At 40.1% G+C, this 228,855-nt stretch overlaps 7 protein-coding genes across 12 annotated transcripts in view; 4 read left to right on the plus strand and 3 right to left on the minus strand.

Moving 5' to 3' along the window:
• The first annotated feature begins 5,135 nt into the window (after positions 1–5,135).
• On the plus strand, positions 5,136–97,046 carry MCUB (mitochondrial calcium uniporter dominant negative subunit beta). The gene is made up of 8 exons (XM_060088464.1): positions 5,136–5,301; positions 75,638–75,713; positions 76,237–76,407; positions 80,372–80,476; positions 92,314–92,474; positions 94,356–94,559; positions 95,388–95,504; positions 96,862–97,046. The coding sequence occupies exons 1-8, from the start codon at positions 5,206–5,208 to the stop codon at positions 96,922–96,924; spliced, it is 993 nt and encodes a 330-aa protein (XP_059944447.1). The 5' UTR covers positions 5,136–5,205; the 3' UTR covers positions 96,925–97,046.
• Positions 97,047–100,602: 3,556 nt separating this feature from the next.
• Positions 100,603–116,095, minus strand: CASP6 (caspase 6). Of its 6 annotated transcripts, none has more exons than XM_060104869.1 (8): positions 115,946–116,095; positions 115,205–115,383; positions 109,625–109,664; positions 107,672–107,818; positions 107,153–107,229; positions 105,117–105,292; positions 101,806–101,965; positions 100,603–101,148 (listed from the first exon to the last, which is right to left on the minus strand). In XM_060104869.1, exons 2-8 carry the CDS (start codon positions 115,248–115,250, stop codon positions 100,910–100,912), a joined length of 885 nt encoding a protein of 294 aa, XP_059960852.1. In that variant the 5' UTR covers positions 115,251–115,383; positions 115,946–116,095; the 3' UTR covers positions 100,603–100,909. The 6 variants fall into 6 exon arrangements, with proteins under 6 accessions (XP_059960852.1, XP_059960861.1, XP_059960886.1 ...); XM_060104878.1 differs by lacking the exon at positions 115,946–116,095 and adding an exon at positions 115,726–115,812; XM_060104903.1 differs by having other exon boundaries at positions 100,604–101,148; positions 115,219–115,383.
• A 5,624-nt stretch (positions 116,096–121,719) lies between these two features.
• Positions 121,720–145,326, minus strand: PLA2G12A (phospholipase A2 group XIIA). The gene is made up of 4 exons (XM_060104922.1): positions 144,874–145,326; positions 125,531–125,607; positions 124,323–124,488; positions 121,720–122,258 (listed from the first exon to the last, which is right to left on the minus strand). The coding sequence occupies exons 1-4, from the start codon at positions 145,079–145,081 to the stop codon at positions 122,140–122,142; spliced, it is 570 nt and encodes a 189-aa protein (XP_059960905.1). The 5' UTR covers positions 145,082–145,326; the 3' UTR covers positions 121,720–122,139.
• Positions 138,259–139,249, plus strand: LOC132483213 (syntaxin-7-like). The gene is given in 3 exon segments (XM_060088477.1): positions 138,259–138,599; positions 138,602–138,694; positions 138,697–139,249. Coding segments are annotated over 3 exon segments (777 nt in total). The 5' UTR covers positions 138,259–138,361; the 3' UTR covers positions 139,143–139,249.
• A 9,664-nt stretch (positions 145,327–154,990) lies between the features above and the next one.
• CFI (complement factor I) lies at positions 154,991–202,890 on the minus strand. The gene is made up of 14 exons (XM_060096203.1): positions 202,672–202,890; positions 180,161–180,440; positions 178,175–178,328; positions 175,172–175,338; positions 174,188–174,301; positions 173,933–174,043; positions 170,400–170,423; positions 170,214–170,234; positions 167,248–167,283; positions 165,309–165,412; positions 165,034–165,137; positions 161,942–162,219; positions 156,600–156,704; positions 154,991–155,208 (listed from the first exon to the last, which is right to left on the minus strand). The coding sequence occupies exons 1-14, from the start codon at positions 202,888–202,890 to the stop codon at positions 154,991–154,993; spliced, it is 1,935 nt and encodes a 644-aa protein (XP_059952186.1).
• A 9,611-nt stretch (positions 202,891–212,501) lies between these two features.
• On the plus strand, positions 212,502–219,055 carry GAR1 (GAR1 ribonucleoprotein). Its single transcript, XM_060088489.1, has 7 exons — positions 212,502–212,764; positions 213,105–213,318; positions 214,819–214,973; positions 215,442–215,501; positions 216,800–216,938; positions 218,306–218,377; positions 218,737–219,055. The coding sequence occupies exons 2-7, from the start codon at positions 213,117–213,119 to the stop codon at positions 218,748–218,750; spliced, it is 642 nt and encodes a 213-aa protein (XP_059944472.1). The 5' UTR covers positions 212,502–212,764; positions 213,105–213,116; the 3' UTR covers positions 218,751–219,055.
• A 9,774-nt stretch (positions 219,056–228,829) lies between these two features.
• Positions 228,830–228,855, plus strand: part of RRH (retinal pigment epithelium-derived rhodopsin homolog) — a 14,342-nt gene continuing 14,316 nt past the window's right edge. Inside the window, exon 1 of the mRNA XM_060088501.1 lies at positions 228,830–228,855. This exon is cut by the window's right edge and continues 80 nt beyond it. Within this exon, the coding sequence (XP_059944484.1) occupies positions 228,830–228,855 (26 nt within the window).

Raw genomic sequence — 228,855 nt, forward strand, 5'->3', positions numbered from 1 at the left:
TTGACCCTGTAATTGATTCACCTCCCTTCACCACACTCTAATCCCAGCTGTGGCTATGAGAAGGTCAGGTGGTTAAGCGATGTCAGAAGAGACAGGCAATGTAAGGTCAAGGTTATCTTGGGCTCTTGGAGTTGAAAAATCTTGGCATCATAGTTATACAATTCCAGGCTTGAGTTCTGACTATATGACCTTAGATAAGTTACTTACTTAACCTACTAGTTTCTTCATCTGTGATAGGGAGCTAATAACACTAATTTGTAAGGTTTTTATAATAAATAAATAAAGTGCTTATGCCTGACCCACAGAGGCAGATCCAAGTTTCATGGAGCCTGAGGTTATATAATTTGGGAGACTGTCTTTAAGAAAAATAATAAGAAATTAGGAATGCAAAATTGGCATGGTAATGAATATTTAGAGTGAGAAAATAAGTCATAAATAACAAAATTTTTTAAAGCACAAAACCCCCCAAAATAAAACATTAAAAAAAAATTAGTTGGGCCTCCCTGGTGGCGCAAGTGGTTAAGAGTCCGCCTGCCGATGCAGGGGATACGGGTTCGTGCCCCGGTCTGGGAGGATCCCATATGCCGCGGAGCGGCTGGGCCCGTGAGCCATGGCCGCTGGGCCTGCGCATCCGGAGCCTGTGCTCCGCAACGGGAGAGGCCACAACAGTGAGAGGCCCACATACCGCAAAAAGAAAAAAAAAAAAAAAAAAAATTAGTTGCCCCTCACCTCACTGTCATACGTTTTTTTCCCCTGACAGTTTTTTGGCTACATTCCTTTTGACTGCCTTTTCATAGGGCAGCACTTTTGCAATACTTTCTATAGAGAGAATAGAAAAGAGAATAGAAAAGATAATTTTCTCTCTCATGTTGTTTTGTTTCATATCATTATAGTTTAGAAAAGTGTCTCTAAGCTTTACAACTCACTATTGGCAATGTCTTGTCAATTCTTAAAGTGTTTTTCATATATGAGCTGTAATATTTGGAAGAATATGCCACAGACCAGCTGCTTGGCATTCATTTCACATGTCGCTTCTTTTTACTAGACCCACACTCTAGTAATTTGGGGGGTCAGCAAAGTGAGAGAGCTCTGGACACTGCAGATGGAAAGACTACTGGGGCTGCCCTGTCCACGTGGTGACTCAGCACACGTGGATCACTTTGGTGCACAACACACTTCACCACAATGTGTGGGAATCTTGGTGAGACAGAACAGTTACTCCGAGCTAGTTCATTAATATACTTACATATTAGAACCTCTTCACATTTGAATCTCTGCTTTCCCTTTTTCAGAAAAAACAAACAAACAAACCATAAACAGCTTTATTGGTGTCACTTATATACCACAAATTTCACTCAAAGTGTACAAATGATTTTTAGCAAATTTACAGACTTATGCAATAATCATCACAAATTTCACTCAAAATGTACAAATGATTTTCAGCAAATTTACAGACTTATGCAATAATCTCCACGATCCAGTCAATTTAGGATATTTCCATCACCCCAAAAAGGATTCCTCATGCTTGTTTGCCTCACTCCCAATTCCACCTCCAGCCCCAGGCAACTACTAATCTACTTTCCATCTCTATAGATTTGCCCTTTCTGGACATCTTATATAAATGGAATCACATTGGTTGTTTTAAAGGCCCTTCCTGTACCTGTTTTCCATCTCTTTAGTCCTGAGGTCTCTGATCCTTGTCCTCCAGCCCTGGTAGGGCTCTTCCTTCTCTACATATTGTTATCCTTCCCATCTTGAGCCACAGCTCCCAGACTTTTCTTCGGTCGCATTGGTTTTAAGTTGTTCTTGCAATATCTCTTCCTGTCTATTGGCATAGTTTCATCTATTCATTGTTGATGGAGTCTCTAATTTAAAGCAGGTCTTGTGCTAGGCACTCTGACACAGCACCTGCCCCTGAATTTATAATTGAGCTGGAGAGCCAGATATGAATGTAAATAAAAAGTGTGATAAGATCTACAAAATAGGCAGGCACTAAGTGTTATGGAATGGTTTGGAGTAATAGTAATAGCATGTATTGATGACTTAGGTGTCAGCAAATTTGATTTAGCTTAAGCTTTCAGGGGTCTTCACTTGCACAAGCCTTTCCCAAGGCACCTGGTGAGGCATTGGTCCCTAGCAATGCATTCACTTGGTGAGATGTTTTTGTAATATTTCTAAAAGTAAAATATTTTAACTGGAATCGATTAAGACCACTCACTGTCTCCTTCCTCTCCAACCACCCCTCTGTCACATGTCCCCTTGTGTCAGGTGGCTGAGTGGCCATGGCCTTTTCAAGATCCAACAAAAAGTAAGTTGAGTTGGAGATACATTTATTTCGGGTTTAGTGGGATAACTGTATGTGGCTCACAGTGATTTCCATGTATTATTAAGTATTGTTAACCATGTCCATGTAGGAGTGACTTCCAAGAATACTCCTCTCACTTACTGCTGTGACAGAAGTGCAGGGCCAGAGATTGCACTGCAGTATGAATGTGCCCTGCACTGCCAAGTGACCAGAGTGTGTGGCTAGTAAACAGAAATGATGCCAAAAAAGCAAACAAAAATAACACACAAAAACAAAAAATCAAAAACAAAAAACCCCTAAAACAACAAAAAAGAAATGATGCTTGGAATGAATGACTCAGAAGCTACTTGTGGACTATTCTTCCAAATGTTACAGCTCAGGTATGAAAAACACTTGATAGAACTTTTGCCAAATTTAAGAGCAATCATAAGAATTGACATGACATTACCAATAGTGAGTTTTAATGCTTAAAAACACTTTTCTAAACTCTAAATGATATGTAAAAACAAATCAGCATGCTAGAGAGAAGACATTAATTTTTTCTATTCTCTCCATAGAAAGTATTACAAAATTGTTGTCCTATGAAAAGGCAATTGAAGGGAATGTATCCCCCCAGAAAACCTGTTGGAAAAAGAGTATTAGAGCGATATAGCAGCAGATTCTGTGCTCAAAATGGACATTTTCTCCTCCTGTTCTCCATTTCTCTCCAAATAAAACTCTTCTTTCTCCAAGCCCCCTCCCAGCTCTATTGAGGTATAATTAACTGACATAAAAGTGTATATATTTAAATGTACAATGCGATGGTTTGATATACGTATACATTGTGAATGAACACAATCAAGTTGATAAACACATCTATCACCTCATAGAGTTACCTTTTTTTGGTGTGGTTAGTCCAGTTAAGATCTACTCTCCTGGCAAATTTCAAGTGTATAATACAGTGCTATTAACTATAGTCACCATGCTGTACATTAGGTTGTTAGAACTGATTCATCTTGTAACTGAAAGTTTGTACTTTTTGACCAACATCTCCCCATTTTCCCCACCTTCCTGCCCCTGGAAATCACTGTTCTACTCTCTGGTTCTATGGATTTGACTTTTTTAGCTTCCACATATAAGGGAGATCATATAGTATTTGTCTTTCTGACTTATTTCACTTAGCATAATGTCCTTCAGGTTTATCTATATTGTCAAAATGGCAGGGTTTCCTTCTATTTTATTGGTGAATAATATCCCATTATATATATAAGCAACATCTATATATCATTTTCTTTGTCCATTCATCCTTTGATGACACTTGGGTTGTTTCCATATTATGGCTACCGGAGAAAAGGGGACTCTTTTACACTGTTGGTGGGAATGTAAATTGGTGCAGCCATTATGGAAAGCAGTATAATGGTTCCTCAAAAAATTAAAATAGAACTACCATATAGATCCAGCAATCCCACTACTAGATATATATCCAAAAGAAATGAAATAAGTATCTCAAAAAGATACGTGCATTCCCATGTTTATTGCAGCTTTATTCACGGTAGACAAATCTCTTTCATGTGGAGCACTAGCAGATAGAAGGAAAGGACTCAGGTAAGGTAAATTACTTCCCATGTGGACTTAATGTTTAATGCGTCACTATCTGTGCAGGGCAACGGTATTTTGAAACACAGATGCTCATTAACACATATGAATCAGCCTTAAGTGGTGACAAAGTTTTTGCTATCATAGAAACTTACATCTTTTTTCCAATAAAGAAAGGAGATCGTCATCAGGTGAGATTTGCCACTTGTTGCATTGTTTGCCAGCTTTGATTCATTAACTCAAGCCTCTTGCAGATTTAGCAAATAACAATATGGGATGCCCAGGTAAATGTGAATAACAGATAATCAATAAATAATTTAGTATAAGTATATCCCAAGTATTTCATAGAAAAGTATAAGTGTGACCCATGCAATATTTGGGACATACTTATGCTAAAAAATATCATTTGTTGTTTATCTGAAAATCAAATTTAACTGGGCATTCTGTATTTTATCTAGCAACTCTGTTGTAAGTAAGCTATTTGAAAGTTGGACTAGGTTGCTCTTAAATGGTTTGTGTTTGTTTTCACAAACAATAAGTCTCCAAGACAAAACATTAGATTTCCCAGCTGTCGAGAAGACAGTTCCTGTTCCTTAGCTCCTTCAGTTAAAAACGTGCTTCAAAGGAGAAGCCAATTCGACTGTGGGAGAGATCGTCCCAAAGAGCTCTGGGTGGGTCACCGCAAATGTCTGGCAGAGGTAGGTCTGGGGTGACTGTCACAGCGCTCAACAATGAGCAGCGCAGCCCGCAGCCGGCACTGAGCCAACTGAGAGGTGGCGCCTTGGTGGACCTGCTTCTCTCCCTCCTTTCCTCTCAGTCCAGGAGGGAAACTTCCAGAGAGACCCTGCCTCTCTCCAGATGGCCACTCAGGCCCGCGCCTCCCTGCTGGCGGGGTGGAAGGCAGCAGACGGCCCCAAGGGCACTGAGTACCCAGAATTACTCGCGAGTTTTGAAATCAACAGCCCGCAAGGTGCGAGGGGCCCGCTCTCGTTCATTTCAGAAGGGGCTTCCACTGGAAGAAGGGAGGCCGTCCCAGCGTCCGCGCTGCCCCTGGAAACCCGAGATGCGGAGGGCGGTTCCCCCGCGCTCTCTTTGGGTCCCCCTTCCCTTTTAAAATTTTGGTCGGAGGAAAGAAAACAGTCTGGCGCCCAGTTGCGTGCGAAGACGAGAAGAGAGTGACACACCCTCCCTTTAGCCCGCCCCGCGCTGCGCTGCGCTGGGAGGCGGGGTCCCGGCGAGGCTGCGCCCACCGGGAACGCCCTCTCCCAGTCGTCCGGCTCGGAGGATGGCCCGCTGACTGGGGCGGGAGCGCTGCGCCGGGCGGAATGATGCTCCGGAGGGGCCCCTGGCCCTGGCGCGCGCGGCTGCTGCAGACCCCAGGAACCCAAGGCCGAACGCATCCGCGACCGCCGATGCCCCAGGTTATGCCCGAACCCGGCGCCGTGGTCGTGGGGGGAGCTGGGGGGAGGCGGCTGGAAAGTTTGCGTGGGGCAACTTCCGCGGGAGCGAGAGCCCAGCGGCCGGGACGTTCACTGCGTTTTGCTGGCTCCCCGGCTTCGCGCGCGGGAGGCCCCCGACAGGTGGTCGCCCGGGCCGCGGAAGTGGGCCCCGGGGTCACCCCCAGGGGCCGAGGGAAGGAAAGGCCAGGAAGGAAAGGACGTTGCGCCGGCGCATCACCTCGGTTAAGTTGGGGTGCGGGAACCATGGGGCTGCGGCCCGGGGAGCAGCACAGTTACCCCGGCAGGCAGTTTCTCCGCGTCCAAACTACGGTCTTGAATAAGTTTTCAGAGCCGTTTTGCTGTCGGCTCGATCGTCGGTGCCGAAATGGCCGAAAAGGGCTAAGAAAACGGTAGCGCGAGCAGAGTGAGTGCCCCGAGTGTGCACTGTCGTAGGAGAGTGGAATTTCCATCCTGAAAACCGCGAGCACCTCCCTTTCAAAGAGGGAAGAAGAATTCGCGTTTTGTTCCGAGACTTGAGAGACGGGGGAATCATGAGTGTGTGCTGGTGAGTAACGGTTGGCCTGACACAGTTGTACTGTGGTCTGTGAAGAGCCGTCGCTTGGGAGGAGGGAGGAGAGTGGATGTGCACTAAAAAAGACACAGGAAGACGGGGGAAAGTACTGATTGTGACTGGGATTGTGATGGAGCCTGACAGGCGCCCAGGAGCCCTGACTCTGAGCCTGATGAGGAAAGGCAGCCTTTAAACTAGAGCCTTCCAGGTGTGCGCGGTTGCGGAGGGCGAGTTTTGCGTTTTAGTTCCCAGCACCGGCTCCCCACCCTCATAAATCAGTTTCAGATTGTTAACCGGGAAAAGATTTATTTTTTCTTCTAGTTGTGCAGTTTGAAAGAAAAGCAGAAAGTAAGCGATGTCATTACCAGTATCTTGTCACTTTCACGTCCTGTTAATTTTTTCTCTTTTTTTTCCCCCTCCAGCTCTCTCAGGGCTTCAGAGTTTGGAATGGTGGAAGAAGTGTTTAAGTGCATTTTTAAAATGCCTTCCCTGAATATTAGAAAGGGGATGAGGAAGGGCATTTTGTTCCTTATAACTAGGACAGGGGCAAACTTCTTAAAATGTAAAAGGGTAGACTTAATAGACTAATGGGAGAGTGAGGCTTTTTTCATTTTGTGAAATTTGTGTTTTTATTATAAATGTTGCACTTTACAGTCAAAGATATACCAAACAGTAAAACAACCCAATACAAGGAACCCTCTTCACTGTACACCATTTAAACTTAAATGATTGATTCACTTTTCTGTTAAATCTATTTAACATTTTGAGTAGAATGCTTATGGATCCTAAGACTGGCTGCTCTTTCTCGATTATCAACTCTAAACTCTTCTCCATGTTTCCCACCTGATGCTATCCGGGGTAGTGCCATTACATGCCCCAGCAGGAATTGGATACTCTTTTAAAAGAGGTCGAAAATGATACAGTGGGGCTTATTAGGCTTAATCATAGGGGAATCTTCTTAAGAAGCCTTATGTTTGACTGTTTCTAATTTGCAGATTTTTGTTTTAGGTCTTGACTGTCCATGCTATTAAGTCAATTTGCTGAACCTTAGAAATAGAAATGTTTCCATCATTTCACTTGTCTGATTAAAGACCCCCAAAGAATAAAGAGAAGCTTTGAGTGTGCTTCTTTATATGCTCTTTGAAATTGTACCATAAAGAAACTGACAGAAATATCCTGGCTGCCTAGGAGTTTTAGCTAGGGCTACTAAACCATTTTCTGCAAATCAAATTAACTGGTTGTAGGGACATCTTTCATTCTAAGGTCTCACTGTTTTGTGATTGCCCCATTTGATATGAAAAGTCCTGTGGCTAAAGACAGGTGTTATTTCCATACATTTTTGCTGTAAACATTCAGATCCCTAGAGCCTCTGAAAGCAGCAGGAAAACAAGAAGTGATACATGTGACCTGACAGCTCATAAAATCCTAGCTTGAAAGGACTTGTCATTAACAGTATCTCAAGTAAGCATTCCCAATTATATTTGGCCTCTTCTGAAAGTAGGAGTGTGCCTTACAGGAGCAATTAGTGATTTTGAAAAATAGACAGTTTTTTCTGCTTCACATGGTAGGTGAGTAATTGCCAGTGTTTTGGGGTAGAAAAGAAGTTTGTCAACATGGGTATGTTTACTATAGCAGAATTGCTTTTTTTTTTTCTTTTAATTTTTATTTATTTATTTATTATTTTTGGCTGTGTTGGGTCTTCGTTTCTGTGCGAGCGCTTTCTCTAGTTGCGGCGAGCGGGAGCCACTCTTCATCGTGGTGCGCGGGCCTCTCATTGTCGCAGCCTCTCTTGTTGCGGAGCACGGGCTCCAGACGCGCAGGCTCAGTAGTTGTGGCTCACGGGTCCAGTTGCTCCGCGGCATGTGGGATCTTCCCAGACCAGGGCTCAAATCCGTGTCCCCTGCATTGGCAGGCAGATTCTCAACCACTGCGCCACAAGGGAAGCCCAGAATTGCTTTTTAAAGGACATATGTCTGAAGGATAAGTCTTAGTCTGAGGCATAAGAAAGCCAGAGCACGCCATATTACCTTTGGCCAAGGCATGGCCTGTTGTCCATGGTTACGTTCCAGTCGCAGCATCTCTGCTTGTCCGCAGGGCTGTGGCTGAGTGGTTGTCCCAGCAATCCACAGCTCCTGCTGCCTGTCTTGTTCTCCAGGACGCAGCTTTGAGTGATCATGGTGCCTGATAAATTATCACTAAACAGAAAGCTCTTGCCTGGTTGTGCCTTTCTTAATTGGGTTCTTCTGCTACTTAGTTGGAGAGACTCCCTGATGTGATTTCAAGCTTCCAGTACAGTATTTGGGTCCCTACATTGGCTATGTTTAAAATTTTTTAAAAATCAGGTGTACTTTGCGGAGAAGTTTAAGTATTGAGTGTGCTTTTTTTTAAACTCATAGAAACAAAGCATATACATGTTATAATGCCACCACCAAATGTTAATTTAGAAGTTGTTTTCAACTTTTGAATTTAATAAACATGTCATCCTCGTTTGACACGTTCCTATGATTCTACCTCATGTGTTTGTAACTGGTACGTTGTATACTATTATCCTCGTTTCAGAGCTCTCTCCTGAGGACAGTGATTGTATTGGTGATTGTACTTACATTGTAGAAAAGACATGGATGCTTTGGTCTCAAAGTAATTTGAGACCGGTTTGTCTATTAAATGTTAAACATTACTACCTTCCCAGCATGTAGGTATTAGGGCTGGGTTTTTTGTTTGCTTATTTTTGTTTTTGTTTTACTTTACTGTTTATTGCAATTTAACAGTATCCTGTTTTACAGCAAGCTCTAAGCTGGGAAATCATTTTGTGGCTTGGCAGATAAATATTTATTGAATGGGGTCCCTATGAAGCTACGGTAGAAAACCAGAGGCTAAATATTGGTTAATCTAATAGCTATATAAACCAGATGTATTTACTTCATAGAATAGAAATGAGCAGCTAATTCAGTTGGTATTAGGCAACTGGGACATCTGAGGGCTAACCCGGCCCTGCCACCACTTAGCTCCTGAACTTAGCCAAGTCGTTCAGTCTACTTTGAGCCTGTTTTACTCCCTTTTAAAAACAAGATTTGTCTAAGTGGTCTCAAAAGCCCTTTCCATCTCTAAAATTGCCATTTTGTTATTTTACCGCGGGTTGTAAATATTATAAAATAATAAAATATTGTCAGTGTCAGAATGTTTGTCTTAATGGCTGAAAATCCTCTTTTATGATCTTAGGCAGCCAGTAAAGTGGCAGTTGTAACTAATGATTGTAATAACTTTTCCCCTTTAAAAAGAAATTGGGGGCCTCCCTGGTGGCGCAAGTGGTTGAGAGTCCGCCTGCCGATGCAGGGGATACGGGTTCGTGCCCCGGTCTGGGAGGATCCCATATGCCGCGGAGCGGCTGGGCCCGTGAGCCATGGCCGCTGAGCCTGCGCGTCCGGAGCCTGCGCGTCCGGAGCCTGTGCTCCGCAACGGGGGAGGCCACAACAGTGAGAGGCCCGCATACCGCAAAAAAAAAAAAAAAAAAAAAAAAGAAATTGGAATTTATTTGACATGGAGCGAGCATGGCATAATAGTATTCTCTTAGGAATTATGCATTGTCTTGTTCTAATACTTAATTCTGTCATTGCCAGTGATTTCAACTGTGAATTGTCGCTTATTCCAGAGAATCTAGCATTAGAACTCTAAAGCCATTATATAGTAGATGTCTTGGCCTAACGTATAGGCTATAAACCAATAGATAATAAAATAGCATTATCTTAGCTATATTCTAGAAGTATCTAATTTTTGATCCCATTTAACTTACCACAGTATTAATTTTCCTGGTTTTTAAAACAAATACCAGCTCTGTTCTCTGAGCTAGGTATTTAGACTGTGTGGTATGGGATCCCTCACCCAAATGTTTTACTAAACTTTCCTCATTGGCATACCTTTTAAGAAACAGGCCTATGAAACTTGGTAGGCAGTTAAGAGGTACTCTTTACGAGGACCCATGAAAGAAACTGCTGTCTAGTCTTAGTCTTAGAATTGGGTTTCTCCTGAACTGATTTGGGGTTTATTATGCAGTGAGGTATACAGCCACGGGTGTTCTCTCTACGCACTGGCTGCCAGAAAGCTTACGGTCAGATTTTCAACCCACCTTCTAACAAATGTTTAAGACCTTGTGACATGCCTTTTATGTGTTTACCATACTTACGGTTTCATCCTCTCTGCCTTCATTTTTCCCTCCACTCATATCCTCACTCATTTTTCTGTGATCTCTTTTAATGGGAAAAAGTGGTGCATAAATAAGATTTTATTAAATTTCAAAAATCAGCTCTTTGGTGTTCGAACAAATATGTTCTAAGTAGTTAATGGTGGAAGCGCGGCAAACCAGGCTTCTTGTTCATGGTATCCTTGGTGCTTCACTCACAGAAAGTGCTCCACACATACTGACTGCACTGAATTGAGTTGCTCTAAGATTCTACTTTTGATGCTATGGTTCTCTTTTTGTTTTAATTGAGATTTAATTGACAATATTAATTTATTTAATATTAATTTATTAAATATTTATTTATATTAAATAATTTATTTAATATTTAATTTATTAAATATTAATTTAATTGACAAATATTGTTGTCTCTTAAAGGTGGTGGTTACTCTCCTCTCACCTTTTTTCTTCTTACCACCCTCACCTGTTCTAAATCTTCCTATTTCCTTGCTACCTCCACTTTCCTCACCTGGGTAAAAATCGAGTTTGGGTCAACCACTAAGTCCTGTTAAATCTCTTAATTCTGAGTTTCCTATGTAAATTAACTCATAAATGATGTTATTTGATTTTACATCATTTTAACCTTAGTTTGCAGGAATGGAGAGCATGCAGTGCAGGCTTTTGTTTGGCAGCTCTTTTGAGGATAATTAGAGCTCAATATAGGATTCACAATACTGATGAGAAATGATATGTGAAATCTGCACTATCAACAAAGTCCATTGACGAGAATATCTCTCATTTGAGAGCCAGAAATAGGGAGCAGTGAAAAGAGAGGCGAGAGATGGAGCTCGAGTTGAAATTGTTATAGCCTGTGAGCAGAAACAAGAAGTAACATAAAACATTGCACCTCATATTAAGAAACTGACAGGTGCACAAGGTTTTATTGTGGCAGACTTAAGGGAGGAAAAAGTCTTCAAGATTGACAAGGGTCACACCATGAATCTGGGTTCTGTCTGAGGGTCTTACGGTATTTACCAGGTTGAGAAGGCGGTTTGGGTTATAAAAGTGCTGTGGACACAGGTGGTAATCCTAAAATATTTAACTCCGCTGGGAACTCTCAATTATTTTGCTGTAGTAGGAGTGTTTTTATAATGAATGCATCGCTCAAATCTCATTTCTGGGACCAAAAGATGGATTTGCTTGTTTTCAACCTCTTAGGCATAACAGTAAATAATAAATGCCCTGAACCTGTTTGGAGGAAAGAAGTTATCATTCTTCTTAATGAATTCTTGTTGTTTTTCTGACTGTGTGTGTGTTGGTGTGTGTGTGTGTGTTCATGTGTGGCTGTCCCTTTTGTTAAATATTTTGTTTTGGTATATGAGCTTCCCTAGTAGGGGAGTGGGCTATTTGAAGAGGGGATTTTAAAAGCTGTTGATGAATAACTGCTTTTTCCGCCAGTAATGCAACTGGAATACAAGTGTGCATTTTTATTAGAGAGACTGACAGTAATGTGGCCATAAACCTGAAAAAAAATTTTTTTTAGAAAATGTGTGCAAACAGATCAGCATAGCATTCATTGGCTGTCTAAGCCCTTGCTAGAGGATATTTGTTGTGACATTTTATAGCCTGATAACTCATTTCTGCAACTCTGCTTTGGGAATGTTTCAGATAACGCATCATGAAGCAATTTTCATTTTTCAAGAGAAAGTATGGTTTCTTTTGACCTTGTAAATACGCTTTTGTGGGTTTGTTATTACCGAAACCAAGGTAAGCCAGCTGTAAAACATAAGCAACAGTTGATCCAGAAATCGTGTGGCTTCATCCCTCCAGTCCCACCTGCTACTCCATGCCCTGCTAGGCCCACATCTGGCCACGATGGACTAATACCTCTCCTTGTGGCTTGTCCCTGGTGGCGGTTATGATGTTCCCTGGGCAGCGTTGCCCCCGCCCCCATCACCCTCCCTCTTCACCTTCCTGAATTCTCATCCCCAAGGCTGAGTTCCAATACCTACCCACCCCCACCTCACCCCAGTTTTTATGTGGTTTCTGCAGGTCTCTGCCTACAGAATTAATTACACCTTCCTTTTCACTCCAACGGTAACTGCAGTACTTCATCTTACCCTGTATTATAGTTAGTTGGGTTCATATGATTTTCCCACCTGGATTCTCTCAGCCCTTTGGTTTTTTGTTTGTTTTTTAATTTTTATTTTATATTGGCATATAGTTGATTAACAGTGTTGTGTTAGTTTCAGGTGTACAGCAAAGTGATTCAGTTATACATATACATGTATCTATTCTTTTTCAAATTCCTTTCCCATTTAGGTTATTACAGAATATTGAGCAGAGTTCCCTGTGCTATACAGTAAGTCCTTGTTGGTTATCTATTTTAACTATAGCAGTGTACACATGTCAATCCCAAATTTCTCCTTATCTCTGATGGCTTCTGCCCCGTCACAGTAGGTGCGTAATAAATGCTTGTTGGGTAGAGGAATGCAGGAATAGATGATAAAGAGCTAAATATCATATAGACTCCTTAATGGTGTATTCTCTTCAGGTCTGAACTTCTCAATTTCCTCTTCCCCACTGACTCTAGCCAGGGAGGGCACCTAAATCGTTATTATTCACCTTTTGTGATATGAGGCTTGAATATTGAAGATTTTTTAAAGTTAATCAAAGTAATCTTTGTATGTATTGTATTTTCTAGTGAAAGAAAGCAGCAATCTTCAGTTATATTTTGGTTAATTGTTTTGTTGTTGATATGCTTTCACATCAGGATTTTTAAAGGACATAATCAACATAGTTTAGTGAAACATAAATTCTGTAAGGACAACCTTGTGTATAAGTGTTTTCTTGGCTGTTCTGAAAGTGTGGTGGTGATTTAGGATGATTGTTTATATGTGGGGAAGGCAGCGCTTTTCTCCACTGACGAGGACTTTCCTAAATGGGATTCTCAGAGTGTTAGATCATATTGGTTTTTGTTTTGTGACATGCTGTTTTGTGATTGCCAAAAATTATGTGTTGGTACTAAAAGCTCAGTCATGAAAACTTAAATAATTTAGAATGGTAATTTTATTTTATTTATTTATTTATGGCTGCGTTGGGTCTTTGTCGCTGCGAGCAGGCTTTCTCCAGTTGCAGCGAATGGTGGCTACTCTTAGTTGCTGTGCACGGGCTTCTCATTGTGGTGGCTTCTCTTGTTGTGGAGCACAGGCTCTAGGCACGTGGGCTTCAGTAGTTGTGGCCCGTGAGCTCAGTAGTTGTGGCTCACGGGCGCCAGAGCACAGGCTCAGTAGTTGTAGTGCACGAGCTAGAATGGTAATTTTAAAATCAATTATAAAACTTTTTATTTGTAAGATACAATTTTATATTTTCCTGGGAAAAATGTAAAATTAACCTTTTGGAAACCGCCCCCCCCCAAAAAAAGAATATAATTTTTGACATTAAGAAACATGCAGACCTTTACCTATTACAAGGCCCCCATTACCACTGCAGAAGCGGGGCATAGTCCTCTAGAGCATGGAATTGCCATGAGTAAGATTATCATCCATTGGCCTTCCAGAACTTGGGGGCTGGTTAAGGAAGTGCCTTCAGGGTACATAGCAAAATGTATTGAATACTGTTGAATGTTCAAATAGTGGATCAGTAAACCTGTATAGTGGTTGCCATTCATGTCTCTTACTGTACAGCCTAGAATCTGAGGTCTTTAACTAGGAACTTTTGATAAATCCAGAAGATTCATGCCACTGTCCCAGCATTTCTGGACTTTGGGGACAGAGGGGGTAAACAGGATGGCAGTGGAGGTTCCAGCTGCTACCTGAACTTGTGCTGCCGTCACCCTCACGAGCTCCAAGAGCTGGTTCTGGCTTGATTCCTCAAAATGTTTGAGCTGAAAGTTTGACTTCTTTTTCCCCCATCCTGGTGTTAGGTTCGTCTACTCTGAGATGTAGGTGCCACTTCTCATGCTTTTGGTCTTTCAGAGCCAAGCCCTGGTCTGTCGCATTTTAATGGCTCATATTTCCCTTGTGTCTAAAGTGGGTTTCGACTCTTATCTAAGCCCTGAGATCTCAGTGGAGGAGTTGCGGTGCTTCACGCTAGGTCTGAAAGCTTGCAGAGAAGATCCTTAAAAGTTATGTGGAAGACAAGACACGTAAAAGAGATACATACATGTTCATTCACCAGTTGGCTCATGAGAGTCAAATATCAGAGACAATAAATACTAAAAGAATTCAGAGAAGAAACATCATTAGAAATTGGAGAGATGAAAAGAGGTGAGATTTCGACTAAGCTCTGAGAGCAGGGTAAGGAAGGGCTTAGCAGACATATTTGGAGTAGGAAGAACGGGCATAAGCACAGAGGGTGGAATCTGAAAGGAGTTGGGGGTCTAGTAAGCACTCTGATGAGGCAGCAGGAAGTGTTCTCTGGGAAGTGTGGTCCTTGATTTGACTTGTATTAGAGTTTTAGACACCATATTAAAACCTATAGGAATTATGTTTATTAAATTAAACTCTGTATCACAAACTGATATCCTGTAGGACATTGACTCCTAGGATGTTAATAGATGTTTCAGAAAAACAAATTCCCTGTTCTTATAAGTTTGAAGAATTCTGGGTTAAGCCATACCAAGTTAGATGTGTTCCTTCACTACATACTTTTGCTAATGGGCATTGGGATGATCTGAGAGCAGGAAGGAGGTTGATCACAGATCTCTATTACTCCACAGCATTCCTAGTAACTTCTCCCAAGAGAGTGGTCTACAGGATACAGTTTGGGGAGCACTGCATTAAAAAATTAGATTGGGGATGGATTATGTTGAAAAATACAAGAAATCCTCTTACTTCCGAGCCTATTTCCTCAGGTATAACTAATCTTGCCACTCCAGCTCTAGTGTATTGGACCATTCCTAGATACTACGTTCTTCAGCCTTCTTTGCAGCTAGCATGTGACCAAGTTCTGGATATCTCATGTGACATAGAAGTGTAATTTCTGTTCACATCCTGAATTAGGAAACTGATTTCTCTCTTCTACCTTTTACTCTCTCCCATGGGCTGCATTGTAGATGTGGAAGGGGTGAGCCAGCCTGGACCCTGTGGAGGCATATAACCCTCTAGATGATGGTGGGACAACTAGATAGAAGGGACCTGCATCCCTGGATGGCATTAATGTCCTCTTACCCTCAACTGCCTACCTACCAGAAAAACAAACGTCTCTCTTGAGTCCCGTGTGCTTTTATGTCTCTTTGTTACACAAGCTTAGCTTGTGCCTTATCTTGTCCAGTGGAAGAGCAGCCCAACCAGAAGTCTCTGAATGGAAGGATTAAAGCAGAAGAGCAGGAAAAGAAAAAAAAAAAGGAGAAAAGCCAGAGGCATTATGAGACCGATGCTATTGGAGGCTCACAGAAAGCAGCACTACAAAAGCCCGAAGTATGGTTACTGATGGTTGAAACCTGAAGTTGAAAAACAACCAATTCGTGGATGGAATATGTTTTATAGAGCATAAATAACAGTTTACCTTATGCTGTCTCCACCTGCCATGCCCATGTTCTATTCCTGGTTAGAAGTCTGACCTTGGCTTCACCATTTTCATAAATAAAACATGTCTTGATTACTAGATGGAAATCATCTTTCCTTGTTTTTTTTTTTGAAATTGAGATAGAATTGACATATAACATTACATTAGTTTTAGGTGTATAGTATAATAATTTGATATTTGTATGTGTTATGAAAAGATCATCACAAAAAGTCCAGTTAACATCCATAACCATACATAGTTACAATTTTTTTTCATGTGATAAGAATTTTTAGGATTTACTCTTAGCAACTTTCAAATATACAGTGCAGTATTATTAAGTATAGTCACCATGCTGTGTATTACATCCCCAGGACTTATTTATTTTATAACTACAAGTTTGTACCTTTTGACCTCCTTCATCCATTTCACCCACCCCTCAAATGGCAGGATTTCCTTCTTTTTATGGCTGAATAATATTCCACTGTGTATATGTACACCATATTTTCTCTATCCATTCATCCATTGATGGACACTAAGGTTGTTTTCATGTTTTGGCTATTATAAATGATGCTGCAGTGAACATGGGGGTGCAGACACCTTTTCCAGTTAGTGTTTTCATTTCCACTTCCCAGAAATAGAATTACTGGATCATATGATAGTTCCATTTTTAATTTTTTGAGGAACCTCCATACTGTTCTCCATAGTGGCTGTACCAATTTACATTCCCACCAACAGTGCACAAGGGTTCCCTTTTCCCTACCTCCTCACCATCACTTGTTATTTCTTGTCTTTTTGAATGGAGCCATTCTAACAGGTATGAGGAGATACTTCATTGTGGTTTTGATTTTCATTTCTCTGATGATTAGTGATGCTGAGCACCTTTTCCTGTACATATTGCCATTTGTATATCTTCTTTGGAAAAATGTATACTCAGACCCTCTGCCCGTTTTCTTTTCTCATCTTTCCTTCCTGTGTCTGCCTAGTTGACTCATTTTACTACTCGTTTGGTACTTGTACACTCCCTTACATCAGGGCTTTTTGTGTCTGTATCTTACCAGCACGCCTGCTCCCCCTCATGAATATTCTTTTTCTCTGGACACTAGTAATTGCTGCAGAGTAAGTACCATATCTTTTAAAATTTTGGCACCATATATATATATTTATATATCTTGGTTTTTCTTATTCTGCTAGTACAGGTGCTTGTAGTGGTGCTAAATGAGTGAGGTATAAGAAGATAGCTGCCATTGTCTTTCTGAGAAATGATGTTGGTCTATACCAGGTGTTGGTAAACGTTTCCTATAAAGGTCCAGATGGTAAACATTTTAGGCTTTGCAGCCTATGAGCTGTCACAGCTCCTCAGTGTTGCCGTTGCAGTGCAAAAGCTGCCATGCAGGGCATGGCTGTGTTCCAATAAACTTTATTTACAAAAATGGCAACGGACCAGATTCAGCCCGTTTGCCAGCTGTAGTTTGCCAGCCCCTGATCTGTAGACTCTATACCAAGATTTTGGCAGTAGTAATAGAAATGTTATTTTAGAAGATGAATTTGGATTTAGTACTTCGGTGTATGTATAGTGGGATGAGGCAAGTGAGTACATTAATGAGGACCAGTCACGAAGTCATAGTCACTGTACATGGAGCTGAAATAACAGGAACTGGTACACTGGACAAACAAGAGGAAGAATGTGAAGACGTGTAGGAATTCCAGCAGTTTTTCACTATTAGGCTTACATCTAACCGTGAGGCCACAGTGCCTGGCACGTGAGAGAAGGAAGAGAATGGACAGCTGGGACTAAGATAATGAGCTGCTGTCTGAAATCAGGGGGAGAGTCAGAGTCCTGTGGTGAGTTCTTATTCCTCTGGGAGAGGTGACGTGATGGGTGAAGAGGTGAAGACTTGGCTGAGCAATCTTCAAGAGGCCGTGCATTGGCCCAGGCATTTATTCCAGTAGGTTATTTCTCTTTGGAATTATTTAACCACGGGCACCATTTGTCTTTCATGTGAACCCAGCATTAGAGGTTACAGTCATTATGTATGGTTTTCCTCCATTTTCTTTCCCCAAACCTTTTTTTTTTTTTTTTTTAATGAGTTTTCTATTATCTCTGTTGATTAGCATAAGCTGTGCTGCTGAAACAAAAGACTCAATAGTACTTGAACTTCTGTATTCTTTAAGTCAGTTTTCTCTCTCAGGAAATGGTTCTGAGGTAGCTTTTCAGGTCAGCAGTAGGTCTGCTCCACAGTCATTCAGGGACCCTAAGGTGACCAGTTCCTCTGTCGTCTTCAACACATGGCTTCCAAACTCAAAAGAGCATGGAAGGGTTTTTTTAGCCTTGCAAGGGGTTTCAGGCTAGGCCTGGAGATGTCACATAACGCTTATGTTCATGTTCCATTGAATATTTCATTGAACGGGTCAGATGGCCATATTGAGCTGCAAGGGGGCTGAGAGATGTAGAATGTGGCTGGGAGCCACATTCCAGTGAACACTTGGTAACCATGGAAGAAGGGAGATAGGATTTTGGTGGACATTTAGATGTTCTGCTGCATTCCCCTTGACTAGAAACAGGACAGTTTTGCTTTTTGTGAGCACTGAATTTTCAAGGCTCTGCTGTGCTTCGTCTGTAAGAGTTCTTCAGCAGTAGATATTTACGGGGAAACTATTTCTCCCTGGAAAAGTTAAAAAGGAAATGGTGGAAATTCAGCATTTTTAATTTAGGTTAGAACAGGAACATTTGACACTTCGTTGGCTTCATTATAAGCTGCCCTTGGGGCTGTAACTTAGTAGGAAAGGGTGTAGTCTCACTTGTACACTCTAAGCTAAGGAAGAGAGAGAAATAAATTCTAATGGTTCAATTAGGATTTGAAGCCAGAATTCAAGTTTGTGCACTGACACCTGATAAGGAGGAAAAGAAGTATAGTTGAGAGAAGATGCTGACAATATAGTCTTAGGGAAGGACTTCCTTTAGAGGAATTGTGATTAATAGATAAAGGAGCAATAGTGAAAGTTATAAAAGATCATGCATATCTAGTATATGAATTTAGTGGCATTTTGTACGCTAGCCTGTTATAAATATGGTCTAAAAAAAGGGAAGTCTTAAGTAGATGCTTAGGATGGTTGAAAGATGCTGAGTCTTTGAATTAAATGTATCTTAGTATATAACATAATAGTGAGACTAATCTACTATAGTTCAGGGCATATTCAGAAAGAGATTTATTAGTAGGACCTTGTATATTGTCTCCTCACCACATTATTTACTTAATCACATCTTTTTAATCACAGGCTTTTTAATTTTAATTTGTCAGGCTTGGATATCACTATTGATCAGTCTTAAATGTGTAACTTTGACTTTGGAATATTAGAAACGTTTTCCTTTCTCATTGCTTTTCATGCACTTCAACATAGTTATTGTTTTATATAATGAAATGGCTAGATTGTCATAGATTCCTCTACATTTCTTGAACTTGGACACTATATTGTCTATGAAACATTAAATGAGCCTTCAATGAAAGAGTTGTCCAAAGGGCTGTGTGTGTGCGTGTGTGTATGTATATATATAATATTATGTAATATATATAAGATATATATAAATATATATAATTGGAAATATTATCACCAAAATGAACATATTACAATATTTTGAACTGTGCCTGGGCCTGGCCTGGCAGTATCCAAACATAAAAGATCATCCTAGGTCGTATGGAATTGTCTTTTACTGGAGGCTTCTTATTCTCATTCCATACTGCAGCAGATTAATCTGGGCTATTGCTTTAAGAATAGTAGGGAAAAAAACAATTTAGCACTGCTAGAAGAAGGCAGTCTCTCTTGATGGAGGAAAAAAGTATGGGATGAGTAAATCCTGCTTGGTAGTTAGTTGTGTGCAGGGGATCTGGGAGTTTCAGTTCACCCACAAGCCACCTCTGAATGTTGAATTTCCAGAACTCTAGTTTGGCTCCTAACTGATTGAAGGGAGGTGCAGAGTCTTAATCACCGCAAGTGATAGTCCCATTACATTGCACCAGGCTTGTTAGACTGCATCGGGGCTTTATGTTTTGTTACAGGGGCAGTGCTTTAGAAGGGACGCTGACAAGCTGGTGGCAGGGAAGTGCATCCAGAAGGCAGTTAAGGTGTTAAGGATTTATATCAGAGATGATTTCAGGGAATGGATATTTTTAATCTGGTGAAAAAGGCAAAGAAGAAGCAAAATCTGTTTTCAAACATCTGAGAAGGTATTATGTGAAATATTTGTCATTCTCTGTTGCTTCAGAGCAAGGAAATTACCCCTAAGATTGGGCAGAATAGGAGGGCAGAGTTCAGCTTAGTTTAAGAAACTAGATATATTCTGCCTGTCCACCAATGCATAGAATGCTTTTTTCTTTTTTTTTTTTTTTTTTCGGTATGCGGGCCTCTCACTGTTGTGGCCTCCCCCGTTGCGGAGCACAGGCTCCGGACGCGCAGGCTCAGCGGCCATGGCTCACGGGCCCAGCCGCTCCGCGGCATATGGGATCCTCCCAGACCGGGGCACGAACCCGTATCCCCTGCATCGGCAGGCGGACTCTCAACCACTTGCGCCACCAGGGAGGCCCGCTTTTTTCTTTAATTGAGGTATAGTTGATTTACAGTCTTATATTAGTTTCAGGTTTACAACATAGTGATTTGATATTTTTATAGATTATACTCCATTTAAAGTTATACTAAAATATTGGGAATAATAAAATGTATTCCCTGTTCTGTAGTTTACATCTTTGTATCTTATTTTTTTTTAAATAATTTATTTATATTTTACTTTTGGCTGCGTTGGGTCTTTGTTGCTGCACGTGGGCTTTCTCTAGTTATGGAGAGCGGGGGCTACTCTTCGTTGCAGTGCGCGGGCTTCTCATTGTGGTGGCTTCTCTTGTTGCGGAGCACGGGCTCTAGGTGAGTGGGCTTCAGTAGTTGCGGCGCATGGGCTCAGTAGTTGCAGCGTGCAGGCTCTAGGGTGTGCGGGCTTCGGTAGTTGTGGCACACGGGCTCAGGAGCTGTGGGTCACGGGCTCTAGAGCGCAGGCTCAGTAGTTGTGGCGCACGGGCTTAGTTGCTCCACGGCATGTGGGATCTTCCTGGACCAGGGCTTGAACCTGTGTCCCCTGCATTGACAGGTGGATTCTTAGCCACTGCACTGCCAGGAGAGTCTGTGTATCTTATTTTACACCTACTAGTTTATACCTCTTAATCCCCTTTCCTTATCTTGCTCCTCTCCCAACCCCTCTCCCCACTGATAACCACTAGTTTGTTCTCTTTATCTGCAAGTCTGTTTCAGTTTTTTTATATTCATTTGTTTGTTTTATTTTTTAGATTTCACATATAAGTGAAAAAGTACAGTATTTGTTTTTCTCTGTTTGACATAACTTCACTAAGCATAATACCCTCCAGGATCCATCCATCTTGTTGCAAGTGAAATTTTTCATTCTTTTTTATGGCTGAGTAATATTCCATTGTGTATATATATGCCAAATCTTCTTTATCCGTTCATCTGTTGATGGACTCTTAGTTTGCTTCCATATCTTGGCAATTGTAAATAATGTTGCATGAACATTGGAGTGCATATGTTTTCGAATTAGTGTTTTCATTTTCTTCTGATTTATACCCAGGATTGGAATTGCTGGATCATGTGATAGTTCTATTTTTAATTTTTTGAAGACCCTCCATACTGTTTTCCATAGTGGCCATACCAATTTACATTCCCACCAACAGTATAGTAGGGTTTCCTTTTTTCCATATTCTTGCCAACTTTTATTATTTGTTGTCTTTTTGATGATAGCCATTCTGACAGGCATGAGATGATAGCTCATTGTGGTTTTGATTTTCATTTCTCTGATGACTAGTGGTGATGAACATCTTTTCATGTGCCTGTTGGCCATTTGTTTGTCTTCTTTGGAAAAATGTCCATTCAGGTCTTCTGCCCACTTTTTTAATCAGATTGTTTTTTTGATATTGAGTTGTATGAGCTCTTTGTATAGTTTGGATGTTAACCCCTTATCAGAAATATCATTTTCACATATCTTCTCCCATTCAGTAGGTTATCTTTTCATTTTGCTGATGGTTTCCTTTGCTGTGCAAAAGCTTTTATGTTTGATTAGGTCCCATTTGTTTATTTTTGCTTTTGTTTCCCTTGCTTGAAGAGACAGATCCAAAAAATACTGGTAAGACTTATGTCAAAGAATGTGCTGGGTACGTTTTCTTCTGAGAGTTTTATGGTTTCCCGTCTTACACTTAGGTCTTTAATCTATTTTGAGTTTATTTTTGTATATGGAATGAGAAAATTTTGTCCTTTTACATGTTCCAGTTTTCCCAGCATCTCTTATTGAAGAGACTGGATAGACTGTCCTTAAATACAGGACTCTTAAGTTACTAGAGGAACTCAAGCAGAAGCCAAAGAAGCACTGGAGAATCCTCTGGTGCTGCAGGAGCCTTCCCTGCTGCAGGAGCCTGCTCAGTGAGGACACCAGAAACAGGAAGCAAACCCCCTTTTCCTCCTTCAGTGTCTCTTCAGCACCCCTACGGACAAGACTTTAGTGCCAACCAGCAAAGGAAAAATATCTGAAGAACCCAGATTCATTTTCACAGAGCAGTGAAAAAGGGTGAATTTGGAGCTTACAGGCAGTAAGTTGATAAGCCTCACAGGAGGGGTGAGGTAACACCTGTGCAGTACTTGGAAGTGGCAGCTGCACTCACAGGTCAGGCCAAGGTGGGATGGGAGACAGAGGCCAGGCTGTGGTTGAGGCACTGGTAAAGGAGTGGTCATTTTGAATACAACGCTCTAGTCTAGACCAGGGATCAGGGAACTTGACTGTTCTAGGAACACAGAATGCAACCCGAATGAGAACAGATAAAGCAGAGAGAGAGATTTAAAAAATGAAGTGTGAGACCTGTAAGTGCATGAGGAAGTTAGACTGAGTAGATAGGATGCTGAGGCATGGATTATTGAGAAGCCAAGAAGTAGGCTTAAGTAGGGTTGGTTGGAACCTGGGTGGGGTCCAGGTCAAAATGGGAGGGCAGCAGAGGTGAACTCTGAGGTTCCTTTCATCTCTATGAGGTCCCTCAGGTATACAGCCTTTGATATCCATCACAGAGTCAGAAACTGCTGCAGTCTGAGGATTGATAAACCCAAACAGCTAGCTCAGAATTGATCCACTGCTGTACTTCCCTTGCTGACCACCTGTTACCGTCTGCCTTCTCCACCAAGAAAAGGCTTTGGATTGTTCATAGTGTATTAACTATTTAGTTGGGGTGGTTTGTGTTTTGGCCTTTTATTTGTATGATATTATCAATCTTTCTGTGAAGGTTTACAGGTTTAGAATGTTTGCTGTGAGGTTTTGCCTGGAAGTGACCCAGGCATGCTGCTCATAACTGGTGTCCATTTGAGCTTTAAGCACCAGTGCTCTTTTAACAGGTTGTAGCCCTTCTTCCCATATGAAAGTCACTTTGTAATGAACCCAGGCAGTTTCACTTAATTAGTTTATTTAGTGGGATTGTGCCTCCATTTAATTAGTGAAGTCTGAATTCGTGCCAGTGACTAAGTTTTGTAATCGACAGTTGTGATGCCTGCAATTATGTGGGAACATCCAAGTCTAACCTCTCTTACAGAGTAATTATATTACCTGAATGTACCTTTGGAACTGAATTAGAGTGAAATACCTTAATATTAATAATTATCCTGCTTACTTAAAGCTATAGGATCTTAGAAAAGGTCTTTGTAGGCACAGCAATGACCATTAAAACTATTACTATTATAGTTTAGCATGGTAATGCTCTTGGTTTTGAAACTTTAGAAAACATCTTTGTGGTCTCTGCTAGTCCTCTTGCTTTCTCTCGAAACTCCTTTGCTCTTAAATACACAGTTATAACAGAATTGGCCATCTTAGTAGGACATGACTTTCATTCAACTGGTCACCTGACCGAGGAACTTGGAATTGGGTATAGGATTGCCATCTCTGCTGGCTGCCCTTTTGAATAGTGGAGTTATACATTTGGAGCTGTTGGGTAATGATCATTTTCTACCCCATGGACCAGGAAGCAGTGCAAATCATTTTGTAGTGATAAAGCAGAATGACGCTGACATGCAGAGAAAAGGAGAAATGAACTATGGATCAAGAGGACTCCCCAATCTGACTGTGACCCTCCAGTCCCTAGTTCTAGTCCATTCCCAACACTCAGCTGAATCCTTCATTTAGGCTCCATGAGAGATACCCCTCTGTCCTTAAACTCCCATTCTTGCTTAAGCTAAGTCAAGTACATGTTTATTCCTTTCATCCAAATGACAGATATATTTGAAGATCATTCAAACTTATTAAAAAAAGCTAAGATCTTATAGAGAAATGGGCAAAGGGCATAAGTGATTTTCAGAAAAAGGAAATTTAAAATGCCTAATAAGCATATGAAAAATAGTAAACATCACTGATAGTCAAAAAATACAAAAACAACAAATAGCAAAGAAAACCAAAGATAATACTCAAAGCATAAAGCATGTCATGATGTGGGAACTCCTCTGGACTGTTAAGAGTGTGAAGCCATTGTATGATGCAGAGTCCCAACAGGAAACAGATGACCCAGTCAGATAAGGGTAATTACGACTATTCACAGAGTTGTGGGTACAGGGGAACTTCCAGGGATGGTGCAATAACCCTGGGCTGGTGGTGGCGAGTTGGGGTGAGACGGACCCAAGGCCACCTCGAGGGGAGTACTGGCCCTGAGTTGAAGGACCCGGCCAGAGAGTCACTCAGAAATTATTTTCTTATTGTTCCTTTAAATATTAACATTCATTAAAACTGAAATTACAAAATTCGCAGTCTTACTGGTCCATTTTAAGATTTCAGTTGCTTTATTAACTCATTTTTAATGAAGAGGCCTCTAGGTATTGTTTTCCCTCTGACACCAGCGGGAATTGAAGTCAGCACTGCTTTTGTTTGATTCATACTATACGTGCTCAGACAGAGCAGGGCCTGGACACTGACGTCAGCTCTCTCCCTGTGTTATCGCACAGCCCCCTCACCGAAGTCCTGGGAGACAGGTTCCCAGATTGCCCCCCATCTACTGATCATCTAAGGAAGCAACTAAGGCACCAACTCGGCTGGCCCCTCTCAGGCCTCCACTCCCAACAGCTAGTCTGCTTTTTGGTTGCCAGTCTGCTTTACAGTGGCCTTCTCTCCTCTCCTACTTTGAAAAAAAATTATAAAATGATATCTTTTCAGGCTTTGAGTATGCAGATTCATTTGAAGAAGAGCTTTCAACCCCACTAAAACTTGATTGTTTCATAGTCTGAAATGGATACTTGAGTTCTGTAAGAGCCATGGGATTAAATTTTAAAGTGTACCACAAAGATGACCTCGCTGTACCAGTTTCATGTGGAAACTTGTTTATGATGTAAAAGTATAGGTATAAAGTTTCCTAAAACCATTTAAAAATGTTTCTAAATAAGTAAATAAATTGTTGAATAAAGTTCCAAATAAACTTTTTCTCCCAAAGAAGGAGTTGGCTTTCAAAAGAGAAAATTAAGTTAATTAACATGAATTAATTAAAATAGAATTCTTTGCAGAGTCAGTCAGTGTCATGTGTGAATTCAGACAGTCCAAGAATATTGGGCAAGGAACTGCAAAAGACAGTTTGGGTCAGCATCATATTTTGTAGCAAGATTATAGCAAAATTATAGATAAACTAGCACATAGCCATCTCCTGTCACCTAAAATCAGTCATTCAATTAATCTCTTTCTCCCCCACCTTCTCCACGCTCTCTCTCTCTCTCCCCCCCTCCCTCCCCCCCCACCCCCGCTCTCGCTCTCTCTCTCCCTCTCCGCCTTCCCTCTCCCCCGCCACAAAGAAAGTAGTCCAGTGTCTTATATTTTTGACTTATTCTCTTAAGTGCTCATGAAATAATACATAGTAATATAGTTCTTGAAATCTGAATTTCAAGACTGTTGATGGATGAAAATTTGATTACTCACTAAGAATAACTTACTACCTAAAAGTTTAAAAGATATTTTCTGTACACGTGATCTCAGATGTCGTGTAACTTCTATACAGCCTTGTCATACAGGTATTACTCTTTTATAAATGGGAACACTGAGGCCCAGAAAGGTTAATTAAATTATTCACACAGTCATTGGTGGAGCCGAACTTAAATCCAGGTCCTCTGATGATGAATCCCACATAGACTTTCAGTAAACTACACTGCCCCAGTTTTCTCCTCTCCCTTTTGGGGCACAAAAATAATACCTAGACTTGGGCAAACCCCAGATTACCCATAAAGAGGAAATTCTCTTAATTCCTGGATGATCAAAATGAGTAAGACAAGTAGCAAGAAAAAGCAGCTTGATGTTTGAAGGTGCCCTGACTTTCATATCCACTTCCATCTTTTTGAATATCCAGGTCCCGCCCATTGGAGTCCCGCCTCCGACCTTCTGTCCTCTTCACACGCCTTAGCTCTGGGTGGTGGATTGCCGCTGACGCTTGATTCCACTGTTTGTGTCGTCATTGAGTCTATTATACAGTGGGTTGATTTTCCCCATGTTTTGTACTTGTTAATTCAGTTAGCCTAGACGTTCTCTGAGATCAGGGACCGTATGTGAGACTTCTGTTTTGTACTTTGAAGTGTATAATTCAGCGTATTTTATTGTTGGGACTCTGATTAAACCTCACATTTAAAGAAAAGCAGGACCACCGTGTAGAGTTGTACAGGCTTTGTATTACTCAAGGGCACACATCGAAGTGGGGACATTTTATCATAGACATTGTGGATAGGTCAGTTTATGATGCTTTTCTGATAAATGGCCGTAAATGTATGTGAGGAAGGAGAGCTGACTTTTAAATTCATTCATAGGCAACTATGAGTCAGTGCAAAAGCCCTGACCACTGCCACGTAGAAGAGATTTATGTATTATAGGCAACTTGAAGTTTACCAAACTTATGTTTTCACAACTTTATAAATTTACTGCAAATCATTGATTGTTTCATACTTGAAATTAATGAACTTTATGGCATGTAAATTAAGCCTCAATAAAGCTGTTGAAAATTAAAAAAATAAAATAAACCCCAAACAAACAAAAAAACTTTATCTAGAGATTGAGTCAAAACAAAAATATTTGAAGTCTGGCTGAAAATGACAATTAGATGGGCAGAGAAATAACCAAATCCCTGTAACAGAACAAAAAACTTTTGAAAATTACTTTCACAACAACCTTGAAACAAAAGTTTATGGAACTCAGCTTCTTCCTTTAAAAGATAGAGTTCTAGATTTTAGTAAGAAACAGTGACTAAATGACTAAATTTTAAAGCTGTGTTTTAAGTATTGCATCATTATTGAGATCATAATGTTTTTCTAAGACTTAGGCACATATAAAAGCACATATAAGCCTATGCTGGAAGCTTTATAAATGAATTAAATTCAGAAGTATTTATTTCTTTTCTCAGACATTATAAGTAGTAATTTTGCTGCCTTTGTTGTACTGGAAAATGAACACAGTAGAAATGAAAACTTGTTAGCTGTTTCAGTTGATATGTTTGAAATAGTTAGAAGCAAAATCCCAAGTGGTTAATGGCTATAATATGATCTAAAATACAGAAACTTTAAAGAGCTACATCCAGTATCTAAGGGACAGATCTGAAAAGGTTAATTTGTTTGTAATGTAAGAAGTTAGTTTTTCAAAACTAAGTTGAGCCGTAACCTTCACCTTATGGTCATAGAAGCCAAATCACAGCTTTCACCTTAATGCCCCAACTGAAGGGCCAGGTAGAATTGTGATGGAACTGGTAAGACTACATCTTGAAAAATGTATCACCTATTTCTCATCTTTAAAAATATTCATGCTAACAGGTGACATATCAAAGGGAGGGTGAAATTTTGCAGCTGATAGATGTGTGTTTGTTGTCTTGCTGTTGTGACGCAAACCGTCAGGTAACTTGTTCTGTTTCCTTGGGCAGCATCCTAGAAATTGCGTGTGACTGCAGTGAGAATGAACTCAACATTTGAGTCAGTAAACTCAGTTGTGTTTTACTCCGTGACAGCTGAACTGACATTTCTGTTTTCTGCTGAGTTTTTGGTGGTTGTCTCTGATGCTGAAATCATAGCTTTTAGCAGCATTTGATGCTGGAAATGGCCAAGTGAAAGAAAATCTTGTTTTACCCTCACCCCCAAATTGAGGATTCCATCTGCTATTTTTATCCCTTAGGAAGGGTTACATTTCCTAGTTCAGGACTAGCAAAAATTCCTTTCCTGACAAACTGCTTCCTTTTCTGTTGGGTCATAAGAGTGAAGTAAGTCAGTCTGACCTTTCTTCCTGCCATGCCTATCATAGACAAGGGCCAAGTTTTATGCCTCACTGTGATAGCTTTCATTGGCCAAACATCACCAATTCTTGGCTTTTATTTTTTAACACCTGTTTTAAATTATGTGTCATTTTTGGTAATTCCATATTTTGTGGGAACTGAATGGGGTCATAAATAATGATTGATAAATCAACCTGTAATGTCAGTGCAGTAAGATATTCATGGAACCTGATAAACTAATTTTGAAATTCGTTTGGAAAAAAATAGAATAATCAAAATTTTGCAAAAGAAAAATGAGAGGGACTTGTCCTAACAGATGTCATCTAAGACTATCATAATTAAGTGTAGTATTGGTTCAGGAATATCTAAACGGATGAGGGAACAGAAGAATGAGTAAAGAAACAGACTATATACTAATGGGAATTTAGTATATTATAAAAGTGGCATTTCAGACCAGTAAGAGAAGGGTAGATTATTCAGTCAGTGATTTGGGGATAATTGATTATCCATTTGGAGAAATAAAGAAGTGTAAGTTTGTACTTAATACATTCACAAGGTAGACTTCATATGATTTGAAAAACTCAATATGAGAAACTTTGGAAGTATTAGAAGAAAATCTAGGAGAATATTTAAAATCTTAAAAATGAGATATAAGTGAAAATATTGATAAATTTCATTTTAAACTAATTACACCAAAGTAATAAAATTTGTAACAAGATTTGTGCAGTTATTAGTATATTAGTAAAACACTTAAACATACTTTTTAAAGGCTGCATAATATTCCATAATGCAGCTGTCCCATAACAGTTCTCAGTTGCATTTCAAGTTCTCATATAAAATTCCTGACGTCCTTGAGTGAATTTATGTTTTCTAAAAGATGATACTCTGAACTGGTTAAGATAATCCAGGAAAAATATTAAACTAGGGCTTCCCTGGTGGCGCAGTGGTTGCGAGTCCACCTGACGATGTGGGGGACACGGGTTCGTGCCCCAGTCCGGGAAGATCCCACATGCCGCGGAGCAGCTGGGCCCGTGAGCCATGGCCGCTGAGCCTGCGCGTCCGGAGCCTGTGCTCCGCAACGGGAGAGGCCACAACAGTGAGAGGCCCACGTAATGCAAAAACAAACAAACAAACAAAAAAACATTAAACTAGAAGCATCTCTTGGTCCAGATACTTTCTTTCTTAACATTTCACATTTGACTTTCTGATTAACTTTAAAAGTGCCCTTTTACATTTCTTCTTTTATTTTTTTAATTTATTTTTTATTTTTTAAAATTATTATTATTTTTTTTGGCCACACCGTTTGGCTTGCAGAATCTTAGTTCCCCAACCAGAGTTCCCCAACCAGAGATTGAACCCAGGCCCTGGCAGTAAAAGCACCAAATCCTAACCACTGGACCCCCAGGGAAGTCCCAGTTCTTTTTAAAAAGTGACTTTTTAAGTTGCATTTTATCATTTTTCTTTTAAAGTTAGTTAGTTTTTAGATGTATTTTATTCTTACCAATTTATTTGTTCCCCTATTTTATTTATGACTACCTGGTAAACCATTAGGAATCTAACAAGGTATAAACAACTAGAATTAAAAGATTTTCAAATTTAAGTACTGGAACCTTGTTTTGAAGGGCTGTGTTTGGATGAAACCCCAAATACATACTTTTTTCAATTTATTTTATTGATGGATAGTTGATTTACAATGTTGTGTTAATTTCTACTGTACAGCAAAGTGATTCAGTTATATATACGTTCTTTTTTTTTTTGGCCGTGTTGGGTCTTCGTTGCTGCGCGCAGGCTCTCTCTAGCCGCGGTGAGCAGGGGCTGCTCTTTGTTGCGGTGGGCGGGCTTCTCGCTGTGGTGGCTTCTCTTGTTGCAGAGCACAGGCTCTAGGTACGTGGGCTTCAGTAGCTGTGGCTTGCAGTCTCTAGAGCTCAGGCTCAATAGTTGTGGTGCACGGGCTTAGTTGCTCCATGGCATGTGGGATCTTCCCGGACCAGGACTCGAACCCATGTCCCCTGCATTAGCAGGCAGATTCTTAACCACTGCGCCACCAGGGAAGTCCCTATATATACATTCTTTTTCATATTCTTTTCCATTATGGTTTAACACATAATGAATATAGTTTTCTGTGCTATACAGTAGGACTTTGTTGTTTATCCATTCTCTGTATAATAGTTTGCATCTGCTAATCCCAAACTCCCAATCCATCCCTGCCCCACTTTCTCCCCCTTGGTAACCACAAGTCTGTTCTCTATGTCTGTGAGTCTGTTTCTGAAACCCCAAATATAAAACAGATGAAATGGACACCTGTGGTGAATGGCACTGGGGTTCCAGACTCTGATGTGTCTGGTCTTTCCATCTGGTCATCCCTCCAGGTTTGTGGGGCACCTCTGCAGATTTCTTGAAACATGCTTTGAAAACCATTGATTGACAGTAAGAGTGCCTGGGTAAAAAAAGCAGAAAGGTGTAGTGAACAGGCTAACGGACTAGTGAGGTTCCCAGGATTTAAGTGCCAGTCTTCTTAAAAGTGAATATATTGTGCTTTTGGAAGTTTTTTTTGTGTAGCCATGTTGGCGTTCTTCTAGTAGTCCTCCAAATGACAGCCACTGTTGCTCTCATAAATTTCTTTGGAAGGTGGAGCCTAAAGTATATGGTCTTTAGCCACTCCTTTTGCTTCAAGGTGAATTCCATGCCTGGTCCAACAAGTCCTGCCTTGTGTGGATGAGTAGGGCTGACGTACCAGAGCAGCGGTCCCCAACCTCTTTGGCACCAGGGACTGGTTTCATGGAAGACAGCTTTTCAACGGGCGGGGCGTGGGGGGGCGGTGTGCAGGCGGTAAGGCGAGCGACGGGCAGCGATGGGGAGCAGCAGATGAAGCTTCGCTCGCCCCGCCGCTCACCTGCTCTGCGGCCCAGTTCCTAACAGGCTGCGGACTGGTATCGGTCCATGGCCCGGGGGTTGGGGACCCCTGTTCCAGAGAACCCTGTTTGTCAGAAGGCAGGGTGGAGGGGTTTAACTCCTTGGTCTGACTCAGTATCTACACGCTGGCATTTATCTCCCCTGTAGGAGTAACTTTCAAGGCGGTCTGTCTGCAGTCTGTCTTCTTGGTTCTTAGTTATTCTGTAGGAATAACATTCAAGTACTTGGAGCTTCAGTGTTTTCCCTCTCTCTGCAGACACGGATGCTGTGCTCGATACCTTAGCTTTCACCCCGCTTGCTTTAGTTCAAAGCAATAGAGAGAGCCTTTCGGTTTAGGCATCTTGGCCAAAGTTCTACAGATTACCTTCATTTCAGTCACTACCTCCTGTTCTGGGATATGGAAACTAAGATGTAGACAGGTTTTCTTTTATGGAATTGTCTTTTCACTGGTGTTGCTTAAGATTAACTCCTGGGTAAACTTTAATCACATTTCTCATGGTGTCTTTCTTGCTTTCAACCCTGCTGATCAGTAGGTTTTATGAGGGCAGGGATCATGTCCCTTTCTTATCCCCAGGGCCTGGAATAGTACCTGGCACCTTGTAGGTGCTCAATACATGTTACTTCCCTGTCTGACTTTTGTCCATCTGCCTGAGCAGGTAGGAATCCTACTATTTCTTTCTTAGACGCGGCCTGTATTCAGGGCTGCTTTATTGTAAGAATGTTAGGAACATTTTGTGTTTCTTCTCTCTAGTTGATACAGATCCAAAAAAATTACCATTGACAATTCATCTGGTGGTAGGCTCCCTACGGTGTGTCATTTCTCCCATTGCGGAGCACAGGCTCCAGACACGCAGGCCCAGCGGCCATGGCTCACGGGCCCAGCCGCTCCGCAGCATGTGGGCTCTTCCTGGACCGGGGCACGAACCCGTGTCCCCTGCATCGGCAGGTGGACTCTCCACCACTGCGCCACCAGGGAAGCCCGGTGTTTCGTTTGTTAACTAGGGAGAAGTTCCCTTCAACAAATTCTTATCAGTTATCTGTTTTGTTTTTGTCATTTTATGAGGAGGGAATATTCTTTAAAATTTTTCTACTGGAAGGCTGTTAGAATTATGCTAAGAGTAATATCATAAGTCTGTTTTCTCTTAATTCTTACAGTAAGTTAGTAACCTTCTGATCCCTAGTTTCTCCACCTTTGGGAATTTTTATGAATTAGGGGTACGTTTGGAAGTATTTTGTGAACAGTAAGGTGCTTACGATGTTGTCATTGCTCTATACCTGGCTTCCTTTTGCTTTTGTTTGCTTATAGTTTACGTCCTTTCTAATCCAGTTTTAAAATATCATTTGATTAAAATGGTGAAAACTACATCTAATGCAGTTTCCACCTTATCTAGCTGTTTTATGGAATTTTAAAATTGAACTTCTTTTTTATTGGAAGGGCTGTGAAAGAGAGTAAAGGGCAAAAAACCAATTGAGTTTTTAAAATTTAGTTTTTATTTTTATTGGATTTATACATGCAATCATTAGAAGTCAAATAGTTATACAAGTTGCTGTGAAAACATCATTTCCTAAAAGCAGGCACTTCCTCTTTTTAGCTGATAGGCTTGATTTACCATCATGGCTCTAAATGATATGCTTATATTGCTGTCCTTTGACATTTCAGTTTTAGGCACTTTCTGTTGACTTCTGCGGAAGATGAGGATTCAGCTATCTTCACTCTGGCCCCATACTTCTGTCTCCAATTCTTTCTGTAAAGTTTTAATCTTAGCTCAGTGTTCAGGGCTTACTTTTCCTTTTCTGTCCAAGATTTGTCTTGCCCAAAGTTAAAAACTGTTGCTCTGTATCCAGGTGTGCACACACACTTGCACTGAATTTTCTTCCTACTACTCAGTAATTCAGTCTTAGACCTCCCTTCGGTTGGGTAAATCTCCTCTCAATGTGTTGAAAGTCATTAGAAATGCTTTCAATTGTGTCTTCCTGAGGAGCTCTTTCTGGAGGCTTCTCCCTGCAGCTGCCCCTTCTGATCTCTCCCTTTGCCATCGTCCTCTGACGTGTTGGATCCTGATCCCTGGAGAGCTTTCTTAGTTTATTCAGTCAGTTTGCTAGAGCAGCTCTTCCAGTGGATTTGGCGGGGGCAGGGGTGAGGGTCGTGGGGGTTTACATACACGAATGATAAATGTTCTAAAGACTTTACATTGAGTAGTTTGCTTGCATTAGCCGTGTATTGAACTCTGGATAGAAAAGCATTTTCCTCGGAATTTTGGAGGCATTTCTCCATTATATTTTAGCTTCCAGTGTTAAATCGAGTGCCATTCTGCTTCTTGGTTCTTCGTATGCAATTTTTTTTTTTTTTTTAATTTCTGGAAGCTTATGGGGCCTTTGCCCTACAGAGAAATTTGACATTCAGAAGTTTCATAAGGATGGGCCCGAGGCAAATATCTTTATTGTTGTGCTGGCTATTGGTAGGCTGTTTGAATCTGGAAACCACGTCCTTTAGCTCGGGGAATTTTTATGTTTAATTGGTGAGTTCTCACATTCTCTGAGTGCTCCCTTACTTTGTGGTGCAACAAGATGTTCTAGGCTCATTTTGTGTTTTTGCTGCCATAACCTTGGACTTAGCTTTTCCTCCAAAGAATCCAGGTTTCTTTTAGTGCCTAATGGTGATTTAAAAGCCAAGATCTGGTGGCTTTATGTGTTCCTGGCTACCAGTTGTAGCCGTTGCTACCAGGTGAAGACCAAATTAGTTAGAAAAATAAATAATAAATAAATATATGTATACTATTCCTGTATAACACAGTATGTATATTTTACGTAACACACACACACACACACACACACACACACATATACCATGAGTTCATATTTGATACCAACAATTCCAATCTAACACCAAAGGTGCATATCTAACAGTGAGGAACCTTTCTGTATTATTTCAATTTATTTAATTCAGTCAAGCCTTGAATATGCATAAAATAGAAGTTTTCAAATAAGCATTCTGTGCCACTGCTTAGAAAAGCTATTCCCTAGAGTTCAATATCTGTTTATAGTTCTTTTTTAGGTAAAATTTACATACAGTGAAACACACACATCCTGTGTGCACAACTTATGAGTTTTGACAGGACATAGACCTGTGTAACCTATCCCTCTGTAAAGCTGTAGAATATTTCCATCACACCAGAAAGTTCCCTTATGCTTTTTCTCCATCAGTCACGGGAAGAATTTAAAAGTAGTAACGTACATGTGGAGATATTGAAAGTAAGAGAGCCAGGAAAAAACATTAAGATATGTTCTGTGTTATAAATTCAGTCCTTTTTAGGCACTTACTTGGGAGGCTCCACTCATGGTTTAGTGTTTTCGTCATTTTTCTAGGCAGCAGACTAATGTTTCTTTCAATGCCGAAAGTGCCAGTACTCACTTCAAGGCTAGAGCACGTATGTGTGTGCAAGTATAAACACACACATCTTATTTCATGTCAATCAATATTTTTCTACATAATTGAGGAAAACCAGGAGCTTTCCCTCAAGACTGGGGACAATGTGCAGGGAATCACTAGAGTGTTAAGAACTGCTGTAGTCCTAGGAATTCCCTGGAGGTCCAGTGGTTGGGACTCCATGCTTTCATTGCCGAGGTCCTGGGTTCTGTCCCTGGTTGGGGAACTAAGATCCCACGAGCTCTACCAAAAAAAGAAAAAGAAAGGAAGAAAGGAAGGAGGAAAGCAAGAAGGAAAGGGAGGAAGGAAGGGGGAGGGAAGAGAGGGAGAGAGAGACAGAGAGAGAAAGAAAGAAAAGAAAGAAAGAAACACTGTAGTCCAGTCTTCTGTTGAAAAGCAAACTTGGGGAAAGATACCAAACACTCTTTATTTCCAGTTTTGTCACAAAGTTGGGTAAAGCAACTGTTGGAACTTGAAGACCCACCTGCTGCAGCCCTGTTGCCTTTCAAGTGTATGTAAGATGGAGACTGAATGATTATTTGAGGTCACTTCTGGGCCTTCTGAGAAGTACATGTGTCCCATTCCTTTCTGTGTTTGCATGTAATACTGATCAGATAAAGCATCCAAAGCATGAAATGATGACTGTTAGTAGAATTTATTTAGAACACCAAAGTGAATGTTCTTATTCAGAATGTTGGAAAAGATTTATTTGTAAACAGCCCCTGTAATTGAGAGAACTTGATTATTAGATTGTCAGTGCAATATACACTTATATCTCCTACCTTGGATCTAGACATGAAGTGAGCTAATGATGCCACATTAGAAGTTTTAGCCATTTTGAATTTTTCTGTAATCATCACCTTCAGTAATATATGACAGTAAGTATACTTTCTAGATCATTTAGCTCATTTACTCCCTAGCATTTTATCGGAGAGGTACAGTCAGGGAGGCAGAATTTAAGTTTGTGCAAATTTCCCTGGTGTTGCCTCTCTGCTTTTTGAACGTGTAGCCATTCCAGGGGTAGTGTCAGCCCTCCAGAAGTACTTGTCAACTTATTGGCAGACACAGTAATTGGCCAGGTGTTGCTCCTCTCACCGGAGCAGAAAAGCCTGGGGGAAGAGGTGTAGCCTTACTTCTTCCATTTACATTTAATGACACCTGCTGCCTTGCAGGCTGCCACTTCTAAATTTAGCAGATCTCTGAGAGAATTTCTACAACAGGGCATTTACCATGGCATACAATCTGTATGGATTTCGGGCACTTAGTAAATATCTGCCTTAGAAATCACTTCTTAGATTTCCTGCAGGTTGCTGAAAAGTGTGGTTCTGTTGTGAGGGTTACAGTGGGGTCCAGTTTGCATGTATCCTTCAGGAATGTCGCAGCAGTCTACCTGGTGACCTATTTGCATGAGATTCCTCAGCTTTCCAGGAGCACCGTGAGGGGCAGCATGGGGGCATATTGTCAGGGCTAGACACTGGCATTAAAAAGAGGGAGAGAGGGACTTCCCCGGCAGTGGTTAAGACTCTGTGCTTCCAATGCAGAAGGTGCGGGTTTGATCCCTGGTCAGGGAACTGAGATCCCACATGACGTGCAACGTGGCCAAAAAACTAAAAAAAAAAAAAAAAAAAAAAAAAAAAAAAGAGGGCAGGAAAGGCAGCCCCCTGACTAGCCCCTGGAGAGAACTCCTCACAAAGACATGGAAGCTCAGCCTGCAGTTCGGATGGAAGGGGGCGACCACCAGAAGTGTCCCAAATTGGGACAGAGAGACAGTGGGGAGGACCTGCTACTGCAGTAACTATGAACGAGGGTCTCCTGGAGTGAGTTTAGATCTCAGGAACATTGGATCACCTTCTCTTTTACTTTTGATCTGGGCCCTTGATTTTTCATATTGCCAGTGAGGCCTGATTAAAAAGGATTTGTTCAGGGACTTCCCTGGCGGTCCAGTGGTTAAGCCTTCGCGTTCCAATGCAGGGGGTGCGGGTTCGATCCCTGGTCGGGGAGCTAGGATCCCACATGCCCCGCGGCCAAAAAACCAAAACATAAAACAGAAGCAATATTGTAACAAATTCAATGAAGACTTTAAAAATGGTCCACACCAAAAATATCTCAAAAAAATAAATAAAAAGGATTTGTTTAAGAACGTAAAAACTAAGACTTCTCTCACTGTATTCCTTTTACTTTTAAAGTACATACATGCAGTTGTCTTTCTGCAGTCAAATGGTTTATGTTGTTTTGTTCCCTGAATTGGCATCAAAAGAAATAAATTGTGAACGTATTTCAGTAGACCAATCTGTATTCAGCTGTTCAAAATATAGTCAGTCAGCCATTCTACATCAGCCAAGTGTTATGTCAGAATAAATAGGGTGGACATTTATCATCTCTGAAGAATGCTTATATTTTAACTTTGGGATGAAAAGGCATTGACTGTCCTTGACATTTAATATGTTAAAAAACAACAACAACAAAAAAAAAAACCCCAGCCAGCTATCACTTCATTTGGAGAAAAAAGGTGAAAGTGGAGAAGGTAGAAGGCACTTTTAATGCTGGATATTCAATTAAGCCCTGTGGTCCAAGAACAGAATTGGATATCATGGCTTACTGTGGAATTTGAAGGCCTTAATTAAGTGCTGAGCTTTGCTGGGGATTGAATGTCAAATCAGGTGAAACTCAAATACCTCATTTCCATTAAAAACCCCTTTCCATCCCTCCCAGGGTTGTCTGATCCTCTTGGACCTTTCTTGGCTGTATGTCTTACATGACAGAATAAGTCTTGGGAGCTATGGAAAACATCAGAGCTACTGGAAACAACTTTGCAGTCTTTACTCTTTTTTTCTGGAGTTAAGTATTTTTAGCCCCAGAGCATGCGTTTAGAGTATCTAGGGTCTTTATACTGTATTAGTGTTGAGGAAAGGCTGTCTAGAAGGTCCTTGGAGGCAGCTCTACCTTAGAATGTTCTTCTCTGCTGGATCCTCTGAGTGGTCTCTTGGATTCAAAAATCTTGGTTTTATGGGTTCACTGGACTGGTCCAGCCCCAGTGAGAGCTGAGCTGTGCTGGCCAAATTTAGACCTCTTATTAAAACCATGTGAACATGAATTGGTAGTTAGAAATATTGTATGTCAGATGCGGGGCAGTATTTTCCTTGTATTGGGGTACCTTGGAGATGCCAGTCAATCAGAAGGTTGCTCACTGGACAAAGGCTTAAGGGATGTATTGTCCAGGCTGTGATGAACAACCCATTTCCGCTATAGGAAATGCAGATTTTTAGTGATTAAATAGCAAAAGTACTTTATCGTGATTCAAGAGTCCTGGGTTCTAGTTCTAGTTCTGCCACTACCTGTATGACCTTAGCAGTCCTTTTACCTCTTGGGGCCCTGGTGCCCTTGTCTAAAAAAGAAGGGATGGAATTAGGTGGCCTAGAGTCTGAGCCTTAGTAACTCAGATGTAGCATTTGTCTCGCCTTACTAGTGTTCAATGCCTGTAATAAATTCCACCTCTTATCCAGATACCAGGAGTAGCCTACATTTTCCTCCTCCTCCTTTTTTGGTGCTATTGTAGTAAAATGGTCGACGCATAGATTCAAAGCTATTTTAAAGATCAGTCCAACACAATCATCCATCTGATGCTTGGGGGAGCCCACACTGATTTAAAAGCTATCAGCTCTTTGGGACTAAAACATTGCATTAGGTATTTAGACATCCCTGGGGCCCTACTAGCTAGTGGTCGGAGTAGGTCTGAGAGGGGGCTGAGAAAACCCCTGATTCCTGAACTTAGCTTGGAGAACAGGGTGTACTTAGAATGGGCTAGAATTGAGAGCCCCACGGCCCCTCCATGGGGGATCTTGAGGGGTTTTGAGACATGTTTTTATTATATCTTTTAATTCCATGATCCTGTATGAATCTCTCACCTCTGCAAAGGGTTTTCCTGTTAGACTTAATCTAAAATATATTGAGGGAGTCTCGTTTGCTTCCTAGTGGATGTTCCTTTTCTAACTTGCTTGTTTGCTCTTAGGTCTGCTAATCTGGACTGTTTTGTTAGGAACTTTGAAGGGTTTGAGATGCTAGCCTACTGGTGTAGTTATGTGATTGATATGTTTGTGTGTGTGTGTGTGTGTGCTGTAGAAAGATGCGGCATCTGGGTCAGGGAAAAGAGTTCTTTATTCATACAACCAGATCCACAGCCAGAGTACCATCGCAGTGTTGGGCCCCTATACCGGGGCCCACAGGCATCACATGAAAGCTCATGGAATTTCTCTATGGAGGTGGCAGGTTTCACCCCACTGATGAGAGACAGAGAACAGTGTATTTTCTTCTTTTAGAGACAGTCCCTCCCCTCCCCTCACAAAAGGAGGGAGGAAAACCTTTGCTCCTTTGAGATAAGATGGAAAGTGACCTGGGTTCTGACCCTAACCTTTAAGAATGTAAATGCATCTTTCTGAGGGCAGGTTAAGCATTCCTGAAGGTTCTTATGCCAGGAGATGTCTCCAAGGCCTGGGTTTCTGTAAATACCTAGAGAGGTAGACGTATCTATCTGGAGATAGTTCTCCAGTCTTCCTGGCACTTTGGGAACTCAGCCAATGGGCCTAGTCTGGACTGTCACTATTTGGCTTCTTATGGAGATAAGAAAGTTTTATCATCCCTTTTAGATCAGAGCAATTAACTAGACAGATGGCTATAGATCTAATCCTTAGGGTATGTGAAAAGTAAAATGCATATAAGCGATGTGAAAGCAAACATTCATTATCTTTATATTATATATATTTCCGTGTCTCAAAGGGCTAGGGCTTTTTACAGGAGCACTGAGAAATCCAGGGAAGTTTTATTTCCCCATCTACCAAGGATGCTTACACAATTCTGACATTCCCTTTTTTTTTTTTTTTAAATAGAAACTTAATAGAGAAGTAAAAGGAGTAATTCAGTTGCTTCTATATCATATGAGTGCAGATTTCTGGAAATTAGGGCCAAATCTCACTGTGATTCAAATAGAACCCATAGTCTAGGCATGTATTTCTTTTCCTCTGTTAAAAAAAAAAAAGGCTGACGTTTGAAGGCTATTTCTTTTTATTGGTATTGCTCATGCTGGTGAAAATGAAGCAGATGGCAAACTGGGGCATTTTAAATTCCATTGCTAGCTAAGGCTATAAGAAAATAAAGCCCTCTGATTACGCTACATTGATCAAGTGATTAAAATGAAAAGTGTCATTTTGTAGCAGAATTCTCCTCATCTTCTGGACTAGACCCATGATGTGAAAATTTTAGAATAAAATGACTGTCATTTAAAAGAGACTGCTTGTTAATTTCTTTTTCTCATTAATTTTGTTGGCCTTATGGTATATTAGTCATTTCAGGTTGTTATAACACAGTACCATTGACTGGGTGATCTAAGCAACAGACATTTATTTCTCACAGTCCTGAAGGCTGGGAAGTCCAAGATCAAGGTGCTGACAGATTTGGTTCTGGTAAGAACCCTTTTCCTGGGTAGCTGACAGCTGTCTTCTCACCATATCCTCACGTGGCAGAGAGGGAGAGAGAGCTCTGGTGTCTCTTCCTCTTCTTCTAAGGGCACTGGTGCCATCATGGAGACTCCACCCTTAAGATCTCATCTAAACCTAATTACCTCCCAAAGGCCCCACCTCCTACTATATTACATTTGGGGTTAGGACTTCAACATATGAATTTGGGGTGGGAGGGGGGGACACAAAAAATTTGTCCCTAACAGAAGATTTGAGAGTGACTTCCAGTAAAAAATGGCAGGTTCAACAAATACATAATGGTTTCCTTCCTGAAACCCTAAGAAAGGAAGACTACAGGAATAAAAAAGATATATAAGCCCACAAGGATGAAGGTGGTTTCTCTCGTTGCGGAGCACAGGCTCTAGGCACACGGGCTTCAGTAGTTGTGGCGTGCAGGCTCAGTCGTTGTGGCTCGCGGGCTCTAGAGCACAGACTCAGTGGTTGTGGCACACGGGCTTAGCTGCTCTGCGGCATGTGGGATCTTCCCGGACCAGGGCTCGAACCCGTGTCCCCTGCATTGGCAGGTGGATTCCCAACCACTGCCACCAGGGAAGTCCCTGTGAAAGACTCTTTTTTTCTTCCAAGGGCACATCTGAGAAGGGTCACTCTATGTAGTGCTGAGGGAGAGGACACTCTTGACTAGTGACACGTGTCCTTCATATCAGTTCCCAAGCTCAGTGAGCAACAGGTGTCATCACTTATGCACCATCGTGTCCACTTAGGCAAGAAAAGGAAGTACCTCCAACATGGCGAGTAGAAACTTATGAAACGGAGGGCATAGACCAAAAGTTTAAGTTCAAAAAGTATACAAGTAAAACGAGGAGTGATAGATGCATGGTGCTTTGGGGTTCTCACTCAGCAAACATTTGATAAAGGAATAAATGACTGAATATTTTGATACTTGTTTTCCCCCTTTAGTGCATATTTCTAAATTATCTTTCTAATTATTTCCTTTCCCAGTAATCAGCTTTGCTTAAATTGTAACTACCTCCTGCTAGAGAATTTTGTGTTCTACTTTTACTGCTTTATCTTAGTAGTAGAACAAACTTTAGGTCTTCATTATGTGTACTATCCTGACTAATGTACCTTTTGCTTGTATGAATCTTTTTTTTTTTTTTCTTTTTTTTTTTTTTTGCGGTATGCGGGCCTCTCACTGTTGTGGCCTCTCCCGTTGCGGAGCACAGGCTCCGGATGCGCAGGCCCAGCGGCCATGGCTCACAGGCCCAGCCGCTCCGCGGCACATGGGATCCTCCCAGACCGGGGCACGAACCCGTATCCCCTGCATCGGCAGGCGGACTCTCAACCACTGCGCCACCAGGGAGGCCCTGCTTGTATGAATCTTAAAAGTCTTGCCAGTGAGTTTTTTTTTTTTAATTAATTAATCTTTATTTTTGGCTGTGTTGGGTCTTCGTTGCTGCACGCGGGCTTTCTCTAGTTGCAGTGAGCCGGGGCTACACTTCATTGCAGTGTGCAGGCTTCTCATTGCCGTGGCTTCTCTTGTTGTGGAGCACAGGCTCTAGGCACACGGGCTTCAGTAGTTGTGGCATATGGGCTCAGTAGTTGTGGCTCATGGGCTCTAGAGCACAGGCTCAGTAGTTGTGGCACACAGGCTTAGTTGCTCCGCGGCATGTGGGATCTTCCTGGGCCAGGGCTCAAACCTGTGTCCCCTGCAATGGCAGGTGGATTCTTAACCGCTGCGCCACCAGGGAAGTCCCTTGCCAGTGAGTTTTGATAGTACCTTACCTCTAGTAGAGAATACACAGTGGGGCTGTATTGTCCATGGTCTGAGCCACTTATTGCCCAGCAGATAACCAGCTATGAGGACGTAGCTCAGCTCTGAATCTTGTCATCCTTTCTTTCACCGAGCTTATTTTGCTTTCATCTGGACTTGACACTAACCTTAAACACGTGTAACTTAGCCTGTTTTGCTGACTTTTGGATTTTCTTGAGGGCGTTGCAGACTTACGTTTTTCATTTAAAATTTCAGTAAAGAAGAAAATGAAAACCTCTGATAATTCCACCACTAAGGAATAACCGTACTAATATTTTGCTATTTTCCTTACAGCCTTTCTCTGTACACAGTCATGTTTGTACATAATATGTTCTTAAGAACACGTACTGAAGTCAAAAGTACAAATGGTGTATAATATGCTTTATGTGGATCTGTTCTCTTCCAAGAAAGTAAGAACATGTTATAAAATTGCAAACAATACCTCATCTGTTGGACACAATTTGTGATTATGAATTTCTATATTTGGAACATGGGGTTTAATTTTGTTCTTTTGATTTGCAACTGAATATATGCATGTTCAGTTGGCAGAAGCCTAAACATGCAATTTCATGTTAAAAAGTCACCACTCTTTGCACCTCTCTTGATTTCCTTCTTTGTCCCAACCATGTTGTTGTAGTCTCTCTGCTTTGTAACACTAGTATTAGCATTTTGAGGTACCCATCTCCACTCAGTTTAATAAAATAGTAGTGATAGATGCAAATTGTAGTCCAAATTTGCTTCAACCTTCTGGCACAGATGCTTGCAAAACTGAGCTGTTGTCTGGCATAGGATCATTCTAAGTGTTTATTCCTTAGCTCATGGTTTTTACTGTTGGTGTTTTGGCAAGGCGGGTTTTTGTTCTCTTTAGTTTATTGCAGAATGTTTAGCGTCTCTGTTTAGCTATCATGTTTGTAGCACCCGCCAGTCGATATGGCAACTGAGAAAGGCTCCCCACACATTTCCACGTGTGCTTGGGCTGCCAGGGGGTGGGGGCAACAAACCACAGTTGGTTAGCTGATGCATTGGAGTCCAAATTTGGTGTAAAGGAAGTGAAAATGTATAGTTATGAAAGTGCTGGTTTTGAAATACAAAAAATTTTATTTATAAATAAACAAATTTATTCATACTTTTATACACATGCATTAACATTATATGTAGTTTTGGATCGAACTTCTTTCAGATATCATTATCATGAGTCTTTCCTCGTGTGGTAAATACTTTCTTGAAAGCAGTTTTCTTTTTTTAATAAATTTATTTTATTTTTATTTATTTTTGGCTGCGTTGGGTCTTCGTTGCTGGGCATGGGCTTTCTCTAGCTGTGGTGAGCGGGGGCTACTCTTCGTTGCGGTGCGCAGGCTTCTCATTGTAGTGGCTTCTCTTGTTGCGGAGCTCGGGCTCTAGGAGCACGGGCTCAGTAGTCGTGGCTCGCGGGCTCCAGAGTGCAGGCTCAGTAGTTGTGGCGCACGGACTTGGCTGCTCCACGGCATGTGGGATCTTCCCGGACCAGGGCTTGAATCTGTGTCCCCTGCATTGGCGGGTAGATTCTTAACCACTGCGCCACCAGGGAAGCCCTTGAAAACAGTTTTAACGGATGCATAATAATTGTATTTTATAGATTAATAATTTATTTAACGCTTCCATTATTATTGGATAGTTGGGTTGCTTCACATTTTTTTGTTTGTTTGTTTTGGTTTGCTGTTGTAAATAATATTGCAGTTAACCTCTTTGTGGAGATAAAATCTAATTAGATACTTAAGCCCACAATAAGGAATATGCAAAGATTTTATTTTCCTGCTTGATCTCTTTTAAAACCTACTTTAGGTAATGATGCTCTCAAAACTATTTGGGGAAGGTCAAAATAAGACTACCTTCCCTTTATTCCTTGAAAGAGCCTGGGAAGTCTTGTTTTCACATGTAGCTTTTTGGTATTTTATGTCTAGCGGATGCCCCTGGTTCTTGCGCACATCCACTTTGTCGGCCTCTGATTTCGGTTGTGGCTGTGATGGATGGTGTCTTGAAAATTTAGACTCACCTTCCACTGCGGGTGTTCCACCTCAAACTCATATACACCCTGTCTTTCTGCAAGCGCAGCCTGGAAGGGCAGTGGAGTTAGTGCCCCTCCCCCAGGGGGCAGTCCTCAACCAGGCTGAGTCAACACTCTGGCCTCCTGTCTTCCAGATCGACAATCCTGGGAGATAGTTAAAATGCTTCTCGTGGGTACTGGCAGAGTTCATCCCCTATTGTCTCTAGCAGTGACCTCAGTAATGCTCGTAGATTTAGCTTTTTTTCCTTCCCTGTCTCATGCCTCCCATCTCTCACTCTTGTTTCATAGGATCACCTCCAAAATACATTACTGCACCTACATCCTTGTCTTAGGCTCTACTTTGGGAGAAACCCAAACTGAGACTCATATAATAATTAACTTTTTTGGTTACTATATATATATATATTTTTTTGCGATACGCGGGCCTTTCACTGTTGTGGCCTCTCCCGTTGCGGAGCACAGGCTCCGAACGCACAGGCTCAGCAGCCATGGCTCACGGACCCAGCCGCTCTGCGGCATGTGGGATCCTCCTGGACCGGGGCACAAACCCATGTCCCCTGCATCGGCAGGCAGACTCTTAATCACTGCACCACCAGGGAAGCCCTATTTCTTATTAAATTAATATATTGCATTTTTACCTAACCAAATGGTAAGTGAGGAAACAGCCTAATAACAAATTATGGTTAGCAAAGATACAGAACAACTGCACCAAAGTCAAGTAGGAACCGTAGTAGAAATAAAATATCATATGACCTGACTGAGGGTATGATTTTTCTAGTAAACATCATTAGTCTTTAAATAGTTACATTGTCTAAAGTGTACTTTAAGTAATGGTCTTTTTCCATAGGCTCTTTCTTGTTTATGACTTACATGCAGCAGAGAAAATTGTCAACTTAACTATAAGCTTCTTAGAGGATGCGCTTACTACCCTCCCCAAACTGGTGTCTTATATATTATACCAGCCATCCCAGTTAGTTCATTCCATTATTGAATATTGAATCTCTTTCTATGTTGTGCTGTTCTTCAAGAAATTAACAAAGCTTTTAGGTTATCCGTGGAGTTAGTCTATAATTGTGTTTTGGAGTCATGTTGCTTCTGCCTAGAAATTACAATAATCATAATAGTAGAGTAATAGTAATGTTGGACTGTTAAGGTACTTTACACATCTGCTCAACTTCAACGCTATGCGAACTCTGAGAGGTAGCACTGTGATCCCCGTTGTGTAGATGAGCACACTTTAGGTTGAGAGAAGTTAATGCACCCAGATCACATAGCTGCTGAGTGACAGTTTGGATGCTCATTCCTGTCTGCCTAACTTAACTCTGCCTTTAAATACTTTATCCTTTCTCATCAGATCGTTTCTGAGGCCTTTGGGGACTGACATGATGTCCCTGAGACAGGGGTAGAGGCATTACCTACCAAGCCTTCTGTTCTTCCGCTTTTTGTGCACAGGCCCTGCAGATGCCAGGCAGATGCCTTGATAACCTCTAACACCAGGGTCAATTTAAATTCTGGAACCCCACAGCAGAGGTTTACAGCGACTCCTTCTGGCTCACCAACCCCAGTGACAGGACAGGAGTGAGGCCTGCCCTTATCTCTTACTGATTTCTTTCTTTATTGCATATTGTGTGCAGGAAACAGTTCATCACTGGACAGTATTAATTCCAAATTATTGCATCACAATTATCTTCCTTTTCCAGCCTTACTATTCAAACTTATACCATAGAGGGGTTTTAGTTGGTCCCATTCACTGCTATAATTTATTGTACATGTGCCCTAAATAGCTCTTTTTTTTTTTTTTTTTTTTTTTTTGCGATATGCGGGCCTCTCACTGTTGTGGCCTCTCCCGTTGCGGAGCACAGGCTCCGGATGCGCAGGCCCAGCGGCCATGGCTCACGGGCCCAGCCGCTCCGCGGCACATGGGATCCTCCCAGACCGGGGCACGAACCCGTATCCCCTGCATTGGCAGGCGGACTCTCAACCACTGCGCCACCAGGGAGGCCCCTAAATAGCTCTTTATGAGGAAACTTCAAGTAACTTATTAGATGTAACAAGAATATGAGGTTAAGGAAAGGAATGTTTGTTGAGAGCCTCCCAAATGCCAGATGTTGTAATCTCACACATGCATACATTAATGTTCAGTTTTTATCATAACTGATTCTATATAGGCACCAATGATTTGATGGCAATAATTTGTATGTTTTTTCTCTTTGTTATTGATATAAAGAGATAGGCAGTTGATTAAGAATAAAGAGCAATTAACCAAAAATCAGGCCCTCGAATGGGTGCATGGCATAGTGAGTTTAGTTTATTTCTTGTATTTGGTTGTAATAACAATGTTCATTAGAATATTTATGGCCATGTTTGTACTAGATATGTTTTTTGAGTTGGTTTTAAATTTTTACCTTACTATGGGATGCTTTTCATATATACAGAATACCATACTTCAAATTGTATGTTGATATAATAAATATTTTTAAACAAGCAAAAAAAGGTAAAGAGCATTTATTATATTAACAACACATTGTCTTTATGATGCTTGATAAATTTACAGACCCCCTTCCTGTGCTGTTAAGCACCTCCAGGTGGTAAAGAGGCAACTTGATCCCCATTTACAGGTGATGAGACTGAGGCTCAGAGGGACTAGATAATTTGCTCAAGAAGCCACAGCATTGACATCTTCCAGCTGTAAGCTATAGTAAACCTCGCCAGTTTGGTTGAATTTATTTCTTTGATTTTCCGTAACTATTAATAGAGTGGATTGGTTAGAAAGAAAAAATGGGTTGAAGAGAAAAGATTAAGAGACTAGAAAGAGTGGTTTTGGTTCTAAATTTTACAATTGAAGGCTCAGAGTCTGGGTCATAGGAAGAGTTTGTATACTCCTTCTGCATCTTTTTCCTACACATTTGAGAGAAGTTAGTGATTACCCTAGTTATTTCTAATATACCATGCAGAAATGTTGCACCATAGATGGAGTGAAGGCTGTCTAACACTTTGAAATGCTTAGAAGAAAAACCATGTGAATCCGAGTTGGCAGTATTGAATTATAATACCCTGAGAGAAAGGAACACAGTGTTCTATAGTAGCTGCACACAGAGGCAAATTTTATCCCTCAAGATTTTATAGAATATACTATAATAACGTAAGGGACAGAGCACATAAAATAGAGCAGGGTTTTTTGGGGGTTTTTTTTTGCCGTACACGGGCCTCTCACTGTTGTGGCCTCTCCCGTTGCAGAGCACAGGCTCCGGATGCGCAGGCTCAGCGGCCATGGCTCACGGGCCCAGCCGCTCCGTGGCATGTGGGATCTTCCCAGACCGGGGCACGAACCCGTGTCCCCTGCATCGGCAGGTGGACTCTCAACCACTGTGCCACCAGGGAAGCCCAAAATAGAGCAGTTTTTTACTTGTTTCTGCTTAATGCCAAGTCACAAAATTATAATGTCACTACTAGAGTTATTACCCAAGAATAATTAAATCACCATGAAATGACTTTAGTGTACTTGCATCTCTGTAGTTGATCCATAGAAAACATGCACATCAAACAGTGTGTGGATTTTGTGGCATTATTAATAAGTACATGTTTGTCAGTTACAAAAGGAGTATGTGCTTATTGTAAGCAACTTAAAGAATCCATTCTCCACATTCCCTCTCCCTTCCCACACCCAGCGGTAACATGTAATAATACATGTTTGTTTATTTTAAACAAAAAGATGGCATAAGGAATATAAAAGATAATGTTTCTGAAATTTGGGATGAAATATGTAAAATAGCCAAATTATTTATTGGCAAAGAGTTTTGAATGGATGGAAACTAAAAAGTTCAAACCTATAGGAAAGATCTTAAAGGATCTTCAGGATTTTGGAAAGTAATTGTGTGACTTCAAGGCTGTTTTATTTTTAATAGAAACGTCAGTATGATTTAAAATCCAGGACCATCTGAGGCATTTAAAAAACCAATTATTTAATTTTGTTAAAATATGCTCTAATTACTTCAAGATTGAATCCTATAGGTGTCTCTGTGGATGGACTCAGAGCACCCTAACCCATCATAGATCTATCACACAGTATTACAACTGTTTATTTACTCATTTGTCTCACAGTGTAGGGATTATATCTTGTTTACCAGTATATTTCCAGGGTACATTATATAGCAGATACAGTAAGTGCTCACTAAATGGTTTTGGCTGAAAGGGAAAGAGGGTGCAGGATGAGATAAGGCACCTCGTCATTCTGAATGGAATACAATTTTTCCAGTGGGTATAGTCAGAAATATCTTCATTTACGTTATCTGCCCTAGTCATTTCCTTCATGATCTTTCCAGAATGCATTGGTCCTCAGTGTCACAGCTCAGAAGGGATTGAGTTTTAATCTTTTCTGTTGTTATTTCAATTACAAATGAGTGTCCTAGATTAGGGTTCTTGTTAGCCAGTGCCCTACATTCTGAGGCAGCACCCCAACTGTAGTGTAGATGTCTGAGACTCTACCAATACTGACTTGTCAGCACTGTTTACTCTTAGCACTAGATTCTCTCTTCCTCACTTCCTTCCTAATTTTACAGTTCTCACCCATTCCAAATTCCTTCTAGAAGTTTCTTACAGAAAATAGATAAAGTTTGAAGACTTTTCTAGCAGAGAAAATTTACAGGAAAAAAGTTTTTATCACAATTTTCTTTTAAAAAGAAACTAGTCTGAAGAATACAAAGGCTTTATAGAAGAGATTTAGTAAATTTAACATTCAAAAATTTAATATTCAGGATCATGGCTCTAGTACATAAGTGATATCATATCAACTGCCACATGGATAAGTAATTATAATTCTGAATACTCAGATTTATGAAAAGTCCTTTGAAAGCCAGGGGGTTTTGAAAATAAAAATAATAATAGTAAAGGCTGGTGACTTTGAAGTCAGACCAGCCTGCATGTGAACTTGGACCCTGTGATTTGGGCCCTGCAAGCTAACCCTTAAGTCCCCTTAGGAAAACAGGAAGAGGAACACCTACCTCATGGGGTTTACTTGAGGATTAAATCATGTAACACGGACAAAGTGCTGCTATATAGATTTTCAGTAGATGGTAGCTCCTGTCTCAACAGTAGTGTTACAGTTAAAGAAATATAGCACATTTGTATTGTCCTGTACCTTCCCTATATTAATTACAATTAATCTTGGTGAAAACAACAGAATCCTACTCTGACTTTCTTAAATGACAAGAAATCTATTGGAAGAACATTTTAGTAGTTTCTAGAAGGAATAGCTGGATACCCGTTTTCTGCAGGGATGGGAACCAGAGCAAGTCTGTGAACTTTGCATCGGGGAATCATCTGTCTCTCCAGGGCACTTCTATATGATGCTCCAGCAACCTCGGTCACTTCCTGCTTGTTCAGGTTTTCACATTTCCAGGAGAAGGTGGTGGCTTGGCTCAGGTCTGTAGGTCAGCTAAAAAGGCTAAAGAGAGTCTGGCCATTGGAAAATCATTCTAGACAGGCCAGCTGACCAACTGCCTCTCGTCTGTGTAACATTTGAAGTATTTTTGAATTTTTTTCCTTTTAATTTGTAAAACTTAGGCTCTTGAGGTAAGAAGCAAAACCGCGTATGTATTTGTCCAAATTTAAGTGAATACATTTATTCATTTAACAAATTTTTTTGAGTGCTTACTATGTGCCAGTCCCTGTGCCTGATTTCACAAATGACTACGGATTTATTTCTGACTAGCCTAAGACATGCAGTTAGCGGCAGTCTGATTTTTCTGCAGTTTACTTCAGAGACAAAATGAGAGTAACTTTGAAATTTGATCTCCAGTAGGCGCCCGACATAATCTGTTCTTCACTCCCCCCACTATCCTCCGTCCCCGTTTCCTTGCGAGAACACTACATCTCTTTTTTTAGGAAGTCATGGTTTTATTGATTGACATTTGTGTTTTCTGCATCTATTTGTAGTATTAATTGTAATTATTTATGATTTTTCACAAGGACAGAATTTCAAAGATGATGGTAATGTAGAAATCACCTCATCCCATTCCATCTTTTTCAGATGAATAAATTGGGGTTAGGTGGCTTGTCAGTCATGCATCTTGTCACAGAATCAGGATTGGTGCTCCAGCCGTTATTCATTTCAGTCCAGGCTGTTTCAGAAATCCAGTCTTCCCTCCATGTATGAAAATTTTCAAGTAGTTTGGGATAAAGGTATATGGAGCAGAGGTGAGAGACCTCTGAAATAGGCAGGTATAGCAGATACTAAGTTTCTCTGGGAAAATGCTTATACCATACTTACCTATTATCATTAAATGCTCACCTCTTTTTTTTTTAAACTGATACAAACTTTGATCTTAATACCTGATATTTTCTTTAAGAAATCATGACTGTAATACATAAGTGACGTTACGTTACTTACCAAACAGATGCCTAGCTACCAGTTCAGCTGTTTAGACTTAATTATGCTCTCAAGGTGGTGTCTGAGTGTTTTGACTAATTTGTTTTCATATTGTTAAGCTAGATTTGTAAGCTAGCTCGAAGAAAGAGCTAGAATTTTAAAAGGCTGGGTGCTGTTGTCTACAGCTTTTGGAAGTTAAAGCTGGGTTTTTTTTTTTTTTTTTTTTTTTTTTTTTTTTTTTTTTGCGGTACGCGGGCCTCTCACTGTTGTGGCCTCTCCCCTTGCGGAGCACAGTCTCCGGACGCGCAGGCTCAGCGGCCATGGCTCATGGGCCCAGCACCTCCGCCGCATGTGGGATCTTCCCGGACCGGGGCACGAACCCACGTCCGCTGTATCGGCAGGCAGACTCTCAACCACTGCGCCACCAGGGAAGCCCAAAGCTGGATTTTAAGATAAATGGGAGCTGGCAGACGTGTTAGGAATTTGCTGTTAATTGTTTGTGTTTCTAAGAAGAATTCTATTTTAAGGAAGCCTGGATAACATTCTTACTTGCAGGACTGAACTGAATAAGTTGAGGTGTATTTGCTGTGTTTTATTATATTATGATTAAAACAGGCCCCTTTTTTTTTTCTTCATCACACAACAGTTTTTTATTTGTAGATATTTGTTAAACATTGAAGGGGAGAGATGAGAAAAGGAAGAATCGTGGAGATTAATATGTGAAAAATAATGCTAGTATTACATGTTAGAGTAATGGATAAATGATTCCATTATGCACTTTTGCTAGGGAGATTAGTTTTTTTTTTTCTAATAAAACTAACATAGCTCAAGATGCATCACAGCTTTCATTCTAATCTTCTGACCATTATCGTTATTTCTAAATTTACTTTCTTGAGATTTAAAAAAATTTCCTCAAAAGATACTAAGCTTATCCCCAAGTAGATCTTAATCCTTCAGGTTTTTCTGTGACCAGTAGAAGATGACTGATGTTTACTGGCATGTATCTGGAAGCATTTTGGAAGGAATGACAAAAGAAGTTGAATTTTTTATTGAAATATTTATAGTAACCAACAAAGCCTAAGGGTACTCAGGAAGAATTAAATTCATCTCAGTAATTATTTGAGTATAAGGTGAGGTGCTGCATGATTTAGGGGAATTAAAGCGTCCGGGCTTTGCCTCCTCAAATGGAATCCATGAAGTAATTTAGGAAGTGAATAACTTTTGATGAGGTTCCGGATACGTGACCCCAGAATATGGCTCCTTGACAAGAGAACGTGAGTCAAGATCCCTTTTCTCTTGAAGTTTTAGTGGGGAGAGGCGAGTGAAAAATGAACATGTAACTGATTTGATTGCAGGTCAAGATAAGAATTAGGAAGAAGATAAAACAGGGAGAGGTGAGGGACAGGGAGTCCTGCAGCAGGAACAGCATTGGACAGGGCGATGGGAGGTCCACTTGAGGAGGCAGCATTTGAGTGTGAGCTGAACGATAGGGGTCAGTGGTACACAGACTGAATGGAAGGGTGTTCCAGGCAGAGGAAGTGGCAAGCGCAAAGTCCCGGAGCAAGAATGAAATGGATGAATTTCAGGAACAGAGAGGAGGCCAGTAGCCTAGAGAGGACAGAGCGAAGGGAGGAGAAATAGAGGGGGACAGAGAGGTAGACAGAGACCAGACAGTGGAGGAATTCAAATTTTATTCTAAGTGCAATTGGTGGGCTACTGAGTTTTTAGCAAGGGAATAACAGGATTTAATTTATGCTTTTAGAAGATCATTTTGGCTCTTGTATGGAGGATAGATTGAAGAGGGCAAGAATAGAGGCCGGGAAACCAGTTAAGAGATACTGAGAGGAGCTGGTGGCTTGGAGAAGGTTGGCAACAGTGCAAATCGGAAGAGTTTGATCAATTTGGAGTTCGTTTTGGAAGTAGAGCTGATAGCACTTGCTGAGGGATTGTATGTGTGAAAAGAAAGGGCAGTGAAGAAGGACTCCTTGGTTTTGAGCAGCTGAGTGGATGGTGGTAGCCTTTACTGAGATGGGGAGAGTCAGCAGTGGCTGATGTGGGAGAGAAAACTTAGCCTTTCTGCTTACTTGGGGTTTTCTTGAGGGAGAGGAAAGTGAGGATCAGAAAGGTTAGGACCCTGGGCATAGGTCCTGCAGCTAGAACCAGGACTCAAATTCAAACAGTCTGGCTTTGACCCTTGCACCCTTGTTTGGCTTCATGTTTGGCTAGAGTTTTAAGGATAGAGTCAAGGAGGGGAGGGCATTTAAGGCAGAGGAGTCTGTGGACAACAAAGTGTGAAGCCTTGGAGCAGCAATTTGGGACTTGTTGCTGGAGAAGTGTTCTTTGTGGGTCCTGGCTGGTAGGGTCTCAGAGAAATCTACATCTAGTTTCCTTCTTGATCTCCCTAAGTTAAAATTCAGGCCATCCTCAGGACTTACCTGGCGGTCCAGTGGTAAAGACTTTGCCTTCCAATGCAGGGGGTGCCGGTTCTATCCCTGGTCAGGGAGATAAGATCCCACATGCCTCGCGGCCAAAATACCAAAACATAAAACAGAAGCAATATTGTAGCAAGTTCAATAAAGACGTTAAAAATGATCCACATCCCCCCCAAAAAAATCTTAAAATTCAGTCCATCCTCTTGAGAACTTTTAAGAGCTGAAGCTAGAGCATTTCTCCAGGCTAGATGGTTTACTAGAAATTTGATTTGGGAAACATGGCTTCTTTTTTCTTTTTCTTTTATCGAATTAAAAAAGAATCCTCTAAAATTCTTCTGAAGGGTTATTTTTAGCTGCAAAAGTCCTCTTTTTCCCTTGAATTATATGAACTGCCTTCCCTGGACTCTCATGTTATATGAGCTGACTTGTTATTTGAAGAGTTCCTGAGCTTTGCCATTTCACAGATTTCAGAGCGTTTAGAATTCCCTTTAATTCTTTATGTAATAGTGTGCTCTCATCTTCATCTTTTCTGCCTAAATATCAATCTCTGGGTGAGGTCAGTGACATCACAGATGTGACCAAGCTAGGGTAATTTGCCGTGGAGGATATTCTTTCAGAGGAAGCCAGTTGTATAAATAATTTCTGCTCAGGAAACAACTGAGTACCCATCCAGTCTCTATAGTTCTGTTTAGTGTAGTATTTAACACCCGCCACACACAGCTGGGCAGCTGACTTGTAGCTTTCGATGATGAAGAACACATTTCTAGTTTAGAAGTATTACCCAATCTCTTATGCTTTGGGACTTAGGAATTTGTTTTTCAGCTATCACACTTCCTTTTTTGCTTTTGTTTTTTCCCCCCAACATTGGATAACTAGATAGGAATGTGAAACTCCTCCAATTCACTAGAGGTCTTTTTAACTCTGAAAATAAGTTATATAATAGAATGAAGTTGAGTGCCTGTGGCTTGTTTTACTAAATACAGTGAGAAATATTGAATCTCACAATATATGCTAACATGTTTTTCCTTAAAAAGAAAAAAGAAGCAGGACAAAGCAGATGAGAAAAAAGAGGAAGTATGGTGTCAGTTATCAATTTATTATCCCTCAGCTTCAAATCTCCCCTTCTTTGCTTTGTGATATTGGAATTGGACCCTGTAAACCTTTCCCTTTTGCCAGCCGGTGCAGTATTAGGCTTTGTCAGTAGAGGGACTGGAGAGACACTGCAAGGTGCATGGTCAGGCCACTCAAGATGGCTGCTCTCTTACTCTCTGTACTGGCCCTGCTCAACCAGTGCCTGTTTCACCTACACCCTACTCACATGACTGACCTTCCTACATACTGGCCCCAGCCCCAGCTAGCGATTGTTCTTATCAAAGGGGTGGTGAGGAACGTGCCCCTTTGCTAGTTTCCCTGCTAACCGATGAGCCAACCTGACACCAGTTCCCCCTATGACTGGCAATCTCCCCTTCCCCGGGAGGGAAGCCTGCCAGCGTGTCCTGCCCACTGTAGGCCACACACAGTGGGTTGTCGCTCCAGGACCTTGCTTCAGACGTGTAAGCTGTCCCATCCATTAAACCATTGACGTCTCTGTCACGGATTCTGGGCTCTTTCTTCGGTCTTAAAGCTGAGCAAGTGCAAGCCTTGTAGATCTGCAGGGTACAGCCCAATACAAGGTGAGAGTAGCAGGAAGTACAGCTGACCCTTGAACAACAGGGGTTTGAACTGTGTGGGTCCAATTATATGTGGATGCTTTTCAATAGTAAGTACTACGGTACTATATGATCTGCAATCGGTAGAACCCATGGATGCGGAGGACCTGAGGATGGTGTGGAAGGCTGACTGTAAGTTATGTGTGGATTTTCCTCTGTGCAGAGGGGTCCCCTAACCCACATGCGTTGTTCAGAGGTCAACTGTGCTTCTCTTCCCAGGTCTGAATTTCCGGTCTTTAGTGCAAGAGCTCAGGGGTCCTCACAGACCAATCTAAGCAACACCTTGGAGCCTTTGTCTCCTCACCTGCCAGCTGTTTCTTCAGCAGCTTCAGCTGTATCTGAGGCTGCTTTCTTCCCACTGAGAGAGCTGGTCTTGACAAACGGCAGGTCCCTTGCACAGCCCAGCTCTGGCTGGTGCTCTCCTGGAAGTTACTGTGCCACCAGCAGCTGCATGTTTCTCACGTAGCCAGTAGCCACAGCCTCTTCGAAGGTGTCTGAATCTCAGCCTTGGGGAAAGAAGCCTCTCCTGAGTCCACTCTTCATCAGCCTAGATGAGTGTTATTAGAGCCCACTAGGATGCAGACGATGAACTCAAAGCAGTACTTCCCTCCATTATTGGAGTTTATAGCAGAGGTCAGCACTCTTTTTTGGTAAAAGGCCAAATAGTAAATATTTCAGACTTTGTGGGCCACATATGGCGTCTGTTGCACATTCTTCTTCATTTTTTTAAAACAACCTTTAAAATTAAAAAAAAAAATAAAGGCTCAGGGGCAATAGTTTGCTGACCCCTAAGTTTAGAGGATGAATAGATTCTCACTTTTTAAAACTAGGTAAGTTTAACCTAAAAAGACCTAAAACAGTGAGAATTTTAGATTTATCATAGACTTGCATAACAATTCACCCCAAAACTAAGTAGCTTAAAATGAAAATAATTTGTTAACTTTCCTGGTTTCTGTGTGGCAGGAATTGAGGAGCAGTTTGGACAGGCAGTTCTAGCCCAGTGTCTCCCGTGAGGTTGCAGGTCTGCTGGAGCTGCCGTCGCCTGAACGCTCACGTGGCTGGCTGTTGGCTGGAGGCCCCAGTTCCTTTTCACATTGGCCTCTCCGCTGGGCTTCTTGGACATTCTTATCATGTGCTGCTGGCTTCCCCCAGAGAGAGTGATCCAGGAGACTAGGCAGAAGCTACAGTGCCTTTTATGCCTCAGAATTCACACACCATCACTTCTGTGATATTGCATTGGCCACTCAGGTCAGCCCTAATTCAGTGCAGGAGGGCATTACACAAGGGTGTGAATGCTAGGTTGTAGGGATTGGGGGGGACCATTTTGGAAGCTGGCTACCACAAGACTTTTACATGTTATTGTTTTTAAGTGTATTCAGTAGTGCTTACTAAGTTAATGGTGTTGACAAGTAGAGAATCTTGCAAACCCAACTCTTTATTTAGCAATTCAATTAATGAAATAATGTATAATTAACACACAATTACATATAAACAGCAGCTTCTAAAATGCTTAATTTTGATAGACTTATGCACAGTAAAAATGCTCTCTACTATCCATTTAATCAAATTCCTCTTAACCAAATCCCACTTATACTTATTTCTTCCATCTGTAAAACATACAGGCATGCTTAATTCTTAAGGCTGTTCCCATCAATTGAATTGCTGACTTACCAAGAATTAACTGTTGGTTCCCAAGAATGTTTATTAGTTGTATTTGTTATTGTAATTATGTACTTTAAATGTATATAAACCAAAGAAATATGACTATAAGAGTTATCTCTATGAAAATTAAGTGAAATACTTTGGACAATTTGATGAATATGAGTTACTCAAATCTGTTGTTGAGTTAGACGTTGGCAAGCCAACAGTGAAAGCCTAGGAACAAAAATCATGAAAATCTAGAAAAACTCTGAACTCAGATTGCTTCTGAGGGGTCTTAAAGGTCTTTCTCTAAAGAAACAGAAACTGGAGGTGTCAGATGGTACCTTATGGATATGGTATTTGCCGAATACAATCAATGGATTGCCTCTCAAAGAAAAGAATTTAACCTTACAACAAAATATTGGCAAATGATTGAACACTTATTTGGTTTGGGTTAAAATTAAAATGCTTAAGGTATGTTTGTATTATTTAACATCTTTCCTCTCTACCAACTAACTACTATTTGTGATTGCACTCGATAAGAGGAACAACCCTCCAGCCTCCCCATCTTAAACTAGAAAGGCCTCTGGAAATGTGTAGTCTGGAGACTTATAACTTATGTTCCAGAGGGACCTACGGGCTTGGAAAATACCTCTGGGGCTACACATTACGGGAGGCAAAAGTGGTGGGATGGGTTAGGGAGAGTCACAGGGTCGTCCGGTCACTGGGGCTGTGGTCTTCCAGAGCAGTTTCTCATGTGTCTATTTTATATATTCCTCCTGGGTAGAAATAGATTTGGACGTTCAAGGGTTTCACATTTAAAAAAAAAATTTGAAACCACTTATCTGTTTAACTTATTAATTATACCCTTGAACAGGTCTTGGAAGAAGTTTTGGGATTTGCCCAAGAGAACACAGCTAGAGTGAATCAGTGAAAGAACCAACCAGATAAAAGCCTTAGTGAGCTGATGCTTCTACATTACTTTCCTGCTTCACTACACTCTGTCTCCTTAATAGACTAAGCAGTTTCTGAGAGAATTCTTTTTTTTTTTTTTTGCCATTCTTTCCTTTACAAGCCTCTTAACCTTATATTGCATTTAAATAAACTTTAACTGCATCTTGCTAAATTCAAAATGTAAGAAATCTAAGTCTAACGAGCTTTTATATACTGAAATAGTGAACTTTTATTGTTAAAAACGATGCTGTTTTGACCTATGACAGATCAAAAGGAAATTCAATTCTATTTTATTAAATACTTTATTTCATCTTTTCCTGCATCAAACCCATCAGTTCTCTGTTCTCCATTCCCTCACTGTGGGTGCCTTCTTCCCATCTCTTGCCTCTGCTGATCCTCCACTTAGGTACCTTCTCCCAGGCCTTTCCTCCTTTACACTTCTACCTGTCTTCTAGGCCTAGCATATTCAATGAATGTTTTTCTCCTCTGAAAGACGGTTGCACGTGTAATCCGCCCCATGCCCCTTAGCAACCAGTTACACACTGTTTTTTCCTTCTGAGGTTATGTTGTCTTCACAGCCAGAGGGCTGGCTTCTTGAGGGCACAGACAGTGTTGTGTCCCTACTGTGGTCCTAAACTCATATTCACTCTGCCATTATGTGTTGGGCTAATTGTCATTGGATTGCATATTATGTGTTGGGCTAATTGTCATTGGATTGCATATTATGGTTTCACTGAACCACCTTAAAAAATAATCATCTTTTCTAGATTTAATTAGATCTTTCCGTCGGTTTCCTTTCTGTTTTCTTTCTTTCCTAAAATAAATTACTAGATGCCAGTAGACCTAAAAGAGCATCTTGCCATAAGATGTGTTCTGCTGTATAGTTATTTTCAGGGGTGACTGACTAAGTAGTGATGATATTTTTAGTTGCTTTTTATTTTTGATCCCCTTGGAGTCTTCTGTCATTGCCAGTTTCTGTTTCAGCACCATCTTGATAGGTGTCAGTGTGTGGTAGCCAAGTGAATCAGGCCCTGAGGCTGAATCTCCAAACTAATGATGGAGGCAGTAAGATGTGAGGTTAGAAAGCAGAGCTGTACGAGGCAGACATAAGATAGAAATGCATACATTGTATTTTAGGAAGGAGTCCAAAATGAAATATATAATTATAAATTCATAACATTAGAAATGACAGATGCAAAGAAATACCTGTTAAAGTTTAAATCATCCTGGCTTTCAGTTGAAGTCTTTTGTTTTGCATTTATTTGAATAGAACATAATATTTTACAAGAAATTTTTAAAAGAAACTGTAACTCTGTCATTAAATACACCTGCAGTGGAATAGATTGAAAGCACCTTGTGTTGGTTTGCAGGACTTGAGTGGAGTTACCAGCAGTGCTACCCCATGGGGCCCTGAGCCTTCTATCATTTCAGACACCCATCAAAGCCAGGAAGACGACTTGATTAGCTCCATCGGGCTAGACCTCTCCAGTCTTGATTCTCTTCCTTTGAGAGAATTCTTGACAATAATTAGCCTAGATAAGGAGCAAAAAATCTGTAAATGTTCTTATCTGAAAGGCACCTCCCATGTAAAGTTTTTCTTCCTAAATGATTTCTTTCTCTGGGGCTCTATTATACTTTATTTGTTCTCTCCATTACTATACTTACTCTCATTATTCCTGTACTAAATCTGTTACTGTAAAGACTTATCACAAAGGAGAATTTAAATCTCAGTTCAGGAGTCCAGTTTAGATTTAGCTGAGAATCTTGAACAATAACATGCATATAGGAAGTGCATCGTGCATAAATTAAATGCATTTTCACACAGTGAACATACCTCTGCTATTAAAACCGGATCAAGAAACAGAATATTACCAGCACCCTAGAAGCCCCCTTACACTCCCTTTTAGTCACTGCATAAACCCTGAAGTATAACCACCATCCTGCCTTCTAGCACCATAGATTATTTTTCCCTGTTTTTGAAATTTATATAAATGGAATCTTAGAGCATATACTCTTTTGTACCATTTTGCTTAGAATATTTGTGAGATTCATCCATGTTGTTGCATTGCTATAATATTCCATCTGATGAATATACCTTCATTTATTCATTTTACTGATGATGGAGATTTCTGTAGTTTCCAGTGTTTGCTTATTATAGAGAGTGCTTCTATGAATGTTCTTATGTTTGTCTTTTGAGCACATGTGCGATTATTTCTCTTGGTTTATATCTAGGAGTGGAATTGCTGGGTCATTAGGTATGTATGTATTTGGGGATACTGCCAGTTTTCAAAGTTGTAGTTTACACACTCGCCAGCAGTGTTTGAGAATTCCAGTTTGAACACAGATTTAGCCTCAGTCAGATTCCTGGCATGGGAATCTGATCGGCCCAACTTGGAGCAGATGCCTATTCAGTTGTGATGAAGGGACTGGGGCTCACATACTACAGACCTGGTTTTGGGCATCCTATCATTGCTACACTCTAGGTAGAATGAGAGGCAGTTTTTAGAAAATGGGAGATTGTATGAGCTAGGTAGATAGCCTAAAAGATTTCATTATGTATACAAATTAAATGCATGAAGAGAGGCTCTGAATTTGGGATACATATAGCTTTGAGTCATCAGGAAAATATTGTAGTTGAAGCCATGTGACTAGGCGAGACTCCCCAAAGAGAATTCATAGAGTGAGGTGAGAGAGGGTAGCATATAGTGGAACTCTGGGAAGCACCAGCATTTAAAGGATGACAAGACAAAGACGCTCTAAAGGAGGCTGACTGAGAGGATGTGACCAGAGATCCAAGGGAACATGGTATCACGGAAGCCAAAAAAGAGAATGTTTCAAGGAGTGATCAAGAGTGACGATTGCTTCTGTGAAGTCAGTGACTAAGGAGTTTTCATTTGCTTCAGAGACAGGGAGAGCAGTAGACTTCTGTAATAATTTCAGTGAAACGATGAAACAAAAGCCAGGTTGCAGTATGTAGAGAATGAGTGAAAGCTGAAGAAGTAAGACAGCAAATGTGACCAACCCTTTCGAGTCACTCAGCTAAGAAGGGAAAAGGCGAATGGAGATGGAGGGAAGACAGTCAGAAGGTAGGAGAGGCTTGAGCAGGCTTATCTGCTGATGATCTAATTGGGAAAATATTCAGAAAAGTGAGGTCTCTAGTTTAGCAGGAAGGGATGGAATCCCAAGCTCAGGGGAAATGTGTTAGCCTTAGGGGGACACAGAAAGACTTCATCCCTGTCACACTAAGAAGGCAGGGAAGGATGGCTGGATTGGTGCAGAAGTTTGAAAGAGTTTGGTCACTCAGCACATAGCAGATACTCAGTAAATATTTGTTGAATTAACTGTTGACTGGAAGACTCTATACTTTCAGATATTATATACTGAGGTTTCATTTATCAGTTTCCTAAACATCCAGATCTCTGGTGCAAAGAGGTCTGCTGCACAGCTTCTGTCACTCAGGGGAGCAGTCACTTCCATGTCCCCCACAGCAGAGTGTGTAATAGACTGGAATTCTGTGCTTGCTAAAGAAATCCTGATATGTTCCCTTTATATAGCGCCCGTTTGTTTCCCATTATGGAACTATCACTTTTGTCATAGAGAGATCTTCAAGTACTTTTGCAATATATGAAGTTGTGACTATAAACAAATATGTGTGTATATGTATTCATTCTAATATGTATATAAATATATACATATTACATATATACTCTATAAATATACATAAATCTATAATATAAGTATATACATATTAGACCATATGTATCTAAATAAATATTTTTAGTTTGGGAAAATAGAGAATGATTACATTGACTTGGTAAAATACTATGACTCATTTCTGGAATTGTTTTTAGACCTCGAGCCATGTTATTTTGAATATCTTTAAAGGTGATAAGAGCTCACCATTGATAGTTTCGAACAGCCAAATGTTAGGAACCAAGTCTGTTGCTTTTTCTTATCCAGTTTCCAGCTTCTGTCTTAAATATTTTTAAAGTAAATTACACGATCTACTGATATCTATGGGATACAATTGAGCAATCCCTGAAAAGAAGCAATAATAACAGAATTTACACTTGTGGATATGGAAAGGGCAAATCGTAGCACTGCATTATTGTTGAAAGCCTCATACTGAGACTAGTGTCACATGGAGTGCTTTTGTAGTAGAGTAATTAAAGTCCTTCTAAAAATGCTTATATTTGGAAGTACTCTGATTTTGTTTTTCTGTATCGGTGTATCACTGTTGCCTTTCAGCTAAGAAATTTAAATATAAACTGCTACTCCCTGATTTATATTCATTATGCAAATTAGGCTAGTTCCTGCTGTTGTCCATTATACATCAGTATCTCTTCTTCACCCCACGTCAAAAAGTTGTTTCCTTTTATCATCAATGGGTGTTGAATTTTGTCAAAAGCTTTTTCTGCATCTATTGGGATGATCATATGGTTTTTATCCTTCAATTTATTTGTTAATAGGGTGTATCACATTGATTGATTTGCGTATTGGAGAATCAACACTGTGACAATGACTATACTGCCCAAAGCAATCTACAGATTCAATGCAATCCCTATCAAACGACCAATGGCATTTTTCATAGAACTAGAACAAAAAAATTCACAATTTGTATGGAAACAAAAAAGACCCCAAATAGCCAGAGCAATCTTGAGAAAGAAAAAAAAACTTCAGACTGTGCTACAAAGCTACAGTATTCGAGACAGTATGGTACTGGCACAAAAACAAAAATATAGATCAATGGAACAGGATAGAAAGCCCAGAGATAAACCCATACACATATGGTCACCTTATCTTTGATAAAGGAAGCAAGAATATACAATGGAGAAAAGGCAGCCTCTTCAATAAGTGGTGCTGGGAAAACTGGACAGCTACATGTAAAAGAATGAAATTAGAACACTCCCTAACACCATACACAAAAATAAACTCAAAATGGGGCTTCCCTGGTGGCGCAGTGGTTGAGAGTCCACCTGCCAGTGCAGGGGACATGGGTTCGTGCCCCGGTCCGGGAAGATCCCACATGCCGCGAAGATCCCACATGCCGCGGAGCGGTTGGGCCCGTGAGCCATGGCCGCTGAGCCTGCGCATCTGGAGCCTGTGCTCCGTAACAGGAGAGGCCACAACAGTGAAAGGCCCGCGTGCTGCAAAAAAAACAAAAACGGGCTTCCCTGGTGGCGCAGTGGTTGAGAGTCCGCCTGCCGATGCAGGGGACACGGGTTCGTGCCCCGGTCCGGGAAGATCCCACATGCCACGGAGCGGCTGGGCCCTGATGGGCCTGCGCGTCCGGAGCCTGTGCTCTGCAACGGGGGAGGCCACAACAGTGAGAGGCCCACGTATCACAAAAAGAAAAAAAGAAAGAAAAAAAAAAAAAAAAAAAAAAAAACAACAAAAACAAACTCAAAATGGATTAAAGACCTAAATTTAAGGCCAGACACTATAAAACTCTTAGAGGAAAACATAGGCAGAACACTCTATGACATACATCACAGAAAGATCCTTTTTGACCCACCTCCTAGAGAAATGCAAATAAAAACAAAAATAAACAAGTGAGACCTAATGAAACTTACTTTTTTTTTTTGTCTACCAGACTTCTTCCCTTTGCAGTTACTGTTTTTCCTTTGGTATTAATGCTTTTGTGTGGAGGCATATTAAAACTTTGTAAACATCTTGTTCCTTATCAAACTTTAAATTCATTTATTTACTTAATTATATCAGAATGGGCTCATGGTTTTCTATTTTCTTCAATGGATTATAATCTGTTACTATCAGTATTTGTTTTAATGCCCAAATCGTTCCAGATTTGATCATTGAGACTCCCTTCAAGCTGACTGGTGTGTCCTTTTGCTATGTCTCCCATCATTCATTGAGCACTTCCTTGCTTTCCAAGCTCATCTTGTCCTTTCCATGCCCCAGCCCTGGAATTAGCCATTTCTTCAAGGAGCTCTGGTTCCCTTTGGATAAGAATTGTATTTAGAAGCCAAGAACTGGATGCCACATATGCTCATTATTGGGAGTGTTACTGTTCACAGTCCCCTTCAAAATTTTTTTTATATATTTTTATTTATATAAAAATATAAATATATAAAATTTAAATCTCTTTCATTTATATACACATGTGCATTCAGTCTTTTTTGAAGTACTATATTTATTTTGTTGGTTTTATTTATTTATATTTTTACATATTAAAAACCATGAATTCATACCAATACTTCCAATTTCATTCCAGTACTACAGGGTTCATTCCAGTTTTCTCACTTTCCATAGTGTAGCTCCCTTCTTTGACAGAATAAATCTGGCTTCCATTATTCTTGATATTTTTGCTTATTTGGTTAAGTTTTCCAGTATGTGACAGCCTCTCGTCTCTGCCACTAGACCTTTCCTGCATAGATGCCTTCCACACCCAATTTGGGCTCCAACACCTGGTTCTGAGCCTACCTTCCATGTGGATGCCCTCTTCACTCCCATTCAGGTTCTGCTACCCCCCCCACTAATCCCCCTTACACTATGTGGACAGCCTCCTTGCCATGCTTAAGTTCCAACACACCCCTGCCAGCTGCCCCTCTGCGTGGACACCCTCTAGCCACGCTTGGATTCAGACTCCCCACTTCGGGCCACTCCTCTCCCCATGAGGACCCTTCTCAGAATGAATCTTCAAATTAAATAGAATGAATCCCAAACAGGAAAATGAAATTAGATCTGTACCTGACACACTTTGGGGAAACTGTAGAACCCCAGAAGTAGAAAGATGGAAGAAAATCTTTCCAAAAGTCTTAAATTTACAGAAGATGTGATAATAGAGGGCAGAAGGCAAAGGAATATCTTCAAAGTTCTGAGGGGAAGTAACAACTTGGAATTTTATATCCAATAAACTGTTATTTTCAACAGCATTAAGTTTAAGAGATTATAAGATTCTTACTGAAAGTTCTTCTCAGGAAGCATGAAATTGAACACATCAACAAACAGGATGTAAGAAGAAATGGAGAGCAAAATAGTTGGAAAACTTACAGATGAATCTAAGAAACAATCACTATATAAAACAACAAGAGATGCTAATTTGGGTGTTCTAAAAAAGTAAGGTCAAAATAATTCATTCTTAATTGTGATTGATACTGTCTAAGATCCTGTTGTTGTTCAGCCGTAGGGTAGAGAAATTAACTTTACACACTAAGCCAAGTAAGAATGTCTCAGAATATAAAGGGCAAACACTAAAAGGATAGAAGAAAAAAACAAAACCCATATACTTCCAAGCCAATAAAGAGAGATAAAGGAGTCTAAAGAAACAGTTAAATTATTAGGAGATAAGAAAGAAGAAGGAAGCAAAAGAAAATCAGGGTAAACAGAAAGCACAAAATAAGGTGACAGATATCCAAATTTATCTGAACTAACAATAAATGTAAACAGATTAAACTCAATAGGAAAAGGACAGAAATTGAATTTATAACATAGACTGAGGGTTTACTACTCATACATAGGCTCTCAGTGAAAGCACTAATCAAAGCTCTAGTGAGCAAAATTTAACATGGAAGGAATAAGAATGCAGAAGAAATGTTGAACAAGGAAATGGGTGAAATACAAGCATAAAAAAAGAATGAAACTCAGTCATTTTAAACCATATTTTATGTACCACCTACAGTGGAGTTCTGTGGAATGTTTGAAGCAAGCAGATAAACTCCTTGGTTACATAATTGTTTTGCTTTGAAGCTTATCCTTGGGTTCATTAGTTTTCCACCCTGTGGTGCATCATGATTTTTTGTAGAACCTCACACTGAGCTTCAAGCTTTCATGATTTCTTTTTGCTTCTCTGGACAAAAACAAAACTCAAACTCCTATATAGCAACTCTCTTTTGATGTTCTCTTCTGACTTGTCTCTAGATTTATATTTTAAATCTGCCCAACAAAAATTGCATTTTGTAGCACACACTAGGCAGTTGTCTTAATTAATACTCCAGTCTCTTTCAGGTACTACATGAATCATCACTGTTAAAATAATGTTTTCTTTTTGATCTGAGCAGACCGAGAAGAGTAGTTAATATGCAGCATGATTGAAACAAAAGAAACAGGAATAACAGCATATAGCACTTGGCTAGCAACCAATAATAACTTTCACTTACTGACTGTAGATTTTCAGCCAGGCCACATTTATATCCCTCTAACCATTTGGCATTTAAGCCAGTGATCCTTCGTTTTCTCGACTGACCTCAGCAGGACCCCTGAAATTACATTCGTGTGTGTGTGTGTGTGTGTGTGTGTGTGTGTGTGTGTATGTGTATGTATATGTATATGTATCCCTCCCTCCCTCCCTCCCTCCTTCTTTCCTCCTTTCTTCGTTCAACAAAGATGCTTTTGAGAGCAAAATTCTAAAGGATTACAACCCAGAGAGAAGATACTAGACTAATTTGCTTGTCCTACTCTAGTCTGTTACAAAACGTATTGAAATAGTAGGGTATACTGGCTGAAAAATAAATTATTTACAATTAATAAATTGGTTTCAACATCATTGCATGAATGCAGTTTCTTAAGATTTGTTTGTAATAGAAGTACCTAGTATTTTATCCTTCTGGTTCAGATCGCTTGTACCTGGAAGCCTTCTTCGCATGGGTTTCAACAGTGTGGAGCTGGTTTTAACAGGTGTTTCTATCTTCCCAGGATCCCTTCTTTACTCTTCATCTGGAAATAGAGCCCATTGCTCCCCACAGGTGTGGGCACAGCGTGTGATAACCTGAACCAGGATCCCTTTTCCCACAGGGTGACAGTACAGCGAAGCAGTTTAAAGAGTCGGGGCTCCTAACAGCTTGACAGTGTGCTCACTTATTAGCTATGTGACTTTAGACAGAGTACTTAATCTCCCTGTGTTCAGTATTCTGATAATTGAAATATGGGAAATAACCTGCACACAAATGTTTATAGAAGCTTTATTCATAATTGCCAAATTCATAATTGGAAGCATTCAAGTTAAGTTAGTCGATAGATAAATTGTGGTACATCCAGACAATGGAATATTAAAGCACTAAAAAGAAATGAGCAATATAGACAATAATGTGTTATAATCATTGAACTTGCTAGGAGACTAGATCTTAATTATTCCCACCACAAAAAAGAAATGATACTTATGTGATGTGATAGAGATGCTAACTATCGCTACAGTGGCAATCATATTGCAATGTATAAATGCATCAAATCAACATGCTGTACACTTAAATTTACAGAATGTTGTATGCCAAATATATTTAAATAAAAAATTATAAAGAACAAATAAATGAGCCATCAAGCTTTGAAAGGACATGGAACAATCTTAAATGCGTATTACTAAGTGAAAGCCAATCTGAAAAGGCTACATACTGTATGATTCCAGCTACGTGACATTCTCGAAAAGGCAAAACTATGGAGACAGTAAAAGGATCGGTGGTGGCCAGGGGTTAGAGAGGAGAGAGGGATGAGATGAATAGGCAGAGCAGAGGATTTTTAGGGCAGTGAAGCTACTCCCTGTGATACTATGATGGTGGATGTGTCAAAACCCATAGAATGTACAACACCAAGTGTGAACCCTAATATAAACTGTGAACTTTGGGTGATAAAGGTGTTCAGTGTAGGTTCATGGATTGTAACAGATGTACCACTCTGGTGCTGGATGAAAGGCCAGGAGTATATGAGAACTCTGTACTCTCTGCTCAATTTTACTGTTCTAAAGCTGAGCTAAAAAAAAGGGTGGGGGGAGAGGCATGCTGGATTAGCCCCACAGGCTCTCGTTTACCAACTCCAGTTCTCCAGTGACTTCCTATTATATCAATGTTCAGTTAAGTGATAAGTGAGCAATAAATACATTTGAATGGAAAAAAGATGGGAAGTAATAGTATGTAGCTCATGCGGTTTCTATAAAGATTAAATAAGACACTGCATGTAAAACGTTTAGTTATACAAAATGGGGGAGAAGAGCATCCTAAACACAGAACAGTGTGTTATGCCCCTGAGATTTAAGAAACTTGTCATGTTCTAGGAATCGAGGGATGACAGTAGGATCAGAGTAAGGAAAGCCAGTAAGAAGGGGGGAATGAGATGAGATTGGCAAGACAAGCAGTGTCTAGGTCACGTAGCATCTCATTGGCTGTGATAAGCTTTTATTCTGTTGAAGTGTGAAGGGGAATCCATTGAATAATTTTAAGCAGAGGAATGTGGTGATACTATTTACATCTTAAGAAGATCACTTTTGATGCATTGAGGAGGGTAGCATGGAGGAGAGCAAGGGTAGAAGCAAATAAACAAGTTTGGAAACTGCTGCAGTAGATAATGGTGGCCTGGACTGGAGCATTAACAATAAAAATGGAGAGAAATGGATGAACTATGTAGGTAGAATGGATGGGTGGATGGAATTGATGGACTCAAGAATGACTCCTGGCTTTGACTCCTGGCTTCAACAGCCAGGGAGATGATGGGTCAGTTATTACAGGGAAAGATGAACCAGAGGAAGGGGTTTCAGGGGGAAATCAAGAGTTTCGTTCTGGATAAATTCACTTTCAGATGTATGTGATTATGTGAGGGGAGGTGTTAGTCAAGTATTGGATGTCCTAGTCTGGACCTCAGGAGGGGTCTGGCTACGTGGTTGAGGGGCTGGAGATAGAAGCCTGTTGGTAGTATGTTGGGTTTTTTTTTTTTAATTGAGGTATAGTTGTTGTACAATATTATGTAAGTTTCAGGTGTACAACATAGTGATTCAAAATTTTTAAAGGTTATACTCTGGTTATAGTTATTATCAAATATTGGCTATATTCCCTGTGCTGTACAACACATCTTTGTAACTTATTTATTTTATACATAATAGTTTGTACATCTTAAGATAGGTTGTTACCCCTGTCTTGCCTGCCCCACCCCCGTTGGTAGTTTGTTTGACTGAATGGGAACCTTAAACTTGTACGGTGCTGTAAGTCTCAATAAAACTGGAAGAAAAACAGTTTTTTAAAGAGTGAATGGGAGTTGAAGATGAACCAGCATAGACAAAATGAAAAGTTTGGCCAAGGAGAACATACAAATGGGCCAGAAGCTGGAGGGATATGTGGTTATTAGAAGGTTTGGAACTTTTTAAAGATGAGAGATATTATAGCATATTTGCTGATTGTATTGAACCTGTAGAGTGTGAGAGGCAGTGATTAAGAGGGAGTTAGGATTCTGAGAAAGCTTTGCCAGGTATAAGATGGAGAACACCTGAGGAGGGATTGACCTTTGAAAATGAAGGTCACTTGACTGCAGTAGGAGGGAAGGAAGCAATGGTGGGAACAGATGGAGTTCTGTAGGTTTTATGGTGGGAAGATGAGAGCACTAAGTGTAAGAGTTGGCCACACAGGGTGGGTACACTGGGCAGGGCTTTCCAGGCAGGGATGGGAATAAGTGTGAAGGCAAGGAAGCATGAACAGTGTGCCATATTCGAGAAACGGCAATACGCTCTGCATATCTGAAATAGAGGGTTGGGAGGGGGCCAGTGCTGGTCATGATAAGGGGAGGCGGGATAAGCGGACAAGAATCGGTTTGTGGAAAGCTTTCTTTGGAGTTGTTTCCCTTTGCAGTAGAGAACAAATAGAGGTTTTTAAATCTAGAAATAGTTTGACTTTATGTAATTTTAGAAAATAGGAGTAGATCTTAATCTGGAACGGATTGGTGGGAGAGGCCAGTTAGGAAGCTGTTACAGTGATCTGGGTGAGATGATGAGGATCTGAACTAGGGCAGGGAGGTGGGGACAGACGGGAGAGGATGGGTTTGAGAGCACTGATCCAAAAAAAGAAAAAAAAATTGATTACGGTGTAAAAAAGCATGTTAGTTTTAAAGTCTATTTATAAATGCAGTTTTTTAGAAACAAATGATTATGGAAACAAAAGAGCTCTTTGTGTTTGGTTGTACACACCTGGAAAATTCCTTAGGTTTCTGTGTACAGGTGAATTCAAATGTTCATAAAAAAAAAAAAAAAAAAAGAAGTAGAACCAGTAGGCCTTAGTGACAGTCTACCAGCTATTTTATGGAATATTAGTTGCTTAGGATAACTCTCTAGTTATCTACGCCTCTAGTCTAATGACTAGTAATTAGTGGTGTGAGTCCCTCAAGGAGAAGATCAGGTCCATGGAGAAACAACAAAGAGCTTTGTTCAGGAGGTACTGAGCTTGAGGTACCTGTGGGCTGTCCCAGTGAAGATGTCTGGTAAGCCTGTCTGAGGATGAGCCTGTTCTATTCTTTTCCCTTTTCTACCACTGTAGAAACTGTACTTTGAATGGTTTCCTTTAAGTGTTTAGTATACACATACTCAATTATAACTTTCCTAACAAAGTCTTAGGTTTCTCACCATCTTTGCCCTCCTCTGAACGTGACGAGGGTCTTCACATGTTCTAAGAATCCACTGAATATAGCATGCGACATCTTGTTTAGCTTTCCACTCATTTTAACACAAAAAATGGTTTAAAATTTCTTATAATAAGTAGTTTATTTACCAACATATTTTACAGCTTTGGCTTTGTATTAGTTTCCTAGGGCTTCCATAACAAGAGTTCCTCAGATTCAGTAGCTTAAACAACAAATTTATTTTCTCACAATTCTGGAAGCCAGAAGTCCGAGGTAAAGGTGTTGGCAGGGTTGGTTTCTTCTGAGGCCTCTCTCCTTGGCTTGTGGACGGCTGCCTTCTCATTGTGTCCTCACAGGGTTTTCCTCTGTGTGCTCACATGTCTGTGTCCAAATCTCCTCTTTTTATAAGGACAACAGTCACATTGGATTAGGGCCCACACTCATGACCTCATTTTAACTTAATTACCTCCTTAAAATACAGTCACATTCTGAGGTCTTGGGGATTAGGACTCCAACATATGAATTTGGTGGGGAGTTGGGGACACAACTCAGCCTGTAACTGTGTTCTCCTGCATCTGGGTTTAGTTCCCTTATCTCTAGGAGGTTCCTTAGCAAAGATGTGTGGGAAAGAAACTATGATCTCTGTATATCTGAAAATCTCTTCATTTCCTTCAACCTTAAGTAATGTTCCTAAATATAATGTTTTAGGTTGATAGTTATTTTCCCTTAGCACCTTGAAGATATTCATACATTCATTTACCATGTATTTATTGAGCCCCTATAGTATGTCCGGTACTATACTATTCCAGGTGCTGGAACTACAGTAGTCAGCCAGAGAGTATGCTCTCTAGAGGGACAAAATGAAATAGCATTTGTACAGTTGTATGAAGATAAGTTTTCATTTCTCTTGGGTAAACAGCTAGGAGTGGTATTGCTGTGTCACATGGAAGTGTGTGTTTAACTTTATAAGAAACTGCTAAAGGTTTTCCAGAATGGTTGTACCATTTTACATTCTTGCCAGCAGTATGAGATTGATTGCTTTTTAAAGGTATAAAGTTTCTGTATCTTTCTGTGTTGTACCTGGGTGAAATATTGTCTAATTCACTAGTTTTCTATTGACTTTATCTAGTCTAGAATTTATTTAGTTCATTAAAGCTGGGTTTTTTACATGTATATAGATTTTCTCCATTTTTGCCTTAGAAATCCCTAATTAGTTGATCCAAGTTACTAATTTTTGTTTTATATCTACCAGTTTAGTATCATAATTTTTTATTGATTTTCTGGAGGCTAATTCTCCTTTTTATCTCTTTGAAGACTCTAAATATAATTTGTGTTAAAGTCAGTTTTGGATGACTCTCTTATTTTTATTTTCCCTAAGTGGAATTAAGGGAAATCGTCTAAATAAATTTGTTGGTTCCTTCTTAGCATTTAATGTCTCATATAGTAAAATTCTGGATTACAGACTCTAAGTAGGAGTTTATTTTTCATTCTGTACTCACTCCTTTCTGGCTAGTAACTTTATATTGCCTCCAACCGGGCTTTTGTGTCCAGAGTTCAGAATTGGTTCTTAAAGTGCCACCTTAAGGTCCCTGTCCAGGGAGGTTGCTATGATATTGGTGATATCACAGATCAAGTCATCAGATCACTGGAAAGCTTGGCTTGATCTTGCCATGGGCTACTTTAGTCTGTCCTACCCAAAAAGAGTCAAACTCTTAGTTACTTCTTCTGTTCTGGACTATTAATAGATAATTTTTGGGAAAAGGTAAAAATACGACTCTCATACATTTATAAGAATGAACATTCATTAAAGAAGTTATTTTACTCTTATGATATGAAGGAAACCAGGCAGTTATAATATCCAGTTAAAAGGAAAAATCAAAACAGCACAAATTTATATGGAGAAAAGAATGTTAAGATGAATGCAGATAGAGATAAAACCAGTGTTTGGGTTAGTGTGGGGTGTCAATTACTGCCAGATTGGACAAAAGTGACATACCTGTCAATTACCTACAGCTCACAAGTAGTTCCAAAATGGCTTCAAACCAGTGAACAGGACTAGAACGTGATAACTTGAAAAAGTGTGCTGTGCACTATGTACAACAGTCCAAGACATGGAGACAACCTGAGTGTCCATCGACAGAGGAGTGGATAAAGATGTGGTACATATATACAGTGGAATATTACTCAGACATTTCTCCAAAGAAGACATACAGATGGCCAAGAGGCACATGAAAAGATGCTTAACATCACTAGTTATTAGAGAAATGCAAGTCAAAACTACAGTGAGATATATCACCTCACACCAGTCAGAATGGCCATCATCAAAAAAGCTGCAAACAGTAAATGCTGGAGAGGGCATGGAGAAAAGGGAACCCTCCTACACTGTTGTAATGTAAATTGGTACAGCCACTATGGAGAACAGTATGGAGGTTCCTTAAAAAACTAAAAATAGAGCCAGCATATGATCCAGCAATCCCAGTCTTGGGTATACGTCCGGAGGAAAGCATGATTCGGAAGGATACATGCACTCCAATGTTCATCGCCACTGTTTACAACAGCCAAGACATGGAAGCAACCTGAATGTCCACTGACAGATGAGTAGGTACATATATACAATGAAATATTACTCAGCCATTAAAAAGAATGAAATAATGCCATTTGCAGCAAAATGGATGGACCTGGAGATTATCATACTAAGTGAAGTAAGTCAGAGAAAGACAAATATCACAAGATATCGCTTATATGTGGAATCTAATAAAGAAAAGATACAAATGAACTTATCTACAAAACAGAAACAGACTCACAGACTTAGAGAATGAATTATCAAATTTATCATTACCAGGGGAAGGGGTGAGGAAGGGATAGATGGAGAGTTTGGGATTGACATGTACACACTGCTGTATTTAAAACAAAATGCCTTTCCTGAAAAGAAGAAAGTCTACAAATAACAAATGCTGGAGAGGGTGTGGAGAAAAGGGAGCCCTCCTACACTGGTGGTGGGAATGTAAGTTGGTAAAGCCACTGTGGAGAACAGTATGGAGGTTCCTCAGAAAACTAAAAATAGAATTACCATATGATCCAGCAATCCCACTCCTGGGCATACATCCAGATGAAATTATAATTCAAAAAGATACATGCACCCCTATGTTCATAGCAGCACTATTTACAATAGCCAAGACATGGAAACAACCTAAATGTCCATCAACAGATGAATGGATAAAGAAGATGTGGTACATATGCACAGTGGAATACTACTCAGCCATAAAAAATGAAATAATGCCGTTTGCAGAAACAATGAATTATCATAGAGATTATCATACTAAGTGAAGTAAGTCAGAAAGAGAAAGACAAATACCGTATGATATCACTTATATGTGGAATGAACCTATCTGTGAAATAGAAGCAGAATCCGGACATAGAGAATAGATTGGTGGTTGCCAAGGGGGAGGGGGTTGGGGGAGGGATGGAGTGGGAGTTTGGGGTTAGCAGATGTGAGGTATTATATATAGAATGGATAAACAACAGGGTCCTACTGTATAGCATAGAGAACTATATTCAATATCCTATGATAAACCATAATAGAAAATAATTTTTTTAAAAAGGAATGTATATATATATGTATAACTGAATCGCTTTGCTGTACAGCAGAAATTAAAACAACATTGTAAATCAACTAGACTTCAATTTAAAAAGTTGATTAAAAAAAGAAAGATAAATAAATAAAAACATTGCCACCCCCCAACTCCAACCCAAAAAAAGTGTGCTGTAAACAGTACATCATTTTCCATTGAGACACTTTCCCTGCAGGACCCAGAACCTTAGCAGACTCTCTACTTGCTTGAGCCTTGCTTATCACATTGTTTCTGTCTTGGTTTTGGTACAGGGAGATAGATACATATGTTGTTTCTGAGCATGGAGCAGAGTTGTCACTTAAGTGTTAACTTACACATCTTGAATGTTAATTGCATCTCTGTTTTGTTAATAATAATAAAGATATACACTATAAAATACGACATAGCTCTAGAAGCAATCGGATCTTGTTAAGTGGCCCCAACATGTGATCATTATACATCTCCTTTCTGCCTCCCTATTACTTTGAAGCTCAAACAGATCTTCTCGTATTAATGACATTTTCCTTCTTTTAACTATAGTCCTGGCTTCTTTTTCTTTCCTTTCCCTTTCCCTTTCCTTTCTGCCAAACTCGTCCCCTTCTTTTTCTCACAACCCGTTTCTTCCCGAACCCTCTGCCTGTCAAAGATCATGGCAGCTGGTATGTCTTGAAGCTGGGATTCCAGCTTGGTTCTGATGGCAAAGCCTGTGCCCTTTGCACCCGACCATCATGACCCTGCAGGAAGACTTAGGAAATGGCCTTTGAGCTGGGCCTGGAGGGAATGACAGGGTTTGTTAGGCAGAAGTGGATAAAGAAGGTGGCACTTTAATACATCGGTGGCACACAGCTCGTCTGCCTGGGGCCTAAGCTCCTGCTGTAAGAGAACAGTAAGTGATGGAGCTGTGGAGGGGAGGTGGCCTATACTGCTCATGTGAGGTGTGTAGACCATACCTTATACTTGCTTGACGCTTTGTTTCTTTAATTTTTATATCTGCTCTGCAAGATAGATGTTGTTATCCCCACCTAACCCTTCAGAGAACAAAAGCACAGTCCTGTGACTTACCTGTGATCTCCAGCTATTAAGTGGCTAAACTGAGTTTAGAACTCTGGGGTCACTGTTCTTTCTATTTTATATAAACTGTTGAAGTCCCTGGGGTTTTAAGCAGGGTGTGAAGTGATTAGAATTGTATTTAGGAAAAAGATGTGATAAAAGAGAAGCCTGAGTCATCTTTTGACCTGATACTGAATATCATTTGAAGGCAGTAACCCTTGTCCCAGCACTAAAATTTAGAGTTCAAGATGATTCTATGCAGAAGATTAGAAATAGTGCCCTGAAGGCCTCAGAGGGTCTGCTAGAACTCAGCTACTCAAAAGGGTGACCTTCACACCTGTAACTTCAGTATAACCCTGGGGCTTATTAAAAATGCAAATTCTCATACCCCTACCTCAGACTTACTAGATCAAAAATCTAGTAAATGTGGAGTCCAGGAAACTGTGTTTTTAACAAGCCCTGTCTGTTTAGCAGTGGACAGTATTATAGTAGCCACGTGATTCTTAGGTATGCAAAAGTTTGAGAAAGCTTTAATATTCTTCCCTGGCCACTCTGCCTTCTTTCAACATTTCCTGGTTGTCAAGTGGTTGCCTCTAAAATGATAATAGTAATAGAGAAACTTCATCAGCACATTAAATGATAAGTACTTTATGAGCAGGAATTATCATCTTTGGCATCTAGGAATTTGACTTATAAACTGTCTTTAGCATTATATAAACTCTAGCATAAAATTTAACTCAACGTGTAAAGGTGGCAGTGTATGGAAAAAAGTTTGGAAGGATACACACCAAACCACTGTTAAAGAAGAAGTTATTCATGACACTTGTTAAGGAATGTAAGGTAGACTTTATTCAGGGGGACTGATACAGTGGGGTTTTGTAATAGGGGAGAGAGATTGGGCTCATCCCTTTCACAACTGGGAACAGTGGGGATTTATATCCAATGAGCAGAGTTGGAGGGGCAGTGGATGGGAATACTAAGAGGATGGAGTAATTCTTTGCTCACCTGACCTAGCAGGATTCTTGTTGAAGACAGACTGGGGTGATCAGATAATACCTGGGGAATGGTGGAGGATGAGGAATTTGATCAGATACTGAGGGTTGGGGGGTTCTGGCTAAACTAACTCGCCAACATTCTTGCTAAAGCTGGCCTCCTGGAGGACATGCACAAGGATGGGGCTTAGTCAGGCTTAGAAGACCCTGACTAAAGTTTGGTTGAGGAGGGAGTCTTTGTCACCACTGCCATGATTATCTAATACAGGGCTTCTCTGGTGGAGCAGTGGGTAACAATCTGCCTGCCAGTGCAGGAGACAGGCGTTTGAGCCCTGGTCTGGGAAGATCCCACATGCCACGGAGCAACTTAAGCCCGTGCGCCACAACTACTGAGCCTGCGCTCTAGAGTCCGTGAGCCACAACTACTGAGCCTGTGCGCCTAGAGCCCATGCTCCGCAACAAGAAGCCCGCGCACCGCAACGAAGAGTAGCCCCTGCTCGCCACAACTAGACAAAGCCCGTGCGCAGCGACAAAGACCCAGCACAACCTAAATAAATAAATAAATAAATAAATATTTTTTAAAAAACCCACCAATACAAACCCTAAAAATACATCCCATAGTAAGGTAGCCATTCAGATATTCTAGACCCAGCAGTGCCGTCCAGTAGAACTTTCTGTGATGATGGAAATGATCTATTTCTGTGCTAATACGGTAGCTACTAGACCCAGAGCTATAGAGCAGTTGAAATGTGGCAAAGGTGACTGACTGTGAGAAACTGAATTTTTAGTGTTATTTAATTTTAATTGATTTAACTTTAAGTGGCTGCATGTGACTAGTGGCTCCCGTATGGGACAACACAGTCAGAAAGGTCTAGTGAGCTTCTCTAAGGGCTTACCTGGGTATGTGGGGGACGCTGAAGTTTTCGTCATGCTTGCCATACATCATTAAAACAGTCTTCAAGTACAGACACTTATTTCAGCTTTCCCACTTTTCCTAAAAGAAAAAAAATCATTTTTTTTCTTACAGGTTTTGTGTGTGAAACTGTGTGGAAATCTGAAATTCTATCAATCAAATCTTTATAGTACAGTGGTGCCATCTGACGGTAAGTTTTCTTATCACTTCTTTGATTCCCCATGCTAATTTATATCCAGTCTTCCAAATAAAGTGAGAAGTGTGAGTTTTAAGCAAAACAGACTTTTCTTGTATTGCCCCTCCCACCGCCCCCCAGAGTTCAGTTCCTTCCTTTTCTGCTCCCATAAGATCTCTGATGTCTTTTGGCAAACTCCCACTCCAGCAATCAAAGGAGTTACATTACAGATGACTTAGAAGCAGTTTCTGCCCTCAATAAATTTTTACCTGGGAAAACTCTAAGCAGATAATTATAATAAAGTGTGATACATGCTTAATAAAATGTTATAGAATGGTGGGGAATATGTAAACTAGAATAATGAAGGCACTGTAGGCATGATGTAAATTATTATAGGCATTCAGAAGGTTATGAATTCTATATTTAGGCATCCCTTCTCGGATTTTTGTAGTTAATAATCTTTTAATAATAATTTTAAAAGTTATTTTTAAAGGAAATTTTATCCATCCTCTATTACCATCTCTTTTTTTCTTAACAGAAATCACAATTAATTATAAACATGGCCTTCCCTTGATAACACTTACTTTGCCATCCAGAAAAGAGCGCTGTCAATTTGCAGTCAAACCAATGTTATCAACAGTTGGTTCATTCCTTCAAGACCTACAAAATGAAGATAAAGGTATCAAAACGGCTGCCATCTTCACAGCAGGTATATATATGTTTTCTTCAACTTTGTCTTTCTCTTCTTCTGAACCTTTGTTTTGGTTCTTTACTTTTCTAGAAAATTGATTCTTTAATTCATTATATAATAAATGGTTGGCAGTTACTGAGTCCTTCACTTTTGAACATGCAGTAATATAAAAAAAATTAACCCTATTGAATAAAAAAGAAATGGAATAAGTTTAATGCATGTTTTGGTTACTTATTTCATAAACTTAGCCCCCAGATTTTTCTCTGAGAAAATTTTAATGACACAGTCATTAGTGTCTAATTTTCTGTAAGAAATTTGAATAATTAGAAAATGAAATGCAGCCTCAGTGATTGAAATAACCAGTGAATAACTAAGATACACAAATAGTTCATTAACCTTTGTTATAAAGCAATTATGGTCTAGCGTGTTTTTTGACAAATTAGTTCTCAGGAAAGTATATGTGTGTGTGTGTGTGTGTGTATGTGTGTATATATATATATATATAGTTTAATACCAGCAGAGGTGGTTAATCACATAGACATTTAAAATTTAGGATATAGCTTTTATGTTTTCATGGTCTGAGGATATAAAAGGAGGTCCTCCTGCCCCTAAAAGAGAACAAAGAATTCTTTACCCCAGTCCAATATACAGAGGCTACTATAAATATAAATAAGTGAATAAATTTTCACTGTTATTTTATTGTAGTATTACATACTTAGAATAAACTTATTTCAAAGTTAATGATTACTATTGCAGTTTTGAAAAGGAAATTAACATTCTTCTTCCCTATCCAAGTTCAGAACCAATTAAGAGGTAGACATGGAAGTTGGAAAAATAGAGATTAAAGAATTTATTTACTCAACAAATATTGAGCACCTAACAAATGTTGACCTGAAACAAAGAGACTGCCAGGTATTTCTCCAGCAAAGATGGATTTATTGCAGATCAGCAGAGAATTGCAATTCAGGGTCTGCAACCATGGTGAGCCACATGTGAGGACTTGCAGGACAAGGGAAGGAGACCGCTTTTATAGAGGAAAAGGAAGTGTGTAGGGCTATAGTAAACAAACAGTCCATGGCTTTTCGTTGGCTGAGTCCTTGCTGGGAAAGAAGAGGAGTCTTCTTCCTGTTGGGCTCTGCTGTCCTCACAGGGTGTGAGAGCTCCCCCTTCTGGTCTCTGGACTCTATTTAATTGAGGTTTCTGTGTATTAATTTTTTTATACTAACATATGCCAGGCACTATCCTAGATACTAGAGATAGAGCAAAGAACAACAGAGATTAAAACTCCTGTTCTTAGGGAGCTTACATTTTAAGAGGAGAAAGAAACAAGGTAAAGAAATAAAATATATAATATGTTAGATAATTAGTGTTACAGTCAAAAATAAAGCAGAGTGATGGGGGGTGGGAGTTGGGTGTGTTGGTGGGAGGTGCTCACTCAAGTCACATTTGGGTGGAGACCCGGAAGAGATGAGAGAAGATGTAGATGGGAGAAGGGCTCTCCAGGCAGAGGCCCTGAGGTGGGAGCTAACTCCACCCTCAACTGAAAAGGGAGGGAGCTGGGTCCAAGTAGGAGGGGAAGGGCAGGTTAGGGAAAGCCTTGTTGTAGGTTATTGTAAGGACTTTGGATTCAACCAGAAGGGGAGTTTCTTCCTGCTAAAACCAGGATCAGAGAAAGAAGGTTTTAGTCCTGTGACCACAGTGGCCTAATACTTCATCCCTGACTGGACCGACATTCCCCCCCCACCCCCCAGTCACAGGAACACTGAACCCCCTGGGCCTTCCCTGCAGGTCAGGGCCTGCCTTCCTCAGAGCAGGCAAGTGCAAACCCAGAACTCAGAAGGGCACTGAGCACAGTGCTTGCCTGAAATTAGGTTAAAACATTGATGTGTACCCTGCTTGTTTCTAAAAAATAATTTGAGTAGCTTTGAAACATAAAACACAGAGAAAACCCCTAGAAATCATAGACTAAAGGGGCTCTTTGGACTGAGTGAAAACGCTGTGTTGGGGTTCATATCAGTACTTGCCCAAGAATAGGTGAAAAATTCATCACTGTATCGTTACCTCCTTAAAAGTGTTTCACATCAATCTCTTGCTGTTCCTATAATAGCATAAAGGATAATGTAGTACTTCAACTGAGAAATCATACTCAGTTGATTTCTTTTTATAATAATATTTTAAGGAGCAGGTGTGAAGTCAGTTAAATGTAAATTTTTAAATGACACTTGTAAAGTCAGATAAAAGGATTTGGTGTGTTGCTGATCTTTTTAAAAAGAGGCTCTGTGGGTGGAATTTGCCTGCATTTAATTTGGGCTTGAAAAGAGTGTTCTAAGCTTGTCACAGTTTTGCCCACAGTGTGGGCTGAGTTATTTGGCAATTCCTGGGAAGATGATCTCACCCCAGCTGATGAACAGGAACCCAAACAGCCAAATTCTAGGAACAGCCCCAGGTGCAGACTTGACTTGCTGCCTTCTGGAACAAAAGAACTGCTGAGAGCCAGACAGGAGGCAGGCAAGCAGGTTCTTCCTGATTTTACTAGCAGTATTACTGTTGTCATGCATATCCGGTTGAATGCAGCCAAGCGATGCCAGGCCAGGCGAAAACATACATCCTGGACTCTATATCACATAATTATATGTAGACCGTTCCGAAAGAAGAATGATAGAGAAGCCCCTACCAGCGCCAGTTTTTTGCTTATTGTTCAGTGAGTTTGAATCTTAACACCTGGGTTACATGAAAGTTCAAAAATATAGCAGCAAAAGCTGGGCTATATAAGAAGCTGTGCAAAGCACGCTGACTCTGACATTCTCCTAGAGATTTTTTTTTTTTTCTGAACTGTTCCTGGGATATTTGAAATCACAATCTCTCCACCTCTAGGAAATACACTGCACAAGTGCAGATTTATTCCTTCAGTTCAGCTATGTTTGTTGCTCTCCCTGCCACCCCAGCCACTTGCAGTTTTGCCTCTTGTCGTCTTTGCTCGGCTAGAAAGGGAGGGAGCCCTGTGTGGCGGTGGTTGCGGTGCTACCAAGTTTCAGTCAGTGCACATCAGTCCCCCTTAGCGGCTAAAAGTAAGAGAGAGGCGGGCTTCCACAAACATTCCTGCCAGCGGTTAGGCGTTAGGCTGCAAGCCGCCGAAATGAGCTCTGGCTAAACAGGGGTGTGTGTCAGCAGGCTCTCTGACTGGAACTGACAGAAAGCCAGGCCCAGAAGAGGGCAGGAGGGTTCCCCTGGCGGCGCAGCGGTTAGGAATCCGCCTGCCAATGCAGGGGACGCAGATTCGAGCCCCGGTCCGGGAAGATCCCACATGCCGCGGAGCAACTAAGCCCGTGCGCCACAACTACTGAGCCCGCACTCTAGAGTCCGTAAGCCACAACTACTGAGCCCACGTGCCACAGCTACTGAAGCCCACGCGCCTAGAGTCCGTGCTCCGCAACAGGAGAAGCCATGACAATGAGAAGCCCACGCACCGCAACGAAGAGTAGCCCCTGCTCGCTGCAACTAGAGAAAGCCGGCCTGCAGCAACGAAGACCCAACGCAGCCAAAAATAAATAAATTTTGAAAAAGAAGAAGAAGAGGGCAGGAGCCGAAGAAGGACATGAGTAGAGAGGTTAGGCTGGGAACGGCCTGATGGGCTTTGCTGCCGACACCCACAGCCCCTCTGCCGCCACCTGCACTGCTCTGGCCTTGCATGACCGTCTGCAGGTACAGTCTCACGAGGGACGTCAGCCTGGGTCCCAGCGCCGCCGACAAAGTGGGAGACGGGGCGCCTGCCTGTTCTTCTTGGTCCACTGTAATGGGCAGTAGAGCAGCAAGAGAGGATTCCCTCCCGGTGGGAACAGTATCGGGTATGCGAAAGCCCCCACCACGGAACAGACAGATGTCCACTACTGTATTGTAGAGACCTGGATTAGCAAGTGTTTTTCCATATGTTGAAACATGGTTCTTACTATTGTAAAACAAGGACTTATTTTTGCATTTTCAGATGGCAGTGAAATTGCAGCTTCAACCTTGATGGAAATCTTGCTAATGAATGATTTTAGACTTGTCATTAATAACATCACATACGACGTACAGTGCCCTAAGAAAGGTAAGAAACACGGCTATGCAAGTATCTTAACACTTCCCTTTCGCTGTGGGCCTTTTTCAGGGAGCAGGCTTATCCTAAGAATTTGTTTTAGTTAACCAAATGACCAAGAAGGCTTTGGAGAGCCAATGTTTAAGCTTTTCTAGCAATGGTAGAAATGATTGGTAGAAGTAGTCTGTCAGGGCTTTTAGTCTCATATACTCTTTTTAGACTTCTAAGGCTTCATTTTAGGATCTTGAATGCTTAATCTGACATTACTGGGTTAAGAAGAAGTCGACCTGAAAATCAGGGACTCAAGCGTATACCGTTGTACAGCTCTTAACTTTTATTTTATTTTTAAGTAGGTTTTCTTTTTTCTAGGGCAGTTTCAGGTTCACAGCGTGGTGGAGCAGAGAGCACAGAGTTCCCATGAGCTCCACCCCTTCCCCACAGTCTCCCCCACTATCAAGCGCTGGAGTGAAACATTTTCTGTTGGCTGGGCCAAAACGTTCGGTTTTTTCTGTTCGATGACTCTAGTAGCACTTAGCTGTCTCTCATTCATTCAAAACAATTTCGTTAGATTGTATTGTGACAGCTGTCATATCAGTATGCATTTAAAAAAAGATATCAAAATTGGTGAATTTTGGGCTTCCCTGGTGGCGCAGTGGTTGAGAGTCCGCCTGCCGATGCAGGGGACACGGGTTCGTGCCCCGATCCCGGAAGATCCCACATGCCGCGGAGCGGCTGGGCCCGCGAGCCATGGCTGCGGAGCCTGTGTGTCCGGAGCCTGTGCTCCGCAACGGGAGAGGCCACAGGAGTGAGAGGCCCGCGTACAGAAAAAAAAAAAAAAAAAAAAAAATTGGTGAATTTTAATATGGAAGATGGAAGGAAAAAAGCAACATTTTCAGCATATTATGCTTTATTATTTCAAGAAAGGTAAAAACGCAACTGAAACGCAAAAAAAAGATGTGTGCAGTGTATGGAGAAGGTCCTGTGACTGATCGAACGTGTCAAAAGTGGTTTGTGAAGTTTCATGCTGGAGATATCTCTCTGGACAATGCTCCATGGTTGGGTAGACCAGTTGAAGTTGATAGCGATCAAATTGAAACAATAATTGAGGACAGTCAACGTTATACCACTCGGGAGACAGCTGACATACTCAAAATATCCAAATCAAGCGCTGAAAATCATCTGCACCATCTTGGTTACGTTAATCGCTTTGATGTTTGGGTTCCACATAAGTTAAGCGAAAAAAACCTTCTTGACCATATTTCCACATGTGATTCTCCACTGAAACATAATGAAAACGTTCCATTTTTATCTTTTTAAAAAATGTTTTAAATTTAATTTTATTTATTTTTTTATACAGCAGGTTCTTATTAGTTATCCATTTTATACATATTAGTGTATATATGTCAATACCAATCTCCCAATTCATCCCACCACCACCATCCCCCGCCCGGCCACTTCCCCACTTGGTGTCCATACGTTTGTTCTCTAATCTGTGTCTCAATTTCTGCCCTGCAAACCAGTTCATCTGTACCATTTTTCTAGATTCCACATATATGCATTAATATACGATATTTGCTTTTCTCTTTCTGACTTACTTCACTCTGTATGATGGTCTCTAGATTCATCCACGTCTCTACAAATGACCCAATATCATTCCTTTTTATGCTGAGTAATATTCCATTGTATATATGTACCACATCTTCTTTATCCATTCGTCTGTCGATGGGCACTTAGGTTGCTTCCATGACCTGGCTATTGTAAATAGTGCTGCAGTGAACATTGGGGTGCATGTGTCTTTTTGAATTATGGTTTTCTCTGGGTATATGCCCAGTAGTGGGATTGCTGGGTCATATGGTAATTCTATTTTTAGTTTTTTAAGGAATCTCCATACTGTTCTCCATAGTGGCTGTATCAATTTACATTCCCACCAACAGTGCAAGAGGGTTCCCTTTTCTCCACACCCTCTCCAGCATTTGTTGTTTGTAGATTTTCTGGAGATGCCCATTCTAACTGATGTGAGGTGATACCTCATTGTAGTTTTGATTTGCATTTCTCTAATCATTAGTGGTGTTGAGCAGCTTTTCATATGCCTCTTGGCCATCTGTATGTCTTCTTTGGAGAAATGTCTATTTAGGATTCTGCCCATTTTTGTACTGAGTTGTTTGTTTTTTTAATATTGAGCTGCATGAGCTGTTTATATATTTTGGAGATTAATCCTTTGTTCATTGATTCGTTTGCAAATATTTTCTCCCATTCTGTGGGTTGCCTTTTTGTCTTGTTTGTAGTTTCCTTTGCTTTGCAAAAGCTTTTAAGTTTCATTAGGTCCCATTTGTTTATTTTTGTTTTTATTTTCATTACTCTAGGAGGTGGATCAAAAAAGATCTTGCTGTGATTTATGTCAGAGTGTTCTTCCTATGTTTTCCTCTAAGAGTTTTATAGTGTCCGGTCTTACATGTAGGTCTCATCCATTTTGAGTTTAGTTTTGTGTCTGGTGTTAGGGAGTGTTCTAATTTCATTCTTTTACATGTAGCTGTCCAGTTTTTGCAGCACGACTTATTGAAGAGACTGTCTTTTCTCCATTGTAATTCCTTGCCTCCTTTGTCATAGAGTAGTTGACCATAGGTGCGTGGGTTTCTCTCTGGGCTTTCTATCTTGTTCAATTGATCTGTATTTCTGTTTTTCTGCCAGTACCATATTGTCTTGATTACTGTAGCTTTGTAGTATAGACTGAAGTCAGGGACTCTGATTCCTCCAGCTCCGTTTTTTCCCTCAATACTGCTTTGGCTATTTGGGGTCTTTTGTGTCTCCATAGAAATTTTAAGATTTTTTGTTCTAATGCTGCAAAAAAATTGCCATTGGTAATTTGATAGCGATTGCACTGAATCTGTAGATTGCTTTGGGTAGTATAGTCAGTTTCACAGTGTTGATTCTTCCAATCCAAGAACATGGTATATCTCTCCATCTGTTAGTATCATCTTTAATTTCTTTCATCAGTATCTTATAGTTTTCTTCATGGAGGTCTTTTGTCACCCTAGGTAGGTTTATTCCTAGGTATTTTATTCTTTTTGTTGCAGTGGTAAATGGGAGTGTTTCCTTAATTTCTCTTTCAGATTTTTCATCATTAGTGTATAGGAATGCAAGAGATTTCTGTGCATTAATGTTATATCCTGCAACTTTACCAGATTCATTGATTAGCTCTAGTAGTTTTCTGGTGGTATCTTTAGGATTCTCTATGTATAGTATAATGTCATCTGCAGACAGTGACAGTTTTACTTCTTCTCTTCCAATTTGTATTCCTTTTATTTCTTTTTCTTCTCTGATTGCCATGGCTAGGACTTCCAAAACTATGTTGAATAATAGTGGTGAGAGTGGACATCCTTGTCTTGTTCCTGATCTTAGAGGAAATGCTTTCAGTTTTTCACCATTGAGAATGATGTTTGCTCTGGGTTTGTCATATATGGCCTTTATTATGTTGAGGCAGTTTCCCTCTATGCACGCTTTCTGGAGAGTTTTTATCATAAATTGGTGTTGAATTTTGTCAGAAGCTTTTTCTGCATCTATTGAGCTGATCATATGGTTTTTATTATTCAGTTTGTTAATATGGTGTATCACATTGATTGATTTACATATATTGAAGAATCCTTGCATCCCTGGGATAAATCCCACTTGATCATGGTGTGTAATCCTTTTAATGTGTTGGTGGATTCTGTTTGCTACTATTTTGTTGAGGATTTTTGCATCTATATTCATCAGTGATATTGGTCTGTAATTTTCTTTTTTTGTAGTATCTTTGTCTGGTTTTGTTATCAGGGTGATGGTGGTCTCAGAAGGCGTTTTGGAGTATTCCTTCCTCTGGAATTTTTTGGAAGAGTTTGAGAAGAATGGGTGTTAGCTCTTCTCTAAATGTTTGATAGAATTCACCTGTGAAGCCATCTGGTCCTGGACTTTTGTTTGTTGGAAGACTTTTAATCACAGTTTCAATTTCATTACTTGTGATTGGTCTGTTCATATTTTCTATTTCTTCCTGGTTCATTCTTGGAAGGTTATACTTTTCTAAGAATTTGTCCATTTCTTCCAGATTGTCCATTTCATTGGCATAGAGTTACTTGTGGTAGTCTCTTAGGATACTTTGTATTTCTATGGTGTCTGTTGTAACTTCTTCTTTTTCATTTCTAATTTTATTGATTTGAGTCCTCTCCCTCTTTTTCTTGATAAGTCTGGCTAAAGGTTTATCAATTTTGCTTATCTTCTCAAAGAACCAGCTTTTAGTTTTATTGATCTTTGCTATTGTCTTCTTTGTTTCTATTTCATTTATTTCTGCTCTGATCTTTATGATTTCTTTCCTTCTGCTAACTTTGGGTTTTGTTTGTTCTTCTTTCTCTAGTTCCTTTAGGTCTAAAGTTAGGTTGTTTATTTGAGATGTTTGTTGTTTCTTGAGGTAGGATTGTACTGCTATAAACTTCCCTCTTAGTACTGCTTTTGCTGCATCCCATAGGTTTTGGATCATCGTGTTTCATTGTCATTTTCTCTAGCTATTTTTTGATTTCCTCTTTGATGTCTTCAGTGATCTCTTGGTTATTTAGTAACATATTGTTTAGCCTCCATGTTGTTTGTGTTTTGACGTTTTTTCCCTGTAATTGATTTCTAACTCATAGTGTTGTGGTCAGAAAAGATGCCTGATATGATTTCAGTTTTCTTAAATTTACTGAGGCTTGATTTGTGACCCAAGGTGTGATCTATCCTGGAGAATGTTCCATGCGCACTTGAGAAGAAAGTGTAATCTGCTGTTTCTGGATGGAATGTCCTATAAATCTCAATTAAATCTATCTGGTCTATTGTGTCATTTAAAGCTTGTGTTTTCTTATTAATTTTCTGTTTGGATGATCTGTCCATTGGTGTAAGTGAGGTGTTAAAGTCCCCCAGTATTATTGTGTTACTTTTGTTATCCTCTCTTATAGCTGTTAGCAGTTACCTTATGTATTGAGGTGCTCCTATGTTGGGTGCATATATATTTACAATTGTTATATCTTCTTCTTGGATTAATCCCTTGATCATTATTTAGTGTCCTTCCTTGTCTCTTGTAACATTCTTTATTTTAAAGTCCATTTTATCTGATATGAGTATTGCTACTCCAGCTTTCTTTAGATTTCCATTTGCATGGAATATCTTTTTCCACCCCCTCACTTTCAGTCTCTATGTGTCCCTAGGTCTGAAGTGGGTCTGTTTTAGACAGCCTATATATGGGTCTTGTTTTTGTATCCATTCAGTGAGCCTGTGTCTTTTGGTTGGAGCATTTAATCCATTCATGTTTAAGGTAATTATTGATATGTATGTTCCTATGACCATTTTCTTAATTGTTTTGGGTTTGTCTTGTAGGTCCTTCTCTTGTGTTTCCCACTTAGAGAGTAGTTCCTTTAGCATTTGTTGTAGTGCTCATTTGGTGGTGCTGAATTCTCTTAGCTTTTGCTTGTCTGTAAAGCTTTTGATTTCTCCATTGAATCTGAATGAGATCCTTGCTGGGTAGAGTAATCTTGGTTGTAGTTTCTCCCCTTTCATCACTTTAAATATGTCATGCCACTCCCTTCTGGCTTGTAGAGTTTCTGCTGAGAAATCAGCTGTTAACCTTATGGGATTTCTCTTGTATGTTATTTGTCTTTTTTCCCTTGCTGCCTTCAAGAATTTTTCTTTGTCTTTAATTTTTGCCAATTTGATTACTACGTGTCTTGGCGTGTTTCTCCTTGGGTTTATCCTGTATGGGACTCACTGCGCTTCCTGGATTTGGGTGGCTATTTCCTTTCCCATGTTAGGGAAGTTTTCGACTATAATCTCTTCAGATATTTTCTCGGGTCCTTTCTCTCTCTCTTCTCCTTCTGGAACCTGTATAATTCGAATGTTTTTGCGTTTAATGCTGTCCCAGAAGTCTCTTAGGCTGTCTTCATTTCTTTTCATTCTTTTTTATTTATTCTGTTCCGCAGCAGTGGACTCCAAGAGTGGAGTCTTTGTTTTCCCCAGTCCTATCAAAGTCCTGCAATCAAATCCTGCTAGCCTTCAAAGTCTGATTCTCTAGAAATTCTTCCCCCTGTTGCCTGACCGTCAGGTTGGGAAGCCTGACGTGGGGCTCAGAATCTTCACTCCAGTGGGTGGACTTCTGTGGTATAAGTGTTCTCCAGTTTGTGAGTCACCCACCAGCAGTTATGGGATTTGATCTGATTGTAATTGCACCTCTCCTCCCATCTCATTGCAGCTTCTCTTTTGTCTTTGGATGTGGGTATCACCATGATCAGCCTGACTGATTCTTTCCCCCTCTGTGTCTAGTTTACTGGTGAGCCTGTCAAAGGCATTCTTCCTTTCTATTAAAGTGTTTTTGATTTCTGGCAATTCTTTTTGATTCTTTGTTACAATGTTCATCTCTCTGTTTACATTACTCATCTGTTCTTGCATGTTGTCAACTTTTTCCATCACAGTCTTTACCATATTAATCATATTTGTCTTAATTTCCTGGTCTGAAAATTCCAAAATCTCTGCCATATCAGATTCTGATTCTGATGCTTGCTTTGTCTCTTTAGGTTGTTTTTTTCTTGCCTTGTAATTTTTTGTTGAAAGCTAGACATGATATTATTAAAAATAGAAACTGAAGCAAGTAGGTCTTTAGTTTGAGGTTTTATGTGTATCTGACCAGGAGCTCAGCTGTTTACTGTTTGCTATAGCTGTAGGTATCAGAGGCTTCAGTTTTTTCTAGTGTCCCTGTTTCTCTACACTGTTGTATTTGAGTTTCCCTAGAAATTCTTTCTTGAATATAGTCTGTGTCTTGCACAGAACTGGAGCCCTGTTGATGTGGTGTTAAGGTTTTGGGGGGGAGAAGCATTCTATAATTTTATGATTAAATCTCAAGGATTTTATTGGGCCAGGATTACTGTGCTGTAACCTTCAGAAGAGTTTCTTAGCCATTTTTTGCCTCCCCTATATGAGACAGGAAGGCTAGAGGGGCCTGGAGTTGGCTAATTGCCCTTTCTCCAGGCCAGACTAGGTTCTGGTAAAGTACAGTTAACCCTTGAACAACATAGGTTTGAACTGCATGGGTCCACTTTACATGCAGATTTGTTTCAATAAACACTGCAGTACTAAGTGGTCCACAGTTGGTTTAGTCCATGGAATCATGAATACACAGGGCCCACTATAAAGTTATACATGGATTTTTGACTGCATGTGGGGTTGGTGCCCCTATCCCCCATATTGTTTGAGGGTCAACTGTAATTTCCTTGGTATGGAGAAAATAATGCTCAGGACTGTTTCAAAATGGTTACTTTTCTCCTTTCTCTGCTGGAAGCAGGGAGATATTTTTCTCTGATCTCTGACCTTCACTGTGAGAACCTGGTGGGACTCCTGGAGGTAAAACTCATGAATGTGTGACTGTTTTTATTTCTCAAACTAGTCAGCACTGAGCCTTCAGCAATTCAAAGATTATAGTTTAGTGTTCCTATCAGTATTGGCTCCAGAGGTTTCTGCTCTCAGTAAGCTGTGGTTATGGACTATCGGGGTTAAGATAAAGTAATACTGAGTCTATGCCTTAATAAATAGATGGTGAGATAAATAAATCAGTAAATAAGGGAAGGTTCATGTTTTTAGTTGGAATGCCAAGTTCTGACTGGTAAATATGGGAGGAGGGCTGTTGTAGTTCAAAAATCATTATATTGCAGCCAAATTCAGACAGGAATCATCAGTAGATGCCAAGGGGATGGGGAGAGGTGGTGCGGGGAGGTGATTTAGATACAGAAAATAAAACAGAGAAGAACTACGAAAACAACTAAAAAAAGTTAATAAAATGGCAATAAGTACATACATATCAATAATTACTTTAAATGTCAGTGGACTAAATGCTCCACTCAAAAGACATAGGGGGGCTTCCCTGGTGGCGCAGTGGTTGGGGGTCCACCTGCTGATGCAGGGGACACGGGTTCGTGCCCCGGTCTGGGAGGGTCCCACGTGCCACGGAGCGGCTGGGCCCTTGGGCCATGGCCGCTGGGCCTGCGCATCTGGAGCCTGTGCTCTGCAACAAGAGAGGCCGCAGCAGTGAGGGGCCCGTGTACCACAAAAAAAATAAAAATTAAAAAAAAATAATAAAAGACATAGGGGCAGCTGATTGGATAAAAAAACCAGAAACTTCTGTATGCTGGCCTACAAGAGACTCACTTCAGAGCTAAAGACATACACAGACTGAAAACGAGGGGGTGGAAAAAGATATTTCATGCAAATGGAAACTGGGCGGAAGACCTGAATAGACATTTTTCCAAAGAAGACATACAGATAGCTAACAGGCCCATGAAAAGATGTTCAGCATCGCTAATTATTAGAGAGATGCAAATCAAAACAATGAGATACCACCTTACAACTGTTAGAGTAGCTATCATCGAAACGTCCACAAATAACAAATGTTGGTGAGGATGCGGAGAAAAGGAAACCCTTGCACACTGCTGGTGGGAATGTAAATCAGTGCAGCCAGTATGGAAAACAGTGTGGAGGTTCCTCAAAAAAACTAGAAATAGGACTACCATATGATCCAGCAATTCCAATCCTGGTATGCATATAGAAAAAAATGAAAACACTAATTTGAAAAGATACATGCACCCCAGTGTTCATAGCAACACTGTTTACAGTAGTTAACCCAAGTGTCCATCAACAGACGATTGGCTTAAGAAGATGTGGTATGTACACACACACACACACACACACACACACACACTAGAATATTACTCAGCCATAAAAAAGAATGAAATTCTGCCATTTGCAGCAAGCTGGATGGACCTAGAAAATATTATGCTTAGTCAGACAAAAACAAATACTGTATGATATCACTTATGTGTAGAATCTAAAAAATAAAATGAATGTATATAGCAAAACAGAAACAGACTCACAGGTATAGAAAACAAGCTAGTGGTTACCAGCTGGGGAGAGGCAAGATAGGGGTAGGGGATTAAGAGATACAAACTATAAAATAACAACAAGGAGATATTATACAGCACAGGAAATTATAGCCATTATTTTGTAATAACTTTTAACGGAGTATAATATGTAAAAATACTCAATTACTATGCTGTACACCTGAAACTAATATAATATTGTAAATCAACTATACTTCAATAAAAGAAAAATTAAGGAAATACTAACAAAAAATGGGAGTAAGTCACAAAGACACAGGAGCCAGCTTAAGGGGCTCCTGCTAACCATATCTGGTACAATTTTTAAAAAAAATAAATTTATTTATTTATATATTTATTTTTGGCTGTGTTGGGTCTTCGTTTCTGTGCGAGGGCTTTCTCCAGTTGTGGCAAGCGGGGGCCACTCTTCATCGTGATGCACAGGCCTCACTGTCGCGGCCTCTCTTGTTGCGGAGCACAGGCTCCAGATACTCAGGCTCAGTAGTTGTGGCTCATGGGCCCAGTTGCTCCACGGCATGTGGGATCCTCCCAGACCAGGGCTCGAACCCATATCCCCTGCATTGGCAGGCAGATTCTCAACCACTGCGCCACCAGGGAAGCCCTCTGGTACAATTTGAAGATCATTGGCTCCCATGTCCTTATGACTTGCCCCCATTTTTTTTTTTTTTTTTCCTTTTTGCGTTATGTGGGCCTCTCACTGTTGTGGCCTCTCCCGTTGCGGAGCACAGGCTCCGGACGCGCAGGCCCAGCGGCCATGGCTCACGGGCCCAGCCGCTCCGTGGCATATGGGATCCTCCCAGACCGGGGCACGAACCCGTATCCCCTGCATCGGCAGGCGGACTCTCAACCACTGCGCCACCAGGGAGGCCCGCCCCCATTTTTATTTTAAGCATTTTCTTACTTTCTGGTATAACTAGACGATCCAGCTGATCTCGTGCTTCAGCACTGATGTGAGCAATTACTCTGAAGATCCCTTGAGGAAAAATATTTTAAAAAATTTTCAAACACAAATTAAGTATAGAGAAATTAAAACAAATCCATCATTTCAACAATTATGAACATTCTTCTATTCTTGATTCTTTTTAAAAATCAGGACAGGGCCTCCCTGGTGGCGCAGTGGTTGAGAGTCCGCCTGCCGATGCAGGGGATACGGGTTCGTGCCCCGGTCTGGGAGGATCCCATATGCCGCGGAGCAGCTGGGCCCGTGAGCCATGGCCGCTGGGCCTGCGCATCCGGAGCCTGTGCTCCGCAACGGGAGAGGCCACAACAGTGAGAGGCCCACATAACGCAAAAAGGGAAAAAAAAAAAAATAAATAAATAAAAAAATAAAAATAAAAAATAAAAATAAAAATCAGGACAGTATTTAACCCCAAAGACAGAAGGATGGAAGAAATTTAGAAAAATGAAAATGAAAATCCATGATGAGATAGAAATTTCATGTCCAGTGAGTTCCCAGCTCTCTGCAAGGTCTACTTCTCATTTAGCATTTGAGGGAATAAGTGGAGATAAACCTTTTCAGGGCACCTCATTGTTCTACTTGATCTTCCTCTTCTGGACAAGCGCCAGTTAACAGACCCAAATGGCCTGGTCACATTAAGCAACTTCCATTCCCACTTTTTGTAAATTTCCACTTCCCTGACTCTGCTTAAGCCCCTTGATGTTCTCCTCCCTCCCTGAAAACGCCCCTCCACCTCTGCACAAATAGAAGCTGAGTTCAGTTCATGCCAGATCCCCTTCCCTAGTACAGTAGTTACTGAATGAAATCTATCCTTACCACTTGAACTAGTGTCTGGCTTTGTTTATCTTTGTTATGTTCCACAGCTTTGGACAAAATCATGCCCCATCTCTGCCGTTTTTCTGTATGTAGACCTTTTATGTATCCATACATTTTCATCACAGCAAAAGGGCTCTGACTGTTCTGCAAATCTCAAAAGGCTAAAAGGGAACTTCTCGTTTCTACCCCTTTGTGGAGTTTTAACCTAGAATGTGGAAGGGATTAAAGACCACAATAAAGTCTTGAAGAAGGGGGTGGAGATAGAGGAAAATTAACTTCAGTCTGTAACAGACTGGTTAACTGCTGTCACAGACTGGAAAACCGCTGGATAATACTGGCACTAGGATCGTAAATCTCCCTTATCTGCAGTTGTTTCTGCTGCCTGGCAGGAAGGTCTGTCTTCTCTCCCCTCACTTTGTCCCCCTATCTCAAATTCTCTTACAGTGGTGGGGAACAGTTATAACCCTCAGAAAGGCATCATTACAGCACAGTTTTATGTAATCTGTAGATCCACTGAAGTGGTAGTATGAGAGAAATCCAGAATCAAAAGAACTCTGTGTTAAAAGCTCAGAAACTGATTCCCTTTCGTCAGTATGAACCTCCCTTCAGATCTATACCTTGTTGAAAAGAACTTACACTTGAATTGCTTTTCAAATGTATATTATACTTTTGTTTACATGTTTGTACACCAGTTTCCCTCCCCGGGGGATCCTAAAATGATTTTGGATACATAGTTGAGGGTGAAGAAGGATCTTAGGTTAACTCAGGTATAAAAGTGAACCTGTAACTAATGTGTTACAAACTCAGGTGAGGTATTCACCTGGGTTCTGGTAGATGGATACTTCCTTTTCCTGTATTATTCTTCCTTTTTTAAAAAAACAGCACTAGTCATATTAAAAAGAAAAAAGACAAAAACATAATGAATTTTAAACCTACTGTCTGGTTATTTATTATTCCAGAGAGAGATGAATGGAATCACCTGAGACAGGAATACAGGCCGGTACCAAATGCCCCCCGAGGAGTGGGGAGCGTCCAAGTGGCCAGCCAGGGGAACTCAGATTTGGTTCCCTAGAGTTACAAACCCTAGAGGAAAAGATGTGTTAACTGTCTTATGTTTCCCTTGTGTCTTCTTTTCTCAGAAAAACTGAGTAGTGAGCACACTACTGAGATGGAAAACATGAAATCCTTGGTTCACAGGCTGTTCACAGCCTTGCATTTAGAAGAGTTTCAGAAAAAGAGAGAGCACCATCTGCTGGAGAAAATTGACCACCTGAAGGGACAGCTGCAGCCCCTCGAACAGGTTTGGAAGCATCATCACCTGTTGAGTCTGTTTGTAAATAATACCCAATATTTATTGGTATTATTGCTCCATGTGAGTGTTTTTCTGAACGCTTTACATAGGCTTGTTTTCTCCTTTAATCCTCACAGTGAGCCTCTGAGTTTGGTATTGTTATCGTCCTCATTCTTCAGATGAGGAAACTAAGGCAGCAAAGGTATATAAGCTAATACTTATTAGAGCCAGAACTTGAACTCTGGTGGTCTGACTCCAGGCTGCTGTCTTAAACTCTGTGCCGTGCATCCTTTCCATGGATTGGCCATAGTATCTTGGTAACTGAGTATAAGATGAGCTGGGATGCACTAGCTGGAGCACTACCGCTATTTGTTTTTCAGAGAATAGGCCCATGGTTCCCACTCTGCTCAACAGAATTACAGCTGGAAAGTTAGCAGTGGCTTCCTAACATCTGAAGTTAATCAGTGGTGGAGGAAAAAAAAAAAAAATTTCTGGGGAGGAGGGGCAGGAGTCTGTTTTAATTTAAGGGAAAAATGCATTTTTTAAACCTCTGATCCCACTTGTGATTTTTAAAAATGGGTAAGTGTATGTGTATCTTTGTGTATGAATAAAAAGTTTCTAGAGGTAGAAGAAACTTGTTTTGTTGTTGTTTTATGAAAGTATAGTTGTTTTAAATTCTGCTGTACAGCAGTGATTTAGTTATACATACATATACACACATTCTTTTTTATATTCTTTTCCATTATGGTTTATCACAGGGTATTGAATATAGATCCCTGTGCTATATACAGTCGGACCTTGTTGTTAAAAGAAACTTTTTTTGCGGGGGGCTGCGTCAGGTCTTCCTTGAGGCATGCGGGCTTCAGAGCACTTGGGCTCTGTAGTTGTGGCGTGTGTGCTCTCTAGTTGAGGTGGGCTCAGTAGTTGGTGGCGCACGGGCTTAGTTGCCCCGCAGCATGTGGGATCTAAGTTCCCTGACCAGGGATCAAACCTGCATCCCCTGCATTGGAGGGCTAATTCTTTACCCCTGGACCTCCGGGGAAGTCCCTAAAAGAAACTTTTGATAGTGATTACCTCTAAGAATACTTAGGAGATGCCAGAGAGAGGGACTTTTTTATTTGTTGGATGGTACGTTTTAATTTTTTCTTTACTTTTTAAAAAGTTGGTGATATTTACTTGTGTTAAGATTTAAAAACCTAAAAAGGTGGCCAATGGAAAGTTTTCCTCCTACTGTCCTCCCAGTACCATATCCCTGAACCTGTGAATCATTTCAGATTTTCTTTATCTATGTGCAAACAAATGCAAATATATTATTATTTTGTTCCCTTTTCCAGGAAACAGTATATGCTGTTATACACTTTTCTCACCTTTTTTCACTAACAGTAGATCCTGGAAAGATCTCCGTACTGGTACATAGAGAGCCTCCTCACTATAGCTGCATGATACCTTGATGAAAAATTGGATAATTTATGGTCTTTTACTCTTAAGAATGAACCTATGATGAATCACACGTGTGCAAGTGTACCTGTAGGATGAATTCCCAGAAGTGAAACTGCTGAGTCAAAGAAAATAGGCATGTAATTTTTAGTTAGGTTTCAGAGGATGACTTCTGAATTTTTCATTGTATACCCTTCTATACTATTTAAATTTTTTTCCATGGGCAGGTATTGCCTTTATAATTTAACAAATGGTTTATTAATGAACTGATTTGGAAATAAGTGATCACTCATGAATGTATATGTTTTATACATTCTATTTTTTCATAAATCAGACCTCTTTAAATAAAGTAATACAGATGTGCATTACTTTACTTTTCTTCCTTTTCTGTTTTTTTTTTTTTTAAGTTGGTGCACTGTAAACTGAACTAACAGTCACTTTTTCTCCCCTCAGATGAAAGCGAGAATTGAAGCTCGCTCAGAAGTCAACACCAATGGACTTCTGTGGGCTGGATTAGCATTGCTGTCCATTCAGGGCGGGGCAATGGCCTGGCTCACTTGGTGGGTGTACTCCTGGGATATCATGGAGCCAGTTACATACTTCATCACATTTTCAAATTCCATGGTCTTTTTGGCATACTTTATAGTCACTCGACAGGTGAGTAGTTTGTTAAGAAAATGGTAAGTTACAGCATCTTTTATAAATAATTTCTTATCCAAGTAATGAGCAATAAAACCTTTTTTTTTTTTTTTTTTTTTTTTTTGCTGTACGCGGGCCTCACACTGCTGTGGCCTCTCCCGTTGCGGAGCACAGGCTCCGGACGCACAGGCTCCGCGGCCATGGCTCGCGGGCCCAGCCGCTCCGCGGCATGTGGGATCTTCCGGGATCGGGGCACGAACCCGTGTCCCCTGCATCGGCAGGCGGACTCCCAACCACTGTGCCACCAGGGAAGCCCAATAAAACCTTTTTATTTATTGAATTACTGCTATCTGGGTTTTTATCAGCTATTAAATTTTGTTGTTTTCCAGAGGATGGAGATTTATATATACCACAGAGAAACTGTGTATAACCTCTATAGAGAAATAAATAGTACAAGTTAACAAATTCCTCCATTGAGATAAACACATCAAATTTGTGTACTCTGTGTCCCGTTTATAAATAAAATTGAATTTGTATTGCAAACCACCCAGTAACTTTAGCTTATCTCGTGATTATTTTGCCAAAAATCTGCATTTTCCTTTTTCTCTTTTCTTTCCCTATATGTGTGATTTCTCTTCCCAGCTTGCTTGCTTTTGAAAGGAGCAGCAGCAGATGAGACTAAATGTTTTACTTGTGTTGCCTTATGCTTGCTCTGATGGCCACTGCACATATTTTACTCATCTGCCTTCCTTTGCTTTGTTGTTGCTAAGGCACGTTTCTTGCAGAGGTATTATGTTCATTTAAAGCATGTTCGGTTCTGGTTTTTTGTCTTTTTTTTCTTTCCAGGATTATACTTACTCAGCTATTAAGAGTAGGCAGTTTCTTCACTTCTTCCATAAGAAATCAAAGCAACAGCATTTTGATGTGGTGCAGTACAACAAGTTAAAAGAAGATCTTGCTAAGGTACCTTATTGCAAATACCACATCTTATAGCTGGTCTTGTTTGGGAGCCAGAATTTAGTGTCAGGGAAATACAATCGGTGGCTCATCCTCATGGGTTAAATCTTGGTCCTGCACAGGCTTCTCTGTATTGTGGTTTTGTTCAGTGAAATAGCTGACATGTCCTGATACTAATTTCCTACAGTTTTATTCTTGTTATCTGTATTCTACATTGGCATAGCTTTAAATGTATATGGAAAAATGTCTTAAATGACTTTGAGATAGTAAAATAACAGTTTTCAATAGAAATCTGTCTCTAAGTGAATATGTGTTTTTAAAGAACAAAGTCCAATATCAAGCTCAATTGCAGATTCTGTAACTATTAAGAACTAAAAGAAAGTAGAATTTTAGGAAGATGAGCACTCTGATAAACAATTTTATTAAGCTCTCGAAAGGTTTTTACAAGTTTCTTCTCCTTAAAAATAGAATCAATATGGTATTCCTCCTTTCATCATTTCCTTCTTTCAGATGTGAAAACAGAGGTTATACACGGTTAGAAAGTGGGGAAACCAAGGTATGAAGCTCAAAGTTTGGATCCTGTGCTCTGGAGCACTTCCCTATAATCTGTTTCCTAGGCAGCTTTTACCTCTGGCCTCCCAGTGGACTCATTAGCTTTTTAAATTTTTCTTAGTAATTTTATAAGAAAAAAGTTTTGGTAGAAATATCTTTTACTGCTCAATCCATGATCATTTAATAGCCAGTAATCATCATATCTTTTGTTACCCGTAACTTCTAAACTACCCATCCCTGAAATTTAAAAAAAGGAAGTATGTAACAAGAATTTGTAGTCCAAAAATTGGAGATAAAGAGCCTTTAAAAAATATGTTTAAATTCCATATAATCATTACTTAGGAAAAATATAATGATCCTTTTTTTTTTTTTTAATTTAGTGGATACTTTTGCATTTAAATGATCCAATCTGTGAAGGCTAAGGAATGTTCTTTCAACTAGTTTATAGCACTGGGCATTGAAGATTTAGAGTAGCAAACTGTAAAGTTGTTGTTGTTTTTTTTAAGGTAATAAAGTTGAGGGGAAAAAAGGGAAACTGATAGGTCAGAGTAATGGTTTTTTATAAACTGGAAAAACCACTGTAAAGGGGAAAACTAACATTACAAGAACTATAAGGATGAACTAGAAACTCTAAACTTATCTTTTACAAAAGGATCCACATAAATTGAAATATTGTAGACAGTTTCCACTCATAGTTTAGATCTATATATTGACCTAAGGAGACGTTAAAGGTATAGAATTCCTTGTGAACAGTAATCTGATACGTTTGTGGTCCTCTTTGATCAGTGCCTCCTCTTCTTCCCATGGACAGGCTACTGAAGCCCTGAGACGGGTGCGCCACTCTATCTGCGATGCAAGTAGAGGAATTCGGTGAAAAGAAGTAATCTTACATTTTTAAATGTCAATTAATTTTTCCATTATATGTTCATTTTGCAACTTAGCAACTGGAACTTTCATCCCATAGTTCATTTGAATTTGACTGTTTCAATCTCTTGTTAATAAAAAAAAATGCTTGCAAAACACAGGTATTCTTTGATGTTCTCATTTGAGATTTTCAGTTTGTGGATTTTCACGGCTTGTTGAGGTTTACTGCTGGAAGGAGCTTGGATGCGTCTGTCAAAATCAAAGCTGCTGCTATTACAGTTCAGCATTTAAGAAGCTTTGTCAGCCTGTCCTGTGTCATTCCCGTGCGGAGGTGAAATGGTCAGTGTTCTTGGCTTCACTTTGATTCTTAGGCTTCATTTAGAATCATCTGGTCATTAATTTCTTTTTAAATTCACAGTAGTTGCAAGATTTTTATCATTAAATATAGTTAAAATTATTATAAAATGTCATTTGAAATGTTTCATCGTAAGTAATATTTACTTAGATACTGTTTATCATTTGTTGTCAGGTACTGTTCTAGGCACTTCACATATATATTATTTGTAATCCTATAATCCTAGGAGGTAGCTGTTTTTAATCCCAATTTAATAATAAGGAAACAGGTTCAGAGAGGTTAATTTGCCCAAGTGCACACAGCTAGAAAAGATTTTTCTTTTAATTAATTAATTATTTATTTTTGGCTGCATTGGGTCTTTGTTGCTGTGCGTGGGCTTCCTCTAGTTGGGGCGAGCAGGGGCTACTCTTCATTGCGGTGCGCGGGCTTCTCATTGCGGTGGCTTCTCTTGTTGCGGAGCATGAGCTCTAGGTGCACAGGCTTCAGTAGTTGTGGCTCACGGGCTGTAGAGCGCAGCATGCTCAGTAGTTGCAGCACATGGGCTTAGTTGCTTCGCGGCATGTGGGATCTTCCCCGGACCAGGGATCGAACCCGTGTCCCCTGCATTGACAGGCGGACTCCCAACCACTGCGCCACCAGGGAAGTCCCTAGAAAAGATTTAAGCATCTACTCATAGTAGATCATAAATCTTTATAAATGTGCAACTCATGGTATTTAATCCATCATCCAGGATGTCACCTTTTACATGTTTGACTATGGGACAGAAAGGGTAATGATGACACCCTGATATTAAGAGATTTGCTTTAAAAAGATACCAGTGTTTTCAGGGTATATCTTTCAACCTAATCAGATTCAAACTTCCTACACCTTAAGGAGAGCAACACACTGTGATCACCTGCTGGTTTGTATCAGTATCTCTGAAACCTGGAGATGCTGAATTAGCAGTATGTTAGTGTGTTTTATTAACAAGCTAAGAATATGCACTCATATGTTTTTATAATGAGTATCACCAGGTTAAGTATTATGACAAATTCTTAGGACATGTTCTGCGTTTGAGAAACTCTATTCCCAGGAAGACAAGACTGTCAATATAATGAAAGAACAGGGAGTGTTGTTTGCTTTATTCACTGATGCATCCATCCCAAGTGCCAAGAATACCTGGCTCCTATGAGGTACCCAAGAGAGACAGGTTTAAGGTCTGTGGAAATTTCATGTATAGTGCTGGGGAAAAGCTGAGACTAGGAAAGTAGAAAGGATGGCTTCTGAATTCTCAAACTGTCTAAAGGAAGACCTGGGGGAAAAGGGTAGACTGGAGCCTGTTTTTGTATATAAAGTTTTATTGGAACACAACTATGCCCACTGATGCACTGACTGTGGCTGTTCTCACACTATAGCAGCAGGGTTAACTGCAGCAGAGACAGCATGCCTGCAAAGCCCAGCATAGTTACTCTCTGGCTCTTTACAGAAAAATTTTACTGACCCCTGAACTAGAATGTGAAAGACAATTCTCAAAGAACATTTCTGTGTTTTTAGGGCCTCAGAAAATTTGTTATGCAAAAAAATGAATTAATTCTTAGTAAAGATAGCTCCCTTTGACTTGGATCTTCCCACTTGACAAAGTAAAATAAAGTTTAATTCTTCAGAGAAGGAGCTACATGTAGGTCACATTGTACTTACTTTATGACAGGTGAAACTGACTTCTGAGTACCCAGGGGATGACAGCTCAGTGATCAGAGGCAAGACTCTCTGACCTTTTTAGTATTTAAACTGTAGTTTCTCAAATGAGACACGTCATTTATGTTAAACCTTTATAGATCAGTTATTAACATAAACAGAGTATGAAATTTCTACTCAAGTTCCAAGTTGTAAGTTAAACAGATTGGAACTAAAACTAAAGGAATCCAAATTACGCGTTAGTTTTATTACAAAAGGATTGTTTTATCCTGAGACAACTGTTAAAAACGAAATTCAACTGTGTCCCTATGGCTTCCACAGCTCAAATCTGATGGCATTTTGATGCCCAGATATGTAGGTACCAATGTCACTGCATCTGTACAAGAGGATTTTATTCAGATAAACCTTTGATCACATTCAAGGGAAAAAAAAAATGTGTGTGTGTGTGTGTGTGAGGGGGGTTTGTTCAGCTTTTTAATAACATGAGCTAAATTCTCTTAAGTAACCAAAGCTGTATATTCTTTGCCTAGAGGGCCAGGCCCATGTTCACTGGATAAACTGAGGAGAGTTTCTGTAGTCATTTGCTCTTGCAAGAAGAGCCGGCAGCACCTGTGCGTCGGGGGTTAAAGGAAAGGTACAATGTTCAACTGACATGACCACATGTCATGACCTGTCATGACCACAAAAAAAGGTATAAATGTCCCACTGACCTTAGCATATAGTTGGCACGTGTTTTGAACTACAACTGAAACAGCACAGGCAAACTACTGCTTCTGAACTAGCAACTCACAAGTTTGCTATCAAAGCCCAAACTTTTTTTTTTTTTTTTTTGCGGTATGCAGGCCTCTCACTGTTGTGGCCTCTCCCATTGCGGAGCACAGGCTCCGGACGCACAGGCTCAGCGGCCACGGCTCACAGGCCCAGCCACTCCGCGGTATGTGGGATCTTCCCGGACCGGGGCACGAACCCGTGTTCCCTGCATCGGCAGGCGGACTCTCAACCACTGCGCCACCAGGGAAGCCCAAAGCCCAAACTTTTAATCATATTCAGCCTCCGGCAGGTTATTAACAAAACATATTACTCAAAATTTACATATCATATTAGTAAGAACTGAATCTTAAAAGTAACATCTGGGAATTTCCTGGTGGTCCAGTGGTTAAGACTCCGAGCTCCCACTGCAGGGGGCACGGGTCCATTCGCTGGTCGGGGAACTTAAGATCCTGCATGCCACATGCCGTGTGGCACAGCCAAAAAAAAAAAAAAAAAAAGGTAACATCTATTATTCCATGAACATGATGATGGTCTGTGAGTGGGACTGCCGGACAGTGCATAGTAACTAACATGCAAGATACTGACAGAATCAAACTTTGCAAGTGTGTAGCCTCTACTGACTAAGAATTAACTGTGTTTTATATTTCTCCCTCAAAATGCCATGTAATAGTTCTTGAAGGCTCATTTTCTTTTTTTAAGTGAGAGTTAAAGTCCTATATAAAAAGTGATAATTCATATGTTGATTAATTTATATGACCAAGTAAAACAAGTCATCGATAAATTACACAAATGAGTAAGAATGTGAATTTGAAAAATTTAATAAAGAATGAATTTCAGATATTAAAGGAAAACAACGAATTACTAGGTTCAAAAACTTTTAAAAACATTATAAAGTTTTATAAAAAGTCACAAAATACAAGTTAAATCAGTCAGGTATTTTGAATAACCTTGCAATTTACTACAAAAGTCAAGTATTACAAATGCTTGTGGATTTTTATTTATAGGAATTCCCTGAGGATTTCATTTCTACATATGTCAAACCCCTTCACCGTGTCCAATATGAGCTATTTTTTTGTAAAGTTCTCTCATTAAAGCTTAAGACATTTAAAATTGCTGCACCATTTAACTTGCTTCAACCTAGTGATATTTCTTTATATAAAAATACAGATACATAAAACAAAATAGCACCTATCAATCATTTAGATTTTGGAAAGAAATGCAGCTTTTTAGTTAGCATTGAGGCAAAGCAGGGCACCTGCTTCTTTCCAATTGCACTTGGGTCTCTGCAGATGTCCACTTGGCGCTGAGAAACTTTCCTGTTCACCAGCGTGAGGAGTTCTGTGAACTCTAAGGAGGACCCGAATTTTCCCAGCATCTCGCACAAATCTTGAATGTACCATGAGCCATTCACAGTTTCCCGATGAGAATAATAACCTAAAAAAGATAGATAGGAGAGCCACTGAAGTTTTCTGGTCACTTACTGTGGCAGAAAAACACCTTTAAAAAGTCTGAGTTCTTAAAAATCCTTGGAGAAGACTAAGATGTGCTGTGATACAGTTTTAATAGTTTTCTCTGTTGACTATTCTCATGTGGGAAAAATGATTAATTCCATACAGTTCTATAAAAATAGGGTTAATGCTATGTAATTTTCTCCCTTTCCTAAAAATTCCCAAGATAGTAGTAAGCAGGCAATGATTTCTGAGACAAGCGATTAGAAAAAAGAAAAACATAAAATTATTTACTGCAAGAGCAGAGAACAACTGTCATCAGAATATTTTTCAACGTTTTCCGTGAGTGTTACCACAAAAGCAGTGTCACCATCAGTAACTGACATATTCTGCTGCTAATATTCAATATAATTAGCCTTGTAGCTTTATTTAACATAGTTCTCAGGAAGGATTTTTCTATAAGGTATTTTATACTTTTAGATATCACTCTGATCACATGGCACAAAGATCCATTAAGCCTCTGAGCTTCACGACCAAATCACGTGCCCCATTAGAAAGACCTCAGCTAAATCAAGCCAACGTGAAACTTACAGGAACTTAGCCAAGAAAGCCAATTATACATTTGTATTAAACACCCACACACCTTCTGCCACAGAGTAACACATGAGGAAGTCTGCTCCAGCAGGAAGTGTATAAACTGAGGCTGCATCCACCTGGGTTATGTTGACATTCAGCTTGTTTGTCTGATGATCCACTGCATCCAAAGGGATGACTGGCACATCGTGCTGGTTTCCCCGACATGCCTACGAGACAAGGAGGAAAATCCCCTCCTTTACTTAGCTATTCTTCCCAATGCTTCATGTTCACAGTGAATGTGTGATTCAGTACGCCTCCACTGCAACATCAACAGAAGCCACTTTATAGGCGCTTCAGAAACAATGCATTCAGGTTTAGAGCAGGCCAAAGCTGACAGGTTTTTTTCCTACTTATGTTTTCCTATAGTTAATGTTGATTGAATGGTACACTGTAAAAGGGAAAGCATCTGTGGTTTTACAGTTTCTTAGGGATTACCCACACCATAGCACCAAGAGTCACCCTTTCTTTTAAAAGCTATAGTATGTCCCTAAGTGTTTCTATATAATCAGGTAATATATTCCCAGATTGGGTTTTCCTTGCCAAGCGGCCGCCATAAATTGTTAAGGGTCAAAATGACACCACATGATCTGAGAGGACATCTATTAATGTGCCTCCTACCTTTTGCTCCTACTTTAAAGTGAGGGCTCAAATTCTTACTAATTCTGACTCACACAAGGGCTAACATTAATTTCTACTCAAATAACTATTATGGGCTGCATTTTGTCCCTCCCTGATTTATACACTAAAGATTTCAATATATAACATATAACCCCCAGTATTTCAAATGTGACTGTATTTGCTGATTTGGCCTTTAAAGAGACAATTAAGGTAAGATGAGGTCCTATTGGTGGGCCCTAACCCACTATGACTGGTGTCCTTATAAAAAGAGACCAGGACACAGACATGCACAGAGGAAAGACCATGTGAACAGAAGCCACCTCCCAGGCAAGGAGAGAGGCCTCAGAAGAAATCAACCCTGCTGACACCTTGATCTCAGACTTCTAACCTCCAGAACCGCAAGAAAATAAATTTCTCTTGTCTAAATTACCCAGTTTGTGTTCAGGTAGACCTCAGAGAGATTGCAGATTCGGTTCCAGACTACAGCAACACAGTGAGTATTGCAATAAAGTGAGTCACATGAATTTTCTGGTTTCCCAGTGCATATAAAAGTTACGTTTACACTACACTGTAGTCTATTAAGTGTGCAATAGCATGATGTCTAAAAGTACAGACCTTAATTAAAAAATACTTTATTGCTAAAAAATGCTAACCATCACCTGAGTCTTCAGCTAGTCATAATCTTTTTGCAATAGTAATGTCAAAATCACAATCATAACAAATATAAGAATGAAAAAGTTTGAAATATGAAAATTACCAAAATATGACACAGAAATGAAGTGAGCAAATGCTGTTGGAAAAATGGCATCGACACAGGGTTGCCACAAACCTTCAATTTGTTAAAAAAAAAAAAAAAAAAAAGCAGTATCTGCAAAGTGCAATAAAGTGAGGTTATGCCTGTACTTTGTTCTGGGAGCCCCAGTAAACTGAATACAGTGCTCTAACAGGATTCTGCTGTAGTATTATAAATGCATTCATCAATTCTGAAATGGCTGAAGAATTAGAAGCTTTAAAAGAAACAGTTCGGATGGATCTCAGAGTTATCATATAAATAGAAGATCCCTAACATCCTATTTTTTACAGGGAGATTTTGATCTTATATAGTATTACCAGGCTTATTTTCAGACCTTATTTTCAACTGTCTTCCTAAATGGAATGTAGAACACATAGAACTCAGTGCCATCACTTGCCAAATCAGCTGCAGCAAGAATAAGAGCCAGCCTTTACCGGGGGCCTGCCATGTGCCAGGCACTGTTCGAAGTGTTTTTCATGTTAGGCCAGATTGTTTTATCCTCTCAACCACCCCATGAGCCAGTGCTATTTTATCCCTGTGTCACAGATGAAGAACCTGAGGCACAGACAAATGAAATAAATAACTTGGCAAAACATTTTCCTCCTTTGTGGCCCATGAGTTATCTCCAATTCTCCTGTCTGACAGTGCTGGCCACTCCCCTTTTCATGAGCAGTCTCACCTGTCATTTTTTTTTTTTAATATTTATTTACTTTTTGGCTGCGTTGGGTCTTCGTTGCTGTGCGCAGGCGGGCTTTTCTCTCTAGTTTTGGCGAGCGGGGGCTACTCTTTGTTGTGGTGCACGGGCTTCTCATTGCAGTGGCTTCTCTTGCCGCGGAGCACGGGCTCTAGGCGCGCGGGCTTCTGTAGCTGTGGCTCGTGGCTCTAGAGCGCAGGCTCAGTAGTTGTGGTATACCGGCTTAGTTGCTCCGCGACTTGCAGGATCTTAGTTCCCCGACCAGGGATTGAACTCGGGGCCCTGGCAGTGAGAGCACTGAGTCCTAACCTCTGGACTGCCACGGAATTCCCTCTACACCCGTTTTCCAGGCTTTACTTGACATGGGGAAACTCATCTACTCCCATGCCTTCCAGTACCACCCACCCATCCCCTCATTACTCCCAAACTTATTTCTCTAATCCAGGCTGCCTTTCTCAAGTTCTAGACCTGTATCTCCAACGACATGTCCCACAGACACCCCAGTGCAGCTATCCAAACATGAAACCAGGGAGCCATCCTTGACTTTTTTTTTTTTTTTTTATAGCCCCCCTACTCCCTTCCTCAGGGTACGGCAGGGTGTGAAAAGTGGCTGTGTCCTCCATGCCGTTCATGGAAATAGAGGATTGCAGCCCTGGAACGTGAGGAATTCTCTTTTTTGTTCAGAATCCTTATTGAGGTACCAAATGATGTTATTCAAGCCCCCAAATATTTTTATCCCCGATACCAGTTTGGCAGTGGGTAACCGCATCTTGGCCTAAGGGAAAATGTGAAAGGACGATGAAAGGATGAAGCAACTAGGACTAGAAGTCTTTATGCCCACATTCTTCCCACCGGCTAGCATGCTCTCCAGCCCCCAAACCAAACCTGGTCTGAACAGGTGGCCCTGCACTGCACTTGCCCACCAGCAGATGCTCGTCCAGCGGCTCTGACTTGACACTGGGCTGGGCCAGGGAGCAGCACATTCGTTATTTTGAGTCATTTCCAACGTCAATCCGAGTAATAAAGATACTGAGAATCTTTATGTTAAGAAAGAATACTAACAGCTCAAACTGTGACTCTGGCTAGGATTCAAAAAGAGCCTATCTATCTGATTACTGGAGAAAGTTACTTCCAAAATCAGCTTTAGTTCTTTCTAGTCACACGTACGGAACCATGGCCTTGATAATTAAGACTATAACATAATCAGTCATACCTGAATGATAAATATCTTGGGTTTTCCAACCAGGCTCTGACACCTGTCTCCTTTGAACAAGCCAGTCAGTGTCTGAATTTCAATCTTGGTATCATATGCATAGATGTGGTTCCCTTCACCATGACTCAGGAAAACACACAAAAAGCAATCGGCGTCTGCATGGCTAGCGGTTGATGCTAAAAAGGCCCCCAAAAGTTATTTAGAAATGAAAATAAGGTGCTTATTATCTACATCTAAAAATTTAATTTACTAATATTAGAATAAAGTTACATACATACAATTGAAGGAGGGGAAAATATGTTATTATAATATAAAATGTAATGAAACACAACTTATTTTAGTATTTAGTCAAACAATAATTTATACCATACTATATCTGATTTTTTAAAAATCCAGATTATTACAGTTCAAAGTAATAGAGGTGAACAGGTTTTGTTAGCTCTCCTAAAACACAGAATAATGACATGGAAAACCTAAAGGGATTATTGTGGGGAACGCCCTTAAAAGATCCAAGTCATTTTGGCAATATATGTTTCTTTGAGTCAGCAGAGACCTTCTGGAAAGACCCAAAACCTACTACATAACACCTCCCTATGTGTTGCTGCTCCTCCAAGGAGTGCAGCACCTTCACTATATGTCCGCGGCACTCAGAGCTTCCGAAAGAGTATTAAGACAGGAGAGTGATGTCCTCCAAATCTGAGGAGCAAGCAAAGTAGAAAACCTAGTAAGCAGCCAGTTGAAATTATTTACAGGTTAAAGAAGAACTCTGGTATGATGTTCCTCAAAAAATTAAAAATAGAACTACTGTATCCTGCACTTCCACTTCTGGGTATTTATCTGAAGACAACAAAAATGCTCATTTGAAAAGATATATGAACCCTCATATTCATTGCAGCAATTATTACAACAGCCAAGATATGGAAGCAACCTAAATGTCCAACAATGGATGAATGGATAAAAAAAACGTGTGTATATACAGTGGCTTACCATTCAGCCATTAAGAAAAGAAATCTCGCCATTTGCAACAACATGACTGAATCCTGAGAGCATTATGCTAAGTGAGAGAAGGCAGAGAAAGACGTGGTCTCACTATATGTGGAATCCAAAACACCAGCCAGCAAGCAGGCGACCAACCTCAAAGATGCTGAGAACAGACTGGTGGCTGCTGGGGCAGAGGCTGGGGTGGGGTGGGTGTGGCAAAGTGGGGGAGGGGGCAGAAGGTACTAACTTCCAGTTACACAAATACGTTAAGTCCCGGGGATGTAATGGACAGCATGATGACTGTAGTTAACAATACGGTATCGCATACTGGAAAGCTGCCGAGAGAGGAGATCTTCAAAAGTCCTCATCACAAGAAAGGACAGTCTTTCTAAGTATGTATGGTGACAGATGGTCACTAGACTTCCTGTGGTGATCGTTTCCCAATGTATGCAAATATCAAATCATTATGCTGTATACCTGAAACTAATGTTATATGTCAATTATACCTCAATTTAAAAAAAAGCTCGGAAGAAAGTTTAATTATGTAAATGTTATAATAGTCCATTGACAAATTACTTAAAAATCCACGACATGTAGTGATTATTACAAACGTAAGTTGTTAATTTACCTACTACTGCATAGTGATGTAGAAATTAAGAGATAATGTATATAAATCAACAGTATTATGAAGCCAGTAAAAAACTTGCGTATGGAAGGAGTCAATTAAAAAATGACTACGCAGCATCTGTAGTATTTGCATTTTTGGCTTTTAATTGCCAAATGAAAAGATCATTTCATTCATTTTTAGAGTAATAGACTGTAACTAGTGGTATACAGACTGTAACTTTGGAGGCATAATACTTTGCAAAGGTCTCTAAATCTGGTAGGTAACACAATCAGAGAAGCGCAACCAAAACCTATAACCCATGCTCAATTAATTGACAAGCCTTTTTCACAGTACGGTTAACTATTTGGACCTATCTTTACACATAGGATAATTGAAAACTACTCAATCCCATCGGAGGAATATGAATAAGAAAACTATTGATACCTACCCTCGTGAATTTTGAGCAGTAGTTCTTCTGCTTTAAGATCATCAAAGCATTTCACTTCAAATCCTAGATCTGAAAACCTGGAGATGATAAATTAAATTGGATGTTAGCTTATGAGCTATTCAAAGCTGTCACATACCCCTAATTATTTGAAGAATCTGTACACATTTTTATGACATAAAATTGAGTTTTCTTTAGAGAGAAAGAAAAATCAAATATGACAATGATGGTTTTCCTTGATAACCCACGGTAGGAAGGGATTTATTCATGATAACTGATTTAAGTTACAATACTGCCATCTACTAAGCAGACAGATTTATAACAATGCAAAGAATGTTAACATTTAATAGAACAGGATTAGGGGGGAAATTCAGGCAAGTTCTTAAGGGAGGCTGTGCCCAAATGAGGTTCATCCTCAAATACTCTTGCTCTGTCTGTTATTTCATCAGTGTGGACAAGTTTTGATAAGTAGTTATCACTTAAATATCTCACCATCTTGACATATAGATCAAACCATACTACCTGCGCTTAAGATTGTCTCTGTCGGTGCTGGTGCCCTGCCTGTCTGGTAGGGTTAAGTGCCAGAAGAACCTCTCATGATTGAAGATTAAAGCAATTCCTCTCCTCTTGTGGTCCATTTTGTACGTTTCTGCCGGATCAAACACTTCTCTGTTTATGAAAAGTTTTAAAAACAATCACTTAAGTCATATTAAATAACGAGCTCCTCCAAGCCCAAGGTCAACATATAGAGTAGACAGAGGTCTGCTGCATCCTCCTCCTCTGCCAGGCGGACAGACCACTGGTGTGCCCGAGGGAAGCCTCCCAGCCACACTGGCAAGGAAAGTCCTGAAATATTGGGTGGGCCAAAAAGTTCCTTCGGAATTTTAGTAAAAGACAGACACATTTTCCATCTTCACCAAGAACTTTATTGAACAACATATTCACCATTTTGTTACACTACCTTCTGCCATTTTTCAGGCAACTTCAATTCCATCTTCTCAAAACTTTTAATCTTTTTGAGCAAAGAACTGTTCCAGGTGCCTTTTACAGTCTACCAGGGAATTGAAATTTTTTCCATTAAGAGAATTTTGTAAAGACTGAAATAAATGGAGATCTGAAGGTGCAATGTCTGGTGAATACGGCAGATGAATCAGAACTTCCCAGCCAAGCTGTAACAGTATTTGCCTGGTCATCAGAGGAACATGCAGTCTTGCGTTATCCTGATGGAAGATTATGAATTTTCTGTTGACTAATTCTAGACGCTTTCATCGAGTTCTGCTTTCAGTTGGTCTAACTGGGAGCAGTACTTGTTGGAATGAATCGTTTGGTTTTCCGGAAGGAGCTCATAATACAGAACTCCCTTCCAATCCCACCATAGACACAACATCACCTTCTTTGGAATGAAGACCGGCCTTTGGTGTGGTTGATGGTGGCTCATTTTGCTTGCCCCACGATCTCTTCCGTTCCACATTATTGCGCAGTATCCACTTTTTGTCGCCTGTCACAATTTGTTTTAAAAATGGAACGTTTTAATTACATAAAGAATCACATGCGGAAATACGGTCAAGAAGGTTTTTTTCACTTGACTTATGTGGAACCCAAACATCAAAGTGACTGACATAACCAAGCTGGTGCAGATGATTTTCAGTGCTTGATTTGGGTATTTTGAGTATATCAGCTATCTCCCAAGTGGTATAACGTTGACTGTCCTCAATTAATGTCTCGATTTGATCGCTATCAACTTCAACTGGTCTACGTGACCGTGGAGCATCGTCCAGCGAGCAATCTCCAGCACGAAACTTCGCAAACCACTTCTGACACATTCTATCAGCCACAACACCTTCTCCATACGCTGCACAAATCTTTGTGTTTCGGTTGCATTTTTACCTTTCTTGAAATAAAAAAGCATAATATGTTGGAAATGTTGCTTTTTTCCTTCCATCTTCAATATTAAAATGGCTACACAAAGATTCACCAATTTTGATAAGTTGTTTTTCAAATGCATGCTGATATGACAGCTGTCACAATACAATCTAACAAAATTGTTTTGAATGAAGTTAAAGACAACTAAGTGCTACGAGAGCCATTGAATGGAAAAAAGCGAACAAGCTTTTTGGCCCACCCAATATTCCTGTACCAACGGGTAACAGCAGCCATCCTGAGCACCCCTACACCCAACCCAATCCCTCTGCATGGGTGTCTTTCCCCCAGGTCTCCAGGAGTCAGTGACCAAGGACAACGGCCTGGCCCAGGCCTAGCCCCAGGGCCCATGCCATCCCAGTCTAGGTCCCTTCACAGCCAGGGGCAGCACACCTACACTAACCTGCACATCTACAAACCAACCCTCCAAATGCTAAAACCTGACATTCTCAGTTCTGCTTTCTAGCTCCCAGGTCCCTTTCTTGCTTTGATTTCTGTAGGCTGATCATGATCACCAAAGGAAAAGACCTTTACTGGTAAAGAGCACATGTTTACCTCATAGGGAAGGCATCTGTTTCTGTCATGTTTTGTTCACCTATTAAAAAAAAGTTGCGTTTTGTTAATATACTGTTTGACTTACGGTCATAAAACACATCAGGAACTCCCAGCTGCTTTGACTCCTATACTCTTAAGCCCCTTCTGTCTTGGTTAGTTTAAAGGTCAAAGTATGTGAGAAGGAGTAAGGGGGAGGGAAGGGAAAGTGCTATTAATAATAAACAAATTAGAGTGGCACGGACTTATATATACATTACCAAATGTAAAATAGATAGCTAGTGGGAAGCAGCCGCATAGCACAGGGAGATCAGCTCAGTGCTTTGTGACCACCTAGAGGGGTGGGATAGGGAGGGTGGGAGGGAGGGAGACGCAAGAGGGAAGAGATATGGGGATATATGTATACGTATAGCTGATTCACTTTGTTGTAAAGCAGAAACTAACACACCATTTTAAAGCAATTATACTCCAATAAAGATGTTAAAAAAATAAACAAATAACTATAAATTAACAGCTCAATTTTTTCTCACCCCCAACTCTTACGTGCAAAATAAAACAGATCAGAAATGGAGAAAATAAAAAAAAATTTTTTTAATGGAGAAAATATTACTCAAACACATTTGTTGCAAAATGTCTAAAGTAACAAATGTAGCTCTGTGATTATGCAGCTCAAATGAAATATGAAATTGCTTGATATTGCAGAAAATGTTTTTGCAAATATTCTCTGAAACAGAGAAGGGATTAAGTGAAGCAAGAGAACTGAACAGAGCGTGGTTAATACTGGATTACCCTGCCACCTGGAAGAGGTCCGACATTTGGTGGAGGAAGGGAAGGGGCAAAGGCTCAGACTTTGATCTCCTGAATGACACATGTGCACTTACGACCCTGTAATCGGGACCCTCTGCTCCTGACCCACGAACAGACTTCCCCACCCCCGAGACAGCCTCTCACTGAATCCCTCTCTACTCCTGGGAACAGTGCTGTGCAACAGAGCTCTCGGCAATGACAGAATTCCCTACACCAGAGCTGTCCCATAGGGCAGCCACTGGCCACATGTGGTCTTGAGCGCTTGAAATGTGGCTAGTGTAACTGAGGAACTCAATTAAATTAATTTAAACGTGTGGCCAGTGGCTTCTGTACTGGACAGCACAGTCAGTCTAAGCATCTTCTACAAGAAGGGCCCATTCGCTCATTAATCTGTTTTTACCTGATAAACTTAAGAGCTTAAGAGGGGAGGGGAGAGAAGGTAATACAATATCAACAGTATAGCAAGATGCACCTCTCAGTTGAGGTCTTTGAAGGAAGCGCAACAGACCCTAAGGGTAGACTCCTACCCATCAACTCCTAGTCAAGAGGGTGGGGTCCCCTTCTCTCCTTGGAGTCTCTCCCTGACGCCTGACTGTTCTAACCTCACTGTCTCCTCACTGACAAAAATCCACCCAGGGAGGGAGGATGAGGTGAGATGGGGAATTCAACTCCAGGGCCCTTTACCAGTCACTCTCAGCCGGTTCCTCCCGTAATGCACCCAGCGTTCCAGCCAAGACCCCACGGCGGCCTTCCCCTTCCCCTGTGCCATAGGCCCCAATCAGTTTTTTCTTAACCTTTTGCATCAGTTCCTGGCCTGGGTGATAAAATGCAGATTCCTGGATCCTAACCCTGACTTACAGAATCAGAATCCTGAGAAAGGGGACAATCTGCATTTTTACCCAGGTGATTTTTACTCACACCAAAAATGAGGAGTCAAAAGCAGCCTCTAATGCATCCTCCCCTCGCTCCCAAAGTTTCCGTGCTACTCCACATCCTGCTCTAAGGTGGATACTTCATATTCCACACCCTGCTTTACTGGGAATACTTCCTACCAAGCACTCCTCTATCCAGGGGGCCTTCCCTACTGTACAGCTGCTCTACTGGGGGATTTCCTACTCTACGCAGTGTTCTAAAAAGGATCCCACCGACCCCACCCACTGTTCTACTAAGGTTACACGGTAGCTCATACACGGTTCCACCAGAACTCTTCCTCCTCCACACACTGATGCTGGGGATACTTCCTGCTGTACACACTGTCCTCCCAGGGACAGTACTTACTGCACACACTTCTCTACTAGAACACTTGCTGCTCTGCACACTCGACACTGGGGATACTTCCTATCACGCACAGTGCTCTCCAGGGATCCACCAACTCCTCTACCCAGAATACTTCCTGTACCACACACCAGTCTACCATGAAACCTCCAGCCCTACTCCGCTCCCAGGGCACTTCCTTCTCCACACACTGCTCTACTGGGGACACGTCCTACCCCACACACTGCTGTACAGCTGATGCTTCCTAATAAGACACCCCTCTACTTGGGATGCTGACCCAGTGAGCACACGGCTCTCTGGGGGATACTTCCGATTCCACAGTTATGCCCAGGATACCTCCTCCTACACACCCCGTTCTACCAGGGTTACTTCCTGTGCCACACAGTGTTCTACCCGGGATACAGAAACTGCTCTACTCAGAATACTTCCGACTCCACACAATGATAAACTGGGATGCTTCGTGGTCCACACACTGCTCTGCTACGGATACTTCGACTCCACGTACTGCCCTACCTAGGACACATCCTATTGCACACCATGCTCTATCCTGGAGACTTCCTACTTCACACCCTGATCTACCAAGGTTACCTGGAAACACCCGCACACCACTCTCCCCGGGACACGTCCTACTCTTCTTACTCTACAGATCACTCTACCCAGAATTCTCCCCACTCCACACACTGCTCTACGGAGGACACTTCCTTCTCCACACACTTTCCACCGGCGATACTTCCGGCTCCACTCAGTGCTCGCCCGAGGATACATCCTACCTTTCCTATTGCACGCACTGCTCTCTGTGACATACTGCTTACTAGGACGGGGCTCCACCGGAGCAGAGTTCCTTAATAGAGACCTCTTTACCTGGATACCTCCTCCTCAACAGCGCTGTGCCCAGGGACACTTCCCTCCTGCGCTCGCTCAGTGCTCACCTAGGACACCTCCTGCCCCACGCACGGCTCCACTGAATGTACATCCTACGCTTCCCACTCCACAAACAGCCATACCCAGGATGCTTCCTACTCCACACGCTGTTCTCCTGGGATGCTTCCCACTCCACACGGCTCTATGGGGCATGCTTCCCACTAAGACTCCCCGCTACTCAGGGATGCTGCCCTTGTGAACACACTGCTCTTCTAGCGCATAAACTCCTCCACCCAGAAGACTTCCTACAACACACTGATACATCATGATACTTTCTAGTCCACACACTGCTCCCCCTGGGACACTTCCCACTTCTGACAATGCTCCACTGGGGATACTTCCACACCCTGCTCTTCCTGGGCTACGTCCTACTCACACACTGTTCTAACTGGGATGCCTCCTGCCCCACAATTGCTCTTCCCTGAAGAGCTCCACACCCTGTCTACCGGGGTAACTTCCTGCTCCCCACACTGCCCTACTAGAGCAGTGCAGGGTTTTCTCTCCTTCCATTTCCAAAAGCTTCTGTTCCAGGATCCTTTTAATAACCTCACGTGCTTATCCTTAAACCAATTATACAATAAAGAAATAGAACCACTCAAACTAAACACATTAAATCCATATCTGAAAGCCAATCACCTCCTTCACCGGCCAAGAACCCGCACAGGCTGGAGAGCACCTGAGTCTCTTCTGTGATGCCCAGAGTAGTAGCAGACCCAGCAGTTCACCTCTCCAAGCTTTTGCACCTTGTTGGCTAGTGAGCCTAAGGCAGCTTGAAGTGTCCCTGGCGGAAGCTGTGCCAACTGGCCGGTCAACAAACTAACTCAAGTCCTTGAGGGTGAAAGCACTGGAGAGGTACACTCGACTGGGTCTTTAAAGTTCCTTTTTCACCGTCTGAGGAGGAGCTTCCCAATTCTCCTGGGCTGGATGTAATTTATGCTGTGCATTTGGGTCATCTCAAATACTGCCCTCAGCTTACAGACTTAGGAAAGATGGCCAGTTTTAAGTAACTCAAGATTAATTTGTTTAAAATGACATTCAATTTCAAAGTTAACAGATAGGACAATCTCAGTGAGGCATTTTTTAAAGTTTTTTTTTTGTTGTCACTGTTAACATGATAGATGTAGAAAGACACTGGGCTGTGAAAACTTTAGTTCTGATCCTCACAGGCTCTAACCTTCACTCTGCTATAAACAGGCACCCTGTATCCTGCAATACCAATTACTGACCAAGTCCAGCTGCCACTCTGTTCTAGCAGTTTGTTGAATCAGAACAGAAAGCTATGAAGACAGACATTAGAACTGAGGTTCCAATACTTTTCCTGGAGTTGATCAATTTTACCCTGCTTCCAGAGAACATACGATGCGACTCTGTCGCAGTCACTTTAAACTGCATGTACCCAGCAGACCAGCTTTCAGGAAGGGTGCGCTTTAACAAGTATCATCGTACTGCATGAATACAAACAAACTGGCTTTGTTGACATAGGGAAAATAAATCTTAATGAGGGAGATACCCTATATAACATTTACAAATTCCTGTTCATCTGCAATCTATTCATCAAAAATGGGTCCGCCACTAAACCTGACTCTTGACCTCTTCTCCCCTCTCCTAGCCTCTGATTTAAGCAATTTTCCTCTCCACCATAATGCAACCACGACTTCTTTGCTCCTTAAACAAGTTTAATCTTTACAAAACCAATCAATCATTCCTTTTTCCTCCACACCTTAACCTGTTAATGCCCCCAGCTACCATTTGTTGATGGCGTGGCACTTTAGATAACTTTATCTCACTCTGCTCCACAGGCCCTGTGAGAAAGAGAAAGTGCAATTGATTTGTCCAAGGTCAGTGCCCTGGAGTTGGTACTGAAGACCCCGTTCTGACTGTAGATTCCAAAGTCCCTACACTCCCTGTCACCATGTTAAAACCACTCCCACCAGAGAGAGACCAAAAACCTTTCTAAACTAAGTGTTCATTTCTCCCAACTTCTTCAGCATCTACGGTTGTCATCTTCATTCACTGCAGTATCTATGAAAATCTACCCATATTCCCTATCAACAATTGGTTTATTAATCCTACTTTGAGTGACTCATGTCAGGCCTGGAACACACTGGAAAAGGGGTGGGGTGGAGACTGAAAAGGGAGCAAGTAGGAAAAGGAAAGAAGCCATAAAAAGAATGGTGGGCGACATGCGGTGACTAGCGGTCCCTCAAGCATCCTGGACCCCTGCCCCTGCTTCCCACCCCTCACCACTGGTTCCAAAAGGGCAATGGCCACTGGACCTCGCACTGTCCATCAGGGTAGTGCCACTTCCTCCTGAACAACCATGGTGACTTTTACAACTTGCCTCTGGGGCAAAAGGCTTGTTCTGTGCGGCGAAGAATAAAAAGCTCTGAAATAAAGGCGCTCTGCATCGACTGGACTGCCAGCGCTTCAAACCACCCCCCACTTTTTTTTTTTTTTTTTTTTACTATGGCCAGAATTTCTAAACCTTATAAGCAAAACAATAAGTGACAGGGAAGAACGTTCTAAAGCATGCGTTTAGCAGTTGATTATTTTGTAGAGAATAGTTACTGTGGCTTTAACTTAAATTCACGAACAACTGCAGGTTTCCTGGAGGCTGGAGAGCCATGGCGGCTGTGCAGCCGCCGACGCCTGGATTTTGTCTCTAGGTTCAGAGTGGTCAAGCCCGGGGACCTCTCTGCCCGGGGACTGCCTCGGGCCGGTCACGCTCCATTGTTACTGCAGGCAACCACTTCTTTTGACTGAGAATTGAGAAAACAAAACAAGATCCAACCTCCAAAAGTTAACTTTCTTATGACCAGGCGCAGTTAAAGTTTAAATAGCCCCGACGGCTAGAAAGAGATCAGCGCCCGGAGGACAAAAGCGGCCAGGGCACGCCCCAGCGCTCGGCGCCGCCACCAGGGACCGAAAGGAGGCGGCGGCTAGGTTCCCGAGTTGTTTTTCTGAGCCCAGAAGCTAAGCTGCGCCCACCAGAGCTGAGCGCTTCCCTCCAAGACCCTCAATTTCTTCCGGCCGCCGAGCAAAGCCGGAGGAGCCCGCGTCCCCGCCCCCGCCTGCACGCCCCCCCTGCACCCGCCGCCTACCTGCACCGCGAGCCCCGCGGAGCACCGGCACCGAGCTCATCGCGGCAGAGCGCGCAGCACCGACGCCCCGACGGCCTCCGCTTCCTGCAGCCGGGCTGCAGCCCCGCCCCTTCCTCCCCCCCTACCCCGCCCCCGCGCCCGCGCTCCCTGCCCGCCGCCTGCCGGAGGGTGGGACGGAGTCGGTGGTGGCAGTGACCCCCGCAGAGTTAAGGTCCCTCACACGGAGTTCGCCGAGGCAAGAGCGCCCGGGCAGGGCAGGGGACCCGGTCTCGTCCGCCTGGCGCCTTGGAGAGCCGAACCCTGCCGTGGGGAGACGTCAGATTCTATCCCGAGCACGAGCGGCGGTCCCGGGGTGGGAGGCTCCAGGCAACTGCAGATGACCTGCGGCGAGCTCCACGCTCAAGCCCCGCCCCAAGCGTTTGCTCCTCCTCACTCCCTCAAAGGGGCAGGCTGTTGTGTTCCTGTTTCCCTAGTAGTCCTTTCTCCAGTACGAGTTATAGGATTTGTAAGAATATGCAGTATTTTAAAACGCTCTTTGTTTGTATAGAGGATTCGGGCCAAAGTAAACTAGATGGCACTCCAGGATTCTCAAGGGTGGCTTTTATAAGTAGAGGTAATTCGGGGAAGGAATCATGCAGAAATTAGGAGACCGGACTCTGGGGTCTGTAGACTATGGCTTTTAACGACCCAGATCATGTCTGTTGCATTTAATTGAGCTCCTCTTCGGGTGGTTGGCTAGTGTGTAAATTTGCTTCAACGAACAACTCTGGAATCGGAAGAAAAGGTGGCTTCCTCTTTCCCAACTTCTCTGGGTCTTGCCATTTAACAAGTAACCGACATCAGACTGGGGGAAAAAATGTGTTAAGGAACCATTTCTAATACATTAAAATAAGTATAAGGGATCCGTCTCCTATAAGCATCACCCTTTATTGGGGAGGGAAAAATAAAATCTAACTTGGTAACTTTTCCTACATGTACTTGTGGTTCAAAAGTCTTGCTTGGTCATTGAATAGAATATGAAATCAAAGGATTTTACTCATCCCACGCCACTTACTGTTCAGTTCCTTGTAGGCATACAATATTTCAGGAATCACTAGCTTTGTTCCTTATTCTGCAGTGAAGACATGGAGTATCGGTATCTCCCTCGTATGGTGGTTGTTAACAACTGAGTTAAATCACTGTATTGAGAACAGTGCCTGGCTTGCGAAGAGCTCAATACATTTTTACTGCCACCAGCTTAAGCTTATTGAAAGTAAAATTGGCCTTCTCACGGTTTCCCCATTACGAAGCAGTTGCTTAGTATGTAGGAGGCGCTCAATAAATATTTATCCATTGAATGAGATTCAGGGTTTCAGCATTTGCACTCTGGACTTTACCCAGTTTGAATGTTATCTGACCACCAGAGCTTCCTGTCCTTCTGCCTGGTTTTCAGGGTCTCCTCTGCTTGAGCCCTGAAAACACTCCTTATATAGAAGCGGAACTCCAATTGGCTGACCTTCCATTTATCTGAAAGGAGCAGATGAAAGGAATTTGTTTTATCCCCCTAAGTGTCTTGTTATCTCAGAATATTGTATTGCTTTTATAGTATGTGGTTATATAAAGATATTGTCTACCTTAAGAGATATAAATACAAAGCATTAGGATACTTATTTCACAACTATAAATGCTAAATTCTAGCTTTTTAAAGCAATAGCTATCCCCCCAGTAAAAAGGGTAAGTGCCTGGGATTGGGAAATGGGCTGCCTAGGTTCTAATCCTGACCCCACCATTTTATTGGCTGAGACCATGGGCAGTTTAACCTCTCCCAGCTTCAAATTCTTCTGTGTAAAATGGGGATCAAATTTACTCAATAGCTGAGGTAGTAACTGCCGAAGTCCCAGAATAGCACCCAGCCCACAATAAGTTTTCAGTACATGTTATTTTTAGCTACTGAAGATTACCTACACCAGTTCTCAAACCGTAGTCTCTGAACCAGCAGGATCAACATCATCTGGGAACATACTAGAAATGCAAACTCTTGGGACCTACACAATCAGACCTACTGGATGAGAAACTGGGGGTGGCGTCCAGCAGCTCATTTTAACAAGCCCTCCAGTGATTCTGCTGCAGGATCACGTTTGAGACATAGACTAATTAGAATCCTACCAAGGAATCTCTTCCTTCTCAAAGAAGAAAAGAACCCAAAGCATTTCCATATTATTAAAATAATTAAGATATACCGAAGACCAAAAGTTAACGGACAGGATGGCTTGATTCTTGCCATTATAGTGACCTTTAGTGACTTTAATTTTTAGTGACTTTTAGAAGTCACTTTTATGGAATTTTCTGAAACTGAAGCTCTTAGCCAACTGTTACCTATTCAAGGAATGAAATAAATGCAATAAAGTTAAATTCAGAGATAATTCTAAAACTTAAATTTTGGCCTTTTTCAGTGTTTACCCCACTAAACCTTGTTTTTTTCTATATAAATCATAGGAATACCAAATTTCTATAATTCTGATTACTACACTTAAGAAAACTTGAGAGCCAACAAAGACATATTTGTAAAGTAGGCAGCAGGGAGACTCTGAAGGATGTTTTGGAAACCTAATAAGCCCGAGACAAAAAAAAAGCAGAACATCACGGTGACCTGTATGCAAATATGACACTGCTGATCTGGTTTTATTTTTATTGATTTTTTTTATTGATTTTTTTTTTTTTTTTTTTGCGGTACCTGGGCCTCTCACTGTTGTGGCCTCTCCCGTTGCGGAGCACAGGCTCTGGACACACAGGCTCAATGGCCATGGCTCACGGGCCCAGCCGCTCCGCGGCATGTGGGATCTTCCCGGACCGGGGCACGAACCCGTGTCCCCTGCATCGGCAGGTGGACTCTCAACCACTGCGCCACCAGGGAAGCCCTATTGATAACTATTCATTTATTTTTCATATACTGGCTGTACACAATTCTGTGAAGAAAAACAGCAAACTAAAGGGGCTATTTCAATCATCAGAGCCAGGTGTTATACAAGACTTGAATATACTGCAGGGAGTATCTGTGATTTTGACCAATGCAATGTAATCTACGTGGAAGGATCCTTACCTAATAGGTTTCAGTCTACTCCCCAAAGTTACTAAAGTCAGTCTACTAAAAAGAGTTGTTTTTATAGAAGGACTCCATTGTCTTCATTTTGTTAGATGTTATTCCTGTTTTGTACCAGGATAAAATAATGACCATTTTGACCTCCTGCCAACCTTGTACTTCTATAAATACTGACAGAAATATCACTTTTTCATTTTAGGGGGAAGTAGTTATAAGCTAACAAAACAACTTTTTAATTAGTACTACTAGTCTAGACTAGTCTAGGGGGTCACTGAAGGAAATCCTGCTCGAGAAGATGTGTTTGCCCTCATATTTCAATTCTGTCTTCCTTACAACTTCTTTGTGCCCAGTTTCTCCACCTATGAAATGCATACAGCCATATCTGTCCCTGGAAGAGGTGTGCCAAAAGACTTTAAAAAGACAGGCATTATTTGAAGGCAATATAGTTTTATTATTTTAAAATATCAATGTATGTCTTGCAAACAGCTGCTAAAAGCTAGTTTTTTGGAGGTGATTTTTTAAATTTATTCTGTGGATAAGGAAAATACCATCCTTAAAGCTTAAATATATGCCCTGTCATACAGAATTCAAGTGAAGACAGTACAAACTTATCTTCAGCTTAATATATATACACATAAATAATTACAGATATGTACATGTACATGGGTTAATATACACGTATTTCCTAGCTCTGTTTGCTGGGAGGGTCCAGAAGCAGTGATACCCCAGTAGAAACAAGCTATCCAGTGTCCAGATCTTGGTTTCTAAGTTCCACTGTAAACCATTCTTCAATAAAAGGAACCTTTGAAAAGAGGCTGATTCTAGGGCTGGGGCTGGGAATATCTAAGATGAGCATGAAGCAACTTTCCTCCTTTCTTACCAGAAAGGATGGAGATGCTCAAAAGTCAAAAGGATGGTGCAGGTCAAAGACACACAGAGTCAACCTGATGTAACTCCCAATGGCCAAGCTGGAACAATTTGTAAATATTACCCACAGTACAAAAGAAACAGGCATGAATCCATATTGACACAAATAACTGAATAATAAATGGGTGTGGGAAGGGGCGGATGGTGACAAGAATTTCAAATACTACAATAGATACACCCCCCTCCCAGGAGGCGGAATATAATCTTGCCCACCCCTCGCCTCCCACAGACTGGACTTGGTGACTGGTTTCCAAAGAACAAAAGCATGGAAAGGGAAAAACAGTAGCTTTACAGTGGAGGAAACTAACAGACACTACCTTAACCAAATGTCTAGAGTTTACACAACATCAAGTTGACAGCAGTCAACTACCGATATGATTTGATGAGAAGAACCACTCACCTCTTCGTTTTCTTCCTAAAAATCCATAACCCTAGTCCAAACATGAGGAAAACGTTACGACTAACCCAAATTGAAGGACATTCTACAAGACACCTGACCAGTACTCCTCAAAACTGTCAAGGTTATGAAAAACAAGGAAAGACGAGGAACCGTCACAGACTAGAGGCTAATTAGACATGGTGTATCCTAAAGTGGATCCTGGAAAAGAAAAATGACATTAGTGGAAAAACTAGTGTAATCCTAATAAAGTCTAGAGTTTTGTTAATAGTAATTACCAGTGTTGGTTTCTTAACAAATGTTTCGTGTTTATGTAAAATGCTAACATTAGGGGTAAGGAGAATAACAAGAAGCCTCTATACTATCCCTGCAACTCTTCTGTAAACCTAAAATTATTCCTAGATAAGTTTTTAAAATTTGAACATAAAAACTGCTTCTGATTTTTGTACATAATTTATGACCATGAATTAAATATTTTACAAAGACATTCTGACTTTGTCATCTTGAGAAAGCCAATGCTGCCAAGAAAATCCATGAATTTATTACAAGTTTAAAGTTACCTGGTTAAGCAATGCAACTGGAGCCCAGTTTGCTTACTTAGCCCTGAGGGATACACTTGCCTTGTCTAATAGAGGACACATCTATTAGCAGAATAGCTGCCACCATCTCAGTTTGGAAAGCCATCAGGTTCTCAGCAATAACATATATTCAAAGTTAGGAATGTGGCCCTTTCTCCAGAACATATTTTTCATTCATCCCAATTCTGCCTGTATTGATTTAGAAAGAACCACTTCTGCTGGTGCTGTCTTTCTCTGACTTTCCAAGCAGTTCATCTTAATAACTTTGGCCAGAGGTTACCCCAAAAATATACATGGCTTGGGATCTTGGGCTAGGGAAAGTCGACAGCCAGTGAGAAGCAAAGAACGGTAGAGGAACACAGCTGAGCTTTCCAAGGGGTTGAAAAGCTTTCAATCCTCACAGACATTTTCAGAGGCAGTTGAAGTTCTGGGATTTGCTCTTAAACATCTGTTAATAATTTTCTATAAAAGATAGTTCTTTGGATCCTGCTTTTCCATCCCTTTGACTCCACAGTTAAAGACTTAAAAAACCCAACAATATCAAGAACAATTTTTATGAAAGCCAATATTAGTAAAAGGTTTACAGTCTTTTAAAAATATCCCAGAATCTACCAAGATTAAGTCCTAGGGAGTAAACACCAAAGCATATAACGCATATAATGCTCTGATGTGTATATTAAACAACTTTTCATTTGTCTCATTAAATCCATCTTTTCTCCAATTTAGGCAAAGTTTATAGCAAAATGAAATGAAATTTGTCATGAGTGGTTCATAAAATGGGATGGCTATGCTTCTGAATTTTGTTCAAGTCACCTTCTAGGCACATATTAATACCTAGATATCCTAGTTTTGTTTCCTAAGAGGTCCCAGGAGATGGTTCCAATTTTACAAGAGAAACAGACATGTCCTTGTAACTAGTCCTGTCATTCATAGAAGTGTGGCTTATTCATATGCTCAATGGGCAATGAAAAAACTGTATGTGTTAATTAAAAGAGCAAAAATAAAGTCAGATCTTTCTCGGCATAAATGTATATTTTAAATTTTACAGTAAACAAACATACTTTTAAGTGAAGATTTCCCCGTATTTCCAAATAAGATACTGTTGAACATACCTTATAATGAATTTTACATTTGACCTTATTTTTTGATAAATATAGTTGTGAAAATTGAGTTAGACTCTTTCTTTTAAGAAATTCTCCCTTAACATGCACCTCTTTCTGTGATTGTCAAGACAATATGGCACACTAAGGCAGCAACATCCAGGAAGATAACCTGCATTTGTTTCTTTAGTTTGAAGTTTTAATGTCAAAATAAGGTCTTAAAATAATCCTTTCACAAAAATAAGGCAGCTTTATGCTGTGAAAACATTAGCTCTTTGTCAAAGGTTATGTTCTTCTGTCCTCATCTGCTGTCACCACCTGTCAGCATCTTCTTTAAAGATCAGTTTTTTCTTCGTAGCGACACCAACATGCGGCTCGTTGGCTGTCCAGGTACGGCTTACAGCCTAAATGTATAACACTGTCAAACAAGAGCTCCACGGTGGTTTCACATGCTGCGAAGTAAGAAAGTGCCATTACTGTTAGGCAACTGCAAAGCATCACTCTCTCTTCACATATATTACATGTTTCAGCACAATGTCAGGCACAGCCTTAGTGGGCACTTACACCTATTTTAGGTGAAAGTCTTCCCAACCCTCGCAAACTAGTAGCACATATATACAAAGACTTTCTGTTTCAGCCTCTCTACCTGTATCTACCTTTTCTTTGCATGCAACTATTCAAACCAACTTTCTATACTAGACAGTGAGTCTCCCTCAATAGCACTGATCAGTTCATCACTGTTAATTCTCCTTTTATATGAAAAAATATCACTAATAGAGATGCCTAATAACACTCTTAAGTTTGCTTAAGTTTGCACTTTAAGGAAGGACTTCTAGGTGCAGGAAAAAATGAAGGTTAAAAATAGAGAAACCTCAAAACATTTAATTATAGTCAACAGCTTTTAATGATCACACATAATTTAAGATGCTTAAAGTATTAAATGGACCCCAGTCTCTTTCTTTGACCAATATCCAAATTTGGCTTGGGAGGGGAGACACAGGAATCCAAGGTGTTTTTCCTCTGGTGGGGTTTCTTAATTTTTTTGAAAGACTATAAAAAAGATAACAGATTTAACTTTTCTTATTCTAAGAAACCTGGAACACTCAGGTAAGATTATCTTAATATACTATACTTACAGAGACACGGCACAGAGTGGCCTTTGGTTATCCAAATACTTCTAGTTTCCAATATTCATGTTAAGAAAGAAACTTTTCATTACAAAGTCTTGGCATTTTCAAAGTTTTCCAAAAGGCTGTGCCATTAAGGAATACAACCAACCACAAAAGTGTAAAGGTTATGATTACTAAATAGGAGACTGCCAGGAAATTGGTTTCATCATTTAACAACATTAGCATATCCTTAGGTCAGAAAACAGGAAACACATATCTATCTGTGCTTCACCTGGACAACTAGTTTACCTGAGCCAAAAGCGTTCAAAGGGATTCAGAGGTTTTGAGTTCAAGCTTCACCTGGAGCAGAGATTTCCTCCTTGTTATTACTTCCTAGTTATTACCAGAATTTCAGAATAACACCTATAATATGAGACTATTTGGGAAATACTGGAATAGACAGAACACAAGTTTTAAAGTCCGAAGTATGCAACTTGGGACAAGTTACTTTTTTCTGAACCTCAGTTTCCTTCCTTTAAAAAGGGGCATAATGCCAACTAGTACTTTGGGTTTCTGTGAACATCAATGAAAACATGTCTCAAGTATCTAGCACAGTATCTTATGGAAAGTGCTTAAAAATGGTAGTTTCCTTTCTTCACCCTTCTTACTGCCCCTCCTCTTCTGATTTCAGTGTATGGTACGTTCTCTGGCTTGACAGTAAAGAAATCTTGTTAGCTACTAGTATTTGTACAGTAATGTGTACTTTTTTCTACAAATATTTCATTTTACCCTTACGATAACTCTACAAGATGGGTATTACCATTCTCATTTTATAAATGAGGACACTGAAACGCCTATTACCTTTGCTGACTGTGCTTTGTATCCCTTCACTGCAATAATCATCACCGTGAGTATGACTACATGCTGAGCCCTGCGAGTTCTCTTGGCAAATCACTGAACCTGGGCGGGGGAGTGGTGGGGGGTGGTTTTGAGGACCTTCCTGACACAGATACAAATGAAGAGACAGAGTTAAGACTTAAATCTTCCAGAACTTCCTACTCCAAATGCAATGTGCTATACTCCGAACTTCACTGGATCCAGAATTTCAAACTTCAGGCTCTGGGTAATTAGAACTATACTACAAGGTACAAGATTTTGGATGAATTCTTCTCTAGCTCACACACCCTCCTCCCAAGGTTTCCTAACACTTCTTGCTTCTGTGATTGTAAACCATTTTAGATGACAAAATCATTGACTTCTCATCTCAGAAAATTGAAGGGGCTGTTTCACCATAGATAAGGTAACACATAGTGAAAGATTTCTATCGGTATATCTTGTACTAACACAAAAGCAACTAATAAAACTTTCCAGACTGCACTCATCCCCATCCCACCGAATCGGCCTTACCCTGCACGTGCTGAGCTAGCCCTAGTGTTTTCTGCACATCTCGGCAAATCTTGGAGAGGCAATACTGAAACTCCTCATCACAGTCGTTTTTGCTTTTGCCGCAGGTCTCATAGCACCTGTCGTGTTGGTTGCAGCACTTTGTCAAGGAAGGGATGCCAATGTTAAGCTGAAAGAGACATTTGGATGGATGATTGCTGATGAAATTCAAACCTTCTCTGAAGTAGCGCATCAAAGAAACTTACAAATCAAAGACAGCACTGCTATATAGATAATTTCCAAAATTCGTTTCTGCCTCCAAATGCTTTCCAGGTTAGATATCTCTCCATTACCCTCACTTGCACCCATCCACGTTACTCCGTCCGTCCTCTCCCTCTCAGCCATGCCTCAAAGCTCCCTATTTTGCAATGTTAGAGAATTCGCAGTCATTTGCCGGTAGCAAACGCAACTTCCAATTGTCCAAAACACAAAACATAATTTTAAGAATAGAAAGATAAAGCTAAAGCTTCTAAAGCTAAAGATAAAGCTTTAGAAGACTTTTGCAGGGGCTATGCAGGTATGATTTTTGGATATTCCAAAGTATTTTGCGCCTCCTCCTTCGATAAAATGTACTTTATATGAAATGTCACCAACAACTTCTAAGCTCCTACAACTCAAACTTTGTTTTTGGTTTTTATGGTTTAATCTTTAAGTGTTCATCCATTCCCTAAAGACATTATTCCTTCGAATCTGTAATTATCTTTAACTATTTTAAATAACTTTATATGCAAAACCCTTGTGTCTAGGAATCAGTTTCATAAAACATTTTTCTCCTGTAATACTGGCTCAGATTCAGCCTCCCTTACAACAAACACACAGCTATCCCACTTAGCCTAGTTTTAATATAGAAAATATTATGCTTTCCTGTACTTTTTCATCCTAAGTATTGTTACTTCTATACTCTAAACTTTTCAATCATATTTGTGACATGAGGAAATATCATTTAAATGGTATTAACATCTACAAGATTAAAAAATAAAACATGACTTTCACTCCATTTAGTTTCATTAGGACTTATTAAATGTGTTTTAGCTATAAAAGAATATAACAAACCTGATCACTATTACAAAAAGCAAAATTATTTCTGAGCCTGAAAACATACTGATGGTTTATCAAGAGTATTACATAGCCTACCAATCATAAAAACTTATCAAATAAAAAATAATATTTACATGAACACCAAACAGTGGGGAGCCACATCCATTCGGCGGGGAGGGTTTATATCCATAACGTGGAAAAGGCTTAGATCCTATAAAATATAAATGGTATCATAATTAATTTTCAAATATGTTAGAGAATACATACACAAAAAGGTCTACAATGTGCTAGACTAGCCCTGGAAATATTTACTATTTGGATGCTAACATAAGTGAATATGTGTTTATTCGGATGAGCATTAAAATGCTAATTTGTCTACCGAATTATTTTTACTTCTCCTGAAGCAAAATATGTACAAATGTGTACATGTACGCATAGGTGGCAGTTCATAAAATATTATGGTGGTTCATAAAATGTAATTATATTTGCAAGCCTATACCATGCAAACATGTAAATCCTTATTCTGGACTTCTGTCAATTTCAGAGGTTACGTGCCAGACTGGGTCCATATATATGAAACATAAATCCACCCTATTTTCCTGTACATTCCAATGCTTATATTTTTAGGTTAAAACCTACAGGCAAGAACTGTATCTTCCCATCCTCAGCCAACGCTCCATTGTACACAAACCTCAATAACCAGTAACTAGAGCCTAAACCTAAGGAAGACAAGTTCACCTGATCATTTAATTACTTTAATATCATTATAAGACATTACAGGCCCATTCTAGCCCAGACTCCAACCAACCATTTCACAAATATACTCCTCTGTCATCTAAGGAAAAAGGCAAGAAACAAAGATAGCTTGGTAAACTATTACTCCAGTTATACTCTCCTTAATAGCACCAATAGTTCAGAAACAAGGAGAAAGACGACATTAACAAAGCAATCTTAAATGTTGGAGGATACTTCAGAAATATCTCTCCTCATGTAATACAGAAATCACTTCAATATACCGAAGTCTTTGAATGTTTCCCACCATCCTATAGTGTCAAGAAACAGCCTACCCCATTATGGACTGGCATTAACAGTTGAGTTCTTTCTTCTCTTTTTCGTGTAAATTCTACCTGTAAGCAATCCTCTGCCCTCTGGGGAACACAAAGCCACCCAATTCCCTATTTTACATGATAATCCTTTCAAACACCTGGGGCTACCATTTACCTTCCACAAATAAAATATCCCCAGTTATTCCAAATACCACCCCACATCTGGATACTTAAGAGAGACACAAAGTGTTCCACCAACTTTCATTCAATTAACATGTATTACTAGGAGACTTTAAGATAAGTTTGCCCTCCAAAAGTAAAGTGAGGAAGAAAAAAAGCAACCCTTCCGGTAATCAGCCATCAAAATAAGTAATCCACTCCAAGTAATGAACTAAAAATGGTTTAAGTGAGCTGCTAAGACTCACATGCTCAACTGAGGTGACCAAGTAGAGCCTCGAGAGCATAACTTCATGGAGATATAAAGTTCCACCCAGTCTGAAGAACAATATGTACAAAAGGGAATCGTCAATGATGGATCTAGAAAAGAGGAGGCCAATGACAGAAGTTTCTCTAGCACTGTCCAAGAGGAGGGCTGCTCCTGGACCCTTGGAAGATGAAGGGACATGCCTCAGGCTATCACAGATGAGTCACTGTGATCCTTCAACTCCTGCTTTTACTCCTTCACTCTTAAGAAGACTCTTTATGATTTGGCATTCCACTTTAAAGGGCGTACAGAGAGAGGATATTCTAACTATCAATACTTAGATATCTAATGGGCACCTCAAATTTAAGGTGTACCTCCTGCCATTCACCCCCAAACCTGCTCCATCCACAATTCCCTCTTCTCAGGTAATAGATATCCATCCTTCCAGGCGCTCAGGGGAAAAAACCTCAGCCATCTTTAACTCTCTCATTTTCTTATATCCCACATCCAATTCAACAGCATATCCTGTTGACTCTACCTTCAAATTATTCAGAATCTAACCACTTCCCACCACCTCCACTGCTACCATCCTGCTCCAAGTCACCATGGATTACTGCCATAACCTAACTAGTCTCTTTGGTTTCCCCACCCAACACCACCTCCAGCTATGGTCCAATCTCAACATTGAACCTGAGTGATTCTATTAAAATATATGTTAGATTAAGTCTTTGCTCTGCCCAAACCCCTCCAATGGCTTCTCATTTTATTCAGAATAAAAGCTGGGACTTCCCTGGTGGTCCAGTGGTTAAGACTCTGCACTTCCACTGAGGGGTGCACGGGTTCAAACCCTGATTGGGGAACTAAGATCCTATATGCCATGCTGCACAGACAAAAAAAAAAAAAAAAAAAAAAAAAAAGCCAAAAGTCCTTTCAGTGTCTATAAGCCCTATATAATGGCATCTCTGACCTCATCTCCTTACTGTTCTCTCTCCTCTTCCTTCCTTCCTCACTCCATTCCATCACATCTGACCTCTTTGCTGGGCCACAGACACTCCAGGTCTGCTCTTGCCTTAGTGCCACTGAAGCTGCTATTTTTCTATGTGGATACTCGTCCTCCTGACATGTACATACTTCTTCATGTTCAAGGCCTTTTCTGACCATACCATTTGTAGCACATATGACCTTCTAACATATCACTAACCTATTCTGCTTATTATCTGTCACCCCATATTAAAATATAAACCCTTTGAGGGCAGGAATTTTTGTCTATTTTGTACCCCCAACGCATAGAACAATGTCTGGCATATAGTTAGGTTCTCAATAAATATTTGTTGATAAATGAATGAATCAATGAGAAGACTTGGAAGCCTAATATTCATGGCAGTTATAACACTCATTATAAATAAACTGGCACTGCTGTTTACCCTTCAGTCTCTTTTGAGTTTGGTGAGCATTCATCAGCCTCCAAGGACTGATCACTTCTAGTCTGTCACATCCAGGATGTGGCACCCCAAACTGAACACCATTAGGAATGATGGGCCTATTTGGAGCTGGATAAACTACGTGTACTAATATAACCTAAGACAGCATATGTTTCAGCTATGTCTCCATGCTAAAATACAGCACAGGACTTCCCTGGTGGCACAGGGGCTAAGAATCCACCTGCCAATGCAGGGGACACGGGTTTGAGGCCTGGTCCGGGAAGATCCCACATGCTGCAGAGCAATGAAGCCCGTGTGCCACAACTACTGAGCCTGCACTCTAGAGCCTGTGAGCCACAACTACTGAGCTTGTGCTCTAGGGCCTGTGAGCCACAACTACTGAGCCCGCATGGCACAACTACTGAAGCCCATGCACCTAGAGCCCGCGCTCTGCAACAAGAAGCCACTGCAATGAGAAGCCCGCGCACCGCAGCGAAGAGTAGCCCCCGCTTGCCGTAACTAGAGAAAGCCCGTGCGCAGCAATGAAGACCCAATGCAGCCAAAAAATAAAATAAATTAAAAAAAATAAAATAAAATACAGCACAATAACAGTAGAAAAAAAGTTTTTTTCTAAAATGAACTTTTTAACATCTACTGCTAGAGGTTCAGCACTTCTGCCATTCAATTTTTGAGCCTAAAACACTAGACTATAAAACTCTTATCTTGTTAGTTTTAGTTCATCATTCAGGACTGTTAAGCAGATTTTAAATCTAGAGGTATTCACCCAGTTACTTGTTATACCCAGGTATTCACAAACTTGAGACACTGATTTAACCAGGACAGAGATCTGCAACACCCTGCTAGAGATGAACCCTCTCTACAAGAAGCCATGACATCATTAACCCAACCCTTTGGGTAGACCACTTAGCCAGTTGTGATTTCACCTAAATCAAGTTCTATCCAGCCTACACTTTGCATGGGAGTATCATGAGAGACTAGGCATCTGATCTACCCTACCATGCTAGAACCCTCTTCACTGAAAGGGAGGAAGGCTGGATCAGCATTATATCCTTGGGGAAGCCATTCTAGCTCCTTGAAGTTCTCTCTTGTCAAGGGTTTTAACAATCAACTGTCTAAAATGTTTAGAAACTCATGTAGCAAGAGATACTAAGCAGTGGGTCACATTTATAGTCTGAAAAAAGTACAATAAATATGCCAAAGAGTGTTCAAAAAGTCTGGAAACAGAAAAAATAGTGTATTTACTATACATATTTGTTTCAGGTTAACAACTGCACTTTTTGCTTTAAATTTAGAAGCATATCACCTTAAAGGTGTCTGGAGATTGAAGCAACACGTATCAGGCATATTACTTGAAAATCTAACCAACAAACTGTTTATCCTGTTTCCAACTTTGTGGATACCCCATACATTCCCCCTGCCAGTGTCCAGATTTCTGGCACTTATCTCTTTTCCATGAGGATCAAAGATTACCACTCTCAGACAACTGATACAGGCCTAGAGTTTTAAAGGCATGTGGATGTCTAATCTCTTCTTCTCAAGTGTCTGCTTTTTTTTTTTTTAACCAGAAAGTTATTTCTCTCAATGTTATACAACAGTAGCACTTCTATTTTCCCTTCCCTTTGTTTTTTATATAAACCCATGCACTTTCCTTCGATTTTGAGTCTATAAAAACATTTTTGAACATTCTGATGTGTACAATGATAGCGATACATACCTGTGTGCATATGTATTAATATATACAGACATTACCTCATTTTGTAAAAGATAATTACCTTTGAATGGGGAGAATGGTTAGAAGCAAATGAAGTCAGAGAAAACAAAACAAAATATGCTTGTTATAAGAGGATAAAGAGGAAAAGAGTACAGAGAAAATCAGCTGGCAAAAATGAAAATGGAGGCAAGGATGGAAGTAGTAGTCATCTCAAACAGGGCTAGTGCTTAAAACTGTCCTAAGAGAGAAGCTGCTAAAATGGAGTAATAAAGAACCTAGATCTACTGTACGTGAAATACTAGATAATAACACCATGAAATAAATGCTGGTAAAACTGGCTCCCCAGTGTAAGTGGAGCACGTATTTCTTTTTTGTTTCTTTTGAAGGAATCTACTAATATCAGTTCCTCAGAGAGGCCTTTCTTACTCACTCTATTTGGAACAGTGCCCCTTCACTTTTATATTCATTCCATACACCCATGGTTGGTTTTATTTTTCTTTCTAACGTTTATTAACCAAATTAACATAATTAGTTTCTATGGAGACAGCAATTTTGTCTTGCTCACCTAGAAGATGCCTGGCACAAAGTGGGTGCACAGGAAATCACTGGATGAAAAAATGAGAAACATTCCTTGCTGAAATTAAAATATTCTTTATCCACAGCAAAACATAAAAACAAAACAAAAACAAAACAACCCCCCCCAAAAAACCCAGAAAATTGAACTAGTTTCCTGAAATGTTTTTAAGTGTTTTAAATTCTAAATTCATCTTTATGTTGAAATAATTATTTCTGAACAACTTACATAGAAGGTGGTTTATTTAAGATTAAGTTGATATGGAGTAGGTTGAGAGGAGTGAGGACAAGGTGGCAGAGCAGAAGGATCGGAGCTCACGCCCTCTCATGAAAACACCCAAATCACAACTAACTGCTGAACAACCATTGAAAAGGACTGGAACCTACCAAAAACGATATTCTACTCCCAAAGACAAAGAAACCACAAGAAGGTGGTAGGAGGGTGCATTTGCCATACAATCAAACCCCATACCTGCCAGGTGGATGACCGACAAACTGGAAAATAATTATATCACGGAGGTTCTCCCACATGAGTGAGAGTTCTGAGCCCCAGGTCAGGCTCCCCAGTCTGGGGGTGTGGCATCAGGAGGAGGAACCCCCAGAGCATTGTGCTTTGAAGGTCAGGGGGGCTTGACTGCAGGAAATCAACAGGACGGGGGAAAACAGAAAGGCCTCTCTTGGAGGACACACACAAGGCCTTGGGTGCATCGGGACCCAGGGGAAAAAGCAGTGACTTCATAGGACCAGACCTACCTGCTGATCTTGGAGGGTCTCCTGGGGAGACAGGGGGCACTTATGGCTCACTGTGGGGACAAAGACACCGGCAGCAGAGTTATTTGGAAGTACTTGTTGGCATGAGCTGTCGTGGAGACCACCATTTTGATGCCAAGACCTGGTCCCACCCTTCCCCGTGCTGGGAAGCCTCAGGCCAAACAACCAACAAGGAAGGAACACAGCCCCACCAATCAGCAGACAGGCTACTTAAAGTCTTCTTGAGCCCACAGCTGCCTTTAAACACACTGCTTGACATGGCCCTGCCCACCAGAGGGACAACATCCAGCTCCACCCACCAGTGGCACCAGTCCCTCCCACCAGCAAGCCTGCACAAGCCTCTTTGACCACCCTCACCCACAGAAGCAAGAGGAACTACAATCCTGCAGCCTGTGGGACCGCAAACACAGAGTTAGACAAAATGAGACGGCAGAGGAGTACGTTCCAAACAAAGGAAAAGATAAAACCCCTGAAAAACAACTAAGTGAAGTGGAGATAAGCAATCTACCCAAAAAACAATTCAGAGTAATGATAGTAAAGATGATCCAAGATCTCAGAAAAAGAATGGAGGCACAGCTCAGGGATATACAAGAAATGTTTAACAAAGAACTAGAAGAATTAAAGTACAAACAGAGTTCAACAATACAATAAATGCAATAAGAAATACATTAGGGGGCTTCCCTGGTGGTGCAGTGCTTAAGAATCCGCCTGCCAACGCTGGGGACACGGGTTCAAGCCCTGGTCCAGGAAGATCCCACATGCTGCGGAGCAACTGAGCCCATGCGCCACAACTGCTGAGCCTGCACTCTAGAGCCTGCAAGTCACAACTACTGAGCCCGCGAGACTAAAGCCGGTGGTCCGCAATAAGAGAAGCCACCACAATGAGAAGCCCGCGCAACACAACGAAGAGCAGCCCCACTCGCTGCAACTAGAGAAAGCCTGCGCGCAGCAACAAGACCCAACACAGCCAAAAATAATTAAAAAAAAAAAGAATTTGGATTTATTTCAAGTCCCATTAAAAAAAAAATACATTAGAAGGAAACAACAGCAGAACAAATGAAGCAGAAAAACGGGTAAGTGAGCTGGAAGACAGAATGGTGGAAATCACTGCCGTGGAACAGAATAAAGAAAAAAGAATGAAAAGAAATGACGACAGTCTCAGAGACCTCTGGGACAACATTAAATGCACCAACATTCGAATTATAGGGGTCCCAGAAGAAGAAGAGAAAAAGAAAGGGTCTGAGAAAATATTTGAAGAGATTATAGTTGAAAAGTTCCCTAACATGGGAAAGGAAATAGTCAATCAAGTCCAGGAAGCGCAGAGAGTCTCATACAGGACAAATCCAAGAAGAAACACGCCAAGACACATGTTAATCAAATTGACAAAAATTAAAGACAAAGAGAAAATATTAAGAGCAACAAAGGAAAAGCAACAAATAACATACAAAGGAATCCCCATAAGGTTATCAGATGATTTTTCAGCAGAAACTCTGCAGGCCAGAAGGGAGTGGCACAATATATTTAAAGTGATGAAAGGGAAAAACCTACAACCAAGATTACTCTACCTAGCAAGGATCTCATTCATATTCAACAGAGAAATCAAAAGCTTTACAGACAAGCAAAAGTTAAGAGAATTCAGCACCACCAAACCAGTTTTACAGCAAATGCTAAAGGAATTTCTCTAGGTGGAAAAGAAAAATCCACAACTAGAAACAAGAAAATTATGAGCAGGAAAGCTCACCATTAAAGGCAAACACACAGTAAAGACAGGAAATCATCCACACACAAATACAATATCAAAACCAGCAATCGTGGGGCTCCCCTGGTGGCACAGTGGTTAAGAATCCACCTGCCAATGCAGGGGACATGGGTTCAAGCCCTGGTCCGGGAAGATGCCACATGGCGCAGAGCAACTAAGCCCGTGCGCCACAGCTACTGAGCCTGTGCTCTAGAGCCCCCGAGCCACAACTACTGAGCCCATGTGCCACAACTACTGAAGCCCGTGCGCCTAGAGCCTGTGCTCCACAAAAAGAGAAGCCACCACAATGAGAAGCCCACGCACTGCAATGAAGAGTGGCCACCACTTGCTCCAACTAGATAAAGCCCGTGCACAGCAACAAAGACCCAACACAGCCGAAAATAAATTAAAAGAAAAAAACAAAAAACCCCAGCAATCGTGAGGAGAGTACAAATGCAGGATACAGGAAATGCATCTGAAATTAAGAAACAACTTAAAACAATCTTGTATATGTATAGACTGCTATAGCAAAACCTCATAGTAACCACAAACCAAAAATCTACAATAAATAGACACACATAGACAAAATAGGAATCCAAACACAACATTAAAGGTAGTCATCAAGTCACAAGACAGGAGAACAAAAAAGGAAGGGAAGAAAAAAGACCTACAAAAACAAATCCAAAACAATTAGCAAAACAGTAGTAAGAACACAGATATTGATAACTACCTTAAATGTAGAGGGAATGCGCCAATCAAAAGACACAGACTGGCTGAATGAATACAAAAACAAGACCCATGTATATGCTGTCTACTAGAGGCCCACTTCAGATCTAGGGACACACACACACTGAAAGTGAGGGGATGTTAAAAGGTATTCCATGCAAATGGAAATCAAAAGAAAGTGGGAGTAGCAATACTCATATCAGACAAAACAGACTTTAAAGACTGTTACAAGAGACAAAAGACACTACATAATGATCAAGGGAGCAATCCAAGAAGAAGATATAACAATTATAAATACATATGAATGCAACATAGGAGCACCCCAATATATAAGGGAAATGCTAACAGCCATAAAAGAAGAAATCAACAGTAACACAGTAATAGTGGGGGACTTTGACACCCCACTTACATCAATGGACAGATCATCCAGACAGAAAGTCAATAAGGAAACACAGGCCTTCAATGATACATTAGACCAGATGGACTTAATTGATATTTATAGAGCATTCCATCCAAAAGCAGAATACACATTCCTTTCAAGTGCACAAGAAACATTCTCCAGGATAGATCACATGCTGGGCCCTAAAGCAAGCCTTGGTAAATTTAAGAAAACTGAAATCATATCAAGCATCTTCTCTGACAAACTATGAGATTAGAAATCAACTACAAGAAAAAAACTGTAGAAACACAAACGTGGAGGGTAAGCAATATGTTACTAAACAACCAATGGATCACTGAAAAAATCAAAGAGAAAATCAAAAACTACTTACAGATGTTATGAAATTATATTCATATAATTATATGAAGTTATACCTATTGGTTTATACTAAAGGAGACTATGACCACTAAAAAAAAAAAATACCTACAGACAAATGAAAACAAAAATATGATCCAAAACCTATGGGACACAGCAAAAGCAGTTCTAAGAGGGAAGTTTACAGCAATACAATCTAACCTCAGAAAACAAGAAAAATCACAAATAAACCACCTAAAGCAACCAGAGAAAGAAGAACAAACAACCCAAAGTTAGCAGAAGGAAAGAAATCATAAAGATCAGAGCAGAAATAAATGAAATAGAGATGAAGAAAACAATAGAAAAGATCAATGAAACTAAAGGCTGGTTCTTTGAGAAGATAAACAAAATTGATAAACCTTTAGCCAGACTCATCAAGAAAAAAAGGGAGAGGGCTCAAATCAATAAAATGAGAAATGAAAAAGGAGACGTTACAACTGACACCACAGAAATACAAAGGATCATAAGAGACTACTACAAGCAACTATATGCCAATAAAATGGACAAATTCTTAGAAAGGTACAATCTCCCAAAATTGAACCAGGAAGAAATAGAAAATATGAACAGACCAATCACAAGTGCTGAAATTGAAACTGTGATTAAAAATCTCCCAACAAACAAAAGTCCAGGACCAGATGGCTTCACACATGAATTCTATCAAACATTTAGAGAAGAGTTAACACCTATCCTCCTGCAACTATTTCCAAAATTGCCGAGGAAGGAACACTTCTAAACTCATTCTATGAGGCCACCATCACCTTGATACCAAAACCAGACAAAGATACCACAAAAAAAGAAAATTGCAGGCCAATATGACTGATGAACATAGACATAAAAATCCTCAACAAAATACTAGCAAACCAAATCCAACAATACATTCGAAGGCTCATACACCATAATCAAGTGGGATTTATCCCAGGGATGCAAGGATTTTTTTTAATTCTGCAAATCAATCAGTGTGATACACCACATTAACAAACTGAAGAATAAACACCATGTGATCATCTCAACAGATGCAGAAAAAGCTTTTGACAAAATCCAACACCCATTTGTGATAAAAGCTCTCCAGAAAGTGGGTATAGAGGGAACATACCTCAACATAATAAAGGCCATATATGACAAACCCACAGCTGACATCATACTCAATGGTGAAAAGCTGAAAGTATTTCCTCTATAATCAGGAACAAGAGAAGGATGTCCACTCTCACTACTTTCATTCAACATAGTTTTGGAAGTCCTAGCCATGGTAATCAGAGAAGAAAAAGAAATAAAAGGAATCCAAATTGGAAAAGAAGAAGTTAAACTGTCACTGTTTGCAGATGACATAATACTATACATCACAGAAAATCCTAAAGATGACACCAGAAAACTACTAGAGCTCATCAATGAATTTGGTAAAATTGTAAGATACAAAATTAATTCACAGAAATCTGTTGCATTTCTATACACTAACAAAAGATCAGGAAAAGAAATGCAGGAAACAATCCAATTTAACACTGCAACAAAAAGACTACCTAGGAATAAACCTACCTAAGGAAGCAAAAGATCTATTCTCTGAAAACTATAAGATGCTGATGAAAGAAATTGAAGATGACACAAACAGATGGAAAAACATACCCTGTTCTTGATTGGAAGAATCAATACTGTCAAAATGACTATACTACCCAACATAATCTACAGATTCAATGCAATCCCTATCAAATTACCAATGGCATTTTTCATGGAACTAGAACAAATAATTCTAAAATTTGCATGGAAACACAAAAGACTCTCAATAGCCAAAGCAATACTGAGATAGAAAAACGGAGCTGGAGGAATCAGGCTTCCTGAGTTCAGACTATACTCTAAAGCTACAGTATTCAAAACACTATGGTACTGACACAAATTATAGATCAATGTAACAGGACAGAAAGCCCAGAAATAAACCTATGCCCCTATGGTCAATTAATCTATGACAAAGGAGGCAAGGGCATACAGTGCAGAAAAGACAGTTTCTTCAATAAATGGTGTTGGGAAAACTGGACAGCTACCTGTAAAAGAATGAAATTAGAACATTCTCTAACACCATACACAAAAATAAACTCAAAATGGATTAAAGACCTATACGTAAGACTGGATACTATAAAACTCTTAGAGGGAAACATAGGCAGAACACTCTTTGACATAAATTGCAGCAATATCTTTTTGGATCCACCTCCCAAAATAATGAAAATAAAAAACAAAAATAAACAAATGGGACCTAATTAAACTCAAAAGCTTTTGCACAGCAAAGGAAACCATACACAAAATGAAAAGACAAGCCCCAGAACGGGAGAAAATATTTGAAAATGATGTGACCAACAAGGGATTAATCTCCAAAATATACAAACAGCTCATGCAGCTCAATCAAAAAATAACAAACAACCCAATCAAAAAATGGGCAGAATATCTAAATAGACATTTCTCCAAAAAGCACATGAAAAGATGCTCAACATCACTAATTATTAGAGAAATGCAAATCAAAACTACAATGAGGTATCAGCTCACAGTGGTCAGAATGGTCACCACCAAAAAGTCTACAAACAATAAATGCTGGAGAGGATGTGGAGAAAAGGGAACCCTCCTACACTGTTGGTAGGAATGTAAATCAGTACAGCCACTATGGAGAACAGTATGGAGGTTCCTTAAAAAAAACTAAAAATAGATCTACCATATGATCCAGCAATCCCACTTCTGGGCACATATCTGGAGAAAATCATACTTTGAAATGATACATGCACCCCAATGTTCATTGCAGCACTATTTACAATAGCCAAGACATGGAAGCAACCTAAACGTCCGTCGACAGATCAGTGGATAAAGAAGATGTGGTACATATGTACAATGGAATATTACTCAGCCATAAAAAAGAATGAAATAATGCCATTTGCAGCAATATGGATAGACCTAGAGATTATCATACTAAGTGACAAAAGTCAGACAAAATGATACAACTGAATTTATTTACAAAACAGAAACAGATTCACAGACTCAGAAAACAAACTTATGGTTACCAAAGGGGAAAGGTGGGGGAGGGATAAATTAGGAGGTTGGGATTAACACATACACACTACTATATATAAAACAGATAAACAACAAGGACCCACTGTATAGCACAGGGAACTCCACTCAATACTCTGCAATAATTTATATGGGGAAAGAATCTAAGAATAGATGTATGTATATGCATAACTAAACCACTTTGCTGTACACCTAAAACTAACACAACATTGTAAATCAACTATACTCCAATGTAAAATAAAAATTAAAAAATAAATGAGTTCAAAAAAAAGAAAAAATGGTTCAGTTGATATGGATACCATGATTACAACTGTATTCATATTATTTTAAGTGTTGTTATAAAAGGTGTTATAAGCCACTGATCATTAAAAATATTTAGAGCCTCCACCCATCAGCTGAGGCTCGTAGCTGGCGGCTCTGGGGCCCTTGGGTGGCCGGGGCCAAAGAAGGAGAAGGAAGCGGAGGAGGTTGGGCACGTGATGAGACTTTGCTGGGGAAGAGGAGCAAGTCACATGGAGATCATGGGAAGAACCCTTCAGGGAGAGGAAATGGCACCAAGCAATAGTCCAAGGCAGCGATAAGCCTGGGACATCCTGGATCTGAAAGAAGGCCCTGGAGTTCACTGTCTTAGAAATGGTGACTGCTTAGAAAACTGCACAGCCCACCAACAGCTGATGAAATTAGCGAACAAGCAAATCAACTATGTCTTACACTCCAGGAATTGGTGGTGACCCCGCCCAGCTGGCCCAGCTTATCTCTTCCAACATCCAGAAGATCACACAATGTTCTGCGGAAATACAGAGGACTCTGAATCAACTTGGAACACCTCAAGATTCACCTGAATTGAGGCAGCAGCTGCAACAGAAGCAGCAATATACGAACCAACTTGCCAAAGAAACAGACAAGTACATTAAAGAGTTTGGATCTCTGCCCACCACCCCAGTGACCAGCGTCAAAGGAAAATACAGAAGGATCGCTTAGTGGCGGAATTCACCACATCACTGACAAACTTCCAGAAGGCGCAGAGACAGGCTGCTGAGAGAAAGAGTTTGTCGCTCGAGTAAGAGCCAGTTCCAGAGTGTCTGGTGGTTTTCCTGAGGAGAGCTCAAAAGAAAGGAATCTTGTGTCCTGGGAAAGCCAAACTCAGCCTCAGGTGCAGGTGCAGGATGAAGAAATTACAGAGGATGACCTCCGCCTTATTCAGGAGAGAGAGTCTTCTATTAGGCAACTTGAAGCTGATATTATGGATATTAATGAAATATTTAAAGATTTGGGAATGATGATTCATGAGCAAGGAGATGTAATAGATAGCATAGAAGCCAATGTGGAAAATGCTGAGGTGCACGTCCAGCAAGCAAACCAGCAGCTGTCAAGGGCCGCAGACTATCAGCGCAAATCCAGGAAAACCCTGTGCATCATCATTTTTTTCCTTGTTATCGGAGTTGTAATTATCGGTCTCATCACATGGGGAGTGAAAGGCTAAGATTATAAAGGAGCACACTATTGCACTACATTATGTAAATTATGTAGGAAGATTCCTTTAATCATGGTAGGTTTTTTTTTATTGTTATTACTTTAAAGCTGTTGCTTAAAGGATGGTTCCCATACTTTGTTATTTTTATTTGGGGGGAAGTTTTCTTTGGATTAGATCTGATATTTTCTAATACTGAAAGTTTTTTTAAATATCACTGCTGGCATAGCTTCATGCTTTTCGACCTAGTAACTGTTAGGCTTTTGCCCACATTGTATATGCCTTTCATTTATAATTTATTTATCCTGTTGACTTAGTTTTTGGAATTAGTAAATACAAAGGTGTGTGTGTGTTCTGTGTGCACCTCTCTGTCACGGTGTAACATGCACCCACGTTTGTGTTACTTCAATTACAAATCTTAAATTTAATTTTGGGGCTTCCCTGGTGGAGCAGTGGTTGGGAGTCCACCTGCCGATGCAGGGGACGGGGGTTCATGCCCCGGTCCGGGAGGATGCCACGTGCCGCGGAGCGGCTGGGCCCGTGGGCCATAGCTGCTGGGCCTGCGCGTCCGGAGCCTGTGCTCCGTGACGGGAGAGGCCACGGCAGTGGGGGGCCCGCGTACCAAAAAAAAAAAAAAAAAATTTAATTTTGATTTGGGCCAGCAGAGGAAGTACTGTCAATAACTTTAAAAATTAACATATATGTTTGTGTTTGGAGTTTTGTTTTTATCTAGTTCACAGCAACACAAATTGTCTATTTAACTTTTACTGTTATTTTTCTCTTAAGACCCTTGTTTATTCTGAATGAAATCAGTGAATAACTTCCTAGTATACCTCTTACTCCTGATGTGTATATAGTAAGCATTTGCTGTAGATTGGCTAGTAAAATGCTAAGGATAGATTGTTTTTATATAGGTTCTGTTTAAGTCTGACGTTTGTTTGCAGGGGATTGTGTGGTCACTATAAATGTTTAATGTGATTTGGAGGAAGAGTATGACAGATCAATACCTATTGTGTTAGAATTCTAAAGATCCCAACTTGAATTCGGCTGTGTATTTCCACAGCTGTTATGATGGAAAATTAATTACCTTCTCTTATGTCCTATAGAATAATAAAGATTACTTTTGGGAAGTAACTTTCCCACAGTTACCGTTTCTGAGCACTGAACAATTAAAATTCTGTTTCCCTTCATACCATTTTGTACCATCCGTCATTAGAAAGGGAATTGATGTTCGCCACTTAACTCACTTGCCTTTTTTAATCAATGTTGTTTTAATGCACTAATCTGAATACTGTAAAGAAGATTATCTTAGTTTATAGTTTGTATTTTATAACGTTCTTATATAGCAGTTTGATAGTGAAGGCAATGTTTTACATGGCAAGCTATGAGACTTCAAACGGGAACAAATAAAAAAGTAACTAAGTAAATTGTATCTTTGCAGCCAAAATAAAGATGATTTTAAAAAGTGAAAAAAAAATATTTAGCATTTCTACTGGTGCCAGTTTTTACTAAGTGCTATGAACTGAACTGTGTCCCCGCCAAAATCATATGCTGAAGCCCTAACTCTCAATGTATTTGGTGATAGGGCCTTTGGAGGGTAATTAGGGTTAGATGAGGTTATAAGGGTAGGGCCCTCATGACGGGATTAGTACCCTTATAAGAAGACGCACCAGAGAACTTACTTTCCCTTCACCCCTTGCCCCTACCATGCAAGAAGGCAGCTGTCTGCAAGCCAGGGAAGAGAACTCTCACCACAGAAAAGTGTTGGCTAAACCTTGATCTTGGACTTTCTAGCCTTCAGAACTGTAAGAAATAAACTCCTGTTGTTTACATCACCCAGTCTGTGGTATTTTATTATAGCAACCTGGGCAGACTAATACACAAAGCAAGCAAAAACTCAACAGTAGAAGAAACAACATCAGAGTCAAACCAAAAATCCATGATTTATAAGCAGAAATGACAAATGACAATATCTTAGCTTTTCTGCACAGAAAGCTAAGAAAAAAAATGAGATAGGAATAAGAGTTTTAAAAACAAACCAGGTACTTCCCTGGCGGTCCAGTGGTTAAGACTCTGCCCTTCCACTGCAGGGGGCGCAGGTTTGATCCCTGGTCAGGAGCTAAGCTCCTACATGCCACAGGGCGCTGCCAAACAAAACAGAACAAAACAAAAACCAAATCCACTACGTACAACTACATGGAAATACTATTCATTGATTTCACTTTTTGACTAAGCGACTGCTCTTATCTTGATGCTTTATATTTTATCATCTGTATGGGCAGTTGAAGTCTAAAGATTCTCCTGGACTGAGACAATGATAGTTCTTTTCTACATATTTTTCTTAATTTGGTGTAAATACCTTCAACAGACCAATTTCCTTCACCTGAAAGACATTGAAACGGATGAGAAGCATGAGGGGAAGCCTGTTGGGTCACAGAAAGGTCTTATCACTGTGTTTTGTATGAAGCTGTACAGAATTCCAACCTGCTTTCCCAAACACTTGAAACTTTAAATTCCTGATTATTAATCTCCAAAGGTTTTTCTAGTACATTCACTTTCTTATTTTCCTCAATCTCCAACACTTCTATTCCCACCTTCTCACTCAGCTGATGACCTCAATTCCTACTTCACTGAGAAAACCAAGGCAATGAGAGGATAACTTGAACACCACCCACCTAACTGGCGTCTGTGCCCATATCCTCTCTGCTCTTGGCCAATCTATTTATGTACTAGAACTCACTCCTCTCACCTAAGGACATGACTCCAATAATTCTCCTTCCTCTCTCCCTCATTAGTGTTTTTACTCTCTGCTGAATCATTCTCAAAAGCATACAAATATGCTGTTATTTTTCCTAATGAACCGAAAACTAGTTTTTCCATGATCACCCCTCCCCCCTTTCAGTTAATGGCAACTCCATCCTTACAATTATTCAGGCTGAAAACTTTGGAATCCTTTTTTAGTTTACTCACACCCTCCTTCTAAGCCATGAGCAAATGCTTTAGGCTCTTCCTTCAAAATATACCCCAAATCCAACCACTTCTCACCACCTTTATTGCTACCACCCTGAACAAAACTACCACGTTTGGTCTGAATTTTTGCACCTGCCACTCCGCCTCCATTCTTGCTCCCCCACCTCTCTCGACCCTTTTTATTCTGAGCACAACAGCCAAAGGGATCCTGTTAAGATATCAATTACTGAATAAATTGATGACTTATTCATAATTCTAAAAACATTTTACAAGCCAATTTTGTTTTCTATTTTTAAAGGAAATTGGAAATTTTCCTTCCTCAATCTTTTCTGCTGTCAGGGACAAAAAAGTTAAAAGAAAAAAACAGTGATCATTAAATTTGCTCCCCTAAGTAACTTTATTTCACTCTCCATAAAGCCTTGTTCCCACCCTAGGGAGGAGGGCCAGAAGGAGCGAGTCTCCATAATGCTGGTCCTTCACTAGAGCAAAGATAAATGAATGCAACAAATCTGTGCCCTTTAATCCAACACCTCTCCCTCCGTTAAGTCTTTTTTTAAAGGCTCCCTTGACTTCTTTACTGTGACTATTAAACACCCCTTAATCACCATGCTCCTTTAATTTTGAGATTTGTCTGTTTCTGTTTGGTTCTGATTTGGTCACTAACATTCCAAAATACAGGAACGGTTGAGATAGTGTTCCAGGGAGACTTCTCAAGTAACAGCAATTAAAGATCAATCTTCATTATGTTGGAATTATCAACACAGTGACTTGGAACCACAGTCCTATGAGCAGACAGTACTTACTAAGTACTAAAAGATTTGCACTGAAGCATACCGTTTCCTCAATTCTCGAGTTCATTTGTGTTTTTTATGCTGGAGACCTTGCTCTAAACTCCAAATGGTAAATTTTGTGAGGCTTGTGGAAGAGAAGAGGATTAAGAAAAAGGAAAGATTAAAATAATATTTTTAATAAGAATAGTATCCATTTAACTTGAGATATTTTAAATGTAATAAACTAAACTAAATAAATAAACTCTAGAACGCTTGACTCAATACATTTATGAAGACCGATCCTTCCAAGTCTTTCCTATCTCGGTAAATAGCAACTACATCCTTCCTCTGGCTCAGGCCAAAACCTTCAGAGTCATCCTTGACTGGCACTTCAGCTCTGGTCCTTTACACTTGCTGCTCCCTCTGCCTGGATTGTTCTTTCCCTAGATCATCACAGTGCCACCTTCCCCATTTCAGATTTCTTCTCAAATATTATCTCATCAGTGAGGCCTTCCCCCAACCTATTTAAATGAGTAAGCTAACGCCTCCCAACACCGCCACTGACGGTTCCCCTGCTGTACTGTTCTGGAAGCATTGGCACACTTCAGATCTATACACACTGCAGATTTGGCTTGTTTTACTTATTCTTTAGTTTACTGTCTCTCCCCACCAGAATGTAAGCTCCATGGACAGAAATTCTGTCAGTTTTGTTCACTGCCAAATCTCCAATTGGTACAATGCCTGACACATAGCAGGCACTCAATTATTTGTTTAATGAATGGGGATGACTAAGTAAAACTATGACATCTGCCTCAGGAAAGGCAACCATTTAATCTTCAAATTACTCACTTATTCCTCCTAACAAGCTCTACAGAGACAAAAACGTCCTTCCTGATTGAACACTGGTGGTAACGTTTAGGCATACATTTAAGAAGGGATGAAATTTAGCAGTTCATAGCATACAAGATATAGTTCATTCTTTACCTCCATTAACAGAAAACTAGAAATTATGACCACATGTTGCATCACATTTTCACATAACAGATGTCCCTTTTCAATTCACCTACGTATAGTCCAGTTTTACCTCTAAAGTCCTTTAGTTCCCTATTATTTTGAGCTGCCAAGCATTAAATTAACTAGGCCCAAAACCTTGTCCACTTTTATGGGAAACATGATCTCCCAATTACTTTCTTAGCATTTTGAAATTCAAAAAAGAAGCCCAAGTACTTTGTCTGAACTATTACAACACCTAAGCATTCAAAAAAGTCAAGTGCTTCAAAAGAAAGATCTCTGCCTGAAATACTAAGTTATTATCACCAACAATGCCACCAAACAAGTTCTCAGATTCAAACAGAATTAAAGTTTAAAAATATGAAAAGGTAAATCAAAAGAATAATATTAATAGCAACCAACAATGAGGAGGCAGTCAGTGGTATCTAAGGAAAGAAAATTCCTGTCAAGTACTGCTAGAATCATTTCCTAGAAGAGTTCATCAGAACTCTTTCTCAACAGTAAAGTACACCAAAAGTCTGTACAAAGGTCGCAATGTATTGTCTGTAGCTTTGCAGAAAAAAAAAAAATTTAAACCAACTCTTGAGAAAGTTAAAAAAAGCATGACTTTAAAATTCCTGGTTATGTTTTGCGTGTTCAGCTGACTAATTTAAAGGCGCTAAAATCAGTCTGTTTCACTCCATCCCCATGACGCTATGTCACTAAGTTCTTAGGCAACTTTCATGCAATTTCAACAATAACAACAAAAGTAAATCAGACGCAACGAAGACAGAACGGAGAGTACGCTCTCAGGCGATCTCTCACATTCTAACAATGGTGGCGTGAACTCGTCAGCAGGTTTCTCAATCACAAGAATGGCAAAAATCTAAAGAAGTTTTTCCAGGGCCAGAGGACACCGTCAAGGTCTGGCCGGCATCTCACACCTCCACAACCTCGGTCCCCCCCAAAAGCCCTGAAAGCACGGGCCTCGCAGGGCCTGGGGTTCCCCTCACCGTCATTGCACTTATACTGGCAGAGCCCGTCCTCGCCTCCCAGGAGGTCCAAGGCGGCGTTCAGGTACGTGTCTATCTTGTGAACGCCGTTCCGGATGGTCTTCAGGGAGGCTCTCCAGTCGGTGGTCTGGGCCTGCTCCTGGCACCTGAAAGCGGCGGTCAGGAGGAGAAGAAGCACGGCGAGCACGGGACGCAGGAGCAGGGCCATCCGCGCAGCGCCGGGCCGTGATAGGCCGCACGGGTCCCCGGAGCCGCGCCCTACGCAGCGTCCCTCGGGTCGCCCTAGGCAGCGGCGCGGGCCCGGAGCTTGGCGACGGCGGCCAGCTCCATGCCCACGCCTCCTGCCCGGCTGGGAGGCGGGCCCTCACCGCCTGCAACGAGCTCCCGCTGGGAGACAGTGAACCGGCGGAGATCAGGTTGCAGCACAAGCGCCCACCTGGGCGGGCCGCGGATCCTGTGCGCCTGCGCCAAGCGTGGTGCGTCAGAGGAGCGGAGGAGGCGGGCCAGAGCGGCCGCTGCGTCCTCCCCACCATGGTGGTCGCGACGCGCCCCCGAGGCCGGCTCACCTGGCCCTCGTTAGTACTACTTCAGGGGTTGGTTGTACTAACTAAATACCCGTGCCGGGCCCCGTACCCCAGACAGGCAGATTAGTTCGTCCCGGTGTCAGCGGACACCGGTATTTTTTTTAAAGCTCCCGGGGTAGTTGTAGGGTGCAGCCAGGTGGTGCAGCCCAGCCACCCCGAGCGACAAGCTTTTCAGGGTGTAGACAACGTCAGAGAAATGAGCCACCCCCCACCCTCCTTACCCGTAATCCCCTGCAGAGAGCGCTGCTTGAAATCGTGATTCTGCGGGATACGTGGGCCGAACGCGCATCTCACCTCCTCGGGTCCTTACCCGGTCCTCTTGAACCGCGGTGGCCGCGGTTGGGGGATCGGAATTGGAACATTTTAACCCAAGGCCGTGGTGGTGCCTGGCTGACAAAGACGAGCTAGATGTTAGTTTAGAAATTTTGGAAGAAGAAAATGGTTTGACAATAAAACCATGAGTTTTCTTCCCTGGTAAGGAAGAAGCCATACTCCATACTTCAACGCAGTTTAAAAAAAAAAAAAAAAAAGGAAAGCACAGTTTTCCTACTCAAGATATTTTGTAACTTGATGGCTCCAGTGACATTTCCCTGTATTTTTTCCCAGTGCAGCGCAGAATCCTTAAATAACAATTGCAGTAATTTCTACCAGAGCTATAAATAGTTATCTTAGTATCCTGGCAGTTTCCAAGAATTTTACAGCAAGATCCAGGGCAATTTTGCGAGTGTTGAGAAAAGATGTGTCCTTTCTATAAGAATTACCAATAAATTCTAGATTGCCGTTTTGTGTTTCTTACAAGCTTCATGAGTTTATAATAAACGTGCAGTGCAGAGCTCATAAGAATTATCTCTCTATTTAGAGCTTAGTCTGTGCCAGGCACTTCATGGACTTGATCTCTCACACTCAGAACACCGCTTTTCAGGAATACAACCTTTGGGCGAATTAGAAACAAAAAAGGCGGTCGCCAGATGAGCCCAACCCCAGGCTAGGTTAGTGGAGAGTGGCCTGTCTTAAGTCTGCCCTCAGATGCTCAGCCAGGCACCCTTGGGCTGTGATCAACTTGAACTACAGTGGAAGGAAGAGGAGAAATGTGCTTGAGAGGTATTATCCTTTTTACAGTAAAGGAGTTGAGGTGCCCGAAGAGCAGTCATGTGACAGTACCCAGTTAAATCAAGGTGGCTTGTGGCATCTTAGTTGCCCCACCAGGGATGGAACCCTGGCAGTGAGAGCGCCGAGTCCTAACACTGGACTGCCAGGGAATTCCCAAGGTCTCTTTCTGCCATCACGAGATGCCAAAGATTTTGTTTTTCTTTGATTTTTAGACAGCACATTTCAACAGTTGGGAAAAAGAAACAGAATTCTTTTTTCTTTTTTTTTTTTAGCTTCCTGGAGCTTTGGGTTTCTCATCTCTAAAGTTTGGACGTTGTACCAGATTACCTCTAAGGTCCCACCAGGGGAACACTTAAACCAGGCTCGGCTCTTTCAGAGAAACTCACTGGTATGGGAATAAGTCTTCAGAAAGAAAAGACAGAATACTGTATAGTAATGTTACCTGGTTCCAGCCCTGTTATAGATGCCCCAAATCTCTCCTTTTTACCTTTTCTGTATACATTTACTCCTTGGTGATCTCATCTAATTTCTTTACCCTAAATACAGCCTCAGCTCTGAGGATTCAGGTTTAGTCTTTTCTATCGCATCTTTCCTTAGGGATTAAATTCTCAAACTCCATTTCCTCTGGCTGATAGAGATCTTCTCTTTTTCTCTCAAACAGATCTCCGTTTCTACTGTGTTCTTCATGGAAATCACTGCCATCTTTCCAGAAGACAAGATTCTAAGTTTTATTTTCACATTCTTTCATAATCAATCATTAGATATTTGTTCTGCTGTAATGATTCCAAGATTTACTTTTTCCTCTTAATTCCTGCTGTCAGATACCAGGGTATGGCATTGACCACAGGACCAGCTATGTGATTTGCAGGGCTCAGCACAAAGTAAAAATGCAAGGCCCCTTGTTCAAAAATTATTAAGAATTTCAAGGTGATAACGGGAGATAGGAAAGCAAGTCTGGAACCCTTCTCGGTTCAGGGCCTTGTGCATTGGCACAGGATGCTTGCTGGTGAAGCCAGCCCTGACTGACCATATCACATAACTCCTAGATGACCCACTTTCATCTTTTCTTCCAAATAGCACTTGAGGCTTCTTTACAGGGTGCTTTCATCTACTCAGCAAAACCTGTTATTATCGAGACAGACACTATTGGCTGCAAACCCACAGCTTCCAGGTCTTGCCTGCTAGCAAATGGCTAGTTTGTCTATATATACTTTGACTGTGGATGGACAGGAGCGGAAGTCAGGAAGCCAGTTAGAGCATTGTAAACTAGGTAAGATATTATTATGGCTTGGCCCAAGGAGGAAGCAGTAGAGGTGTGAAAAGTGGTCAAGTTCTAGATGTAACTTCATGGTAGATCCAACAGGATTTACTGATAGATTGAATGTGCTGTAAAGGGAAAGAAGACTCAAGGATAACATTGAGGTTTTGGCTTAAACGGTTGGAAAGATAGAGAGTTCCTACCAGCTAAAATGGGGAGGATTCCAAAAGAAGCAGATTTCAGGGAAAATTTAGAAAATTAATTTCAGACATACCATGTTTGAGAAGGTGACACTGAATTTGTAGTTCAGAAGTAAGATAAGAGCTGGAAATAAACTTGAAGTCGTCAGCATAGAAATGGCTTTTAAGCCATGGGACTAGATAAGATCCTCTAAAAAGTGAGCATGTAAAGAGGAGCGAACAGGGCCTCCCTGGTGACGCAAGTGGTTGAGAGTCCGCCTGCCGATGCAGGGGATACGGGTTCGTGCCCCGGTCTGGGAGGATCCCATATGCCGCCGAGCGGCTGGGCCCGTGAGCCATGGCCGCTGAGCCTGCGCGTCCGGAGCCTGCGTGTCCGGAGCCTGTGCTCCGCAACGGGGGAGGCCACAACAGTGAGAGGCCCGCATACCGCAAAAAATTAAAAATAAAATAAAAAAAAAAAAAAGAGGAGCGAACAGGGTCTAAGTCGTAGGAGGTCAGGTAACTAAGCAGCAGCAAAGGAGACTAAGAAGGAACAGGCAAGTGCAGCAGGACAGTGCTACATTCCAGTGTGTCTAATGAAGATAGAACCATCACTTCAGCGGGTGTGCAAGAAGGTGAGGACAGGATATTGATCACTGGATTTAATAACATGTAGGTTATTGGTGAACTTCACAAGAGACGTGTCCATGGAGTACTGGGGAAGAAACACAATTGTAGTGCAGGAAGAAAACATAGAAAGAGAAACTAGGGAAAGAAATTATGGTCAAAACTATCAAAACAAATTATGAAAATATAAAATATGCTGTTTTGTGCTGATTCTTGTCTGAATGATTAAATGCCTTGGAATTGGAACTTCTGGGTGGCTGCAACTAGGCTGTGTTTTTTCTGTTTTTTAAAATTTATTTATTTATTTATTTATTTATTTATTTATTTATTTATTTTTGGCTGTGTTGGGTCTTAGTTGCTGCACGTGGGCTTTCTCTAACTGTGGTGAGCGGGGCTACTCTTCGTTGAGGTGCGCGGGCTTCTCATTGCGGTGGCTTCTCTTGTTGCAGAGCACAGGCTCTAGGCACGCAGCCTTCAGTAGTTGTGACTCGCGGGCTTTAGAGCACAGGCTCAGTAGTTGTGGCGCACGGGCTTAGTTGCTCCGCAGCATGTGGGATCTTCCTGGGCCAGGGCTCAAACCCGTGTCCCATGCATTGGCAGGCGGATTCTTAACCACTGTGCCACCAGGGAAGTCCCTAGGCTGTTTTTTGTTTGTTTGTTTGTTTGTTTTTTGCAGTACGCGGGCCTCTCACTGCTGTGGCCTCTTCCCGTTGCAGAGCACAGGCTCCGGACGCGCAGGCCCAGCGGCCATGGCTCACGGGCCCAGCCGCTCCGCGGCATGTGGGATCCTCCCGGACTGGGGCACGAACCCGTGTCCCCTGCATCGGCAGGTGGACTCTCAACCACTGCACCACCAGGGAAATAGGCTGTGTTCTTTATGGAGAGCTTCCCAGTACAGTTATAAGCATGATCAGTCAGATACCCTTCTAAAAACCCCTAATGGTCTCTTCACTGGACATGGACATCATGGAACATGATGGTATTAATGAAGTAAGAATGCAAAATTTATTGGGTTTAATGTAACATATTAACTCAGAATGCTTGGAAACTAGGATATTATGCAATCCTTTGTGTTGTGTGAAATAATGCAAAATCAACAAAATACAAACGATCAAGGGCAGTTTCTGTTTTTAGTCTTTTCCAACGTCTCATTAAATGGCCTCAGCAGTGTTATCGTGATGAAAATAAATGCCACATGGTGAAACAATTCCAGCTATAATGATCAATCTTTACCCAGTGCTAAGGCTGGAAGGTTAGTTTCTAAAAGAGGCTCAAATTAAGGCTAAATAAGTGCTAGGTTCCAGCCCCTGCCAGAAAGAAAGAAAGAAAGAAGAAAGGAAGGAAGGAAGGAAGGAAGGAAGGAAGGAAGGAAGGAAGGAAGGAAGGAAGAAAAAACCAAACTCAAAAAACAAACAAAAACCCCTCAATGGCTGAGTAGCTTTCAAGCTGGGAATGAAGTGAAGGACAAGAAACGGCTGTATCAGATCTGTGAACAAGAGCTGGTTCCGTGATATGTTGAAGGTAATGGCTCTTTGCTTGGGGAGGTCTACCATCAGACAAATCTCTCTGGGCTGCTGTAATAAAATACCACAGACTGTGTGGCTTATAAACAACAGAAGTTTATTTCTCACAGTTCTGGAGGCTGGAAGTTCAAGATCAGGGTGCCAGCATGGTGGGGTTCTGGAGAGAGTCCTCTTCAGGGTTGTGACTGCTGACTTTTCGCTGTGTCCTCACATGGTGGAAACGATGTGGGATCTCTGAGGTCTCTTTTATAAAAATACTAATCTCATTCGTGAGGGTTCAAACCTCATGACCTAGACACCTCCCAAAGACGCCACTTCCTAATACCATCACACTGGGTATTAGGATTTCAACATATAAATTTGGGGGCTTAACCTAAAACAATAAAACACCCAGTTATCTTACCAGCAAGCCAGGTTTATTCTGGAGCAGCAAAGAATTACATTTCAAGACATGCAACTATGGTGAACCACATGCAAGTCCACACGCAAGCAAAGGAGAGGAAACTTTTATAAAGAAGAAGGGGAAGTTGGCAGGGGCTGTTATAAACAAAAAGTCCATTGGAGAAAACTAGGAGCTTGAAGTATAGTAGCTTTTCATTGGCTGATTTGTGACAGTCTCTCATTGGCTGAGCTGTTGCCAGGCAAGGAGAAAATCTTTTTTCCTTCTGCTGGTGGTAGTAAAGTAGTGGTGTCAATTCCTGCTGGAAAGGCAAAGTAGTCTCTTCCTATTGGGATCTGTACTATTGATTGGTATATGGAGTGGTATGTGCATGAGAGCTCGCCCTTCTAGCCTCTCAACTCCCATTTTAGTGAGGTTTCCCTTTGTTCATTTTCACAGGGGGATGCAAACATTCAGACCATAACAATCAGGGAGAGAGATTTTCAAGTGACGTTTGTGGTTAGAATGTATGATTACTTGGCACACAAAGAGGAAACACTGGAGAAGATGGAAAGGAACCTGCTTAGGTGAAATCGCAGGTTTTAGACCATCAGGATAAATTCAGGTGCGTGGTTTCTCTCGGTAGGATTTCTGGCTACTTTCAAACCTCTGGTTGACTTTGAGCTTTATATTTCCTACTATTTGTCTTCCCTGGGATCCTATAGACAGCACAGCTTCAAAATATCCCTAACTAAACCTACTTCTATTCCTTTCTTCCCTTTATTTCTGCAATCAGTGGCAACACCAATCACCCCATTATCGAAGAGAAAACCTGGGAATCATCCTAGACTTCTATCCCTCTGCCTACTGCCCTACCTATTCTGTCCCCAGATGTCATCTGTTTCACTCCTTAACATATCTAGAATTAGTCCCATTCTTTTAATAAGTGCCCTGCTTTGGTTTCTACATTCATCATTTTTCATTTGGATTACTCCTATAATCTCAACTCTCTTCCCTAACTCATCTCACTTTCTCCAGTATATCTTCCTCAATGCCTCCAGCATGAACTTTCCAGATGTTTCACTGGTGCCAGATCTTTGGCATGAGGCCCTCTGTGATCTGGGCTTTCCTCCCTCTCCAGCTCCTCAGCTGCGCCCTGGGCTCCAGTCATGCTGAATTGCTCTCTGTCCCCTTGATGTTGAGTTTGACTCCTCAAGCCACAGGGCCTTTGCATTTGCACCTGCCTGGAAAGTTCTTCCATAATTCAGATTAAGCTCACCTCTGGGGAAGCCTTCTTGGACCCTTAAGGCTGATTTATGATTCTCCTGTGAGGTTTCCTTACCATTGTACCTGGCAAAGTGATGCTTTATAATTTATTTTTCCCATCTCCCTCATAAGATGGTGAGTTCTGAGACCAGGGTTAAGTGAGATGATGGCAGAGCTCCACATTTAGTGACCTCTGTTTGTTGACCACCTTCAGGGAAGACCATGCTAACTCACAGAAGCAGTGATGGCAAAGGGTCAAGCAGTAGTGTTCAATGCCCAGCCTCTGCAGTACAAGCTGTGCATAGATCCTTGGACCCAAGCTAGTGGCAGTGGGAATCTCTGATGAGTGTTCCTACAGTGGTCTTTGTAGCCTCCATCTTTCTGGCTTTTCTGGAGATTCTGTGAACTGCATGATATATTTGAATAAATCTATTTTTTTCCATTAAACCGATTCTATTGGCTTCTGTGGTGTGCATCCAGGAGCCCTCACACAAACCTCTAAATTGGGAGAGCCCGGAAGTCAGGTCATCCCACTTTTGCTGCTCCTGGTCTCTGCCACACAAGGTCACTGTGGAGAAGCAGGCTCTTCACACTTCATGCCCCACCGTGATACACTCTGTTGTGAATCCTCCAGGTCTCAAGTCATTGTGCAGACTGGTCCTTCAAAGGGCCACGATGCTACTTCCTCCTAAGATCAGCTGAGGGTGCCCATATGCTGGGTTTCCCGGCTTGCAGACCTTAGTACTCTTCTTTTTTTGCTCATAAACAGACACCTGCTAAAGTGCCACATGCTCCAGGTTTGCTGGGTCAGGACAAGGTGGTGGTTTTGAAGTATGCCACACATTCTTTGACACCCTTCCCATCAAGAGATGGATTATATTTCTTCCCCTTGAACCTGGTCAGGTCTTTGTGATGGAAGTGAGGCTAAATGACTTTCCAGGCAGGCTAGGTATAAAAAGCCAGTGCAGGTTCCGCAGGTTTTCCTGGGACACTTGTCAGCTGCTATATAAGAAGTCTGGCAACCCCAAGTCACCATGTTGAGAGCCCATGTGGAAAGACCACATAGATAGAGATGCCTGAGAACCCCAGCTGTTGAGTCTCACAGCCCAGGCACTAGACACGAGCCATGAGTGAAGAAGCCTTGGAGATGACCCTTGTTCCAGCTCCGTCTGATGGCAGCTGCATGAGAGGACGGAAGAACCGTCCAGCCAGCCCAGTTAATCCCCAGGTGCAAGAGCAAAATCATAAAGAATTGTTATGTAAATCACTACTTTGGGGTTCTTTCTTTCACAGCTATAAGTAACCAAACACTCTCCTGCCTTCAATGACAAAAGGAATTAAAAATGGGCAGCATGGGAGGGGAGGAGGAGTTACTGCTTAGTGTTTCAGGAGTTTCAGTTTGGGAAGATAAAAGATTTCTGGAGATGGCTGCATAAAAATGTGAGTGTGGCTTCCCTGGTGGCGCAGTGGTTGAGAGTCTGCCTGCCGATGCGGGGGACACGGGTTCATGCCCCGGTCCGGGAGGATCCCATATGCCGTGGAGCGGCTGGGCCCGTGAGCCATGGCCGCTGAGCCTGCGCGTCCGGAGCCTGTGCTCCACAACGGGAGAGGCCACAACAGTGAGAGGCCCACGTACCGCAAAAAAAAAAAAAAAAAAAAAAAAAAAAAAAAAGTGAATGTTCTTAATGCCACTGAACGGTACAGTTCAAAATGGTTAAAATGGTTTAAAAAAATTTTTATGTATATTTTACTAAAATTTTAAAAAGGAAAAAAAATCTGGGCAGTAACTGATTTTGGAATATATGTAGAAATGGGCATTTGTATTATTAAAGCAATTGGGCTGTATCCAGAGCTGGCCCCCAGGTGTTTTTGCTTTTTTTTTTTTTTACCTCAGGTTTTAAAGGTAATATTTATGTGAAAAATATACCTCTGCCTTCAGGATGATGACAGCTGTGCTTTAAAAAATAATAATAATAATAAAAGCAGTGAGCACCTTTTATGAACAAAGTGCTAGGGATGCTGATGAAAGGAAGCCAAAATCTTTCTTCTCCTGTGTCTTACAGTGTAGTGGGGCCAGTGGGATGGTGGGCGAAGAGGTAGACAATGAAAGCAGAATATGTTGGGTGATGACAAGTGCTACACTGGGATTAAGGCAGGCTCACGTGATAGAAAGAGACTGGGTGCCCACTCTACGCTGAGGCCATGGGGGATTTACTAAGGAGAGAGGAAGGGGTTTAAGAAGGGGCAGAGTTTGAGGTTGGCCTTCTTTCTTTGAAAATATCCAGAAGATATCCAGAAGGAGATGTTAAATGCTCAGGAGATACAGTCTGGAGTTCTAGCAAAGGTCAGGGTTGGAGACATGGATTTGCGTGCCGCTGGACTGTGGTGGTATTTAAAGCTGAATCTAGATGACACAGAATGAGAGCGGCGACCAGAAGGAAGAGGCTGGGAAGGAAGCTGAGACCAGCAGCTGGGGAGGCAGCAGGCCTCAGAGTGTGGCGCCCTGAGGGGCTTGACTGCTGCTGCTGCGGGGCTGGGGGGAGGCGCGCATGGCTTCCTGGCTGTGAGGTTTGGCACCAAGGAGGTCCGTGGTTGTGTCATGGTATCTGTGGGGACGTTTAAAGAAAGGGTCACGGAGAACTTGTGAAACGAGGAACTCAAAATTTTCAAGAGCTCTGAATGCTTAAAGAAGCAGAAAAATGGGACAAGAGTTGTGAGGTCTGTTATTTCCCTGCGATGGGTATTATGTCAAATATTTTCCTTTAGTATGCAGTTTCATTTTCTCAAAATTCCAGTTTCCACTTTAAAAGTGCAAAATGAGACACAAAAAAGAGAATAAATTGACCAGGGCCAAGCAAGGAGTAGGTGGTAGGGTTGGGGTTTGAACCAGGCTTATGTGAAGCCAATCCAACTAGCTAAACCTTTAATACAGTCAATACAGCACTCCTGTATGAAGAGATCATTTAATCACATTTTGTAATAAATAAAATATGTATGCTTGACTAGAATTTTTATTTGAGAATTGTACAGAATTCCAAAATGGCATAAACTTTGTAGAGACCTTTAAAAAATGTCCAATAAAATTGCCTTTATTTTTTTCCATGAAGAAGTACTACTTATGCAGTATCATTTCAATTAAAATGTAACTCCTGAGAGGAAAAGCGTAGAAAGAAGAGAGAGAGCACAGTTTTTTATACATTGTGCTGAGAAATAAGAGACCTTCCTACATGAAGACTAATCCAGTCAAAATAATTGGCCACTTTTGTGTAAACGCCTGGGAACTCTGAATTCCCGCAGTTTTCACCCCAACTCACAACACCCCAAACATAAGTCACATTGTTGGCGTCCTTACAGACTAAGGGGCCTCCAGAGTCCCCTTTACAGGCATCAATAGAACCATCATCTGTACCTGAGAAAGACCAAGGAAAAAGAAAATCACACATTTACTTCCATTTGTCAAGGCTGCCATGCAGATTTCCTGCCTCTTCCACCAATGCCTGTACTGACACTGACTTTCTTACACTTTCCTAACAGGCAATAACACGTGCGCTCCCTTATAGAGCGGGGCCCACGGACTTGTAGAGGTGCAGGTTGGGAAATGCTGTGTCTTCTACTCATTCTCCAAGTTTAGCAAAGTCTCCCCCTGCTTCCTCTACTTTGTGGAAGCATATACTATGGTGAGATAGCAATCTGAAAGCAGCACCAAAGGCTGAGTGGGAAAATAATAGAAGTACCTAGTGATCATTGAGTGCTTAATATGTATTCGTCATTCATTGTTTTAATCCTCAACACAACCCTATGAGAGAAGTATCATTATTATCCCTATTTTAAGATGAGACAAGACACAAAGAGGTTAATTAACTTGTCTCAGGTCATACAGCTAATAAGTGGCAGAGCCTGGACTTGAACCCAGGCAGCCAGACCTTGTCCTCTTAACTGTGCTAGTGCCCCTTGGTAGATTTTGTGCTATTCTCTCCTTTTGTCCTCTGTAATCCTGAACTCCATTTTAAGATGGGAGGGCACAGGAAATGGCCTGTATACTTTCTTCTTACGACTTTCTAAAATTTTAAATCACTGTATCCAAGAAGTTATAGGAGGTCAATAACTCTGCCTTTTTCTATAACCCACTATTTATAAATGGTTTCAATAAAGTGTCCTAAATGCACTACCCTGGCTGGTACCCTGCCTTTGGGTCACCAACAAAAGTAGGGACTGCTGTAGTTGTGTTAGGTAGTGGCAGTAGCATCTCTGTGATCTTAAAGGAGAGAGTGGACAGTATTGTGGGAAGCATAAAGGGATTTCTGAGGAGGGAGAATTTACTTCCAACTGGACGCATTTGAAATGAGATTGTCTGGATTTTTACTTAGAAATCTGGGTTTTGATTCCGAATATACCACTTCTTGTGTGTAAGACTTGGGCAACTTATATAACTGCTCTGCATCTCACTTTCCTCATCTACTAAGATCACCAAGGTTGCAGGTGAGGAAACTTGCTCAAGGTCACACATGTAGTAATTGGTAAAAACCGAAATGTAAACCCAGGCAGTCTGGTTCCAGAGGCTGTGCTCTTAATCACCTTGCTAGACTGCTGCATAATGGCTTAAGGAAGATTTTTCCTCTTGGTATCAGATGGTGGAACTTGAGCTGAGGGAAAGGGACTGAAAAAGTTTGATGATGCAATAGCCAGAGGCCAAAGTTAAGAGTTGGAGGCCCAGATAAAGGGGGTGACTCAGTGGGGAGGAAAAACATGTTTGGTTAGTGCGTATAGAGAGACATCTCTGAGAAGCCACTCAGTGCTTACCTGCACACTCCATTTCTTTTTCAAAGTAGCGATCTGGGTAGAACTTAGAGCAGTTTGCTATTAGGCGAACTTCACCCCACTTAAGTGAATAGACTTTTTGGTTATCTAAACAAAGAGAGAAAGCAAGTAGACATTTTGAAGTTACAAATGAGAACTCTAAGTATTTACTTTCATAATTTAGTAAACCATTAGGAACATATAAGAATATATATTTTCTTTAATACGTATGTAAACTTTTGAGGATAATTGATTAGCAAACTTAGTCATACAACTGATGGTATCCCCAGTTTCTAGAATTGTCTTTCTAAAAATAGTCAAGGGGCATTATTGAAAGTCTGGCCTGGGTACTGTGAGATGAATAGGATAGACTATTACACTCTGATCACTGAGTCCAGTGGCAGGGCTGGGGGATGGCTAGGAATCTGTTATCAGCTTACATAAATAGCTCCTGTCTTCTTATAGTCCCTTATTTCCTTGAAAGTGCTGGTTAGAGTGCAAACAACTTTTTAATATAAGAATTTAAGATGAAGGAAATACATATGAAGTTACCAGTATCTATGTGTTTTTGTTTCTGTGAGGAGCTCTATCTCCTAAATGATCTGAAAGTGATTGAAAGAGGATTTAGGATTTCCTTTCCTTTTAAGTCACAGACTTGCGACTTGAACTTGGTCCAGGGAAAGAGAAAGACCAGGTGCTGTTGCTGATTGGCAGTCCAGGGAAGATGAGAAAAACCTAAGAACACAGGGTGAGATGTCTCAGGTACAGGAATGAATTTTTGCCCTGTCTCCCCTCTTCCTCTCTCCCAGCTTGCAGCAATTTTTATGTGCTCTAAGAGGGCAGGGGCTAGGCCTGATAAATTCACTGCTGCACCAGCACCCAGCCTCATGCTAGCACAAAGCAGTTACTTAATAAATATTTATGTAATTAATGCAGGAACTCAGTAATTCTATTATACACTAAGTATTTTATGCCAAATGACATGGCTCCTCAATTAATCTCTAAACTACCTGGGGACAGAGACCTCTTGCTTATCCTGAGAGGACACCGCCACAGACCCTAGCAGTGTATTGAGCACGTAGTAGTTAACTGTAGGACTAATATTCTTCTCTTCTGGGAAGCAGAGGAAGAAACAAATCCACCAATGTAGGTAGCAAATTAGGAAAGAGTTTTTCTCTCCGTCAAGTCGTACTTCAAGTTAGTCTTAAGATGACTACCTTATTCAGGATAACAGCTTTTCAAAAATTAGTAATTGGGTTTCCCTGGTGGCGCAGTGGTTGAGAGTCCGCCTGCCGATGCAGGGGACATGGGTTCGTGCCCCAGTCCGGGAGGATCCCACATGCCACGGAGCGGCTGGGCCCGTGAGCCATGGCCGCTGGGCCTGTGCGTCTGGAGCCTGTGCTCTGCAACGGGAAGAGGCCACAGCAGTGAGAGGCCCGTGTCCCGCAAAAAAAAAAAAAAAATTAGTAATTTATTATTTCCCCTAACTCAGGATAAGCCTCCAAAAACTGGGAGCTCTTGTAACATGTGAGAGATTTTTAAGACTCAGGAGGTTGCTTCCTCCCCTGAACTCTTGTTTTGTATGCTTCTTGAAGCCTCTGTCACGTTCTGCTGTCTGGAGATGGCATTCACGTCTGATGGTGCCTCTGTACTGTAAGTCCCTTGAGAGCTGGCCTTTGCCATCCCACTTTGTAGCCTCAGCACCTCTTGTTTGTTGGCTGGGTTCATATTTTTCATCAGTGAGATCTTAGCACTTTAGCTTTACTATGTTGCACTCACAGAAAGGGCTCAATAAATGTGTAGAATCACATTTGATTAATAAATAAATCAGTGCATAAGAGTATATCTACTAGTTTATAGAAAATACATGGAATAGAAGCACATGTTAAATGCCACATCAAGGATACAATCATCCAAACTCAAGGTGTGGAAATTCTAAAATAAGAATGACTCAGTTTCATTTAAAATAAATACGTTTTAAATGAAAGGAAGAGGTAACTGTTCTAGATTCAAAGAGATTTAAGAAAAATAGCCACTGAATGCAATGTGTGGACTTTGTTTTGATCCCAATGGAAATAATCTGATTGTAAAAATTTTTTGTCAATAATTAAGGCACATTCAACACAGCTGGTTATTAGACGATATTACAGAATCATTTTTATTTTGTTGGGTATGAAGGGTGTTGTGGTTTTGTTTTTGTTTTTTAAGTCCTTACCTGGTAAAGATGTATACTGGAGTATTCATGGGTAAAATGACATGATAGCTGGGATTTGATTTGATATGCTGCAGGAAAAAGTAAGTGCATGTGGGGGAATATGTTGAAAAGCTCCTGATTTGTCTTTTGGATCCTTTCTCCACCCTTCAGTGCCCTGCCCTCTGCCCTGAAAGCCTGAGCTGGAGGGATTGCCTCGATAGGAATGCCTTCACCTCTGGTTTCCAGCTGCTTTCCAGCAGAGGACTCCAGCAGAAGGGAAGGAGGGAAGGAGAGAGGATAGTGAGATTGGAGCTGGCTATAACCTTCAACCCAAGGTCATTACTTCTCTCAAGGTAGCCTGCTTTACCTAAGACTCTTTCCCCTTCTGGTAATTTCTCCTTCACCTTATACCTTCAGATCCAGGAAAGGTCTCAGTTCTGGTACTGTTAGTCCTGGGTTCCTGCATAGCCCTTGTGGTTCCCCAACCTCCCACCTACATCTTTGTTATTAACTCCTTTATGAATAAACTTTCCTAATTATCCTAGTGTGACTGTGATCAATTCAGGGAGCTAACACAAGAATGGTGGAATATTGATAACTGTGAAAACTGCGTGAGGAAAGGTAGGTTTATTTTACTTTTATCTCTACTTCTGTGAGTACATGTGAATGTACATAATAAAAGTTTTTAAAAAACAGAACATGGAATTCCCTGGCTGGCCAGTGGTTAGGACTCTGCTCTGTCACTGCCAAAGGCCAGGGTTCAATCACTGGTTGGGGAACTAAGATCCCACAAGCCACAAGGTGCAGCCAAAATAAAATAACATAAAATATTAAAATGTTGGGGCTTCCCTGGTGGCGCAGTGGTTGAGAATCTGCCTGCTAATGCGGGGGACACGGGTTCGAGCCCCGGTCTGGGAGGATCCCACATGCCACAGAGCGGCTGGGCCTAGTAAGCCATGGCCGCTGAGCCTGTGCATCCGGAGCCTGTGCTCCACAACAAGAGAGGCCGCAACAGTGAGAGGCCCGTGCGCTGCGATGAAGAGTGGCCCCCACTTGCCACAACTAGAGAAAGCCCTTGCACAGAAATGAAGACCCAACACAGCCAAAAATAAATAAATAAATAAATTAAAAAAAAAAAAAAGAATGTAAAGCTTTAAAAAAAAAAAAATTAAAATGTTGATATTAAAAAAACAAACAGCCAAGAGGCACATGAGAAGATGCTCCGTATCACTAATTATTAGAGAAATGCAAATTGAAACTACAATGAGGTATCACCTCACACCAGTTAGAATGGCCATCATCAAAGAATCTACAAACAACAAATGCTGGAGAGGGTGTGGAGGAAAGGGAAACCTCTTGTACTGTTGGTGAGAATAAAAATTGGTACAGCCACTATGGAGAACAGTATGGAGATCGCTTAAAAATGTGAAAAATAGAGCTACCATATGATCCAGCAATCCCACTCCTAGGCATATCCAATGAAAACCATAATTCGAAAGAATACATGCAGTCCAGTGTTCATTGTAGCATTATTTACAATAGCCAGGACATGGAAGCAACCTAAATGTCCATAGACAGAGGAATGGATAAAGAAGATGTGGTACATATATACAATGGAATATTACTCACCCATAAAAAGAATGAAATAATGTCATTTGCAGCAACATGGATGGACCTAGAGATTGTCATACTGAGTGAAGTAAGTGAGACAAAAACAAATGCCACATGATATTGCTTATATGTGGAATCTAAAAAAATGGTACAAATGAACCTATTTACAAAACAGAAATTGAGTCACAGATGTAGAAAACAAACTTATGGTTACCAAGGGGAAAGGGGAGGGGGTGGATAAACTGGGAGATTGGGATTGACATATAACCATAATTTATGGATACCAAGGGGAAAAGGGTGGGAGGGATAAATCGGGGGATTGGGATTGACATATGACATAGTAGACATATAAAGTCTACTATATATAAAATAGATATCTAGCAAGAACCTAATGTATAACACAGAAAATTCTATTCAATACTCTGTAATGACCCATACAGGAATAGAATCTAAAAAAAGAGTGGATATATGTATATGTATAACTGATTCACTTTGCTGTATGGCAGAAATTCACACAACATTGTAAATCAACTATACTCCAATTAAAAATTTAATTAAAAAAAAAAGAACGAATATAAGGACATAATACTTTCTGGATGAATTAATTACTAATAAAATTTTAGTATTTTGTAAATCTTGGGTATTCAAACATACCACAAATCCAGGTTCATTTACATGCATATTTTATACCTTTCAATATGGCAATTATAAAGAATGTGTTGGAATAGGAGTCTATTAGACCAATGCAGTGAAGTTATTTATAAAGAGAGTTTAAGAGGTCAAAAGGAAGCTAAATTTCTAGGCTGACTTTGAGACGAAGGGAAAAGCATTGCCTAAATTAATTCTAATCTATCTCCAATTTAGCATGTCTTGCTAATAATTTGTCCCTAAGAGTCTACATCTCGTATTCATATGAATTTTCACCTCAGGTCTTCTTAGAAGCTCAAAGAATGAATTCTTTATGTCTCTTTCTCTTTGTGGGATGTGGAGGTGTGAGGCATGAGAATAGGGGAGGGCAGCGGAGAGAGCTGAAGGGTTGTGGGATCACTGACTCAGCATATACTATGACTATCCCTTTGAAAACCTTTCTATCTTTCATCCATATCATTCCAAAAAATCCAGAAAGTCCATGCTGTATATCCCCCATCACTCTATTTTTTTCTTGGTGAATGGTTACCCCTCAATGTATGTTCTATATCACAGAGTATAGGTATCCTTTGAAACTCGAGGTCAGGATCAATTACATAATTTGCAGAACCAAATGAAAATTGAAAATGTGAGGTGGGGCCCCTGCAAAAATTGTTAAGAATTTCTTGATGGTGACAATAGAGCAGTACACCAAGCACAAGGCTCTTTGGTGCCCAGAGCCCATGGGCAGCCACACAGGTCCTATGCCCATGAGCTGGCCTTGGCTGGACATTCATTTTTCTGGATTTGATGCAATGTTTCTTTCTGAACACTAGGAGATTAGCTCCTATGCATTTCTATTCCTATTCATTTTTCAGCCCCTGGATTCTGATTAACAAACTGTAAAACATACCTTTTTCTCGTCCCCAGCCAGAAATGATGCATTTATCATTAGGTTGAAATAGATAGGGAGACCAGGGGACACAGGCAGGGACGGAATGAGGCAACACACATTCTTTTCGGCGTGGGTGTTTTTTCATTTCAATCAAAGCTATGTCATTTTGGTAGGTGGCTCCACTGTACTTATCGTGGATAATAATTTGATTTACCAACTGAACAGCTATCTGAGAGTCAGGTTTTAACAAGTCTGTAAATGATGTCCATATTTGGTAACGACGAATTTTGCTGATTCTGTAACAGAAAGGAAAAGGGAAATAAATATATTGAGAACAAAAAACAACAATATAAATTGGACTTCTGATGCTTCATCTTTAAATTCTCCCTTTTTAAGGAAGTTTTTCATTTTCCCAGATTTTTTTTTTTATCTTTGCTGTCATGAAGCAGTGCAATTAAATTTTCTTAGGACAGAATTAAAGTCCGTGGGTAAATGAAGAGAGGAATAGTTCATCTAACTGCTCAATATTAGGGACATAAAGATCTTACTAACTACCAGGTATGCCAGAAGTAGAATGAGTTGGCTGCCTCTGAAGTAAGAGCACCGGCACTGAAGGTGTTTAAGCAGAGACCAGAGAGCATCTAGCAAGAAATGTGCTTGAGGAAATAGGGAGTCAGAGCACAGAACCCCAGAGATTCCCAGGGTGAAGACCACAACAGTCATCATTCTGACCTTTAAAACTGACTTCATCCTAACTTTGCATTGTATTTATTTGCTCACAAGACTTTCTTCCTGTTTGTGCTACCTGAAGTCAAAGATAGGGTCTTATCATCTATAGGTAGATGCCTGTGTTGAGTATTATACCTGGAACACAGCAGCTGTTTTAGAATTTGGTTGAAATGGTGAATGGGCTAAATATTGCCTGTCCCAATGCCTCACTCTATTTTCATATCAGTTTTCACCTCGTGGTTTCCAGCAAATTGGGTGTCTACCATCACTTTCTCAGGGAATCACCTTACAATTAAACAGTGATCTCCTAGGAACTAATGAGTGTTCAGGATGCCTTTATTTAAACTGAGAATTCCAAGAATGCTGTGTTTCATATTACTTTTGGTTGTTTTTCAAGATCAGAGGTCCTGAATATTGTTTAACGTTTAACTGTTGATCCATTCAATTTACTTAACAAATATTTAGTGTGTACCTACTATTACCAGGCACGGTGTTAGCCACTGGGATGCAGAAATGAGCAAATCAGAAATAGTTCCTGCTTTCATGGAACCCAGGGTCTAGGAAAGTATGCAGCATTAAATGGATAATCACACCAGTGAAGATATGTATTCGAGGAACTCACAGCACATGGGTTCTGAGAACATATCAGGAGGGCTTAGACTTTAGGGAGTGGGGGAAGGTTCACTGAGGACGTGAGGATTGAGCTGAGATCTGAATAATGAGCAGCACTAACTAGGGAAACAAGGTAGGAAAGATGCTTTCAGGCATGGGAAACCATATGTGAAGGTCTCTTTGCAGCAGGGAGCAAGGTACACTTGAATAATGGAAAGAAGGCCAGAGCAGGTGGAATAGGGGCAAGAAGTGACGCTGTGGGGCAAGACGAGATCGGCAAAGGTAAATAGGGGTCACATCACTTGGGGCCTAATGAACTGTGTTAAACATTTTGTTTAGTTTTTTATCCCAAGAGGAATGCAAAGCCGTTGGATTTTAAGTGGGAAGTGGTCAAAACCAGGTATGGAACTACTACTCTTGCTGCACAGTAGGCAATGGTTAGATGGGGGCAGTGCTGGGCAGAGTGACTGTGGGTAAGCCAATTCAGAAACGGTTGGTATAATCCAGGAGACAGGTGGGAGCAGGGTAATAGTGGAGATGGAAAGAAGTTTCGAGAATTAAATAATTGGAAATTAAAGATGCCATCTGGAGTTGGTGACATACTGGCTGAGCTATGGTAGGGTTGAGGGAGTGAAGTGTGAAGATTTTTAGATTTCTGCCCCGTGTAGCTAGATGAATGGTGCTGTCATTTGCTAAGACAGGGAACACTGGGTCAGGACCATACCTGGGGGAAGGGGCATATCATGAGCTCGGTCTTAGACCTTTTGAATTTGATTTACTTCTGATAGAGCCAAGATAGTCAGTATACTGTAGGGTCAGGGTTGGAGAAGAGGTCTAGGCTGGAAATATCGTTGTGTCAGCATACGGTGGTATTTTAAAGTACAGATAATTTTAGGAAGAAGAAGTAAGAAGAGAAGAGAAAGCCAGGATACACCTTGAGGAACTCAGGTATTTCACGTAAGCAATAATGTTCAGTCACTGGAGGAGGAAGCTGCAAAGAAGGCAGAGAAGGTGTGACCAAAGAGGTAGGTAGAAAACCAGGAGAGTGTTGTGTAACAGAAGCCAAGAGAAAAGGGTCATTCAGAAGGACGAAATTAGAGTTGGTGCATTGCTCCAATCCATGAGGATTTTTATGGGTGTCATTCAACAGATTTCCTATCTCTCTCAACTTTGGGTCACCTGCAGATTTTCTAAGCAGGTCTTCATCTAAGTTACTGTCAGATACATTGAACTTGATTTTACCCTGGCTCTGCAACTGACTTGTAGTGTTGCTTTAGCCAACTTATATAACTTCTAGTCTCAGTCTGCTTATCTAGAAAATGGGAGGAATAATATTTACCTCTTAGGACTGTTAAGACTATTAAAAACAAAATAACATATATGAAAGTGCTGGACACAGTATCTGGTCTGTAAGAGGTGCTCAATAAATGGTGTTTCATTCATTCTAAAGGTCATGACTGAGGGCAGAATTCTGAACCTGTTCTCCAAGCTGACCTTGATCCATGCAAATGATCCAAGTGAAATAACTTGGTATGTACAGGTTTGATCTGCCCTTGCCAGCTGGGATCAACAGTTTGGTGTGAGGGGAACACAGTGGGTTCTGGGGAATTGGCCTCTGGGATCCCAATCATGAATACCAGAGGGCGTTTGCAGATAATAGAGTGGAACTTGTCAATTATTTTTCTTATATATTTATCACCTGCCACAATCTCTATTACCTAACTTCATTGTTTCAGGAAGTCCAACATCTACTGGAGATGTTTTTTTACCTGACACAATGTGCAGCAGTCAGAATCCAACAGCCACCGATATAAATTCCTCCACAGTTGATTTTCTCACCTTCCTTGATTGCCACCTGCCATGGGAAGTCTCCCTGTAAAGACATTTGTATGGTCACTGCCATCCTCCCAGACAGGTGGCTCAAAGCTATTTCCATTGCAAGACTCTCAGTCTCTTGTAATTACCACATTCCACCTCCACCTTTATTTTTTCAAACTTGGGCTGTTCCTGGGAAGTGACATTATAACTTTTTGTGCGGGTTTACCACTTTTGCTGGCTTTCCTCCTACGACTCGTTTCCTTCGAATGTGCACGCTGTTTTTAACTCCACAGGACAGTTTAGGGAAAAACGATTTTATCCATTTTCTTTCTTTAAGAAAGGAAGAGATTGTATCATTATGATTTTGAAACCATTACCTTCTGGGCAAACTTCTTGATTATCTATGCCATAAAAACAGCAGAGTCACAATTAATATGAAACAGGCCAGATTCATTATTAAATTATTTTGGATGCTAAACTGTGCTATACACCTTGTTTAAAAATTCTGGCTTAATATTAAAATTGGCTTGATTCTCTGAAGTTCTGCCCAAGGTGGACTAGTGGCAGAAAGAGGCTGCCTGAGGGGTTAAACATTTACCAGCCTCTGGAAGATAAGAGAAGCCACATGCCCAGGCATTACAACCATGACAGTTCAGGATGGGGGTCACATGCAGAACTCCAGCTTCTTACTTTCATAGTTTTTACTTTCTAGAGGCTGTTTATATGGGACTCTTTTCAATAATATTAACATTAATGATGTTAATGTTGAGTACTTTCTGTCAGGCCCCATGCTAAGTACTTTGTATATAGTTTATATCACTTAATCATCATATTAACCCTGAGAGGTAATGTGCCAGGAACCCCTGAACAATCCAGGAGCAGTGGGCTGGGAGGGGGGTTGTGTTTTTAGCCACTTGACATGTGATGATATTTCCTTCCTCTGTGAGCACTCAGACAAGGCACGTTTGTCACTGCGAGACATGGTAGAGCAAGGCTTAAGACATGAATTTGCAAGAGAATTCATGACAAAGGAAGAAAGTAAAAGTATAAGATGCTCTTCTTATTCTCTCGCTCTATTTTATCATGTCACAAAAATTTCCTCAATCCCAAATGAGAAAGAAAAATTAATATCACTCTCAACTACTTTGAACATATAAGAAGGAGGTAGGTCCTCAAGGGAGAGAAGTTGTGAACAAATGTGGATAAAAGATTTTGGGGGGAGTCCCATCCATCCTAAGAACTGTGTTGGGGGAAGAGTGTGATGATAAATTTTAAATTTCTGCTTGGACCTTTGAAAGAAGAGGGACCCCATCATTTGAGGACTATGAAACCAGCTTGGGTAGTTCCTGAAAATTAATGTTACCTTGAGTAGAAAATAAAGGGCCTGTGTTGGAAATCCCTCTAACTGATATCTGTAGCTTTGAGATCTAAATCTTTCACTCATTGCCTGATTTTTAAAAAATTGTTGATAGTTTTTGGGCCTGGCAATTGGAAGGGAGTCTTACATGAACTTCAGTTTTTAAACCTCCTAAAATAGGGAGATACTTCATTCCTAATTTGCATTTGAGATTGTTACTCACCTAAGGTCACACAACTAACAGATAACTGAGTCAGGATTTAATACAAGTCAGTCTGACTCAAAAGCTCTTATCAATTACTGTCTTCCCAGAAACTTAATACTTTAATTGAATTTGGCCCTCAGTGCAGAACTGGCCAAGATACAGATCTTCACAGACCTCCTGCTATCATGGTTTAAAATATTGCAAAAGAGCAGGTTCATTCAATTAACATCTATTATTTTTCTATTTCAAAATGTATGCCCTGGGTCACACTTGAAATCTGGTTGTTTTTGACAAAACTGACCTAACAAATCTCATAACAAATAGAAAAATCTTTTGTAGGACTAGAGTGTTGTTTTCATTTCAAAACTAGCCATATGAATTAACCCATTTTAAAAGCAGTTCTCAAGAAGCATTTATGCTTGTTTTTCTTAAAAATGATAAGGAAAGTAGTAATGTTATTTTTTTCTATTTAAGTTGATATCAAAGGTAATTGCTGATTGAATAAATTATATTACATATATGCATACATACACACACGCAAATGACATTAAAATGCAAATTTAACCAGTGAAGCACCAGTAAAAAAGAATAATGCTAACTTACCTGCATCCATATCAGCAGTCAACATTTCTGTTTCTTCTATAATCAAACAAAAGTGCCAATGTTTAATATTGTGTTTATAGTAAGAATTAAATCATTAAAATCATTTAAACTTTGATAATAATTATCTGTCTAAACCTTGTCCTACTTTTAAAAAGGACAGTACAAAATCTTATTTCCTTTCTATAGCTAGGTAATTGTGAAGGCTCCAGATGAACTACGTAAGAAAATTTTCAGGCACAAACTACAGGTGTCTGTTGGCACAAGTGAATGGTTAGACTATGGTGCTGCAGAGTTCTGCATTTAGAGCAGGCGAAATGCCTGGTTCAGAGAAGAAAAGCATCTCTTTCAACTCTGCATTTGCAAGGTCTTTTTTTTTAATTTATTAATTTATTAATTAATTTTTGGCTGTGTTGGGTCTTTGTTTCTGTGCGAGGGCTTTCTTTAGTTGAGGCAAACGGGGGCCACTCTTCATTGCGGTGCGCAGGCCTCTCACTATCGCGGCCTCTCTTGTTGTGGAGCACAGGCTCCAGACGCGCAGGCTCAGTAGTTGTGGCTCACGGGCCCAGTTGCTCCGCGGCATGTGGGATCTTGCCAGACCAGGGCTCGAACCCGTGTCCCCTGCATTAGCAGGCAGATTCTCAATGACTGCGCCATCAGGGAAGCCCTGCCAGGTCTTTATATAAGGTAGGGAGCAGTTATAGACACTGACCGAAATAGTCCTGAGCTGACATTAAAAAGGGTCTTCTCATTTTGTATATATAATAAGGCACCTCTTAACAGGGGTCATGCAATGTTTAATTGGTTTCAGTGTTAGGCATAGTTATTATTAATCATCTGGGATGCAGAAGTCAAAAGTTAAACAAAAAGAAAAACAGAAACACATTCTCTCTTCTTCCTTTTTTTCTCTGAGACCTTTGCTTGAAGTTATATGGGATGATTCCATCTTCACTCTACTGTCCTAGAACATTTCAGTCATGGACAGGATCATCAGTTCTTTGACCTGAGGATCCAAAGGTGAATTCCCACAACGTGTTGTTCTGTCTTGGATGAGGTTGCAGCCCAGGGGGGCAATGTTACTTTGCTGCAGCAATCCTGTGTTTTATCACTGGATTTCCCAACTTTTTTTTGGGAGAGACATACATGTATCTGTTATGCTACACATCTAGGTTATTTTCTGCTCAGAGCTTTCACAAAAGCAACAACATGAACGAAAGAGAAGACTTCATATTAAATGCTCAACAAAGGAAGATGGGGAAAGTCCAGTGTAGCTGAGATATACTGGATATTAGAAGAGCAGCATAAAACTCCAAAAGCACAGACCGTAAGAAAAACAATCAATGACTTTGATTAAATAAAGATTTAAACATTTAAAGATTAAATTTAATCTTTAATCTTGGCTAAAGTTAATAGATGGGTGACAGAATGGAAGAAGGTATTTGCATGTCTAAAACCGAACATGGATTAATATCTAGAATGCAACAAGAAAGAAGACTGCAGCCCCAATATGAAATGAGGCAAAAGATGTGAACTGGAAAAAGGACAGAAGAAAGAAAAGGAAGAGGAAACTCAAAAGGCCAGTATGCATATGAAGAGAAACCCAAAATCATTGGTTACGACAAAAATTCAAATTAATAAACAATGCCGTATCACTTGAGAGTATGAGACAAGCAAAATTAGAAAGCTGCATAGTACTAAACGTTAGTGGGTTTGAGGCAAGCCCTTGGGTGTTGTCGGTGGAGGTGAGGACCACTCTGCCAGAGAACGAGCAGGCACTAGTTTGTCAGATTAAGTAAAGGCATACCCCAAGACCCAACAATTCTTGGCCCAGCTAGATGTCTCAAAGAAATCCTCCCACACATCCTTAAGGAGAGGATATTCACTGCACTGTGAGTGCAGGCTGAGAGTCCATTACTGAGAAGGTAGAGAGTCACTTGTGAAAGATGAACACCACAGTGTTTTATCATGTGGCAGTTAGAAGCAACAGATTAGATGGAAACATCACAACATGGACAGATCTTAAAAACGTAACGCTTTGTGAAAAGATAAAAAGGAAATATAAGATCTAGAACACAATACTATGTGAATTACAAATGTATGCTCACAAGATGACAGTACACACTGGATAAGAATGTATACAAACAAAAAGACATACACATTAAATCACATTAAAATGGTTGCTTATGGGGAATGGGAGTCAGGTATAGAAATAAAGGAGAATAAATAAAGCAAGAGAGGGGGCTTGCCTGGACAGAGATGATCGTGTGCAATGAGCTAGGGAATATCATTAAGTCTTCTCTTTGCCCCTGAGTTCTGAAACTAGGAAGGAAGGAAGGACAAGAAGGAGGGAAGGCGAAAAGGAATGAAGAAGAGGAAACAAACAAACAAAAACAAAACAAAACAAAAAGGACAGCAGCCTTGGAGGGCAAAATGACAAGAGGGAGGGAATACAAAGAAATAGTTGAAACTGCCATTTAGAACAGGGCTGATCTTGAGCATATAAAAGTCACTCAGGAACCCTAAGGAGGACCGTAAACTTTTAGTAGTCATTTTATATGAATAATGAAGAAAGGGATGACCCTAAAGAGCTGGAAGATTTCGGGATATCTATTACAAAAGTAAATAAGAAAATACCTGTCATAAAAAGATGTTATCTTTTCTCTGGTGACAATTTCTTCAGGAGCTGCCTTGGTTTTGGGGAAAAAGCAAAGGAAGAGAAGGGTATTTGGCAGAGATGAAATGTGCAGGGGATGCGCCTTGGGTGGTTTTTGGCTAGCAGGCTGTGAACGGGAGTGTGAGAATGAAAGTTTACTACACTGCGGGGAAAAGGCCACTGTGCCTAAACAAATGTTAAAACTGGTTATGTCATCCTCAGTTAATAGTTACCTTAAAATATAAGGTAACAGCAGTGCTTGCTTGTATTTTGTTTCAATTCTGCAATACCCCGAGAATTTAATAAATTTTTTTACCTTGAGCCATATGTAAAGCACCTGAAAAAAGAACAAAAACAAAAAAATTACCACAGCAAAGGATAATTTTTATTTGGAAAAAAAATGCATACCATTTCAAGCTAGAACACCTTATTCTTCTTCTCAATTTTGTAATATAAATTTACAAAATTTATTTATTTAAATCTATTGTAAAAATAGATTTACCTTTAATTTCAGGATGTCCAGTTCCTAAAAACAAAACAAAAATCTCACTGTAGCAAAGAGATCATTTTCACTTGAATTAAATATACACTAATCATTAATATTTCAGTAATAGTATAACAACTTTAATATTTACAAAAAGATAAAAGGGAACCACAGTATGCCATTTTTTGTGGGCACAACCAAATACTTTGATTTTTAATACTGCTTAACAAATGTTTCATCTTACACTTAAACACACACCAGTTTCACCACAACAAGGAAATCATTTTAACTTCAGTTTTAAAAAAAGATTCATATTTTAGATATATTTGAATACATACCCAATAGCAGACTTATTATATAGTTAAACAAAATTTATTTACTCTTTTTAACTTATATTAATAAAAAGTGGGTTTATAAAGGATAAATGAAATTAAAGTGTACTCCAAAACTCCCTTGGTTTAGTGATTCTGATCTGTTCCCTGAAAGGAGAGATCAATGGATATATTAAAATATTTATATCACATCTCTGCTCTCACTTGCTGTTTCTCAGAGAGGGAAAAATTAGAATCCTTATTGAAATATAAAGCAGAGCTCACTCTAAAGATGGATAAACTGAAGTAACAATGACAGTTGACAAAAGGTATTTTTGATACGGATTCAAGAAATTAATACTAAAAGTAAGCTTTATGTTGTAGTTATTCCCTTGCAGTAGGATTCTTTTTTTTTTTCTGATAAACTAACAAATTCTGAGGAGGAGGAGAGGGAGGGAGAGGGGAAGAAGAGGAGAAGGTGGAGAGGAAACCCAAAATATTATTATACTGAAGCGGTGAAATCAAACTGTAGAGCTTCAGAGAGAGACAAATACTGTATGGTTTCACTTATATATGGCATCTAAAAAGTCCAAACTCATAGAAAAAGAGGTCAGATTTGTGGCTACCAGAGGCAGGGGTTGAGGGCTAGGGGATTGGGTGAAGGTGGGGAACTGGGTGAAGGTGGTCAAAAGGTACAAACTTGCAGTTATAAGGTAAATAAGCACTGGGGCTAGTGACGTCACCAGCATGGTGATGGTAGTTAACACTGCTGTATGGTATACTTGAAAGTTGCTTTGAGTAAATCCTGAAAGTTCTCATCACAAGGAAAAAGAATTGTAACTATATGAGGTGACGGATATCAACTAAACTTATTTTGGTAATAATTTTGCAATATATGAGTCAAGCTCATGCTGTACACCTTAAACTTCTACAGTGTTGTATGTCAATTATATCTCAGTAAAACTGAGGGTGAGGGAAGCTATCAAGCTGCACTGGCAAAAGTCAGGGCACTGTCTTCTTTCCTGAAAAATATTTTGAAATTTCTTTCTCTCCTCTCTTCACTAAGGATTTCACTACATTTAACCAACATTAAAGTACTTTGCTCAACTGCTTTATACCCTTCAAAAAAATTAACGTGATTTGAAATCCTAAAATGTGTGTCTTTTAAGAACTGATATCAATGGAAAATTAAACAAAATTTCTTTAAAGTCAAATACTTGGCATATCAAGCAACTATACATGATATAATTAATATCAATTAACTTATCCATACATATCTTCAACATTTATTTAATGCTTATGTGGAAGGCACTTTACCTGAGACATTTGGAACGTAAAAATAATTTGATCCTGTTTTAAAGGTGTTTGCTGTTGAGAAGGAAAGGTAAGACAAGTACAAAAAACTACAATAAACCATTAACAGTAATTCAGTGGTGTCCTGACACGGACTTTACCACTACACAAGAGGCTGTTGTGTCACTTCCCAGTTTGTGTTCTGTGACATCATGTCAATGGCTTGAAATCACCCACAGTGGGAGTAATTTACTCCCCAGAAATTAGCAAAAGCTACAGATCAGGGAGTCCCTGTCCCTCTTCAAAGCCAACTGTTAAACATTTACCAGAGCACCACTGGATTCATTCCATAAGTGAGGTGGATTCAAGGACCCACACTCCTCCTGCAGCCTTCCCATCTTTGAAGAAAGCAGCTCCATCCTTTCCATTCTCAGGCCAAAGCCCCTTGAGCCGCCCTTGACTGCTCATTTGTTCTCACACCCCCATCCAATCTATCAGCAAATCTTTTTGGCTCTAGTTTCAAAACATATCCAGAATCTGACTGCTTCTCATCATTTCCATTCCTACCAACTTATCCTAGTCACTATCATCTCTTCCCTGGATTACTGCAGTAGCTTCCTCACTGGTTGCCCTGCTTCGCCCCTCGCCCTCATACAGCCTATTCCCCACCCAGCAGCCAGGGTAATCTTGATTTAAAATGTAAGTCAGATCATGCCGTTCCTCTGCTTAGAGACCCAATTTCACTCACTAACAGGCCTCACTGGATCTGCCCTGATCTTTCACCCAAGCACCGCTCCAACCTCTCCCACTGCTTGTCTTTTAACCCACTAACCCCACTTGGAACACCCGCCACACTAGCCTCCTTGCTGATTGCCTCTCAAACATACTGGAATGGTCCTGTCTTAGGAACACTGCACTGGCTGTTGCCTCTGCCTAGAATACTCTTCCGCAGATGTCTGCATGGCTGGCTCCATCTTTTCCTTCGGCGCTTTGCCTAAAAGTAATAGTGAGTGAGCCTTCCCAAGCCGCCTCACCTAAAATTTCAGAACTTACTGCTACCCCCCTCCCCGGGGCATTTGATATCTTCCTTGCTTGCTTTATTTTTTTCTTAGTACTTATTATTTTACTAGATATTTTTACTTATTTCTCTTTATTGTTTCTCTTCCTCCACTAGAATATAAGACCCATGAGGGGGCAGGGATTTTGAAATATTATTCACTATTGTAACCCCAGCATCTGGAACAGGACCTGGCACACATATTAAGAACTTAATAAACATCCGTTGAGTAGATGAATGAATATATTAACTTAGGGAGATTTTTCCTCCAGAAAGCATCAATGGGAGCAAGAAGTCAGTCTGTGTGGGACAGAGTAGGTACCTAGTAAATATTTTCCACCTTTGGAGGTTTTCCAATGAGCACCAAAAAGCAAAGAGCACCTACTCACTGCTTTGAAACTTGGTAAGTAAAGGGAAAGAATTAAATATCATTCTGCCTTTCTACGATGAACTGAATTTCGCGGAAACAAAATAGTTCTTCTCTATAGAATTCCAATTAATAAACACAGAAGGAATGTTGAGTTAGAAATTGCCATTTTTAAAGAGAAGGGGGGAGAGATAAATTAGGAGTTAACATATACACACTACTATATATAAAATGGATAACTAACAAGGACCTACTGTATAGCACAGGGGACTCTACTCAATATTTTGTAATAACCTATAAGGGAAAAGAATCTGAAAAAGAATATATATATATATGTCACTGTGTTGTACACCTGAAACTAACACAGCATTGTAAATTAACTATACTTCAATAAAAATTTTAAAAAATGAAATTGCCATTTTATAGTCCCTATTGACAAATTGGCTCTAGGAAATAATTACAAAGCCTGCTAAAACCCCTGGGTCAAATAATGAAAAAAAGTAACCATGAAACTTTAAATTACCTTCACAACCAATTTCATCTTCTCCAGTAATGCAGTCCACCTCACCATTGCACTTATACTGCTTTGGAATACAAACACCCGATTTACAGAAAAAACTTTCACCTCGGCACTCTGTGCAAACATAAATACAAGAGGGGTATTTTTTTTCATTCTTAAAATGGAATGAGATGGAATCTTAATTCAATGGTAAAGTTGCTTCTACTTTCTTAGTCAAAAGAATGCTTTTGAGGGTTTAAAGGCTAGATTCATTTCTACCTTTACAGCACAACTCATCACTCTGGTCTCCACAATCATTGACACCATCACAGGCCTTCTTCTGAGGAATGTGTTTCCCATTCACACACTGAAAGGAGTCGTTTGCTGGAGAAACTGTAAAGTAGGAATTATCTTTGTGAAATTTATCTATGGAGTTGTGGGTGACATCTTTATCACATGTTTGGAACAATGGGGACCTGAAGATAAAGCCAGGCACAAATAAAAAATGATATAAAATGTATGGGTGGTAGTATTGACATAGTATATATGATTAATAAGGAAAATAAATGCCAAAGCTGGCTTGTGGATGCCCTTTTATAATCTCTGAAAACCAGCATTTATTGTGGAGGTCTCTGCTCGCTGAGATGGGGCAGGGGTTTCGGGAATCAGGAGCCCTTGCTGACACTGGCGAACTCTGGTGCTCATCCATTCCTTTCACGCTACTACTTTATCCCCCACCCCCATCCTGAGGCTTACTTGGCAGTGCTGTTTACATTTTGATGGTACTTATTTTTTAGCACCAAAAAAGGCTTTGGTCTTTAATACGGTATATATGGCTAAAATATTCCAAGGTCAAGATGAAGGAGAAAAGTGGCAATGATTGCCTGAGGCACAGATGTGGTCACTTAACCATTTTAAAGAAATGTGTAATCGGCTGGACCTCTCAAGGGTGATGATGAGTTTCTTCTAATGTTTTATTAACTTGTGTTTGCTACATCAACTTTAATCCATATGTTCAAGGAATTAAAGGGGAGTCAAGCAACTTTACTTCCCATATAGGAACCTGGATAGAAGTAATATTTGAATGGCAAAAAAGGTACAATAGGGGAAAAGCACCCATTTCGGCTCTGAAACCCAAAATATGATTTTGCCATTGTGTTTGACTGGCAAGAGGGTATCTGTAATTTGTTTGTTTACTACAGACTTGACGTGAAATAAATAACCTTGAAGGAAGGGAAAATATCAGGCCAGTACTCCACTAACCTGCACTCCCCGTGTAACACACCACACCAGCCAAACCCTCGGAACCGCTAGTGAGTCCCTTAGTAAAAGTACATTCAGCCAAACTGGTCTCAAATCCTTGACAATGTACATGTAGACATTCAGTGGAATTTATATGAGGATCTCTGCTTTGAGTATCAACAGCACCTCTGCAAATCAAATAAATGAAACAGTAAGGTAGAATAATTAGTACTTTGTATTTATAACTTTACTGTAGGAGGTAAAGGACTATTTCCTCTTATTTTCTACATATGGGTGATAGATTGGGCAATATGCTTAAATTCTCTGAGCTTCAATATCTTCACCTAAAACAGGGAATATAACTACCTGAGTTTTGCAAAGATCAACTAAAACAATCAGTTTAAACTGACTGGCCAAAGTTCAAAACATGGCAAGAACCCACAAATATTGGTTTCCTCTCCTCTGTTTCTCATTAAGGAGGAATGCCTCTTCGTCCACACTGCTTTCTTTCCAACCTGAGATGTGTCATTCTTGGCCTCTCTCTACGGCTTAACTCCTTTTCTCTCCAGGAAGGGAGTGGATTAATTTTATCAGGGAATTTTGGAAATGTAAACCAGGAAAGGTCAGCCCAGCTCTTCCATTTTTTCCTTTTGGGTCCTCTTCACCTGCCGAATGCTGTAAGTCTTACCTGGTTGGCCCCATTGTTGCCTGGGATCAGGGAGGTTCAGTTAGTTTGATTCTAGCAGGTCCATTTTGCTTTTATGCTAAGCTCTATCCTCAATTCAGTCTTGACAGTATTAAGTAATATTTTGACATCTATGTGCCATTGCTTGGACTTCTCAGTTTGTTCAGAATTTGTGTAGCTAACAGGCTACCTCAGTGACCCAATATCTTAGAGATGATGAGTTACAGTAAGCTATTCTTCCAGAACATTCAATTGCTCCCTGCTTTTCTCTAGAAGTTAATGGGGAAAATGGGTTAAAAATAAAAGGTTGAGCAAAGATGCATCAGGCAAATGTAAACAAAAATTAAGCAGTAATGGCAATATAAATATCAGATAAATTACAATGAAAGGGAAAAAGAGAGCAATTAAAGGGAACAAAGAGGTTCAGATCCATAATGAAGATATAGTGGTCATGAAACTGTGCCAAACCACATCGAAATATGAGAACAGATGGGAGCCATTTGGGGCAATCTGACAGGTGAATAATCTGAAAAACCTCTCAACCTATAAATATCTAAAAGTACTAGATAAATGCCCTCAGTGAGCTCTTAAGGAATTAAGGGAAATACCCACTGTCTAAAATCAGAGAAGTCTGTTCATGAGCTTATACAAAATACCAGAACAAAAATTGGGAGATCAAAGAGTGAGAGAGTTTGCCATTAGGTTGAATCATAGGTTGTAGGTCACAAACTGTCGAAAATAAGAAATACTCTATGGCTCAATTTAATGATAAGAGACTCTCACTAATGAACTACTAGCAGATGTGGTTTAGGAAGAAGAAAATTGAAGCCAGAACAAAGAAGTGAGATGAAAGAAGCAGCAACAAACCAGGAAGTTGGTAAACATGAAGTACATCTGAGTAAGCACTGACTGAACAAAAGTAATGATAATTGCTTAGTATATAATGATAGCAATTAACTTCAGGGATATATAAAAATAAGATTGAACAAAATACTGGAAACTTGACACGATAATGCCATTCTTTGTATTGATATTATTCCTGAAGAGGCCAAGGACTTTCTAAGTTAACGGTTCATGGTATAAATGTAAAGATAACTGCTAAAGGAATAGAAATAGGATGTATATAATTTTCAAACAAATTAGAGGGAGAAAAAGGAGAAGATTAAGAAACAACAACAATGACTTTATTAACCTAATAAAATTTAAAAAGGAAGAAACAAGAGGACAGAGGAAGCAAGTTAACTAATAAGCCCAAAACAAGATAGGAAAAATAAATTCAACAGTGTAAATAATCACAATAATGTAAATGGACTAAACTCTTCAGACAGTTATTGTCATATTGTATTTTTTTAAAAAAATTTAGATATGTGTTGTTTATAACGGACACACTTAAAAGATAAAAGCATAGAAAACTTGTAAGTAAATAAATGGGAAAATATTTGAATAAAGCAATCAACAAGCTTGCTTATTCTAATGGATAAAACATCTATTATGCAGAACCCTGCACATGAAGCATTTAAAATATACTCAGTACAAAGCAAGTCTCAAAAAAATATTTAAACAATTGTCATCATATGGAGACGTTCTCTCTCGACAATAAAATTAAATGGGAAATCTATATAAAAAAGTTAACCAAAAGTGAACTAATATACTCATTAGGAATGTAAAAAAAGAAACTTCTAAATTATGTATGAGTCAAAGAAGAAATTATATTGAAAATTAGAAAATATTTTGAACTGAACAATAAATAAAATATCCACTTATAGAGGGTTATGGCATGCAGATGAAGCATTACCTAGAGGGAAATTTGTACCTTAAATGCTTATATTAGAAAATAAGAAAAACTGAAAATTGATGAGCTAAGCATTTTAACTAACAGAATTAGAAAAAATACAATAGGGAAAAGAAGAGAGAGAGCCAAAGATAAAAGTCAATGAAAATAAAGAAACAAGAGAAAATTTACAAATACAAAAATCAAAAACACTAATCAAATAGACAAATCTCTGCAAGGTTGAGAAAAAAAAGAGAGAAGGCCTATATAAACAACTTTAGGTATGAAGGAGTGGACATAATCATAGGTGAATAGAGATAATGATGAATGTATTTGCAAGTCTACAGATGGGCAAAGGATTGCATCCAGATACCTGAGCAAACTTTGGGTGCTCAGCAGTGTTCTAAGTGTTAGTTGAGCATAAACGCACTTTATCCTCATGACAGGCAGTTAATATGCTCAGGTTACAGTTGAGGAAGTTGAGGCACAGAAAGATAGGGTAATCAAAAAAAAAAAGTTGGAATAATAAAATCAGCCCTGGGAAAATTCAGTGACACGAAGCACTCACAGTTGAAATCCAAGGTCAAGGCAGGCCACATTGGCCTGTGTAATGCTCCAGCTTTTCCCACACACAAACATTTTTTTATCTTGGTCTACAAGTTTTACTTCAACAATTCCTTCTGAATGTCCTTTTTCATTCTCCAAGGAAACACTAAATTGTTCTAAAATTAAAAAAAAAGAATGAGCAATATTCAGGCACTCTTTCCCCTCTTGATTAATTCTCTAAAGTAATAAAATACATAATTTCTAATTAACTTTGAACACCATGAAGCTTTTTTTCTTTTTTTGGCTGCGTTGGGTCTTCGTTGCTGGGCATGGGCCTTCTCTAGTTGCGGTGAGCGGGGACTTCTCTTCGTTGCGGTGCACAGGCTTCTCATTGCGGTGGCTTCTCTTGTTGCAAAGCACGGGCTCTAGGCGCGTGGGCTTCAGTAGTTGTGGCTCACGGGCTTAGTTGCTCCGCAGCATGTGGGATCTTCCCGGACCAGGGATTGAACCCATGTCCCCTGCATTGGCAGGTGGATTCTTAACCACTACGCCACCAGGGAAGACCCACCATGAAGATTTTAACAAATGGTAAGCAATCATTTTATGAGGGCTTATTATATGTCAGTGGCTGTGCTACCCAGTTGTAAAAAAAAGTACCATAAAATCTTCATATCAACCCTATGAAGATTAGGGTGATATTTATCCCTATTTTTACACATGAGGAATCTAAATTTATCCATTTTTATACATGAGATTAAGTTACTTGCTCAAGGACTGAAGCCAGGAATCTGAACCTGCTATATTGATCTGACTCCAAAATCCGTGCTCTTAAAAGTTAGCCAAGCGAATAATGAAAATGTAAGAAAGGTTTATGTATTCTCATATATTTAAGGCATTTCATGCCTCAAGAGAACAAAAGTCTGACCCTGACAAAATAATCTCCATGGTTGCTTTCGTCCTCTCCAACAAGTAAGAGAGATAGACTCAATTATGGATCTTTCTTCTTCCTGTTCCACAGTACCTTAACAGCTTAACTCAGCAATACAAAAATATTTAGGCTACTGTGTGCTGGCATACGTCATGGTAACTTTAAAAAGAACGTTTTAAGCATTCTTCTGTAAATTCATGAAATGTCTGTGATAATTCATATCAGAAGACAACGAGCTTAAGGTTTGCTGTCATAGCTAAAATTTCATGAGCGCTCTCTGTGTACTATTCACAGAGCTTTACATACATCATGTTATTTAATTTTCACGAGAGTCTTATGAATTAGGAACTACTGTTACTCACATTTTACAGATATGAAAACTGCATTCCAGAGAGGCCACATAGTTTGCAATAAGTGAGGTGGGGTTTGGAGGGGTTTACAACTAAATCTGACTGACAGTGAGACCCTTAAACCTTAAGCACTCTGCTAATCTACATATTAGGGTCCCAGCCCTCCTCACTACATTAGGCACCTGGATGAAGTCTTGACAAGCTCTCTGATCTGATGTGCCAAGTTTGCTAGGTTGGAGTATATCCTAGGCCAGCAATGGCCTGAGCTAAACCTTGGATCAGGGCTGATGGGTTGGGGCTAGGGAAAGGGGTAGGGACTGGTGGGATGGATGCTGGAAGAAATTATTGGGGCTGGGGTCCAAAGGGGTTCCATATCAGTACCAGTCTCATGTAAAGCCCTTTTCACTGGGTTCTGAACCAACTCAACAGTTCTGGGAATAATTCCTTTAGCCAAGTAGAAGTGAGAGTGGGGATAATTCTGAAGGGGTGGGCAGCAGAGGGTGGCATAGGCACTGAGGGGAAGGACCAGCCTCAGGGCCTCATGCTCTAGGCTCAAGGGCTGGCTAGATTCTGATGATCCCCTAATTTCTTTAGTTATCATCCCAGTTACTAGTGAGGGTCTAGAGAAGAATTTTGAGTTGTCGTCATAACATTTCATAGGAAAAGTATTTTTTAATAGAAAATATAGTAGACAATTTTCTTCTTACAAAATAAACTAGGCTTTTCCTACCTTCACCTGTGCATGTTCCTGTTTTTAAAAACTTTGCCTCTGGACGAAGACATTCCAAACTCTTTTGCTGGCAGTAAGTTGGGTAGCTTTTCCCATTAACTGAACATACCCTGGTACCATTCTTTGGGCACTGATAAGGAAGTTTACAAATACAGGTCCCATCGATGCATTTCTGCCATGGTTGGCAGAAGACTTTATTGCAGGAGAGACGTGTGTATTTTTCAGTTAAGCACTTTTTCTCCACGAGATCCTCTTGAGATGTGTCTGATGTTGAAGTGGACTATAAAGCACAAAATAAACATTAGCTTAGCAACAAACTAAAATCTTTTTAAAGATGAATACATGAGCTACAAATGACCAGTGATACATGGATATTCAGATTAATCAGTATCACTGTCCCAAAGAAATGCATACTGTATAAGACATGTTTCATCAGTGATAATTCTCTGTGCTGATAAGGGAAGTGTGACAGATAATTTTTAAACTCAAATCATGGAAATCAATGTTGATATAACCTTCTTCAGATGCTGTGTATCAAGATCTTCCCCGTCCTAGAATTTATTAAAAATAGAAAAATAGTCTAAACATATGTTATCAGGGCATCATTTAAGTATATTATGGCACATTAAAAAAGAAAAGATGAATACATGAAGGAAAGGAACAAAACAGACTCATATACCCCACAGTATAGATGAGGGTAATGTGGTCTGGTGGTTTTTAGAATCAAACAACCCTGGCTTCTAGTCTCAACTTGGGCACTTACATGGCCTTGAGCAAGTTACTTACCCTCATGAAACATGTTTCCTCATCTGTAAAATGTTTCCTTCTATTTTGCAAGGTTATTGTAAGCATTAGAAATAAAATGTGTATAATGGTTGGCAGGTACTAGGCAAGAAATCAGTGGGAGCTGTTATTATTCAAAAGCCAACATAAAATTCTGCCTTTGAAGAAATCAATGAATCTCGACAGTTACGTTAAGGAGTAGAAAATTTGGTTGTAATTATAGTCTCATGGAATGAATTGAGGAATGAAATTGATTAATTCTATTAATAAATGTAAAACCATTTGCTAAACTCCTACTTTGTGCAAAATCCTGCTAAGATGAACATGACATGGGCTCTGTCTTCCAAGGGCTTGATATCTAGACAATAAGATAGAAACACGCATAATAACTGGGGTAAGTGATATAACAGTCATACAAATAAGATACAGTATTCTTGGAGATCCAGAGTGGGAGAGAACAAGTCTTTCCGGGGGCATTTTTTTTTTCTTTTGGCTGCTCCCTGTGGCATGCAGGATCGGGGATCCCAACTAGGGATTGAACCCGTGTTCCCTGCAGTGGAAGCACAGAGTCTTAACCACTGGACCGCCAGGGAATTCCCCCCAGGGGCATTTTAAACAGCCTCATGGGGCATCTGAGCAAGGTGAGGAAGGTCAGGTGTTAGCAGAGGGTAGGTGCTGGTAAAACACAGGAGGAATGGTGCACAATGTATTTAGGGAATCGTGAGCAGTCCCAAGTGATGGGCTTGTGTGTGCTTCAACTAGGATGGTCATTGGTTAGGAAACTGGGGAGGAAGAGGCAGCAGGAGTGGAGCAAGAAAATGATTTGGAAAGACACTTGAACAAGCAAAAGCAAGAGGTCTGGACAATTTAATGCATGTAGGGGTTGACAGTAGAACTAGGTTTTGAGGCTGAGTGTTAGTAAGGATGTATAGTGCCATTAATCAATATAGATATTAAGTTAAGGTAGAGAATTATGAGTTTGGCTTGGGACCTGTTAATTCTGATATGCCTGAAGGATGTGCATTTGGAGATATTTTGTAGAAAAGGGAAATGTGTGTCCGAAGCTTGGAAAACAGACGATTAGCTCATTCATCAATTAACTCACTGAATGATTTAGTAAGCACCACTCTGTGCCAGAGAACAGCCTGAGGCCAGGATCAGAGGGATAAAAATCCCTGTCTAAGGAGTACACCAACCAGAAGAGAGGCAGGCAAGCCTGACTGACAGTTTCCCTGGTAGACGTGGGCCGGGGATGCTATTAGGACAGTGGTCCCATGGCCTGACTAGGAGGCTTGAGAACATCTCCAAGAAGAGGTGATGTCTGGGATGAGCACTGCGAGCACTGAGGAGTCAGCTGGCAAGGGTGGTGGGAGGTGCTCGGAGCAGGATTGTGAGAACAAGAACAGCAAGAACAGGGAGCCACTGAGAGACTAAACAGTGGAGCAAATTTGCATTTGAGGAAGATCTTTCTGGAGATCAGATCAGACAAACAGGCAGGAGGCCAATTAGACCTGCAGGAATCCAGAGGAAATACAGTGAAGGCTGGGAATAGGTCAACGGGGTCAAAAGCCAGTTGTGGAAAGTCAACGCTCTCTCTCTGTCCCCTAGACACCCCCTTTGGAGGATGGGCATCCTTTATTCCAGTCTCCCCAGCCTCCAACCATAACACGCCCCCAACCTTGCTTAGTGCCCTCCAGCTGCAGTAACAGCAAGCTGGGGCAGAAACAAACTGAACGATCTTTAAGGGCTATGATGAAGATAAATAAAAACCAGTCATTTAAAAACCACACAAAAATTTGCAAAAGCTGTGAAAGTCATTCTATCCAACATGCTTTTCAGTAAACTTTATCAAATAGCCAGGAAATTTGACAAATTTGTCATTAACTACACTGGTTTTTGACACACTGATCTAGAATAAAATCTAGTAATTACATACCTTTCATGATTCCATGTACCTCTTTTGTAGCACTTATTAGAGTTGACAGTTTTGTAATTACTTAGCTCCTGTGTCTTCCACTGACAAAATTTAAGTGCCCTGACAGCTGGGACTGTCAGCTTTTACGTATCACCTTTCTACTGAAAGAGCAATATTCTAATTGGGTGCAAGCAGAAAAAACTTGATTTTTTTCCCCCAAATTTATCCCTTTCTGAGGTGTCATTTTTCCTTGATCTTTAGAAAGAAACTTGGGCAAGTGCTATCAACTTTTCAGTCACTCTTAGATTAGAGCAAAAATGAAAGATTAAAAGACTTTTGGTCCCAGGAACAGTCATATATTACAATGTCCAGTTCTGGGTAATCATTTAGACTCTGACCTTCATTTCAGTTGAAAGGTCCTTTCTCCTAGCTCAGACTTTCTTCAGGGGCATGGTGGGCCTGGTATTCATTGAATGAATGGTGAAAAACAAAAACAAAAACAAAAACAAAAAGAGAACACTGAGGAGAATTTTACATTTTAGAAGCTGAAGATTTTAGGAGCATGGGCTCTAGGCGCGTGGGCTTCAGTAGTTGTGGTATGTCAGCTCAGTAGTTGTGGCTCGCGGGCTCTAGAGCACAGGCTCAGTAGTTGTGGCACGTGGACTTAGTTGCTCTGCGGCATGTGGGATCTTCCCAGAGCAGGACTCAAACCCTCCATGTCACCTGCATTGGCAGGCGGATTCTTAACCACTGCACCACCAGGTAAGTCCCAAGCCTAGTATATTTTTAAACAACAGGTACTTTTTAAACAACCCCTCTATAGAACAAAATTATTTTCAGTAAAAATCATGAAAGAAATGAATAATAAATTATATAGAAAAATTTAAACAGCAAATATTTTCTTTTATTGAAATTTCATATATAAATATATACAAAATCAATCATGCTTGTGAAAAATAAAAAAGTAAAAAGTAGGGCTTCCCTGGTGGCGCAGTGGTTGAGAGTCCGCCTGCTGATGCAGGGGACACGGGTTCGTGCCCCGGTCCGGGAAGATCCCACATGTCGCGGAGCAGCTGGGCCCGTGAGCCATGGCCGCTGAGCCTGCGCATCCGGAGCCTATGCTCCTCAACGGGAGAGGGAACAACGGTGAGAGACCCGCATACCGCAAAAAAAAAAAACACAAAAAAGTAAAAAGTAAATTTCATAGTACGGTACAAATAAGGAAAAAAGTACTAGACAAATATTTTAAATTTCATTCATATACTTAATGAAAAAGGAAAAACTATACCTATATATAGGCCTGTTGCAGTAATGAATAATAATATTACAGTTTAAGAATAATTAAATATATTAATAAAAATAATAAATTTCATTTTAAAGATACTGAATAGTATCTTTCAGTATCTTTACCTAATCTGATATTTTACCTAATATTAGGTAAAATATTTCCTGTATGAACTACTCTTTGCACTTAGCAAACAAAAATATTACACCTTTCAGGCTGCATTGTTTTTACTATTTTATATTTTGAAAACAAAAATTCCAAATGGCCATTAGAATGACAAAACTGAAAAACTCAACTTTTTTTGTTTATTCATTCTTATAATCACTGTGACAACACTTTATTTTGAATCTATTATAAATTCAGGAAAACGTAAGAACATAGAGTTTGAAGATGAACTATACTTGAAGCGAATTTGAACAATTCCAATGCATATGAGACTGCCTATGTCAGGGTAGAACTGAAAGTTGGCTGAATTAACTTCCATTTTTAATACAATGTCTATTAAAGAATAAGTTTTAAAAAGTGCTCATTTGAAGTTTACATTTGTATTTTAAAAACTCAACCTCAGCAACCCCAGCAATTTTTAATAGTGCCATCTAATAAAATAGCCACTAACCAAAAGTGGATACTTAAATTAAAATTATTAAAATTAAATGGGAATTCTTCTGTTTCTAGTCAAGATAGACTTATAAGGGTACTAAAGCTACCCTAGTTCTTATTCAGCCTAAACCAATCAAGAAATGGACAAAATACAGACGACAATGATTTTCAAGACACTGGACATCAGGCAATGAAAGGTAGAGATCCCTGAAACTAAAGAAACAAATGAGGTAATTGAGCCCTACAGCTGTTCCATGTGATTTTCTTCAGAGAGTTTCCAGACTGTGGTGCGGAGAGGAGGAACTTGAGCTGAGCCCAAGGGACTTCTTGAGTTGAGGAGACAAAGCTGAGAGTCTTGGGAGACCAAGGCAGCTATACTTCACAGAATAAAGTACTGGAAACAAGTAAGTGGCATAGAGAGAGAACTTTGTAACTCTGTAGAAGATCCCCTTTTAATTGTTCAGCTGAGTATTTATCAGCACCCAAATGTGAAGAAACTACCAGAGACTGGGGAAAGAACCACCCAATAGAAATCAAGGTAACAGGGCCCACGCTCAAATGGTGCCATGAATAGTGCTTGTTCTCAACATTCAGACTGGAAAATTCCATTATTCTTGGGGCATTGGAAGGAGTACAAAGAAGGATCTTGCTGCAGTAGTATGGAACAATTAGTCCTAGACTGAGCATTGTTCTGGTCCTACCTATGAATGCTCAAAAGCAAGACCTAAAAGGATCAAACTGTTTTCAAGTAACTTAACTGCATCTCAGAACAAAGCTCAAGAATATGTATAGGAATACAAAAATACCCAACATCTAACAGGATAATATTCCTAATAGCTGGCATCCAATTAAAAAAATACAGGCATGCAAAAATACAGGAAAATATGACCCACAGTGAGGAGAAAAATTAAATTGATTGAAATTTACCCAGAATCCCTAATATAGATGTCAGAATTTGCAGGCAAGTATATTATATTTATTATAACTGTATTCCATATGTTTAAAAAGTAGAGATAAGAAAAATATATAAGAGATCCAAATTGAACTTCTAGGGATGAAAATGACAATATCTGAGATAAAAATACACTGGATGGAACTAACAACAGATAGGACACTGCAGAAGATTAACAAACCTAAAGATTTATTAATAGAAACTATCCAGAATGAAATGTGGGAGTAATAGAGATTTTTTTAAAAGAACGGGGTATGAGTGAGCTATGGGACAGGTTCAACTGGTGTAGTATATGTAGTATATGTGTAATTGGAGTTCCACAGGAGATGAGAATAAGATGGGAACAAAAAAGTTATTTGAAGAAATAATGGCTGAAACTTTTCCAAATTTGATAAAAATGATAAATCCACAGATTCAATAAACTTAATGAATCCCAAGCAGAAGAAACATGAAGGAAACTCCACCAAGGCATATCATCTCAAATTGCTCAAATAACAACAGTGAGAAAATCTTTAAAACAGCCAAAGAAAAAGACCTATGTGTAAAGCCACAAAGGTAAGGGTGACAACAGAGGTCTCATGCAAGTGAGAAGACAGTGAGGCAACATTTTAAAAATACCAGAAAAAAACCCCCTGTCAACCTATAATTCTATATCCAGCAAAAATATCACTTGAAAATTAAGGCAAAATAACAACCTTTTTAGACATACAAGAGTTGAAAGAACTAATCACCAGTGTATCTGCACTACAAGAAATGTAAAAAAAAAAAAAAAGTCCTTCAAGCAGAAGGGAAATTATCCTAGATGAAAATCTGTAGCTATATGCAGGAATGAAGAATACTGGAAACATCTGGAATTTTTTATATGGGGGTGGGGAGGAGGTAGCCGTTATTTCTGCTTTGTACCTTTTCTTGTAGTATCTTTGACTTTGGTATCAGAGTAACACTGACCTCATGGAATGATTTAGGAAGTAAGTATTCTCTCCTTTTTGGGGGTGGGGGTGGGCAAAAGAGTTTAAGAAGATTTGGTGTTGTTATTTGGTAGAATTCGCCAGTGAAGCCATCTGGTTTTGGACATTTCTTTGATAGAAGTTTTTTCTTTCTTTCTTTTCCTCCTCCCTTCCTTCCTTCCTTTCTTTTCTTTTTTTCTTCCCTTCTTTCTTTCTTTCTTCCTTTCTTTTTAAATCACTGATTTAATCTCTTGTTACATGTCTGTTCAGATTTCCTATTTCTTCTTGAGTTGGTTTTGATAATTTGTATATTTTTAGGAATTTGTCCATGAATCTAGGTTATCTAATTTGTTGGCATATAATTGTTCACAGTATTCTCTTATCATTCTTTTGATTTATGTAAGGTCAGTAATAATGTCTCCACTTTCTGATTTTATTTATTTGAATCTTCTCTGTTTTTTGTCAGTCTAGCTAAGGTTTGTCAATTTGGTTGATCTTTTCAAAGAACAAAATTTTGGATACACCAGAAATACAGCTACACGTGGAACAACTCCTACAGAACACCTACTGAACGCTGGCAGAAGACCCCAGACCTCCCAAAAGGCAAGAAACTCCCCACATACCTGGGTAGGGCAAAGCGGAGAGATCCCCACACAGAGGATCGGTGCCGAGCGGCACTCACCAGCCCGAGAGGCTTGTCTGCTCGCCCGCCGGGGCGCGCAGCGCTGGAGCTGAGGCTCGGGCTTCGGTCAGAGCGCAGGGAGAGGACTGGGGCTGGCGGCGAGAACTCAGCCTGAAGGGGGCTAATGTGCCACAGCTAGCCTGGAGGGAATCCGGGAAAACTCTGGAGCTGCCGAAGAGGCAGCAGACTTTTTCTTCCCTCTTGGTTTCCTGGTGCGCGAGGAGAGGGGATTAAGAGCGCCACGTAAAGGAGCTCCAGAGACGGGCGCGAGTCGCGGCTGAAAGCGCGGAGCCCAGAGACGGGCGTGGGACGCTGGGGCTGCTGCTGCCGCCGCCAAGAAGCCTGTGTGCGAGCGCAGGTCACTGTCCACACCGCCCTTCCGGGAGCCTGTGCAGCCCGCCACTGCCGGGGTCCCGGGATCCAGGGGAGGCTTCCCTGGGAGAACGCACGGCGCGACTCGGGCTGCTGCAGCGTCACACCGACCTCTGCCGCTGCAGGCTCGCCCCGCACTCCGTACCCCTCCCTCCTGCCCGGCCTGAGTGAGCCAGAGTCCCCGAAGAGGCTGCTCCTTTAACCCTGTCCTGTCTGAGCGAAGAACAGACGCCCTCCGGCGACCTACGCGCTGAGGCGGGGCCAGGTCCAAAGCTGAGACCCAGGAGCTGTGAGAACAAAGAAGAGAAAGGGAAACCTCTCCCAGCAGCCTCAGAAGCAGCGGATTAAAGCTCCACAATCAACTTGATGTACCCTGCATCTGTGGAATACATGAATAGACAACAAATCATCCCAAATTGAGGAGCCAGGAGTCAGTGCTGTGCCTCTGAGGTGGGAGAGCCAACTTCAGGACACTGGTCCACAAGAGACCTCCCAGCTCCACACAATATCAAACGGCGAAAATCTTCCAGAGATCTCCATCTCAACAGCAGCACCCAGCTTCACTCAACGACCAGCAAGCTATAGTGCTGGACACCCTATGCCAAACAACTAGCAAGACAGGAACACAACGCCACCCATTAGCAGAGAGGTGGCCTAAAATCATAAAAAGTCCGCAGACACCCCAAAACACACCACCAGACGTGGACCTGCCCACCAGAAAGACAAGATCCAGCCTCATCCACCAGAACACAGGCAGTAGTCCCCTCCACCAAGAAGCCTACACAACCCACTAAACCAACCTTAGCCACTGGGGACAGACACCAAAAACAACGGGAACTACGAACCTGCAGCCTGCAAAAAGGAGACCCCAAACACAGTAACATAAGCAAAATGAGAAGACAGAAAAACACACAGCAGGAGAAGGAGCAAGATAAAAACCCACCAGACCTAACAAATGAAGAGGTAATAGGCAGTCTACCTGAAAAAGAATTCAGAATAATGATGATAAAGATGATCCAAAATCTTGGAAATAGAATAGACAAAATGCAAGAAACAGTTAATAAGGACCTAGAAGAACTAAAGATGAATCAAGCATCGATTAAAAACACAATACATGAAATAAAAAATACTCTAGATGGGATCAATAGCAGAATAACTGAGGCAGAAGAACGGATAAGTGAGGTGGAAGATAAAATAGTGGAAATAACTGCTGCAGAGCAAAATAAAGAAAAAAGAATGAAAAGAACAGAGGACAGTCTCAGAGACCTCTGGGACAACATTAAACGCACCAACATTCGAATTATAGGGGTTCCAGAAGAAGAAGAGAAAAAGAAAGGGACTGAGAAAATATTTGAAGAGATTATAGTTGAAAACTTCCCTAATATGGGAAAGGAAATAGTGAATCAAGTCCAGGAGGCACAGAGAGTCCCATACAGAATAAATCCAAGGAGAAATACACCAAGACACATATTAATCAAACTGTCAAAAATTAAACACAAAGAAATCATATTAAAAGCAGCAAGGCAAAAACAACAAATAACACACAAGGGAATCCCCATCAGGATAACAGCTGATCTCTCAGCAGAAACTCTACAAGCCAGAAGGGAGTGGCAGGACATACTTAAAGTGATGAAGGAGAAAAACCTGCAACCAAGATTACTCTACCCAGCAAGGATCTCATTCAGATTTGATGGAGAAATTAAAACGTTTACAGACAAGCAAAAGCTGAGAGAGTTCAGCACCACCAAACCAGCTTTACAACAAATGCTAAAGGAACTTCTCTAGGCAAGAAACACAACAGAAGGAAAAGAACTACAATAACGAACCCAAAACAATTAAGAAAATGGGAATAGGAACATACATATCAATAATTACCTTAAATGTAAATGGACTAAATGCTCCCACCAAAAGACACAGACTGGCTGAATGGATACAAAAACAAGACCCATATATATGCTGTCTACAAGAGACCCACTTCAGACCTAGAGACACATACAGACTGAAAGTAAGGGGATGGAAAAAGATATTCCATGCAAATGGAAACCAAAAGAAAGCTGGAGTAGCAATTCTCATATCAGACAAAATAGACTTTAAAATAAAGACTACTAGAAGAGACAAAGAAGGACACTACATAATGATCAAGGGATCAATCCAAGAAGAAGATATAACAATTGTAAATATTTATGCACCAAACATAGGAGCACCTCAATACATAAGGGAAATATTAACAGCCATAAAAGGAGAAATCGACAGTAACACAATCATAGTAGGGGACTTTAACACCCCACTTTCACCAATGGACAGGTCATCCAAAATGAAAATAAATAAGGAAACACAAGCTTTAAATGATACATTAAACAAGATGGACTTAATTGATATTTATAGGACATTTCATCCAAAAACAACAGAATACACATTTTTCTCAAGTGCTCATGGAACATTCTCCAGGATAGATCATATCTTGGGTCACAAATCAAGCCTTGGTAAATTTAAGAAAATTGAAATTGTATCAAGTATCTTTTCCGACCACAATGCTATGAGACTAGATATCAATTACAGGAAAAGAGCTGTAAAAAATACAAACAAATGGAGGCTAAACAATACACTACTTAATAACGAAGTGATCACTGAAGAAATCAAAGAGGAAATTAAAAAATACCTAGAAACAAATGACAATGGAGACACGACGACCCAAAACCTATGGGATGCAGCAAAAGCAGTTCTAAGAGGGAAGTTTATAGCGATACAATCCCACCTTAAGAAACAGGAAACATCTCGAATAAACAACCTAACCTTGCACCTAAAGCAATTAGAGAAAGAAGAACAAAAACATCCCAAAGTTAGCAGAAGGAAAGAAATCATAAAAATCAGATCAGAAATAAATGAAAAAGAAATGAAGGAAACGATAGCAAAGATCAATAAAACTAAAAGCTGGTTCTTTGAGAAGATAAACAAAATTGATAAACCATTAGCCAGACTCATCAAGAAAAAAAGGGAGAAGACTCAAATCAATAGAATTAGAAATGAAAAAGGAGAAGTAACAACTGACACTGCAGAAATACAAAAGATCATGAGAGATTACTATAAGCAACTCTATGCCAATAAAATGGACAACCTGGAAGAAATGGACAAATTCTTAGAAATGCACAACCTGCCAAGACTGAATCAGGAAGAAACAGAAAATATGAACAGACCAATCACAAGCACTGAAATTGAAACTGTGATAAAAAATCTTCCAACAAACAAAAGCCCAGGACCAGATGGCTTCACAGGCGAATTCTATCAAGCATTTAGAGAAGAGCTAACACCTATCCTTCTCAAACTCTTCCAAAATATAGCAGAGGGAGGAACACTCCCAAACTCATTCTACGAGGCCACCATCACCTTGATACCAAAACCAGACAAGGATGTCACAAAGAAAGAAAACTACAGGCCAATATCACTGATGAACATAGATGCAAAAATCCTCAACAAAATACTAGCAAACAGAATCCAACAGCACATTAAAAGGATCATACACCATGATCAAGTGGGGTTTATTCCAGGAATGCAAGGATTCTTCAATATACGCAAATCAATCAACGTGATACACCATATTAACAAACTGAAGGAGAAAAACCATATGATCATCTCAATAGATGCAGAGAAAGCTTTTGACAAAATTCAACACCCATTTATGATAAAAACCCTGCAGAAAGTAGGCATAGAGGGAACTTTCCTCAACATAATAAAGGCCATATATGACAAACCCACAGCCAGCATCGTCCTCAATGGTGAAAAATTGAAACCATTTCCACTAAGATCAGGAACAAGACAAGGTTGCCCACTCTCACCACTCTTATTCAACATAGTTTTGGAAGTTTTAGCCACAGCAATCAGAGAAGAAAAGGAAATAAAAGGAATCCAAATTGGAAAAGAAGAAGTAAAGCTGTCACTGTTTGCAGATGACATGATACTATACATAGAGAATCCTAAAGATGCTACCAGAAAACTACTAGAGTTAATCAATGAATTTGGTAAAGTAGCAGGATACAAAATTAATGCACAGAAATCTTTGGCATTCCTATATACTAATGATGAAAAATCTGAAAGTGAAATCAAGGAAACACTCCCATTTACCATTGCAACAAAAAGAATAAAATATCTAGGAATAAACCTACCTAAGGAGACAAAAGACCTGTATGCAGAAAATTATAAGACACTGATGAAAGAAATTAAAGATGATACAAATAGATGGAGAGATGTACCATGTTCTTGGATTGGAAGAATCAACATTGTGAAAATGACTCTACTACCCAAAGCAATCTACAGATTCAATGCAATCCCTATCAAACTACCAATGGCATTTTTCGCAGAATTAGAACAAAAAATTGCACAATTTGTATGGAAACACAAAAGACCCCGAATAGCCAAAGCAATCTTGAGAACGAAAAATGGAGCTGGAGGAATCAGGCTCCCTGACTTCAGACTATACTACAAGGCTACAGTAATCAAGACAGTATGGTACTGGCACAAAAACAGAAAGATAGATCAATGGAACAGGATAGAAAGCCCAGAGATAAACCCACAGACATATGGTCACCTTATCTTTGATAAAGGAGGCAGGAATGTACAGTGGAGAAAGGACAGTCTCTTCAATAAGTGGTGCTGGGAAAACTGGACAGGGACATGTAAAAGTATGAGATTAGATCACTCCCTAACACCATACACAAAAATAAGCTCAAAATGGATTAAAGACCTAAATGTAAGGCCAGACACTATCAAACTCCTAGAGGAAAACATAGGCAGAACACTCTATGACATAAATCACAGCAAGATCCTTTTGGACCCACCTCCTAGAGAAATGGAAATAAAGACAAAAATAAACACATGGGACCTAATGAAACTTAAAAGCTTTTGCACAGCAAAGGAAACCATAAACAAGACGAAAAGACAACCCTCAGAATGGGAGAAAATATTTGCAAATGAAGCAACTGACAAAGGATTAATCTCCAAAATTTATAAGCAGCTCATGCAGCTCAATAGCAAAAAAACAAACAACCCAATCCAAAAATGGGCAGAAGACCTAAATAGACATTTCTCCACAGAAGATATACAGACTGCCAACAAACACATGAAAGGATGCTCAACATCTTTACTCATTAGAGAAATGCAAATCAAAACTACAATGAGATATCATCTCACACCAGTCAGAATGGCCATCATCAAAAAATCTAGAAACAATAAATGCTGGAGAGGGTGTGGAAAAAAGGGAACACTCTTGCACTGCTGGTGGGAATGTGAATTGGTACAGCCACTATGGAGAACGGTATGGAGGTTCCTTAAAAAACTACAAATAGAACTACCATGTGACCCAGCAATCCCACTACTGGGCATATACCCTGAGAAAACCATAATTCAAAAAGAGACATGTACCAAAATGTTCATAGCAGCCCTATTTACAATAGCCCGGAGATGGAAACAACCTAAGTGTCCATCATCGGATGAATGGGTAAAGAAGATGTGGCACATATATACAATGGAATATTACTCAGCCATAAAAAGAAATGAAATTGAGCTATTTGTAATGAGGTGGATGGACCTAGAGTCTGTCATACAGAGTGAAGTAAGTCAGAAAGAGAAAGACAAATACTGTATGCTGACACATATATATGGAATTTAAGAAAAAAAAATGTCATCAAGAACATAGGAGTAAGACAGGAATAAAGACACAGACCTACTAGAGAATGGACTTGAGGATATGGGGAGGGGGAAGGGTAAGCTGTGACAAAGTGAAAGAGCGGCATGGACATATATACACTACCAAACATAAGGTAGATAGCTAGTGGGAAGCAGCCGCATAGCACAGAGAGATCAGCTCGGTTCTTTGTGACTGCCTGGAGGGGTGGGATAGGGAGGGTGGGAGGGAGACGCAAAAGGGAGGGGATATGGGAACAAATGTATATGTATAACTGATTAAATTTTTAAAATAAAAAAAAAAAAAAAAAGAGTTTATGTAAACCAAAGTTTCCCAATGAATTAATAATAAATGCATTGGTTGAGTTTGCCTTTTAAGGAAGACCTGAGGATTCCTTGGGAAAAATCATTAATTTGGTAAAACGTGGTTTGGGATCCAAATTTATCTGAACCAATCTAAATTTTTGTGTTCAGTGATGACGTTACTTCAGGTGATACCTGTACACTGTTTTTTGCCACTCAGCCCATTTAAAGTGGTATGAAGGTAAAGGTAGGATTATATCATCAGCAGTCTGTGTAGCCATCTAGTCTTGCAGCTGTTCACATTTGGAAAGTAAATGGGAGTATATTCCATTCCCAGGGCAGACCTTCAGCAGTACCTCTTCAAAGCACTAAATCATGCCAATAAACTGTAGATAAAATAAATTGTCTAATCTGTGTCCATTTTATAAAAAAAAAAAAAAAAAAAAAAAAAAAAAAAAGAACAAAATTTTGGTTTAATTGGTTTTATTGTCTTACTATTTTTAGAATTTTTTTCTGTTTCTAGTCAAATATTTATTATTTCCTTCCTTCTCCTAGCTTTGGATTTAATTTGCTCTTCTTTTCTAGTTCTTTAAGGTGTAAAGGTAGATTATTGATTTGAGATTTTTGTTCCTTTGTAATGTAGGTATTTACTGCTACAATTTTCCCCCTAAGTACTGCTTTTGCCAATCCCATATGTTTTGGAATGTTCTATTTTGTTTTCACTCATCTCTAAGTATTTTCCAATTTCCTTTATTATTTCTTCTTTGACTACTGGTTAAGAGTATGCTGTTTATGTTCCACATATTTGTGAATTTTCCAGTTTCCCTTCTGTTACTGATTTCTAGCTTTATTCCATTGTCTTTAGAGAAGGTACTTCATCTGATTTCAATATTTTTAAATTAATGAGATATATTTTGTAGTCTAACATATGGTCTATACTGGAGAAGTTCCACGTGCACTTGAGAAAAGAGTGTATTCTGCTGTTGCTGTGAGGAGTGCTTCTATATGTCTAGTTGTCAAGTCAGGTTGGCTTACAGTACTCTTAAAGTCCTCTATTTCCTTACTGATCTTCTGTCTAGGTTTTCTCTCCATTTTGAAAAGTGGGTATTGAAGTCTCCAACAATTATTGTAGAATTGTCTCTTCCTCCCTTTAATTGTCAATATTTGCATCATGAATTTGGGGCTCTATTTTTTGGTGTGTATATGTTTATAAATATATATTTTTAACAAACTGACTCTGTTATCAATATCTAATGTCTTCTTTGTCTCTTGTAACAAGAGATAATTAAGGTCAATTTTGTCTGATATTAGTGTGGCACTCCAGGTCTCTTTTGGTTACTATATGTATGGAATATTGTTTTCCATCCTTTCACTTTCAACCCATTTGTGTCTTTGGATCACAGATTTGTCTTACAGATAGCATATAATTACATCTTTCTTTTAAAAAATAAATTCTACCAATCTATGCCTATTTATTAGAGAACTTAATCCTTTTACATTTAAATTAATTACTGATAAGAATGCCTCACTTTTGACATTTTGCTATTTGTTTTCTGTATGGCTTATACCTTTATTGTCATTTCCTCCATACTGCCTTCTTTCATGTTTAGTTGATTTTTTTGTAGTGAACAATTTTGATTTTTTTCTCATTTTCTTTTCTTTTTGATTATTTAAAAAATATTTTCTTTGTGGTTACCATGGGGATTATACTTAATATCTTAAATTTATATCAGTTTAGTTTGAATTCATACCAACCTAGCTTCAAGAGCATATACATACTCTGCTCCTGTACAGTTCCATCCCCTTTTATGTTGTTACTGTTATACGTTACATCTTTATACATTGTGTGCCTGTTAATTTATAATTTTTAAATACATTTGTCTTTTAAACAGTGCAGGAAATAAAAAGGAGTTACAAGCCAAAAATAAAATTACATTGGCTTTTGTATTTATCTATGTAGTTACCTTTACTGGAATTCTTTATTTCTTCATATGGCTTCAAGTTACTGTCTAGTGTCCTTTCATTTAGCCTGAAGGACTTCCTTTCTTGTAGTGTCTTTCTTTCCTTCTTCCTTCCTTCCTTCCTTCCTTCCATCTTTCCTTTTTCTTCTTGTAGTGTGTTTCTTATAGAGCAGGTATACTAGCACCTTCATCAGCTTTTGTTTACCTGAGAATGTTTTAATTTCTCCTTCATTCTTAAAGGATAGCTTTGCTGGATATAGAATTCCTGGCTGATAGTTCTTTTCTTTCAGCACTTAAAAAATGTCATCCCATTGTCTTCTGGCCTTTATGGTTATTGCTGAGAAAGATGCTGCTAATCTTATTGAGGATCCTTTGTCCGTGATGAGTTGCTTTTCTCTTGCTGCTTTCAAGATCTTCTGTTTTGTTTCTCGGCTTTTAATAACTTCATTATTTTGCATCTTGGTGTGGATTTCTTAGTGTTATCTTTTTGGGGACCAGTAAGCACCCTGAATCTGTAGATTCATTATCTGTTATCAAATTTAAGAAGTTTTTGGCTATTATATCTTCAAATATTCTCTGACCCTTTCTCTCTTCCCCTTCTGAGATTCCTATTTTGTATATATTGATGGTATCATACAGGTCTCTTAGGGTCTTATTCTTTTTTCTTTCTGTTCCTCAGATTGGATAATTTTTTTTTTTTTTGTGGTACGCCAGCCTCTCACTGTTGTGGCCTCTCCCATTGTGGAGCACAGCCTCCGGATGCGCAGGCCCAGTGGCCATGGCTCATGGGCCCAGCCGCTCCGCGGCATGAGGGATCCTCCCGGACTGGGGCACGAACCTGTGTCCCCTGCATCGGCAGGTGGACTCTCAACCACTGTGCCACCAGGGAAGCCCTGATTAGATAATTTAATTGAACAATCTTCAAGTTCATTTACTCTTCTGCCTGCTCAAATCTGCTATTAAAACCCTCTAGTGAGTTCTTTGTTATACTTTTCAGTCTAATTCCTTTTATGATTTCTGTCTCTTCACAGATATTCTCTATTTGTTCATACATCATCCTCCTTGTTTTCTTTAGCTCTTTGAACATATTTAAGATGGTTGACTTAAAGTCTTTGTCTGGTACGTTCAAAGTCTGTTCTTCCTCAGAAATAATTTCTGTTAATTTTTCCTGTGAATGGGACATATTTTCTTGCTTCATTACATGCTTCATAATTTTGGGTTGAAGACTGGATATTTTGAATATTATAATGTAGTAATTCTTGAAATCAAATTCTTTCTTCTCCTCAGGGTTTGCATCCCTTGCTTTCTGTAGATTGTAGCTGTTTGTTTACTAACTTTTCTAAACTGTTTTTGTAAAGTTTGTTTTTTTGTCTTGTGTGGTCCCTGAAGTCTTGGTTCCTTTACCTTGCATTCAGCTAGGGTTTAGACAAAGATTTCCTTGAAAACAAGGAACCAGAAAGAGAGAAAGAGAAAGGGAAAGGGGGGGGGGGGGGGGGAAAGAGAAAGAAAGAAAGAAAGAAAGAAAGAAAGAAAGGAAAGAAAGAAAAAGGAACCTCTTAAATTGAAAACAACAACAACAAAAAAAACTCCCCCAGATTTGCAAATTGGCTCTGTGCTGGGGCACTCCTTCAATGCTTAACCAGGCCATTTACAATTATGTCTTAGCCTTTACTTCATGCTTGCACTGAGCCTGGAGGTATAGGCTTAGAGTCTTAGGTGTTTTCTGAGCTGCATCCTGCCCTGGGTATGTGTGCTGCTTTCTAAATTCCCCAGTATACACAGGGACTTTTGAATGCACCAATTTCCCATTGAAACTCTAACTTTTCCTTCCAAGCTTTGGCACACTATTGTATGTCTCAAATGTAATCTTTTGCCCAGGTGGCTGTAGGTTGTTTTTTTGCTTGCTTTCTAATGTTCTTGAGAAACGTCTGCTGGCTTTCCACTCTGAGTTCCAAGTTAGATGAAACAAAGACAAGTACATTGTGTCAGTCTTTCAAGTAGCCCCCGGGTAGGTTAGAACAAACACAGTTCTTTTTAAATAAATTCTGCTCTCCTCCTTTTAGAGCTAGGGACTAGAGTTCCATGCTGGGAATGTGGACTGCCATCTTCAGGACTGCCACTGAGTTGGGAACAGGGTGGGGTAAGGGCAAGTAGAAATGCTACAGTTTTCCTACCATTTTTAAATTGCCTTTTTCCTTCATTCAGCATTCACCTGGGTGCTGTAGACCTCTGATAACTGGAGTTCTGACGAAGGTGGTTCTGAAAGTTTGCTTGATTTTTCTATTTTTTTTTGTGGAGGGACAAGTGTTTGGATTTTCCTACTCTGCCACGGTTGCTGACATCACTCTCTGCATTGTGTGTTGCCTCCTGTGCATATTCTCTTTCCAGCATTTTGTCACTCTGCTGAACATCACCCTACTTCTTTCCTCCCAAAATACTACCCACATAAACCAAGGTTTTCAATATGCTTGTAGGGTAAAGTAAAAATGTAAGGTTTCAGTCAGGGATTATGTCACAGCACAGTACTATCACTGTAGGTAACCATATTGACTGAAATATCTGGCTTCCCTGTTCTTTAATATCCCTTGGTTATTGATGCAGCAGCCACTCCCTCTGTGCTCTGAGTTTCTCTCCCATCCTTTCCTAAGTTCCCTTACCTCTTTGTCTGGGTAGGTTCAGTAAAACCAGAATTCTCATTTCACTATTCAGAACAACTTAAGTCTAACCCACTGCCAGCCCACCCCATCACTGACATCATTGATTCAGTCACGTAATCCACCCATCATTGATATATGATGGGTGGATTATCAGTCCATCAAAATGGACTCCAAATCAGTCCATCAGAATGTTTTGATATAAAAAGGGAGTAGGGCTTTTTATTCCCTAGAAGGAAGTCTGCTCCCAGCTTTCAAAATAACAAACGTTTCTCCTAGCTGTACATATTTTATTTCATGTTGAAAATGTAGATATATTTTAAAACTTCTTTGAACACATTTATGTTGTCTCTATGGTAACCTCCATTTTAAAATGGTTATTTCTCAGCAGGTGGGATAAAAAATCATTCCATTTTATTTTATAAACTAATATTTTAAGAAGTTCTGGAATTTTCACAAATGTGATATTAACTCTTTTCAAAATGCTGTTTCTTAAAAGAATGAAGACAACTTTATTGTTGGATGATTTTTCAGTAAAAGAAAGAGGCTCTTTTCCTTTGTGTAAGTGAAAAGTACTATATTCAGGTTTTGGTTTTTTTTTTTTTTTTTTTTTTTTTGCGGTACGCGGGCCTCTCACTGTTGTGGCCTTTCCCGTTGCGGAGCACAGGCTCCGGACGCGCAGGCTCAGCGGCCATGGCTCACGGGCCCAGCCACTCTGTGGCATGTGGGATCCTCCCGGACCGGGGCACGAACCCGTGTCCCCTGCATCGGCAGGCGGACTCTCAACCACTGCGCCACCAGGGAAGCCCTGTTGTTGTTGTTTTTTTTTCCTGTTTTTTGTCCAGGAATCCAAAATGTGGCTGAAATATCTATTTTTCAAAAAACAAATTTTTCTTGTTATAATGCAACATATTTATTTGGTATTTAAAAAAGAAAAATAAAGTGAATAAAACAGAATTTCTGAACTCTGAAAATTCATAAATGCATAAAACATAAAATAAAAATCACCAGCAATCCCATTACTTAGAGATACCAACTGTTATTTATTTGATATACATTCCTCATGAACTTTTAAATTGCCATTTATATAAGCAGTTATATGTGTGTATTTGTGTGTGTGTGTGTGTATTTTTCTCTTTAACAAAAATAAGATTTTTAGTGAGGGTTTTTTTATTTCAATAAATATAAAAGCACAATTTTAATGGCTACATGATAGTTCATTTATGGACTACAATAATTTAATCGATTTTAATCAACAAGCACTTACTTTACTTCCATTTGTTCTATACTCTAACATTGAATATATATTTTAGAAGTTACAAGAAACAAAGTATATAATTCTGATTTCTTAGGTAGTTTTCTCTAAATATTTGCTGCTATAAACAGGCATTAAAACAAATTTTGGAATTGTTTCAAAACTCTTTGATCACAAAAGCAGGCAACCATCAATAAGTATCTAAAATGTCTTAAACATTTCTAACTTTAATAGATCAGCTTTCAGACTGCCTACAACCTGTCATTTCGGTTTTAACTCCTTGAGTTGCCTACAAACTCTCTACTCTGATCAAATGGGTTTATTCATCTGGAAGAGCCCAGTACTGTGTTATCTTTCTGTCATAACACTTGCTGCTTTTTCAGGCTGAAAAATCACTTCCTCTTGCTCTCCACTGATCAAATCTAATCCAGAATTATAGGCCTAGCTCAAATCCTATTTGACCCATAAACTCTCCCTGACTTCTTAGCAGGAAGGGACTTTTCCTCTCGTTAATGTCCCTTGGCAGATAGTATTTGTACCATTTTTTGGCAATTAAATATATATGTCTTTTAAAAGTTCCTTCTCTTGTGTTTTCATATATTATTTAAATTTTGCTTATTTCCTCATTGGCATACTTGTATCATCTTTCTACAACTGTACCAAATGGTTACTGAAGGAAGAGATCAGTCTTGCCATTTGCCCAGCACTCTACCTTGCACACAGATAGAGGGAGCTTGATAAATGTTTACTGATTTAATAATTACTGTAAATATAGATCTATATTAGTAAAATTCTCATTCAGTTCAATTTCTATGCACAGAGAATAGCATATGGAAAAAGCAATTTCTTAAAGCTCTTTCATCAAGATGTTAACATAAAATCTTTGTTACTGACTAGATACTCTCATTGTTGGCACCTGAACTATGTAATCCTTAAGTCAAAATAGTATCCTTAAGATGTTTTCTGTATTTTTATAGTATTTGAAATATCTACTTAAAATAGTTTGCATAAATATTGAATTACTTACCTCACAAAAACTTAAGCAGAAGCACAAAAGTAACAGAACAGCATGAGCAAGCTTCATGTTGGAGACAATCAGGGTCTGTATCTCTACTGTGGACTCTTCTGCATCTCAGATATTCTTTTGAAATTTAATTTTTAACCTCTGAAAAAATATTTAAAAAGAGCAATCCTCCTAAAGAGCTTTGTACTTTTGAACTCGTGTAGATTTTGGCAAAATTTCAGAGCTTTACCGTAACTGAAACCAAAAAAGGCCTCAGTAAATAGCTGAGGGACTGTTTCCTGAAGAGGAAACTGATGCCCCACCTTGATACTGAACAATGCCTCATTCTGTTTTCTAGAGAAGACAGAAATCACTAGAAGAAATTTCTTATATTTTGGTAAAATAGAATTATATATTTTTCTTTAAGGACAAAAACTAGGAAATGCTAAGAAGTAAAAGTCCATCATATTGAAGGTTATGCTGAATACATTAAAAATCCTCACCAAAACACTTCCTTTCATTCACAAGTTGTTCTGTGATCAAATTATTTTCTCTAAGCAGCAATGCTGTCAACAGTTTGGATTCTCCTGAAGCAGATGTGAGACAGAGTTTGGGGTGTGAGATACTTATCAGGAATCAGCTCCTGGGAAAGGAAGGGATGAGAAGCAGGAATGAGCAGAAAGAGAAATCAGACTGCAATGCAGGTTCGACAAAGCCTTGCCCAGCTCATGGGGGCCTCTGGAGCAAGAGTGGCCAGTCACAGTGGCCCTGGGTCGTGCAGAAATGGCTGGATCCTGCCTGCCTTGCTCAGTCACCTGGTGAGGGTTGCCCAGGAAATGCTTGCCCTTAGCTGAGGCAGGTCTCTGTCGCTGAGGCAGACCTTGAAGGATCTGACAGTTAGTTGCTGTCAGAAGGAAGTGTCAGCTGACCACACACTTCACGGCCAGGCAGCCAGACCTTCCTTGAAGGCGGATCTGGGAAACTCATCTCCCTGTCTTTCAGAGTCTACCATTTGCACCTTTTAGACCTACTTTCCATATATGCTTCAAGGGCAGCTCCTTCAAAACTGCAGTGGACCTTTCTTCCTGAGAGATTATTTAGGAGAGGGAGGTTGCGGAGAGGGGGAGGGGAGGGAACTGTAGCCCCTGCCCTTGCAGTTGACCTTGGGGCTGCAGTTGATACTCACCCCCTGCCTCCTTCCTATCCATTCTAGATTCCCTTCACCCTGAGTTTCCACCTCTGCTGACCTCAGTGACTTACCTGGTGGGATGACCCACAACCTCTTCCAGGAGTTATCCAGCCCCTGATTACCATTCATTTCTCAGACCATAGTTGCTGTTTCTATCCCTTTACTGTCACAAGAGACACCTGAGCAGCTCATATGGTTCCATACACATTTCTCTCTACCCTCATTGTATAATAGCAGCCTAACTTCCTCTGAAGGATCAGGGTCAGGTACTCCTGTCAAGATGGTGACGCCTCCTCTTTCCTGTTGGTCCCCAGACACAAGCAGCTCAGTGTGCACCAGGCAGAAGGCTCACCTTATAATTCAGTGGGATTCCTGTTGTGCCAAAGGACAAAAGTGTGCTTCCTGTGAGGAACAGACCTCAGAGTACAAAGTGTGGTGACAAGAGCACACGGCCTCCAGGTGGTCATCAGAAGTGATGGTAAGTGTGGTTATTCCTGCTTCTGTTCCATGGCTCCCAGACCTGTCTTCTCTCTGTTGGGGAAACAATGCATATACTGCTTCCTGGAGGATAGCACCCAGTGCTCACAGAGTATTGCCTTTAAGTAGCACCTCAGCTTGGCATTCACCAGGCTACTCTAATGCTCCATAAGGCTGCCAGCTTCACAGTGTTATAGTATGTGATATGACCAGTGGATTGCATGGTCATAGGCCCACGCTCACATCTCCTTTGCTATAAAGTGGGGAATTCCCTTGTCTGGCAGGATGTTATACGGGATCCCCTGTTGGAGGATTAAATACTCTGTAATCCTTTGGCTCATGATCCTGAGGCCCTGCAGACAGAAAAGGTACATCCTTACCCACAATTTATGTCTATTCCTGTGAGAATGTACCACTGGCCCTTTTAAAATTGAAAGAACCGAATGTGTCAATTTACCAGCAAGTAGCTAGCTGGTATCCTTGATGAATTGTGCCGTCTTGGGAGCTCAGTTGTGCCATCTTGGGGGCTTGGTATCCTTGATGAGTTGTGCCATCTTGGGGGCTCAGCATTGGTCTCTGTTGCTGTCAGATTGGACATTTGTTGATGGCAGTAGCTAAAGAAACCTTCAGGGTCCATGCTATTGGCCTCATGGGTATCTTCCATCTCTGCCACCATGGCTACTTTATTCTTGTGCCCATTGTGCTAGTACTGAGGTGGTTGATGACTGAGATTGGCTGATTATCAATTGGCTGAGTCATTTTGTTGATTATTTATTACTTTTCTTTGGTGGATGTTCTCTGGTGGGCGTTAACATGTGATGAAAAGATTTTTACACTTCAGCCCTACTCCTATATGTACATCCACGTTTCTCCCCTTCTAGAAACTGTGATTCCGTATATAGTCTAACCTTAGGCCACTTATTTTTCCACACAAAGTGGAGAGCCAGGTGTGCCACCTGAAGCTCTGCCCATGGGGACGACTTTCTTTCACCACTGTCTTTCAGAACCATTACTAAGTATGGCTGTAATGCAGCTGCTATTTTCAGGTTGTACCTTCATACTGAGCCCATCTGTGAACCAAACCCAAATTTTTCCCTCCTCCTTTAGCTGGTCATTACCAGAGTCTCCGCAGAGCCACAGGTGTGAGCTGAGGGAGGAACACAGGTGCAACAGTTTAGATTTGGGGGAAAGGGGGGAATTGGGGCCACCTGCTCATGTACTTTGCTTGTGCCCTTTTTTGCTGTTTATATTTGGTTCCAGATATAACATTTTCATCTTACGTTTTTGCTAGGCCTCCTCAGCTTTGTACTTCATGGGTCTGTTAGGACCCAGCTCATAATGGGCATCTCTGCCACAAGGTGACACAGTGTCATGTTCGGTTGTTCCACATTTACCAGGGTTCAGTAGTGCCTAGGTTGTTTCTCAAAAAGAATATAATTCTCTGCTACAAATGGCATGGCCTTGCTCCAGAACCCCAGGGTCCTGTATTGTAGTTCTCCCAGAGTCTTCCTCAAACACTCCACAATGTTTTCTCCCACCATTGATACCTCCAACACTGCAGGGTCTTCTGGATTAGTGCAAAACTCTTTCCTGCTCTGGTAGCCAATGAACTATTCTTCAGTGTGAAATATTTGCCCAGAAGTCAAATATTCCCCAAAGGGAATATCCCCAAAAAGCTTCACTAAATTTTGTGCTTCCTTCTTTGTGAAAAGAAGTACAAGACATAATAATTTATCTTTTAATTTAGAGAAGATGTTCTGGAAGGTTTCTGAGCACTGTTTTCCTAAAATTTTACTGATGTACCAGGATTTATCACCTCTGGAGCATGTGTGTCTAATCAAGGCATTCAGTATGTTAGCCACCTCTTGCTTATCTGCTCTGATTAAGGTAATGCCATTAATGTAATAAAACAATGTAATGTTTTATAAGAAGTCCAGGTGATACCCAGATTTCTTCAGACTTTATTATGGCAGAAGTTGGGATATAAGACCTATGAAAAAATTCTAAATGTGTACTGTTGTTCATCCCACAAGAATGCAAACTGTTTCCAATATTCTTTTCTGCTTAAAATACTTATAGTGGTTTTGGTTTTCCTGACCAAATTCTTATTGATATACTTTATAATATTGCTAAAACTAGAATCAAGGTTCTTATCTCTAAAAGAAATTTTATTGAAACAAATATTAAACCTTAGGTAGGGGGTGAAATTTCTAAGCTTAGAAAGAAGAAAACAAAAATACATCTATATATCCAAGTTATGTTAAAAATTTTATAACAAAAAAAGCACTGAAAAAAATGAACTAAGCATGCAACTCAGGATACCATTAAAAAAATAACAAAAAGAATCAAAATGATAGAAAGGAACTAATAAAGACACAAGCAATAGTAAATAAACCAAAAAGTAAAAAAGCAGTGGACTTGATAAATAACACGAGTCATTTTGAGAAATAATTTTTGAAAAGAGAGAGTAAAACAATTTTAGAGGAAAGCTATTTAAGTGGACATTTTTAGGGGGCTGCCAACATCCATTATCCTTTATAATAGGTTCCCAATTTTCTGTGTGGAATTATCTTTCTTCTATTATGAGTTGTTTTGGTGGGAGATTAATTCCAGCCACCTGCTTTCCAAATGGAAGTTGAGAAATCCATATCCAGCCTCTTTCCATTCCTTTTTATAGCCCAGGGACTGATCAAAGAGTCTCTCTCTCTCTCTCTGGTGTTTGAGTCTTGAGTTAAGTGATAAGAGAACAAAGAAACAGTTGTGGATTATTTATTGAGGCAGCAGAAGCAGCAGCAGCACACTAGTTAGACTGCTTCAGCTATAAGATAAGCTTCTTTTGATTCCTTTTGGCCTCGTTAAGTATCTTTAGTTCTTAAGCCTAGGTGCTTAGTCACCTGTCAGTACTGTAAACATCCTATTATCTTCCAAGTGAATTTTCTTTTACTAAAGTTAGCCAGAGTTGGTTTGGTGGCTTGTCACTTAGAACCTTAAGTGATAAAATCATGTGCAATTTATGAAATAATCTGAAGATCTGGAAGAAAATTTCCAGGAAAATAGAATTATTGGAATTGACTCAGGAAGAGATAGAAAATTCAAATAAATTAATAGCTAAGAAGACATGGAAAAGTTAAAGATTTTAAACCCCCAAAGATACTAAGTTTTACCAACTCTTTTAGGAAAGATCCTTCTTCTGTTATTTAAACTTTTCCAGAACATGAAAAAAGATAAAAAGCTTTCCAACTTATTAGCAATACTCTAATATACTTATCCAAAACTGGATAAGACAAGCCTCTGAAAGAAATCTATAAGCTACTCTTAATTATTAATATACATGCAAGGACTCTAAATAAAATGTTAGCAAACCATATACCATAAACCACAATATAGTAAAAGAATAACATACCATGACCAAGTGGGGACCATTTCAGAAATACGGGGGTGTTCAACATTAGGATATCAGAGTAATTCAGTATATTAAAATCTTTAATTAAAATAATAGATTAAATAAGAGAGTCTGTATAATTATATCACATGATATGGAAAAGGTATTTGATATGAGTTTAACACCAATTCTTAATTTTAAAAAAAGTGAGCAATCTAGGAAAAGAACAAATATCATTAAACTGATAAAGGGTAGAAACAAACAGTAAACACCATATACACTGGTGAAACACTAGAGCCAAACCCATTAGAATTGGGAATAAAAGCAAGGATGCAATATTTCAATATTGCTGTTATTGGAGGGAATAAACATGAAAAAATTTATAAATATTGGAGTAGAAGAGACAAAATTGCCATTATTTGTAGATGAAATGACTGTCTACTTAGATAAAATTAATTGAAAACTATTAGACCTAAAGTCAAAGTTTATTAAAGCAACTGGATACACAATCAACATAAGAAAATGACTTTTCCTATTTGTCAGCAATTAACAATTAGAAAATGTAATAAATGGCTCACAATGACTGACATTCTATATAGTTTACATCTCTTCCCTTCCAACATCTCGGTAAAAATAAATATAAAAATAATTCCATTGCACCATTGAAAAATGAAGAGGGAGTCCATCAACAGGATACAAACAGTGAAGATTTACTGGAAGACATAAAACAGAGAGGAAGAGATTAACTGCAAAACTTAAAGGAGGTTTTGAAATGTTAAACGGATGTAAGTGACAACAATTGTATCCAGAATAAGGGAGACCACAAAGTAAATAAAGACAGTGGAATCTGTGAGAAGTGATAGACTAGGTAATCAATTAAATAAAGAGCAAAACAGTTGAGCCAGTACCCCATTCTTCAGGAAACTTACTTCAGCATTTGCTCCAGGATAAAGCCTACAAAAGGCTCTCTGCAGTGCATGTTCTAACCTAGTTTCCCTGGAGTGAACAGTGGGGCAGGAGAAGCAGAGAACCATTCCAGGTACAACTTCATGGGGTTCAGGGTATCTCTGCACTTAAAAAGCAAGTTATAGGCAATCTCCCAAGGCCTCACATCCCACCCCACCTTCTCCTACACAATCATCCACACAGTGCTCTGTAGTCAGAAGCTACACAACCAGTATGTATGGCACAATGAAAAGGAGGACCAACCTCATCTATGACTATAGGTGCAAAAATCCTAAACAAAATATCAGCAAACTGGTACAAACAAAATCTTAAATAGGATTCAGCAGTCTGTTAATAATAACATTAACACTTGACAACTTTTTATGCACACACACATACATATGTATATAGGCTCAAGTAAATAAGTAATTATGTTAATGTCATAATTTCAGGGTAGGAGAGGCACACGTTTAAATTCAAAAGAAGCAAAAACCCTTTAGTCTTAACTTTGGACATGTCAGTACAAACCATGTTTTCTTTTTTCTTTCTTTCTAAAAATATGTACTAAAGATATCTCCTATCTCTGTCCAATGATAAGGCATAGAAGTCGTGAAAATCCAGAAGCAATGACCACCCCTTAGTGCCAGATTGTGTTCTTTGCATACCTTTTCCTACTAAAAGGAACAAGGGCTCCCTAAAGAAAGGGCTGGGGCAGGAAATGTATAAGATATGTTAGATAGAGACATCTGGTGAGAGCAAGGAAGCTATCAGAGGCTAGTAAGTGGTATTAACAGACAGAGGACCAAACTTGAAGGGTTTCTCACAGCCGAAGATGAAACAATTTAAACATTAAAAAGGACAATGATAACAAAGGATTTAAGTAAAAATAAATATTAAAAAATAATGAAGAAAAGTTCTTTATTTCAGCTAATAATTGCTAAAGGAATGATAAAATTAGCATATCACCATTTTGCAATCCCTCATGAATAGACGAATCTAGATGAGGATCATTGATAGCTGCTAAAGCCGTCAGGTGAAAAGCTGGCAGGGAACTGTCTCACAGATGGATCAGGGTGGTATAACTGATCCCACTGATCAATCTTAACAACACCAAAAGAGAAACAACCAGATGTCATGTGCCTCCTCGTGTGATGCTGTAAGAAGTGTTCTTGGAAAAAAAAAATTGAACCTGAACATAATCAATGCTCCAGATCTCACTACCAGTCAACTACCAGTTTCCAGGAAACACAGAGGACAGAGAACCATGGTTTATATGACCAAGAAGATGGGAAATTCTACAAGATAAAAAACTCAGTTTCTACAGCAAGTAGATGCCATGAAAGAAAATAAGGAGAGAAAACTGATAAAGAATAAAAGAGACTTAAGAGACATATCAATCAAATGTAACGCGTGGATAGAGCTTGCATGTTAATAGTGAATTGTTGTTATAAAGATTTCATTTTTCTTTTCTGATTTCTTTTTTTAGTTTGATTGTTTTACACTTTATTAACACCTGTTTTACAAACATGACTTAGAGTTCAATGTGGTGATTTTTGAAAACAAAGTGGGAGATGAAAGAGAATTCTAGGCCTAGGTAATTCTGATAGTAATAAAGAATCACAACTTATAAGTGCAGCAATGGCTCCAGAAAAATTGAAAAGACACTCAAATCACAGTAAGAGAGCAAATAATTTCAAATGGCCTTTGGAATCCCAGAGTAAAAAACTTGTTTAAAAAAAGTCACTTTTTAGAAAGGCAGTTATCAAGTGGCAGAACTTTTTGACTAAAAAAGGAAAAAAAACCCCACAGTTGGGAAGGACCTCACAATTTTAGTACGTAAATTTAGAGAGAGCAAAATGTCAGGATAAGACATTATATGAGAAACTAGAAAGGTTTCACTCTCAAAGTTTGATAAATTGATGACATGTCACATGATGCGAAAGAGATTTTGTATAATAAACCAAAAAACAACCTTTTATCCAGATTGATGGATCAACAGATTTCAACAACAAATGTCATATGATAGCACTTGTAAGATGTAAATTGTGGTGAAATTTGAGAAAATTTTTCTGCTATAAAATGCTGCCCAAAACAAGAAAAGGCCAAGATACATTTACTGTTTTGTCTTCATATTGGAAACAAAAGGTACATATTGGAAGAAATGTGTTGGCAACTGACTGATGGTGCCCTGTCAATGATTTGAGCATTGTTCCCTGAGATGTTTCACTTTCATAAAAGAGAAAATTCTAATGAATTCACAACACCTTTCTTTCCTCCAGGAGAGTTGCTGGTGTCAGAAACTTTTGGAGCTGAAATGAAAAAAATTCTGGATGATACAAAAATGATTAACCTTATCAAAGACCAGTTTACCTGAGAACATTTAAAAAACTGTGTAAAAATCTGGACAGAGACCGCATAAATCTGCCACATGCATAAAATCTTATGACTTAAGAGATCATATTTGTTCTGGGGGATCAGATTTGTTCTGGGGGAAGACAGCTGCCATGTCATGAGAATGCTTAAGCCCTCTGTAAAGAAGCCCACATGGCAAGGAACTGAGGGCACCTCAGAGAGATTGATCCTCCACTCCCAGTCATGCCTTCAGATGACTGCAGCCCCAGTCAACCATGACTGCTACGTCATGAGACCCAGAGCCAGACCACCTAGCTAAGCTGCTCCTGAATTTCTGACTTACGGAGATTATTCAAGATAATGTTTATTACATTGAGCCATTAAGTTTTGGGGTAATTTGTTATACAGTAAGAGAAACTAATATTGATTTTGGTTCTTAACAGGATGCTTCAGCTGAAAAGTGAACTGTGGGAATACTAGGGTCTGGAGAAAATATCTTGATTTCAAGTGACAAGATTCTTGGTTTTAAATGGAAACTGAAACTCTGGAAAAATCATACGGCAAAAAAAAAATCTTGAAATGTTTCTACTGTTGCTTGCACTTTAGAGTGAGGAAGTCTCAAGTTAAGACCAAACCACCTGAGGGAATTGCAGAACAAAACTGAACCGTATTTTCCCTCCCCTAACACAGGTAAATGACTGAATGAGGGCTCCTTTCTCTGAATCTGCTCCTCAACCTGTGCACCTGACTTTGAGAGAAGAGGGAGAGTTTGTAAAATTATGATTATAAACAGAAGATGAAACTAAACTGATTTGCCTTTCTACAAGTTCTGGATTTTTGTGAAAGAGTATCCTGCCATTCATACGAAATAAACATTTCACTGTACTTTCAAACTTCTTACTTGTGTGAGCAAGCTTTTTCTTTGAGCTTAAAAACAGTGACTGAAATAATCTTATTTCAGCTGAAAATGAGATCTGTGTATGTGAGTCTCAAAATCGACTCAGAATTGACCATATACGTAGCAAGAGACAAGCAAAGATTTCACATTATTTTCTTTAGTTTCAAAAATAACACTTTTATGCACATATAGGCCTATAAAATGATTAATATTCATTAAAATCAATTTTTGCAATCTAATAAATTAAATGAAAAATTGAAGTTTCCTCTCCCATTTAATCTGCATCAGAATTGATATCCTATTTTAAAATAACTATAAATGGAGTGTAACCTTTAAAAATTATGAATAACTATATTGTACACCTGTAACTTATATAATATTGTACAGCAACTCTACTTCGATAAGAAAATTTTAAAAAAGAATTGAGATCCTTTGTGAGAGGGGGGAAACTACACAGAGTAGGCTAGTAAGTTGGACAAAAATAAACAGATTCATAGAAAAACACCATTCTCTACTCAAAAGAGTACCAAGTTACACCATGTGAACCACTGAACTATACACTTCAAAATGATTAATGTGGTAGTTTATGTTATGTGTATTTTACTACAATTGAAAAAAAGAGCATTGACAATTATTATTGGACTACCATGTCTACGTGTCTATAAGCTGCTGATCATGTTAATGTACTAGGATGGATATATATATATGTATGGATATATATATATATATGTTTATATTACATACATATTTATATTATGCAGGGTTTTCTGAGACATAAAAATTACTTCAGTGGTTCTTCCAGGGTAAAAAGATAGAAAAAGGCCTGGTCTAATGGACGGCAAACGGAGCTTTTCCAAGAAGGAAGTGATTGCCAATGGCAGGAAAAAAGAAGCAAGGCAATGATGCTGGCCTGATGGGGCAGAGAAATGGTGAACAGCACTGTAGGGAAATAAAATTAATTATATAGAAGGCCTAGTCAATGTAGAGATTTTACTTTAGACTTGTTGTTAAAGGAAATGGAGAACTATTTGTGATCCTGAGGATGGCTATGGTATGAGGAAACTTTTAATAAGTTCAGTATGTCATCATATGCAGTACAAATGGGAGGAAGAAAAGCCTGGAAGCATTTAATTTGAGACAACAAAGATGCTCAGAACGTGAGGATGTTATAGTTCACTGTAATTATTTCTCAACTTTTGAGTTGCTGTAGATTATACTGGGTGATTTCGGTTAGGAATAACAGAGGAAAGTGTGGTAGTGGCAACAGAAGGCCTGTAACAACAATACAAGCTTTAGATGGAATGAACAGAAATTGAGCGCTTTAGATAAAAGAGACTGCAGCCAAGGTTGGGTGGGGATGGTGACAAAGATGATGGAGAGTGCTCAAAGGCTTGAGTCCAAAGATGCAGAAACCAAGAGTATGATGCTACCATGAGGACAAACAGGGAACTGGAATGATGAATAATTTGGAGAGAGCAAGGAGTGAGACTGGGGGTGGTGGTACAGAAAAGGACTGAGGGCTGTGAGAATCCATGGTTCCACTTTGTCCCTCTAACTAGCTGGGGAAGTTACTTCGCTTCTCTGTGTCAGTTCCTTATATGTAAGATAAAGGGGCACCACGTAATCTTGAAGGTCCCATAAAAGTTCAATGGTTTCATCACACTGAGTTGAGGATAATACTGGGACACCAAATGGAGATAAAACATTGAACGTAAACAGAGTAAGATAGAGCAGGGCAGTTATGAATAATTCTACCTCTGTATGATGTATAGAATTTAAAGTACATTTATCAAATCTGAATAAAAGTTCATTTACCAAAATTTTTTAATCTATATGACTGATGCTTTTTCAAGCTTACACTTTAGTGTAGAAGACATACTGTGATTCCTAATATTTCCATCGTTAAGTTTACGAAGTTCTTCCAATATGAAAATAACCCTCTAAAAAAGGTACCAATCCCCACCCTCTTTCAAAGAGGCGGTTGACTGCGTTAAATATCAAGGTAAGGTCTCAGAAGATTCGAGTGAAAAGAGACCAACCAAATTTAACAAGTAGAGGGTTGCTAGCCTTCTTTGGGAGAGAAGTTTTAGCGGAAGTTGAAGTCAAATATCAAGCACTTAAAGACAGAAGGGGAGAGGGGCTTATGGTATAGACAGTGTCGTGAGGGGCTGAAAACGTACTTGACAAAGGAATAAACTATCTGGTACAAAAGACAAAAACATGGTCTGGCTTTCTGTCAGGTAACAGTTTCTTTAAAAGGACACACACACACACGCACACACACTTTTTTTTCTTCCTTTCGTGAAACCATAGTACAAAACGACGGGCGCAGTACTGCCCACAATCTCGCGTACTTCGAAAGATCCGGAAGAAACAAGCGACTCAAAAGAACGCAGACAAGCCCTTCCACTAAGTGCCGACGCGGCCAGATCCATCTCCCGGCAGAGCGCGGCTCAAACGTCCTCAGAGCCGCGGGCAGCACAGTTGCTGGAGCCGCAACCAACTGACGAGAGAGGGGACTGCAGCGCAGCCTGAGAGAACAGGGTGCACGGCCACTCAGCTGCCACCAGGAACAAGCCGATCCGCTAGGAGATGGGCGGTCCCTGACGCCAGCCATCGCCAAGGGCAACGCCGCGGGGCGGCACTTCCTGCAACGTCACGCTGCAAAGGACGCCGCTATTGTACGTCACTTCCTCCGCTCTCCGTAGGCAAATAGTCGTAACTGTCGTAAAGTAGCGGTTGACGTTAGATATTATTGATACCCTTCCATCGCTGAAGGCTTTTTCGGGCAGGTGACAGCGTCCCTGATTCCGCGGGTGACTGGCTGGCTTTCTGAACCAGTTATTCGAGTTCCTAGTTGGTTCCCTCCCCACCTCCGTTTTGTGCCGGTACGGTGGCCGAAGAGGCTCGTGTGCGGCGGAAGTACCGGACGGGAGGGTGTGAGCCTCCGGGCCTGAGGTGCACGTGGCGCCGGTGAGTGGCGGGAGGGGGCCGGGCGGTCTGAGGATGCTGGAGGTGGAACCCAGCGGAGGGAGTGGGGGAATGCGGCTGAAGACTTTGCTGCCAGCTGGGGGAGGAAGTACTCACCGGGGGTGACGGGGCTGGTCAGTGGATGGTCGGCGCTCACAGGGCTATGGGGAGGGGACGCTCACTCTTCGGGCTCGTCGCTGGCCGCCTGGCCATGGGTGAGGTGGCAGGGTTGCTATTATTATTGTTGTCTACTTTTATGGATTCTGACTGAGGCTCAGAGGGGTTCGGTGGTGCCCCCCAGAGGCCACAGTGACTGAAAGGCACTCCCTGTTTTTCTAACCAGGTGGGAGCGAGCATGTCTTTTCGAGGCCGAGGTCGCGGAGGCTTTAGTCGAGGTGGCGGCTTCGGTCGCGGCGGTGGCGGCAGCAGCAACCACCACTTCCGAGGTGGAGGCGGCGGCAATTTCAGAGGCGGCGGCAGAGGAGGATTTGGACGAGGGGGCGGCCGCGGAGGTTTTAACAAAGGCCAGGACCAAGGACCTCCAGAGCAAGTAGTTTGTAAGTAGGCTTCAAAGCTTGGCCCACCGGGGGGCGAGGGTGGAGTGGGGTCGAGGGACGGAGGTTGTGGGTTTGTGTTATTAGTAAGTTTGACTGGGAGTCGGGTGCTGAAAGATAGATCCAGCAGCTCTCTCTCCTACGGAGGTTGCTGCTTGATTGGGGAGTCAAGCCTCCGGAGAGGCTGTAAAGTGACGTATACTCGTGCTGTAGAAGTAAGGGGGATGTAAGAAAAGCTGAAGGACAGTCAGAATGCATCGTGGAGATGGAACTTGGGTTTGGGCTGAAAGGGAGATACAACTACGTAATATTGTGCATTTACCCCTACTGTCCCCATTTTACAGATAAGAAAACTGATTCAGCGTTAAGTTTCTTTGCTAGGGTCATAGTGAGAAGTGATCAGTAAGTGATGTATTTGAGATACAAAGCCAAGTTTCCTGACTCCAAAGCCCATGCTTTTAATTGCTACTCATAACTAAGTGAAGTGAGTAAAAAAAACTTGCTCAGAAGGGAAACTATGGGGGAGGGGGAGTCAAGAAAAAGACTTAATTAGAGGAGTTTTGGAGTAATTACCAAAGAAGTAAGATGGAAGTCATGGAAAGTGAGACAGAGATTTGACAGTAGAAGTCTACATCAAAGAAGATAAAGGATGAACAGAGTCTACTATAAAGAGTAGGATGGATCAGTATGCAAAATGGTTTGAAGAGGCCAACGGCTAGAGTCAAAGGTCCTAGCCCCATAACGGTCCATGCATGACACATCAGAGCATGGTGAAAGTGAGGAAAAAAAGAAGGGCTTAATGGGAGAGATATTTCAGTGGAAACAGACTCAGTAGAACTTGGCTAATACTAGGTATAAAAGGCTCCAGGTTTTGAGCTTGGGTGATAGGAATTGAGAGTCGGTTTTGCAGGAATGTGCTGAGTATTTTAGTTTGGGGTGACTGTGATATATAGGTAGTTATTTTGAGATTCCAGACTTCCTTGGAAAAGATCAAAGAGTCATTGGTGAAGAGGTGGTAGTAGGAACTTAGGAAAGGGGAGAAAAAAAGAAAGGACCAGAGAACAACAAAGACTGACTTAGACTTAGGGATGGGGAGAAGGAAGAGACAATAGAATGAGGCATAGTGTTGTTTAATCAAATAATAATAGTTATTATGTAAAATAACTGTTATTATAGATTGAGTGGTCTCGGTATGCCAGGCATTTTCTAAGCACTTGACACTTATTATTGCACTTAATCTTCACAATACTATATGTTAGGTGTCAGTACTGTTGTTAGCCCTACATTAAAGATGAAGACACTGAAGCACATAGAAGCTGAGACCCGTACCCCAGGTCACATAGCTAGTATTTTGTGGAGTTGGTATACTAACCCAGGAAAGCTTTTCTGCCTCAGAACAGATATGGTGAAATCCCAGGCAGCCAAGAGGAAAGCTTCCAGAAGAAGTTGGTCAATATCATTTGAAATTGTTTTATATTTTAACATTTTCATGTCCTATTTCAGTATTAGGAGAGTTCCTGCACCCCTGTGAGGATGACATAGTTTGTAAATGTACCACAGATGAAAATAAGGTGCCTTATTTCAATGCTCCAGTTTATTTAGAAAACAAAGAACAAATTGGAAAAGTAGATGAAATATTTGGACAACTTAGAGATTTTGTATCCTTTTTAATTGGAAAATGTAGCTATCTCATTAAAAGGTTACTGTTTGTTTTTTCTGGGGTTAAGTATTGATTAAACTAAACTTGCTGGTTCATTAAAGTGGATGGAGTATTGCTAAGATTGGACCATAAGGAGAATCAAGAGGGAGGATGTATTTTCACATATATTGAAAAGATAGGCCTTATAAGTGTGACTTCCTTTTTGGAAGGTTTTAGAAATGATTGCCACTTGGATCAGTGCCACAGGGTGGAGGTACTTTGCTATGGATATGATGATGCCACTGCAATAGGATGGTGGAATTGGAAGTTTTAAAACAAAAATTAAAATTTCACTTCTGTTTGGAAACTCATTTCTTACTTTTCCTAAATATTTCTGTATATTCTAACCTTGTTATTTAAAAAATTACATGTGAATTCAGAAGATTATCTTTGATATTAATTGCTTATTCCTTAATAAAATTAATAGTATTTTTCAGTTAAATTGTCAGAGAACATGAAGGCATCTTCCTTTAAAAAACTGCAGAAGGTGAGTCAAGTTTATGATACCCAGATCCTTGGTTTTGTAAACGAATGACCTACCTAAGGACAGTTTTACTTAAGGCACTTGAGACTTCCCCAGTGTATCACTAGTGAGGCTCTTAAACTGAGATGTTCTATACTTTAGACATTGAACTTACTAATCTTTAAAAGTAATGTGTTTAATTCAGGTTTTCAGAAAGTAATCTGTGGTCGTATTAGCAATTCTGTAACTGCTGGAGTACATTTTTTATTTTATGTACAAATCTTATTGAAAAGCTTTCATTCTAAGTATAATATTAAATTATAAAGCTTATATTATTTGGGAGAAATCAGATATTAAATGATTTCACAGATATTTCAATAACATTTTGATATATGCTGTAAAGGAGTAATACATTTTGGTATGAGAATGTTAGTAGTGAGACCAAATTTAGTGCATTGGCTTTCTGAGAATGTGAGTTTGAAGCGGAGACCTGAAAGTTGACCACAGGTGACTCCCAAACCTGGTTGCACGTGAGAATTACCTCGGGGAGCTTTTAAGAAGATGTATTTCTAGGTCCCACTCCTAGAAGTTTCACTGAGTAGGTGTTAGGTAGGGACGAGGATTCAGGTTTTAAAAGGAAACTTCTGGATGACTTTGATGAAGTTTAGGCTAGCACTTGGGAACCACTGCTCTAGTCACAGAGGAGGAGGAAGTGCATTTCAAGTAAGGAAAACAGCATGTGCAAGTCTGACAGTAAAGCCACCTTAAGGATCTGAAAAAGGCAGAGGTAGAGCTTGGACACAGAACATTTAGGAGGGGTGGGGAAAGTTGTGAAGTAATGACTAGCAAGGTAGGCAGGGGCTAGATTACTTAAGGACTTCAGGTCATGGGAAAGAATTTAGACTTTAGTCTTCATTTTGTTTTTAACTATCAGGATATATACGGTTAAATTTATACTTAAAAGAGAGTGTTAGAAAAATAAAAGAGCACCCTGGAAAGAGGTCAGTACTGTGTGTGAAGGGGCCAGGTTGGATGCTGTTGCTTTAGTCCTGAAAGAGTGGAAATGGAGAAAAGTGGATGGCTTTATGAGAGATATAGGAAGTAGAATCGATAGGTCTTGGTAATTGGTTAGCTGTTGAAGTTGAAGTAAAAAATATCACCATCTTTCAGATGTCTGATTGCAACAGCTTTGTGGATGGTGTCACCATTCACTGAAATGGGCATTACTGGAGAAGAAGGGAATTAGGGGAAGATAATGAATTCAGTTTTGGACATAATGAGTGAGAAGCACATCACACTAATTATTTCTGTTATACTTCCAGTTTTATATAGACCCATATAAGCTGCTGCCATTGCAGAGGTTTCTCCCTCGACCTCCGGGTGAGAAGGGGCCTCCCAGAGGCGGTGGCAGGGGAGGTCGAGGAGGAGGAAGAGGCGGAGGTGGCAGAGGTGCTAGGGGTGGTAAGTTACCTGTGGGGGAGATTTCTAATGAGATTTCAAAGCCGCAGCCAACTTGTATAGCACAATTTAGTTTTGTATAGAGGCGGACCTCCCTTATGGTTATTTGTCTTTTTTAATAAAGCTGCTTCCAATCTTGGCACATTACCATAGTAGTAATGCTTAGTTTCTGTAAAGTATAGTATTATCTTAATTGAATTTTACATTTTTAGTTAATATCATTGAGTGGTGATTATATGCCAAGAGCTGGTCATATATTCTTTTAACATCCAAGTATATTCTTTTAATATTTAGCAAAACCTTATGAAGGTGGGTGATATCCTTTTTTTATGCATGAGGAAATGCAGGCTTACAAAAGTTAATTTGCTCTAATCAAACAATTGGCAGCTCAGAAATAAAACCCATATCTTCTGATGTCATGCCAAAGAGTATTACAATAAGTTCATTGCTTTGATTTCAGTATTTTGATATATGTATTTCCCCACAGCTTGGGTACATTCATCATTCTGGGCAGCTGGATAATGAGCAGGGCTGGGGATGAGGTGGGATACAGCATTGGCTATGCTTAGATCTGCAAATGGTGTGGTGGGTGGGTGACTGGGTGATGGGCAGAGCCAAAGAGATGAGGAAGAGGAGCTGCACAGTGGGGTTGGAGATCCCCTCATTTCCATTCTATATTCAGTCTCGTATATGACATTTTAAATCACTCACAACTATATTTTCTTAAAATCTTAATTTTTTTGTATCAGTATTTTGGAATTATGTGTTTGTTTCCTCATTTTATAATTTTTCTTTTTATATTTCATCATTCTTTACAAAGCTAGCCCCCAAAATGAGTAAAAATAGAGACTGCAATAGGAAGCCAAACATGTTGGATAATAGAAAAAAATGCTTTAAAAATTTTAAATTTCAAGGCTCATCAGCATGTGACCATCAGTGTTGATCTGTTTGCAGCTCCATTGACCTTAAACATTGTATTTATGGTAGTATCCCCAGAGCTAAACCACCCATACCTGCTACCCTTTGTTCTTAGGATAAAAACAATTTAAAAAGTATATATAATAAGCAAAAGTTGAGGTACTCATGCACTTAATGGTAGGGCTAAGTTGACCTTTAAAGTAACAAGCTTTTCTAATTTATTAAAACAGAAAACTTAAAAAAAAAAAACAAAAAACAAAAAACTTGTTTAAAAAGTTGTAACCTAGGATTTTAGCCTGCTGCTGGACAGTTTCTCCATTTTTATCTTAAAAAATTCTGTAAGGTAAAATATGTGAATATATATTCATTACAACTGCAAGAATTATATTGATATTTACAGGCTTATCAAAATATGATAGGTTACAGTTAATGAATGTTTCCTTTATTTTTAGGTGGTTTTAGAGGTGGAAGAGGAAGTGGAGGTGGAGGTTTCAGAGGAGGAAGAGGGGGTGGTGGTTTTAGAGGTGAGTGGAAAAAAAACTTTAAATGGCTGAATTTCTAGAAATGGTAATGTCTACCAACTTTTATTTCTGTTTGCCAGCAAGTACATAGAACACCATGGTGTTCTTTGCTTTAGCCTAATAGATAGTTTCATTTTATATCACTTTTCCTTTTGAGTTTTTTCACCTACTTCTACTTTACTTTGCTGTATTATTAATTTGAAAAACAAAAAAGTGTAATACAAATGACAGTTAAATTTGGTAAAATACTTTTGCTAAACCTTACAAGAACTAATGCTGATTTTAAACTTGAGTTTTGGGTAATAGTATTACTAAATATTCATTTTTCTGTACCCTTAATACTTTCATTTTCTCTTAATCAGGAAGAGGACGTTAAGTGTAACAGTTGACAGAGAAACTTCACCAGTTGACTTCGGCATTAACCTCATGATCTACATCTATGGATCAGAAACTCGTTTCATGATCAAATCTTGAAGAGCTGGTCATTTTATGACAGTGGAGCTAAAATGTCAACGTCATGCAAAAACAAGTGTGGCAGAACAGGCAATTTTGTTCTAAAAGAGTATGAACAAGCGCTTTAATGTTTTGTACAATGCTTGGAACTTGTGGGTGTTCAGTAAAGGGGCAGCTTTCATCTGAAGCGTATTTGAATTTTTAAAATAAAGTGTTTTATTCCTTTAAGTTATTTAGAGCTGTGTTTATTAAACCAGAGCTATTTTTGAGTTAAAAGGGACAACCCAGTAGATTTAAGTTAGAAAAAAAGGTGTTTGCATATATAACTGATCTTTTAAAAAAATAGGCTAGTAGAGCAGTACTTCAACGTTCTCTATAAATTAACACTCCCTTTCAAAATGTTTGCCTTTGTATATGAGAACATCAGCACACTTTATTATATTTTCCCTTTTGTGTGTTAGTACATAAGTCAAAGTTAGTAAGGCAGCTTCTCTAATTGTAATTAGTAATTGATTAGAAAATTTTAGTATTGGTTATGAATCTATTATAGATGGAACAGCTCTGTTCAAGTTGAGAACTAGAAGTTGATGACATTTCTTAAAAAATGTTTAATTTTTCTCATACAACATAGATGGAATGTTGAAAGTTTTACTGAATTTTTTTTTTTTTTGCGGTACGTGGGCCTCTCACTGTTGTGGCCTCTCCCGTCGCGGAGCACAGGCTCCAGCCGCGCAGGCTCAGTGGCCGTGGCTCACGGGCCTAGCCGCTCCGCGGCATGTGGGATCTTCCCGGACCAGGGCATGAACCCGTGTCCCCTGCATCGGCAGGCGGACTCTCAACCACTGCGCCACCAGGGAAGCCCTACTGAATGTTTTTTTTTTTTTTTTTTTTTGCGGTACACGGGCCTCTCACCGCTGTGGCCTCTCCAGCCGCGGAGCACAGGCTCCGGACACGCAGACCCAGCGGCCACGACCCACGGGTGGCATGTGGGATCCTCCCAGACCGGGGCACAAACCCGCGTCCCCTGCATCGGCAGGCGGACTCCCAACCACTGCGCCACCAGGGAAGCCCCCTACTGAATGTTTTTATTTTCCTTTTTTTAAGGGACTCAAGGTTTAAGATGTTACTGACCATAAATAAATATTTGATTGCCTGCTACATGTTCAGATTCCTGGGTAGGGACGTTACAAATGAAATTGGTTTTGGTCCTCACTGCTATTGTAATATCAAGACATAACCATGATAGCAAGTTAGAATACTGTGATATAGGATAATTTTCCCTGCCACTGATTTTCCCCCCTCACATGTGTTCATTCTCTGAAGGAATGGGGTTGCCGTATCTTTTAAGTTTTCTAGCATGTTTTACCTAATACTGCCTAAATCAGTATTCTGGGTTTTATGTAACTTTTTTGATTAATGGAATTGCAGCAGGATGAATAAATATGTAAGCCATAAGTATATATGTTGAACAAATACGCTGAAAATTTTTCACAGGAAGAAGTGGTTATGCTTTTACAACTTGGGAAAGGAGACTGTTTGATTTAGAATACTTGGGTTGAAACTTTCAGTGAGAGGTAGGGCCAGGGCTTTTACTTTTGGTCTGTAAAAGACATAGCAATCAATTATTTGTCCTTGGTATTGTCCCAAGGACAAATAATAGTGCAAATTCCTACACTTTGTTTTTTAACATTTAAAAAGTCTAAACCGGCTGATGGAAGTAATGTTGGTAGACAAATCACTTGAGATTTCACCTTTTACGTTAGGTATATCTTTTGGTCATTAGCTATCTTTAAACTCTTTTTCTCTTTTCTTCCTTATAGTACGTCTTCCTGGGTTTCCTTTGGGTCATTTAGTTTTTTGGGTTTTTTTGTTTTTTTTTTTCACACTGCATGGCATGTGGGATCTTAGTTCCCTGACCAGGGGTTGAACCCATGCCCCCTGGACCGCCAGGGAAGTTCCCCAGGGTATTTGGTTTTGAATTGAGTTCATATGTTTAGGGAGCCTAACATTAATGCATTTGGTACTGTGGTATCACTGAGCTCCACTGTAAAAGATACTTTGATGATTATTCACATATTAAATCTTTTGAGTTGTTAACCAAATAACATTCTGACTGCTTGCATCATGCTAAAATGTACTTGTTACCATAGCACTGAAAAGATTTAGTGGAATACAAGCAATATTTCCTGGCATTCCTGAAAATTTGAAAGGAGTTAGGAAAGGAGGACTGACTTTAGGCCAGTTAAAGTTTATGAAATTGAAGAATCATGAGCTGTGTAAACTTGACATGCTTATAATTATATTTCTTAGTATTCTAAGCCTCATCCCAATATAGCTTTTCCTTGTCACTTGTGAAGGAAGCATTAAAAAGTACATTGAATGCATCTACCACACTCATAATCTGTAAAACTTGTAGCTACAGCAAATAGCTGGCCATTTTTGGAATTATTTTTTCTTCAGTTCTTTTTTTTTTTTTGAATTTCTGAATTTTATTCATTTTTTATACAGCAGGTTCTTATTAGTTATCTATTTTATACATAGTAGTGTATATATATCAATCCCAATCTCCCAATTCATCCCACCACCACCATCCCCACTGCTGCTTTCCCACCTTGGTGTCCATATGTTTTTTCTCTACATCTGTGTCTCTATTTCTGCCCTGCAAACTGGTTCATCTGTACCATTTTTCTAGGTTCCACATATATGCGTGAATATACGATACTTGTTTTTCTGACTTCACTCTGTATGACAGTCTCTAGATCCATCCACGTCTCTACAAATGACCCAGTTTTGCTCCTTTTTATGGCTGAGTAATATTCCATTGTATATATGTACCACATCTTCTTTATCCATTCGTCTGTCGATGGGCATTTAGGTTGCTTCCATGACCTGGCTATTGAAAATAGTGCTACAATGAACATTGAGGTGCATGCGTCTTTTTGAATTATGGTTTTCTCTGGGTATATGTCCAGTAGTGGGATTGCTGGGTCATATGGTAATTATATTTTTAATTTTTTAAGGAACCATACTGTTCTCATAGTGGCTGTATCATTTTACATTCCCACCAACAGTGCGAGAGGGGGGTTCCCTTTTCTCCATACCTTTCCAGCATTTGTTGCCTGTAGATTTTCTGATGATGCCCATTCTAACTGGTGTGAGATGATAACCTCATTGTAGTTTTGATTTGCATTTCTCTAATAATTAGTGATGTTGAGCAGCTTTTCATGTGCTTCTTGGCCATCTGTATGTCTTCTTTGGAGAAATGTCTATTTAGGTCTTCTGCCCATTTTTTGATTGGGTTGTTTGTTTCTTTAATATTGAGCTGCATGAGCTGTTTATATATTTTGGAGATTAATCCTTTAATGTCCGTTGATTCGTTTGCAAATATTTTCTCCCATTCTGTGGGTTGTCTTTTCATCTTGTTTGTAGTTTCCTTTGCTTTGCAAAAGCCTTTAAGTTTCATTAGGTCCCATTTGTTTATTTTTGTTTTTATTTCCATTACTCGAGGAGGTGGATCAAAAAAGATCTTGCTGTGATTTATGTCAGAGTGTTCTTCCTATGTTTTCCTCTAAGAGTTTTATAGTGTCCGGTCTTACATGTAGGTCTCTAATCCACTTTGAGTTTATTTTTGTGTATGGTGTTAGCGAGTGTTCTAATTTCATTCTTTTACACGTAGCTGTCCAGTTTTCACAGCACGACTTATTGAAGAGACTGTCTTTTCTCCATCATACATCCTTGCCTCCTTTGTCATAGATTAGTTGACCATAAGTGCGTAGGTTTATCTCTGGGGTTTCTATCCTGTTCCATTGATCTACATTTCTGTTTTTGTGCTGGTACCATATTGTCTTGATTTCTGTAGCTTTGTAATACAGTCTGAAGTCAGGGACTCTGATTCCTCCAGCTCCGTTTTTTTCCCTCAAGGCTGCTTTGGCTATTTGGGGTCTTTTGTGTCTCCATACAAATTTTAAGATTTTTTGTTCTAGTTCTGTAAAAAAAAATGCTGTTGGTAATTTGATAGGGATTGCATTGAATCTGTAGATTGCTTTGGGTAGTATAGTCATCTTCACAGTATTGATTCTTCCAATCCAAGAACATTGTATATCTCTCCATCTGTTGGTATCATCTTTAATTTCTTTCATCAGTGTCTTATAGTTTTCTGCATAGAGGTCTTTTGTCTCCCTAGGTAGGTTTATTCCTAGGTATTTTATTCTTTTTGTTGCAATGGTAAATGGGAGTGTTTCCATAATTTCTCTTTCAGATTTTTCATCATTAGTGTATAGGAATGCAAGAGATTTCTGTGCATTAATTTTGAATCCTGCAACTTTACCAGATTCATTAATTAGCTCTAGTAGTTTTCTGGTGGAATCTTTAGGATTCTCTATGTATAGTATCATGTCATCTGCAAACAGTGACAGTTTCATTTCTTTTCCAATTTGTATTTCTTTTATTTCTTTTTCTTCTCTGATTGCCGTGGCTAGGACTTCCAAAACTATGTTGAACAATAGTGGTGAGAGTAGACATACTTGTCTTGTTCCTGATCTTAGAGGAAATTCTTTCAGATTTTCACCATTGAGAATGATGTTTGCTGTGGGTTTGTTGTATATGGCCTTTATTATGTTGAGATAGGTTCCCTCTATGCCCACTATCTGGAGAGTTTTTATCATAAACGGGTGTTGAGTTTTGTCAAAAGCTTTTTCTATATCTATTGAGATGATCATATGGTTTTTATTTTTCAATTTGTTAATATGGTGTATCAATATGTTACACCATATTGATTTGCATATACTGAAGAATCATTGCATCCCTGGGATAAATCCCACTTGATCATGGTGTATGATCCTTTTAATGTGTTGTTGGATTCCGTTTGCTAGTATTTTCTTGAAGATTTTTGCATCTATATTCATCAGTGATAATTGGTCTGTAATTTTCCTTTTCAGTAGTATCTTTGTCTGGTTTTGGTATCAGGGAGATGGTGGCCTCATAGAATGAGTTTGGGAGTGTTCCTTCCTCTGCAATTTTTTGGAAGAGTTTGAGAAGGATGGGTGTTAGCTCTTCTCTAAATGTTTGATAGAATTTGCCTGTGAAGCCATCTGGTCCTGGACTTTTGTTTGTTGGAAGATTTAAAATCACAATTTCAATTTCAGTGCTTGTTACTGGTCTGTTCATATTTGCTACTTCTTCCTGGTTCAGACTTGGAAGGTTATACCTTTTTAAGAATTTGTCCATTTCTTCCAGATTGTCCATTTTATTGGCATAGAGTTGCTTGTAGTAGTCTCTTAGGATGCTTTGTATTTCTGCGGTGTCTGTTGTAACTTCTTTTTCATTTCTAATTTTATTGATTTGAGTCCTCTCCCTCTTTTTCTTGATGAGTCTGGCTAATGGTTTATCAATTTTGTCTATCTTCTCAAAGAACCAGCTTTTAGTTTTATTGATCTTTGCTATTGTTTTCTTTGTTTTTATTTCATTTATTTCTGCTCTGATCTTTATGATTTCTTTCCTTCTAACTTTGGGTTTTGTTTGTTCTTCTTTCTCTAGTTCCTTTAGGCATAAATTTAGATTGTTTATTTGAGATTTTTCTTGTTTCTTGAAGTAGGCTTGTATTGCTATAAACTTCCCTCTTAGAACAGCTTTTGCTGCATCCCTTAGGTTTTAGATTGTCATGTTTTCATTGTAATCTGTCTCTAGGTGTTTTTTGATTTCCTCTTTGATTTCTTCAGTGATCTTTTGGTTACTTAGTAGTGTATTGTTTAGCCTCCATGTGTTTGTGTTTTTTACTTTTTTTTCCCGTTATTGATTTCTAATCTCATAGTGTTGTGGTCGGAAAAGATACTTGATATGATTTCAGTTTTCTTAAATTTACCGAGGCTTGATTTGTGACCCAGGCTGTGATCTCTCCTGGAGAATGTTCCATGTGCACTTGAGAAGAAAGTGTAATCTGCTGCATTTGGATGGAATGTTCTATAATTATCAATTAAATCTGTCTGGTCTATTGTGTCATTTAAAGCTTCTATTTCCGTATTTATTTTCATTTGGGATGATCTGTCTGTTGGTGTAAGTGAGGTGTTAAAGTCCCCCACTATTATTGTGTTACTGTTGATTTCCTCTTTTATAGCTGTTAGCAGTTGCCTTATGTATTGAGGTGCTCCTATGTTGGGTGCATATATATTTATAATTGTTATATCTTCTTCTTGGATTGATCCCTTCATCATTATGCAGTGGCCTTCCTCTTGTAACATTCTTTATTTTAAAGTCTATTTTATCTGACATGAGTATTGCTACTCCAGCTTTCTTTTGACTTCCATTTGCATGGAGTATCTTTTTCCATTGCCTCACTTTCAGTCTGTATGTGTCTCTAGGTCTGAAGTGGGTGTCTTGAAGACAGCATATATATGGGTCTTGTTTTTATATCCATTCAGCAAGCCTGTGCCTTTTGGTTGGAGCATTTAATCCATTCACGTTGAAGGTAATTATCAATATGTATGTTCCTATTACCATTTTCTTAATTGTTATGGGTTTATTTTTGTAGGTCCTTTTCTTTTGTGTTTCCCCTTTAGAGAAGTTCCTTTAGCATTTGTAGAACTGCTTTGTTGGTGCTGAATTCTCTTAGCTTTTGCTTGTCTGTAAAACTTTTGATTTCTCTGTTGAATCTGAATGAGATCCTTGCTGAGTAGAGTAATCTTGGTTGTGGGTTCTTCCCTTTCATCACTTTAAATATACCATGCCACTCCCTTCTGGCTTATAGAGTTTCTGCTGAGAAATCAGCTGTTAACCTTATGGGAGTTCCCTTGTATGTTGTTTGTCATTTTTCCCTTGTTGCTTTCAGTAGTTTTTCTTTGTCTTTAGTTTTTGTCAATTTGATTACTATGTGTCTCGGTGTGTTTCTCCTTGTGTTTATCCTGTATGGGACTCTCTGCACTTCCTGGACTTGGGTGGCTATTTCCTCTCCTATATTAGGGAATATTTCAACTATAATCTCTTCAAATATTTTCTCGGGTCCTACCTCTCTCTCTTCTACTTCTGGGTCCCCTATAATGCGAATGTTGTTGTGGTTAATCTTGTCCGAGAGGTCTCTTAGGCTGTCTTCATTTCTTTTCATTCTTTTTTCTTTATTCTGTTCTGTGGCAGTGAATTCCACCATTCTGTCTTCCAGGTCACTTATCTGTTCTTTTGCCTTAGTTATTCTGCTATTGATTCCTTCTAGTGTATTTTTCATTTCAGTTATTGTATTGTTCATCTCTGTTTGTTTGTTCTTTAATTCTTCTAGGTGTTTGTTCTTTAATTCTTCTAGGTCTTTGTTAAACATTTCTTCCATCTTCTTGATCTTTGTCTCCATTCTTTTTCCAAGGTTCTGGATCATCTTCACTATTACTATTCTGAATTCTTTTTCTGGAAGGTTGCCTATCTCCACTTCATTTAGTTGTTTTTCTGGTGTTTTATCTTGTTCCTTCATGTGGTACAAATTCCTCTGCCTTTTCATTTTGTCTGTCTTTCTGTGAATGTGGTTTTCCTTCCACAGGCTGCAGAATTGTAGTTCATCTTGCTTCTGCTCTCTGCCCTCTGGTGGATGAGGCTATCTAAGAGGCTTGTGCAAGCTTCCTGATGGTAGGTACTGGTGGTGGGTAGAGCTGGGTGTTGCTCTGGTGTGCAGAGCTCAGTAAAACTTTAATCTGCTTCTCTGCTGATGAGTGGGGCTGGGTTCCCTCCCTGTTGGTTGTTTGGCCTGAGGCAACCCAGCACTGGAACCTACCCTGCTGTTTGGTGGGGCTAATGGCGGACTCTGGGGAGGGCTCACGGCAAGGAGTACTTCCCAGAACTTCTGCTGCCAGTGTGCTTGTCCCCACGGTGAGCCACAGCCACCCCCGCCTCTGCAGGAGACCCTCCAACACTAGCAGGCAGGTCTGGTTCAGTCTCCTATGGGGTCACTACTCCTTCCCCTGGGTCCCGATGCGCACACTGCTTTGTGTGTGCCCTTCCAAGAGTGGAGTCTCTGTTTCCCCCAGTCCTGTTGAAGTCCTGCAGTCAAATCCCGCTAGCCTTCAAAGTCTGATTCTCTAGGAATTCCTCCCCCGTTGCCTGGCCCCCAAGTTGGGAAGCCTGATGTGGGGCTCAGAACCTTCACTCCAGTGGGTGGACTTCTGTGGTATAAGTGTTCTCCAGTTTGTGAGTCACCCACCCAGCAGTTATGGGATTTGATTTGATTGTGAATGTGCCCCTCTTACCGTCTCACTGTGGCTTCTCCTTTGTATTTGGATGTGGGGTATCTTTTTTGGTGAGTTCCAGTGTCTTCCTGTCAATGATCGTTCAGCAGTTAGTTGTGATTCCAGTGCTCTCACAAGAGGGTGTGAGTGCACATCCTTCTACTCCACCATCTTGAACCGCTCTCTCCTCTTCAGTTCTTAGAAATAATTATTTCTGGAAAATTTAAATGGGTACTAAAACTAAGTAGGCATAATCCATTACAGAAAAGGAAGGGAGTATGGACCAAAGTAAACTCAAAAAACTTTGAGTGAATGGTGAATGCAAAAAAAAAAAAGACTTAAAACCTAACAACCCATAGATTTTTAACAGGGAGAGGTCATCTTAGGTACTATGTTCATTGCTTTAGGGTCATTTGAAAATATTTTGATATTGGAATACTAAAGAGATTCACTTTCCTAGTATAGATACAGTTACAAATATTTCATTACATTTATACAAATTTGAGTACTAGTAGCTATGGGATCTGGGACAGATCGACCAACTTGATTTCAACTTCTTCAGTTTATATATGTGTATAACTGAGAATTGAGGCAAAAGGATTATCCAGTCCCTTGTTGCTGTGCCATTCTAAGATTTATAAAATTAAATTAAGTGGGTAAATATAGCCCTCTAGTGGTTCTGTTATATGCTTACACTGTTAACTTTGGTGCATCTAGCATTTCTGTAAAGTTACTGATTTTTAGAAATTCAGTATTGAGAAGAATCAGATTTTTATAATATTACATGGCATAAAGAATATGAGGAAAAAAGGTATAGGGATATATTATTCTAACAATAAATGTTCGTATTAGATTGTCACCCACTTATGTTACCCACTTTTGGAGTTATAACAAGATAATCCAGAATATTAGAATTGCCCAGTACTTTACAAGATGAATTATTGAATCTAGATACTTTGCTGGTGCATGCTATGATTATTACCAGATTAACTACTTGTGCATATCAAAGTGTAGGGTAAATAAATGAACTGAGGTGAATTGTAAAGTAGATCATGCTATATCCATGCTTTATTGACCTGGAATTTATGGTATGGCTTTAGGGGAAAACAAATTACAGAATGATTTTATATATACATAGCTCCCCATTTTTTGAAAAGAATGAAAAAAAAGTGGAAGAAACCTCAAACAGTTGTATATATATATGTTTCTATAAGCAAAGAAAAGCAGAATATACACCGAACAATACTATTACCATTAGGGGAGTAAAATTTGGAAGGATGGGGGAGATTACATTTTTACTTATCTCTAATGATTTAAATTGTTATGGAAAAAACAAAAGGAATTGAAATGGAAAACTTGAAGGGGTCAAACAGAAAACAGGGACCTTAATCTGAATAGTTTTAGAGGACTAAGTCCGGCTCTTAATTTTGAAACTGATTTCCAGCAGAAATCAGTTAAATCAGGTCCTGATCTGATTTTCTGAGTCTGTTTATTGTTTAAATGGGATGTGTGCACTTGATAATCTCCTTGGATATAAAGCTGATGCCCTAATTGCTTAAAATGGGTATTGCTTGTTATTTCTCTTTATTTTGCTAATAAGCTTTTCCCTTGTTCTGGGAATTAAAAATCCTTTCCTCTTTAGCCCAATTAAATTTGTTAAGGGAGGGCCTCTATGAAAAGGCCCTTCTTTGAGGTCTTAAGTGGAAATGATTGGTTCTGAAAATTCTTCCCTAGGTGGCTTTTGAGACATTTCATAGATATTGAAGGCCCATTATGAAGGCTATCTTGATATCGTCCCTCCAAAATGCTAAGGAATAATTTAGGCAACAG

Source organism: Mesoplodon densirostris, chromosome 1 (assembly GCF_025265405.1).
Source record: "Mesoplodon densirostris isolate mMesDen1 chromosome 1, mMesDen1 primary haplotype, whole genome shotgun sequence".
NCBI lineage: Eukaryota > Metazoa > Chordata > Mammalia > Artiodactyla > Ziphiidae > Mesoplodon > Mesoplodon densirostris.

Excerpts from the sequence above, each read along its gene's own strand:
- MCUB (XM_060088464.1), top strand. The coding sequence starts at position 5,206 with ATGATGCTCCGGAGGGGCCCCTGGCCCTGGCGCGCGCGGCTGCTGCAG. Across the intron at positions 80,477-92,313 it reads CGTACAGTGCCCTAAGAAAG|AAAAACTGAGTAGTGAGCAC; the intron begins GTAAGAAACACG and ends TTCTTTTCTCAG. Across the intron at positions 95,505-96,861 it reads TAAAAGAAGATCTTGCTAAG|GCTACTGAAGCCCTGAGACG; the intron begins GTACCTTATTGC and ends TCCCATGGACAG.
- CASP6 (XM_060104869.1), bottom strand. The coding sequence starts at position 115,250 with ATGGCTCTCCAGCCTCCAGGAAACCTGCAGTTGTTCGTGAATTTAA. Across the intron at positions 107,230-107,671 it reads AGAGACAATCTTAAGCGCAG|GTTTTCAGATCTAGGATTTG; the intron begins GTAGTATGGTTT and ends TATCATCTCCAG. Across the intron at positions 101,966-105,116 it reads CCAAGATATTTATCATTCAG|GCATGTCGGGGAAACCAGCA; the intron begins GTATGACTGATT and ends CTTGTCTCGTAG.
- PLA2G12A (XM_060104922.1), bottom strand. The coding sequence starts at position 145,081 with ATGGCCCTGCTCCTGCGTCCCGTGCTCGCCGTGCTTCTTCTCCTCCTG. Across the intron at positions 125,608-144,873 it reads CCAGTATAAGTGCAATGACG|GATCTAAGCCTTTTCCACGT; the intron begins GTGAGGGGAACC and ends TATATTTTATAG. Across the intron at positions 124,489-125,530 it reads CCCCACTGTTTGGTGTTCAT|CTTAACATTGGCATCCCTTC; the intron begins GTAAATATTATT and ends TGTCTCTTTCAG.
- CFI (XM_060096203.1), bottom strand. The coding sequence starts at position 202,890 with ATGGTGGCAGAGATGGAAGATACCCATGAGGCCAATAGCATGGACCCT. Across the intron at positions 165,138-165,308 it reads GAGGAAAGCCAGCAAAAGTG|GGAGACTTCCCATGGCAGGT; the intron begins GTAAACCCGCAC and ends ATGTCTTTACAG. Across the intron at positions 156,705-161,941 it reads TGGCTGGGGACGAGAAAAAG|ATAACCAAAAAGTCTATTCA; the intron begins GTATGTTTTACA and ends CTCTTTGTTTAG.
- GAR1 (XM_060088489.1), top strand. The coding sequence starts at position 213,117 with ATGTCTTTTCGAGGCCGAGGTCGCGGAGGCTTTAGTCGAGGTGGCGGC. Across the intron at positions 215,502-216,799 it reads CCTTTAAAAAACTGCAGAAG|TTTTATATAGACCCATATAA; the intron begins GTGAGTCAAGTT and ends TTATACTTCCAG. Across the intron at positions 216,939-218,305 it reads TGGCAGAGGTGCTAGGGGTG|GTGGTTTTAGAGGTGGAAGA; the intron begins GTAAGTTACCTG and ends CTTTATTTTTAG.